The 267,150-nt window shown below is 41.1% G+C and overlaps 3 protein-coding genes across 4 annotated transcripts; 2 read left to right on the forward strand and 1 right to left on the reverse strand.

Moving 5' to 3' along the window:
- Positions 1–70,706: 70,706 nt before the first annotated feature.
- LOC306652241 (keratin, type I cytoskeletal 47 kDa-like) lies at positions 70,707–233,567 on the reverse strand. 2 transcript variants are annotated; one of them, XM_079125255.1, is made up of 6 exons: positions 233,530–233,567; positions 232,108–232,176; positions 227,759–227,915; positions 217,727–217,881; positions 217,022–217,072; positions 216,121–216,341 (listed from the first exon to the last, which is right to left on the reverse strand). In XM_079125255.1, exons 3-5 carry the CDS (start codon positions 227,882–227,884, stop codon positions 217,066–217,068), a joined length of 288 nt encoding a protein of 95 aa, XP_078981381.1. In that variant the 5' UTR covers positions 227,885–227,915; positions 232,108–232,176; positions 233,530–233,567; the 3' UTR covers positions 216,121–216,341; positions 217,022–217,065. The 2 variants fall into 2 exon arrangements, 1 of the variants encoding a protein (XP_078981381.1); XR_013761336.1 differs by lacking the exons at positions 216,121–216,341; positions 217,022–217,072; positions 217,727–217,881; positions 227,759–227,915; positions 233,530–233,567 and adding an exon at positions 70,707–70,796 and having other exon boundaries at positions 232,108–232,194.
- Positions 165,801–168,214, forward strand: LOC306652255 (cyclic AMP-dependent transcription factor ATF-6 beta-like). Its single transcript, XM_079125258.1, is given in 3 exon segments — positions 165,801–166,817; positions 166,819–167,272; positions 167,276–168,214. Coding segments are annotated over 3 exon segments (1,950 nt in total). The 5' UTR covers positions 165,801–165,819; the 3' UTR covers positions 167,774–168,214.
- On the forward strand, positions 228,705–231,437 carry LOC306652243 (E3 ubiquitin-protein ligase RNF138-like). The gene is made up of 2 exons (XM_079125256.1): positions 228,705–228,886; positions 228,975–231,437. The coding sequence occupies exons 1-2, from the start codon at positions 228,779–228,781 to the stop codon at positions 229,599–229,601; spliced, it is 735 nt and encodes a 244-aa protein (XP_078981382.1). The 5' UTR covers positions 228,705–228,778; the 3' UTR covers positions 229,602–231,437.
- Positions 233,568–267,150: the final 33,583 nt, after the last annotated feature.

Here is a 267,150-nt window from a genome sequence, read left to right on the forward strand (position 1 = left end):
CAATTTTTTGAAGAGACTGTGCTCTTCCTATTGTGGCATCTTTGTTGAAGATCAGTGGATCACAAATGTATTCATTTTGGGGCTCTTTATTCTGTTCCATGTGTCTGTTTCTACAGCAGTTCCGTGCAGTGATCTTGGTTATAATATTCTTTCTTTTGACACTTTTCCAATCTAAATTGCCATCCTACAATCTAGAGGTTGCCCTCTGCTTGATGGTCATTTTCTATCCTGGGGTTTCCTTTCTCAGTCATCTTGGGAAATTCCTTACACTTCTCTTGTGCTGGTTCTCCTTATTAGATCCATGCCATCCTCTTTCTTAATTTACTGTATTGTCTTGTCAAAGCACATACATTAGTAGCTATTGACAAAAAAACAGATGAAATTTTCAGTTTTTGCTCCAATTTCATTTCCATTTAGCCTGAAAAGCTCCTTTTGGTGTTTCTTGTCATTTCTGCTGGTGATGGATTTTCTCCTTTATATGAAGGTATTTCCAGTTTGCCTTTTGTCCTGAAGGATATTTTTGTTGGACATAGAATTCAGTGTCCTCTGATTGGAGGATGTCATTTTCCTTCAAAGCTTTAGATTTTTGGTTTTCAGTAGTTCGATAATGATGCGTTTATTTTTTATTTGAAGTTTGTCTTTTTTTGTGTTCACTCAGCTTCTTGAATCTATGTTTATGTGTTTTACATGGGTTGTTTTCAGTTAATATTTCATTAATTTGGAGGGACCTATTCACTTCTTATGTTTTGCAACTCCAGTTAGTCCTATGTTTGACCTTTTGATATTGACTTAGATCCATTGTGCTCAGTCCATTTGTTCAGTCTTTTTTCTGTTTTTCAGTTTGTATAGTTTGATTTGATTAAGTTCAACTCATTGACACTTTAATCTTTTATGTCTATTTAGCTATGAAGATTACCAACTGACTCTTAAATTTCAGATAATGTATTTATTAGCTTTAAAATTATAATTTTTATAGTAAATTTTTCTTTGACATTTCTTATCTTTTCAGTTGTTTCAAGTTTCTTGTCTTTCACCTCAGTGAGTGTATTTATCTAGCTGATCTGAAGTCTTCTCTGATAATTCAAATATCAGATATTTTGAGGTTGGAGGTTGGGATGTGTTAATTTTTCCCTTTAAAATGGGTTACATTTTTAGGATTCTTTTTGTATTTCACATTATTTTAGATTGTGTCTGTTTTTTTTTTTTTTTTTTTCTTTTTTTTTAAGAGTACCCTACTGTGTTGCCCAAGCTTACTTCAAACTCCTGGACTCAAGCGAGTCTTCTGTGTAGACATAAATTCTTCTGAGGAATCCTGAACTTTTTTATTGCACTGGCAATTGTCTTTAGACTGTCCCTGAAACTCAGAATGGAAGTTTTATTCTCTGTAAAAGAGAGCCAAACTCTCACTTCAGAATTTTAAGCCATTATGATGCTGCTGTCTATCTTACACAGCAAGAGTTAAGGTTCAGTCTGAGACTTGTACAATGTTCATAGGAATTAGGGGATACCTTTTTTCAGCATTCTCCTGTCCTTAATTGCCACTAGCAGTCATCTATGTTTGATCAAACTCTTTCCCCCTTTTCTGGCCAGGGAATCTGTGGAATTTATATGGATGTTCTAGCAGCCTACCCTGCATCACTCCTATGATGATGGCCAGTCCTTGGGGCAAAATATCCACTTCTCTCCCATCCCCAAACAAAAACACAAACAGTGGAAATCCATCCCAGTAATAGTTACTTTGATTTTCTCCTCCCAACACTCTGTCTTCCATTTGTTTACTCTTCAGGACCTACACATAATTGTTTCTGTTTCTTCCAAAGTTTATACTTGTAACCCAGTTTATTTTTAAGTCATATTTCAGACTTTGAAGCCATGCATGGGCTCTCCCAACCTAACATTTTCATCAGAAATCCTTCTAGTGTGGTACTGAAAACTCTTTTAGTAAAAATGAGAATAAAAATGTAGGTTATATTACAAAGTTGCAGTGAGGAAACCTATAGGGTTTTGTAAAGGTAATTCCTAAAATATATTCTGTGTTTTGGGTGAAACATGGATGGAATGAAGGGCTTATTAAACTTTTGTTATCTCTATGCTGTACTGTTGCAACAACTTGAATTCAGACAGTGCTAATCAAGGTGGAAATGGAGGAATCTATTTAGAAACATTGTGAAAATAGAATAGTCCCAATTTGGCCATAGGTTTATCAATGGAGGAAAGAGATAAGATGACTACTGCTTACTTCCCAGGAATGATAATGATGTCATTAATCTGGATACAGTGTATAGATGGATGGTACAGTTTGAGGAAAATTATAAATTGAATTAGAAACATGTTGCATTAAAAATTCTGGACAATATTACTCAGCATGAAGTTTGAAAGTTAAAGAGGAGCTTTGGAGAACAGGTCTAGAAATGTAGATTTAACTCTTTAGCAGAGAAGTGATATGAGTCTTATGAGTAGACCCTTGAAAATGGTGTAAACCTCAGAGGTAAACCTATGAAAGAGGGTGAATCAGCAGGAAATCTGAGAATTTCAGAGAAATTTAGAAGAGCCAGGCGACTGAGGTATACCAGAGGCCAAAAGTGAGAAGTTTGTAGTCTGAAGAATTCATCAGTGGTGTCTTGCATACCCATAAAAAATATCCAGCAAGCAAAGAGATGTAATCCTCCATCTAAGACAATGCCTGCTTTAGTAATGAGGCTCTTCCTTCCAAGAAGCAGTACCAAAAATTTAATTTTGTTATAGATATTAATGCAAAAGTCATATTCCAAGGCAGAGTAAAGAGGATGTAATAGAGGAAATAAAGGTGTTGAGTCTAGACCACATTTTAAAACTTCCTCAGGGAGGGGAAGGAGAGCAATGGAATGGTAGCTGGTGGCTTAAAGGCATGAAGGGAGCAGGGTCAGGATCTTAGTTTGGGTGTTATTAGAAAGGCAACTCTGGAGAGAATAATGAGTTTGGTGGTAAAGTTTTAGAGTAGATAGATAAAAATAAAATTGAGAATGTGAGGTTGTAAATAATTAAGAGTTTTTCTGTCTGTAATATAAGAAGGAAGGAGGGTAAGTATGGAGAAGTTTGTTTCAGGGAGAAAAGTAAGTCTATATTGAAGGAAATTGGGGAATTAAGACATTCAGAGTGAGCATAGAGTGACGTTGCTACTTCTGCACTCATTTATGGGATAGAAAATAGTTGGAAATAAATCTTGCATCAAACAACAAATAGAAAAGCCCTCTCCCCCTCACCTACCAAATTATTACAAGATATTTGAGAAGAAACAAGAGGATGAATTTCTAGAAGAATAAAAACTTAGGGAAACAAGACCAGTATTTGCAGCTGTTTTTCTCTGGTGGATCTCTACCAATTTTTGGAAGATCTTCTGAAAAACAGCAATGCATTTGATAACCTCTTAGGGTTAGAGTGACCTCTAAAAGGTGACATGTATACCCAATGGAGTTTTATTCAGTCATTTAAAAAAATGCCTTTATGTCATTTTCTGAAAAATGGATGGAAGGTAAGAACATTCTTTTAAGCAAAAAAAGCCAAATTCAGAAAGTCAGGGGACATCTGTTTTCTTTTCTATGTGGAAGCTAGAGAGAAAAAAAATAATGTGAGTCTTATGAGCATGGATGGGAGACCAGTAAATTAGAGAAAGTGGCCAGGGGAAGGAAAGAGGGATAGTAAAGTGGAAATATTGTGGAACAAAATTGACCAAATTATAGTGTTATATTGCATGCATGTACAAGTATGTAACAGTCCCACTATATGTATAATGTAATTCACCAAAGTACTAAATTTCTGGGAGGGAGAGGAGGATGCAGGTTGACTGTTTTCCACTCATTGATCTCTCTGGTTTCAGCTGGTGACAACTGAAGTACCTCAGACAGGATGAACTCTGAGCTCAGCAATGGAGGCTCCCCTGGAACCAGTTATGAGCCATTATGTCTACAGACTGAACCTCTGGCCCCTGAGTAACCCACAAGAGGCAGCTAAGGAAATAGAGTCTGTCCTGCAGCAGGAGAACTGAGGTACCAGTGGAGGGAGTGTGGAGGTGGAGGGCAGCTCTTAGATGAGGGGACTAATTCTTCTGGTGAACTGTTCACTGTTCTCCCATGTTATTTATTCTAGAATTAGGTTTGATTTCTTTTTGTCTTAATTCATTAATGTATTGTGTACAGCTGTTTCATCTTCTCCAAAAAATGGACCATCTCTTAATAATTCTTATTTTTAAAATTTTGTATCTTTAAACAGCAAGGAATATCAAACTATTTTTTCAGATTTTGTTCCATGCATGTTCTGGTGCTTATTTAAGCTCAGTTCTCAACTGTACATGTTTTTTTTTTTTCTTGTTTTCTTACCCATTCTTTCCTCTTTGTGACTGAATTCATCATCAAAGAATTTCATTCTTTTATTGATCTTTCTACATAATAATGGTAATAACAATAAGCTTACTCTCTCCAGTTTTAAAATACAGAGCTGTTTGAGGACAGAAATGATTGCTACCTCATGTTTCTAGGTGTGTCCCCTGTGGTTGGTTCACATGGTTTTGGCACTTCACTAGGTTACAGAAGGTCAAACAACAAGTTCACGAAAGAGAAGAAAAGGAGCATATTTGAAACCTACATGTCCAAGGAGGCTGTTTGAGAATGCTTGAAGAGAGGAGTGCATATCCAGGTGCTTAAAATTACTGGCAAGCTATTCCCTGAATGTGGGAAACTGAAGCAATCTCTTGATCTTTCAACTCTTTCCTGTGTGTGTTGCATGTTTGAGATGATCATCTAATTGGTGCAGGGCTTACTGCTTCTTAGACATTTCAGTGCATTTAGAAGTGATAAGTACCACAAGACAGTGGTAGGCAAAGTGCTCTGATTTGAGAGGAGGGCGCCCTTACTTCCAGTATTGTTGGCTAGGGATGTTTTATTGGAAGGGATAAAGACAGGCCATGGGCAGACAGGTCATGGGCAGTTTGTGTAAATTCAGAGAGGATTTGAGTAAGCAAGAGAACTTTCCAAGTGGAGGTACTGGTACCAATGTGAGATACTAAGACAAAAGTGGGAAGTAGGGTGTGAATTTGTCAAACATTGAATTGATAAGTTTGCCTGAAGCACAAAAATGCTGACCACTTTGCTGAGTACTTATTTTGCCCTAGATTCCTTTCTATTTCTTCTGTGGATCCTCATTATCCATTTAGAAAAAAATTCTTCCTGATGGATAAGACAAGTCTTCTGGCATCAAAATAAAAAACTGAACTCTTTGGTCTTAAAAGCTAGTTAAGAGTGATGATTCAAAGTTTAGTATTGAATAGTTACTAATAATAAGAGATTTGGAAATAGATACAACCTTCTGAATAAATTAAGGAAGAATAAAATAGTGTGGAATAGCTGGAGGTGTGTGTGTTTTTCCTGGGGTTCAACTTAGCCCCTCTTTCATTGGTTTCTTGGAATAGGAAGATGACACTACCATCTTCCTAGCATTTCAATCTCTGAGCTGCCGACAGGTTCTTATAAGCTGCTTATGAAGTAGGTGTATGTTTTGACATGTGAGTGACCTCCAAATAGCTTTCTTCATTCCAGGGAGGACCACAGGATCATGTCACTCTGTAAATTACAGAAGGCAGCAGGATGATGATGGGTGACACTTGAGTTGTTCACTCTCTATTTCCTAGTGTCTCAATTTCTGGCGAAGCTATCATGAAGTCAGCTGCAATGATTCCTTGTCACTAACATTCTAGTTGTTGCTCAGGGAGTAGGGTGGGGTCAGGTTTGGCAGGTCATAGGCCATAGTTTCCAACCCCTAGCTAGATTTGAAATTGAACAGAAAATGTGTTTGAAGAGATATCTGATAGTTTTGTAATTGGAAACTATAAAAATTCAGAGCAACTAAAATCCAACCCTTTGCATGGTGATTTGGAAATGCCAAATTTAGCTAACTACAGAATTTCATGGTAATCACATTTTGTCTATTTGTTTATTTATTTATTATTTTGATTCATTGTACATGAATGGGGCAGAACTATCATTTCTCTGGTTGTACACAAAGTAGATTCACACCATTTTTGTAATCATATATGAATATAGGGTGATTCGTTCCCCCCACCTGCTCCTCATCTTTTCTCCTTTTAGTGTTGAATCTTATCTGTATCCAGCATCTCATAGAAAAGTTTGATTGGTGACTTTCTAGACCCTTTGCTGTCACATTGTAGAAGAAAAATTAGCATTTGATTTCTTATCCTCTGAAAAGACATAACTACTTTCTGGATAAATGAAAGACTGAATTCCCCTAACATGTGTGTGGCTGTGGACTAGTGTTTCTGTTAAGTCAGTGGAAAGATTATGGAGTCTAACATTCTTCAACTAAGGGAGTGCTTTTGGTGCCAGGCCCTGGTGTGCTGACTGTGCCTTTATTTCTCTCTTTGACCTAGGGCAGTGATGGAGACATTTTTATCAATGGGGTTATTGCTTGTAATAGAACCTTAAATGGGAATCTGGCAGTCGTGAAACTGTTTCCCAAGGAGCAGTGGAAGGTGGGTTAAATTTTCTTTTTCTAATGATATTCTGCTTTGGGCCTTATGTATTCTGTGGAACACCGATGCTGCATCAGAAACCCAGGGAGTCACGAGCCTCTCAGGCCTCATGCCTGTGAAAGAGGCTGTATAGTGGTCAGGACTTAACTGGCAGGTGCTGGGAAGAAATGTAATAATTTAGATTTTCTTCTTGCTCCCTCTCCAGTCCATCTTCCCTGCCAAATGCCTTGCATTGGTTTCTGGTATTGTTTTGCATAGAAGAAAATCTTGCAGGATCCAGTCAAACTTGACACATGTTATTTCCCTACACCCTGTGCTGTAAGATATGGAAAGACAAAACCATAGAGATCTGCATTCTTCACACATTTATGCTTCCTGTACTGGAAAATCTGGGCAATACATGTCAGTTCTGTTAGGTCCAATTTGGTGATTTGGCATCCCTTGGCAGAGAAAGATCAACTTTATGCATTTTTACGACAGGGATTTAGTAGCGGAAGAGAACATTTTTAATATGAGAATGTTTTGGGTTTCAGTATCCCATTAGTGTCAGTCATTTGAAAAGTAAGGGTGGTTTTAGTTTTGATTTGTTTTAAATAATAGTATGAGTCAGACATTTGAATGATTCCGATTTTTTTTTTTTGAGTTGTCATGAGGAACTTGTGACTTGTATGTAATAGTCTGAATTTATCTTCATATCATTTATTTAATTTTGGCTTAGTTCATTGGCATTTAAGAATATGGATTCTTCTCAGGAAGGGGAGATATACTGTAGTGATGAGAAGTGTGAGTTTTTAGGTGAGCTTCCTGGACTTGAATCTTATCTCTGTCATGCCTCTGTATAACCTGTTATTAATTATATAAGCTCTGTCTTAAATGTCACGTCTATAAAATGAGAATAATCAAAATATCTACTCTGTAGGTTTTTCATGAGGATTAATTGAGGATACATGTAGAAAACAGAGGAATCCTTTTAAAAAATCTTAGAATGCCAGATCTCAAGAAATATTAGATCTTATTATAAACTGGTCCAGAAAAGATGTAATGTGTACCACAAGAGGAGCACCTTATAACAGCTTTTCTGAAGCATAAATTAAATTAATTTTTTAACCAATGGAGCTGAAGTAATTAATTATAGCTATGTGCCAGATACTCATAGGGATTTTACCGATAATCAGGTTAGGTATGGTTCTTGCTCTCATGGATCTTGCAGTTTAGTGGAGAGTGCAGGGAGAGAGAGCCAGATCCTAATAATACTGATGTAAATTTAATTATAATTTTAGTTAGTGTGAAGTTACATGCAGGGTTTTATATGGGAGTGGATTTTCCTAGTCCACCTCCTCACCCACTGACTCCCCCACTCACTGCCCAATGTAGTCCCCTTCCTTAATTCCTTGAAAGTACAGCTAAGGGTTGGCTCCAGGTCCTGGAAACACAGGTGGATTTGGTCACTACTTGTTTTCTGAAAAGCATCACCATACCTAGTGTTGTCCAGGTACAATAAAAGAGGAGGACATTAGGGCCTGTTTAAACCAAAGGATGCAATCCTAGGTGTAATTTAGGGATGATAATGAGGATGTGCCAAATAAAAAACAAAAGAAATAGTGACTTACATCGACTTAGGGAATGACAGTGGTAGACTAGAAAGATAGTAGTTAGTAGTTAGGGTGACTGCATTAGTCTATTTTCCTTTGTTGTAACTGAATATCACAGACTGAATAATTTTATAAAGAAAAACCATTTATTTTTTACAGTTCTGGAGGCAGGGAGCTTTGTGGTTGAGGGTCTGCTTGTAGTGAAGACTTCTTTCTGGGGTGGGGAAAGCTTTGTAGAGTCCCAAGGTGGCTCTGGGTGAGAGAACAAGTTTACTTACTTGGGTCATTCCCTCTTACTCTTTTTGTAGATCTACTAATGCAGTCACATGGGTCCTATCTTCATTACTTCATCTAATTGCCTCCTGAGAACATCACCACCACATACCATTAACAGATGAAATTTGTGATTTTGTTTTAATATGAGTTTTAGAGTGGACAGACTCAGGCCACAGCAGTGCATCCAGAGCAGACCAGAGTATGAATTGAAGTGTTGATTGGTGGAACCGTCAGAAGGGAGAACATATTAGACTATCACTTGAGTTCTTCTGAAGTGGATAATGTAGCTAACAGAGCAAGGCTAATTTGCTCTTTCCTGCTTTTGACCCTGTGCAGAAGATGTCTGGAAAAAATGAACTTTAGTAAATAGATCTGTTGTATTATTTTCCTGTTCCTTACCTACCTTGTTGATAAGAACTGGAAGCATAGCCTTTTCTGATACTGTCAGGACTTCTGTCAGTTTGAGCAAGAAGCTTAAGAATACAGGATAAGCAGCTGACCAAAGTTTGGAACCATGTTGCCTATGAAGGTGATCGTTGTTGAGATCTGGAAGGACAGTTTGGGACTTGGCTATTCTTGGTGCTGTTGCTTCCTGGACAAGAATTTATAAGTTCTTTAAGATTCAATGCAACAAAGTTGTGAAGGTCCAATTTTATGACTTCCTAGGTCTCTGGACTAGGTATGCAGTTGAGAGTTTATAAAAATAGGTAGTATTCCCATAGTTGGTACATTCAGATTTCACAGAAGGCTTGTTCGTTTTCTGTTTTGAAGTTAATATCTAAAGGTGGAAGAAATTAAAGTTCAGATGAAGACTTTAAGGTAGAAGAGTGGACTGTAGTGGGGGTGGTCATACATCGGGATGATAAATTAGGAAACATGAACTCTGAAACCTGACACTTAAGATAGAAAGAAGGAGGTATATATTTTGAAATTGGAGCCAGTAGGAATTGAGGATGGTTTGGAGACTGAGGGAGAATGACCTGAATGCTGCCAAGAGGCAGAAGACCAAGAGATGGTGGACCACAAGACCCCAGCATTTTGCGAAGACACAGAGGACCTGTGTGAGATGGCCACCTGGAGTTTACTGCCAGGTAAGAACTGCGCTTGCCACCTGGCACACACATGAGTAACAGTAGTGGGTGACCTGGTTTATTGGTTTACCTCCTTTCCAAAGGAGTAAAGTATTTTCTGCTCCAGTAGAAAATGTTTTTGCTAGACGACTTAATCAAAGGAACTGTGGAGGGAACGAAAGAGGTGATTCTGTCAGTTTGGTGCTGGGGTGGGGTTTGAACCTCAAGAAGGTTGTCTGCTGTGGAGTTGCAGCTCCTGGGCCGAGGGTGAGAAATGCCAAGGTGCCACCCAAGTGCCTTTAATGGCATGAATAAGGTCAGAGGTGACCAGAAGAAATCTGGGGTCGCCCCATCCAGCTTACTTGCTTTGATTTTTTATCCCTCTGAGTGGGGTCCAGGGTACCAAGTGTCAGGACTGGTGGAGCTGCTAGGCTGTGTGTGTATGTAGTCATGTGCACATGTGTGTGCAGAGTTCTGGGTGGGGTCCTCATTTGATTTCATATGGTGTTTCAAACATCACCTGCATCAACCTCCTAGAAGAGCCAGTTGCTTGAATTACATTTAAGGAATCGAAGAGTAAATGTTGCTCTTAGAGTAACTCAGGTGAAGTTACTTAGTTGGGGTGTGCTTCATTGCTCTTCCCACCAGTCTATACTCAAGCAGTGGTGGTTGCTGAATTGCTCCAGATTTCCTCTGTGGAACCCTCTTCAGGCACAGCCTCCTTACAGCAGGGCTAAATTCTGCTTGTATTAAAGGGTAGAAGCTTGGAGGGGAAAATTCACTGGAGCAGTAGATTTCACTTGTCTACTTGGCTGGGTGATGTTGGAATTGTAATCGTGACCTTTGTGCTTGTGCATGTGTGTGACTTCTTGCATGCAGTTTGGAAGTGAAGAGAAAGCAGGGGTTTGGTGTTGCATTCATATGGACAGATACCAAGAGTGCAAACCTTCATTTGGGTACAAGTGTTGTATTAACCTGTTGGAAATCTGTGAGGATATGTGCCTCCTACCCCACACCATGGATCATGTGTACAGTGTGAATGGATGGATCTCCTTGAGAGAAAAATGTATTCATCAGAGCAGTTGTGTTGTTAAGGACCCTGATTATTTCACTATGCATTTTGCACCATCCTTTTGTTTCAACCTTGACTTCTGAGTTCCAACAAGACAAATAACCTACACCCCAGTTTGTTTTTGCTTGTTTTCAGTCTGTTTTGCTTGTTTTTACTATTTGAAAAAATGTAAGTTATGGTTCATAATTATGTAGTCCAAATAATTATATATTGTGAGATCATTATATTCCATAAACCATTCATCACTATTTTCTGTGTTTAAAACATTGCCCATGGGTTTACTTTAGAGAGAGATCACGCAGGAGTATTTACTTTTTAGAAGGGAGAATGAGGAACCTAGAACAGATAACATATGAGTAACTCTCTGTTTCAAATACCATGGAATAGATGCTTTGTTGTGTGCACTGTCTTGCAATGGAAGCCTTTATTTCAAGATGCACATTAAAATGGATCATGACTTCCCCTTCAGTGTGTGTTCCAACACATGTGGTTCCCATCTAATGCTTCCAACCATAAATAGCTTGTCCTTACATTGCTTTACATGGTTTGCCTGAATTAACTGAATATATAATTAGTGATTGTATTTTTTTGTTATTAGTGATTGTGGAGCTACAGGGCATATTGTTTTTGAGGGAGTTTCCATATAGAGATATAACTTTATCTTACATTACTAATTGAAAAATAATTATGTTGTAGATCTGATGTATATGGTTTCTGTAGGCTGGATGCTATGCTATGAGATTGAACATACCATGAAACTTGTCATGGTGCAATTCTGTTTTTTTTTTTTTTTTTCAGTAATTGTGGATGATAATTCAAATGGATTGGATAGGTATAGTGGGTTCTGGGATGAAAAGTAGATTTGAAAAGTCTCTGGCATGGAAAATTACTTTGAGGCAAAAGTGTAAATTGGGAACAGGAATGTGTGAAATTGTTTAAGATTTAGAGAAAATAGACCAGTTATAATAATTTGTATTAAGTCCACATTAAAACTTATTTAGAAAACTGTGCTTTAAATTTTAGAGGAATGCATGCATATTAATTACCCTCTTTCTTCCTGAGGAGGAGGAATAATAAAATATCACTTTATTTCTTAAGATTATTTAAGGCTGCATAAACATTCTATTTTATTTTTTTGTTTGTTTTCTTTATTTGTTTTAATTAGTTTTACATGACAGTAGAATGCACTTCGATATGTCATAACATAAATGGAGTATAATGTCTCATTCTTTTGTACATGATGTAGAATCACGCTGGTTGGGTATTTTTTTAAATTTATTTTTATCTTTTTAAATTTATTTTTATTGTAAACAAATGGGATACATGTTGATTCTCTGTACTTGGAGTAAAGGCATACCATTTGTGTAATCATACATTTACATAGGGTAATGATGTTTGATTCATTCTGTTATTTTTCCCTTCCCCCCCACCCCTCTCACCCCTCTTTTCCCTCTATACAGTCCCTCCTTCTTCCATTCTTGACCCCTCCCCCCCATTATATGTCCTCATCTGCTTATCAGCGAGATCATTCTTCCTTGGTCTTTTGAGATTGACTTATCTCACTTAGCATTATATTCTCCAATTTCATCCATTTGCCTGCAAATGCCATAATTTTATCGTTTTTTATGGCGGAGTAAGATTCCATTGTATATATGTGCCAGTTTCTTTATCCATTCGTCAATTAAAGGACATCTAGGTTGGATCCACAATCTGGCTATTGTGAATTCAGCAGCTATGAACATTGCTGTGGCTGTATCTCTGTAGTATGCTGATTTTAAGTCTATTGGCTATAGGCTGAGGAGTGGGATAGCTGGGTCAAATGGTGGTTCCATTCCAAGCTTCCTGAGGAATCTCCATACTGCTTTCTAGAGTGGCTGCACTAATTTGCAACCCCACCAGCAATGTATGAGTGTACCTTTTTCCCCACATCGTCGCAAACACCTATTGTTGCTTGTGTTCTTCATAATTGCCATTCTAATTAGGGTAAGATGGAATCTTAGGGTAGTTTCGATTTGCATTTCTCTTATTACTATCGATGTTGAACATTTTTTCACATATCTGTTGATTGCTTATAGATCTTCTTCTGTGAAGTGTCTGTTCATTTCCTTAGCCCATTTGTTGATTGGATTATTTGTATTCTTGGTGTAGAGTTTTTTGAGTTCTTTATATATTCTGGAGATTAGTGCTCTATCTGAAGTATGGGTGGCGAAGATTTTCTCCCACTCTGTAGGCTCTCCCTTCACATTGCTGATAGTTTCCTTTACTGAGAGAAAGCTTTTTAGTTTGAATCTATCCCAGTTATTGATTCTTGCTATTATTTCTTGTGCTATGGGAGTTCTGTTAAGGAAGTCTGATCCTGGGCCAACATGTTGAAGATTTGGACCTACTTTTTCTTCTATAAGATTCAGGGTCTCTGGTCTGATACCGAGGTCCTTGATCCATTTTGAGTTGAGTTTTGTGCAGGGTGAGAAATAGGGGTTTAGTTTCATTCTGCTGCGTATGGATTTCCAATTCTCCCAGCACCATTTGTTGAAGAGGCTATCTTTTCTCCATTGCATATTTTTGGCCCCTTTGTCTAGTATGAGAAAGTTGTATTTATTTGGGTTTGTGTCCATGTCCTGTATTCTCTACAATTGATCTTACTTTCTATTTTGGTACCAATACCATGCTGTTTTTGTTACTATTGCTTTGTAGTATAGTTGAAGATCTGGTATTGCGATACCCCCTGCTTCACTCTTCCTGCTAAGATTACTTTAGCTGTTCTGGGTTTCTTTAGAGTTACCTTCTCATTAGTTTCTAAGGATGAACAGTGGTTATTTGCTTTTTAAAATTTTTATTTGTTCTAATTATTTATACATGACAGCAGAGTGCATTTCAACACAGAATTCACAAAAGAAGCACAGCTGTCATTTATCTTTCTGTGCATGATGCAGAGTCACACTCTTCCTGCAATCATCCATGTACATTGGGTAATAGTGTCCATCTCATTACACTATCTTTTCTACCCCCCACCTTTTCCCCCAACTGACTCCCCTCTGTCCAATCCAAAGCTAAATATAAGCATTATTGAAGGATTATATAAGGGAAGATTAGCCAACATAGAGCTGCTGCAGCTATATTGATAGTATCCCAAACAATTAAAAGGAAAGAAATTTCACTACAGAAAAGTGGGACATTTGTGCAGAAACACATTCCCATAAGTTATATGCTTAAAATATGTAGGTTACAAAAGAGCAAAAGATGCAGGAAGCATTTGGGATGAACTTTGAAAGACAGGTATGTTTTGTAGGTTTCTATAAAGAGAATGAAGCATTTGAGGAGAGAAGAGTGTATTGCAGGGTATTGGGATAGAAGAGTGGCCATGTGTTTGGTTGAATTAGGTGTGAATATGAATAGCAGATGACAATTGTGTTTATACTGAATTGTGCAGTATTTTTGATGTCTAGCTTTAACACAAGCCTTTTCTGTGTCTTTTTAGCTACTTTGTGTGTCTGAGAAAGTGTCTTTTAAAATTTTTATTTCATTATTTAATACAGTCTTCCACATAACTATTTCACAGTTTTATTGATTGATAACATTTTCTTGCTCTAATACCCTTGGTTACATTATTAGTACTTGTGATTGTATTGTTCATTGTATGAAAATTTTAAATCCTTATTCATACAATTCCTTCCAAAGAAGTCAGCATACTTAATAGTGATTGATTTATCGATCATCTCAGCAGTTAACTCACCAAACACAGAAAGTATCCTACGTTCTCAGGCATCTAGAATCCAGCTTCAACTTAAGGGATCATTGTGTGGCCTTACTATTTTGATGAAAGGAACACTCAGATGTTGGAGTGGTGGGCATATTCTGTTTCTAGCCAATAGGAAGGAATAAGTGTAGCAGTGTCCTTGAACTCACAGCTGCATACCATGTGCAGAATTGCCTCTCATGCTCTTAAGTAAACTAATATTTGTATCTCAGGGGAATTGAGAATTGAGGTTTGGCAATGGTATTGTAGTATGTTTTGAAATCACGTATTGAGAAGCTTCCAGCTAGTGAGCTTGGCTGCTTTCTTGCTTGATTTGTCTCTTCCTTCCTCTTTTTCTTTTTTTTTTTTTCCCCCTTGATTATCTCAAAAGTTCCATGACAAAGTTCAGAAATTCCTTTTTTCTTGCTTGTATTAATCTGTTATGGAAGCAATTTCTTTTTAAGTCATAGAAATTTTCAATACTAAAATTCCTGATTGATTCTTTTTTGTTATTTTTAATCACTGTTGAATTCCTCATTGATACAATTTGTTATTTCATTGTATTATTTACCTGTATTTTCTTTCATCTTTCTGAGTTTCTTTAGGAACTTTATTTTGAATTCATTTTCAGGGATCTTAAAAATTTCCTGCAGTTTGGGATCTATTTAAGGAGGATTTCTGTATGTTTATTGAGTTGTCATGCTTCCTTTTTTCATGCTTACATGTTGATGTGTGCACATATTGTTTAGAAGTTACCACTTCTAGTTTTACAAAGCAGCTTTTGTAGAAAATACTTCTTCAGTTAAATCGGATATAAAATATCAGTGGTATAGTGCTTTGGTTTTGGGTGTAGGTAAACTCAAAAGGGCAGCCTCCATGTGATTTCTTCATCTGTAACCTGTATCACCAGTGTCTGTGAGTACCATCTAAGTGGTGCAGACTTCAGCAATTCATGAAGTTACATGTAAATCTTTGCAGGAAACATGAGCTTAAAAGGCCCTACAGATCTGAAAACCAATGATTCTGTAGCTTGTGACAATGGCATCTAGTGTCCCACTGCTGCCAGATGTGGAACAGACCTTACCCAACTCCCAGAAGACAAATACAAGTGATGGTAGGGCATTGGGAGATAAGAACTCAAGTCCCAAGGCTGTATTCTAGATAGAACTTCTTTAGGCTCCATAGAGCAGTCATGGGTCACAACAGGCATGTGGCATCCATAACTCTAGTCCTAGATCTTTAGGAAACTTAGAGTTCTGTTTTCCATCCTGTGATGTATTCAGAGGTCCAAGGTTTCTGGAAGTATCTGGGTGTTGTGTCCTGGTCCCTAAGGTAGAATGGCGACTAGCTGTTTTAGCATCTTTGATTCTAGGAGTTGAGAAGTGACCAAGTTGACCTTCTTTTGGCTAAAGTTCTCACTCAGAATCAAATCAGTTCCCCAAATGGATTCAAATCCTATGAGCAATTTGGAATTCTTCAGTAGTTAGGACTTACACCTCTTATGGGGATTGATGCATTTTTCTGGTTTACCCTTTCCTGGAAATGTGGAAAACCCTTCTCCTCAGCCCTGGGTAGCTTGTATTTGCAGTGTGCTTTGTTCCTTTCTGAGTTTCATTGTTGTTTAGAGTTCCCATCAGTTCCTTCCCAATTTCTAGACTTCTCCCTCGGTTACTTTGCTCAAAATGCATTCTTTAGCACCCTGTTTCTTTTCTGTGGCAGATTATTATAAGCACCTCTATTAAGCCTCCCACTTCCTCTGCTTTAAAAAAATACAATTAAACTTTTGCTGTGAATCATTACAGGGAAACTTGATTTTTAATACACATGGAAAGAGATATTATTATATAAGAACTTGAAGATACTTCATATTTCAAACTTTCTGATATCCCAGACATCAGTTTTATCCTAGAGGAAGCATGCTTTCTACTTTTCACTTACTGCTACTGGCCTGTTTATTGAGAGATATTTGTAATTTTCCCAGTTACTCTGTCAGTCCTTATGACTGTGACTCAGGTTCCAAAGTGACTCAGTTATACAAATCTTCCCAGTCCTACTTCCCACTTCTTGCAAGCAATCCAGGTTTTAGAATATATATTATCCTTTCTTGTTTCTAAACATATTTCATGTGGACTATTAGAGGGATAAATATTAATACCAATATCTATTTTAGTAATTTAAAAACAACTTTATTCAGTGAATTTTGAAAATCATTCAAATTTTTGGAAAGTAAAATGTAACAAACATTACTCCTGAGGGGGAAAATGTTTTTCAGATATGCTCATGAAATACATGTGTTGCATAAACTACTGTATGTTTTGAATTAAATAATGATAAATATCATACCAAGTTTATCAGTCCTATTTTATTAAATATTTGTGTTTTATATGTTTCTGTTAATTTTGTACATTCCAGATATTTTCTGTTACTGAGAATGAAGTTAACAGTTACATAATGAGAAATAATAAACATAATGGATTATAAAAATTACAGCTGTTTATGTGTACATGTGCTAATCTATAATCTTTTGTTGTGTGTAATGAAAATTCAAGTAATTTTTCATTATTAAGAAAAGCATACATCTCCATTCATTTAAGCAATTTACTGATAATTTTCATCAGTATTAATGAACCATTGAAGACTACATACCCTTGTACATCAATTTAGAGTGTAATTTAAGTATAAAATCAATTACCTAAACTTTTTGCTTTGCTTACATAAATAAAAATGGAGAAGAGGGGGCCTCCACAACCAAATCTTCAGCACTGCTGCCCCCTCTTCTACCAGAGCCAGAGCTGCTGGTCTGCCAAGTCAAGATGGGTGACTACAGCATATGAGACCATAGACCAGTGTCTTATAAGGATGAAATGCACCCCAACAGTGATATGACCAGCCTCTTCCTTTGGCAACACCAGGCCCATGCTTCCTTCCTTCCTTCCTTCCTTCCTTCCTTTGCTGCTTTTCCTGAAGTGAGTAGATATCTCATTGTCATTCTGATTGAATTTTCCTGATTAGTGCTATTGAGAACTTTTATCTTGTACTTGTTTTCTCTTTTATGACTCTTGTTCAGTTACTGTGCCCATTTTTAATCAAGTTATTGTTTTGACTATTGTTTTGACAGAAGAGCGTGTGGACTCTTGCCCACCACTGCACCCTTGCAAGTGGTGGAGCGCGTTGCAGCCAACAAAACCGGGAAGTCGTCTAGGACGGCCTCTCTTGGCTCCACCCGGCTGCCATAGCTCACCAGAGCGCATGCGTGAAAACCGAGGGGCATCCCCAGCGCGAGGCTCTTACTTGCAGGAAGCATCTATTCCGCCATCTTCCCTGCTGCCCGCCACCCAGAGGCCACCAGGCCTGTCCTCCTGGAGCGTAACCTCCCGCACCTGAGGCGTGGACCAGAGCGCTGTTCCTTATCCTGTGGCGGCTTTCCAGAGTCAAGCATCGCGCTCGGGCGCCCTTGCCCCTGCCTCCTGCACCTCCTGCTAGATTCCCCCTGCTGTCTTTCGATGCCCCCTAGCAGGCAGAAGACCCAAGCCAAGAAAACACGTGGGAGGTAGGCAGCCAAGGCACCAGCAGGGCAACTGGGTATGCTCCGAAGCCAGTCATGTTTGGGTTTCCAAAAGGCAGCTCCTGAGTTGCTGGGGTGCTAGGAATGCTGGGGTGGGGGTGGGGCGCATGGGAGGGTAGTAAGGCTAGGAGAAAGGGGAAGAGGAGCGGGTCAGTCATAGGCAGGACCAAGAACACCAGGCAGGGCAGTTGTTGATGGAGCGGGACAGGCCCTCCTACCACTTGGAGGTTGTTTTGTGGCCTTTAGGGAAAGAGAGCACAAAGTGAAGGGGTCAGAAATTAGAAGGGTTAAAAATAGGTGGAGAGTGAGTGTGTGTGTGTGTGTGTGTGTGTGTGTGTGTGTTTGTGGTGGGAAGGTCTGACCAGAAGGGCCAGGGCATGAAGGGGAACCAGGGATGTCCTGCAGGCAGCCCTTCCCAGCACGAGTGCTGCCATTTGGGCCTGCGCCACAGCCCCTGCCCAGAGGCTGGGGACACTGGGTGCAGAGGCTGAGGACACTGGGCGCAGTGGCCTTCCGGAGGATCTCTCTTGGAGCCAGGGGTGCACACCACCCCTGGGACATCCACAAGACAATTCTATGCCATCTTACATACAGTGTTCCTCCTTAGTTCCCACAGGTATCAGCTCTTCTGGGAACACTGGCTGATGAATTGACGCATGGCCCAGGCAGGGACTTGAGATCCTACAGACAACAGCTACCTGAAGTCAGGCAAGAGGCAGGAGGCAAAGAGATGGTGGACCAGATGACCCCAGTGTTTTTGGGAGGTAGAGAGTACTGCCATGGGAAGGCCACCTGGAGCTCAACTGTCAGGTAAGGACTGCACTGCCACACAGTGCTCAGCAAAGCCAGTGGCAGTAGTGGATGGATGACGTGGTGTCTTTGTTTATCTGCTTGCTACAGAAGAAAATGTTCTCTGTGCTCGTAGGACATGTTTGTGTTTGAGAAGTTAAAAGGGAGTGAATTGTGGCTGGAGCCAAAGGGGTTGTTCTGTGTATATTTGTGTTTGGGGTGGGGCTGAAATCTGCAGAAGGCGATGAGGTGCAGAGGGAGTTGCGGCTCCCAGACTGTGGTTGGGAAATTCCTGCATGCCGTGCTAGGACCTATAATGGGATGTGAATAAGGAGAGAGATGGTCAGGAGAGAGCTGAGGTCACCCCACCCAACCTTACTTTGTTTGATTTCTGTCCCTCTGATGAGGAATCCAAGGCATTAAACATGAGGTCTGCCTTAGCTGGTTGTGTGTGTGTGTGTGTGTGTGTGTGTGTGTACCTGTACCTGTGTGAGCCCATCCACGCTTGCATGGAAGTGCCCAGTGGGGCCCTCCTTTGATTTCATAGGGTGTTTATGACAGCATCTGAGCCAACATACTCTAGGGGCCCCCTTGCTTGAATTATACAAAGTATCCAAGAAATAAATGTTGGTCTTTGAATAAAGTGGTTGAAAATACTTAGGTGTCGTGTTCTTTACACATCCAACATCCAGTCAGTCAGTCCAAGCTCAGCAGTGCTTGCTGAATTGTAATGGATCTCCTTTCTGGAACTCTCTTCTGGCAAACCTCCTTAGAGCACGGCTGACTTGTGCTTGGTTTTAAAGTTAGAGACTTGGAGGGTGAAAACTGGAGCAGTATTTCTGCTTATCTTCCTGGGTAGGTGTGTGTTGGGTTTGATCTTGATCTGCCTGCCCACGCATTTGTGCCACTCTTCTTTCATGCATGTTGGAAGTGAAGAGACATCTGGAGTTTGGCTTTTGCATCCATATGGACAGATATCAAGCACGCAATCCTTTGTTTGTGTTCAAGTGTCGTATGACCCTGTTGAAAATCTGTTTTGATATGTGCCTCCATCCCATGCGGTGGTTCTTGTTTGCAGTGTTAGTGGACATATCGGATTGGTAGAAACATACATTCATCAGAGCAATTGTGTTGTTAAGTCCTTGGTTTATTTCTCTGCCTGCTTATCAGAGATCTTTCATTTCTGAGTTCTGTGAAGACAACCTACTCCCTGCTCCATTTTAGCTTTTCTTCAGGGTCAGTATTTGAAAAAAATGTTATCTTGGTTTATAATTATGGAATCCAAATAGTTATATTTTGTGAGATCATTATATTTCATGCATCATCCTCACTAATTCGGTTCTTTGAACCATTGCCCATGTATTTCCTTCAAAGAGAGGTTGTGCATGAGGATGTACTTTTCAGAAGGGGGGATGTAGTATCTAGTAGAGATGCATACATCTAGACAGAATTGTGGCGGCCCCATGTAAATGAATACTTTCTGTTTCAAATACCATGGGATAGATATGTTCTTGGGTGCACCCGTTTGTAATGAAAGCCAATATCATAAGGTGCATGGATCTTGCTTTTCCCTCCAGTGTATATTCCAACACATGTGGTTCCCATCCCATTCTTCTGAAACTATATGTATTTTCCTTTGTTTTCTTTACATGATTTGCCCCAATTAGCTGAATGTATAACTAGTGATTGTTCTTTTTTATAATTAGTGTTTGTGGAGCTATAAGGCATACTATTATTGAAGTAATTTCTATATGCAGATACAACTTTATCTTACTCATTGAAAAATGATCATTTCATATGTCTGAGTTAGATGGTTTATGTAGGCTGGATACTGTGAGCTTCTGTATAACACAAGAATAGGTAAATAGTGATGATGAAATTCTGGTTTTTTTCAGTATTGTTTGATAATAATTCAAATGGTTTTGACATTTGTAAGAGATTTTATGATGAAAATATATTTAAATAATTTTTGGCATGGAAAATTAATAAGGGAAATGTTTTCTGGGGAACAGGAACTTGTGGAATTGCTATCATTTAGAGAAAGAAGAATTGTTGTAATAGAGTAGTTTTGTATTAAGCCCACATTAAAATTTATTTAGAAAATGTTTTAAAGATTAGAAAAATATATGAATATGCATTATCATCTTTCTTCCTGGGGCAGGGGAATACCAAAATTTTAGTTTATTCCTTAAGATTATTTATGAGTACCATAAGAATTCTTTAGATTGTCACTTTCCTTTTTCTTCCTTATTAGTAATAATGATTATTGTATTACAGAAATCTTTTTATTTAAAGCTAGAGTGAGCAAATACATGAACTTCTTTTAATCTTACTTTAGCTTTTAATTGCAGTCAACCTGATGAAATTAAACATTGTAAAACAATGTGAAATTATCAGAACTAGAATTTTATATCCATCCTAATAAGCACAAAATTAAAGGAGATGATTAAAATAAATTTCCTTATGTGTTTGTACATTAATATTAATTTTCCACTTTTTTACCTAAAATACCTTGTCATTTCTTGAGCTAGCATGGATTTCTTCCCAAATAATACTGTTAATTTTGGTGAATTTACTAGATCACTCCCAAATTGCCTAGACATATTTAGTGTAACTTTTGAGAGTCTTTCTTGTTTGTAGTGCAGAAGTTTATGTGGAAAGTGTCTATGGAGTAATTCCACTTCATATGAGAGATGAATGTACCATATATCATTTGGAAAATGGGGACTTTTCTTGGTCTGCAGAGATGTATCTATCCCTCAGTTACAGAGTCTGGTTTTATATCATCACATAGAATATCCTCCAAATGTTGTTTTAAAGGATGCATGAGTAATTGGAAATGTTTTCTTTTATATAGTGTGTTTGTGAATTTAAATTAGACTTTCCTTATGGAAGAAGGTTTAATAAGGCATATATGGCTCCAATAAAAATGTAACTGTAATATATTTTAAATATTAATCAGCATAGTAAAGTAGCCTGATAATGGTTGAATTCAAAGTAATCTGTTTTCCTAGATATGGTATCTGTGAAGTGCTCCATGAAACTTATCATCTATAAAGTTCTTGTGTTCTGGTAGAAGGCCTGTCATAGTTTTTAGCTTTATGGAACTTCAGAGTAGAATTTCAATCTCACCACCATCTTTTTACCAATTGTTCTTCCTCCTCTGATGCCAACACCAATACAAACACTGAGAAAACCAGTGGTGGAAAAAAGGAGTTAGACAAACAGAAGCTGACAGATAATAGTGTGAGCTCTGAACCCCGCCTTCCCACCTTGCTCTGCATGAGCTCCAGGCCCTAGCCAGCCTGAGTTGGGTTTGCCTGAGTAACCCTAGTAAATTCTAGTAATTTCTTGGTCCTCTTTTTGTATTTGTCATTTCATAGGACTAGACTTATCTCATGTTTTCAATTCACAATTTTAGAATTGGACTTAAAGTTTTGCCTGGAAAAACTTTTAGCAGTGATCTTGATAGTCAGCCATGCTCTTGTCAAGAACTTTCCAGGATCAAAACTCTATTCTTTTATTCTCCGTGTCTGCTTCAACCCCATTGTGTACAAATGTCAGGACCTAAGGCCTGACCACACTCCTGACTGTGTATTGTTTCAGTCTGGAGTCTTGTGCTGCCAAGTTCCACTTGACAAAATCTTGTCTATCTTTGTTGGCAGGATCAAATTTCCATCCTCTATACCCCTCCAGGCCACTGTAATTTCAGTTGCTAACTACCCACTAGTGAATTAATCCTTCTGGCCCAGCCCCAATCTATTTCCTGTGCCCACTATTCACTTGAAGTCGGGCACAGAGCTGAGCCATGACATTTTACCTTCACTCACCAATATGCTACAGGAGGTTGTGCTAGCATAGGCATTCTGACCCAGGCTGGATGTCCTCCAGCTACTGCTGTTTTGGTAAAATTCAGATGAGTTGAACCAAAGTTAAATATATTCAACCTCTTTCAGGGAGAGTCTACAGAAAGAGTGGCTCCTAGGTCTTTACTTATAGGACCCTGTAATTCTATTGGTGAGATGTCCTAAAGCTCTGCTGCTGAGTTTCGTTTATCACACAGAGCTATGGCCCTGGAAACAATTTACTTTTCACTCGTCATTATGGAGTACATCCCTCCCACTGGAATTACCCATGGAATCTGGAATAGAGATTCCTATGTCCATCCCATCTCCAGGGACCCGCCACCCTTTGCAACCTTCCCAAGTGCAGCTACTACTCTGCTTTTCCTGAAGTAAGTCACTTTCAATCACTTGATCCATTTGATCTAGAAACTGATGACCCATTTGAGTGGGCAGGTAAGAGCCACATCTCCCTCTGAATGCTGGTGGTGTCTCCTCTATATAAAATTAAATGTGACCTCATGGTAATATTTATGTTAATTTTCTCCAAAGTTGAGTTTATGGGAGAATATGATAAGTACACTTGAATAAATACTTCTTAGAGCCAAATGTGTCAATCCATTCATCTGATCCCTCTGCACTTATCACTTGGATGTATACGTTTGTCATAATGGTTTTTTGCTATTGCATCCATGTGCCAGGCACACTGGATGCTGGCTTGGATGCATAAGAAAGGAAAGTCCAGGGCTCTGCCTTCCATGGACATTAAAATATTTTTTGGTTGTAGATGGACGCAATATCTGATTTATTTTTTGTGATGCCGAGGATTGAACCTAGGGCTTCTCATGTGCTAGGTATGTGCTGTAACACTGAATCACAACCCCAGCTTGTTGTGAATTTCTCCCTTCCCCTCTGCATGGACCATGTAGCCACTTCAGCCATCTTGCGATTCCTTGGATGCACCTCTTGGCTTCTGCAGAGGCCTCCACACTTCCTGATGTTCGCTGTCCCCTCTTGGCCATATTGATACTGCAGACATCAGGATGTCAGAATTCCCAAGAAATCACATCTCACGCCCCATTCTCCATATTCTCATATCTGTTGTCAGGCTTTCTGTATGTGTCGTATGAGAATAAATTATTTGGCTACTGAGCTATTCCTTTTGATTTCATTCTACACTGCATCTTGTAGAAGTTCACTGGATTGAATGACACCTAGATCCCTGTGAGGGCAGAGATTTTTATGTTTTAGTCACAGATATATCCCAAGGGCTTAATATAGCATGTGGCATACAGTAGACTCAGACAGTATTTGTGGCTGAATGAGCCTATGTTACTCTTCTCTTGGGGACAAAAAGAAATCTGAAGTTTAAGACATGTTCCTAGAATCTTAATATTGGAAAATTGGTTTATTATTAGCAAACAGGAATCACTGTTCAGTGATTGTTATACAGAACCAACAGAATTCTGCCCATTGAAGCAAATTTTCACCTGACTGGAGTGTTGCCTGCACAGATATCCTGGCTCCTCTGTGATCCTCATATTTTGAGACACATGGTCCTTTATAACAGCATCCCCCAAGTAATGACTCCACTCACCAGCTAATTCTAATGACCAGTATTTTCAGGTTGATCATCCACTGCCACATTTAGCTCTCCTAAGTGTTTTTAAAAAAAAATTTTTGTAGTTGTAGATAGGCAGAATGCCTTTATTTTCTTTGTTTTTTCTTAATGAGGTGCTAAGGATCAAATCCAGTTCCTCACACATGGTAGGCAAGTGCTCTGTCATTGAACTACAGCTGCAGCCCTTCTAAGTGTTCTTAGTAACCGCAGAAATGTTTCATGCAGAGGGATTTGGGTGATCTTTCTGAAACCATGACCTAGGATCATATGTATCAGAAGGTTCTAGGATAGATGCTAAAATACCAACTTGGGGACTGAAATCAGACCAGCTGAATGAGAATGGGGTAGGACCTGTGAATCTGTTTTCTAAATAAATAACTTGCATGGTACTCATGTTTGCTAAATTTTAAGATGTACAAGTTGAGGAGAGAAAGAGATTTTCTATTTTCTTATGAGTACAGCAAATACAGTAATAGCCTGTATTGGCAAAGGGGTATTATCGTATTGTAAGCTGCCCTCTCTGGTAAAATCAGTCAGTTTCAATTTAGGATGCTTCATAGGCTTTGCAAAGGCTGGGGTGCTCTTTTCCACAAGAATTTAAACACAGCTAATGGCAGATTTTAGTTATAGAATTAGGATGGCACTGCTTGTATCAAATGTGTACCCTACTGTATCTACATATATTCTTTAACTATGGTTAAACTATGGTACAAAGTGTTAAAACCAGAAACTGTTATTTCAAGTAAAGCAGTTCTTAACATTTTTGTTTGTTTCTTGGTGCTGTCATAACAAACCATATTTTTGCATGTCCATGGTGCTATATTTAGGGATTATATTTCTGAGCAAGTGCACTGCATGTATGATTGATAGGACTAGCTGGGTGTCCAAAATCATTAACTTTATCCACTGTGTTCAGTGAGCAGAGGGCTCTGAAAGGTTCAAAATGAGCTACTTCATATGGAAAAAAACCCTTACTTCCACATGAGTGACAGGTTGGCATGGTTCTATTCCATGTACTCTGTTTTAAGTACCACGTTCTTGGTACTCTCTGGTGTTTGGTTTTCATTTTGGCATTGTGCTCAGTTTCTTTCCTATGGAGGACAATGTGAAGTTCCTTTTGAAAGCCACACTTATTTCTGAAACCAACAGAAACTCCCAATGTAGTTTAATCAACTTTTGTTTTTATCTGAATAAGTTAAATTAGACTTTGCAAATGAAGATATATATTTATGACCCCGTGGCTCTGGGGACTGTGCTACCTTATCAGATGCCTGTGAAACCAATGTTTCATTCTCCTGTGATAACAGAAGAAACAAAGAACCTAGGTACTCTGAACCTGACCCCTTCACTTAATTTACCATTAGCTCCAAGAGTCCAAAGAAAATGAAATATGAACCTAAGCTCTATTAGGCAATGCACATATATTGACCAAGATGTCATCCCCACTGCAGAACTGAGAGTTGGCCCCAATTTGACTCATGAGCAGCCCCCATTCCTCTCCTAAACATAGAAACAAACTTACCCTGTCTTTTGGAATACTGAGGGTGCCATGTCATGTGTTTTCCAACCTAGATCAAGCTGTGAAGTCCTAGTGCCACTGTCTTAGATTTCTGGAACATACATGCTAACTGAAGGCTGCCATTAGTTTCCTAAGCAGCTTGGACAAAATTATTGTAAGGCAGCTGGGATCAAGAGGGATATAAAATTTTGTGGCAAAGTGCTGACCTTAGATGTGTGTTTATAATCTACAAATATATTAACTTTTAAAGTAGAATCATCTGAGCCAAGTTGTTCTTTGGATTCAGGGGCTGGAGAAGACAAATCCTTTTGGAGGGATACCAGAAATTTCTTTCTTTAAGAAATTTCATTTGAGAGATATTTTAAATGACCAGTAAGATTTAAATAGAGGGAGAGAGACACAGGGTAGATGATTCAGGCATCCCTTCCTTATAAGTGAAAACTCCTTGCTGGTTTTTGTCTGTGTCAAGAATAAAACTCCTCAGAGCCTCTGCACTTGATCTCATAATTATTTGGAACACTCTTTCCTCCAAACCTACATATCTTGCTTTTTAACTTAAATCTTTAGAGCATTCCTAAAATGTCACCTAATTGGGCCACATTTTATAAAAATTTATGTGAGTTCTTTTTTTTAATGTGAATTTTTCATAGTAGCCCCACATAATGCCTATTTTTCCTGTTTATTTTGTTAATACCCACTGTAGTATGAGTTGGGAGACTGGAACTTAATCTTTTGTTTTCCATTGCCAAATTTCCAGTTCTAGAACAATGTCCAGCATGGAAGAGGCCTTCAAAAAGCACTCACTGAACAAATGAATAAAGAATGAATGAGTGAATGTTCAGTGTCACTTTATATTTCTTATTGCAGAAAGGAAAACTGATAAATCCACCTCCACAGTGTTTATTTTTTTTTTTCAGAGAACCCCTCAGGACCTTTCTGTTTTTGAAAGAGGGAAACAGGTGTGCATCTATACCAAAATCATCACTAATCCCATTACACAGAATGGATTTAAATTGTAGATATGAAGAGTAATGAAATAGCATAATCAATCAGATATACTTTAGTATGCCTGGCTTTGTTTCCAATGATGCTATTTTTCCATTAGAAGTAAATACAAGGGAACCAAACTCATTCCTTCTGAGGGAGCTGACATGGCTCCTTAGCTGGAAGGAATCTGGTCTTTCAAACCAAATTCATTGCTGCTCAACTTTTAAAACCTCTGTTTTCATAAATGCTTATTTACTTAATTATGAACATATGTATTGAAAGGAAGGGACTGGGGTTGTGGCTCAGTGGTAGATTGCTTGCCTAGCATATGTGAGGCACTGGGTTTGATTCTCTGCACCACATACAAATGAATAAAGATCTATCAACAACTAAAAAAAAATTTTTAAAGGAAAGGAAAAAAAGATGAAGCAGGGTTTTTCTGAATTTAAAATTCTATGTCACAAATTAGGAAATCTACCTCCTGCCTTTGCCTGCCCAGTCCCTGAGACACAACTGAGAGCTGCTGTGCACTCAGCTCCTTCATCAGCCTGTGCATACACACTGTCACCGGTGACTCTCCTGGGCTTTCAGGCCTTCAGCCTGCACCACACTGCCTCACTGGCTCTTCTTCCTCTGAGGTTCCAGGTTCCTGGACTAAGCAGTTGCTGATTTCCTGGGTCTTCAGCTTGCAGATGGCAGTGGTGGAACCCTCCAGCCCTGATCCTGTAAGCCAATCCATATATCCCCTCAGAATTATCTATTATCTCATACATTCTCTTGATTCTGTCCTCTGGAGAACTTTAGTAGAGTTGGCATATAGGATTCGTGATACTTCAGTTGTTCTGAGATGCTTTATAGTAACAAAATATACTTTTATCAGATTTCTCATATTAAAATTTCAAGCTTTGAAATAGTTCTAAACATACTTGGAAATAATGCATTTTATTTTTGTATTCATCAAATAATTATAGAGTAGCAGCCAATGCCAGGATGCCACTCCTCCCTGGAGAAAGAGTGCTGGGAAAGAAGCAGGACTTTGCCCTCAGGGAGATTGAGAGTTGGATTTACAGGATCAAATAATTTTTCTTACTGTTGAGAATTAGCTATAAAAATAATAATGTAATCAGTAAATATTGTTTGAAGGATGTTGATGTGGACATAGTCACCATCTCCATTTCTGCAGAACTTCTGAAGCTGTTTGGGTAGAAGGTATTCACTGGAGCCATTGTTTTGTTGGAGTCCAGGGACCAAGGAATTCCAAACACACAATTTTCAACACTCTGAGAATTGTTTTCCTGAAACAGACTGAACTGTTTTCTACAAGGCATGAGACCTTGATTAGGCATGAATTTTTCCCATCCCACATGACTATGGGAAAATTTGGGCTCTGAATCAAAATATGAAACTGTATTTATACAGATGTGGCTCCAAAGTCAGTATGTGGAAAGTAGGAAGATATTTTTCTGGAATGATATAAAAGTGTGAGGTTAAATCAGATTTATAATGGTCATGAGCTGCACTCCATGATATTTGGGTTTGGAATGGAGGAATTAGATGAGCAGAAGCTATGTTGTGTTTAAATAAAATGTGATGTAGATGCTAGAGCAGTTTGAATTGAGAATATCTAGTGTTTTTTCCTATCATTTCAAAGGAACATTATGGTGTATAGTATTGAGATGTCTGATATTAATTTTAAAATTGGTTTTTGAAGACAAAATGCTCTATGCTTCTAGAATTGTGAGGTCCTTCTCCATTTTTATCTATTTGTATTCCACTGTTCTCTAACCACTGTATTCCCTTTGCATTTTCTTTGAATTCAGTGTTTCTCAACTGGATTTTTTTTTTCATTATTGCCCCACAACTAAGACTTTTTGACTTTATTCTCTTAATATCTGCATTTTATGAAACTTTAATACCATATATATATACATATTGTATATGTTTTTATATACTGGAGGCACTTGGTCAGAAGCCATTGTATGTTCTAAGATGCTTTTTGCCCTCCATGAAGCCACTTTTAGCCTCTACATGTGATACCATCCCCAGAGGAGAGTGCCTCCATTCTTGTCTTGTGGCAGAAGTTGATCTGATCCTGGCATATGTTGGCCGCCTGTGGGGACAGCAGCCTTCCCTGGCCTCTCAGCCTCCACACAATCCCTAGTCCCCAGTCCCCACAGGCTTTCCTCCTGTGTAATTTTCTGTACCCTACCTAAGAAGCAGTGTTCCTTTTCCACCTACTTCCTCTGTCCCTGTCCTCTGTGGAGATACTGATGCTTCTGGACTTGGCTGCTGATTTGACTCACCTACTCTTCCAAAAGAATTCCCATGTAAACAATTACCATGTGGCCCCTTAACACTTGATTTTGGAACAGTCAAATGATTGGCATATTTTTTTTCTGAGGCAAAAATATGAAATTATGGGCATAATTGCATTTATTTTGAGCTTCTCACTGCTTTGTTCATCTTCACTGTTGTGAGTGTCCTTCAACTTATTCAGCTCCAAATGGGCAATCTATCTGTTTCTCCACTGAGGTACAGTCCTGATAAAACACTGCCCAGATACATCCACTCTGTTTTGTTTTTAAATATGATTTCTACCGTGTTTATATTCCTATATCACCCATGAGTTTTTAAGCTTGTATAATGCCTGTGTTTTGGCTCATACAATGGTTAGGCTTCTAGAAGGAAAGAAGGGGAAAGGAAGTAAACTGTGTCACCTCTGCCATGGGTTAGGCACAGTGCTGGGTGACCTTAGTTTTAAAACCTCAGAAATGATTGTTGAGGCTGCTCTGTGTCAGGCTTGCTCTTGGCCCTGTGGGTGGAGTGTCCTGGACATGAGGGTGCTACATGTTTATTTCTATCATGTTCTGTCTTCCTTAACAGGTAGCTTATCTAGAAGGCAAACTTGAGTCACTTAGACACAGTTTCTAACTGATAGATCACCTCAAAAGAAACAAATATGAGAATGAGTTGTTATTTGACCTGAACTTTTTTTTGTAGTGTTTCTTCCATTATTTATCTTTTCACTTGTAATTGTTTAAAAGTAATGAATGTCTGCCATTAAGAAAGTCATGTAATTCCCCAAGGTTATGATAAGAGTAGCAGTCCTCAGCAAACAACTGCCCTCCCCAATTTTGACTCCTGAAAGTTCTAAGATGCATCATTTCCAACTGTTCAGACTTCTTTTTTGTTATTTATTTCCATCTTTCTAAATAGCAGACTTAGACTGCTAATGTTTTGCTTTTTGGCTTTTAAAATTTATTTTCTACTATGGAAGACTTTATCTGTTATAAATCTCTTTCCTTATACTTCTAAGAGAATAACTTTTGTTATATCAGTATAGGATATGAGCATGCTTCAGTGATATTATTAATGCCAATCCAGAAGTCTTCTAGTCTCCTGCTCTAATCAACCCTGGTTACTCTCCAGGCCTGCAGTGGGGCAGTCATTGGGTTTTCTTCCATCTACTTCTTTACCCCTGCCACTGTGTATTTTCTTCCCAGTCCCCTATTTCACTCTCCATGGAGCGGGAGGAGAATCCTTGTACCTGTTTTGCTGGTCATCATTGATGAGTAGGGGGTTCAAGCACATTAGACCTGGCACATATCTAGCACCCCTAAAGTTTGCTGAGGTACCTACTGTTTTTATCATTATGTATATTGTTATCTTACCTGCCTCACAAGGGTGTATTTTGGGATAAGAGAACAGTAGATTGCTGTGGAATGAGTCAAGAGCTTGTGTGGTGATTATGAAGTGCAGGTGTTAGAATTATTACTGATGGGCATCCAGACTGCATGCTTCCCAACTTATAGTTGCCTGCTGAATGCACAGTAAGTGCATTGGTTTAATGACTTACTAAATCAATGAAATGCAAAATGGAGATGAGAATAGCAGAATTTCACTTTTTCCCATAAATTTTACATGTAGCTCTAAATCACTTCAACCTACACACATAGAAGTTTAAGAATTAATGTGCTACTCTTGATTTTTATATTTTCTTTCTTTCTTTCCTTTTTTTTTTTTTTTTTTTTGGTTGAGGTGGGACAGAGGTTTCAAAGGAATAGTATACTAGAAAATAACCAACCCCTGGTTCCTGGGGTGGGAGGAGGGAACCCCAGGCCCTGGTGCAGTGTGTGCTAGTTTCCCTTGGGAGAATATGCCCATTATTGCCAATATCAAGTTCCTAAAGTAACACCACCAGTTTAGGAGGTAGAGAATTTGGCACATCTGGCCATCCTGAACTGGAGTGAACTGGCTTCAGTGCTTCAGCTTTTAGAAAAGACACATTTATCATAGCTCCCTATGGTAAATAGGGCTCCCTATGGTAAATAGAACTAAATTCTCAGAGGTTTCTGGAAGAACACAGTTACTGCATGGAATGGAGTGTTTTAACAATCAACATTAAAAATAAGTCATTTCCCAAGGAAATAAAGTACTAATAAATAAATCCAGGGGCCTCATCTGTATCTGTTGATCCTCAGACATAATCTTTTATTTTGTGAAGTTTCCTGCCATGGTATTTGTTAATTTATTTTACTCAGTTGAATAATCATTGAGCATATGCCCATATGTTACTGATCTCTCCTAGAGTGAGGAGGCAAACATGAAGAGGAAGCTCTTTCCCCATGACTACTGTAAAGTGAATTAACTCAATGCTCAAGATTCCTTTCTACACAGGGAAGGAATAGGTGAAGTCTGCTCATTTGTAACCTGGAGAGAAGGATAGTTTTTTTTTTTTTCAGTGTAAATGAGACCTTACTGTTTGGCCACTGCTGTCCACACCTTCCTACATAGTACCCCTGAGAAGACAGCCCATTTTCTCTGAAGGGAAAATGTTAACCATAATCTAGATTTGTTTTGTATTGGTGTTTTTTCTTAGTGTTCTACAATTTGTGTGTGTCAATTCCGTCAAGGTTATTTTGAATACAACTAAGGAACACCTTTGAGGAGTGGCTATGTTAAAATGGAGAACACACTTGTTTTGGTTATTTAGCTCATTAGAGAAAAGGCTCAAGGTCAAGTGAAATTAGATTATTCTTTGAATGGTTTCGGGGGTACAGAGGACACTTGTTGAGAGATTTATCTTTTGAAACTAATATGATTCCATCAGTCCTTTGCTGAAATATTTCAGTCACTTCTGTAGTAATCTTAAAATACAGACCAGGATCTTTCCCTTCAAAAAGTTCTACAGGATCTCTTTCTTACATCTTAAGAAGCTTCTCCTAACCCCAAAGCTATAAAGGTATTTTCTTACTTTCTCTTAATATTGGTATACTGTGATCTGTCTGAAATTTATTTATGTGAATAGTATGAGGCAAGGATTATTTTCAGTTTACCCATCAGATAGTGTGTTAGACATCTTTATGTTACTAGAACAAAATTAAATTTAAAAAGAGGAAAGATTTATTTTGTCTCACAATTTCAGATGTTTTACTTTGTGGTTGGTTAAGCCCCTTGCTTTTGGGCTTGTGGTGAGTTAATACATCATGACAAAGGAAGATGCTCATCTCAAGATGGCCAGGAAACAAACAAAGATTGAAACAGGAGGTTAAGGTTCCAATATCTTCTTCGAGGGCATGCCCCAGTAGCCTGACTTCCTTCTAGTAGGCTCCACCTCCTAAAATTTCTAGTATCCCCCAATAGCACCACAGGTGGGGACAAAGCCTTTACTACATGAGCTGTTAGGGAACATTCAAGAGCCAAACTATAGCAGGATAACTCTAGAGTTTCCCAATGCATTAACTGAATAGTCCCTCCTCTCCCACTCATTAGAAAGACCTTTTAAAAAGCACATACTCATTTATTCATGGAGTTCATTTATTGCTGCTTATTTGTGTTCTATGTGTCTACTTGTCTATTCTTGTGCCGATACTCTTCTCTTAATTCTTATATTTTTATAGCAGGGCAAGATTTCCCTCATCATTCATCATTTTCAAAACTTCAGTATATTTAAAAACCAGTGGTTTACATTTTAAACTATCTTTGATAAAAGTTGAAAATTAGTTTTTCCTCATGTAGGAGTCAATGTCAAGTGTTGGCTATGTGCAAATGTATCAGGCAGATAATACAAACTGTACGTAGAAGAGATTTTTAGAATGTCTTTCCTTACTTTAGACACACCAAAAGTATGTAATCATAGTAACTGTATCACATTTACAGATTGAGAAGTTAAGCTAACTCATTATCATCAGGTACTACTTACTAACTGCCAAGGTTATCATGTCCCCTTAATATTTCTTATTCTTGTGCTTTCCTCCCCTGAAAATTCTTATACATCCATCCTTCAAAAATGAGATAGAGATTTCAAAAATCTGTTTGCCAAATCACATAATACATGTGGCTGCACGTATCCACCAAATTTTTAATTAATGATAAATATATGTGATTTGTGTTATGGACATGTTATATGCAAAGGGTATGCACATTTCTCTTTAAATTCCTCCCCACTTATTTTGCTATTCTATTTCCCTTATCACATCCATGGGGTGGGAGAACCCTAATTAGCAGCTTCTTTATATAGGTGCTTGGTTTAACAAGGAAGATGTGTTCCCATCTTACAGGGAAATGGGCTTTTTGAAAGTGGAGGCAGTTAAGCTGGATGGGTTCGCAAAAAAAAAAATAGTAATGGAAAACCAAACAAAATACCTTAGCAACTTGGATGTGAACAATAATACCATAATTTGTCATAATTGATTATATAAAACCTGTGTGCATTTGTGGGTGGGTGCATGCACATGTGCATAGTCATGTATTAGAGTAAGAATAAAATACATACAAAAATAAATAATATCCCTACTTTTACAGATTTTATTTGAGTGGGGAAAATAGCCATTAGAACATATTTCACAAATCATTTCTTCATAAAAATTTAAAGGAAGAATATAGGTAACTGTGAGAATGTATATTTGACTTAGAGCATGTAGTACAGATGGTTATTCTGAGAAAGAAAAATTCAGGTACAGAGGAAGAGTAGGAAGTAACTAGATGAGAGGAAAGTACAGGAAAACATTTTGTTGTAGATGGAATATGACAAATTCAAGGGATGGAAGGAGTCCAACATGATTAGGGAGCAGTGAGCAGTGGAACAACCAGGAGAGGCTCTTTGGGGACAGTGAAAACTATATGAAGAAAAAATATGGAAACTCTGAAAGGATTTAAAAATTGATGGCAGTAACATTTCTGAATCATCAAGTTTCTTGCAGAGAATGAATTTGAAATTATCATTTCTTGAATCTCAGCTAGGAAATTGAATATGTTAAAGTATCAACATCTATTTTACTTACTGAATTTCATTCTATAAAATAAAAATCTATAAAATCTCTAGAGTAAATTATTTTACTATCACTAGACTTTTTATTTTTTCTAATATACAGTGGAATGTAAAACAAATATCTTTATCATGGATTCTCTAATGTATGCATCTGGGTAGTGATAGGATATAGATAGTGCACTTGGGTTCAATCGCTGATACCAAAAAAATAAATAAATACAAAAAGAAAAAAAAGCAGAGGCAGGCCTGGGCGAGACTCTCTGGAAATGTCTTAAACACACACACGCACACACACACACACACCCCACAAGTTAAAAAAATAAGTCTATTCAGGCTGCAATAAAAAACATACCATAGACTGCATGACTTTTGAACAAGAGCATTTTTCACTGTTCTGGAGGCTACAAGCCTGAACTCAGGTGCTGGCATAGTTGCACATTCTGGAGAAAGGCCTCTTTGGTGTAGACTGCACCTCCAAATACATCACAGTGGGATTTAGGATTTCATCACATGTGGGATGATGTGAAAAGACCAATAGATATTCCATCTGTGTTGCACTTAATTGACTTTATAATTCAAATCTAAGTATCTTTGCGGCACTGCTTAAATTTTCTCATTAAATTTTATTCTGGGTAATTTTCTTATTATTTTTTATTACTTATTATTTTTTATTTACTCTTAGATAGATATACTTCTACATGACCAAATAATTTTTGATATGGAGAAAATGGAAGAAAATAAGAGAAATAAAACTGATGCCCCCCTGAGTACCATATACACACTGTTTTCTCAAGGACATCAGTTAGACATCATATATTATTTCATGTACCTTTAAGAAACAAAAATAAACATTATCAATTAAAATATGATGTGCTATCTGTGGTCTGATTGATTTTAATTTTTGACTTGTTAAAATGTTAACATGTTACTAGAAAAAATGAAATCATTTGATTTTTACAAAACAGCACTTAGAATACATTGTTAGTCCTAGTTCAAAGAAAAGCAAAATAAGTACATAAATTCTAAGTAACAATCACAACAGCACAAAACTAAGACATACAGAAGTCGTATTTCAAAATCTAATTTGTCTGACTCTTGGCTCATCTTTCTTTTATAGATTTCTGCTTATTTTGTGTTCTAGATGTTCTTTTGATGTTCATTTCTGGAAAGGCCTCTCATGGCTCTTATTGAATAGCATGGTGAGCTATAGTCTACTAAGAAATCATGTGCAACTGTAATGTGATTAATAAGGGAACCCAGCAATGGAGCTCAGCATTTCCTTAGTTTATTATTATTAAGAAAAATACTTTCCCTACTACACATTCTCCATATTTTGGAAAATATTAATTGCATGATATTTATTCCATGTATGCCTTCATATTTAATAATTTCATAATCCTTTGGCTATTTGAACAAATTGTTGAAGCAATTATGGGAATAAATAATCATAACTGTTTAACCAGTTACCCACATAATCCAATATAACATTGCTCTGGCTGTCAATGAAATGGTTATGAGTTAGTATTTTTTTAAATACATAAATCAGAGAATATTACATCTTTTTAATGAATTTTACAATAAGTTCTTATAAATGTGTATACTGATATATACCTAAATATGTAGAAATATTAATATTTGCAGATATTTATTGAGTGCTTATTGTGAACCACAACATAATCTAAGTGTCCTTATTTTACTTATTTCTCATAACAAACATATGTAAGGAAAATTGTTATTATTATGCCCATTTTTAAAACTGGAAAATTTAGGATTTATATCAGTTTCATCATTGGTGCTTTTAACTTACCAATGATATTTCTTCTCAAGGAAGAACAAAGGAGCAGGAATGCTAGAGACCAGCATTCAAGATCAGGTTACAGAGTTAGTTTGGGTCTATCTTTAAATCAGCAATGGAATAGTATTTACCATATGTAGATAGACCATGCATAATTGGTCTACTTGAAGGCTAAGGTTTATACTAACTCTAAAAACCAGGCACATCTGCCCCTATTGGTATGTTGGTATGCAGTAGACATTGTCATTTTTTTATTTTCTCAATTTCCATCTCCATTGTGACATGCTTGTTGTTTACTTATGTGCCAAAACTGAGGCACATATATTGTACCTAAATATATGTTTCTCTCTATTTCCAGCCTCCCTTGCAAATAATTAGGCCATATGACTGACTGTCATGCAAGAGAGGGTTAGGTAAAGTGTCACATCATTTCCAGGCGTGGCTCAGGAAACACCTTGAGAGACTTGTGAATTTGTTTGTTCCCTTAGTCATCCTGTTGGAGGCATTCTTTGAGTCTTCCATGGAGACCAGGACAGTGAAAGAGCAAAATGAAAGAGCCATAGATTGCCCAGTTGCTTATGTGAGAGTGACACAGTAAACCATGACTTGTTATGTGGAAAATCTTGATTTAATCAAGAAAGATATCTCTCTTGTGTAAACCAGTGTTTCCCAATGACAGCAAATTTTATGTACCCTAATTCCACAGCAGGATGTTGTCTTTAATTCTCAGAAAACTAATTTAATTTGTTAATTTTAAATTACTTTAGGTAAGAAAGAGACTATGAAAATAGACTCCATATCTTCCAGTTGTCTTGCAAGAGTTTTAGGCCTGAGCCTGGTTATGAATCTGTACAGACTTGAAGCCACTCCATTATTAATGGAAGAATAAAAATCACTAAGATAGGTTCATACTGATGATAGAACATTAATATTTATTTCAGACCCCATATACAGACAAAGCATTTTGTGAATATGTCTGTAAATGCAAAAGGAGGGGAAACAGACATCAACGGATTCAGAGAAACCTTTCTTCCTTCCTGGACTTGGGTGCCCTTGGGACCCATTTTCTGAATGTGAAAATTACTCAGTTACAGAGGGGATTTTGGTTTTATAGGGTACAATGATGTAAACATTGGAAGCTGTGTATGTGAAGTTTTAAGTGTCAGGGGCTAGTTCAGGTTAAAACCAGACCCTGAGGGATGAGTACTCAAATCTTACCCATTGTCATTCAGGACTAATTTGCCTTGGGGGAAGGTCAAGGTTTAGGGCCCAGTATTGAGTTTCTGCCCCTTTCTCCCAGGGCCCATTGTTATCAAGAAAGAATGCTCTGGGAGAGGTTTAATGTTTGACCAATTTTGTTCTCCTTCCTTCCAGGCTACACCATCCCTCCATTTTTCTTGGGGAGCTGTCTTATAGGAATATTATTTTCCATAACCCTTCAAAACAAACACACCAAAAAGTTAGAATTTTAGAAATGTTTATCTCTTGGTAGTGTTATATAAGTGTATATGCAAAGGCATTTATTTATCCTTTATTTGGACTCTAGTTTTGCTTGATCATGAATAGATGATGTAGACACTGTGAAGAGAATATGTCATATTTAGGAGGATAGAAGGAGATCATATTCTCAGGAAGTCATTTTAATTAATTTATTATTTCTGCAATCAAGTATTCTACAAAGTTTGAGATATTTTATCCTCATATAGCTTAAGTTTTAATTTCCTGAGCTCAAATAATAGATAAAATAAGAGGAAGAAAAACACATATGCAGTTCATTCTGATAAGTCATCAAAAAGTCTTTAAAACCAGGGTAACTTTAGGACGATTATATTTTAAATAATTTGCTAAAGTTCTTAATGTTGATTCCCAAATATATAAAATAGCATGAATTGGCTTTACAGATATATACCTTTCAAATATTTGTTTCAAATGGGAATTCTGACAAGGAAGTTACCATTTACTAATTAAATTTTTTTTAGCAATATGAGAATCTCAATAAGTAAAGATATTATCTAAATTTTTATCTCAAATTTTATTACTAATTTCTTTATCTTTTATCATTTCACTAATTTCTTGATTTGTGCACTAGAATGTATAGAGATGGAAAGAAGGAAGCAAGGAGGGAAGAAGAGAGAAAGAAGAGTAAAAGGGGAGGAGTAGGCAGGTGAAGAGAGAAGGAAAAGTAAAGAAGGGAAGAAGGGAGAGAGGGAAAATCTAATATTTCTGTGATTTTTGCACAGAATAGATAAGGAAACGTTTTCTATTCAGAAAAGCCAAATGCAATTAAAGAGGGAAATCTACAGATTCAATAGATTGGTTAAGTGTGAAAATACGCAAAACCTCAGAAAAAAACTCAGAATGATAGGAAGTTGAGCACAGAGATGGAGTCTGATCCATATTGGTTCCACCCAAGACTCATGAAGGGAGCACTGCTCCCATGCTCTACAGATTCTCAAGTGTCCCAATGCACAAGCACAATTAAAAGCTGTTTATTATTGGTGTTGTTTTTTTATTGCTGTTTTCGTTACTATGATGATGATGATGTACTGCTGTTTACCACTGAGCTTCATTTCCAGCCCATTTTATTTTATTATTTTGTGACAGGGTCTTACTACCTTTCCTAGAGCCTTGCTAATTATCTAATGGTGTTTGCAAACTTGTGATCCTCCTATCTTAGCCTCTAAGCTGTAATCTCAGTGACCCAAACCTATGTTTATATCATATCTATTAATATCCATCTGACTGAAGCATACTGTTTTGCTGAATACAACATAACTGGCCATGGAGCTATACTTCCACAGAGAAAAAGAAGGCAGTATTTTCTGTTATCCTATATTCTTTTAATTTGAAAAATGCATGATCATGATTTTTATCACAATTAAAAAAATATCTGGTATTAAGACTTGAATATTTATTAATCCCTAGTATTTTATGAGTATTAGTTCTTCCAGGTATGTGTGATAAAATTGGTTATATTTCTATAACTTATTTAGTAAGTACTAGATAAATTAGAATCTGTATTAGTTTTCTAGGCCTGTCATAACAGAATACTTACAGACTGACTGTCTTAAAAAAGAGTTTATTTTCTACTTAAGTAGAATAGGATTTTATAATACATGCTCAAATTGTTGCCATTAAACATATTTTGTTGCACCTTAACATAACAGCAAACAGAACTGATAGGTAATTACAGGCAGATCTGCTATTCTGAGGCCAATTTACTTGGCTTTAAAGCAAATAAAAAACTGAAAAAAATGAGTAAAAATGTCATTTCTCTGGAGCTGTCCTTGTATTTCACCAGTGGCCTACTCAGGGGTCATTACTGGATACCAGTGGAATAATGAAAACTACAGGAATACCGAAGTAGCTTTCAGAAAAACTTGAAGACCTTTTTATAACAATTGAGTTCACTGAAGCTGAATCTAAATGAACCAAAACTCTTTCAGATCATTAGAAAGCATTCTGGGAAGTTTTGAAATAGAATAATCACTTATTTATTCCCCTCAGTTTCCACCCTGAACACCAAATGTATAGGATCAGGTGAATAAAGTACAAAATTTCCAGAGAACCTGCAAAGTATATCATGACATAGCCCAAGATGCACAAACATAAAAACTAAAAGGAGTTTCTCACACAGAATAGCAAGTTAGCATTAACCAATTGCAAAGCATGCCCAAATTCAAAGCTGATATTAAAAGCAGCCAGATCAAATTGGTTATCCTAGAGAACTTGACTTTTACATTGTAGAGCTTTGTTTATTTTCATGATTGAAGAGCATGCACCAAAATGTGAACTCATGGTTCAGCCTGCATATTAAGGTACCATGTAGTTGCCTATGTTGAATAACTTATATTTTATTATTCAATGAAGTAAATGATACAAATGGGTATAACAAAAATGTAATAGAGAAAATACAATTGAATTATAAACTTTGCTTCTTAGAATAATATTAAGAAATTAGCGATTCATAAACAAAGAACAAATGGACCACATAGAAATGAATAACATGATGCTAAACATGAGATCCAGGTGTATTTTTAATTGTATCAACTATTAGTGGCCATTTAAAGACAGATATTTTCAGAATGAATAAACAAACAAGACCTTACTATCTTCAATTTATAGGGAACTAGCATTAAATATAGGAATATAGAGAGATTGAGAACATGTGAATGGAAAAGCTCTTCCATGCATGTACTGTACATTAAGAGACTGGTTTTCCTTAAACCGTCCTACAGTTACAATGCATTTCTAATCAAAATCCCAGATATGTGAGTGATGATAATGTGAGGTGATTTTCTCTTGATCTTCGTGGCAGTCACCAAGTGAACATACAGTCACATGCCACATAAGGATGTTTGATGAGAGAACACATTAAAACTGTGGTCCCCCAAGATTTTATTGCCTGGTAATACTGTTGCATTCTTGACTTTTATAAGGGCAATTGTGTGTACACAATAAAGAAATCATCTAACAACACCTTCTGTCATTAAGCAACATATGGCTGTAGATACCTAAACTTTATCAGATTGTACACTTAAAATGTGTACAGATTACTACATACATTATGCTTCATATTTTAAAAACTACACAGAGTATCTGCTAGACACAAAGCACTATCTCAGAAAAGAGGTAGTATACAAACTCAAGCACCATCTCATTCCTGCTTTCAAAAAAATGAAAATATCTGACTTGTCTAAAGTTTGTGTAACAAAAATATGGGATTTATTATTAGAAAATTTGGGCAACATTTTTCTGCTTAAGGGAAAACAAATAGCAAACTTTTATTTAAGATAATTATTTCTTAGCACTCCACCTTAACAGAATTGTCTTTTATTTAGTGATTGAGTTAATTCAACTTATTTTAAAAGATGAGAATCAAGCATAGAATAATTGAGATTCATTTATATTTGTGCCTTTTACTTACCCACTCATTTTATTTTTAAATTTTAATTAATTTATTTTTCCTGATATGGTGATAAAACTCAGGGGTTCTATACCATTCAACTCCATCCCCAGCCCTTTTTATTTTTGGATCCAGTCTTGTGAAGTTATGGAGGCTGGCCTTGAACTTGGAATACCTCTGCCTCATCTTTGAAATTGCTGAGATTACAGGCATGCACCATTGCAACCACCTTAACTACTCATTTTAAATTACTGATTTGACTTTGCTAAATGGGTGCTGAATAGTGCTCTAAGGAGACTAAGATATCAGTAAGTATGTCGCTCTTGTTGGGCTACATCAGTAAGGATGTTGCTCTTGTTGGGCTACTTGGAGGACTTGAGTGACTATGGAACTTTAAAAGAAAGCATTATCAACTTATGTAGTGTTAGAGGAAGTTATGGGTACAGAGGTATCAACTGGTGATACGGAAGACTTAGTCTAATGCTTATAAAGTGTTCATCTGACCTTAAGAATATGTGAGATTTTTATCTTTGCAAACATTTCAAAATAGAACAATATTAATACCATTCACATTTGATTCCACCTTACTCCTAAGCAAGGGGCTATGTACTTTCTATTTATTTTAGCCAGTATCTTACCAGGAAATTTATATTATTGCCCTTTAATGAATGGGTAAATTGGATGTGATAAAGCAAAATGCAAATGTAGATGGCAGTTCCCCTCTTTCAGATGACAATTTTTAAAGAACATTAGCAGAGGAAGTCATTCTTGCAATATTGGAAGATACATGCAACCTATAAGATAATTTTGAACTAACCGTGTTGTAAATTCTTCATGTATGGATGGGTGAACTTTGGTTTTGTAGTCTGTAGCTTATACAGTTAGATGAGTTTTCTTTGGAAGAAAATAACATGCATTTAGGAATACTAAAATAAGCACAAGCCTTTAGATGTGTCTTGTTACAAGTGAGAGGTAAGGTTTTACTCTTCCCAGTTATTCAATTTCTACCTATCAGCCTATTGGTTAGAAATGACTTCAGTAAGAATAGTTAATGACATCTTCTCTGTCAGGGTGCGAGCATGGAGATAACTGTAGCCTTTGCCCTCAGATTGCCAGGAGACATTAGAAAGCCAAGTCAGCAAAGTTGTACATGACTTTAGAAAGCAGAGTTGGAGACAAAGTGGTCCAAATGGTGGGAAAAGTGAGAGTAAATAAGCATGTTTCCCTTTTCTTTTGGGTTTAATTTGCCCATTTCTTCTGACAATACTGTGTTGGTTGGATATGGTATAGCTGAATCTCTGTGTGTCTCTCTTTATCTCTTGGTGCTCTGGTTTCATCCAGACTATGTTTGTCTTACCATGCTCTGAATTTTGCAAACCCAACAATGGCCAAGGCTTTCCCAACTACATGGTAGAAGATTCATCACTACCCAGAAGGGGGTTTCTTTCTATAACTGTTTCCAAATGTTTTCTTTTGGAATGCTTTATGTCACCAAGTGAACTGTTCTCTCTCCAGTCCTTTACACAGTAGAACTGAGTCCACTAATTCTTCTCCCTTGACCATCAGTAAACCATCAATTACCATAGCATTCTTCCTCTAAAATTTTCACAAACTTGGAAACATTTGTGGGTTAAAACTGAGAAAAATCAAGGGAGATATTAAGATTGAGATAAAATTTAAAACAGAAAAATGACTAACTTGCCAGTAAAGGCAATATGATTTCTAGAAACCATTTATATATTCATGTTATATTAATCTCTGATGTCAATAACTCACTTTGCAGGGAGAAAATAAGGTAAAATAGGCAGAGATGCCCTTTTACATGTGACAGAAATGAAGAGTCAGTGGCAGTTGGATTCATTCTCAGTTTTTCATCACCCTTAAAATGAAAAGTGACAATTTCCGCTGAGAAATAAAGGTGACCCAGTGATGAGAACAACTGTTCTCAAGTAATAATGAAATAAAACACACCAACAAAACTTGTATTTATTATGAATCAAGTTGATTCACTTATAATTGTTTTATAATGCATAAATTCAATTTTCAAAAGCATGTGTCTCATTTACTGTGGCTTATCTATAGTATAATTTTAGCTTGAGGTTTTCCCTGCTGTTCTATCAGATTTTTAGTTTCCATGCTTGATAGTACATGTGCCCAGGAACACAAAACAATTATGCCAGGTGCCAAAGTAAGAAATACATAATTTAGAAGTTGAACATACATGTAAAATAATTACATATTAAATTAAAATTCATGCATGTACACATTTATATAATTCTTGATCATCTGTTGAATTATTAAAGCCTATTGATAAGACTTAATTGCATATAATTAAATATGTTGACTAATACACCCAGAACTGGTAACCATGTACATTGTGCTGAAATGGCCTGTAGTCTTTTCTAGAATGCAGTTTGACTTATACTCTTCTATTATTATTTCAAGTTCCATCTAAAGACTTTTCATTTGGTTTTGCATTCTGGAGTTTTTTTACTTGTCTTCCTCTTCCTTTTGCCTAAATACATTGTGGGGTTCTGTGTTACCTCTCTCCAGCCATTTATCTTGTGCATTTCCATCTTATCCATCGTTTCTTTTCTACCCTCCCTTCTTCCTTCTTCTCCAGAACTCCAAGTTATGTAAATTAACCATCCCCTCCCACAACACTTCATAACTACTCACTACCATTTGTTAGCTCCATGTGTGTGGAGCAGCATAGATTTTATTTTTCCAGTAATTGCCTTCTTGGAGATTATTTGGCAAATCCCTCAATTACATTTGTTCTTTTCTAATGCTAGGAACTTACCCTGAACAAGTGACTTCACTCTCCTGAATTTCTGAGGGAAAATCTCTCTCAACTTCATGACTCTATCCTCCCAGGTGCAGATAGAATACTTAGAAATCTTTTGCAATTACCATCTTGTTTTTCTACTCTTTGCCAGGGCAGAACCATTTTAAAACAAATTTCTTATATGAACTCCAAGGCCTTCTGAGTTTCAGCCCTTCTTAAGTATCCACATTTGACCTATTTCCATCCCCATCCAAGCTCCTGCTACTCCCCATCACACTGTACAGGTTTGCTTGCTCTGGGAATTCTCATCTACTCTCCCCTGGCCTAGGATTTTCTTCCTTCTCCCACACATCTAGCTAACATCTACAGGACTCACATTAAAGGAGGGCTCCAGATTAGGTTGCGTTTCCTCTATGCCCTGTACTCTTCCTTTTGAAAACAAAATCAGAAAACTTATAATTAAATTCTAATGCTGCCAGATTGACCATGCCATTACCATCTCCCCAGCATACTAACTCCATTGTTGTTAAGACAGTCTTTTTGGTTATTTTTTTGTTATACTTGACAGTAGAATCCATTTTGACATAATTATATATGATAATATATATAATAAATGTTATTATCATCACAATTCACAACAGCTCAGCTTTGGCTATTTTTAGTCTTTACATTTCCCCAAAATATATTTTCCTATAAAAATGACAATATGTGGTCACTTTAGGCTAAAAGTCCTTGGGATTTTTTAAAAAAATATTTTGTAGTTGTAGATGGACAGCATGCCTTTTATTTTATTTTATTCACTTATTTATATGTGGTGTTGAGAATCAAACCCAGTGCCTCTCACATGCTAGGCTACCACTAAACCACAACCCCAGCCTCTACATTGGGATTTTGATTGGAATAACATTAATCCGTAGATCAATTTGTAGAGAACTGACATCTTAACAGTATTGAGTCTTGCAATCCATGATTATAGTGTATCCCATCATTAACTTAAATATTCTTTAGTTTTTCAAAATGGCACTGTTTTCATCTAGACATAAATGATTTTAGTCCAGCTTGGGTTGATTAGAACTTGGTTCCTCCATTTTAGAGGGTTGCATTATATCTAGACTGCTGTTACATCCAGAATTTAGTCCTGTCGGACTCCAGATAGGTGCTCTAGATGGTTATGAAGGACCCTCTGACTTGACCAGTTATGAACTTCAGTTATTTTTCCACAAAACAGATTGCTGACATTCCTGCCTTGCTTATTCCTCTCCTGCAGAGCTATTTAGTCCCATGGCCCTGGGAGGTTCTCCAAGGCAAGGGAGCATATCAGGCCAAACTCACCCAAATGTGCCTTTCTGTTCCTTGAGAGTTTGGTCCTGTAATATCAGGTTGCACTTGGAGCAGTCCACACTTTTAATTTTCAAACAATTTAGTTTTTAATTATTTTTTTGTGGTCCTGGGGATTGAACCCAGGGCCTTGTGCATGCAAGGCAAGCACTCTACAAACTGAGATATATCTCCAGCCCTATTGTTTTACATAATTCTCCCTAGAGAATTTGATTTGATTAGAGTTAAAATGTTAATAATTTGAAATTTATATTTAAAGTCTGTGTGTTCAGCATATCCAAAAATGTTCTAAATTGTTACTCTTATTTAGGAAAAGCTGAAACATGGTTGTGACAATGTCTGTCAATGACAGTGGTGATATTTCGCCTGATTCTTTCCTTTTGTTTGCTGTCCTATTCCTGTATGTGTGCTTTTAGGATGAAACATAACATACATAAAAGAAAATCTCTACTAATATCAAAATTAAGGTAGACATGCACACATGTGTATATATGTATTTATCTCTTAAAATAAAATCCTAAAAGTATTCTAACACCCATCAATAATGAGTCATATTTTATCCAGCTTTCATCTTCATCATAATGAATTTGTGATTTTCCTTAAGTTCTTCTTAGTCTATGGTGACTGCTAGAGTTACTGTAACAAGATATGTGTCCAAAACAAAAAAACAAAGAACAAAAATAAGGAAGGAACAATGGAAGGGATAAGAATAAAGTAAAAGGGTTTCTCTCTAGCATGGAATGGTCCATGATAAGATCAAAATATACAACCAGTAACTGCCCCTTACATTTCATTGACAGTTCCATTTACAACAGAAACTGTTAAGAGTGGTCTATTGCTCAGTATGTAATCGGAGTCTGTAAATAAAGAAATCAGAATAAATGGATGTCAGATGAAATGACTAACCTTCTCATCTCCAATTTCCTTTGCTGTTAGGATTAATGGGTAATGCACTGTGAAGCATTCTGTGTTTCTAGTTACAACATATTCTTGGAAACAATTTTACCTATTTTTTTGTGATTCTATTGCACCTGCATCCCTGCCTCATCAGACTGTGTATAAGATAGATTAACCTGTCTCACATCACCATACGCACACATTTCATTGTTTTACCCAAGTCAGGCCTGTGATTAGATTAAATTTAGTTGAGAAGTCTTGAGATTAGCAAGATCCAGTGGTTGTTTTCCACTTATAAAGTAGAAGTGCCCTGAAGATATGAAATAAAATTCGGTCATTTACATATTCCCCATAGTCAGATCTTTTTAATGGCATATGGAAGCAATAGAAGTAATTGTAATGGATAAATTAGAATGCAAATTAATAAAGAAGCAGCAAAAATGTGTAGATTCTCAGCGATGTGGACACTGACACTAGCAACATGACTTTTTGCTTTGTTATAGTCTCCCTATATATTCTTCTGCTAGTTGTATCTTACTTTTAAAATGCTTTTATTAGTGAATTATAGTTATACATAATTGTGGAATTCAGTTTGGCATAATCATACATGCATGGAATATATTTTCTCCAGTTCCCAATGCTTCTTCTTTCCCTTCCCATCCTCCCTCCACTTTTGAACCTTCCTTTATTCTACTGGTCTCTTACTTATGTATTGTTTTTTAGTTGGTGCTTTGTAGGTGTACATAAAGTTAGAATTCACCATGGTATATAGCATAATTTGGTCAGTTTTATTCTTCAGTCTTCCCTTTCCTGTTGCATTTCTCTCCTTCTCAATCCCCTTCCTTTATACCACTCATCTCTCTTCTGTTTCTATGGAATTCTGTGCCTGTTTCCACTTATTTTACTTTGGCACCCACATATGACATAAAACATTGACCCTTGATTTTTGAGTCTGGCTCATTTCATTTATCATAACATTTTACAGTTCCATCCATTTTCCAGCAATGTCATGATTTTATACTTCTTTATGGCTGACTAAAACTCCATGGTATTAATATATTCCATATTTTTGTTATCCATTCATCCATTGATAGTCATCTGTGTTTTTTCTGTATCTTACCTATTTTGAATTGCCGTGCTGTTAACATTGATGTAACTGTCTCTATAATGTGCTGATTTTAAATTTTATGGAAAAAAAACAAAGAGTGGGATAGCTACATCATGCATTTCCATTTCTGGCCTTTTTGAGGTATCTCCACCCTGCTTTCCTAAGTGGTTGTACTGATTTGCATTTCTACCAACTATATGTATATATAACTTTCTCCCATATTCCTGTCAGGATTTATTATCATAAGTATTGCCATTCTGACTGGAGTAAGATGAAACCTCAGTGTAATTTTGATTTGCATTTAGCTGATGGCTAGGTATGTTGAAAATTTTTTCATATAAAATAATCTATTTGCTGGTGACATGATTCTATATTTAGAAGACCCAGAACACTTCACTAGAAGACTTCTGTAACTTATGAAAATTTCATCAAATAGAAGGATAGAAGATCAACATACAAAAATCAATAATTTCCCATAGTGCAATAATGATTCTGCTGATAAAGAAATCAATAAAACTATCCCATTCACAAAACTCTAATAAAATGTAATAAAATACCCAAGGAAGTGAAGGACTTCTATAATGAAAACTGTAGAACACTGGAGAAAAATTGAAGAAGACCTCAGAAGATAGAAAGAACGCCAATGTTTTTGGATAGGCAGAATTAATATTATCAGTGGCTACAGTAACAACCTCTATATAGATTTATTTCTGTCCTCACCAAAATAGCAATAAATTTCTTCACAAATAAAAAAATAAGTTCACTAGAAAAATAAGCTCTAAAATTAATGTGGGAGACTAAGAGAAATAATAGCCAAAGCAATCCTGAATAAGAGTTCTGCTACAGACATTCCAACATCAGATATCGGAATTATACTTCATTATAATAGTAACAAAATCTATAGTAACAAAATCTGCATAGTATTGGTATGAAAACAGACAAAGACAAATGGAATAGAATTGAAGATACATTAACAAACCCACAGAGATATAGTCATCTAATAATCAACAAAGGTGCCCAAAACATATATTGGAGAAAAGTTTTCCTTTTAAACATATGACATTGGGACAATTGGTTATCCACATGAATAAAACTAGATTATCTTTTGTCCTCCATAAAAGTTAACTCAAAGTTGATCAAAGACCTAGGAATTAGATCAGAAACTTTGCAACTGCTACAAAAAACATAGGCAGAAGAGTCCCAACATACTGGCTCAGGCACCAGTGTTTTTAATGAGACTCTTAAAGCTCAAGAAATAAAACCATAATCAAAAAGAGGAGTGGCATCAAATTGAAATTATCTGCACTGAAAAAGAAAACTGCATGCAGTAAAGAGAGAGCCTACAGAATAGGAGATCTTTGCACCTGCTCTTCTGACTTATTGTGAATTAATATCCACAATAAATAAAGAAATTCAAAAGTTTAATCTAAAAATACCCCAATTAATAAATGGGCAAATGAATTGAACAAATGTTTCTCAAAATTAAGAAGTACAAATAGCCCATAAATGTATAAAAAAGTGTGCAATCTGACTTTTAAAACAGTATTAGCCAAGTTTTAGACCAAAGTGTTTGCCTTATGCAAAGCAACCAAAACTGCTTGTTAACAGATGGACCTTTAAGCTAGCTTGTATAGCTACAGAAACTTTGTTTTCAATGCATGCCAAAATCTTACTTCCTTCAAATAAAAGATGAAACAAAGTACACAGTCACACAAAATGAAATTCTTATCTCTGAACTCTCTTTGTTAAGGCATGTGATGTCAGGGGTCATGTGCATATTGGCAGGTGAATGTACACATTGACTTTTTTCTTAAACTTTCTTTAAATTTCTTATATCTTATGGTTGTCCTTAGGAAGATTCAAGCACTTAGGTTTTATCCACATTTCACATCATTTTTCTCTTGTAATCCTCTCTGCCATCAAATCATTATATCATCACTTTCATCCCAGTGATTAGAATGTGCTTCATTTGCAGTTTCTTCATATTATTCGACACCATAGTGTCCCCACTTGTAAGACTGAGCAAACTGTAAGTAGAAATGGATAGCTAAGCATCTCAAAATTTTAGAAAAAAGCCTCCAACACAAAAGAAACCAACAACTGTAGACAGGAAACCCAGAAGGTTCAGAGGCCATATTGAAAGTAGACCTCAAAGAAACCATGATTAGTAGACTTAGAGACATGGGCACACTGGTTCTGCCGAAGATGAGGAGAAATCTGTGAAGAAGGGTAGTGATGGAAAAGGAAGATCTCTGGGAAGTTGAAAACACCATAACCCTAAAATTAAAAAAAAAAAAGCAAAAAATTTGGGGTGCTAAAGTCAAGGAAACCTCTTGGAAAGAACAGAGACAAATTGATAAAAAGAAGGAAGGGTGCAATCATTTTAGGCACAATTCAGGTAACATCGAAATAATAAAGGAATTCCAGAGTGGTAGAAAATAGATATTAGAGAGAAGGAAAGAAAAATAATACAGAAATTTCACCAAAAATAGAGTACGTGAGTCTCCAGACTGAAGTGAATAAGTGAGTGTTCTGGATAATGGATTAAACAAAAATCTTAGCCACATGTTGGGGAGAGATTTAATTAAGTAGCTGATCATAAATGTTCACAGAGTGAAATGGCAGGTCCTAAACAAGGGATATGCTGAAAGGGACATGAGTTCTCTAAAGCTAGAACACAGTGATTCAACTAAGTAAAAACCGTGTCTCCAAATGTTGCAGATAAATACAATATGAGATTTGTAACACACACACACACACATACACACGAGAGAGAGAGAGAGAGAGAGAGAGAGAGAGAGAGAGAGAGAAAATCAAGATCCATGTCCACCTGTATTCATCTGCTCTGCCCTGTTTTCAGATACAAATCTCTGAGTTTTGTCAAATGTCAGTCCTGTCTGTTTCCCATTAGTGTCCTCCAAAACCCAGGTATATGACTAGCTGTCTCCTTTTCTCCACATTACTGGATAATCCTCTTTAACACAGAGATGATCTCTGATAAATATGATCTCTAAAAGAATCACACATATGATTTCTCTCCCCAGCTCTCATTTCTTTATTTGTTGTTTCTCCATGGAGCCATGGAGTGGTGGAGTGGTAGCCTGGGTGGGTCCAGAGTGCTCAAGGCTCTGGCGCCACGTGGAGCCTGCCATGCAGGCATGGTGAGCCAGTGACAGGGGGAGACAGGGCTCATAGACCTGCAGCGGCCAGACCTGGGCACAGTAGGGTGGCCTGCTGCATAATCCCAAGCCATGTAGCACTGCAGCTCCATCCATGATCTCAACCTCTCAAATTCCAACCTGCACTGAGAAAATGGAAGAGGGTCAGACCTGAATGGATGGTGGGACTAAAGAATTAACCAATAACATTGACTTTTTTAGTTCATCAGTTCATTTCCAAACTAATTAGCATAAATTTCGAAGAATAGCATTGGTACATTTTTCAAACCCTAAGTAGCATAACTTTAGAACAATCCTAGTAACCCAAGTGCCATACAAACACTTTGGGGAGCACATTTTGAGGAAGAAAGCCTTCCATCAGTTCCTGTGTTGAACTGCAACTCTTCTGCTCTTGTTCTTCAACAAATATTCACTTCTGGCCTGTGAATTTCATCCTGGGAACTCAGGACACAATAACTTTGAAAGAAAAAGAAAGTGAAGAAGTTGCTGGGGTGTACTGCACTGTGGCACATCTGGGTAGTGGACTATCTCTGGTTTTACAGTGTTTCTTCTTTTAGTCCTTCCAGAGGTCAGAATGTTCCAAATATTTCTATAAGGACTTTTTACTTTTGTTTTGTTCTTGCATTGGCCAATACAAAAGATGTTTTGTCTTTCTTGTGGAATTCCTTTTCTCAAAACCCCATATATTTATGGGTGAGATATCTGAAATGTAGGCTTCTGATCCTGATGTAAGAGAATCTGAGCTTGATAGTTACTGTGTTCAGGAAGGACAAGAAAAAATTTGGAGGGAAGAAAAAAGAACCCTAAAACAGATGTAACATGTCAGGTCTTGATTTTTATGTGCTTATATACAAAAACATACACAGGTTTTTAATTATATAATTAAAATTTAATCCAAATGTTTTAACCCCAGTTTTATCAGGACTTACATGGATTTCCCCCCACAAATTAAAGTGTGTCTTATTTGTATATTTAAGCAATTTAAGATCTGGGTATTTTTCCAGTTCTGTGTTCATTTTATAGGATCAATAGTCTAGTGAGATAGGATGAATTTACTGAACAATGAGACTGAAGCACGACAGTATTTTCTTGAAACTGAGGCTGACAGAGTTGATCTTTGAAATGTTGAAAATGTTGAATTGTCTCAATATTTGAGAAGCTCTCTACTGCTCTTTTCATTGTGATACTAGGTTTAATCTAGGTTTGTAAGAAAAAAATTGAAATATCTAAACTGAATGATTTTCTCCCCTGCTCCCTGAAGGTTCACAAAGCAGGCAATAATTTATGAGAGGCTTTTACTTTTTTGCTATTTGGATGTATTGCCTATATCTAGTACCCTTTGCCATATTATTCTAATGAATTGTAACAAGTCATTTGAAAATAATGGCAGTTGTATTTCTTCAAATGAAATGATTATTACTTTGTCACCTGCAGCCTACTTTTAATGTCGTCATGTATGTATGGATCATTGAATCTTTTTCTTAATGAGTTTACTATCTTAAATAATCAATTTCTTTATTCACTTATGATTCTTACTTTAAATTCTAATTTGTGGTTTGTTAATACAGCTACCCTAAAGTCATTTTGGTTACAGTGTGGTTGTCTTTGTCCTTAAACAATCATTGAATATGCTTAATGTAATAACTTATTTTATTAGGAAAAATTTTAATACTTTCCTCTTTATCTCATCCATTCATTTCATTATTTTCTTTCCTTTTGTCTTCCTTTCCATGCCTGGAATCTTCCATTTTCCTGTACCTCATGTTTAGTTTATTGTTTACAGAACACGTAGGAGTCATTTTTTTCATATAGTTGATTGAATTTTCCCTTAACTTCTCATGAATGAGACATTCCATTCCTGACCATTTGATGATAATTTCAAAGATAAAGGGATCTTGTGGCACATGGGAGACAGGTGGATGTCCATGCAGTTCCTTGCTTTCCAGGTTCTTGACCTCTATTGTGCAGGTCCCCATAGAAGTGATAAAGTATAATTCTACCTCTTTCACAGACTGCAACAAGCACCAGCTGTCAGATTTTGAGTTTTTCTTTTTGAGTGCCTGATATAAATTCTTGGAGGAAGCAGAATTGTTGAATATATCTTAGTACTCTTCCCTTCACCTTCCCATCTTGTATCCCTAGTCTTTGCTACATTTTTTACTCTGTGATACTCTCAAGAATTAGCTTTATAAATTTCATGTTGCTTTTATAGTTAGAAGGTAAAAAATAGTTATATCAAGATATTCCTCCAAGGTCCAAAGTTAAATTTGTATGAATTAACAATTTAACTTATTTTTTCAAATTCCTAATTGATGTGATATTTATTTATAAATAAATAGAAGTATATCTAGAGAGGAAAAAGTCTTTAGTCAATATTGAAACTGAAACTTTTCATAAGCTTTTATGGTAAGAAAAAAGAGTTCTCTGGGAATACATAACACCTTGTAAAACATGTCCTTTTAGAGAAAATTAACTATCAATGATGTCAAATTTTGATTTTTATGTAATGGGTAGATGCAAGTGGATCTGATCAAGTGTGAAGCTCATGTAAAATATATGATAGTAGGTGCCATAGACATAATGAGTTTCACTGTTACTGCCCACAAAACTTTGAACATATATAAATATCAATTGTTTTTAATATGAATGTTTTATAATGAAAAATATGTCATCACTCTTTTGCCTTATGTTTATATGTGGGGAATATTTTTCTCTAGCTCTATCACTTACATAGACAAGTTTCTTACTCTGTGTTTTAAATTCCTTGCCACAGAACTTGGACTAGAAACTTTTGTTGGTATTATAGTGAGGATTATAGGAGTTAATATATAAAAAGTCCTCAGAAAAGATTCTGATACATTGCAAGTCATTTATTTGTTGTATAGCAATGGTTATTTTCTTCATACACAAGTCTAGGTGAGGAAATAAAGGAAAATCAATTATCACAATATATAAAGATTCTTAAACATCTAAAATGTTTGGTATAGCTAATAGAAAAACTATGACATTGAAAAATAATATATTTGGGAAAGAATTTTAGATACTCCCCCAAATGTGTAAGATATATGACATAATCAAATGATGTAGAGAATGTTATTAAGAACTCTTATATGTTGCTTATGTAATTTAATTTATGAATTTAATTTTGGAAGTAAATTTAACAAGTTTTAGTGAAAATATTACAAAATACAAATTTAGAACAATTTATAATTAATTTTGATAGCACAATGTACTAATAGATGTGAAAGAAGCTGTAAATATTTCATACAAGTCAAGAAAACATTTAGATAAGCCATTAATCTTTCAATGTAGGTATCTATTCTTTTACTTCATAGAAATATTCAAAAGTTTACCATGTGTCTACTGGAGATGGTGTAGCTCCTAAAGTTGAGTGAAGAATAAAAATCAAATGGTATTTGAAGAAAAAATCAAATGATGTCAGGAAATTAGTCTTTGATGAGCATAAGCAAAAATATTGGATTGTGTTCTATTGACTAGAAGATTACTAAGTGATAATTGGCATAATTGTTCTTAGTTTTACTCAAAAGACACATGAAATTACAACTAAAAAAAACAACTGTTACCTGTAAAATATTTAACCCATTTCTGTATGAACAATAGGAAATCAAACCTTTATGCATTGGAAAAATGTTATTTTATTGAACCAGTGTGTTTTTGTGAATATACACATATATAACTTGATGTTACACTTAATAAATAGACTCATGTACCAGATAGTTACATAAGTGTACAATGTATTTTTCTAATGTTGGACATCTCCCCTCCCTTGGCTAGGTTAGGTAGCCATCTTTCTTGTTTCTTCATCTTTTGCTTACTTTTGTCATAGTGTTTCTTGCACACTATTTTATTGTTGATTAGCCTTCTTTTATTCCTTCTTCAAATTGCACTCAACCCCTATTATATTGACTTCCTTTTCTTCACTCTCCATTTTCCCTTTACTTCTGTTATCAAGATTTCACTTCCACACAATTATTTATGAAACATCCATTTTTTAATTTGATGTCCTTTTTGCATATTATTACAGATTTTCCTCTTTGCATAAAATAAATTATGGGGGCATTCTGGGGGTTGAACCCAGGGTCACTTAATTACTGAGTGACATTCATAGTTCATTTAATTTAATTTAATTTAATTATTTGAATTTTGTGACAGGATCTCCCTAAATGCATTGGCCTTGCTAAGTTGCTGAGACTGACTTTGAACTAGCAATCTTCCTGTCTCAGCCATTAGAGTCTCTGGGTTTATAGGTGTGTATCACTGCACAAGGCTCATTAGAATTTTTTTAAATCTTGGATTTGCTAGGTTTGCCTCTTACCTTCATTGGCACCTTTCTATAGCACTTTGCCTGTTCTCAAATTGTAACAGTGGACAGTTCAGATTATATTTGTGAAGGAGAAAATGTATGTCTTCTTGTTCATCCGACTAAATTCTGCTAAATATATGGACACTGTATATGAAACAAATATAAGAAAGCAGATAATCTAGGGACCCCAGAATCCTAAGAAGGACATACAGGAAGTTTTCTGGCTTCTCTTTTTACTAGATATGGAGGTGAAGTCTGAAACCCCAAAATTTTAATGGTCACAGACACAACAAATCCCAACAAACTCTTGCCCTCATAAACCAAAGGACTCCAAAAGGTTTAGCTAGGAAGACAGGAAACATGGACAAAAACAATTTTGTGCCTGCCAAAGAGCACAGAATAATCCTGTGATCCTGTACCTACCAGTACTGTACATATATATATAAAAAAAAGGAAGCCTGTACTTCAGTACTCTGATGACTGTATGTGACACTTTTTCCCTTTCTTACTGGCATGTTCAGAGGAAGCCAGTAGTCAGGACTTGGACCACTCTCAGCCCCATAACACCATCCATGATGCCAGTGGATGTTACATGATGAGTAACAAGTCAGCCTCCCCTGCCAGGAAGGTATCAGTGGAGGCCAGTTGGAAGCTCAGACCCCCACTCAGGTCAGACTGAAAAGAGCAGCCTCTCCCTTCAGTGGTCAGTGGTGGTTAAGTGGGGATCTTGGACTTCTGATCCTGCTTGGCAGTTGATGAGTTGCTGTTTTATCTTCCACTGGAGCTATGTCGCAAGAAGGTGACTGAAGTAAGAGACTTAAAGAAAATTTTATAAAATTTGCTAAATTCCTGAGACATACAAGTTTCAATATGAAAACTTCATATATCAAGAAGCAGGCAGCTTGAAAATGGATGGGGAAAATTACATTAATAGGTAACAGAGATGTGAGAATTTTCTGAAAATAATCTTTAAATCATCCCTTATAAAATTGTTGTAATGAGCTGTTATGACTAAAGAAAGAAAAAAAAATCTTGAAAAGTGTGAAATGATACTTGCAGAAGAATAGAAATTCAAATGTCAGTAGATTTCCCATAGAAATTATGCAGACACAATGAAAAACAAAGTAATAAAGACAGTGCATGGTTAGATGGGACACAGTTTTAAAGGTGATTTTATATTTTATATTTAAGAAAATATTGAAATAAAATTGTTAGGATTCCCAACATGGAATGTGCCTTCTTTGAATTGATTTTATTAATTGAATAAAGAAATTGTTTACTGTGAACACTGTAGCATTTAGTTTGTCTACATGTCTTTGTCCTGTCCTAAGTTTGCATTGGCACTGAAAAGCAAGATTAATATGCATTGATAATTAGCAGATCATTGACACCATTTTAGAATTCTTTAAATTTAAAAGAAAATAAAATTCAGAAGCATTCTTTCTTCCCTAACACATAACCAAAGCCACCGATTTTAAGACTGCCTTTCAGATGGATAGATACTTCTTTGTGTAGTATGATGGCTGTGTTCCCAAAAAGAAAAGACTTGATCCTGTGTCTTAAAATCTTTTATTCTGTGCAAATGTGTGTATATGTACAGTTATGTATGATACAAATATCGAAGAAAACTATTCATATTATTATATTGAATGAGGTTTTGTGAATCTGCATTGGTCATAGATTGCTCTAAACCATATGAGATAAGGTTTTTTCCCAACAAACTATAATATTAAATATCTAAACAATTTTTGTGTACCATTTCTAGAGATTAGTGGATCTCCCAAATCCTACCCTGGCAGGTTGTTAAAAGGTCTCAGAGTAAACATCATAGTTCATTGGACTTAGGTTGAATGCCAAATGGATGTGATTAGATTAATTTCATAATGAGTCCGCTGAAAAAGAGGTTTTTCAGCCAGTTTTGCCAGAGGAATTAAGCTAATTTTGTTTCTTATTTTATCTCCTGATATTCTTCCTGCACCCAGAGTAATTTAATTCCATATTCAGCAAAGAGTGTACTATGTATTGTTTTTTAAATAAATGTGTCTATTCAGAGTTCTTCCTGTTACATTCATATATTCTTGATATTTCTGTCATTTTAGCTTATTTTATATATTTGACCTTTTTTTAAAATTTATTTTTATTTTAAACAAATGGGATGCATCTTGTTTCTCTATACATGAAATAGAGGCATACCATTTGTGTAATCATACATTTACATAGGGTAATAGTTTTTGATTCATTCTATTATTTTTGTTAACTTCCCCCCACCCCACCCACCCCTCTTTTCCCTCTATACAGTCCCTCCTTCCTCTATTCTTGCCCCCCTCCCACCCCTCATTATGTATCATTGTCCGCTTATCAGTGAGATCATTCGTCGTTTGGTTTTTTGAGATTGGCTTATCTCACTTAGCATGAAATTCGCCAATTTCATCTATTCGTCTGCAAATTCCATAATTTTATTATTCTTTATGACTGATTATTTTTCCATTGAATATATATATATTCAATGATATATGTATGTATACATATATCATACATATATATATATACATATATATATATATATACACACACCACAGTTTCTTTATCCATTCATCAATTGAAGGACATTTAGGTTGGTTCCACAATCTGGCTATTGTGAATTGAACAGCTATGAACATTGATGTCGCTGTATCTCTGTAGTATGCTGATTTTAGGTCCTTTGGTTATAGGTCAAGGAGTGGGAGAGCTAAGTCAAATGGTGGTTCCATTCCAAGTTTTCTAAGGAATCTCCACACTGCTTTCTAGAGTGACTGCACTAATTTGCAACCCCACCAGCAAAGTGTAAGTGTACCTTTTTCCCCATATCCTTGCCAAAACCTATTGTTGCTTGTTGCTTGTATTCTTGATAATCGCCATTCTAATTGGGGTGAGATGGAATCTTAGGGTAGTTTTGATTTGCATTTCTCTTATTACTAGAAATGTTGAACATTTTTTCTTGTATCTGTTGATTGCTTGTAGATCTTCTGTGAAGTGTCTGTTCATTTCCTTAGCCCATTTGTTGATTGGATTATTTGTATTCTTGGTGTAGAGTTTATTGAGTTCTTTATATATTCTGGAAATTAGTGCTCTATCTGAAGTATGAGTGGAAAAGATTTTCTCCCACTCTGTAGGCTCGCTCTTCATGTTGCTGATAGTTTTCTTTGCTGAGAGAAAGCTTTATAGTTTGAATCTATCCCAGTTATTGATTCTTGCTTTTATTTCTTGTGCTGTGGGAGTCCTGTTAAGGAAGTCTGATCCTAAGCTGACATGTTAAAGATTTGTATCTAATTTTTTTCTATAAGATGAAGGGTCTCTGGTCTGATTCTGAGGTCCTTGATCCATTTTGAGTTGAGTTTTGTGCACGGTGAGAGATAGGGGTTTAATTTCATTCTGTTGCGTATGATTTTCCAGTTTTCCCAGCACCATTTGTTGAAGAGGCTATCTTTTCTCCATTGCATATTTTTGGCCCCTTTGTCTAGTATGAGAAAATTGTATTTATTTGGGTTTGTGTCCGTGTCCTCTATTCTGTACCATTCATCTACCTTTCTATGTTGGTACCAATACCATGCTGTTTTTGTTACGTGAATTCAGTAAAGTAGCAGGATATAAGATCAGTGCTCATAAATCTAATGCATTTTTATACATAAGCAATGAATCTTCAAAGAGAAGTTAGGAAAACTACCCCATTCACAATACCCTTGAAAAAAAATAAAATACTTGGGAATCAATCTAACAAAAGAGGTGAAAGACCTCTACGATGAGTAGTACAGAACACTAAAGAAAGCAATTAAAGAAAACCTTAGAAGATGGAAAGATCTCCCATGTTCTTGGATAGGCAGAATTAATATTGTCAAAATGGCCATACTACCAAAAGTGCTATACAGATTCAGTGCAATTCCAATTAAAATCCCAATGATGTACCTTAGAGAGATAGAGCAAGCAATCATAAAATTCATCTGGTAGAATAAGAAACGCAGAATAGCTAAAGCAATCCTTAGCAGGAAGAGTGAAGCAGGGGGTATCGCAATACCAGAACTTCAACTATTTGACCTTTTTATAGAAAAATGTAATAAGATAAGTTAGAGAAAATTAACATGTAAATAAGGAAAAGTTAAAGAGTGAAAAGACCAATATTTATACAGTTTTAAATATAACCTTTATGTTATGACCATTAAATAGTTGAATGTGCTTTTGGACAATTGAATGAACTAATCAAGCATAACATTTAGTCCTCATTAGTGATCTCAGTTTGGTTTCTAACAGTGTGATATTCCATCTTAGGTTTGAATTTCACATCCAAATAGAAGCAGAAATTTCATCTGTCATTGTACATTTTAGCTTTGCTGTGAGGAAGATCTAGATTCTGTGTGGAGAGAAACGTGGCCTGGGTTTGAGTGCACAGCTACTCGATGATTAATGAAGATAAACTTTTCACATAGTTTCTGCCAAATCAGAGAGCCATATCTCAATTCCCACATGAACCATCAAGCATGGGCAGGCAGAGAAATAGAGGTTCTGTCTTATTTCTTACCCTTCCTAATATGACAGAAATAAATGCACTTCAAATCATAACAAATCATTTGACCCAATGCAGTAGTAGTTCAAAATAATTTTTTGACCATTGCAGCAAAATTAATATTCTGAGAAGATAGCATTTTAGTTGTGAAGTTGTTTTTTAAAATTAATGTGTTGATTCAGATAGACTCTGGCACCTGAGTCTGAGTTCAATACCAGACTCATTCAGTAACTAACTGTGCTTCCTAGAGGGACTTGGAGAGATTATGTACCAAAAATTATGAAGCACACTGGATGGGGTATTGGGACAGGAAAAGGGCATTAGGTATAAACCAAAGAAATTTTTAAAAATAATGAAGTTTATTTTATGATGTTATGAAAAAGTAGTTTCTGAAATTGGTAGTATCAAAAGATAATATTGATAAAATCAAAACTAAAGCAATAATAATCTGAAGTATCATGAAATGATGATATTCAGAGAGAAAATATTCTAGAAATTTTATTATACTTCTAGTGATTATTCAGAAAAATACAATAGAAATGGAGAAATATGTCATCAAAGATAGATTAGTATCTCACAGAAAATCTTAAGTCTTCAGGTGCAACGAGACCCCCAACCACATAACAAATATTAAAAACTCTACAATAGACACAATTTATCAAAATTTCAAAAACTGTATATCAAAGTAAAGATCACATAATTTGAAGGTATGTTTATTTCATATTTGAATACTGTTTTTATAGCAAGATATTGTTTAAAATGAGGAATAAGTAAAAGAGCATTCCTAAAGAAGTAAGTTATACTGATATCAGGCATCTTTTCTTATTTGTTTTATTTAGTGGTATCAGGGATCTCATTACCACCACTAAAAGCTGGAGACAAGGTAACAGCACCTTCAAAATTCTGGTGAAGAAAACAATAACAAAATATAAAAATAATAAAATTTGGGTTGTGACTAATAGCTCAGTGGTTGAGTGTTTGCCTTGCATGGGTGAGGCACTTGGTTCAATCCTCAGAATCATGTAAAAAAATCAGTAAAAATAAATGTTAAAATCTTTAAAAAATATGAGAATTTTACTAACTTTATATATAATCAGTATGCTATAAACTATAAAATATAATTTTGAGCAACCAGAAGTTAAATTATAAAAAATTTAGTTTCATATTTTTTATTAATGCAGGAGGTGCTGAATTTCTATGAGACAACTGGAACATGTTTATAACCTCTCAAGACAATTAGTTTACATGATTTAGGATTAAGGTAAAAATTTGCATTCTTCTGAGTAGAAAGGATTATGATACTTGAATTTCTTTTTGTCAGTATCTGGAATATGCAGTGTTTTGCTGCTGCAGCTCTCTGGGGAGGGCTGTTATTTGAGTGCACAGCAGGGATCTAGAGTCTTGATTTCAGGCGGTTACATCCCATGTGGCTTTTAAAATTAAATCCCGAATTTACCTGCATCTAGAGCTGCCTACAGGATATAAAAGGCTTCAGTATTAATTTCCTTATTGTTTATGAGTTGGACTTGTAAGGTCTTATTTATACTCTCTGATGTGGATGGATTGTTTCCATAACCTCTTAATCATATTACCAGAAGTTAATCTTGTGTACTAATGTAGAAAATGTATTTCAAACTTTTAAATATGCAGAAATATTGAGAGGATTACAGATGTGTATATCAGGCACATTGACACCTCCCCAACTTTATCTTCCTCTACCATTGGTCCATTTTTATATTTATGTCTTCTGATTTTGTGGGCACTGAGGATTCAATGAGAACCAAATTTATATGGCTCAAAAAGTATATTTTTGAATTTAAATTACTGTGTAGAATGCTTAAAAGCTCAGATTCTTTATTTCCAGCTATTTTTATTACATATTTTAGTACTGTATGGCATAGTACTCTTTAATTTTCTTTATAAATAAATTTCAAAATTTACTCTTTTTTGCAAAAAACAAACAGGAAAAAGGCAGACCAGCAGGCATTATTCCAGTTTGATGAAATATGAAAAAGAAGACATATATTTATAAACTTAGAGACAATTATATATATATATATATAGATATACACACACACACACACACACATATATATATGTGTGTGTATATATAAATTCAAAGATAGTGGGAAGAAGTCAGAGTTTTTACTGGATGGGCCTTCTTTATCTCAGTGATATCCAGGGAGGATTTTCTCTCTCTCTCTTTTTTTTTTTTTTTGTTATGTTTATTCTTACAGGACTCTAGTATATTTCTTTTTTTTATTATTTAAACAAATGGGATATATGTTGTTTCTCTGTTTGTACATGGAGTCAAGGCATACCATTTGTGTAATCATAAATTTACATACGGCAATGTTCTTAGATTCATTCTGTTATTTTTTCTCTTCCTCCCCACCCCTCCCACCCCTCTTTTCCCTCTATACAGTCCTTCCTTCCTCCACTCTTACCACCCTCCTTATCCCTAACCCTAAACCTAACCCTAACCCTAATGCTAACCCCTCCTACCCCCCATTATATGTCCTCATCCGCTTATCAGCGAGATCATTCATCCTTTAGTTTTTTGAGATTGGCTTATCTAACTTAGCGTGATATTCTCCAATTTCATCCATTTGCCTGCAAAAGCCATAATTTTATCATTCTTCATGGCAGAGTAATATTATATTGTATATATATGTATATATATGCCACAGTTTCCATTGTATATATATGCCACAGTTTCTTTATCCATTCATCAACTGAAGGGCATCTAGGTTGGTTCTACAATCTGGCTATGGTGAATTGAGCAGCTATGAACATTGATGTGGCTGTATTTCTCTAATATGCTGATTTTAAGTCCTTTGGGTATAGGCCAAGGAGTGGGATAGCTGGGTCAAATGGTGGTTCCATTCCAAGCTTTCTGAAGAATCTCCACACTGCTTTCCAGAGTGACTGCACTAAATTGCAACCCCACCAGCAAAGTGTAAGTGTACCTTTTTCCCCACATCCTCGCCAACACCTATTGCTGCTTGTGTTCTTGATAATCGCTATTCTAATTGGGGTGAGATGAAATCTTAGTGTAGTTTTCATTTGCATTTCTCTTATTACTAGAGATGTTGAACATTTTTTCATATATCTGTTGATTGCTTGTACATCTTCTTCTGTGAAGTGTATGTTCATTTCCTTAGCCCATTTGGTGATTGGATTATTTGTATTCTTGGTGTAGAGTTTTTGAGTTATTTATAGATTCTGGAAATTAGCGCTCTCTGAAGTATGAGTGGCAAAGATATTCTCCCACTCTGTAGGCTCTCTCTTCACATTACTGATCATTTCCTTTGCTGAGAGAAAGCTTTTTAGTTTGAATCTATCCCAGTTGTTGATTCTTGCTTTTATTTCCTGTGCTATGGGAGTCCTGTTAAGGAATTCTTATCCTAAGCCAAGAAGTTGAAAGTTTGGACCTACTTTTTCTTCTATAAGATGCAGGGTCTCTGGTCTGTTTCCAAGGTCCTTGATCCATTGTGAGTTGAGTTTTGTGCAGGGTTAGAGATAGGGGTTTAATTTCATTCTGTTGCGTATGATTTTCCAGTTTTCCCAGCACCATTTGTTGAAGAGGCTATCTTTTCTCCATTGCATATTTTTGGCCCCTTTGTCTAGTATGAGAAAATTGTATTTATTTGGGTTTGTGTCCGTGCCCTGTATTCCGTACCATTGATCTACCTGTCTATTTTGGTGCCAATACCATGCCGTTTTTGTTATTATTGCTTTGTAATAGAGTTGAAGATCTGGTATTGTGATACCCCCCTGCTTCGCTCTTTCTACTGAGGATTGCTTTAGCTATTCTGGTTTTTTTATTCTTCCAGATGAATTTCATAATTGCTTGCTCTATTTCTGTAATGTAGAACTCCTAAGTGAATTCGGTAAAGTAGCAGGTTACAAGATCAATGCTCGTAAATCCAATGCATTTTTATACATAAGTGAAGAGTCTTCAGAAAGAGAAATTAGGAAAACTACCCCATTCACAATAGCATCGAAAAAAATAAAATACTTGGGAATCAATCTCACAAAAGAGGTGAAAGACCTCTACAATGAGAACTACAGAACACTAAAGAAAGAAATTAAAGAAAACCTTAGAAAATGGAAAGATTTCCCATGTTCTTGGCTAGGCAGAAATAATATTGTCAGAATGGCCATACTACCTAAAGTACTATACAGGATTTTCTCTTTAGAATGAAGTAGATATTTGAGATTTGAAGATGAAGAAGAACATAGAGTAAAACTGATGAAAATGAGAGATAGTTCACAGGAATAAAAGATTTACAAGCAACATTTAGGGCTCAGCTAGAACAGAGGTTAGTGAATGCTAATGAATACAATATATAGAATTCTTCAAAAAATTCTTTTTTCAACAACTGGAGAAAAAGTTGGTAATATATAGGAGTTACATTACTTGTGATTGTGGTAGTTTTACAAATTGATAATAAGATGGAAAGATACTTCAGGGAGGAGAGTAAATAATGCTATAATGTGTGTAGTGATGGAAAAGTAAGAGAAAATTCAGATAGGAAAGAGCTTATAAATATAAACACATGACAGTGATTTTATTATTGAATAGATGATGAGTTTGCATATTATATTTATTAAGAAAATAATAATATACACTTTGAAACATCTATTTATTTACTCACAAGGTAAAATCGCATACTATTAAATTAAGCTAGCTATCATCATTATCAAAGCTTTATTATTTATTTTTGTTTTCTTCAAATTAAATTGTGTACAGTTTATTTTATTGTTCAGATTTAAAACAGTGTTTTCACCTTATATTTCCTTTGATAGCCAGAACTTAGCAATTGGATATTTAAATATAGTGATAGCCACACTTTAGTTTTCGAATTATTTTTCATGCTGGGTAATGTATATTTGACTTGAGTTAGTATTCAGTTCTCAAGGGCATGATTTTGATTGATTTTTTAATTGTATTTACTATAAAAATTGGTTCAAAGGATGAATTGTTATTCCTAAGTCTGAAACTCTTTCTAGCATGATTTACTTCTAAAACTTTGAACATCATCTGGATTCATTGTGTCATTATATCACATTAGACCTAATTGAACAGATTCAGATTTAGAGTCTTTTGTTTCTAGATGAAACATAATTTAAATTCCAAGAAATGCAGACTGTCAGTGCCTCTTACATTAAATGGCTAGCAAATTATGCTGTGTCCAAAAATAACTGGAACTTTATAACTAAAAACTTTCCCTGAAATATTTAGGTTAATTATGATCATAAAGTATATTTTTAAGAAAATAGTTACATTAGATACTGCTCTCAAACTCAGAGAACTTGTAGGACAAATAATAGTCTTTGCTCCTCCAGAGCCTTAAATTTCATTGCTGCCTTAAACCCATGTTGTGCATATAGAAAAAAAGAGAAGTATATAAGAAAAACTTAAATGTAACAAGCTATAAAATATACACCACATATATACGTAAATCACTACAGCCTCCTTTTCCAATAGTGCTTCTTCTTATTAAATTTTCTTCCCTAATTATCAAGCTTCTATGAACATCAAAATCACACATTACAAAATTGTTTACTTTTTTTTCCAAAAGAACCAGTAGAGAGTTGAATCAAACTTAAATGACTCTCTGTAGTTTTGACTCTATTTACATTTCACATCCTAGCATATAGCCTCTCTTCTTAGAACTAGATATCAAGAGCCAGTAATTATAACAGAAATTATGGGCCTTATGAAAATATTTAGATATTCAGAGATATATTCCAAGTCAACTCAGGTAAAGATAACAATAAGTCTTCCAGAAAAATAGAAAAAAAAAGATCACTTTAAAAAATCTTTTTCTTGTTTGCTACTCAGACTTGATTATTGAAATTTGAACTTCCTCTTCTATTGATGTTTAGATAAACAAAGACTTAACTATAAAGTAACATGATGTAGCAGGCACTTTTCTAAATATAATCAGCAGTAAGCAAACTTTTGTGATTATTTTGACATTGTCTAAAAATATCAGTGACATTAATTTATGTGGGGCATATAACAAGGAAGGCTAAAAATAACATTTGTTTAAACACAGTGTAGCATAAAACTACTTTGCACATCGCACATGAATGACCCTATTAATCTAGTTTGGAAGATGCTTATATAATAGATTTCTTCCCTCAAAAATAAAATGGTACTAAACAGCCCAGTTGTGCTGTATGGGGATCAATATAATATAGTTATTTTGGAGAAACTACAATTGTATCATGGTACAATACTGCCTTTAAAAATAAAACATCAAAAAAATCATAATTTGAAGTTTAAATTTGTATTCCACAGGGCTTCACAGGCCTTCATTTGGTCCTACCAAAGTTTTCATAAATTTCAGCATTAAATAGTTTGCTTGGGAAAAATATTTGAGAAGTGTATTTTTTGAGAATTCAATGTATTTTGTTACATAGAAGCAATTGAAATAGAAGCATTCATAATTCTTTCCATTATTCTTCCTATCTAACTTACAGAAAATAAAATTTATGAGATGTCCTTTTTCTAAGTTTGCAAAAAAAAAAAAAAAAAGTTCAGCTAATTTGGAAACCACTGTGAGTGTACCTCAAAAAAATAAAAATAGCACTGGTGGGAAATCTTACTACTGGATATATAAAGAAATGAATCTAGCATCTCAAAAATATAAACTATACTCCTGAGTTTAGGAGTATAGTTCAATCACTTACTCAGGATGTGGATTCAACTGAATGTCAGTGGAAAAATGGATAAAGAAAATGTGGTATATGCACACATTTGGTTACTATTCCCTCATAAGAAAGAATGAAATCCGGTCTTTTTTGTCATGAATGGACTCAGAGGTTAGTCATTAAGTAAAATAAGCAAGAAACAGAATGACAAAAATTGTATTATCTCATTCAAATGAGATTATGATTCCAAATCTAAAAAACTGATCTCTTAGAAGTTAGACTTCAATGCTGGTGTCTAGAGGCTAGGAAGGGCAGAAGGGATGGAGGAAGGGGAAGTTGGTCAACAGAGTGTGACAGAGAAGAAGAAAAAGGACTTGTGTTCTACATCAGAATAGGGCAAATATGGTTAATAATGTTTCATTGTATATTGCAAAGTAGTTAGAAGAGAGGATTTTGAATGTACTCATCATAAAGAAATGATAAAAGTTTAAGGTGATGGACATGATAACTACCCTGATTTGATTATCACATAAAGAGTACATGAATCAAAACATTACACTCTATCAGATTAACATGTACAATTATTATGTGTCTTATCAAATTGGCCTCTGTCAAATATAAATGTTTCATTTTTCATAATATCTTGTGGATGTTGGTATGTTGTTTTTCTGGTTTTGCTGTGAACCAGCAAACTTGATAATCATTTCCATTTACCTGAAGTTTACCAGTACTTTCCCCTTAAGAATTCTGAAATCCTGTCTTTTTACTTTTCACTACTCCTTAGGTACTATTTGCCAAATAGAAGTTTTCTCTCATATATTCTTAATGTCTTCTCATTCTATATTTTATCAACTTGCTTTTCTAGACAATTAAATTTGTCTCTGATTAAAATACATGTTCACTCCAATTTATGAAGATTATAGTTCTGTATTATTCTATGTCTTACAAGAGAGTGTTAGTGAACATTTGATTCTTGATTATATCACACCTCCATGTAAAGTAACTAGATCCAACTAGTACCCATTTAGTGGTTTTATTTTGCCTCTTATTATAAGGATGATTTATTTTTTAATGAAAACTTGACATAACAATTTATTAAACTATTTAACCATGTTTTTTACATGTTTTTTTCTAGTTGAAATAATTTTACAGAAAATGTTATTAATATCTCAGTTGCAGTGGAAATATTACAATATTGTAATTTTTGCAATAACAATTACAAATAATCTATAAATCTAAATTACACTAATTTTCATATACTTCTACTTTTTAAAAATTATCATGGGCTATGTTCCCAGAGGAAGTACAGGAAGACACAGTCCCTGATCCCAAATCTGCCACCACCAGAAACTTTCTCCCCTGAAATTCCCCTTCTGTCTGGCCAGACCCATGGAAGACAGGAGGCAGCTCTCTGACAGCTCTGGGATAGGGCACTGGCTGAGGGATTCCTGTCATTCCAAGAGTGCTTAGCTGTCAAACCCAACACTGCCTGCCCTCATCAGAGCAAGGCTAGACACACATAGTATATCACACCTTCACTGCAACAGTGGAGGATAGAGTGTCCTGTATCAGGCCCAGCAAGTGAGAACCTAGTCATGCCATCCCCACTTGCTCACTGGCTGCACACCTGCAGGACCAGTCCTGTGCTGGTACACTGTCTCCTGTCCTTGCTTCCCCATTCAGAGACCCAGGGAGGCCCACCCACTGCCCTGCTCCAGCCCTCTGCCCTGCTCCACCCTTGGTGGCATGTGGGGCATTCATATTGGGGCCAGCACCATGGCCCAACTTTCTAGAGAAGAGTACCTCCAAGGAGAGATGGGTCTATCCCTGTATCGGAGGCAAAGGTACCACCAGCCAAAACCCCAATGTATCATCCTAGTCCCCACTTGTTCCATGCCCCAAGAGCTGCCCTCTACCGACCAGTCAGAGACGGCACAGCGCTCCCTCTGCCCCCAACCTCCACTGGACTCCAGCTCGCCTGTGCAGCCATCCTGGCCTTAATATGTTTCTCCTAAAATCGGATAGGCTGCTGGCATTTCTACATCCAACCTTTCCTAACCACTGCTAGGGCTACTTTCCAGGGCAAGCTTTGTCCTTCACACCTCTCAGGGATCTGCCAGAAGCTTCCTGCATGAAACCCTATCACAGTACCAGCTGACTTCCCTATGCTGATTGGCCACTCGGGACTGCCCAGTCCCGCGGAAACACTCGCATCTCATCCTGCCACCATTCTGCAAGAGAATATTGTTGGTTGAGTCCAATGCCTCCTAGGTGCTTGCCCAGGGTTCTGAGGAATGTTCAGTATTTTCTGGGAGACCTGGACATTTCCTCCATCCTCTATATGACACATCTAGTGAAGAAGATGTTGTTCTCTGCTGCACCTTCCACCAATTCCTGCAGCACAGACCATCAAAATATCAAACCAGATGCCTTATACAGCACAGGAGCAGGAAGTTGCTGCTTGCCAGTAGCACCAAGGCCTATCCAAGATTACTGCCCAAGGAAGACTGAGACTACCCACTGAGCCCCTGAAGACAGTGACCAAGGGGAGCCTGAGAAAGCAGAAGACCCTGAAGATAGAAAATCAGAAAGGGTGCCCATGTCACTGGAGGAGCAAGATGTGCCTTCAGGCACTTGGTGTCACACGATTGCCTGCCTTCCTTTGTGCCCAGGCCTGGGGCTCATCAGGGAAACTCACAGCTCCCAAGACAGAATTGACATCTCCCAGGCCACCTGTATGAGCTCCTGCCATAAAAGAAATGCCATCAGCAGCTCCCACAGCTCCACTTGAGGTCTCCCAGCCCTGAATAGGAGGGCTCCAGGCCCTTCCTACTGTGAGGTGCCACTGGTATGCTCTTCATTCCCAGGGAGTCCACCAAAGAAGGCCCATTGTGAGAAGGTGGCAGAAGGCAGGGTGGGACAGTCTGCCCAGGAAGAAGGGGGTTCATCTATGGCAGACACCGGTAGGCCAGAGAAACGGAAGTTTCCTCTGCTGCTGCGCCACCACGGGGAACCTCTGAGGCTGTCACCACCTCACTGCTGAGGACCTAAACTGGGAGAAGGAGAAAGCTTCTGCAGCACATCAACTATCTTCTGATGGGTGAGACCCACGCCATCTGGGACAGCTGTACAATGACCCCCCATGACCGTGCGTGGGCACCCTCTTCATTGGGAGGGGCCAAGTCTCTGGCATAAGTGGACTTAGCCAGACATTGCCCCACCATCCCAGCACTGCCACCACTGCCACCACAGTGGCCTCCAACCCAATGTGGGTTGGCTCTGCTCTCTCCTCCCTGAAATACCCTCCCATGTTCAACCTTAGCTTCTCCTTCCCCAGCAATTGGCCAATTGCTGCTTTAGCCTTTCCTCCCAGGCCGTATCTCAGCACATTGGCAGGCTTATGGGGTTCTGCTTGGGCAGGCTTTGGGGGATGGCAGTAAATGTAGGAAGGTTGCTTTCACTTTACCTTCTGTTACTCTGGCCCCATTGTGATGCTCTGCTTAGAGACACTGGAGGTGCTCTGTCCCAATCTTATGCCAGGTTGCTGTCTGTTGCTTGGGATCCCTCCTCTCTGGGAGAAGATACACATGGCCCCAAAGGTTGATATCAGATCTGGGAGCAATTTTGGGCTCCCAGATCCCATGAATGTTACAGGGACAGATGATATATATACAAAATGAACTCTTTCTGGGGTTGGTGCTGGTCCCTTGAGATGAGCTTAGGCGTTTCTGGGTGGGCAGGCTTTGGGGGATGGCACTCAGGGTAGGAACTCCAGCGTTTCCTTGCCCCTGTTTGCTCTTGGTTTTGTGTTCTCTGGGCATGATGATAGTGCTCTGATTGGGGCACTGTTGGTGCTCTGTCCCAAGCTTGTCCCATGGTGCTTACCAGTTTCGGGGGTACCTCTGCTTTTTGAGTAGATACTCACTACTGTCCTTGTGAGATGTCAAACCTGGGAACAATTCTGGGTTCCCAGATCTCATTGGTGCTATGGGGACATACCTGCTAGTAGAGGTAGTCTTTCTTGGGGTGGTTCTGGTTCCCCCAGGAGAGTTTATGGGGTTCTGCTTGGGCAGGCTTTGGGAGATGACAAACACCAGTAGCTGTTTGTCTTGGTTTGCACTTAACCTTCTGTCCTTTGTCCCCATTGTGGTGTTCTGACTAGGGACATTGGAGGGGCTCTGTCCCAAGTTAGGTACAGGTTGCTGTTTTGTTCCTTGGGGTCACTTCTATTTGGGATTCCATGGATGTTACAGGGACAGATGACCTACAGGAGGTAGCCTTTCTGGGGGTAGTGCTGGTCCCGAAATGAGCTCAGGTATTTCTGAGTGGGCAGGCTTTGGGGGATGGCACTCAGGGTAGGAACTCCAGTGTTCATTTGCCCCTGTTTGCTCTTTCTCTTGTGTTGGATGTGATGGTAGTGTTCTGGCTAGGCACTGTTGGTGTTCTGTCCCAGGTTTGTCCCATTGTGTTCTCTGGTTTTGGGGGTCCCTCTACTTTTTGAGCAGATGTTCATTACTGTCCTGGGGATAAGCAGTCATACCTGGGGACAAGTCTGTTCTTCTGTTGCCTTTAAGGTCACTAACACTGGCAGTCTTAAAGGGGATGCAGCTTGGTTGTTCCACGTTGGTTGGGCCTGCCTGTTCTTGGGACAAACACTGGCCACAGGGGGACAACTATAGAGGTAGAAGCCAATGTTCTAGATGACCCAGTAGGCCTTGCAGCCTGGTTGCCAGCAGAATGTGTCTGGGTGCTGGCGTGGGAACCCATGGTATGGTCTCTATGTTTGTCAGCCCCAAGGGCTGCCTGCTTTGGGCTGCCCAAGGCTGTGGGGGGCCTGCAGTCAAGTGTGGGATTGGGGCTGCCCCTGGACCTGGAGCTCCCAGGTGTCCAAACTGAGAGCTGGCAAGGGTGAGGGCTGTGGATGCCTTTCTATGAAGAGCCCTAGGGATTGGTGTAATGGTGGCTCCTGGAATGACAGGCTGCTTCCTATATGGAGCCTGTTGCCGTACCCTTGGAGCTGGCCTGCTGTTACTGTTCACAGGTTAGGCTCTCTGAGTCCTGTTGGGCTTTGGGCCCTGATGAGAGGGGAGGAAGCTCCTACTGGAGTCCTGTGTAAACTGTGATGTTTGAGCCATTTGACAGGGAAGCACTGTTCATGTGTGTTATCATTATAAATACTGGGATGCATTTCCCAGTTCACATCTCTGGGTTCATTAAAAGTGAATTTAGGAAATGGGTCCAATGAATCTGTCCATGGACTCCTCTTACCTGACAGCTCAACAAAGCCAGCATGGTTATAAACACTGTGTTTGGAGTCTTATTACCTCCCTGTTGTTAAACTATCAGTTCAACCTAGTGTCAGATCCTTTGGTTATCTCCAAGATGACAGGTTGGTTTTTCTGGAAGTGTAAAGCATAATCATATGATTATTGAGTCTGGTTTATTCTATTTTACCATGTGCTGCTCAGGAGCGGTGAGACTTTTAATATCTGAATTAAAACATTTTTAAAAAATTATTTTCTGAGATTTATTGGGGCTATTTAGGGTTGTTTTTCTTTATTCTTTAAAATTGTAGAAAAAAGTGAATATAAGGTGGAGCATCATTAGCCTTAAATTGTAGACAATGGCCTAGCATCATAGCAGTATTTAAACAGTAAGAAGTGACTTAATAAATATTTTTATTTGACCACAAAAGTTAGTAAAAGTTGCCTGTTAGGCATAGGCATGGGAGGATTGCAGAAGTCAATGTTACTGAGCTGAAGAGAGCATTACAGTAGAAGAAGGGCTAGTTTTGATCAAATGTATGATTCAATCTTGTTTCTAGTAATGGGCTAAGCAGCAAAACTCTAAAATGGTGTTAGTATAGACACTGAAAATTTTACAACTTGCTTATCTTATAAGTAGTAGTCTCATTATCTTAAATTAACTTAAGTTGTTATATTAGAATTGGTACTTGTTTAAGACACTAACAAACAGTACTTGTAAGGTTTGTAAGAAAAATACAATATAAAATTAATGGGAATAAACCCATTTCATTTTTATAACTATGGACTATGGAATATAATTTTGTATAATTTTAAAGTTTTATATATATAGTAATTTCTGTTTATGTTAGAGATATAGTAATTTGTTTAACAAAAATTGATCTTTTGAATTTAAGTTTAAATGAACTTGAATGATTATCTTATCTTGGAATGAGATGAGAGGCAGAGTTTTATCTTAAGAGATGTGGCCTCTACAAAGGATACAGAAGTCACAAACAGACATTTCTTGAAATAATAAATACATATGTTCAGTGAGCACAGGAAAAAAGTTTCTACTTATTAATAATAAAAAATGAAACAAAGAATGGCTAGTTTTTACCTAACAAACTAGGAAAAATATTTATTGTCATTAAATGTAGTGCTGATCCAAGTACAGAGAATTAGTGCTTTTAAAATATTGTTGGGTAGAATGTGAAGTGGTAGTATCTTTCAGGACAGTGATTTAATAAATAATTTTTAGAATTCTTAGAATCTTAAATGCTATTGATCTATCAATTACATTTTAGAGATCTATGTTAAAATAATTTTTATTTATAAAGACACAGCTGTACAAATATTCCTAATAACTCTTTTTAAGATAGCAAAAATAATTTAATTTGGATAAATGACCTATATGCTAAAAAAAACTGTCCTTAAAAATATTGTAAAGAATATTAATTATGTGCAATTTAAAATAACTTAGAAATTTAGAAAATATTAATATGATTTTATTTTTATAAAATTCGTATATCTTTAAGCATACGTACAGAAAACAGTTTAGTAATTTGTGTGTTAATGTTCATAGGAGTTATATAGGAATAGTAGAATGTTAAGATTCTTATGTATACTTAATTTTTCTAAAATGAATTTCTTGACAAACTTAGGTATGGTGTTTTAATTTTGAAACTAATCTTAGTTTCTTATTTGAATATTATTTCATGAAATTTTAATATGTAATTTTTTGGATTAATATAAATTAGTTAACATAAATTAACATTATATCTGAAATATGAAACAGACAAGTTAAGAAAACTTTTAACTCCCCCTTGAGGAAAGGTGTCAATACATTTTTATATCTCACTCCTAGTTACAGCATGAAGAGAATATGTGGTGAAGGGCAGAGAACATCTCTAGAGCAGTTTACCATGAACATCCTATTCTGTAAATGTTTTTGTTAGAACTCAACTGGGAGTTCACCGAGGCCTGGGTTATTGTTTTGGTTGAAAGGCTTTTTATTATGGCCTCTATCTCATTACAAGTTATTGGTGTATTTTAAGTTTTTTTTCCTCTTGATTCAGTTTTAGAAGATCATATTTATCTAGAAATGTATCCATTTCTTTTTATATTTTCCAATATATTGGAGTACAAGGTTTCAAAATAGTCCCTAATGCTCTGTTGTATTTCTGTGATATCTATGGTGAGTAGTTCTTTTTCATATCTAATTTTATAAGCCTGGCTTTTCTCTTCTTCTCTTGGTCATTTGTAAATAGGGGCTTATCAATCTTGTTTATCTCTTCCAAGAAACAACTCTGTTTTGTTGATTCTTTGTTGATTTTTTTCCTTAATTTTGGCTCTCATTTTTAACTACTTTCCTCTCATCGGAGCTTCCTGCATGAAAAGGTTATTGAGCCCTGGGATGAGAGAGAGGTTGTAGAAGCAATTTTCTGATTTTGAGACCAAGATGGATACTTATGGGACTGTGAGAGTTGGGCTCAGACTGTTGGACGGATCTGTGGCCCTTCAGGGAGGACCATGCATCTGTCACATCTGCCATTGAAATTTTTCAGCACTGCCTGGCAGTGATGAAACTCCCCTTTGAAAGCAGCTGCATGCTTTTTAGTTCTTTTATTATTCATATTTGTGCTGTAAACTTATAGCACATTCATGGTGAGTTTTAAAAATCCAAACTGTCTGAAGAAGAAAGGAGTCAGGAAGAGAATGTTCCTTTTGCTTCTCTATGCGAACCCCATTCTACTAATTCCTGATGTCAGGGAGGATGTCGAGAAAAGACCCAGACTTCATAGACAGAGAGAAGCTCTTCCTAGGACACTTCACTTCTCTTATGCCTGATGAAATTGAGCATCTTGATCTATCTCTACTGGCTGCTTACATCTCTCTCTCATTTATTTCTATCAGATTTTTAAAAAAATCTTTTTGAAATTGATTTGTTAAAACTTTTTCTAGGTTTGGGTCTACCTTCCTTTGAGAAATAATTTACATGTTAGAAATATTTTCTTCCATCATATACTTTATTTTATTTTTTATTTTTATTTTTTAAATTTTTTATTCATACTAGTTGTACATGACAGTAGAATGCATTTATACATTTTGATAGATCATACATAAATAGAAGGTAAACTCATTTATCTGAATACACATATTGCAGGATCACATCAGTCATGTAGTCATACATGTACATGAGGTAATAATGTCTGTTTCACTCTATTCTCCTTCCTACCACCATATCCTTTCCCCTCTCTTCACTCCCCACTACCTAATCTAAAGTAACTCTATTTTTCCCTATCCCACATCCCCTTATTGTGAATTAACTTCCACATATCAGAGAAAACTTTGGGTCTTTGACTTTTTGGGTTTGGCTTAATTCACTTAGCATGATATTCTCTAACTCCATTTACCAGCAAATGCCAGAATTCAATTCTTCTTTAAAGGTGAGTAATATTGCATCATTTATATATATATATGCATATATATGCATATATGTCTGCATATATATGTATATATATGTGTGTGTGTGTGTGTGTGTATGTATATGTATGACACATTTTCTCAATCCATTCATCTGTTGAAGGGCATCTAGATTGATTCCATAGTTTAGCTATTATGAATCTCACTCCAATCAGAATGGCAATTATCAAGAATACAAGGAACAATAAATGTTGATGAGGATGTGGGGGAAAAGGTACACTCATACATTGCTGGTGGGAATGCAAATATGTGCAACCATTATGGAAAGCAGTATGGATATTCCTCAGAAAACTATGCTTTATTTTTCTTGGTGTCTGTTGTCTTAGCCATTTCTCCTGCTTAAAAAGTTACAGTGAAGTATGTATTGTGATATGTCAACTAAAGAAATTCAGGTTCATTGTAGAAAGTGTAGAGAAAAAAACACCAGGTCAAAATGTATAATGCAAATATATGTAATACTATTGAACTACAGCCTTAAAAGTGGTGAAGATGGCAGATTAGTCAGCTTTTCATTGCTATAATGAAATAGCTGAAGCAAGCTGATTATTTTAAAAAAGGGTTATTTAGCTCACGGTTTTGGAGGTTCAGAATTGAAGATTGGGTGGTCCCATCATTGGCTTGGCCTCTGGTGAGGTCTGTGAATAATGCCACTTCATGGTGATACTTTATGATGGGATCCCATGTAGGACCAAGTGGTCATATCCCAAATCAGGATGCAAAGAGATCAGATAGCTGGGATCATATAATCCTTCTGAGATCCAGTGACCCAAGAACCTCCCATGAGGCCTAAACCTTCTCCCCTCTCCCAATGCCACCACTTCAGGGACCAAGTTCCCAACACATTGGGCTTTGGGAGGGACACAAACTGTAGTAGGTGACAAATTTTATGTTCTGTGTAAAAAAAAGTAGGAAAAAAAGTCAATTTGATTTCCTAGAAAGAAAATGCTTCTTTTCTCCTCTCTTCTTAGGCATTAATGCACTGAATTTATTAGTCTATATTTTATTTTCTATTTAACATATTGCAGCTATCTTTTGATGTAAAAAGGTTCACACAATTGCTAATGGCTCTGTGGTTAAGGTGAAGTTCGAGGCAACAAGTTCCTGGAGAGAGTCGCTCTGTGGTAGGCAGTGTGCTGATGTTCCTCCCATAGGGTGTTGGTCATCTCCATTGGTGCTTCAAGGGTGGCACTATTGTGGCATTTCCTCCCGTAAGGAAGCTTGGACTGATTGGCTATCAGCTGGTGAGAGACTGGAGCTGAACTTGAACACAGCTCCTGGGGGCTTCACAGTGCCGTTGGCCACAGTTACTGGCAGGAGCCAGCTCTTTGCTAACTGTTCTCAATCCCAGGGTGCTGAGGATGCTTCCTGCCTTCTCCAGCCCACCAACTGCAGCTCTTCTTTCTGAACACAACCTTGTCCATCCTGCTTCCTGAAGTGCCCTTTCCCTAATGTTGTCCAACACCATGAGGAGCAATAGAGGGTGGGGCAGAGAACAGATTCTGCAGAGAGCATCCTTGGATCTGATGCCTGGGTCATGCCTTCCCACCTGTGCACCCTGAAGCCAGTAACTGAAGTCTCTGCCTTAATACCCCCACCTGCAATGGAAAGATTGTTGTGTGCAAATTGACACGTACATACACACAAATGCACATACACATGCATGTGCACACATACAACTGTACATGTGCGTACATGTTTGCCATTGCTATTAACAAATTGCTGTGAATTTAGTGCCTTCAGACACAGAAACTCTCATAGTTCTTGTTATGGTTTAGATGCAAGGCATCCCCCTAGAAGCTCATGTGTAAAATAATGCAAGAAAGTTTAGAGGTGAAATGACTGACTTATGAGAGATTAACCCAAGCACAGAATTAATTCTCTGATAGGAATTAACTGGCTGGTAATTGAAGACTGGTAAACTGTGGGTGGAGGAGGACCCATCCCTGGAGTTATGCTTTTGGAGTCTATATTTTGTTCCTGGTTGGTGCCTCTTTCTTTCTCTCTGCTTCCTGCTGGGATGTTCTGAGCTGCTTTTCTCTGCCACACTCTTCTGAGCAATGGAGTCAGCCCTCTGTGCACTAAGACCTCTGAAACTGTGAGTCCCCAAAGAACCTTTTCCTCCCCTCTCCTATATGATCTAAGACATGCATTGTTCAAAGGAGGCAGAAGCACAGGGTCAGAAATAGGAGGTCACCCCCAGAAGACTAAAGCACTGGGACTTGGAAGCTGAACATCACAGAGTATGCCCCACCACGAGCAGGTCCTTCTCTGTCTGAGTCTCAGTACCTCCCCTGGGAGAGGAGGAACATAAGGCCTTGCCTAAGTTAGAGGACTCTTCCAATGTGAAAGATAAACAGAGCTATAAAGGTGTTCATGAATGAGAGTAATGCTTATTAGCTTCTTTTCCTCCTCAGAAGCAGAAAAAGCTACAGGGACCGTGTCTCCTGTGTCTACTCTCTCTTTCCTGGTCAAAATCAGGCAGTGTGATACTTCATAGAAGTAAAAGATGATGTAGAATGAGTTGTAGCTGCTCTGGGTTCTTTAGCATTGGCCGCTTCTCAAGGTCCACTGACCTTGGAAAGAACATAAGAACAGGGTCCCAGACTGAGTAAGGGGAAACAGGCCTTGTGTGGGTTTTTAAAACATGTCTGTAAATTGTTTAATATTTCTCTGGAAGATCCTGGCAGCAGATCTGATGACATTCACTCACGAGGGCAGGGCCATTGTGGGCATGAGGGTCATGGGGGGGCACAAATGGGGACTGGGGTCTCTGCTGGTGACAAAGGACAGACTACTCTCATGTTCCCACTGTCCGTGGTCATGATGGACAGAGGGGCTGTGTTCAGTGCCACGTCACTGACCACGGATGTCAGGAATTTCTTTTCTGCCCAGGTTCACAGGCACCCCGAAGGCCACCCTTGATGTCCTTGGGGATCTGGAGCCCCTGGGTAATGCCCCTGGTGCTGGTGAGTGGTGGGTCTGGACCTGGGGAGGCCAGTGGTGCCTGGCTCCAGGAACAAACTCCTGGTCCCTGAGCCGTGGTGCCACCAAGCCCAGAGCCACTCCCTGGACACCATCTGGCCTTGTCCCAGAGTGAGGCAGTGACTGTGACCCCACAGGAGGGCAGAACAGAGCACATGACCTTTGCAGCCCTGGTTCTCCTTTGAAGTGTATGTTTTTTCGAGGTGCTCACTGAAGCAGGGCAGATCCCGGGCATCCTCCTCCAACCCGTCCCTCATGGATGAGACCCAAGGAGCCCAAAGACCTCCTGTCTGCTTTGGTGAGGTTTTCTTTATTTATTTATTTATCTGTCTGTTTGATTAATTGCGGAAGAAAATGATGACCTGGTAGCCCGGGCATTGAATTTTAGAACTTTAAAATCTAAAGAGGACGTTGCCTTCAGATAAGCCTCATTCCAGATCAGGTATAAGGAAAGCTGTGGCCTCAATTAGGAAAAGCAGAAATATGATCAAATCACAGAAGCCTGATAGGAAAGTAGTCAGGCCTCTTGAATTGATGCCAGTTTGGTTTGACTTTTCATACTGGGTGTACAATTTGGGGAAAGTCTCACAAGTTTTCCTAACAGGAAACAGAGGCAGGCACAGAGAGGCTGAGTAACTTCTCCAGGGTGGCCCAGCTGGAAAGCAGAGGTGGTCTGGGGATGTAGGTGATGGAGGGGCTGAGGAGAGAAGAGAGGCAGCATCCCTGCCTCATGACTACCACCAACAATAACATGTGACAACAAGACAAAAACAGAAGGGCTTCAACGTTCCTTTAAGAAGTGTAGGCTCATGCCAGACAGCGCGTGTTTTCTTTAGTCCTCCCTCTAGCCCTGCAAGGTAGGGTTCTTGCCCCACTTTGTATTAATGACAAACTGAGATCAGAGAGATGGTGTGAATGTTCCAAAGTCACAGAGCCATGGATGGCAGAACCCAGTCTGGCTGAACCAGAGAACGTTCCTCAACCTTGTCCAGAAACAGAGGATTTACTGTTTCCAAAGAGAACTGAGCAGTCCCACTCTCAGTAAGCTGAGTGGCATTTGTTCTGGGATAAAGGTCCAGTTGGGCTCTTCTGAAAACAACATGAAAGGAAGAGAGCCTGTATGTTGAAATAGCTGGAGGAAGAGAAGTCAAGAGGCACTGGCCATGCATTAGAAGAAGAGGCCGTTCAGAAACTGAGCCAGCAGCAGGGATTACACGAGGGTGTGGCTCATTGCCAAGTGACCTCAGGGCTTTAAGATGAGATGCCTGTTGCCTGGGACATTCTCTGACAAACAGCTACTATTGTATTGCATTATATTGCAGCAGCCTGACAATAACCCTAGCTCCACTTTCCTGCGCCCAACACTCTGTAAACTTGAACTTCGCAGGAGCCCAGCATGATGTTCCCGTAGCACCATGGGATGTGAACTTGGGGCTTGAAATCTAAGGCAAGGGAGGAGACTAACCCATTCCCTGGCCTCCCTTGCAGCCCAGAGCTCACATCTGCAGCCCATCTGACTGGACTCAGGAGCACAGTTCACAGTAAGGGAAAGGAAGTCCCTCTGTGGGTATTTTTGACCAGGCCTGGATGGCCTAATGCTCCTCCCAGGCCAAGATCAGCAGAGAAGCTCAGTCTAGTGGGCTGCCTATCAGAGAAGCACCTGGCCAGGACTTTGGGATTCCTTACTCATCTCTCCTTGGGCCTGTCCTCTGCTGGACTCCCTTGCGGGGGTCTTTGATGACCAAATCAGGTAATGATATGCTTTGAAGAAGATAAAATGCAGTTCAGAGGCTTTGCTGGCTGTAGTGCGTGCCAGGGATTGGTCAAACCCTGACCTTCCTTCCTGTGGAAGGGCAAAGGGCTCTTCCACTCTGCAAGTCCAGGACAACCGACTTTTTCGAGGACCCAACCCCACCCCATCAGAAGTGATGAAACTCTCCAGCTATTAGTAACATGGACAGTTCAAGAATGGACCCATCCATCAATATTTGGATAATCCAAATGGTCGTGAGATAAAGGTACTGATTTGCCCATTTTACAGACAAGGAAACAGAGGCCCAAAGACGTCAATCGATATGCCGAAAATCTTCACAGCTACTTGGTACAAATCCAGGATTTGAACCCAGGTCTGCTCATTCCAATACTCAATGGAGCCTAAGGGATTTAGTAAAGATGTCTTCAGCTAAGATAAAATGTAGCAGAGTTAAGAAGAAACATGTTTTTTTTCAAAAATGTGTCCCTGATAGCTCTTCCAACCCTGTAGAAATGATGACTCCTCCTCCTCACCACAACTGGGGCTCTTGGTGGGGCCATATCAAGTGGAGATCAGTGCTGGGACACCAGAAATCATAGCCCTGAACACTTGGCAAGAACTCCACAACTATTTGGGGCCAGCATCCCCTTCACAACTGTGGTGCCAGGAGGCTGCCCAGTCAATGCTTGGACACTTGTTGAGGCAGGAACTTGGTCCTGCAAGGTACCCAGGTTGAAGGCGAGAAGCTCTGGAGAAAGTTCCAGAACTCCAGAGAGTTCAAGGTTTCCTTGTGATGGAGAGAATCTGAAAGCAGGAAATGCATTTTCCCTTCCACTCAGCAGTGGCACCCTGAGTGAGACCCACAGGAGGAGTGTGCAGGTTTCCAAAGCTATACTGTAGTGTTGGGGAGAGGTTCCAACCAGCCAGCCCCACCCCCTGGAAAGGAGCATACGCATGGCAGGGGGAACATTGTCATAAAGAGAACAGTAAACACTCCATTTATATATGATCTATTAAAATGTACAATTGCATTCTATTGCCATGTACAACCAATTAGAATAAATAAAATCATTTAAAAAAAGAAATGCCTTCTTGAACTCTCCTGTATACAATATGACTCCCCCTCTTACCACTTTTTACTTCCTTTACCTTTATTTGTTTTTATATACATTTTTCCACCTGAAATACTATATATTTGTCTGTTGAATATTTATTTTCTGTCTCTACCTATGAAAATAGTAGCAGGACTGTCTATTTTGTTCTTTACTGATAACAAATATGCCCAGTAAATTTATTCACAAACAGGTCAATAAATACCCAATAAATATTTTTAGGAGGCTAACAAAAATACACTAAGTCCAGACATTATGACGTCATGTACATGTATGACTGCATGACCGATGTGATCCTGCAACGTGTACATCAGAAAAATGACAGGTTACACTCTGTGTATGTATGATCTACCAAAATGTATAAATGCATCCCACTGTCATGTACAACTAATTAAAACTAATAAAATTAAAATAAAAAACACAATATGTTCATGGGTATCCCTTCAGCAAACCTCAGAAACCCATAGGTGAGTGGAAAGTGATTATTATTGAGAGTTTCCTATTCCATCTGTGTATCCCTAAGAAAGTCACCAAATTCCTCAGAGCCTCAGTGTTTTCATTTGTAAAATCATGGTGATAACATAGCCTACCCATTGGGCAGCAAGAATTCAAATGAGAAAATACAAAGAATTATTTTATGAATGAGAAAATCAAACACAGAGAGGTGAGGTAATTTGCCAGAAGTCAAATAACCATTCAGTGACATAGCAGGGATTCAAATGCAGGTAACCTGGTTCTTGAGTCTGTGCTCAAGAGCATTCAGTCTTTTCTCCTCATAAAAGAGCCCTTCTAGTGGATGTGGAATAGCCCCAGAATTGTTCCTCTGGCCAGGAATCAGAAAATTTTCTGTAGAGGACCCGATTTACTTTTTGTAAATCTGACTTTGAGGATGTTAGATCACTGTAGAGAAAGAACAAATTTCCACAATGTCTTTTATTGACAAATTTTATTTACAAGTTGGATACAATTATCTTTGTACTATAAGTCTGTGTGCAAAAATGGAGTCCTTTTGGGGAAGCTTAGCATTTGACTGATATATGATACAAAGTTAGTGTCCTCCTCTGTCATGGTAGAAGCATGACCTTATTCTCCAAAGCCTTCCTTCTGTTCTGAACTCTGACCTGCCCTCACGGAAGCCCCTCCCTCATGGAAACCCATGGGTGCTCTCCCTTCTTAGTAATTTCATCCTGGCCCCATGATATTGCAGAATACCTCACTGGAAGCAGGATAGGAGACTGATGCAAGACTCCCACGTCTGATCCCCACCTAAAGTACTCACTAGCTGTATGATCCATGACAATTCCCTTACCCATTCTCAGACAGAGATTGTAAATCAGCCAGGATTCTTCCTCCCTGGGGATGGCTAACTGGAGATATTTATGTTTTTCTCTACTTGGGCTGGCAGAGCTACAGGCATCAAGTAGATAGGGAACAGGGAAGCTGCTCAGCAAAGCCCCCACAACAATAGTTATCCAGCCCCCAGTGTCAACAGTGCTGAGGCTGAGGGAGCCTGTCATGTGGGCTTTCACTCTTTAGTCTATACATTGATCTGTAAATGAGATATTAGTCAGCCTTCTTCCTCTATAACAAATAGCCCAAATCATCAAAGAGAAAGGTCTATCAGGCACACAATTTGGAGTGTTTCAGTCCATGACGGGGCCGACCCACTACTTTTAGCCTCTGTGGCTGGAACACATGGCAAAGCCAACCCACTCACCTCTTGGCCAGGACATTTTTAAAAAGAAAGGAAAGGAGAAGGGCTGAGGTCTTGCTATCCCTTCAAAGGCATGTGCCCAATGGTCTGAACACCTTCCACTGTGCCTTACTTGCTAAAGGCCCTTCTGTCTCCTGGCAGCACCAAGCTGGGGACTGAGCCTTTACCACCTAGACCTTCAAGGAACCTTCCAGATCCAAACTGTAGCAATGAGCGATAGTAAACACAAAGACATAAAGCAGGGTATGACATACTGTAAAGCAATTGAGAGAAAACTATTAGCATCTTTGAATTATATTCAGTGATTTTAAACACATCGAACCAATCTGAGCTCACAGGTCATAGCCAAACAAGGAGGGGGCCAGATGTGCAGGTCCCTGCTCTCCTGCATCAGGAAAGTGCTTGTCTTTATTGTCTGTCTTCCAGCATATCCTCCCCTCTTAGCTCAGCCTGGAGCCTGGAGCAGAAGGTTAGAAAATGAACATGAATTGTTTTTCCTCTTTTTGTTCAAAAAAATCCAGTGTGCTGCCTCAGACAAATCATTATTCATGTGGAACTGGCCTGCATTGCCCTTGGGGAGGAAGACCAGAGTGATTTAACATCCTATCCAGTTTGCACCTCTTGCTAACCCCAGCATGCTAACTTCATCCTGGCAGGACTGGGAGGAAGTGGGTGAGAGGGAGGAGCAGGACAGAGAGATGAAGAAGGAAATTATCCCAAGGCCTGGGGCTAAGCTCAGCTCTCTACAAAAGGAAGACAGAGAGGGAAATGCAGACTTCTAGCACCTAGTCTTCCTGCCTGGAGTGTTCTCAGAAGTGGGTTTCTTCTGTCCTTCAGCTCAATATAACAAAAGCACAGTCAGTAGGACAGCTGCTTACTTGGTGCTGAGTGGAATCCCAGACAATAAGAAAGAGCACAGAGCCTTTTCTGCAGCCAGAGAAGCCAAAGCTCAGAGGTTGAACTACATGCCATAGGTGCATAGAAAGTTCTAGAAGAAACAGAGTCAGTTCTGTGTGTCCCAAAGCTGGATCTAGCACATGAACAGCCTCCCAGGAGCAGAAAGATATCTGGAAGGGCTCTACAGCTTCCTGAAGACCCCTGCACTGTAGTGTGGACCAGACGAGGTCACCCCCACACAGTGGAGGTGGGCCATTGCTCCTCATTATCTCCACATCTCTGAATTTCCTCCTTTGCCTCATTTCTAAACACACCCACCCTTTTTGTCCCTGGCCTTGGCTTGTGGGATCAGGGTACAAAAGCAGCTTCAGATGCCATCCACCCACAGTGGGCAGTGTCCTCTGCCGGCCTCTGGAGATCAGAGGGATGAATAGAATTAATGTGTCTCTCATCTTATCGTGTCCCTCCATTACATGGTGGCATCTTCCAGGACTGTCACCCTGAGCCAGCAGGAGACAGAACAGGGATCTCCTGCAGGTCTGGGATGCTCTTTCTATCAGCTGCTCCCCACTCCCCCAGTGCTCTTGTTCCTCCTCCTGCTCCCGGTCAGAACCTGCTCTGAGGACATGGCCTGAAGCATCCATGCTGAAGCTCTGTCCTTCAAGTGCAGGTGGAAACAGCTTGAGCTGAGCCTGCCTTTGCCCTGGGTCAGCTGAGAGGGGAGGAGAGGGGAGGGTAGGAAGGGAAGGGAAGGGAAGGGAGGTGTTTCTAGAAGGAGCTCTAGGGAAGAAGCCAACTGAAAGTTGTCACTGAATGTTCTGGCATCAGAGCGAGGTGGGTGCTGCGGGCTCCCCAGCTTTGCCCAGCAGAGGATTGCTGATGGTGGAGGTCAAAGGCTAAAGAAGCAGGTCTGGTTAAAAGTTAAAGCCACAGAAATTAGGCAAGAAAATTTTTTGAAGTATCCACCTGAGTGTGAAAGAAGAAAAACTCTCTATTTGCAGTTGGCAAGAACTTGCATAGAGAACTCTAAGCCAGTTTTGGCAATGAAGTCCTGTAACACCTTGGGAAGCTATGTGGGAGGCTGAGATAGAAGGACCACAAGTTGGAGGCGAGCTTGGTTAATATACTGAAACCATGTCTGAAATTGAAAAGGGCTGGGGATGTAGCTCAGTGGTAGAGTGCTTACCTACCATGTATAAGGCCCATAATTGGATTTGATCCCCAGTACCACACACAAAATCTCTCTCTCTCTCTGTCTCACACAAACACACACAATCCTAAAGGATACACATAATGTGCACACACAAAACTAGAATTAATGATATATAAGTTTCCTATTGTATGAAATAGTTTGAGGTATGCTATATATTTTCCTGGCTGGTGGATTTTCTCTCCTCCCGTCTCCAGCCCTTGCTGGGAAGTCGCCCAGGTCAATTGCTGTGAATATTACTAATGCCACATTTTAAGGATGAGAGAAATGCTAAGTGTCTTGCCCAAGGTCAAAGAGCCAGAAAGAGTTGGTTCCTGAGCTTGGGTCTCCAGAGAGCAATGCTCTTCCCTTCCAGGAGGCACTTGTTCCAGTCCCTCAAGCCTCACCCAGGAAACACATGTCTCAGAATCTAGAACAGATAGGCAGAGCACCCATATGAAGCACCAAAAAATGTTTATGGGAATTGGACAGTCATGGGGGTCAGGGCACTCCCAACAGGGGAGAGATGGCTCCAGCCTCAGAGTCCTGATGTGGGGCCCACATCACATCCTGACATCACTGAGAGGGGGTAAATTGGAGACCAAGACTCCACTCTGGGCCTTCTGCTGTAGCTTTGGGCTGATGGGAAGATAAACAGAGAGTCAGTACACGTGGGCTTTCCCCTAAACTCCACCTCACAGCTCACAGTCAAGTCCCTGAGCCCCTGGAGGCAGGACAAAAGAGAGAGCTGGCGCCATAAGTCACTAAAAGGGCCTTTGAGGGGCTTCATGGGTTACCAACCCCACTGCACTCCTAATGCTCCACTTTGTATGTTTCACATGGGACTTCAAGTAAAAATTTCCAATTAAAAAAAGAATTTCCTTTAAAACATTACAAACTACTAGACTACTTAATAGCTGAGGAAACTGAGGCCCAGAAAGGTAAGGAACTGGTCCAGGGCCAACCAGCTAGTTACCCAAGGAGGCTTTTCTCTTTGACTATACAGGGACACCTAGGTGTGCTCTGAAGCCCTGTGACCTGGATTCTGCACTCTAAAGTTTCATAATCCCACTCCTTAAGCTCCAAGTGCTTCAGCTTCAGGGCCAGCCCCACTTTAGGGGCTCTCCCAACACACATGCAACCCACAGACAGCCCTCTCCCAATGCACACCCATTACTCCTCACCTAGATGGCTGCAGCCTTAACACTCCCTGCTGGTCCTTACTAAGATGTGTCAAAATGCACAGTTTGAGAGTTGGACCTAGGGAGGTCTGTGTGATGGTGCACTAGGGAGAATATCAGTGAGTGCAAGGCCTCCATCAGCTCTCACTTGGTTCCCTCCTTCCTCTGAAGCCACACAGCATCTGACATGTACCTGGGAATAGACAAGCCAAATGCATGGGGTCACTACTCAACTTTGCCTGGTCTCCCTGACCACCCACACCCCTCATCTTGGAAAGCACAGAGTCCAAGGCTTTCATCCAGGGCTCCCATCCAGGCTGCAGTTTCCCTCTGTCCCATTTCTTGGGTCTGGAAACTACAAAGGCACAAAGATAGGGGTTCCCAGAGGCTTCCAGAGTACCCTGGAGAAATCCCCAAAGGAAAAGAACAGTGAGGGTCCGGGCCTGGGAGCTGGGTAAGGGACCAGGGAAGACCACCCAGCCTCACCCCACTCCATCACCCCTGGGTCCACCACTTGAACCTCTAGTTTGCCAACTTATTTGGGTCTCAGTGGTGCACAGAGGGTGACATGTCAGTTTCTAGACAAACTTGGCCAAATGGGTTGTTGTGCTGGGGGGAGATGGGGATGGAAGAGGAGCTGAGAATTGGCAGGACTGGGCTTTCCTAAGTTGATCAGCTGAGCCAAGGCCAGTCCAGGCCTGGAACAAGAAGCTGAGGGCAGGGAAGCCTGAGTGACCCAGGGCCTCCAGACATCCTGGGCTCCGGTGAAGAGCAACGTCCCTCAACCCACCTGTGAGCAGCTCTCCCTGACCATGCTGATACTGCGCCACCTCTTGTGCCTTCTCAGGGTTCCCTCATCACTTTGTGCCTAATCGCGCAGCATCCACATCATGTCCTCCTACAGTGGCCTTCTAGACACCTTATAAGATCTTCCAAGAGTTTCATTACCCCAGAAAATCCTTTCTTCATCTTTTCTTGTCATTTTCTCTCCCTAGTTCTTCTGGTTTTTCTTTGTCCAGAATCACCTATAAATGGAGTCTTTGCCTTTTTAGTCTTACTTCATTCATTTAGTGCAGTGCACTTGAGATTCATCCATGTGTTGCTCATATCAGTAGTTTATTTCCTTTTATTGCTGTGTAGTGTTGTATGGATGTCCTCCAGATTATTTATAGACTCACACTTGAAGGATTTTACATTGTATTTAGTTTTTCCCCAATTATTTGTTTTGTTTGGTTTTGTTTGTTTTGTTTGCACCAGGGATAGAACCCAGGGTGCTTAACCACTGAGCTACATCCCCACACCACCCATCCCATTTAGTTTTTGTTTAAAACTTTTTTTTTTCTTTTTGAGTCAAGGTCTCAATAAGTTGCTTAGGGCCTTGCTAAGCTGCTGAGTCTGGCTTTGAACTAGCAATCCTCCAGCTTCAACCTCCCATGCCACTAGAATTCAGGTGTGGGCCACTATGCCTAGATAGTTTTTCACAGTTATAAATAAAGCTGTTGCAAACATTGGTGTACAGGCACGTGAGCATACATTTTCATTTCTGTTTGATAAATTCTTAGTAGTGGCATTGCTGAATCATAAGGTAACCATGTGTGGGACTTTACAGGAAATTGCCAAATTAGTCTTCTAAAACAATTGTAACATTTCTAGTTTCTACCACAAATGTATAAGAATTATAGTTGCTCCATATCCTACCCAACACTTGACACTTATTTATTTTTACTTGGTTTTGTCTTTTAATTGTAGGCTGTCTAACAAATGAGTAGTGGTATCTCATTAAGGTTCCAGTCTGTGTTTCCTAATGAGTAATGATATTGAGCATATTTTCATGTCTTATTGCCCATCAGTGTGTTTTTGGTGAAGTGTTTGCCCCAATCTTTTGCCCATTAAAAACAAATGGGTTGTTTCCTGAGTTTTAAAAGTCCTCTATACTAGATTCAGATTAATGTGTTGCAAATCTTTTCCTGCAGTCTGTGGTTCGTCATTTCATTTTCTTCATAGCATCTTCCAAAGAAGCAGAAGTGATTAATGTTATGCCTGGCTTGACTGAGGCATCTCCGATGCCCTGGAATATTTCTGGACAGGGGTGTAGCTGAGTGATAGAGCATGGGCTTAGTATGTACAAGGCCCTGGGTTCTTCAATCCCCAGCACTCAAAGAAAAGGAATCTGAAGAAATGAGTGAACCAGCAAAGAAAAGAATCAACATTGGGAATAGAAGAAAAGAAAGGAAGAGAGACAAACCTGATACCCTGATCACCCCAGGATAAGAGGAAGAAGGTGAGTCAGCAGAAAGTTGGGAAGAAGATGGGATGAGAAGAAGATGCCACTTGATTTTGCTCCTGTGGAGTTCGAGGGTGTTTGAGACAGAATTGGAGCAGAAGCCCCAGAAGTGGAACCAGTGAGAGAAGTTGTCTGTGTGCTTCAGAGATGTTGGATTCTATTCCTGTCTGATAGGGTTCTATGCAGGGAGAGGAAGGTATTCACGTTTGCTGCTCAGTACTTAAAATTTCTTAATTATTATTCCCTTAAGGATTTTTCTATACCTTATATACAATCAACATTCTCTGTACTTTATAAACATCTAATCAAAAATACTCTGCCATTAATTAATTTATTTGTTCTTGTACTAGGAATTTAACCCAGGGTGCTTTACCACTGAAGCTACATCTTCAATCTTTTGCTATATTATATTTTGAGAAGGGTTTCACTAAATTGCTGAGGGTCTTGCTAAGGTGCTGAGGCTAGCCTTGAACTTGCAATCCTCCTGCCTGAGGCTCCCAAGTCATTGTAATCATAGGCCTGCACCACTGCACCTGGAAGGATTCTAGTTTAAGTGCTGTGAACTCCTTAAAAGAGGCAGAAACTCATAGAGCACAATAGTTCATGTTGCTTTTTGGACAAGCTGGGATGTTTCTGAGCTGTTCTGATATGGAATCCTAGTTCATTCTAGTGGAGAATAATGTTGAAGATCAAAGTCTTCATGTGTGAGCCATGGGAGACTTGGAGGTGGACAGAGGTGCTGCTGGGCTATTTCCCATTTTGACAGAATATTTGTTGCTAAAGCTTTGAACTTAGGGTGAGACAAAACCTGGTCTCTCATCTTCATCTATGGATAATTCACACACCTCATTTTCAACAGCTTTCTCTTCCAGGAGGACACTCTTGTGCTAGTGACACCCAGTGCACTCTACCTCCCACTTCAAGAGAGAAGAACCAGGTCTTTTGATCATGGTCACACATCATTTCTTGCTGTATGGGTCATTTGATTTGGAGTTTCCAGAAAAAAAAAAGAGAAGAAAACAGACTTTGAACTTCTCTTGTTTGAGACTGCACCTTCTCCAAAGGGAAGCCCCACTGGGCAGATCCCACACATGGGCACAGTTTGGAGTGATGAACTCTACTTGAGCTTGGTGTCAGGACAACTGAGTTCTGTGCTGCTTGACTGTGCAGCCTTGAGCAACAGGTCGAAATTGGTGACCGCCAGTGATCTCCAGTGATTACTACTGAGTCTACCATGATTGACAGGTAATGACTCAGTGGAGAGCTGTGTTGAAAATGAGAGCCGATGGGAAAAAAATTCCTTACTGATTAACAATGTCTGCTGAGGTCACAGGAGGGGCAAGTGGTGCCAACCCTCTATGACAACTGCCATCACTGGAGGAGACAGCTTCTCTATGATCTGCTACGTTCCAGTGATATCATTCTCATGACTTCAGGGCAGTGCATCTTGCTGATAAATACACTTTATATTTTAATAATTTTGGCAAATTCAATTACTGCCTTAAATCCTATTTGATGTATATCACATATTTATAGAAGTCATATAACCAATATATTCATAATATATATAATGAGAGAATATAATTAATGCTGTTACATTATGTAGTCCTTACTATATGATAAGCATTATAATTTCTGTATACACTGTTATCAGCATTAGACTTCTGTCAGAAGGATATTCCCTTCATGTTGTGGTGAGGGCACGAGGCTGAGTTACAGAGCATGCATGAGCCCCCTACCTAAGAAGGTTTGGCATCTGCAGTAGTGGTCAGGGCTCTGCAAGCCCTGTGTGAGGTGGCTAAGCCTGCTGGGAGGGCAGGATGCACATACCCTGAAAGTGCCATCATTGTGCAGTTTAGTGATTATGATGTAGAAGCAATTGACATCGGCAGGCAAATTATTCTTAGGGTCCCCACTAAATTTTCTCATGACCTTGAGTTTATGGTCATGAACAGAGCTGCATTCTGTCTCTAAAGCACATCTTGTGAATAATATATTGTAACATATCTTGAATTTTGTTTTCAGTTAGAGCTTGAGTTTTATTGATTCTCATCTAGAACTTTTACATAAAGCATTATTACAGATTTTATTCCAGTAAGTTCAGGAATGGGTTTTATCTTCTGTGTATGTTTTTCTCAAACATTCCCTTCTTTTTAAATTTTTTCTTTGCCAGGTTTTTTGCTTTTTAATCTCATTTTCTACTACAGGAAAAAGATGTACTGGCTGGTGGCCTGAATAATTAAAAAATCATGCATAACTGGGACCAAAAGGCATTAACTCTGCCCACCTATTTATGTGCACATGCATACTTGTTTATGTTAAGTATTTCAGAATGGAATTTTGTTTATTCAGAGCTGGCTGCACATGTGGTTATTATGTCCGATTATGAAGCTCTCTGGGCACCAGCACAGTATCCTTATTCTAGATAACATCTATTCCTCTCACTGTTTAAAACTGTTCATCTTCAAGGCAGTGACAAATCCTTGCATAGTTTGGGTTCTTAAACTTTTATTTCTGACTAGTTTAGATGTTGATTTTAAACATTTGGTCATGTATCAAGCAAATCAAACCCAGGACACACAGGCAAATCCTGGGTGGTCACATTCTGTCCATCTGCCTGGGCCTCTGTGCAGAGAAGCTGATAACAGTCACACCTGTTAAAGATGTTGTCAAGAAGAGAATCATACACAGAAGGCTCTCCATACACAGCTTACACCATACAGGAAATGGCAGGTATCCTTGTAACTTCCCACAAGTCAGGAATCATTGTCTCCTTGGGAATTTGCCAGGGGACTCCCCAAAGATAAATGCCAAGTATAAAGTCATGAAACTGACCTCTTACTAGCACTGGTAATGAGTGCAAGATTCCCTGTCCAGATGCACAGCAAAATGGGGAGAAATAAGATGGAGTTCCTGGGCCTGGTGTTATCCTATCCCAGCAGTTAGATGCTGGAGTAGTTAAGAGCCCTTGAATGGCCATTGAACAGGGAAGTGTTCCTTTTCACTAGGAAATGCTACAGACATGAAGCCACTTTCAGCCCAGAGTTGCAGCTACTCCAAAAGCAAAGGAGCTGATGCCTCCCAGCTGGAGGCCCAGTTGACACCTCTCTCCTTATCAGGAAAATGCTGGGTGGAAATTTACATTCACAGGCTTGGAGAGTAGCATCAAATGAAGAGCACAAAACCCAGCATGGGTCAGAGCCCAGGAAGGAATCCATGTTCCGTGCTTAGGGCAGGCTCATCCCAGAGCAGTTGCAGGACATTTTCAGCTACCTGCAGTTAACACATCAAATGACATGAAAGATTCTAGGTCATAGTGGATGCCATTTCAGACATTCTTTGACTAAGCTGGCTCAGTACTCTTAAATCGCTGTGCCAGTGACCCATAGTCGATTATTTACTAATATTACCATATGAACATGGAAGGGCAAACCCCCCAGCCAGCAGAGGAAAAGACAATCATCAAATCATGATCCACGAGGCAGCAGAAAGAAGGTTGGAATGTGCTCTGGTGGCAAGATTGTCAAGCAGGCTTTGCCATGCCATACGTGCTGTGCCTGGGGCTACACTAACATGCATTGACTCAAAATGGGCCAGGTGCACATTACACACTGTATATGTGACCAAAGAACCACCAGGACCCTTGATGAGGTAAATCCAAATGAGCTAAAGAGGCTTAGAAACCTGAGAAACTCCCCCCATCATGCCATTGAGTAGTGGTCACAGCCCAGATGCAAGGTCTGACTCAGCTCTTTACTTCGGGTGTTGCTGACTCTGGTGCCTGCGTGGCAAGCTAAAGTGTCATTTGTGTGTGTGTGTGTTTACAGAAATGTGGGCATTTGTTTTCATGTGGAGACAGGCTACAGATTAATTCAGGGGACACCAACATATGACCCTTAGGACAAACTTAGTACAATGTCTCTTGTTGTATATCAAAATTCAAATGCAGCCAGGTGCAGCTCTTCGTGTGTTCTGGATGCCTGTTGTCTGAGGCTGCCCTTGTGCCATGACTGAAGAACCCAGAGTGTGACAGACTGTGGGGTCTACAAAGCCACTGTCCAGCCCTGTGTGGGAAAGGCCAAGGTGCCCCTGGGGATGCAGTGAGGCCAGCATGAGCTGGAGGCTGGACTGACCTCCAGGTCTGCTGACTGCTGCTGGGAGCCATGGGTGCTGTCACACATGGTCCTGTGAGTGCTGGGCCAGCTGTGGGGGTGCAAGTTCCAGCTTCACTTGGGGCTCAACCAAGGTTTCAGAGTGAAATCCCATCCTGGGCTGACCTGGCAGCCTTTCTCAGCCCTTCTCCAGCCTCACCTATTGGGGCCCCGTGGCTCAGCCAGAGTCCCATTCTCATGCCCAACCTGGTCTGGCGCATCTCTTGGCATCACAGCCCAGATGCTATTTTCATGTTCGTTTTCTCCTTTCAGAAATTTCTCACCTCTGACCACAGATAAGAAGTCCGCTGTCTTTAGAGTTGGTGTTCCTCAATACCTAGGGTGTCTCTTCTCTTGACTTTAACATTCTGTTGTTGTCGTTTTCTATCTTGGAAGTTGAATCACAAGATATCTTGCTATGGAGTATTTGGTGGTTCTTACTTTAAATTCTTTCCTATTCTTGAATCTGTAAGTTCTTGTCTCAATGCCACTCTTGAGAATTGTCCACCACTATTTCCTGGCACACCAGTTCAGCCCCAAACTCCTTCCTCACCTTCTGTGACTCATCATCCACAGACACCTTATGCTCTGTTCCTGTGCTTTCCATCCATGTGCTCTCTCATAGCAATTGAAAAAATTCTATTTTCTGTCTTCAGTAGTAGCAAACTTTTTCCTTTTTACTAGTGTTCCAGGGCTCACATGTTGAAGGCCTGGTCCCTAGCTGGTGGTGCTATTGGAAGGTGGTGGCCATGAGCTGAACAGTCCTGTTGTGCTATGTACCTCCTCCATGATGAGCTGCTTCACCACAGGTCCAAAGCAGTGGAGCCAATTGATCATGTACCAAAGCTTCCAAAATTTTGAGACAGAAGAAAATGTTTTTCTTTATAAGTTTATTTATCTCAAGTATTTCTTACAATGGTGGAAAACTAGCTAACACATTTCCACTCTATTCTTAAATCCACCGAGCTCACTTCTTTTCTTTTACTGTTTTCATAGTTCTTTCATTTCCTTTGAGAGTTTTTTTTCATTCTGTGTGTATGTGAAATCTTCCATTTTTTTTTTCACATGCCTCAAGAGAATATTTCATTTCTTGTTGAAGTATTTTTTTATGATTCCTGCTTTAAAATTCTGCTCAAATAATTTCCAAATCTCATTTTTCTCAGTATTTCTATCACTTATGTTTTTCTCAAACTGTTTTCCTAGTTCTTGGTATATAGACTTACTTTCGTTTTAACATTTCAGTTTTTTTAATGGGGTGCTGAGGGATCGAACCAGTGCCCCACATGTGCTAGGCAAGTACTCTACCACTGAGCTACAACCCCGGTCCCTGTAGACTTACTCTTAATTGTATCCTGGAAGTGGTGGCTTTTATGTTAGACAACACCGGGTCCTATTTAAATCTTCTTTTCTAGTAGGCAGTAATGACTTCAGGTTTAATTTTAGCAGGCAAGTTGTGGCCTATATTTAGTTTTAATGATAGCTTAATTCCAGAGTCCTGGATATAATTTTCTGCTCTGCTGTGTTCTTCAGATGCTTCCATGTGCTCACTCAAGCTCCATCTGTCCTATCCGTGTATACAGAAGTACTTTCCTGAGACATGTGTTGTAACCTGGCCACCTTGCGTGGGTGGAAGATACTTCTGCTCTTTGATGCACTGAGGCCACTGCCTGTAGCCTCAGGGGTGAATAAGTCCAGAGGGCCTCATTTCTGCTGCTGTCAGCCTGCTGGAGCCCCAGGTGTGTAGTGTGTGTTGGCTTGGTCCAGAGGTGCTCTGAAGTGCTGCAGGCAGAGCAGCCAGTGCATTCCCAGGTGCAGGGCTACAGTAGTGTGCCCACTAGTGCTCTGCCTACTGTTAAGGATCCAACCCCTCATCACTGTTCTACCCGTACACCTCATTTTTAATATTCACAGTGTGACACAACCAGGGAGAAGTTGGGTCTTCAGAGCTGAGCCATCCATGGTGGATCACTCTGTATATCACCTTACCTTGGAACGCACTGAGCAGACCTCAATTCTTCTGTCATTAAAAAAAATGCATTCTTTTTAGGAGAAAAGGAGGATGATTATACAGAAACTGGCAAGCATTAGAATAAAATATCTATAAGGAGAGAGATTTCCACCCTATGGGATTCTCTTTAGAAAATTCATATTCAACTATTAGAATTAACTTCTACTGATGGGGATCAGTACAGCAACTAGTCAAATTGATATATGCAAATAATTTCACATTGCAAACATACATTATTTTCATTTTCCATAAACTATAACAATCAAAATAAAAATACATTGATGGGGAAAAATGGCAATTGGGAAGCTGAGGGAGGGTGTTATTGTTGGCTTCATCCAATTATGCACCTTTTTATCTTCAAAGTTAATGATGTTAGAAGCTTTCTTGTCCTAACTCATTTTCCCTGTTTGCAAATGATTTCCTTGTGCTGAACCTGCTTCCTAAATACTAACACATAATCTGTTTTTTGTTGACCTCCAAATGATTTAGTGTAGGTGGAGTTTCCTGCCTGAAAAATCCAAACCTTCCTCAGTCTTTGGCTTCTGCAGACCACTGTTTCATCAACTCACTGCTTACATTACATCCCAAGGTGACCACTCCCTGCAATATGGGTTGTTCTGGTCACTTTGTGTAGCATTTGTGGACTACAGTATAATTATAGCTATCAGATAAAACACAGGGCTACCCAGTTAAATTTAAGTATAAGATACATAATGATGAACGTTGTAGTATAGCATGTCTCAAATATTATATACACTTATGCTAAAAATGCATTTATTTAAAATTCAAATATAACTCAAGAACCTGCATTTGCCTGGGTGTAGTGTTGCACACCTGTGACCCCAGAGACTCAGAAGGCTAAGGCAGGAGGATCACAAGTTCAAAATCAGCCTCAGCCATGGTGAGGCACTAAGCAACTCTGTGAGACCCTGTCTCTAATTAAAATATAAAATAGGACTGGAGATGTGGCTCAGTGGTTGAGTGCCCCTGAGTTCAATCCCTGGTATCCCTGCCCCCTAAAAAGGAACCTGCATTTTTTATTTGCCAAATCTGACAACCCAGATAGTGTAGTGGCATATGACTCCACTTCCAGACACATGCACACCAGAAAACATGCATTTCTATTCCAGGTGTTGCAGATGACTTGCTTAAAGATAGCGCAATACAACTAAGTGTCACTGGCCTTAGGTCCTTTGCTTTGTATTGGCCCCATTACAAAAATAAGCCCTAATGGGGCCACTGGAGCAATACGACAAGGAAAATCTAAGAATTGGTATCACGTTTACTTTCAAAACTATTTATGTGAATCAAGAAAATACAAAATATTACTAGAAATTTTGCCAAAACATATGCCCTAGTCAAAGACAGAGGAGGTCACAGGCACATTGCATCTGAGGTGTATACAAAAGGTATTAGAAAATGGACTTGGATTCAAGGGGAAGAGTAAAGGCAATAACAACAGAGGCCCACACACACCAGAGATATCCCTGGGTTATGAGGCAAGAAGCTCGGCTGAGTTAAACCTGTGTTCCTGTCCCAGGGCACAAGGAAAGGAAGTCACCATTTATGGGTCTGATGAAGTTGCAGAATCTGAAGATGGATCTCCATGAATGTGGGTCAGAGGATCACTGGCTAGTAGTGTTCAAGAACTGGAATGCGGGCAACCAACTGCTGCTGAGCATCTGCCCTGCGATTATGCACAAAGACTCTTAGTCTTAAAATGATAATTTGTTTATTGGTAGCACTGGGGAGCCTCAAAGCTTCAGACTGCTTTGTTCTTGCATGACACATATTGTATAGGTAGTGAATAGCAAAGGCTACATGTGAAGTAAACAAAAGGTGCCACATGTCTGCACAGTAGATTGGTCCCACCAGGCTGCTGTCTTGTGTGCTTTTGCTTTAACTCAAAAAGGGATGATTGCCTTATCTAGGACATTGATATAGGTGGGAAAACTTGGGTCCCAGGGAGTGGAATCTGCCTCCCATGGCTTTTAGCCCAGTCTGGAACACAGCCCATGCCCTTCATTCCTGGGTGCAGAGTGGAAGGAAGACAGCAACCAGCCTGGCTGGCGTCATGCAGGAGGGAGTCCAGACCTCACTCTGGTGCCCATGGCCTCAAAGTCAGAACGTGGAAGATTCTTTTCTTTCTTTTCCTTCCTTCTTTCTCCTTCCCTCCTTCCCTCCCTCCCTTCTTTTCTTCCTTCCTTCCTTCTTTCCTTCCTTCCTTCTTTCCTTCCTTCCTTCCTTCCTTCCTTCCTTCCATCCATCACTTCATGAATAGCAAGTAAGCTTCAAGGTTGAGTTAAGCTTCTGGGAGGTCTGTGGTCATTCCCTTGGTGTTCTAGCTTCCTGAGCATGAAAGGGGAGGATGTCATGGACTTCATTTGCCAGCTATAATTGCAATCTGACCCAACTGTCCTTAAGGAAGAATTCTACCTTACGCCTAAAAATACATCCATACAATGTGTGCTCACCCACAAGGAGAAAAACAGAAGATTAATTTTTCTCCAACAGTGCAAGCTAATGAATAAAATACATCTTTTCAGCTGTTGTATTTAATAAAGGCATCATACCCATTAAAAAGTCATAACTCAATTCTATGTTCTTAGCAGAAGTACCTTATATTGTTTATAGTCAGTTTAAATGTTGATATTTGCATCATGAAAGACTTCAGAGAAAGAGTAATGAAACACATGGCTGTCTGTCACTATTTATTAAAAGGTTCTCACATCACAAAATATCACCAAGAAAAAAAAAAAAAAAAAAAAAAAAAGAAAGAAAGAAAAGGCTCCCACAGAAACACACACCCCATTTATTTATTAAAAAGCCAAAAAATACCTTTCTTCTAATTTGGGGTGATTTAAAATAAACCTGCAGTCCTCACCCAATTTTTGTGTTACTTTTCACAGATAAAATGGTTGCTCAACAGTAAGACCAGTGCTCTAGGGACCAGTCAGGGTGCTGGTTTCAGAATTCCCTCCTGATGTTTTGGCATTCTTCCTCTGTAATCCCATTACCAAAAAAAAAAAAAAAAAAAAAATGGTTTTTAGGTCACTTTTGCTCTGAGACACCAGCTTTATTATTTCCATGATCACATACAAGTTCTGCGAGCTGGTCAGGAGAAGTGTGTAAATTGTTCTTCCGTCCCTGTCTAGTGACACTTGCATACATTTGTTACAAAATATTCCCTAAATTTCTCATGGCAGGTGCTAAGTTGGACAGTGGACTCCAGTCTACACCAGGACATAGCCTTGGTGCCAAAATCCTTGAGTCTTCAGCAGAGGACACAGCACACGGGTGTAACCATTTCTCAGGATGGATGCTGTAAGGATAGTGATGGAGATGTAAATCTGATGCCAAAATGTTCTGAGTAAAACCACGGTTGTTGCAAGTTGGTAAGTATTTCTTCCTTCATAATTCTTAGCTAGAACATAAACAGAACAATGAAATAAGATTAAAAGGGAGAACTTGGATGGACCAGATGCAATATTGCCCTATTACCAAGGACTATGGTTAGTTATTTACGTGCAGGAGAACTTGGCTGGCAGAGGTTTGAGCTAGGAGGACAGTGTTTGTGGTTAGTGGGTTGATTACATATGGGATATGCAGGTTTTCTGCAGCTGCCACAAAATTGTCGGCTCACAACAGTGCCCGAGGGCTGGAATAGTGGCTCTACTCCCCACGGCTGAAGTGGTGGCTCCAGCCCCCAGGCCTGGAGTGGTGGTTCAGTGGTAGAGCACTTGCCCAGCAGGTCAAGGCCCTGTGTTCATCCACAACACCAAAAAAAACTCCACAAAATTCCTGATCTCACAGTGCTAGAAGCCAGAATATGGAATCAGCATGACTGGGCCTAAGCCCAGTTGTTGCCAGGACCCTGCCTCCAGGGGCTCTTGCCTCCTCCAGCTTTCATGGGCTTCTGCCACTTCTTCTCCTGCCACAGCCTAAGTCCAGTCTCCAACTCTGGGGCCTCTGCTCTCTCCTACTCCCCCTCCATCCATGTCAGTTTTTCCCTTCTCCTCCCTGATAAAGATACTGTGAGAACAATGTAGGTTCAGGCAGGGTCCACCCAGGTAATGACCACCTTACCCCTCATGCCTGCAGTAACCATGTTCCATATAAGGCTCTGCTCATAGGTTCCCAGAATCAGGATCTGATAACTTCATGCATCACTATTTTGCTTACCTCCTGTGGGATTGTAAGAAAAGAAAATATATTGAGATAAATGCAAGCCAGGTTCTCACTATGAGAGAAAGGAGATACACACATGGAGTGGAAGAATCTGTGATAGTCTGTGGGATGTTGAAATGGGAGATGTCAGTGTGAACACTCACTCCTAACATAGACTAGTACCTATGAGTATATGATGCATAGGGACATGTAGAGACATATTCCCTATGCAGTCACAGAACCTAGACTGTTGACCTCCTGGGAGCAGTGAGAGTACCTAGCACCAAGTCTTTGACTCCTAGATGGGAACTTCTACTGAAAGGAACCAAGACTCCTTGGAGAGACAACTGATTCCAAAAATGTGACAGCAATGAAAATCCTGAACCTGAGCCATCTTATTGTGCCCAAAGTAAGAAAGTGATAAAACATCACATGGACTCATAGGTGCATTTGAGGGCACTCTCTTGGACATGGGTGCCTTGAACATTCAAAGTAGTAAGGTAGTAGAGTAGTTTGACCTTTTAAATAAATGAGAATCTTGCTACAAACAATGAATGAACAAACAAAATATGACAGAAAAGAGAAGACTTGTGTAGTAGAATTCCATCAAACAAATGCAGAAAAGGTATTGATGGAATTGGAAAGCTAACTGCTCAGCAACCACATAGTCATGATTGATAGAGACAAACACCACTGCTGGATGATGATATTAGTAGTGAATGATGATAAATAGGATGAGCACTTGATTTTAAATCATTTCCCCACAGAATGTTTGTTAGATTACGGATTAATGAATGAGCACAAAAATGATTCCTTAATTAACCATAAAGTGGAAAAATCTGGTGCACACAATCTTACACAAGGGATAAAGTTCCATCTCCAACAATGGTGCAGCTGGGGAGTCACCTCCATGGTGGGTGGGGAAGCTCAGTTTCTCATGCAATGATTGGACAGAAAAGAACAGAATATTGCTTTCTATTTCTGTCAATAATGCAAGCTCTGAATAATGCAGTACCTAAGTCACAATAAAGCAATACCAGAATAATGCAAGACCTGAACCCCATACTAAGAAGGCATCAGAAAGACCCACAGGGAGGGATGCCCTACAGAGTAGCTGACTTCTGTTCTTCAAAAGAATCATAGTTATGAAACCCAGAAAGGGCTGAGGTGTCACTCCTTATTAATGAAAACACGAGGGGTCATGTGTGGTCCTGGCTTGGGTCCTGCACTGGGAAAATGAGAAAGAAGAATAGTTGTTTTATTGTTGCTGTTGACTGTAGAGCACACTGGTGAACCCTGAGGCCAAAGTAGAATGGGGTCTTCTGACTAGACAGAAGCCCCCCGTCTCAATGTTAGTTTCTTTCTTTTGATGTTTGTAGGGTGGCTTTGTAAGCAAGTGGGCTTTTTTGGAAGTAAAAATAGACACTGAAATATTTAGGCATCATGAAGCATTATTTCTGCAATCTACTCTCAAATGATTCGGAGAGGAAAAGTTACCTATCTGGAGTGTACACATCAGGGTGAGAAAATGATGTTGTGGAAGGACATGTGGGGACATACTCCGTGTACATTCACAGAACCTAGACTACTAAAGTCACTCCTGTGATTAGTCACTCCTGTGCTTTGAAATGTTACCTTGCCTGAACTTGAAGTGACTTCCAAATACATTTTTAAAAAGGAAAACAACATACCTACAGTTGAATGGGAAATCCCTGCCTGCCTTCCTGCTGAAGCCTCACAGCATCCACTGGGCTCCCCACCCAGGCTGGCAGGCAGAGCCGTCGCTTCCTCCTGTTTATACTGCCCTGGTTTTGGAGCACATATGTGACAACAGCAGCGATGAGTGACACACAGCACTCCCATTCTCACATTCTTCCATTCTAGGAGGAGAAGCAAAGAATGATGATAAGAAGAAATCTAAACAAGGGGAGAAGGTCCAGGGTCACGGGGGCTGTTAGCTTGACACAGAGCAGGTGAGACTTCAACTCACAGATTGACAAAAAAGCCAGTGGGGAGGAGATTGGCTACACCCTCCTAGACAGAGGCATCCTGGAGGGCACAGCCTCCTGCCCAGTGCAGCCTGGTGTGCCTGGACAGTGAACCTCAGATCCGCAGAGCTGGTGGAGGAGTCCAGGTCAGATGAGATGAGGAAGCAGCATGGTCTGGGACAGGAACACTGGACTCTAGGACCTCGATGCTCTTCTGAAGGAGTTGAGAAGAACCTGGGTGAGTTAGAGCTGGGAGCAACATGACCGGAACTGTCAATGTGTTTTAAATTTTCTGTGTAGAACACAACTGGTTAACCTGGTTAGTTCTTTGTCCGTCTTTTGGGCTCAGTGTCTGCATATTGTTTTATTTATTTTTTCTCCTCTTTTTTCACATTTATTTTGCATTTTCAGTACACATGATTTTTAAATTTTTTTTGTTTTAATTAGTTATATGTGACAGTAGAATGCACTTGCATACATCATATAGAGTATGATTTCTCATTTTTCTGGCTATACATGATGTAGAATCCCATGTGTATATAATGATGGCATCTGTCCTTACTATTGGTACATGAACACAATGTAACAATACGATATGGTCAATATCCTTCCTCACACCTCCTCCCTCCCTCCCCTTGATCCCATTCCTCTATGGATCTCCCTTTAATTTTTATGAGATTAGCCGCCTTTCTTGTTCCTTTTCCTCTTTTGCTTCCACATATAAACGTTTGGCTGTTGTGAATTGTGCTGCTGCACACATGGGTATGTGTGTATTGCTATAGTCTGCCAACTTTAATTCTTTAGTATAAATCCTGAGGAGTGATATATCTGGATCATATGATGTGTCCATGCCTAGTGTTTCAAGGAGCCTCCATACAGATTTCCATAGTGGTGGGATATAGGCACAGATAATGCCTTTCTAAATAGGAATCATAAAGCTTAGGCAATAATGCCATCAAATTCAAAAACTTTAGATTAAAAAGCTTCTGTGCAGCTAAGGAAACAAGGAGGCTTTCCTTTGTAATTAAAAAAAGTTTAGTAATAAGAAAATGTAAAAAGATCATCAATAGGTGCATTACTAAGAGAAAGGACATGGTAGAATTGAGATTTTTTTTATTTTATTTTTTTTATTGTAAACAAATGGGATACATGTTGTTTCTCTGTTTGTACATGGCGTAAAGGCATACCATTTGTGTAATCAGAAATTTACATACAGTAATGTTTGATTCATTCTGTTATTTTTTCCCTTCCCCCCACCCCTCCCACCCCTCTTTACCCTCTATACAGTACTTCCTTCCTCCATACTTGCCCCCCTCCCTAACCCTAACTCGAACCCTAACACTAACCCTTCCCTCCCCCCCATTATGTGTCATCCTCCACTTATTAGCGATATCATTTGTCCTTTGGCTTTTTGAGAGTGGCTTATCTCACTTAGCATGATATTCTCCAATTTCATCCATTTGCCTGCAAATGCCATAATTTTATCATTCTTTATGGCTGAGTAATATTCCATTGTATATATATATACCACAGTTTCTTTATCCACTCATCAATTGAAGGGCATCTAGGTTGGTTCCACAGTCTGGCTATTGTGAATTGAGCAGCTATGAACATTGATGTGGCTGTATCTCTGTAGTATGCTGATTTTAAGTCCTTTGGGTATAGGCCAAGGAGTGGGATAGCTGGGTCAAATGGAGGGTCCATTCCATGTTTTCTAAGGAATCTCCACACTGCTTTCCAGAGTGGCTGCACTAATTTGCAGCCCCACCAGCAATGTATGAGTGTACCTTTCTCCCCACATCCTCACCAACACCTGTTGTTGATAGTATTCTTCATAATCGCCATTCTAATTGGGGTGAGATGAAATCTTAGGGTGGTTTTGATTTGCATTTCTCTTATTACTAGAGATGTTGAACATTTTTCCATATGTTTGTTGATTGCTTGTAGATCTTCTTCTGTGAAGTGTCTATTCATTTCCTTAGCCCATTTGTCGACTGGATTATTTGAATTCTTGGAGTAGAGTTTTTTGAGTTCTTTATAGATTCTGGAGATTAGTGCTCTATCTGAAGTATGATAGGCAAAGATATTCTCCCACTCTGTAGGCTCTTTCTTCGCATTGCTGATAGTTTCCTTTGCTGAGAGAAAGCTTTTTAGTTTGAATCTATCCCAGTGGTTGATTCCAGCTTTTATTTCTTGTGCTATGGGAGTCCTGTTAAGGAAGTCTGATCCTAGACCAACAAGGGGAAGATTTGGACCTACTTTTTCTTCTATAAGATGTAGGGTCTCTGGTCTGATTCCGAGGTCCTTAATCCATTTTGAGTTTAGTTTCGTGCATGGTGAGAGATATGGGTTTAGTTTCATTCTGTTGCATATGGATTTCCAATTCTCCCAGCACCATTTGTTAAAGAGGCTATCTTTTCTCCATTGCATATTTTTGGCCCCTTTGTCTAGTATGAGAAAATTGTATTTATTTGGGTTTGTGTCCGTGTCCTCTATTCTGTACCATTGATCTACCTTTCTATTTTGGTACCAATACCATGCCGTTTTTGTTACTATTGCTTTGTAGTAGAGTTGAAGATCTGGTATTGCAATACCCCCTGTTTCACTCTTCCTGCTAAGGATTGCTTTAGCTATTCTGGGTTTCTTATTCTTCCAGATGAATTTCATAATTGCTTGCTCTATTTCTGTAAGGTACATCATTGGGATTTTAATTGGAATTGCATTGAATTTGTATAGCACTTTAGGTAGTATGGCCATTTTGACAATATTAATTCTTCCTATCCAAGAACATGGAAGATCTTTCCATCTTCTAAGGTGTTCTTTAATTTCTTTCTTTAGTGTTGTATAGTTCTCATTGTAGAGGTCTTTCACCTCTTTTGTGAGATTGATTCCCAAGTATTTTATTTTTTTCGAGGCTATTGTGAGTGGGGTAGTTTTCCTAATTTCTCTTTCTGAAGATTCATCACTTATGTATAAAAATGCGTTGGATTTATGGGCATTGATCTTGTAACCTGCTACTTTACTGAATTCACTTGTGAGTTCTAAGAGATTTCTGGTGGAATTTCCAGGTTCCTCTAAATATATAATCATGTAATCAGCGAACAGGGATAGTTTTGAGTTCTTCTTTTCCAATTCGTATCCCTTTAATTTCTTTGGTTTGTCTAATAGCTCTGGCCAGAGTCTCAAGAACGATGTTGAATAGAAGTGGTGAAGGAGGACATCCCTGCCTTGTTCCAGTTTTTAGGGGGAATGCTTTCAGTTTTTCACCATTTAGAATGATATTAGCCATGGGCTTAGCATAAATGGCCTTTACAATGTTAAGGAATGTTCCCACTATCCCTATTTTTTCTAGTGTTTTGAGCATGAAGGGGTGCTGTATTTTATCAAATGCTTTTTCTGCATCTATTGAAATAATCATGTGATTCTTGACTTTAAGTCTATTAATATGGTGAATTACGTTTATTGATTTCCTGATGTTGAACCAACCTTGCATCCCTGGGATGAAACCAACTTGATCTTGGTGTACTATGTTTTTAATATGTTTTTGTATGCGATTTGCTAAAATTTTGTTGAGAATTTTTGCGTCGATGTTCATTAAGGATATTGGTCTGAAATTTTCTTTCCTAGATGAGTCTTTGTCTAGTTTAGGTATCAGTGTGATATTGGCTTCATAGAATGAGTTTGGGAGGGTTCCCTCCTCTTCTATTTTATGGAATACTTTGAGAAGTATTGGAATGAGCTCTTCTTTAAAGATTTTGTAGAACTCGGCTGAGAACCCATCTGGTCTCGGACTTTTCTTTGTTGGTAGGCTTTTGATGACTTCTTCTATTTCAGTACTTGAAATTGGTCTATTTAAATTGTTTATGTCCTCCTCGTTCAGTTTAGGGAATTCATATGTCTCTAGAAACCTGTTGATGTCTTCGAAATTTTCTATTTTGTTGGAGTATAGATTTTCAAAATAGCTTCTAATTATGTTTTGTATTTCAATCCTGTCTGTTGTGATATTTCCTTGTTCATTCCGAATTTTAGTGATTTGGGTTTTCTCTCGTCTTCTCTTTGTTAGTGTGGCTAAAGGTTTATCAATTTTGTTTATTTTTTGGAAGAACCAACTATTTATTTTGTCAATTTTTTGTATTGTTTCTTTTGTTTCAATTTCATTGATTTCAGCTCTGAGTTTAACTATTTCCTGTCTTCTACTACTTTTGGTGCTGTTCTGTTCTTCTTTTTCTAGGGCTTTGAGCTGTAGTGTTAGGTCGTTTATTTGTTGACTTTACTTCTTTTATTAAATGCGCTCCATGAAATAAATTTCCCTCTAAGTACTGCTTTCATACTGTCCCAGAGATTTTGATATGATGTTTCTTTGTTCTCATTTACCTCTAAGAATTTTTTAATTTCCTTCCTAATATCTTCTGTTATCCATTCATCATATAATAGCATATTGTTTAATCTCCAGATGTTGGAATAGTTTCTGTTTTACTCTTTCATTTATTTCTAACTTCAATCCATTATGATCTGATAGAATACATGGTAGTGTCTCTATCTTCTTGTATTTGCTAACATTAGCTTTGTGGCATAATATATGGTCTATTTTAGAGAAGGATCCATGTGCTGCTGAGAAGAAAGTGTATTCGCTCTTGGTTGGACGGTATATTCTATAAATGTCCGTTAAGTCTAAATTATTGATTGTGTTATTGAGATCTATGGTTTCTTTGTTCAATTTTTGTGTGGAAGATCTGTCCAGTGGTGAGAGCGGCGTGTTAAAATCACCTAGTATTATTGTGTTATGGTCTATTTGGTTTCTGAAATTGAGAAGGATTTGTTTGACATACATTGATGAGCCACTGTTTGGGGCATAGATGTTTATGATTGTTATATCTTGCTGATTTATGCTTCCCTTAAGCAATATGAAATGACCTTCTTTATTCCTTCTGACTAACTTTGGCTTGAAGTCCACATTATCTGAAATGAGGATGGATACTCCAGCTTTTTTGCTGAGTCCATGTGCATGGTATGTTTTTCCCCATCCTTTCACCTTTAGTCTATGGGTATCTTTTTCTATGAGGTGAGTCTCTTGCAGGCAACATATTGTTGGATCTTTCTTTTTAATCCAATCTGCCAGTCTATGTCTTTTGATTGATGAATTCAGGCCATTAACATTCAAGGTTATTATAGAGAGATGATTTGGTTTCCTGGTCATTTGGTTCATTTTTTAAATTTTATTTATTTATTTGTTTGACACAACTTGTTTCCTCCTTTATTTGACAATTCCTTTAGGATAATTCCTCCCTTTGCTGATTTGCTTCTTTGTTTTTCATCTCTTCCTCATGGAATATTTTGCTGAGAATGTTCTGTAATGCTGGCTTTCTTTTTGTAAATTCTTTTAGCTTTTGTTTATCATGGAAGGATTTTATTGCATTGTCAAATTTGAAGGTAAGTTTTGCTGGGTATAAGATTATTGGTTGGTATCCATTTTCTTTCAGGGCTTGAAAAATGTTGTTCCAGGCCCTTCTAGCTTTTAGGGTCTGGATTGAAAAATCTGCTGATATCCGTATTGGTTTCCCCCTGAATGTAATTCGGTTCTTTTCTCTCACAGCCTTTAAAATTCTGTCTTTATTTTGTATGTTAGGTATTTTCATTATAATGTGCCTTGGTGTGGGTCTGTTGTAATTTTGTATATTTGGAGTCCTATAAGCCTCTTGAACTTGATTTTCCATTTCATTCTTGAGATTTGGGAAATTTTCTGATATTATTTCATTGAATAAATTGTTCATTCCTTTGGCTTGTTTCTCTAGGCCTTCCTCAATCCCAATAATTCTTAAATTTGGCCTTTTCATGATATCCCATAGTTCTTGTAGATTCTGTTCAGATTTCTTACCATCTTCTCTGTTTATTCAACTTTGTTTTCAAGGTTAAATATTTTGTCTTCAATGTCTGAGTTTCTGTCCTCCAGGTGTTCTGTCCTATTGGATATTGTTTCTATGGAGTTCTTAATTTGGTTTATTGTTTCCTTCTTGTCAAGGATTTCTGTTTGGTTTTTTTTCAATATCTCTGACTCTTTATTGAAATGATCTTTTGCTTCCTGTATTTGCTCTTTTAATTGTCGATTGGTGCGATCATTCAATGCTTGCATTTGCTCTTTTATCTCATCATTCAGTGCGTGCATTTGCTCTTTCATCTCATCGTTTGCTTGTCTGATCATTTTAATTATGTACATTCTGAAACCTGTCATTTCTTCTGCCATGCTGTCATTGGGTTTTATTGATGTAACATCTAGATTTGTTTGCAGCATTTTCTTTCCTTGTTTTCTCATATTGTTCAGGTATCAGTGGACCGCTGAGATATTGCAGATTTCCTCTATTGACTTACAATGTCCCTGAAGATTTCTATATATATCCCCCCTTAGCCTTCGGTAGGCTGAAGTCTTGGAGGAAGTTGATAATGCGGTGCTCCACAAGGAAGCTGCCTCTCTAGGAGTGGTGGCCTTCAGGTGCGGTATAATCCCTGCTATTGGGCAGAGGTGCCTCCACTTGTTGACCAATGGTCATCCAAAGGGGACCTAGGCTGCGGGCTGAGGCAAGGCCTGTTTGGGCCTGAGACTCTGGTTTTACCGTCCTTGTGGGGAAACCTCACCCGGCAGGGAAGACTCACCCGGTGGGGAGGTCTCGCTGGTCAGTTCCCTCCTAGAGGTTCCCCTCAATTTACAGCTACCGCCTGGGCTGGGCTGCCTTCCTCTGCAAAGTTCCCAGGGGCCCGGCCCTACCTCCTCGGCCTGGGAGCCTCACCCTTCGCAGATGAATCTCCTTAGGCTACCCCTCCTCAGAGAATCTGCCCGCAGGCCTGGAACCTTCGCTCCGCCCTGAGCCTGTCTCTGTGCGGCTCTTCCACCAAGAAGCCTCCTAGATCCTGGGACCCTGCTCTGCACCTATTCGCCTGGCTATGCGGCCCCTCATCTGAGCAGCCACCTGGGGCCCTGTACAATCGCTCTGAGTCCCAGAGACCCGCCACATGCCTCTTCCTCCAGACAGCTGCCCAGTATTCCGGTGCGGTCACTAGGAGTCCAAGAAACTCACTACGTGCCTCCACATCCCACCAACCACCCGTAGCCCTGGGCAATCAATCAGTCCGAGTCGAAGTGACCCTCCCCGTTCCTCCTCCTTCTCCAGAGAACCCCCCGGGTGTTCAGGAGCGGTCGCTCTGAGTGGCTCTGAATCCACGTGACCCGCTGCACAGGTCCTCTGGGCAACCGCCCGGAGCTCTGGTGCGGCCACTCAAGACCAAGCGACCCACCACGCTTCCCCTCCAGACAGCCCCCCTGTGTTCAGGAGCTGTCACTTTAAGTCCAAACAACTCACCACTCGCCTTCTCCTCTGAGCAGCCGCCTGGAGCGCTAATGCAGTCACTGGGAGTCCAAACGACCTGCCGCGCTCCTCCTCCTCCTCCTCCTACTCCTCCGGGCTGGCCCCGGTGTTCAGAAGTGGTCTGAGTCCAAACAGCTCGCCACGCAGCCCCTCCTCTGGCAACTGCCTGTAGCTCTGGTGTAGTCACTCTGAATCCAAGCGGCCGCGCTCCTCTTCCTCCTCCTCGTCCTCAGGGCAGGCCCCGGTGTTCAGAAGCAGTCGTTCTGAGTCCAAACAGCTCGCCCCGGAGCTTCTCCTCTGGCAACCGCCTGTAGCTCTGGTGCAGTCACTCCGTATCCAAGCGGCCACGCTCTTCCTCCTCAGGGCAGGCCCCGGTGTTCTGAGTCCACACAGCTCTCCTCGCCACTCCTCCCCTGGGCAGCCGCCGGAGCCCCAGTGGTTGCTCCGAGTCTCTAGTGGTTGCAAGTGAATTCCAAACAACATGGACTAATTTGGCTTCAGTATGTCTTTCCCAAAAAGCAGAGGGTAGTTTCATGAGTTAGACTTTTCTCATCTATTTTTAAATTTCCCGAAGGCAATGTTATGAGGGTTATTTTTATAATCTATTCAAATGTCCTGTCTTCTCTTTGTTTCTAATAATCCCTTGCAATTTCTTTTTATGTTCCAGTCAACTGAGAGTCAAATTTCCTTAAAGGAGCTTCTGCAGCATCTGATGTTTATAGAGGTCAGTGGGACAGTTAAAACCCAGGAAACAGCATTTTGCTAAGAGTGGTGTTAGTTCCAACCTGGAATGAATTTTCATTCTTTGCTTACTGGCTAAGTGGCTCTCCTGGCATTTGGGACCCCAGATTAGCTGACATTCAACTCTCAGTGTGTTGGACGACAGCTCTTTGTGGAACTCACTTATTTCAGAGTCTGTGTGCTATTCTCTTTTTAAAGCAAGTTTTCTGTTCTTTCTGATGTATAAATCAAAATGGTCTTATCATTTATCCATAAAATAATTATATATTTACTTCTTACCTGCTCACAAAGTCAGAACTGAATGAGCAGTGAGAGAAGCTGACAGAGGTGGAGTGACAGGGAAATGACTTGCCCCACCTTTAAGCATTGATTCCACAGGTCCAGCCTGCTTGTGGTACCAGGATACTGTCACTGTGACAGCCAGCCCTGTGTGGCCATGAGGTCACTGCCTCTGTGGTCTGTCTACCCACCCACAGACACCAACAGAAAAGTTCCCCTTTATGGAGCAATGACACTGTAATCAACTCACTGCATGAAGGAGGATTTCAGAGGATATTAATAATATATCCAAAAGGGGGGCCCAAAAAGGTATCCATCTGTTTTGGGTGTCTTGCCTGAATGCGTTTAAGGTGGAGCTTTCAAAGTCAGAATTGGTTGAATTTGGAGTAATTTTTTGGCATAATAGTTTAGAACAGGTTGAGATAACCAGGTCAGGGTGATGATTAGTAAACTATTGACTGATAAATGCACTTGTTTACTCAGGTGAGCAAATTGTCTGGATAAATGGTTTTGCAAAATGTTTTGACCCAATTAGTAGTTCATGATTGCCTTCAAAGTCTTATTTTTCAGAACAAAAAATTGCTAGAAAAAATTATATTGCTAAGAGTGGTTTTAGTTCCAACCTGGAATGAATTTTCATTCTTTGCTTACTGGCTAAGTGACTGGAAGCAAGCCCTCTAATCTTTCTGAGATTCAAATTTTTCAAATATGAAATGGGGATTATAAGAGTATTTATTTCATCATGCAATACTGGGGATTAAGTGGTATAATCTATGTAAAAACTCAGAAGAGTTTTTGCCAAAAGAGAACTCAAAAAATAAAAATACTGATAAAACTCAAGCACCATGGAATGTTTTCAAAATATCCTAAATGTAAAAAATTCAAGTTACCAATCAATGAATACTCACTCTTGTAAACAGACATGAGTCTTGATCAGGAAAAAATATAACGTGAATATTTACAATTAGTAGAGAAGAAATAATTTTAAACATCTTAAAATAAATCTTTTCAATCATATTACTGTTGCACCCCGATGGGCCACAAACACTTTAGTAGTGGACCATCAAACTTTGATTATTCAATTTATGCTAGAATTACAATATTGGACCAATCTGAGGTATTTATCTCTAAGACTAAGCTGATTGCACTTTTAATACAAATCTAATACCATCATTTCTACAATTCTAACTTTACAACAATACATAAAATCTACATCATACTATGAAATCTCACAGTGAAAAAGAAGTTTAACACCACATGTGGCAAACACAGTATTTTATCAGCCTACACTTACATCCTGGGGCACTGCCTATCACAATAAGGACCATCAGTGAGACTAAAGACTGAAGTGAGCAAATAATGGGCCATAGTAGCCATTCCTTATCTCAGATTAGAGACTATATGTATGTGTGCATACATACTCACACAGACACACACATATATATATATATAATGTAAAAGAGATAAATATATATGTAAAATACAACTGATATATTCTTGCTGCTTTATAATCTGTAGTTATGGAAATGAGTAGTCTTTAAGTCAAAGACAATTTCCATAACACATCTTGCAAATTTTGGTCAGAGAAATTAAAATGTATCAGTAGAATCATTGCCATTTTTACACTGAGCACTACATTTTTGTTAAATTACTAGGAATATACTTTTATTTGCATGACTAGGTAATAATGTACCATGCAAGTTCATGGCAACAGATGTTTAGTACTTGGTAGGTACTGTGCCCAAGAACTTTAAATACAAAAATGAAATAATTCTATACTATTAATATTCTTATTATCCCATTCCATATGCTCCTATTTTTGTTCTAATTATTAAGTACATATTAATTCTACAAAATAATGGGATTCATTAGATCAGTATCATACTTTCCTATAAATACATTGATCATGTCTACCCTATTTCTCTCCTTTTTCTCTCCTGCCCCTTCGCTCTGAACCCCTAATAGACTCCTTTTATTGTTATTTTTTAATATATTTTACATGAAAGAGAACTTTTGATCCTTGTATTTTCATTTCTGGCTTATTTAACTTAACATGATGCTCTCTATTTTCATCCATTTTCCTGCAAATGACACAATTTCAGTCTTCATTATTGAATAGTATTCCATTGTATACATATATAGTATTTACTTGATCCTTTCATCTACTGATGTGTACATAGACTGATTCCATAATTTGGCTGTTGGTAATAGTGCCACAATAAACATGGAGATTCAGGTATCTCTAACACATGTAAATCAACTTTTATTTGTCCATCTATCCATCCATCCATCCATTAGATATTGAGCATTGCAAAACTGCCAAGCACTAAGAGATGGTGAGGATACACTGATGAGTAAATTACATATGGTTCTTAACTTTGTGGAGTTTCCAGTGTCTTGGATATACATAACAGAAGTTAATGACATAACCATCCAAATAAATTCACCATCAGAACCATATCAAGAAAGAAAAGTTAAAATGTTGAGAAAACCTAAGCAAAACTCTGAATAAATCTGACAAGGACAAGGTATGAAACTTGTATGATACAGGTGTGATGAGTAGGAGAACTGGCAAAGAGAATTCTAGCAGAATCATTCTAGCAAAGCATTCTAGCAGAGGAAAAGTGTGGTTTGACCCTGAAGTTGGAGCAACACTGGAAGGGAGTCAGTCCCAGGAGGAAGTACCATCACCATCATTTTATAAATGGGAAAATAGATCAGCTGCATTTAGCCATAATACTAAGATCACATGACTTGAGATTGATAGAGCCAGACTGTGAATTCTGAGTGACTTTGTGTAATTTCTACCCTATTTCATTTTTCAGGAGTCACCACACTTTGCTTTATGGTAGTTTAACAATTACTGTGTTTGCCAAGAAGAGAAAATCGAGTAAAATAGTCTGTGCTAATATTTGACTTGTCTTACTTGTGTCCTGAATAGTGTAAGACAGAGCTCCTTATAGCATTTGGCTTTGTGGGCTCTTTTTTTAGCTCATGAATTAATGGCTAAAAATAACCGCTCTATCTGCAGACATTAAGTCCTTGTGTCTGGAAGGAAAAATGTCTCATTGAAAATGAATCTGTTCCCCCTTACTCTCAGAGATGTTTCTGCAAGCTCATTTAGTAGGTTTCCACTCAAAATGACTGTGTTCCAGGGCCACTTCCAGCCAAGGGAAATGGGGAAATTACTTTGTGTTGCTGCTATGTTAAAAAGTACCAGGGCTCTGGAGTAGGAAATAATGTGGAATGACTCCTAGTATGTGGGAAGGGCATCCTCCCAGGTGGAACCAGTTGCAGCTGGATATAGCTAGCATGTTTGGGGATCTCAAAACCACTAAGACTACTTTTCACTCCCTAGGTAGAATTTGTGCTAAGAAGCCTGTGTGTTGATGCCAGGACTTGGCCCTCTAGGTGTGGAAGAGAAGCAGCAAAGGCTCCTGGCCATGTAAGAATGCCAGCTTGCAGGATGGAAGGTGAAGTTCTGAAAATCTAGGACGCTGTGAACTCAGGGGCCTCATTGTCTGGGCTCTGATCTTATTTCTGTCCCCTAATAGTGTGATGAGTTTAGGCAACTTTGGAATTGCTCTATATTTTAGTTTGATCAATAAAACTGGAAATTCATGGTTTGTGTTATAAGTGAAATTATGCAGGTCAATCTCATGAGTCTGGACCTGGTCCTCTCCATGGAGATGTAGGCAGGCATAGATAAGAGATGGAGATGGAAGGGTATGGAAGATTGCAACATGTCGTGCTATTGTTCTTTTTAATTAATAGGAACTCTAAGCTATTGTTGGAGCTAGAAATCCAACTGATCAGAGGATGAGACTGAAGGGCAGAACGTAGGTTTTCTACTTCTGGCAGGTGCTATAGTGTGAGGTGAGCATATTGCATCACTTGTCCTGATATCAACCTTGCATTTTTATATTCAGTGGTTTAAATATGATTCATATCCATAAAAATTAAATGACTAAATGATGTTAGGCTTTGGATATGAGGTGTCCCACAAAAGCTCATGTGTGTGAGGATCAGGAACATTCAGAGGTGGAATGAGTGGGTTATGAGGGTGTAACCTAATCAGTAGGTTAATCCACTGATGGATATTAACTGGGTGGGTAACTGTGGGCAGGCAGGTGTGGCTGGAGATGGTGAGTCCCTGGAGGCATGCCTTTGGGGTTTATATTTTGTCCCTGGTGAGTGGAGCTCTCTCCACTTCTTTGTCTTTATGTCCTGAGCTGATTTCTTCCACCAAGTCCTTCCACCATGATGTTCTGCCTTACCTCAGGCCCAGAGCAAGAGAGTTGGAAGACTATGGGCTGATATTGCTTAAATCTTAAGCACCAAATAAATGTTTCCTCCTCTAAAATTGTTCTTGTCAGATCTTTAGGTTACAACAATGAAAAAGGTGCCTAAAACAAATAGTTAAAATAATTATTGTAGGAAATGGTTATATTAAGTGCTTTGTCTAACTGAAATACAGTTTACCCAAATTCAAATACAAAAAGCAAAGAGTATGGAAACACAGAACATAACCTTCAGGTTCAGGAGTAGGTTTCAGTCTAATATACTTATAATTGAAAACTCAAAAGAAGAAAGGATAACTCAGGAAAAATACATGTACTCGATGAAGTAATAGCTTAGAATTTTCCAAAAAAAATAAAGCTGTTGATCCAATGAGCTCAGAGAACACTTAGATATTTCTTAGAAAGCTAGACATATCATAGTTTTATTCTGAAAAGCAACAATTAACACAAGAACTGGAAGCACATAGAACTTGCCATGACTTTCCAGAGGGGACACTTCATCAATATTCACTTCCTGAAAAATGAGCTGACTGATGGACCCATTTAATCCTAGCACAGCAGGGACTGAGATGAACACCCCCATGCTATGAGAAGCTGCTTCTCTGTGTTCTGGCCATCCTGACTGCAGCTTCAGAGCTGGTTGATTCAGCTGACTGAAGGGCCTGCTGGCTGTAGTTAACATCAGGGGAATATGTTGTGGTGTCCTGCACACTTGTGGAGATATCTGCCCTCATTTATCTTCCCCATAGTTGCAGACCCTCCTCAGCACTGATGTTAAATTCACCTTATTCATGGAAGCTCATTGAAATGCTTTCTTCTGGCCACCCCAAAGGTTCTGGTTTGGAAGTCACACATGGGGCCACATGGGCCATTCATATGACTTGCATGGAGCTCTTAAAGATTGCCAGGTGGTAGATATGGGGCGCCCCTTGTCCTCAGAACAAAGTCCAGCACCTAATCCTGGTGTTCCTGTTCTATATGCAGGCCAACATTCTTATCCATTTGTCTTTTTTTTTTTGCTCTTAAAAGAGATCCCATTTCTCAATTAATAAGCTACTACTTATTGGGTGCTTACTATGTGTCAAAATTAGTCTTTTTCTCCTTTTCTGGGGGAATAAATCATATTATTAAGCACTACATTGATTTGGATCCTGTGACAATCCCCACTTCATAGAAGAGGAGTATCAACTTAGGCCTGCCCAGCATTCAAAGCCAACAAGCCATGGAAGAGGAATTCAACTTCAGATCTGCTGAGACTCTGAACCAGGAGTGCACACTGTGATTAACTCTGCCACCACCTTGCTGATCTCATTGTTCTGTGCAAGAGCAGTCTCAAGGAAATAGGGCTTTCAACTCTAAAATCCAGGGAACTACAACAGTTTTTCCCCCTAGGTCTGAATTTTCAAGATGCTGAGCATCATTTACAAACTGTAATTCCATACAGATCACGTGGGAGTCTGTATAAGGGTACCTGGGAATTCAGCAGATCTGGCCCAGAACCTGAGGTTCTGCACAGCTAGCAAGTTCCTAGTGGCTGCTGATGATAGTTCAATGGACACAGTGGTCCACCAACGAAGTAGCTGCAGTTTTCTACTTAAAGCCTTTCAGCTGAGTTAGACTTGATACAAAATCACTTGTTGAGCCTGAAAATAAAAAGTGCTGCAAATATCAGGAGGACATGTAGAAAGTGCAAAGCAGCAGATAGAGCTGGCTTTGGAAGGCAAAGCTGAGGCCATTTGAACATCGAAATAAAGACTCTAACGAGTTATAACCCACTGAATATAATACTAATAATCATACATGAGCCTATACTAGTAATAAATGGATAAATACATGTTTGGAGAGAAGACACAGTAGAATTCCAACTAGTAAAAGGTGAAGAAATGAAACAACAAAATCACCATTTTGCTATCACAATAAGAATAATTGAGTCAAGCAGGAACCCACAATGGATACAAATGGGTCTGTGGAAACTGCATGAAGAAAATTATATTTACAAGGTCTTAAATATCTTCCCATGGATCATTTATTATTAACATGGGGAAAACAGTAACTTAAGTGGGAAAAAATATGACAATCACCACTTTAACTGAGGAATTAAAGACAAATTACCAAAAACAGACAAATCAATGGACATTACAGATCTCTTAGTATGATGCTGAAGCATGACAGAAGTTCACAGTGACAGCATCCCTGCCCCAAAATGCATATTCAAAATCTATCACTAGAAAACTTTAGAGACACTGAACAGAGAGACGTAACAGGTTTTTTTACTCTTCAGGAATGTTAGTGTCATGAATGAAGAATGGCTAAGAAGTAGTTCCAGATTAAGGAACACTAGAGTTTGACAAGTAATTAAGTCATAATCTTGTATTGGATTCACAAAAAGAAATTTTAAAAAGTCTATGAAGAATGAATTAGACAAAAATCTGAATATCTACTGTCGATAGAATTATTTATTAATGTTTACTTATTTTTATAATTTAACTGTGATTATATATAATGTGATTCATTCTCAGGAAATATATTCTATAGTTTTTAGGTGGGAGAGACTTGATGTCTGTCTACAATTTGCTATCAAGTGGTTAGAAAAAAAAGATAGTTTACTCAGAGAAATAAGAAAAATATGGCAAAAGGTTTTGAATCAGGATGAAGGGAGAGAAGAGTTCTTAATGCTCTATTTAAAACTTTTCTCACATGAAATTACTTCAAAATGAAAAGCAGAGTATGTACCTGTAGTCCCAGATACTCTAGAGGCGGAGGCAGGAGGATTGCTTGAGCCCAGAGGTTGAGGTCAGCTTGGGCAAAATGGAAAGGCCCCATATCAAAAATAAATTAATTAAATAAAAGTAGAGAAATAAAAAAATAAAAAGCAATTTGCAATCAAGTAAGTAATTAATTAGCATCTACTAAACACTAGACCTGTGCTATACAAACAACAGTTAGATACAATCCCTGGTCTCAGGTGATTCCCAGTCTTCAGGAAGAAACAGGAAGAGCAACCGGCACTCAGGTCACCAAAATACAGAGCTAAGGTAAAAGGATGAATGGATGGTTTATAAATAACCCTTGAGACAGAATGTGAGAAAGGTGTGTTATTTCATTTATTTACCTCTTGGAAACTAGCAGTATTATCTAGCGCCTACCACAAAGCAAACACAACTTCAAATGTTTCAGTCCCGTGGTGTCACCTGGCTGCCTAGGGGGTGTTTTATGACACATTCTGAGGTCATGTCACCTGGCTGCCTAGGGGATGTTTTAGGACATATTCTGAAGTCATACCAGGTGTCACAGCATGAAGGATTTCGGGTCACTCTCTGCCCATATTAGTCTCCTGGGTCTTCTGTCACAGAGTACCACAAAGTTGATGGTTGCACCACAGCTCTGGAAGGCTGAGATGAAGGTGCCAGCAGGTCAGTTCCTCCTGAGGACTGTGAGGGAGAACCTGCTTCTGGCCTCCTTGGGTGCCTGGAGGTTGCTGGCCATCCTCAGTGCTCCTTGGCTGGGAGAAGCTTCACACCCTAACTCTGCCATCCTTTTTCACATGGCAATCTCTCTGTGTGCGTGTATTTATCTCTGGCTAAATTCTCTCTCTTTGAAAGGACAGGGTCATGTCAGATTAGTACCCACCCTAATGACCTCTTAGAGTCTACAAAGACTCCATTTCCAAATAAAGTCATATTGATGTGCAGGGGCTTATGAATTTAGCACCTTTTGGACATACATAATTCCACCCATGATACTGCCTTACTGTGACACTCACGGCTCAAAGATTTTTTTCCCCAGACTGTCTTTCCAACCTTATTTCTTATTCCTTCCTATAAAATCCCTTGTCCAAGATAACCTGCTGTCAGTATCCTTGGAATGCTTTGTCTCAGTATCTGACCATGAATAGCACATTTCCTCCCATTCACAGTCAGATTGTTACATAGAAGCCTCTTCATGACTCATCTCCACATTGCTTGCTGTCCTTTGTGGAATTTACACGGTGATCACTTTGTGTTCACTTTTCTGTTACCTCACTTGCTACTAGACTGTAAACTACATGAAAGCAAATGCCTCACCTGGAACAGTGACTACTAGAGATCCACTGCCAGGCTCAGTCTCTGGCACATAGGAAATGCTCAGCACACCTGCTGGTGCCCTAAGTACAAGGACCCTTACATTTTCACCATATGAGTTTTTATTATTTTGACCAATTCCTGGATCACTGGTCCAAATGATGCATGCTAGTTTCTGGATAAATAGATAAATTGGAGTAACCTAAGTGACAATAATAAGAGATTTATGGAAACGAATAAAATGTCCCACAATAGGGCATTACTTGAACACAAACTAAATGAGCATCTTTTTTATGGCTACAAATAGCAAAGAGAAGAAAAACTCAGCTGGGTGTAAGTTAAAAATGTGAAAATAATAAAATGTAGGAAAACAACAACAAGAAAACAAAGTAAAATCCCGAACACAGAAAATTGCTCAAAAGCACATGAAAACCTATGAGTCTACCTTGTAGGTAGCCAGATTGTCAACAGTGGAAAAAACAATGACAGTAATATTCATTTTGGATCAACTTGTCATTGTTTTTGCTCAACTTGCTTTTTTGCAAAATTGTTTTAGTATATTCAGTTTCAGAGCTTCCGTGCATTCTTTTTGCTGATTATCAAAGGCATAGAGAAGCCATTCATTAAGTCATTAAATGTTAGTAATTACTAGCATATTACTGGTCTTCACTAGATGTCTTTTGTGGGAGGTAGATAAGAAAATGGTTGCTAAAAGGTCTTTGTGTCTGGTCCAAGATTAGACAGGGCTTGAAGAAGAGGCCAGAGAGCCTCTTCTTTCCCTGATCCACACTGACTTTTTCAATCTTGTCCATTCAGTGACAACCTGAAACTAAGCTCGCTGGGGTCAGAGTGCCTGGGGTCCAGTTTCACCTGGCTTTCTCAGGCTCACATTGCTAATCTGCAGGATTCTTAGGAGTGACTCAGCTGCCTGCCATAGTGCCAGCTGATAGAGTCTCATGGTCAGTCCCTCACAGCAAGGAATGTCACATTCCTGGTTTAGTCACCTGTGTGCAGGCAAAGCAAGAGGGCCCCAAAGGTAAGATTGCAGTCACACTGATATAATTACTCAGCTGTTCTGACAAGGTACTGGATAGCAAAAGACAGTGTGACACTGAAAAACAGACCTGATGTGACAGAAAAACAAGTCTTGGTGGAAAATGCACCATGCAATGACACAGGCAGAGAATCTGCTTTGAGTTTGATTTTTAGGTAATATTCTGCTAGACTTCAGAATAGCCAGATGAAGCCAGGTGTGGTAGTAAGTTCTTGTAATCCTCACAACTTGGGAACCTGAGGCAGGAGGATCACAAGTTCAAAGCCAGCTTCAGCAACTTAGGAAGGCCCTAAGCAACTTAGAAAGACTCTCAATAAGTATATAAATGTGTATATGTGTATATATATATATATTTTTTTTTTTTTGAGAATAAAAAATAAACAAAAAGGACTGGGGATGCTGCTCAGTGGTCAGGTACCCTGGTACGAGTATAATCCTTGGCATACAAAAAAAATTAGCCAAAAGAATAGTGAGATAGAGTTGAAATATCTTTTAGTCATGGTGTATCTATATGAAGAGCTGAAGGATCTGCAATGGAGGTAATGGATGGCAGCCTTGAAAATGGTGAGCCAGCTTTTAGTAAAGAGGAAAGTCCCCTCAAGAAAACAAGACACCCAGGTTCTAACATAAGTCACACCTGCAATGACATATTTTTCATCCCTTCTTTGCCATTCCTTCATATCTCTTCCCTTGCCTTCTTGGTGGCCTTTTGCATAACAGCAAACAATGTATCACTTACACACTTGACACAGAAATATATACTTTTTTTAATATGCAAGTCTAATGGATCCATTTGACAAAAGAAATCCCAGTGATCTGTATTGTCTCTTAAATTGATCCAAAATATTGTGGTGTTCTGGCGGAGTTATTTCCTGCTAATAATTTCTTAACAGAGAATGGAAAGACAATAGCATTAGTAAATCAAACCAAACCTGTGATAAAAGGCTGCTGGAATACCAGGCATTAGTTTCAGTTCCACCAGCCTGCCTCGGTTGCTGCACAGACAGAGGAGGCCTGTGCCATTTGCATGCTACAGCAAGGTGCATTATACAAATCACCCTAAATTATCTGCTGTGAAGGAACGGCTTGCTGGTATATAACATCCATTATCAAAAGCAAAACTCCAGTGAGGATACACCTTGATTTCTCATTTATGTAGGTGGTACACTTTGTTAATGCTGGTGATCCTTGCATTTTCCCAAATCCAATCATACCAGCTTCCTTCTAGGTTTTTAAAGACTTAGCCATCCTGGCAAACTACCAGTAACCTCTTAAAAACCTGTACATGTTCCACGTCTGCATCTGTCTCAATGCTAAGGCTACTTCTCTTATCTACCACTGCCATAGAATTCTTGATTTTAAAACTAACTTTTTTTTTTTTACAAGTACTGCTATAAATCACACTCCATCTTGTCTTTTCTTGCCTGGGCTTCCAGTCTTGAGTTCGAATGACTTTCTGTCTCATTTCGGTTTTTAGTTTGGACTTCTGGGGTCAGGGATGCATCTGAAGTGCACAGTGGTGTCTAGGGTCTGTGGTGCTCTCTGGAACATCTTCCTGTTAGTGACACACCCACATATTGTCTGATCTGCCAGGAATAATGTGAGAAATGAAGTTTCTGGTAAAATCTTAAAACTCGACATTCCTTCCTGCAGCAGGGGGTCCTCAATTCTTCACAAGGCCCCTTCTTTCAGAGTCTTAGGAGAAATCCTTGATTTAATAAGGGGAAGCCACCTGTGTGTGGTAATTGTGTTTATTCGTTCGTTTTCCTTGTACATTTGAAGCTATGAAAAATATACAGATGAGTATGGTTGGCATCACTGCAAAGAATCTAGTTGAGTCTAATCCGTGGTGTGTGGCACATTGTTGTCCTTCACACATGACTTTCTCATTATTTAACTGGATTTAAGATAGATATTAAGAAGAGCCCAGAGGCTTGTGACTTTATTACTAATGACCTTACATCTATCACCTGTCTTCTGCCCAGTCCCACTATTTATATCTTCAAAAGGTAATCACAAACCTGAATTTCCTTCCATTGCTTCATTTAAGTACTTTAAAAACTTTTTTCAGCAATGTATGGTTTGGTTGTTTTTGAACTTTTGTAAGAAGGGCACCATGTAGTCTTCGGAGATATGATTTTTTTCACTTAGAATTATGTTACTAAAATGCATTTGTCTGATTGCCATACAGTAGATCTTCATTTATCTCAGTAATCACATTATTTAAAGTTGTCGTGAACACTGAATTAACGGATACTGAACTATTACTCCAAGGGAAAATTCTGGGTTAGGTTCCCATGAGTCTCTGCTAAAACATTTTATCAACCAGTCAATACATAACCTAGTTTTATGTCTACTTTTGCTCAAAAACACCTTATTTAATGTGTCATTGACTCATTAGCATTGAATTCAAGACCCGCAGAACTCTTAACTCACACCTTTAAAAGCCTTATAGACACATGTACTTTCTTTGTATGGTGAGGCACAGTCTCAGTGAACTTAGGCATACTGGAGAGCAATTTGGCAATCACTTGGGGGCCACTTTGAGCAATGAATCCAGTAACAAGAAGCAACAAGAAGTAACAAGAAATGAGAGAAATGGAGCACTAAATAGATCATGGACAGGTCATTTGTTTATGGTATTAGAACTGAAATGAAAAGTCAGAGTCTCCTTGTCAGTCAAGGCCAGGAATGTCCTCATCACAACTCAAATTTTCACCACCCATAAAGGACCACAGAAGCACCCGGAATATTGATTTGAAATTACAAATAATTCATAGTAAAGAGGGTATTTGCAGTTATGGAACCCATAAATGGGGATATGCTATCATTATATTTCACTCATTTTTCCCTGCATTACTTCATGTAAATATACTCGATTTAAAAAATCACTCTTCTCTGTGAACATTTGAGAACTTTAGCTGGAAATTTTTTAAAAATCAAATGTTCATTTTTCAACATACATGAGTTTTGCAAATGATCACACTGGGAAGAAATGCTATTTTCTTTTAAATAAAATAGCCTGCATTAACAATATCAAGATTCCAACTTCCCTTTTCTATCAAAGATTGTACATATTTAACACTTGACTTTGTAACTGAAATAAAGAAACATCAGATGGAGATCAATTTTATTACAGATTTTGAAGACGTGTATATTATGTCCTAAAAATAAATGATAGATGCCCTGTGATAGATCCTAAAAACACAGACATAAAAGGCACAATTTTTTCCAGAGGTTTCACATCTAGAGTTATGTTAATGGTGACATAAAATTATAAATACCACTGACACTGTGTGGACACTACAAAGCTCAGTGCAAGAAATGTTGACCTCTGCCTCAAGTCCTGAGACCAAGCTTCCAGAAAGAGATGATGATGTTGATGTTTGACACATCATGATATGCTAATTAGAATCATTCCATGTTGCTTTCCAATGAAAAATCTGCCTGTGCCTCATTATTGCTTGGATTTGACATACATGGAGATGAGATTTGGCTTTTATGCATGATCATTTCCTTGAATTTCATGCAACCCCCTCTGCCCATAGTAAATAAAGGCTTTGGCTGCTGTGAGATGGCTTTGGCTGCAGTGGATTTTGAGAAACTAGAATTTATCCACATCTATACTCCCTTAATCTGTCAGTTACATGTGTATTGCATTTGTGCTGTTTCTGAGCCTGATGGTGTGCAATACCACTGGACACCTTTGTCCAGTCAGTTTCTCTTCACAGGCACACAGACCTGGTTGTGAGACAGTGGTTCTCAAATTGTATTTCTCAAACAGCAATGCTGGCATCACACGGGCTCTCATTAGAAATGTAAATTCTTGGTCATCAACCCAGACCTGCTGAATCAGAACCTCCTGGCATGGGGACCTGCAGCCTGTGATTGCACGCTACTTTGAGAACCAATGCTAGAAGCAAATCTTTATTGATTTAACTTTCCCTAAGCACCAGGTTTTGTCAGGGCTGTGAATTGATCAAAGGATGTATTCTGACTCCATCTTAATTAAGGAGTTAGGGTAAGAATTAAGAGAGTAACTGATGAGAGGGCTCTGAGTTATAAATCATGAGCAGTAGGGGACAAATACATTACACAGGTTGTAATTGAGAGCACACTTAGAGAAATGAAGACATATGCCATTGTAGCCAAACCCACACATCTGTACCTAGGCACAGCACTTCCAATGGTTTCTTTAGACCCCCTCAAATGGATTTATAGGTCTGTTGACAAGGGTCCATTCTATACAAAACCCAGCCTACCCAGCAGAATTTATCTCACCTGGGAACATTAAGAATAAAAGGCTCTTGAATCAGGACCTGCTTTTGACAGACCAGCAGGTTAACAACATGCACGTGAAGTTTTGAGAAACATCTTTGCGCATAGTACATGGTTCATGGTTCCTTGCCTGGGGCTTCTTAATTTGAATGTATGAAAGAATGAAGGAAAAGTGATGTAAGTCATTTAGCCCTTAGATGTTAGGCAGATATACCTTCTAAGAACAAATACTTGTCTAGATTCCACTGAGCGCCAACCTTGACTGACTCATGTTACTTGTACCAATTCACAGCAATCACAGGAAGGAACTACTATTACCACCTGCATGTTACAGAAAGGATAAATCACTTGTTCAAGATCATTCCATTAGGGTCTAAATTCCAACAGTTTGGCTCCTGATTTGTGTTCCTGAATCTCCTCTGACTCTCAAATAAGCAGAGTGACAATATCTTGATTCAATTTGTTGGTTTGTTAGGGAGTTCGTTGGTTCTATACTTGCTCAGGCCCAACTCATGAAGAATGAAGTTCACTCTAGACAGGGGCAGTTCATGGATGGAGTTGCAATCTTGCTCCTTACTCTTCATGGTTTCTTATGAAGGGTTTTCACTAGAGAAACCCTTCTAGCCTCTTGGGCTCCTGAGCTTTCTGACAGGGGTTTCTAGGATGAAGAATTGGGTCCCATGAACATTAGCTGCTTCTGGGTTCTCTTGGGATCTCCCAGTCTATAAGGAAATCTGATTGCTCTCAAATATACCTAAAGCAGAAGGCCTACCTCTATTTATGAGGCCTGTGATTTGCCAACCTTACCTAGTACTGGCAGTTAAATCTTATAATCATAGAAAATTCATAGATGTGTTGCATCTGATCTGCATCTCCCTATCTACCCATCATCACAAATAACAGATATTTTTCTCTCTATCTGTCTACCATATTTGACATCTCAGTTGGTTCTGGAATCTATCAAGGAGGAGAGGGGATTTATTATTTTTCCTCCTTAAAAACAATAAGTTATATGCACAATGGGGAGCAGACTACCTGTTCAGAATTTTCATAGCAAAAATATTATTTGCAGCCTGGTATTCATTAGGGTGACAAGTCCCCTCAGGGAGTGCTTCTAGTTTGGCTTCCAATATCTGGATGAGGGCCAGGGGTCCTAGCACTTTTCCAACACAGGTGCAAGCCCAGGGCAGTGGGATCCTGTCTTTTCCCTCTCACCACATTATAGGCTGGCCATGTGACTCATAGGATAGGATTTTTTTTTTTAATTCTAGCATTTCAAAAATTGCCCATCATTTATCACTCATCCTAGGTGAGCAACTGTGGGTGGATGCTGGCTGGCTGCTTTTCCCCCACCCCTGTAACCCCCTGTCTCACCCCCCTAGGGAAATCAAGAAAAGCAAGATTCGACTTCTCCAGGCCCTTGGAGACTCCTCTGAATTGCTGGAATCATCATAATAAGTGGTAGTAATGGAACAGTATACAGGATTCTGCTCCATATACTGCTCCATGAAATGGCAAAAAATAATGAAGTAATTAGGTGACCTATCATCAGCACGTGTGACTGATTGGCACAGCATGTTTCTATTGTGGTTTTTTAAGATTCTGAAGTCATGTGACTTCTTGTTCTGCCCCCAGCTTTCCTCTCCTAAGGGCCTCAGTTGCTGGGTCTGAGGCCAAGTGCTCCAGGATTGGGGACCTGTGCTAGGGCTTAGCTTGTGGAAACCACAGGAAGGAAATGACGGTCCTGCTTCCTAGCCCATTAGGGTTAATACCACTTTAATTAGCAATTGATGCGAAACCTAAGAGTGCTACTTATGAGCCATTTCTAGGCTAAACCTGTGTCTCACAGACCGACCCAAACCATGAGCCCACTCCAGTGGGAGACAATTGAGGAATGGGGACTGGCAAAACAACTCACTGTTGATTCGAAGGGGAAATGACCATTCAAATGCTCAGCCTGCCTTATTGTACCTTTCTCCTGGCTGAGACTTCTGCACAGAAGAGCACAATTGCCAGGAATAAAAATTTCATGGTGACAACAATAGTTAATGCTGACAGTATCCCTATCCACCAGCCCCTTTTCTAAGGTCTGCATGTATGTTTAAGAATTAGAACATGCGATAGAGAACATTATTGCTTCCATTTTACAGATGGGAAAACTGAGGCATGAAGAAATTAAGTGACTTAACCAAGGCATGAGCCAGGTTTCCAATCTAAGCTGTTTGGTGGTGGCAAGTACACATGTTAATCTTCTGTCACTGCCCTGCATGGTTAGTGCATTACAGGGCTGTTGCTCGAGATGTCCACAGTGTGTCAGGCCCAGATGAGGCACCAAGTACTGTGCTGAAAACCAAGAACAGTTTCTAGATTTGCCAGGTGACCTGAGAGAAGACAGCACCTTCCTTAGGCAGGAAAAAACCAGACGTCCCGCTACAACCCCCATGCCTACAAAGGAACAGATGGGAATGGTCACCACCATCTAGGAAAATGTCAGAGGTGGACAGGGTGAACCCATTGGCTGAGAGCCATGCACCGAGAGCCAGGCTGCTTCTAAGCTTCCTCCCTGCCAGAACCTCTGTGTGTCTGCAAACTTTGACTTCAGTCAAAGGTCAGTTAAGGATTTAAATTTTAAACCATTAGGGTGTGGAATTCAAGGCCTGTGCTTTTTACTTTGGCTCCACTGTGGTGGCAGAGTCATGTACCTGTTCCCCAGCCTGTCACCATTTCTGACATCAGTGTGGGGTGGCTGAGCAGAGGGGCTGGGTGCCTACAGACATGTTTCCCAAACTCCTTGCATCTCAATGTCCTCATCTGTGAAATGAAAATAATGACCCCATCTGCCTCTGAGGCTGACCGTGGGGACTCCTTGGATTAAAGACTGTTTGCTGCTAGTTACTACTGTTTTCTACAAAGGCTACTTGTCCACAAAGTTAAGGAAGTTTAAACTGTTAAATCCTGTCCTGCAGACCCTCCTCCCTGGCCCTGTATTTCATATTGATGATTTGGTCTTCTGTTTCTTAAAGGAGGTCCCCAGATAGAATGTTTCTGGTCCCTTACTCTAGGACCCACTGGTGATTGTCTAGAAAACACAGCTTTGGGTTGCTCCAGCTCTGTCTAGCTCAGAAGAGAAGTGTCTAGGTGTTGAATATGAAGACATGTGGGATGGGCTCTTCTTTCTGACAGAGACACTGACTTCTTCCAAAGACCAGAGGCCACAGGTAGTGAACCATCTAGATGTGCTCATCCTAGTTTGCAGGACTGTATCTGTGGGAAAGCCAGAAGCCCCTGTCTCCTGCACCCCCTCAGTCCTGGCTAAGCTGGGTCCTGTTGGTCCTCAGTCCAGTGGTGGAGGACAAAGTGTACCATTCACCATGGGGCTCCCAGCTAGCAGAGCATGGGGACAGGCTAGGTACCTAGGAGTTATGTGGAAATGAAGGTGGGCAAGCCAAGCATTGGTGGAGTGGGAGCTTGGAGGAGGGAGGGCACTGGGATCCCAGGAGGGCAGATGGCTTTTGTGCAGAGCCAGTGTGAAAAACACAAGCCTGCCATAGGTTTGTCAGATCAGAAAAGTGCCATGACCATGTGGAGGAATATGGAATGGCCAACAGTATATCTTCCATTTCAGATCCCACATCACCATTTTCTCTGCTTGGAAGCAATGCCCGTGCCAGTGTATAGAGCAGAGCAGGAGCAGACTGTTTCCATGGGGAATGCACCTGGGACAGGCAGGCTTGACTCTGGGCTGAGGGCAAGCTGCATGGCCGACCCAAGTCTACAGGCTGGGTAGACTCCAATTTCCAGAGGACCCGGGATCACAGCCCAATGGTGCAGCATGATGCAGGAGATCTGAATTTTACTTAGTGCAACACCCTTCCAGCCAGACTGCAGCACAATGCAGGACACTTTCGTCTGAGCCCCACACCTCCCGGGGTTGGCTTAGCTATCCCACTGACATCTCTATAAAGCCCACAGGGGAAAGAGTTAAGATATTTGAGAGAACCTTATGATTTCTGCAGGCCTGGACAGAACCACCTTGAGGTAGCCACAGATGGCTCTATTGGAAAGGCATCCTCCTCCTCTGCTGAGGATGGAGAAGTCTTTCAAGGTTATTTATTTTCATTTTTTAAAGATCATTTTCAATTTTAGATATATTTTTATGGTTTCATGTTGGTGCATGGGAAAAAGAGATTGCTTTCGCCCCAGGTGAGCTGTGGCATACACACACAGGCTTTACACATAGAAGATAAGAAAGCAAGGAAAATAACAAGGGCCAGACTGGGATTTCACAAATTTTATTTTTCTTCCATCTCAGAATAAACACTTGATTTTATAATGAGGCACAGGCTGCTGAAAATTAGACTGATTTCCTTTTCAAGTGTGGTATTCCAGAAACTGCAGTCACTTCAAACATTTACTTAAGGAAAACAGGAAGAATTGAATTGAAAAAAAAAATTAAATGTTTAGGCAACAATGGAAACCTGAGTCCACAAATCTGATTTATTTACATATATCGGCATATTTTTATACATCTGGTTTTTGGACAGTGGATTTTTAAGATTGAGAATAGTGAAAAAATTGATAAAATTTTTAGAATATTTTGATACATGATTTCACCTGTATAATGATCAGATTCTTCATGTTGCTACTTGTTGGTAGCTATTTTCTAAAAAATGAATGCTGCAGATATCTTAAATTGATCTGTGTTCCCCTTAAAAACAAATAACCCTTAGAAAAAGAAGGTGAAAAATAAATGAGATGTTGTCGAAGCTCCATCACAACTTGTGAATCAGGATCATATTTCAAAAGGTGATAGATATCTTTGCAGGCTGAGCAGTATCTACAGAAAGTTTTATTTTCACCTTAACATGAAGGGAGAATGATCTTATGGGATTTTCTGTTTTGGAACTAATATGCTAAATCATTTCAGAGTTGATGGTCATAGAGACTTTGAAAACAGCATTTTTCAAGGATGTTAAACACACTAATGTTGAAAACTAGTAAAAAGCAAAGTTTTCTTTCTGCGAGATTCTGAACAGCTTATCTTAATTTTAGTTATATGTGTTCAAATACTGAATGCTTATCCCACCACTCTGCTATTCCCATGCACTGTTTAATTTTCTGTGTGTGTGAAAATCATAGCTAAATGATGTACTGTCTCACTTTGGACTGTCTCAAAGATGCTTAACACTGATATTTCATTCAAGAAGAACTCTTTAAGTCCTTGCTCTATTTTGAACTAATTGATGTTATAAGAATAAACCCAAATTAGTTTAAAAATCAAATTTTTGATCATTGTAAAATGTGATATTGCAGTTAATTGCCAAACATCACAACTGCATATTTGCAAGATTTAATATATCCTGTGAATCAGCACAGAACACTGAGAAAAATAGGCATCTGCCACAGAATCTTCTCCCTGTGCTATTTATTCAGCAATGCCCATAAAGTCCCCAGGGGCATAGAAGTCATGGCCAGGACACGGGCTTCTGTACACAGTGATGGTTTCTGTGGGAAAAAGGCTCCGATGTCATACTACTTTCCTTGTTTTAGACCACAACTGTTGCAGGCAAGCGTGTCTCTGACTGCTTCTCGGGTTAATTCAATCTGCATCCAGGAAGAATCCTTTTCCCTGACCAGTCAATTAGGTGCTCCTTAGGAGCAAGGGACTTTGGAAAATTCTGTGCATCCTTTCCTCAGTAGTTCCTCTCAGCTGAGAGCCTTAGAGATGGACAAATGTACTGTGGCTGCCCGACAGGCACTGAAATTTGGAGCAGGAAGACTTCTTCCAAAAGCCTTTCACAGAGAATGAGCACAGTTTCACAAATGGCCACTAGATGGCACATGACAACCATTTCTGTCAGTCACTTGGGAGGGCATCTGTCCTAGTCTGTTTTTCATAGGGTACCATTGGGTTCTAAACAGTTCCTCCAAGACAATTTCACTACTAGATTATTACTGTCATTTCAGTTTTTAAACAGAAGCTAAGGGGTCCTGGTTTACATTTGAACATAGGGGAAGTTGCACTGGAAGAACCTTTATCAGGTTGTGCACCACCGTATCTCCACATTGCCATTAATAAGCATTGATCCTTAAAGCTGAATTAAGACATAAATAGTAAGAGCCAGTGTGTATCTACCCATTCATCTACCAAGGCTTCCACAAATGTTTATTAAGTGTATGCTCTGTGCAAATGTCAGTCATGTTTCTAAAATGTTAAAAGAATCTTTTATTACCAGAAATGAGGACAAGTAGCAGAAAATAAAAGACATCAATTTCATGTTGTCCAGTTGGGTCACAGATATATAGTTACACATGAAAGTGGATTTACTATATGTTTCTACATGCACATGCAGTAGTTTGTCTAATTTCATTCTGCTGTTCCTCCCCTTCAATCCCCTTTCTCTATTCCACTCTTCTCCCTTCTATTTTCATGAAATTGCCCCCTCTTCTTTTTTATTTTTTTTTATTTATTTTTTTTTTCCATTTGTTTTTTTTTTTTTTTTTTTTATTGTAAACAAATGGGATACATGTTGTTTCTCTGTTTGTACATGGCGTAAAGGCATACCATTTGTGTAATCATAAATTTACATAGAGCAATGTTGTTTGATTCATTCTGTTATTTTTTTCCCTTCCCCCCACCCCTCCCACCCCTCTTTACCCTCTATACAGTAGTTCCTTCCTCTATACTTGCCCCCCTCCCTAACCCTAACTCTAACCCTTCCCTCCCCCCCATTATGTGTCAACCTCCACTTATTAGCGATATCATTCGTCCTTTGGCTTTTTGAGATTGGCTTATCTCACTCAGCATGATACTCTCCAATTTCATCCATTTGCCTGCAAATGTCATAATTTTATCATTCTTTATGGCTGAGTAATATTCCATAGTATATATATACCACAGTTTCTTTATCCACTCATCAATTGAAGGGCATCTAGGTTGGTTCCACAGTCTGGCTATTGTGAATTGAGCAGCTATGAACATTGATGTGGCTGTATTTCTGTAGTATGCAGATTTTAAGTCCTTTGGGTATAGGCCAAGGAGTGGGATAGCTGGGTCAAATGGTGGTTCCATTCCAAGTTTTCTAAGGAATCTCCACACTGCTTTCCATAGCGGCTGCACTAATTTGCAGCCCCACCAGCAGTGTATGAGTGTACCTTTCTCCCCACATCCTCGCCAACACCTGTTGTTGCTCGTATTCTTGATAATCGCCATTCTAATTGGGGTGAGATGGAACCTTAGGGTGGTTTTGATTTGCATTTCTCTTATTACTAGAGATGTTGAACATTTTTCCATATGTTTGTTGATTGCTTGTAGATCTTCTTCTGTGAAGTGTCTATTCATTTCCTTAGCCCATTTGTTGACTGGACTGTTTGAATTCTTGGAGTAGAGTTTTTTGAGTTCTTTATAGATTCTGGAGATTAGTGCTCTATCTGAAGTATGATTGGCAAAGATATTCTCCCACTCTGTAGGCTCTTTCTTCGCATTGCTGATAGTTTCCTTTGCTGAGAGAAAGCTTTTTAGTTTGAATCTATCCCAGTGGTTGATTCTAACTTTTATTTCTTGTGCTATGGGAGTCCTGTTAAGGAAGTCTGGTCCTAGACCAACAAGATGAAGATTTGGACCTACTTTTTCTTCTATAATCTGCAGGGTCTCTGGTCTGATTCCGAGGTCCTTAATCCATTTTGAGTTTAGTTTCGTGCATGGTGAGAGATATGGGTTTAGTTTCATTCTGTTGCATATGGATTTCCAATTCTCCCAGCACCATTTGTTGAAGAGGCTATCTTTTCTCCATTGCATATTTTTGGCCCCTTTGTCTAGTATGAGAAAATTGTATTTATTTGGGTTTGTGTCCGTGTCCTCTATTCGGTACCATTGATCTACCTTTCTATTTTGGTACCAATACCATGCCGTTTTTGTTACTATTGCTTTGTAGTAGAGTTGAAGATCTGGTATTGCAATACCCCCTGTTTCACTCTTCCTGCTAAGGATTGCTTTAGCTATTCTGGGTTTCTTATTCTTCCAGATGAATTTCATAATTGCCTGCTCTATTTCTGTAAGGTACGTCATTGGGATTTTAATTGGAATTGCATTGAATTTGTATAGCACTTTAGGTAGTATGGCCATTTTGACAATATTAATTCTTCCTATCCAAGAACATGGAAGATCTTTCCATCTTCTAAGGTGTTCTTTAATTTCTTTCTTTAGTGTTGTATAGTTCTCATTGTAGAGGTCTTTCACCTCTTTTGTGAGATTGATTCCCAAGTATTTTATTTTTTTCAAGGCTATTGTGAATGGGGTAGTTTTCCTAATTTCTCTTTCTGAAGATTCATCACTTATGTATAAAAATGCGTTGGATTTATGGGCATTGATCTTGTAACCTGCTACTTTACTGAAATCACTTATGAGTTCTAAGAGTTTTCTGGTGGAATTTCCAGGTTCCTCTAAATATATAATCATGTCATCAGCGAACAGGGATAGTTTGAGTTCTTCTTTCCCAATTCGTATCCCTTTAATTTCTTTGGTTTGTCTAATTGCTTTGGCCAGAGTCTCAAGAACGATGTTGAATAGAAGTGGTGAAAGAGGGCATCCCTGCCTTGTTCCAGTTTTTAGGGGGAATGCTTTCAGCTTTTCACCATTTAGAATGATATTAGCCATGGGCTTAGCATAAATGGCCTTTACAATATTAAGGAATGTTCCCACTATCCCTATTTTTTCTAGTGTTTTGAGCATGAAGGGGTGCTGTATTTTATCAAATGCTTTTTCTGCGTCTATTGAAATAATCATGTGATTCTTGACTTTAAGTCTATTAATATGGTGAATTACGTTTATTGATTTCCTGATGTTGAACCAACCTTGCATCCCTGGGATGAAACCCACTTGATCATGGTGCACTATCTTTTTAATATGTTTTTGTATGCGATTTGCTAAAATTTTGTTGAGAATTTTTGCGTCGATGTTCATTAAGGATATTGGTCTGAAATTTTCTTTCCTTGATGAGTCTCTGTCTGGTTTAGGTATCAGTGTGATATTGGCTTCATAGAATGAGTTTGGGAGGGTTCCCTCCTCTTCTATTTTATGGAATACTTTGAGAAGTATTGGAATGAGCTCTTCCTTAAAGGTTTTGTAGAACTCGGCTGAGAACCCATCTGGTCCCGGACTTTTCTTTGTTGGTAGGCTTTTGATGACTTCTTCTATTTCAGTACTTGAAATTGGTCTATTTAAATTGTTTATGTCCTCCTCATTCAGTTTAGGCAATTCATATGTCTCTAGAAACCTGTTGATGTCTTCGAAATTTTCTATTTTGTTGGAGTATAGATTTTCAAAATAGCTTCTAATTATGTTTTGTATTTCCATCCTGTCTGTAGTGATATTTCCTTGTTCATTCTGAATTTTAGTGATTTGGGTTTTCTCTCGTCTTCTCTTTGTTAGTGTGGCTAAAGGTTTATCAATTTTGTTTATTTTTTCGAAGAACCAACTATTTATTTTGTCAATTTTTTGTATTGTTTCTTTTGTTTCAATTTCATTGATTTCAGCTCTGAGTTTAACTATTTCCTGTCTTCTACTACTTTTGGTGCTGTTCTGTTCTTCTTTTTCTAAGGCTTTGAGCTGTAGTGTTAGGTTGTTTATTTGTTGAGTTTTACTTCTTTTATTAAATGCGCTCCATGAAATAAATTTCCCTCTAAGTACTGCTTTCATAGTGTCCCAGAGGTTTTGATATGATGTTTCTTTGTTCTCATTTACCTCTAAGAATTTTTTAATTTCCTTCCTAATATCTTCTGTTATCCATTCATCATATAATAGCATAGTGTTTAATCTCCAGATGTTGGAATAGTTTCTGTGTTTTACTCTTTCATTTATTTCTAACTTCAATCCATTATGATCTGATAGAATACATGCTAGTGTCTCTATCTTCTTGTATTTGCTAACATTAGCTTTGTGGCATAATATATGGTCTATTTTAGAGAAGGATCCATGTGCTGCTGAGAAGAAAGTGTATTCACTCTTGGTTGGATGGAATATTCTATAAATGTCCGTTAAGTCTAAATTATTGATTGTGTTGTTGAGATCTATGGTTTCTTTGCTCAATTTTTGTCTGGAAGATCTGTCCAGTGGTGAGAGCGGCGTGTTAAAATCACCTAGTATTATTGTGTTGTGGTCTATTTGGTTTCTGAAATTGAGAAGGATTTGTTTGACATACATAGATGAGCCACTGTTTGGGGCATAGATGTTTATGATTGTTATATCTTGCTGATTTATGCTTCCCTTAAGCAGTATGAAATGACCTTCTTTATCCCTTCTGACTAACTTTGGCTTGAAGTCCACATTATCGGAAATGAGGATGGATACTCCAGCTTTTTTGCTGAGTCCATGTGCATGGTATGTTTTTCCCCATCCTTTCACCTTTAATCTATGGGTATCTTTTTCTATGAGGTGAGTCTCTTGCAGGCAACATATTGTTGGATCTTTCTTTTTAATCCAGTCTGCCAGTCTATGTCTTTTGATTGATGAATTCAGGCCATTAACGTTCAGGGTTATTATAGAGAAATGATTTGGTTTCCCGGTCATTTGGTTCATTTTTAAAATTTTGTTTATTTATTTGTTTGACACAACTTGTTTCCTCCTTTATTTGACAATTCCTTTAGGATAATTCCTCCCTTTGCTGATTTGCTTCTTTGTTTTTCATCTCTTCCTCATGGAATATTTTGTTGAGAATGTTCTGTAATGCTGGCTTTCTTTTTGTAAATTCTTTTAGCTTTTGTTTATCATGGAAGGATTTTATTTCATCGTCAAATTTGAAGGTAAGTTTTGCTGGGTATAAGATTCTTGGTTGGCATCCATTTTCTTTCAGGGCTTGAAAAATGTTGTTCCAGGACCTTCTAGCTTTTAGGGTCTGGATTGAAAAATCTGCTGATATGCGTATTGGTTTCCCCCTGAATGTAATTTGGTTCTTTTCTCTCACAGCCTTTAAAATTCTGTCTTTATTTTGTATGTTAGGTATTTTCATTATAATGTGCCTTGGTGTGGGTCTGTTGTAATTTTGTGTATTTGGAGTCCTGTAAGCCTCTTGAACTTGATTTTCCATTTCATTCTTCAGATTTGGGAAATTTTCTGATATTATTTCATTGAATAGGTTGTTCATTCCTTTGGCTTGTTTCTCTAGGCCTTCCTCAATCCCAATAATTCTTAAATTTGGCCTTTTCATGATATCCCATAGTTCTTGTAGATTCTGTTCATGATTTCTTACCATCTTCTCTGTTTGTTCAGCTTTGTTTTCAAGGTTAAATATTTTGTCTTCAATGTCTGAGGTTCTGTCTTCCAGGTGTTCTATCCTATTGGATATGCTTTCTATGGAGTTCTTAATTTGGTTTATTGTTTCCTTCATGTCAAGGATTTCTGTTTGGTTTTTTTTCAATATCTCTAACTCTTTATTGAAATGATCTTTTGCTTCCTGTATTTGCTCTTTTAACTGTCGATTGGTGCGATCATTCAATGCTTGCATTTGCTCTTTCATCTCATCATTCAATGCTTGCATTTGCTCTTTCATCTCCTCGTTTGCTTCTCTGATCATTTTAATTATGTACATTCTGAACTCCTTTTCTGTCATTTCTTCTGCCATGCTGTCATTGGGTTTTATTGATGTAACATCTAGATTTGTTTGCAGCATTTTCTTTCCTTGTTTTCTCATGTTGTTCAGATATCAGTGGACCGCTGAGATATTGCAGATTTCCTCTGTTGATTTACAATGACCCTGAAGATTTCTATATATATCCCCTCTTAGCCTTCAGTAGGCTGAAGTCTTGGAGGAGGTTGATAATGCGGTGCTCCACAAGGAAGCTGCCTCTCTAGGAGTGGTGGCCTTCAGGTGGGGTATATTCCCTGCTAGTGGGCAGAGGTGCCTCCACTTGTTGACCAATGGTCATCCAAAGGGGACCTAGGCTGTGGGCTGAGGCAAGGCCTGTTTGGGCCTGAGCCTCTGGTTTTACCGTCCTTGTGGGAAACCTCACCCAGCAGGGAAGACTCACCCGGTGGGGAGGTCTCGCTGGTCAGTTTCCTCCTAGAGGTTCCCCTCAATTTACATCTACTGCCTGGGCTGGGCTGCCTTCCTCTGCAAAGTTTCCAGGGGCCCGGCCCTACCTCCTGGGCCTGGGAGCCTCACCCTTCGCAGATGAATCTCCTTAGGCTGCCCCTCCTCAGAGAATTTGCCCATAGGCCTGGAACCTTCGCTCCGCCCTAAGCCTGTCTCTGTGCGGCTCTTCCACCCAGAAGCCTCCTAGATCCTGGGACCCTGTTCTGCACCTAATCGCCTGGCTGCGTGGCCCCTCCTCTGAGCAGCCACCTGTGGCCCCGAACAATCGCTCTGAGTCCCAGAGACCCGCCACAGGCCTCTTCCTCCAGACAGCCGCCCAGTATGCCGGTGCGGTCACTAGGAGTCCAAGAAACTCACTTCGTGCCTCCTCCTCCCACCAACCACCCGTAGCCCGGGGCAATCAATCACTCCGAGTCGAAGTGACCCTCCCCGTTCCTCCTCCTTCTCCAGATAACCCCCCGGGTGTTCAGGAGCAGTCCCTCTGAGTGGCTCTGAATCCACGTGACCCGCTGCACGGGTCCTCTGGGCAACCGCCCGGAGCTCTGGTGTGGTCCCTCAAGACCAAGCGTCCCACCACGCTTCTCCTCCAGGCAGCCCCCCTGTGTTCAGGAGCTGTCACTTTAAGACGAAAGCACTCACCACTTGCCTTCTCCTCTGAGCAGCCGCCTGGAGCGCTAATGCAGTCACTGCGAGTCCAAAGGACCCGCCGCACTCCTTCTCCTCCTTCTCCTACTCCTCCGGGCAGGCCCCGGGGTTCAGAAGTGGTCAGGGTCCAAACAGCTCGCCACGCAGCCCCTTCTCTGGCAACCGCCTGTAGTTCCCGTATAGTCACCCGAATCCAAGCGGCCGCTCCTCTTCCTCCTTGTCCTCAGGGCAGGCCCCGGTGTTCAGAAGCGTCGTTCTGATTCCAAACAGCTCGCCGCGCGGCTTCTCCTCTGGCAACCGCCTGCAGCTCTGGCGCAGTCTCTCCGAATCCAAGTGGCCACGCTCCTCTCCTCCTCCTCAGGGCAGGCCCCGGTGTCCTGAGTCCACACAGTTCTCCCCGCCACTCCTCCCCCGGGCAGCCGCCGGAGCCCCAGTGGCTGCTCCGAGTCCCAGCGCTGTGCCAAGCGGCCTCCTCTATCCCCTCTTCTTTTCTAATTCCTTACTTCTCTCTAGCTTTTGCATGTAAGAGAAAACATTGGATCCTTGACTTTCTGAATCTGGCTTATTTCCCTCAGCAGAATGTTCTCCAATTCTGTCCATTTACCAGAAAATGAGATAATTTCTTTCTTTTTTATGGCTAAGTAAGATTCTTGTGTGTTTACTACATTTTCTTAATCCACTCATTTGTTGACGGGCACCTGGGCTGGTTCCATAACTTGGATGTTATGAATTGCTCTTCTATATAAACACTGCTACACCTGTATCACTGTAAAATGTGATTTTACTTCTTTTGGATAAATACTTTGTAGTAAAATCACTGAATTATATGGTGGGTTCATTCCTAGTCTTTTGAGGAATTTCCATTCTGCTTCCAAAGTGACTGTACTAATTTGCAGTCTCAACAACAATGTATAAATGTACCTGTGCCTCACGTTCTCACCAGCATTTACTATTACTTGTATTTTGGCAATGGCCATTTTAACTATAGAGTGAGATGAAATTTCAGGGTAGTTTTGATTTGCATTTCCCTGGCTGCTATTAATCGCTTATTATAAAATCAATCTGAATGTCAGGAACAAAAACAATACCATGAAGTACTGTATAAATTCTCTCCCTCTTACAGCAAAATATATTTCCCATGCCAAAGGAAATGTAAACTTCTATAAATAAAACAGATTAATAAAATAGACAAATTCTGTAGTGGAGTTAGTTTTCTCTTTCGTGTACACTGTCACCAGGTATAGTAATGGGTCTTTCATGACATAAATTTTAAAGCTTATTTAATCTAAACCCTAATAATAATATCTCTATCACAAAATATTCAGAAATCCTTGATAAAACTTCTTTAAAAGGTTAGTTCTACAGTTGTAGAGAGAATGAGAAATCCCTAAGATTCTTTTTCACTTTAAAAGTCAATGATTTAGAAAGATCAGGAGCATTCCAATTCTTTCACTCTTCTCAAAATAGGTGTGATATTTTTTTCTAAGGTAACTGCTAACCAAAAGAAGATTATGATCTCAGTTTTAGAATTACTGGCTGTTTGTTTAATCTAAAGAATTAGTTGCTTTTCAAAATAAGGACATCCCTAATAAAAATAAGGAATCACTAATGAAACATACAGAGCATTAAATTATAAGCAAGTGGGTGTGAGGCAGAACTGTGGGGAGGGGAGCTTGCTAGAGACCTGAGTCCAGGGGAGCTGAGAGCTTTGGGTTTTCCTCAGAATACAGAAGATGATTGTTAAACAACAGAGGTAAACAAACAACCACCTCTGGAAGAAAAGTCCCTCTCCCTTTTGATAGGTAGCAATGCAGTAAGAGCCAGAAAGAAAAATCCATGCTTATTCTAACAGTTTAAAGAAACAGCCACTATTGAAGAAAATGGGACTCAGTAGGGTGCCTAGAAAGGAAACCAGGAGTCACTTTGGGAAGCTATCCTAGGAGTGAGAGGCCTTATTGAAATAAGAAAGGAAGACAGGTCCAGATTAAGCCATGGCTTAGGACTGGGCCTTATCTTCATGAGAAATACATCTCCCCAGCTATTGTCTGGTCCAGGTTGTTCATGTAGCACTGTCTTCCCTGAAATTCATCACTTCAAATGCAGCTCTGTATAGTTAAGAGAAAAGGGTTTTTGAGCTAGAGTTCACAACAGCTGAGAAAGAAGATTCCCAAGTGTGAGCAGTTCGCAGACTGTGCAGCTGGTCTGAGAGGGTGCTCTGTGGTTTGGTAGAGTCCACCAGAATTTTATCTTGAATTTCTATCAGGTCACATTTAGAGGAACTTGTTCCTTGGAAACCAACATTTTGTGTGTGTGTGTTTGTTTGTTTTGTTTTGTTTTGTTTTTAAATCTGTGTCCTGTCTCTATCTTTCCTGAATATACAATGGTAGTCTTGACCCATTTGAGTTGCTTTCCTGAACAGTGACTCCTATTGTCTCCAAGTGTGGGTTCATGGATGTAGGTCTAATGATAAAGGAAATAAACCCTCTAAGATGTTGCCTAACTTTTAAAAGGCATTTCACCTTTCTTAGCTGTTTGTGGCTTTTGTCTTGCATGTCTGCAACGGGGAGAACAGTGGCTTGCAACCAGGGCCAGTCAGGCCCTGAGTAAGGGCACAGGTCATCTTCAGAATTAAAACTAGTTCTTCCTTTAATAGCAGAAAGAACACCTGGACATGAGCCGGTGCGTGTTCACACAGGCACTCTCCCCACCAAAGGGATGAGTGCCATCCTTCTCAGACAAGGTCCCTCCCAATCCAGTCGAACTGCCCTGGTGTGCCTCTGATGAACTTTCTCATGGTTACGTTTGTCTGGACTCACAGAAGCACATTACCACTCTGAAAATGGAGCAATGATTTCAGAACCTCATTCCCCAGCATCATCCAGCAAGGGAAGGTGCAAGTGATCAATACTGTGCTTTCTCATGCCTAATCTGAAGGCTCAGAGCCACGTCTGCTAGGAGACAATGACTGTGTGTTCAGCAACTATCTCCTTCCCAAGTGCTGCATTTCCCAGGCTGATTAGGGAATAGGGTCTCCCTTGCCTCTCACCTTCCCCTCTGATGACTAAAAGGCCATAATCTTTTATCATTATTTTCCAGTACTGAGGATTGAGCCCATGGCCTTATGCATGCTAGGCAAATGCTGTATCAGTGAATTATATCCCTAACCTTTAAAAATTTTATATTGAGACAGTGTCTAGCTAAGTTTCTTAGGCTGGCTTTGTACTGGTGATGCGGGCTTACATGTATGCATCATTGTGATTTGTACCCAGGGCCAACCCAGGGATTGTTCCCAGGGTTACCTGACCACTGAGCAATATCCCCAGTCTTCTTTTATCCTTTATTTTGAGACAGGGTCTCCCTAAGTTGCTTATGGCCTCACTAAGTTGCTGAGGCTGGCTTTGAACTCAGAATCCTTGGGCCTCAGCCTCCCCAGCCACTGGGATTATAGGTGTGTGCTACCACACCTGTCATATGGTTTATTTTTAAAGTGTTTCTGAATGTGTCCTTTAATAAGTCTCTTTCAGGACATAGAAGATGGGCCATAAATGTATAAATTTAACATTAATGCATAAAAACATAAAAATAGTATCTACCAAAGTGCACCATCAGAGATGCACTCTGGGGATTTGACAGTGTCCTTATTGCTCAGTGAGCCCAAGAATCACCTGGAGGAGGGTAATTCCATGGGCCTTTACTAGCTGCATTAGCAAGGAAACTTGGGACCTCAAGGATGGGAAGTGGGTGAGGATTAAGTTGGCAGATAGTCAAAAGCAAAGCTTATCAGGGCGTGGTGAGAAAATGAGACAGAATTGACCAGTAGGGGAGTGGCTAGGTAGAGAGCAGTGCTCCAGCAAGGGATAGTGAAGGGCCACACCCACAGTCTGTGTGTATGGACGCCATCTCTCATCCTGTGCCCTCCCAGTCCATGGAGGGATGGTTGTCTCTATTCACTGGGGTGGGAGGAGCTAGAATCCTGATTTAGTTTGTGGCACTGCCCCAGTCTGTCACACCACCAGCAAGTCCTAGGATAACATCCTCTGAAGACTCAGTGGGATAGTTGTCACCATCATCATCGTTGTCATCATCACCAACTGCATCTCCATCCTAGCAGTGGTGCAAACTAAGATATGGGTAAAAGGCATTGTTCTAAGTGCTTTGCCTGTACTTCACCCTGTGAGGTGGAATCTGTTCTCCTTAAGTGCTGGTCATAACAGTGCTTTCCATACAATAAGCCCTGGGAAGAACAGCTAGGACCAGCATTCAGGGAGAAGGCCTGCAGGGAACTGGCATTCTTACCAAGTTCCCTAGGCATCCTGATGCTGGGGGCCCATGGACCTCCTGCTGAGAAAAAAATTGATAGAGGGTTCTGAGTGGACAGGGTACTGTTGGGCTTTCCCAGAGAGTCTGGGGTAGGTGCTGAATTGATAACAACCACACACTTCTGAGAACCAAAACACTGTTCTTCAGAATTGGATCCCTTGAAGGAGATGCAGACACAAGACCAAGTCACATACCCTGCCCTGGAAGCTGACTCCTGGGAAGATGCAAGGAGTCTCTGATCAGCTCTGAGACCCTTGGTGCAGCTCAGGGACCTGCAGTCAGGAGGGGTGTCTCACTTGCTTTGTGTCCAGCTGCTAGGATGAAAACAGCTGAACTTCAAAAGAAGCACAGTGTTTTCCTAAGGAAACTGTGGGTGTGTGGGTGGCTGGGAGCTGAGGAAAGGACTGGAAAAATGAGAGAGAAAGAGGGAAGGAGGAAGAATTTCAGGGAGGAAATTAGTAACATCAGTGTTGAGCTTTATCTGAGGAAAGATGAACATCCTTGAGATTGTCTTCCACTTTTGTGTTTTGATCAAAGATCAGTAGTAAAACTGCCCTGATTATCCCTTGAGGATTCACACAGAAAAACTGTTCCATGATCATTCCATCTGGAATCCCCTCCTGCATGCTACTTCAAGGATTGGCACTAAAATTTCATGGGAGCCAGAAGTTCAAGAAGTGGGGCGGGAGGCATCTGTGTCACTTCCTTCTAGCAAATGCTTTTGTGAGCTGTTTTCTTTAAGATGCAGTGATTTTACAGAGTTTGGCTAAGGGTTGGAGAAAACACCAAACAGAAGCAAGCCACTCAGGACTTGAAAGACAGAACTGTTAAGAGCCTGAACCATGTTCTGTCTTAGGAATACAGAAGGCAGGGAAGCAGGCAGTTTCACAGTAGGTGAGAAGATGTAATCGAGGAAATTGTTTTCAATGGCTTAAGTTACAGGAGGGAAAATGTACTCAGAGATTGGAGAAGTTAAAAAAAGAGAGAAAGAAATAGGGTTTGTGCAGAACAAGAGAACAAGCAAAACAAGGGAATGAACTGCCAAGAAAGTGAAATTTCCATCCCTGAAAATTTCCATCTGAGAAAGAGGAGGGACCTCTTTATTGGAGGTTGTTTAGAGTAATGAACTTGATCCCTCCACAGTGCTGGTAATGGACTAAATGACCCAGGTCAAGTACCTTCCAGGCCAAACCACTCTGTAATTATTGACCCAGGTGGCCAAGGGTTTGTCTCAGAGGATGAGGAGTCTGTTTTCAATGGCCTTGCAAGGGCTCTGTCACCAACAGTACTTTGTCATTGGCTGGGTCATTTTCAAGTCATTTTGTTCAGCAGAAACTAATGGGAGGTCCATGCAGCATCCTGTTAAGTACTTGTGGAGGATCAAGAGGGTTCAGGCCTTTCTAGCCAAATGTAATTCCCAGTTGCATCCAGCAGGCTCAGGAAAGACCCCAGGGGTCAGCAGAAGAATGCTCCAGTTCCTAGGGGAAAGGGAAGTAGAAAATATCCTCCATGTTTTCTTCTCTTGCTAGAAAGTTCCATCTATTGGACTCCGTAGCTGGTAGATGAAGATTTCCCCCAAGAACTGTGGAGCAGTCTGCCACATTTTGTTTTCAATCGAGTAGATGTGAGATTACTCTGGCCTTTGATTCTGCATTTTTGCCATGTTTTTTCATGCTACCCTCAAAACAAGTCAAAAAGGATTTTTAAATTCTAACTCTCCAGCTTTAACTCTCCACTTCCACCTTCATCTTCCAGTCTCAGCATTTTAAAAGGAGTTTTAGAAAGCTGGTTTTATCACTTTATATCCTACTAGGGTAAATTTTTCATAACAATAATTTAATGGAGTAAATTATGTTGATAAGCTCTAATTCTCTCAGGCTTTACCAGCTTGAGTGGGTAAATGGCTCCACCTTAATGAACCATACATCCTGACTCTTGCTTCTGCTCATGTAATAATAGGAACCCTCTGCTCTGGTTTGGCCCTTGCAAAATTTAGGGTGGAATCTCATCTCCATTGTGAGGAATTAAGGGGTGGAAACTCAGAGGGTGGGACCTTTGGGAGGTGATAAGGATTAAATAAGGTCATCAGGGTAGAGCTCTGTGATTGACAGTGTTGCTTTATAAGAAGAGGGAGAGTGCCAGGCATGGTGGTGCATGCCTGAAATCCCAGCAACTCAGGAGGCTGAGACAGGAGAATCACAAGTTCAAAGCCAGCCTCAGCAACTCAGCCAAGCCCTAAACAACTCAGCAAGATCCTGTCTCTAGTAAAAACGGGCCGTGGATGTTACTCAGTGGTTAAGCGCCCCTGGTTTATCCCTGGTACAAGAAAAAGAAAAAAAAAAAAAATTAAAAAAAGGGAAGAAGAGGGAGAGGGAGAGAGGCCAGAGGACACAAAGCATGCTCTGTCTTGAATCTTACCATGTGATATCCTGCAGTGCCTGGAACCCTGCTGGCAAGAAGGCCACTACCCAATGCCTGCCCCCCGCCAATGTTGGACCTCCAGAGCTATGAGTCAAACCTTTAAACATGAATACAAAATGCTCTCAGAGTCAGATAATTACCCTGATTTCCCTCCCCAAGGAGCCATGTGGGAGAGAAATTTACCACCACTCCTGCTACTGGAACCCACAGTGACAAACATTCCCTGACTGGAGTACTGGTTGCAGATGATTTTGAAGCCAGAATTGGGGACAGGCAGTTAGTGTAGAAATAGGGGATTGGGTCAAATTGAGGAAATGGAGGCCATGAGAGCCATCTGCCTCTGAAAGTTGGAGACTGCCCCTGGGAGAATGGAATGTCAAGGATCTCTGGAGCCCATTTATTACCAAGTTTACCTGCCCTTAACAAGGACTGCAGGCAAGGAGCTGCTAATTAATGCCCCCTGCGCCCTTGCCTGGCTCTATCACTTTGGCCCTCCCCCTGCCCCATCCCCTTCTCACTTTATGCATCTCACCAGCAAAACCAGGCCTAGTCACATAGGAAGGAGAGGTAAGAGGGAAGAGACCTGGAGAACAAAAGAGACCTTAACCTATAAAAGATGTAGGGTGACTCACTTCTGGGCATTCTAGAATATCAGCCATGGCTCCTTCTCCCTCCTGGGAGAAGACTGTATTATACCTTTAAATAAAACCTGTTTAATATGTTTGCGTTGGCATGCTTCTCTAGTGTTGAGACTTCAGCATTAGAGGAAGCAGAACTCGTCCCTAGTAAACAGTGGTATCAGTTTCAAAGAGGCAAACCCAGGGCCTGCAGCAGAGTTATGTTTGTCAGATTGCTCCACATACTAATGTCCTCTTGAAAAGTGGGAAGGACCCCTTTCTCTCGGTCCTCTGTCCCTCAGACCCCTGTCTCTGAGACTGAGATTCAGTCAAGGAGCTTGGCCAAAGTATGAACATCTGGGACAGATAAACACTGTCCCTTGTCCTCCCTGGCTGAGGAGTGAGGGCACAACTCTCTCCCAGTACCACCTCTTCACAGACAACCAGATCTGCCATTCAGGTGTGAATCCAGTGCCGTTCTTGTTGGCATTTTCCAACTTCGACCACCATCACTTTTTCACCAGTTATATCTGTTGATTCAACAATTCCATCAGAGTCATTTCTTTCTAGGGATATAATTCTGAGTATAGAAAAGATATTACAGAGAAAGAAGCTTATTGAAGCATCCTTTAGAGTAGTGAGAAATCAGAAATCATCCGCATGTTCAACCATTATGAAATGATCGGGTACATTATGGACTATCCCCTCAAAGGCTTAGTGCACAGCCATTAAAAATGTGTTTACGGAGCACTTGTAGGAATGCAGAAAATGCTTATCACAAAAAATTAAGTTAAAAAATTAGGAATACAAAATTTTATATTTAAATGATTAAAGTGGCACTGAAATATGCATAAAAGTCTGGAAGGACATGTAACTAAGTGCTAGTAACTTTGTCTTTAAGTAGTAGAACTGGGTAGTTTAGAAAATTGTATTTTTTCTACTTTTCTGAATATAAGACATTTCATAAAAAGGGAGTAAATCTTAAATAATTTTAAAAGGCAGAGAGGGAGAGAGGAAGGGAAGAAGAGAAAAAAAGCCCATCCCACCTCTCCTGCAGGTGAATACGTAGCCTGTCTCAGCTGGCTCTGGATGCACAAGGCTAACATCCCTACTGTGCCTCTAGCAGTTGATGCTCCCTCCATTCAGAGCAGTAGGGTCTAAGGAAACCCTGCTTTTCTGTGTTCAGAAATGTGGTTTTCCTATGTTGAATCCATAAGAATCTACGGAGCACCCTTCACGTACCCAACATATCTTTCTGGAGAGGACAAAATCGTGTATCTAAATCAAGACCCATTTAGAAACTTAGCCTTCCAGGACTGACCCTTCTCTTCACTGTCTGCTTGCTCCCTATCAGTACTCAGCCTGTCACTAGGGTGGGTCTGCATGCCCTGGTACTGCTTCACTGGCAGCTCTGTATACTGGGAGAAAGGTCCTCCTTCCATCTTCTGCATCTGAGCATCCCAGCCTGGCCATTTGCTAAGGCAGCTACAGTTTCTTTCAGTGATAGTTGAATCCAGTTTGCAACTTTCCCAACACTTGTAGAGCTTCCTCCTGGTGTCACCTGAGAGACCCATAGTCTGGCAGTGCTTCTCCCTCAGTGGTCTGGGCCCTAACCACCCATTGGTCCCTCCTGTGGTGACCAAGTTAAACTCAGCCTCTTCCTTTGGTTCCTCCAGCCCTGGGATGGTGGTTGCCTTCTGCAGCAACTGCCCTTGTGATGCTTTAGAATACTCTTTCAGAACCTTTCAGTTAGTTAACAGACTTGTGTTAATGATCTTTTATGACAAATTATGTCTGTTCCAATTGCTGGAGTGGCTTTTTTCACTTGGGTGAAATTGTGTATCCCCAACAGCAAATGTCCCTAAACCCTCACCACATATTTCCCCCAAATTCACAGAAAAACTAGACTCCTTCAGCTGAGATGTCCCCATTTCTCATACTCCACACTCCACATCTGCTTTCACCTCCTGTCCTGTTGTACAGTGAAGCCATCTCTCCTGCTTCAGTCCCAAGTCCTGCATGGGTGCTTTTGAGGCCACCTTTCCCTGTCCTCTCAGCAAACCTGCTTTTTACCTATTTACTCATTTCCTTTCATTTCATCAACATTTCCTCAAATAGATCTTTCCTATTGGCTTTTAAAAAGGTTTGTTTTCACAGAAAGGACTCCTGCCTTGGTTCTCAACTTCCCACCAGTTATCAACTGCTCTCTCAATCACCACGCCTTTAAAAGAACCATCTCAATTCACTGTCTCTAAGCCCTCCTTTTCTATTAGTCTAACCCCATGTCTGGTCCCAACAGCTCACTTGGTTAAAATCACTAATGAGCATCATTTCTGAGGGAAACCTTCTCTGCTGTCACAGAACTGGCAAGGGTCCATTGTTATGGCACATGCCACCCTTCCTGGGTGGCCTTTCCACAATTGGAATTTCACATTTTCTTTCAGGCTTGGTTGGTCAGTGCTGGTCTCCCCAGAAGCTGCATGTTCTGGGTGGTCAGGGGGCCATATCTGCATTGCTACAACCTTGAAATCTTGCAGCCTGGCCCAGGGCCTGGCTCTTCATTACCATAGATGAGCATGTACTAAACAAATGAACTACTGAATTCAGTCTGGGGCCTGCTGTTCTTGGGGTAGTGCTCTTTCATCTCCATTATTCGCATGGGATCCTTCTGTGTCTTTGAATGAAAAAAGTGCTGTAAACAAGAAACTTCTTTTAGTCATCATTTGTGTTAGAAATATGTTGTTCGGATGAGAAGATGGTAGATATGTGTTTCATTACTCTCATGTAGAAGAGTGAGACAATAGTTAATGGAAGTGAAACCCTCAATAAAAAACAAAACTCAAGCCTAACTTGCTGCCTGAATCTGAGAGAGAAAACTAGCTATAAGGGTTTGGGAAAAAATCATTTGTTAGGTATGATTCCTCCTCCTTTTCTGCAGAGCAAGGAATGCTCTTATTATAAACTAGTAAAGGCAGAGACTAGTCTCAAACTCTGGTCAGTCTGACCCCAAATTTAGCACCTTAATTGTCATGAGGAAGCTTCAGTTAATATACCTAAATATATCCGTGTTCTAGTTATCTATTGTTCCATAACACATCACTCCAAAATTAGTGGTGTGAAACAGTGTTCATTTTATTATGCTCATGATTTTGTGGTTCTGGAATTTACTAGGGTTCAGGAGAGATGAGTTGTCTGCTCAGAATGACTTGGTTGCTTCTGACTATTGGGTGTGTTTCTTGGCACCTCTTCACATTGTGATTTTTGGCACAAAGTGTTCGAAATGGCTTTTTATACTCATGTGACTGGCACTGGGCTAAGATGGCTAGAAGAGATGGAGCTGGCTATGAACCTCTTTCTCCACTCAGTCTTTCCACAGGACTCCATTGGGCTTCCTCAAAGAATGGTGGTCTCATAGGAGCAAGTCTTCCTATATTGGCAGTTGGCTTCCCTGAGAGTGAGCACTGCAAAAGCCAGGAAGCAGAGATTGTCAGTTGCTTAAGACCTGGGCTAGAAAATGGCATGATATCACTTCTTCATTTGTCAAAGCAGTCAAGGAGGCTATCTTAAATCCCAGGGAAAGAAACTTAAAGACTTTAAATTTTAAGGTAGTAAAATTTATCACATTTTTCTTTAGTGGCATGTGAATTTGAGGTCATTTAGTATATGCTGCCTAATTTTAAATTCTGGAGATTTTCTGTTCCCCCCCCCCCCAGAAGTTTTGGTTTTACCACTTACGTTTAAATTGGTGACCATTTTGAGTTAACTTCTGGATAAGGTGTGAGGCTCAGGTCAAAATTAATTACTCTCCACCAATGGGGTCTAGTTGTTCCGGCTCCAGTTGTTCAAAAGGCTATCTTCCATCCTCTGAATTGTTTTTACACCTTGGTAAAAAATCAAGTGGCTATATGGGTTATTTCGTCTTCTCTACTCTGTCCTATAAATCTGTGAATTTATTCTCTGCCAGTACCACACCATCTTTATTACAATAGGTATATAATGTGCTTTGAAGTCAGGCAGACTGATTCAAGTTTATTTTCATTCTTTTTCAAGTTTATTTTAACTATGGTAGTCCCTTTACTTTCCCACACAAATTTTAAGAATAATCTTGCCTATGTATATGAAAATCTTGAGATTTTTTATATGAATTATGATAAACCTATATACATCAATTTGGGCAGAATTACCATTTTTACTATAGTGAGTTTTCTAATCTGCATAGAATATGTCTCACTATTTAGATCTATGATTTCTTTCATCAGTATTGTGTTTGTAGCATATGAATCTTGTACATATTTTATAGTTATGTACTTTGTTATTTGAAAGGAAGATAAATAAGCAATAGTAAAAATTTTATTTTTAGATTTGGTGTATTGCTAGTATATAGAAATAATATTTTTTGCTTATTTATTTTATATTCTATAATCTTACTGAAACCATATATTAGATTTAGGAGATATTTTTGTAGATTCCTTGGGATGTTCTATGTAGACAATTATGTCATCTGCAATGGTTGCCGGGATGGTTTTATTTCTTCCTTTCCAATCCATGTGCCTTTCATTTACTTTTCTTGCCTTATTACAGTAGTTAGAAATTCTAGCACTAGGTTGAATATGATCCTTGACTTGTTCCTGATCTTAGGGGAAAGCATTTAATTGTTCACCCATAAATATAATGTTACCTGGAGGTTTATGATAGATGTTCTTTATCAAGTTGATGGTTCCCTTGATCCTATTTTTCTGAGTTTTTAAAAATCATAAATGGGGGATTGAATTTGCTCAAACATTTTTTTATCAATGGATATGATAATATAATTTTTCTGTCATTGTGAATTACACCAATTGATTTTAAAATAGTGAGGCAACCTTTCACTCCTGACATTAGTTCAATCCAATCATGGTGCGTAATTATTTTTATATATAGCTGAATTTTATTTGCCAGTATCATGTTAAGGATTTCTGTATTTCTATTCATGAACAATATTTATCTATAGTCTTATTTTTAAAAATACTATCTTTTCAGTTTTTGCTATCAGAGTAAAGCATCAAGAATTATTGAGATGTGTTGCCTGCTCTTTTATGATTTGGAAGAGACCATATAGAACTGATGTTAATTATTCTCAAAACACTTGGTAGCAACCTTCAGTAAAAATATATGGGACTAGAGGTTTCTGCTTTGGGGGTTTTCAAATTACAAATTCTACTCCCTGAGTAGTTACAGAGCTGTCCAAATTATCTATTTCATATTGGGTAGTTTAATGGAGTTTGGATTTTTCAAGTAATCTGTTTCATATGAACTGTCAAGTCTATGTATGGAAAGTTATTCATAGTATCCCTTTATTATTATTTTGATATTTTCAGAGTTCATATTATTTCGTATTTCATTCCTGATGCTGATACTTTTATTTCTTCTCTCTTTTACAATCTTAACATAAATAAAATTGGCAACTTGATATTTTTAAAACACAAGCTCCTTGTTCTGTTGAGTTTTCTCTCATTTTTCTGTTTTCAATTTCATCAATTTCTGTCTACTCTTGGCATTATTAGTTGTTGCAGGGAATCCTGGGAGGTTATATTGAGAAACATCTTTTCTAAGCCATATTCATTTTCAAATGAAATGTCTTAGCTTTAGAAAAAAGGTAAATATATATATATATATGTGTGTATATATATATATATATATATATATATAATTATTGGATGCAACATGTTTTAAAGTATATATCCATTGTGGAATGGTTAAATTTAGTTAGTGAACATGCATCAATTATCTCAGTAGTCATGTTCATGTTGAGAACACTTAACATACACTCTCATGACATTGTATTCAAGAATATAGTATGTGCTATTAATTATAGTTGCCATGCTGAACACTAGATTTCTGGAACTTACTCTTCCTACCTCACTATAATTATGTGTCATTTGACCAACAACCCTACAGGCTGCCCACCCCCACTAACCACCCCTGCCTGTGGTAAACGCTGTCCTACTTTCTACTTCTGAGATCAACTTTTTTAGATTACACAAATGGGGTTTATATGATGCTTTTCTTTCTGTTCCTGGCTCATTTCACTTCATGTAGTATCTTCCAGGTTTATCCACATCATCACAAATGATCAGATTTCCTTCTTTTTATAGCTGAGTAGCAGTCATTGTAGGTGTACTACTTTGTTTGTCCATTCATCTCTTGGATGTGTAGGTTGATACCATGTCTTGGCTATTGTTAACAGTGCTGCGGTTAATGTAGGAGCACAGATACTTCTTTTATGTACAGTAAACTGCATGAGGTAAGGGAAATAGCAACTCTAGTACGCTCTAGCCATCTGGTCGCACCTAACCAAAAAGAACTTAAAAACCTGTGAAGTTCACAGTCCACAGGCATAATCCCATGAAAGAATGAGACCTAATTACAGGAGTCTAGCTTCCCTTCACCTTACTACCACATGACCATTTATAGCACACCCTGTAACACCCAACACATCTTATCCAGCCATCAAGGAAAATTACAAAGCATACCAAAAGGCAAAAACAATGACAAGAGACAGCAAACATTAAAACAATGGAGGGTGGCAGAACCCTCAGATCAGTTTATCTCAACTTTCACTCTCAGCTAAAAGGATTGATTAAAAAAAAAACTTTGAACTTTTAAAAATCAAATGTGTCCCTGCTCATCAACTCCTTTAACATTTTACTCAAATTTCTCACTAATGTAATTACACAAGAAAGTCAAAGCAGTGAACCTATCTTTGTTTGCAGATGACATGTCTGAAGAAAATCTGAATCAACAAAATCCTGGAATGAATAAGAGACTATAGTAAGGTTTCAGGATGTAAGGATTAACATATAAAAGCTAAATGATTTTTACAAATCAATAAAATTAAAAACACAACAATATTAGGATCCCAAAATGAACTACTTCGGTCTTGTACACACATTGTCAGATTTTACCTATCTGAGGGAAACAGATTCCAAAAAATCAAACAATCAAATGGAGCACTATTTCATGTTCATGGATAGAAAGACTCAAATACTGTCAAGATGTCACTTCTTTCCCTCTTATTGAGTCAATACGATGCAAAGGAAATCAAAATCAGTCAATATTTACAATACTTTGTGAATATTGGCAAAATAATTTTTCAAAGTTAAAAGGAGAAGCAAAAGAACCCACTATAACCAACACATTTTTTCTCTTTTCACATTTTTATTTTGTGTATTACAGCTAGCCAATACAACATTGAAGAACAAATTTGGAGGAATGAACTAACCAATGTCAAGATTATTAGAAAACTACAATAATCAAGACAGTGGTTTTGGGGAAAGCATAGACAAATTGGTCAATGGAGAAGAATATATAACCAGAAATAGACTTAAGTCAGTAATCAGAGGGACAAAAGCAATACAATAAAGACAATCTTTTCAATAAATGATCCTGTAACAACTAGACATCTGCGTGCCGGAAAGAAAGTAAATCTAGACACAGACCTTACACCCTTCACAAAGCTAATGCAAAAATAGATCACAGACCTAAATGCACAACACAAAAGTTAAGAACTCCTAGAATTTTAAAGGAGAAAAATTCCATGACCTTGATTATGACAGTGACTTGACAACATTATCAAGAGCAAAAATCCATGAGAAAAGAAATAGATTAGTAGGACTTCATTAAAATTAAGAACTTCTGCTCTGTGAAGGATACTGCCAAGACATGAGAAGACAAGACACAGACTAAGACAAAGTATTTGCAAAAGACATCTAATAAAGGGATATTATCCCAAATATACCAAGAACTCTTTGAATTCAACAATGAGAAAACAAACCAATTTGAAAAATGAGACAAACATGTGAGCACCTCACCAAGGAAGATAAATGTGGAAAAATAAAACAAGAATATGAAAAGATGCTCCATATCATATCACATGCTATTGAGGGTATGCAAATTAAAATATATGACTGTATTATCTTTTAGAATGACCTGAACCCAGAACACTTGTAACACCAAATACTGGTGAGGATACAGAGCAGCAAGAACTCTGGTTACTGCCAGTGGGAATGCAAAAAGTGAGGCTACTTTGGAAAACAGGTTGATGGTTTGTGAAAAACTAACATTTTTATGATATGATCCAGCAGTTGTGTTCCTTGGTATCTACTCAAAGGTGTTAAACACTTGTGCCTGTTCACGCAAAAACTGGCACATGAATATTTAGAGCAGCTTTATACATAATTGTCAAAACTTGGAAGCAACCAAGACAGACGTCCTTCCATAGGGGAATGTATATGTGAACTGTGGCACATCTAAACAACGTAATAGCATTCAGCACTAAAAATACATGAGCTATGGAGCCAGAAAACAAAAGAAGAGCTTGAAATGCAAATTACTAACTTGAAGAATCCAATCTAAAAAGTTTACATACTGTATGCTTCAACTATATGACATTCTGGAAAAGGAAAACCTATGGAGATAGTAAAAAATATTACTTGAAACTACTCCACTTGCTATTATAATGGTGAATATGTCACATACATTTGTCCAAATACAAAGAATGTACTACATCGAAAATGAGCCCCAATGTAAACTACAGATTTTGAGTGATTGCAATGTATTAATGTAGGTTCATCAATTATAATAAATGTGCTGTTTTGGTAGGAGGTATTGATAATGGGGGAGGCATGGAGTACATAGGAAGTCACTGTACCTTCTCCATTTTTCTGTGAACCCAAAATTGCTCTAACAAGATTAAATCTCTTAATTAGTTCAGTTTTTGGAAACATGATTCAGACCTTTTTTTTTTTTTTTTTTTTTGTACTGGGGATTGAACCCAGGAGCACTCATCACCTGAACCACATCCCCAACCCTTTTTATATTTTACTTAGAGACAGGGCCTTGCTTAATTGCTCAGAGCCTTGCTAAGTTCTGAGGCTAGCTTCAAACTTGTTAACCTCCTGCCTCAGCTTCCTGAGCCACATGCTTGTGCCCCTGTGCTCAACAGGACTTAGCTATTAATATTCCCCATCCAGAACTGGATAATATCATGCTAAGTGAAATAAGCCAATCCCCCCAAAAAGCAAAGGCTGCACATTTTGATTTGTGGATGCTAACCACAAATAAAGGAAGTTGGGGAGGGGAATAATAAAAATCCTTTTGATTAGACAGGGAAATGTAGGGAAAGGAGGGAATAGGAGAATAGGAAAAAATAGAAAAGTTAATCAGTCATAACTTTGCTAGCCTTGTATTTGTATACATGACCAGGGTAACTCCACATCAGGTACAATCCCAAGAGTGGGATCCTAAATAGAATAAGTTATGCTCTATGTATGTATATTCTGCCAAAATACAGCCTACAGTCATATATAACTAAACAAATTAAAGAAGTATTCCCCATCCATTCACACTAAGTTGCTGATTCCCATGCCTTACTCAACACGTATCCTAACAGCCATAAGCCATGTCACAAAAGCATGTTCTAGTGTTGACTTGATGAAATTAATGTTTACAAGGATTCAGAGTTTTGGTAAAGAAAATGACTCCTACATGTTGATATTTCAGGGACTCTCAGTTTGTTAACAACTGATTTTTAGATTGGAAATAATTTCCACTCTACTTACATATTTGCTCTTCCCATAGTCATGTTCATGGTGGGGGTGACTTTCTTTAGACTACAAACTAAGGAATGGGCTATTTCAACACAGCTTGTAGGCAGACGTGAGAAGAAGCGAAGATGGCGGAGTGAGGAGAGGAGAGGCCATCTGGCTGTTTGGCCTCCGGGCCGGGGGCTGGCAGGCCCCCGGGATGCCGATTGCGTCTGCTGGACCATGCGAGAATCCTTATCACACAGGATGAACACTTTCCTGATATTTAGGTGCTTTTCTATTCATCTCAACAAAATTCTGAACTCAGGATGTGGCAGGTATTTCTATGTTGTCTTCTAGAGCAGGTAGTCCTGCTTCTTTTATTCAGCCACTTTCCCCACTGAAATATGGATACCTTTCTACACATTACCTCCATGGTTTGGAATGGAAAAAACTGCTTTTCTTTTGTTCCACCTTTCATATTCAACACAGAAGGAAGACCTTAGGGTGCAGTTATCCTGCTGACTTCTCCAGGAAGAAAAAAGCAAGTGATATGGGTCTTCTGCAACTTGCTTAATTGTCAAAAAATTATTTTGCAAGCCGAAGGCTGATGTGTAATTTGAAACAGGTGCTTAGGTTGTGGTATTCTTTGCCTTTTACTCGAAACGAGAAGACTAATAAATGGCAGGTGTGGATGACTTCAGGGTTTTTAAAAAATGTCTTCCAGTTTCGACCACTATTATGATAAGCACATTTGAGACTGCAGCAGTAAATTCCAAATATTTGTTGTAATTTGAAAGGAGATGTTAAAAAGTGATATATATCTCTAAATCCTGGCTCATCTTGTGACATAGATTTGCTGGACAGAAACAAGGATCCAGTTTTGCAGCTAACCCTTTGATGTGATAAAGGAGCATAAAGACAAGGTATCAAGATTGTTGATTTCACAACTGATATACCTAGAGTCTGTACAAATACATATTTTTACATGTGTATATCCACATTTTTGGATGAAAGGAGGGATTTTTCTCCTGGAGAAAGAAGCTGTTGTTGACTTTTTCAAAGGTCTTGGAACATTTGCTATTTTTAAATTTTTTCATTCTTCTGAAGGACCAGATGGTGTAGCAGCTAATTCTGTGAATGCATGCTTACATTTAGTTGAAAGAATGGTAAAAGCAAACAACCCAGTTTGAGTCCATGATGGAAACCTGTTCACGTAAGATGAGAGGCTGCTGTATTACAGTTTTATTCATCCTGTTTTTGTGGAGTCATATAGCAGAGTAGAGTTAATTTTCATTGTGGCCAAAGCTGGAAGAAAAGTAGCACGAGTAGGTTTTTAGTTAAGAAGGTGTGATGGACCCTATAGTATGACTTGCCTTCAACTTTGGACATAGAAAATAGAAGAAGAAAAAAAAATTAGAAGTTTTCATATAATTCCTTTTTCCTGAAAAAAAAAAACAAAAACAAAAATGTCTTATGTAGCACCATTCGACTTTTTGTGAATTTTACATTACATTGTCCCATTTTTTTTTTGCAAAGTCATAAATAACTCTTTTTCTTCAACCCAGATGGGTACTTGGATTTATTTTTCTAGGTGGTAGGTGTATTGTTAAACTGAAAAGGCTGGGACTCAGGTAAATTTCTGCAGTTGGAATTGGACTTTCTCATCAGTAAATGGGTCTATCTCAGAAACAATGTTCCCAATCCTGTGGTTGTTTCCTTGTAGATTTAGAAGAAATTCTGGATCTGGAAAAAACCTCAATAAGAAAAATAGTTCCAATAAGAAGCGTGGATCTTGTGTTTGTTCATCATAGATTGAGAAGAAATTCAGGGTCTGGAAAAACTCAAGAAATATGAATCTTCTTTTTTTTCCCCTTTAACAGTTATATGATGAAGACTATAGTGGAAAACTGTCCTTGCTTCCAAACAAACAGAACCATTGTATGATGTCAAATCTTTCATAAGAAGCATGAAAAACTTTATTAGTAGAGAAAGAATTTTAAACTTATTTGATGAAATTAAGAATAGGTAGTATTATTGGATCATCTTTTTTCTGGAATGGTTGCTAAGGGCCAGGGGTGCTGTGATGCTGGGAACATAGAGCAGATTTACCAAAAATCGAGAGTGATAGAAATGACCAAAAATGGGAAATGTTGAGCATTGTTATGATTGGACTGGTCAACCAATTTGATTCTAATGTAATTGCTTTTTCACAAAATAGTATAGATAAAATGTATAATTAAAAAAGTTTAATAGCATTTACTGAGTGGGAAATCATAATAGAAATAATTTGGTTAAAGGTAACTTAGAGCTGGGCATGGTGGTGCATGCCTGTAATCCCAGCAGCTCGGGAGGCTGAGGCAGGAGGATCTCAAGTTCAAAGCCAGCCTCAGCAAAAGTGAGGTGCTAAGCAACTCAGTGAGACCCTGTCTCTAAATAAAATACAAAAATAGGGCTGGGATGTGGCTCGGTGGTCTAGTGCCCCTGAGTTCAATCCCCAGTACCCACTCCTCAAAAAAAAAAAGAAAAGGGTAACTTAGATTTTTCTTTAAGTAACCCCACATGCCACTTCCTGTTATTTTCCTTTAGTATTTTGGAATTGTTGAAGACAGAAAGCCTATATATATAGGTCCCACTGGAAAAAAAAAAAAAAGTTCTTCCTGAAACAGACAAAAATTCTGGGTCAAGCCTGAAATGCCCGTGTTTAAATTTCCTTCGTGTGTTCTGGTTTCTGAAAATTAAAATATTCTCATTGTGATCAAACCAAGGAAAATAAGCAATGACAATTAGATATTTGCAAATCAGGACTATTTTCCTTGAACCATTACTGCTTTCCTCAGTGTTGAAGTACTGAAATTCTGAGGTGGAGATATTTCTGTTCATTTTGGGAGTTGCTAGCTGGGGAAGGATGCTCTGTGTTCACTGCCAGGTGTTTACAGTATGTAACTAATTGAGGAAGGATGTTGTCCCTCATCACAGGGAGTTCAGCTAACAGCTCAGCAAGAGGGTCAAGGGGGAGTTACCTTCCCCTTCCCTAACTCTATCATTGTATAATATGCAGCTAATCCATTATGGGAAAAAATCATGATCTTTGTTTTTAAGATTTCAGAAACTCGAAAACATCATGACTTGGATATCCGTTATCCAGTTTTCCCTTTGCAGGATGACCACCTGTCTGGGAACACCCATCAATCACTAACACAAGCCCCCTTAGATCAGTTTCCTAAGAGGCTTTGGATACATAATTCCCCCTTTGTTCTCATTGAGCTACATTAAAAAATGTGTGTGCGTATGTGTCTGTGTGTGTGTGTATAAAGTTGTAGAGGGACACAATACCTTTATTATATTTATTTTTATATGATGCTGAGACATGAGCAAACACATGCTAGGCAAGTGCTCTATCACTGAGCCATAATCCCAGCCTGCATAGAGCCATTTTCTGAATAAAGTCACTTTCCTTGCCTCAACTCATTATCTGTCAACTTGGTTGGTCACTCATGGGGCAAGCAACTGGATCTTAACTCTGGAAGCAATTTTGTAGGTAGAACTGAAATAATCTTTCCCCTGGACTCACATTTGTACAGGTAATTTACAGCCTCTCTTTCATCATTCTGTATCTTATTCCTCTAACTTCCATGAGTCAGAAAAAACTGAAATTGATCCCTTTTCCCCCCAAAGAATATTTTATTTACAATAGTCATTTTTAGATAGAAGAATCTGAGATGCCATGGGATATACACTGTGCTCAGCCTCAATGCACACAACACATGGGCACAAGCACAGCCTGAAAACTAGAACTTACACTCATGCAGACTTGACAAAATCCTTCAATACTGTTGTGCTTCTCATGGACTTGGTCTTATATTTAGACAAGGATTTCATCTTTATATAGTTTTAAGCACTTCATCTGTTAAACCTTTTTAAAAAGTTAAAAATACAACTATGCAAGCAAGAATAAATTTATATTAGAGAAGACTGGTACTGGAGTAGGGAGAACCCCAACCAACCAACTTAGGGGTTGCAATTTTGAGTCATATACTTCTGCAAAAAGACTTTCTACATCATAATTAAATCAGTGTCTTTTGCTTGTTGATATTAAAAACTTAGAGAGTGAGCCCACAGGCTCAACTGGCAAGTGTTCTACCACTGTGCTACACCCCTACTCATTTTATTTTTAGACAGGTTTCATTGAGTTGTCTTGACTGGCCTAAGGTTTGCCATCCTCCTGCCTTGGTCTGAATAGCTGGGATTGTAGGTGCATACCATGGCCTCAGCTATATCTCACTTTTAAAGACAGGGTTGTCTTCTACAGAGACCACATCAGTCAGCATTACCTGTCAGGTAACACAGCTCAGGAACCAGATGTACAAGTGAATGTGGCATAAGCCTCTTTCCCTTTTTTCATCTGCCTTGGCTGACCAAGAGTGGCTTAGATAAGTCAGTGACATGTTTATTGTGTTTCTGCTCAAGAGAAGCAAGGGAGACTGGCATGATTACCAGAAAAACCATAGTAACATGACATGAAGAGTTACAAAGTGCATGGTTTGGTTCATGTGAATGCCTGGAGGCATGCTGGTGATAGTTTCTCCATTAGGTTTAAGAATACATGATAAGTACTTTTTAAATTCTCTTAAAGTTGATGTCCCAGGAACCATCACTGTGGTTCCTATAAGCATACATGTCCAAAGAGTAGGGCCCCCACCAAGCATTATATTGAAGTCACTGTTCTCTTTTCTGTCCTTGTATACAGAGATGGCTGAGACTCTTAAGAGTCTATAGTGCACACTGATCTTGCCTTGAAAAATCCTAAAGTACACCAAGAACTTTTAAGAAGACTCTTCCTAATGGAGAAGGGCAAACCCTGACCTTTTTAAAATTTTAATTACATATCTACACCCAACATTTGTTCTCAGTCATTTCTCCTAAGCTCATAGATCCCATTTCCAGTCAGAAAAGACATTTTCAGAACAAGACATCACAAACAGAACTTCCTACACCAATGTTGTAACTCTCCAATGGCAAAGTGCCTTTCCTCCCAAAAACAAAGAGTGATTCTGCTAGAGCCTTTCATATCACTTATCAACAAGGTCCTTGCCAATGATAACCTGTTATGCGGATTCTGTCTTCAGTTGTTTCTCAAGCATTTCAAGAGAGTTCTCATACCCCCAAGGAAGACAACTTCAAATCCAGCATTTGTGACTATTCTTAAGATAGGCTCCTAGTTCCAATTCTTAAGATACTGATGCAGGGGATCTAGATTTCTTTTCCTTAAAGTGGTCTACAGATATTTAGAAAGCAGCTGGGATTCACCTGTTTCCCTGTCCTAAACTTTCTCATGGTGTGTTCACTGATTTTGCAGTTTGTAACTCCCTCAGAGCATCTCAGATCTCCAGTCCGCCCCAGTCAACTTCTTCCAGGTGCCCCCATTACAGAGGGTGATGCCATTGTCCACCCATGACCTCTCCTTTTTCTGGCACCCATAAGATCCACATGTCCTTCCCATTCCTACCCACCTCTCCAAGGCAGGGACTACCATTTACCCAAGTCCCTTTAACAACTTCCTCACTGGGTTCCTTGCCTCTATTTTTACCTAGCCACTTCCCATGTTCTGTACATCTACACAAAACAGTATTTAAAAACAGACCACTTGGGCTGGGGATGTGGGCTGGGGATGTGGCTCTGTGGTAGGGTTCTTGCTTAGTGTGCTCAAGGCCCTCATTTCAATCACCAGCACCATAAAAAAAAAAAACAACAAAACCCAGATCACTTGATCCAGCTACACAATACCACTTGATCACAGTAAAGTTCAATTTGCCCCAGAGCACAAAATTCTATAAAGGTGTCCCCTGCCTCACTCTACAATAATGGTGCAGCCTCTGCCTGTTCACATAGCTCCTGCCCTGAACCCACCTTACTTCTCCAGAGAACACATCAGCTCTGTCTGAGATAAGGACATGCCAGGCTCATCCCAACAAGGGTGCTTTGTCATTCCCCTCATTCTCTTCTCATCTGCACACAGCTCATTCCTGACATGCGCATTTCATCTTCTCAGGGGCTTCCCAGGACCACTCAATCTAAATAACTATGAGAGAACCCCTATAACACGTGATACTGTCAGAATAGTTTCTTCTTGTCTGCCTGCTGTGAGAACCCAAGTTCCTCAAGATGAGCAGAATCGACTGCCCTAGCAATTGAGGCACTAACAAGCATCAAGGGTGGCGCACACACCAGGGTAACATTTTCACTGGGCTATAGTCCCTTGGACACCCATCAGAGTGCAGTGGCTTTTTAATAGCTCCATGTAGCTTTATTACAGGTTCTTACATAAAAAATAAACTTTCTTTTATCACCCATTTACAACTTGTTTCTAGTTGCTACAAGTATCTGGCATTCTTTAAATGATCATTCTTTCCTCTGCCAAAACTGGAAGGTTAATCACGTCAACTGGTGCTTCTTAGTTTACTGAACTAAATTTACTTATTTCTTTGTGAATACTCAAATTTGAGATTGAGGAACTCTGAGTTATAAGCCTTAGCATGTTACTGATATAATGTCAGATGTAGTCAGTCATTTTTATTCTTTTTGGACCAAGTTCTATACAGCTAATATTTCTAGACAAGTAAATTTTTCTATCTGAAGACTGAACTTATTTTATTGTTATATAGTATTTCATCTACACGTTTAAAACCACGGTAGTCACTTCTAAGACTGACAGAATGGTCCTGGAAGAACCAGTCTAATGATGCCACACAGCCCCATACAGAGGCCCTTGAACACATGAGTAACAGATGAGGCAGCCCTATTCCCCAGAGGAGACTCTTAATACTGTATAGAAGGTTCCTAAATAAGATTTAAGAGAAGTTGATTCTACTAAGCTTGAAAATTTTTAAGATTCCAATATATTTTTAAATAAAATTGCTACCTGCCAGTAGTACTCCACCTAGGTGATTTGGCTGCCATCTGTTTTTAAATGTAGCTCTTGGTTTCTGATCCCAGCTGACAGCATCCACCTTGTAGATTTTATTGTATCTGTGGTGTAATCACAACACAGGAAGTTATTTCTGACCTAGGCACTGCATGCAGAAGTATCTGGAATCCTCCAAGTTACTATAGGACATATCAATTCTACGAGATGTGATTCATATACTGTACAACTCACCCACTTAAGTGAATGAACAAATTTCTTCCAGTGAATCTGCAGAGTTGTACAATCAACACTCATAGGACATTTCTGCTCCCCCCAAAAGAGCACATAACCATAAGCAACCACTCATTACAACCCCAGTCTCCCATCCCCAAGCCAGCCAGAAATCAACTTCTTGCCTCTGCACAGTTGCCTTCTCATCGGTCATGTGAATGGAATTATCCAACATATAATCTTTCCTGACTTTTGCTCAATTTAAAATTTTCAAGGTTCATTTAGGCTGCAGCAAATGTTGGTAATTGATTTCTTTTTTATTTCCAAATAATGTTCTTTTGAAACCAGGAGCAGTGGCCCATGTCTGTAATCCCAGCTACTAGGCTGAGGCAGGATGATGTCAGGTTCCAGGTCAGCCTGGGCAACTTAGCAAGACTCTGGCACAAAGTAAAACAAAGTGCTGGGGCTGTAGCTCAGTAGTAGAGCACTTTCTAGCATGTGTGAGACCCTGGATTCCATCCCTCATACCAAGATTTTATATACACACAATACAGATGTGTACATACAAATACACATTTTCTCCTGGATGGATTTACCCAAATACCAGTTGATGGACATTAGGTTTGTTTACACTTTGAGTTAATAGAATAATGTGATTGACATTCAAGTACCAATTTTAGCAGGTACAAGTTTTCAATTCTCTTAGATACAGCTGGGAGTGAGATTTCTGGTCATCTGGTTTACTATCTCTAGTCTGGCATTTCCTCAAATGTTATTTATGAAAGAAACTATTATTTTACATTCCTACCACAAGGTAGGAAGGTTGGTTCTACATTACCCAAATCCTTACCAAGTTCTTAATATCTGCTTTCATTTTAGCCATCCCCATGGATATGAAGAAGTACCTTATTTTGAGTCACTGGCTGATGGTTTTGAGCATTTTTTCATGTGCTCATTGGCCATGAGAATATCCTTTGGAGAAAGGTCTCTAGAGAAAGGTCTACTCAGATGCACTGTTCATTTTCAAATAATTGGTTGCCTTAATTATTGAGTTGAATTTTTTATATATTCTAGATTTGGGTTTCTTATAAGATGTGTGATTGTAAGCATTTTCTTCTTGTCTGTCAGCTGTCCTTTCATGTTTTGGCAATGTACTTAGAACAACAATTGTTAACTTGAAGTCCAATTGACCTATATTATTCTTTATCTTTGTGCTATGAGTGCCTATCCAAGAAGGGTTTGCCTAAAAGTCAAATTTTACTCACTCTTACATTGTAATAAAATTTTGCTTTTAGCTCTTACACATAGCTCTATTTAGAGTTATTGAATTAAATTTGGGTGAACTCTGCATATTGGGTGTGGGGGCAGGTGAATATCCAATCACCTGAGCATATTACTGAAGACTTTTTCCCCTTTTGAATTATCTTGACATCCGTGTCAAAAAAACTAAGCTACTGCAAGGGTGATCAACTTCTTCCCTCAGCTCTATTACAGTGTCTGCCTGGTCTATCTTTATGCCAGTATCGCCCTATCTCAGTTACCATCACTTTGTAATAAGGTTTGTAGTTGGGAAATGTGAGTTCTCCATCTTTGTTCTTTTAAGATTGCTTGGGTGAAGTAACTGGTTATTAAAATTCACTGTCTTATGAAGTTAACACTTGTGGTGTAGAAGGGAAATGAAGGATAAAACCTTCCTTCAATTAAAAAGTAGCAAATGGATTATACTTAAGTGCTGATTTTTAAAATAGTCTGACATCCACCCAAAAAATAGAGGAAAAGAAGTGCAGAAAAATCATGCTGCTCTGGACAAGGAGGCCAAATGAACAGCATCAGAGACTGCAGGACAGCTGAGCCCAGAGAGCTGGGAGGCCCCAGGCTGTGCAACCAGATGAGCAGAGCAGCCGGTGACTCATGATTTTCATGCTATTTCTAGCCCTAAACTTCAACCTTCAGTAGTTCAAGAAATAAAGGAACAGCTTTCCTTTGGGGTCAGTGTGGGGGAGTAATCAAATTGATGATTGCATCTGTTCTTAAAAAGTAGACTTAGTTTGTAAAAACAATTAACCCAACTAGTTCTTTCTCCAATTTCTCTTTGAAATTTCTTCCATTGCTTTCAAATATCTTCATTATTAAATCATGAGCAATTTTCATTTAGAGTAGTTTATGGTTCAGATCTGCACACAGAGTAAGGCTGTTTTCATAAGGAAGAATGGAAGTAATAAAACCAGGCAAGACTTCCAACCTGCAGGCAGAAGAAACTGCATCAGAGTGAAAAGGTCAAGCTCTGCACAGGAAGCAGAGTGTGTCAGGGCCTGAGCTCTGGAACTAAAATAGATACAAGTCAACTGGTTTTGATTCCTTAATTTTAGCAAAAATTGGTCTTTCCAAGGACACTCAAATAAAGATTACTTATAAGTAGTACATCTCTTTGGTAACTTATTACCACACACTAACTCATCATCTCTAACTTTTAAAATATTTATGTATACATATGTATACCCTGTCAAATAATAGATACATATAATGGATATAATTACTATAAATTTTTTTTCAGAGAGAAATTTACCACTCAGTATTTGACTTAGGTTTTCTACATTGTTTATACAACAATTAAACACTTTTAGGCTTATGTTTTTCATGCTAGAGTTTTTTTTCTTAAACAAACAAGCAAAAACACAAAAGTTCAATTGTTTTGCTAGCAAAGTAGAAACACAGGGGACTCCTGTTTCAGTGGCTGCAATTCTGCCCATCAGGGGAAACAGAGGGTATTTAAAGAGGCGATAACAGGTGTGCCTGGTCCTGCTTCACTTATTAATTTGGGAGATAATAATTTCTTAGATCTTCTAGTACCATTGCCAGTCTGAATTTGTTCACTCCTGTGGTGGGTGTGTGCACAAGGACAGATAACTGGATGGGGAAGAAGAGTAATCCCATCCTCTTTCACACCCCAGGTTAGGGAGGGGGAGAGGGAGAAGAGAAAAAAAATGTTCAGTTTAAAATAAGCCTCAAAAAAAAAAAAGCCTCAGTGGCAGAGCCTCATGCTGGGGTTTTTAAGGTTAATCTTTTCACTTTAATTTATACTAAACTGAACTTTAGTTGTTTATGGTGGGTAAGTGGTACTATTTAAAAGGGCATCACGTTTAAATCATATCAGTTCAAATAGAGCAACTTTCTAAAAAATACATATATAAAGTCTGTACAACATTATATTTTTCACTTTATATAGACTTATAGTTGCAGAAATCACTTTTGTTCCTGTCATCATAATTCGCAGCCAATTTGTTTCAAATTCATGTGTCTCAGAGTTCTAGAAATTGAAAAAACAGAATTTGTTGAAAACAGTGTTTACTAAGCATTTAGTCTCACCTAAGATACATTAGGAAGCAGTCTGTCAATAGTTTTGGTTCTATTATCAATAGAAAGTACAAAATAAATTACATGGATACGTGTGTGTATATATGCACAGGTTGTGTATATGTGTATACCCAATTATTTATATATATAGTTTTTTTTGGTCCCAGAGATTGAACCCAGGATGCTTAACCATCGAACCACATTCCAAGCCCTTTTTATTATTTTATTTAGGGACAGGGCCTCGCTAAATTGCTGAGACTGACTTTGAACTCAAATTCTCCTGCCTCAGCCTCCAGGGCTGTTGGAATTACAGGTGTGGGTGACTACACCAGTGAATATATAAAGGCTCATTTAACCTCAATTTTTCTGGCTCTTTTTCATAAGACAAATTATATAATAATTTATAAATTATATAGTAATCTCAGCAGAATGTCCTTCATTTCCACAACAGAGCTTAAACATCTCTTACAGACTGTGTGTCCCAAGTTTTGCCCCTCTGGTTGTCACAGTGAATCTCGAGTAGAGAGCAAGCAGGTGCTCCAGAGAAAATACATACTGTGTCTGTTGCTCTTGCAGACTGAACCAAACATGGGAAGTGGAGGTGGACAGGGAGAATGAATTTTGGGGATGAGCCACAGAGCTTGCCTGCTGTGAGGCCCTAGTGTCACTTCCTCCCCAAGACTTCTTCCTGTCTCAGTGCATGGAGTGCAGCTGTTCACCAGTACTTACAACTAAGCAAATAACAAATGCAGCTCAAGGGAACTCAATCTTGCTAGCGCGCCTTCTAAAGAGAATGTTGTAATAGTGCATGCAGTCAGGGTGGGTGGGCTGCAGTTCCTTGGAAGACTGGAGTGTAATCTTCACAGTGCTACAGCTGAAGGTCTGGCTGACCAGTTCCACCTGCTAAGTATAAGAAACAAAAAAGGTCCAGGTGTCTTTCAAGAAGCTAAAGTTCATTGAATGATAAACCAGCATGTCACTTGTTCATCCAACACACCATGGTGATGCACCTTTCTCACAGAGGGACATGCATGTAGAAAACATGATTGACAAAACCAAGCATCAGAATTTTTAAAAGAATTTTTAACCTAAGCTCCTGTAAATAATTTATTTGGTTAACTAATATCAAAATTTATTGAAGATAAAGTTCAAACAAGATAATAAAAATGTATAGAGAAAAATATGTCCTTATTCAAACTTTTTTTGGCTGAAGTTTGAGAGGAAATGATAAAATAATTTTAATTTTTATCAGCATTTTCCAGTTTCATTGTGCTTCTGTTCCATCTAAATTTCCCTTAAGCACTCAATTCAGAAGCATTACTGATGATCCATGATGATCAAATGTGACATGCAAGTTAGTAACAAGTTCTATGGGGAAGAGATCCTCACCTTCTCCATCCACTCTTATACAGAAACCGTTTTGTTATAACAAAGTATAAATGCAAGAGAAAGTAAAGCAAAGAAAACATCAGATATTACTTAACCAGACTTTGTAGCCTTCTAGATAATAATAGAGTTTCCATCAAATATGTGACAGTTGCCAAGAATTGGTTCATGTTGATAAAGTAGCTATTAATGCAGATTTACATAGTCTATGTGTGGTTTGTAGTCAAGGTTGTACTTACATGCAATTCACTGGGGTCATGTCATTTGGAAATGGTTCATTTGTAGAATTACCACTTCACCTTCTGAACAAGAAAAAAATGAGGCACATGTTAATAATGAGTGACTGATTAGACCTCAAATGGTCTGGAAACTATGAAATTGAAAACCAAAGTTAGGTCAAACAGGGAGATGAATGGTAAATAAACATTTATGCATGCCTGACTTCCAGAATGCCTGTCAATTTGGTGAGAATTGATGTAAGTATGAATTTATAGAATTTAACTCTGATAAGATTAGAATATTTAATAACACTACACTAAATCAAAACCCAAACCAAATCTCTATAGTTTCCAAAAGGAAAAATAAGCCACGATGTGTAACAATGTTTAATTTTTCTTTAAGCTCAGTACAAAAAACTGGGTCATTCTCTGTTAGGGGCTATAAAAGGAAAAGAAAAATAGTTCACCCAAACTGTAGTGAACTGTCATTTCTACAAAAGCCAATGTCATTACAAAGACCAGTGCCAGCCAAAATTAAGTATCTCCATAGAGTGTCCTTGTGAAGCTGAATAGAATCTCTTAAACACACGTTATTGGTAATCAAGAGCTTAGAATGAACAGCTCCATAAAATATAATGATCATAGGCCAGCATACCTGATTTTTTGGTTTTTCTTTGAATGCTCAAAAGAAAAAAATTAGCATTTATGTGTGGCTATAATCAATGCAACAATAACAACTTCCTCTTGAACATCAGATACTAAAACTTCTTCTGATCATCACTAATTTATTTCATATGCATGTTATACTTATTTTCAAACTGGGACAATTGGAATCACTGGTCATCTAAGAGTAACATTAATACTCATCATATTTAGCAATAAAACTAACAGTTTTCTTTTAGTGAAAAATGTAGGAACTTTTTAAAGACTAGTCATGTCAATAATTTTATAAATTATTAAAATTACCCTTTGTAGACAATGTGCTTTGAAACTCTGGGCAAATCATCTCCATGGTGGTCCCATTTATTTGTTAGTTAACATTCAAAGTTGAAGTATTTAATAGAGACTGGTTAAATTAAATAGTATCGCTATGCTCTATTGGATCTGACCTCAAATATTTCTGACCCTCCCTCAATTTTAAAAATTTTAAAGGAAATGATTGCATAATTCTTTGACCTAATTGTACAGACTTTAGTATTTTTTAACAGTATTCTACATCTTTGAAGTAAATTCAGTAGTTGACCATGACAAGAGGAAAACATTCAAAGCCAGCATGGAAAAGATGAAGTATGACTAACAAGAGTAAAGTTGTTATCATCACAGCACCAATTACACTTCTAAATGAATCCACTGTCCTCTTCAAATTCCCCATACAAAAAAGATACATCAGCCAACACTCCAACTGGTCACCATGAATGTTTGGTTTGTTCATATGAAAATAGTGCAGCAAAAGAAAAGAATTTATCACAATTTGTTATAAGAATCATGCTTGTAACACTTTATAAAGGTGTTGTTCATATGATTGCAAATCAGATATTTGCATGCTTTCAAACACAATTCTTTTAATAAAGAGTAATAAATTCTTTGTTTAGAAGCTTAAATGGAGAGGAAAAAGCAGTAAAACTAGCTTTTAAAGGAAAATTCTGTAAGTAACTATTTTACATGGAAAAAGTCATAGTGGTACAATTTATGAATGTCACATCACACATGCATAAAAATGGCATTATACATGACAGAAGTAGTCAGAAAATATTGAAATAGATCTAAAAAGATATGAAGGATTTACACATAAATAAAATCACCATGCAAATTTTTGCCTCCTTTTAACAAAGAATTAAAAGTAAATATTACCAGCTGGTTAGCACTTTCTAAGTGGCTAAAATCAGATTGGCATTTAAAAATCAAATAAACTAGCTGGAATTTATTTTTCTCTCATAATTTTCTGAATCTTGGCAAAACATACTTAAAGTGTTCATTCTACTTGCTGATAATCAAACTTTAGTTAAGAAGCTCTGTTTCCATCTTCCATCAAGAGCCCAGCAATGCACAGATAAACTGAATATGTTATTGCATCAGCTAATGAGAATGGGCACGTTCATTTAAAAGCACCTGTTATTAGCAGTCAGTCACCTTTGTGTAAATTATTTATACAGACTAGCCACTGTAAACCCAGAGTGAAAATTATAACAATGGAAGATTATGGCCAGTATCTTACTAAATAAAAGTGTATGAATTTTTAACAAAAGAAAGAAGGATCAAAGTTTAGCCCAATACAGCAATAGGCAGCTGACAACTTGGATAAAAATGTCAGAAAGCAACACAGAGCCAGGGCTACCCGTTAGTTACTGTGTTGCATTCAGGAATGCTAGACTTCAGATGGATAAATTAGACTGATTTCAGGTTGTTAAAAATTTTTGTCGGAGCAGACGCAGCTCTTCCGTTGCATGGAGCAGGATGTCCCATTTGACAGCAGTTCCCTGGATGTGGGGATGGTTGTCAGCCCACCCGAGCCCCCATGGGACCCTCTGCCTATCTTCCCAGATCTTCAGGTGAAGTCTGAGCCATCTTCCCCCTGCTCTTCCTCCTCCCTCAGCTCCGAATCATCACATCTCTCCACAGAGACCCCCAGCCAGGTCCCTGGAGTAGGGGAAGTGCTGCCTGTGAAGACAGAGTCCTTAGCACCCCCACTATGCCTCTTGGGAGATGATCCAACTTCCCCATTTGAAACCGTCCAGATCACCGTGGGCTCCACCTCTGATGATCCCTCAGATATCCAAACCAAGGTAGAACCAGTCTCTCCAACTTCCTCTGTTAACTCTGAGGCTTTCCTGCTGTCGGCAGACTCCCCCAGCCAGGCTTTTATAGGAGAGGAGGTGCTGGAAGTAAAGACAGAGTCCCCATCCCCTCCAGGGTGCCTCCTGTGGGATGTTCCAGCCCCCGCACTTGGAGCTGTCCAGATCAGCATGGGTCCATCCCATGATAGTTCCTCAGGCAAAACCCCACCCACAAGGAAGCCACCACTGCAGCCCAAACCTGTGGTGCTAACCACCGTCCAGATGCCGCCCAAAGCCATGCCTCCCAGCACCACTGTCCTTCTGCAGCCTCTTGTGCAGCCACCCACAGTGTCCCCGGTTGTCCTCATCCAAGGTGCTATTCGAGTTCAGCCTGAAGGGCCAGCCCCCACTGTTTCACGGCCTGAGAGGAAAAGCATTGTTCCAGCTCCTATGCCTGGGAACTCTTGCCCGCCTGAAGTGGATGCAAAGTTACTGAAGCGACAGCAGCGAATGATCAAGAACAGGGAGTCTGCCTGCCAGTTCCGTAGGAAGAAGAAAGAGTATCTGCAGGGGCTGGAGGCTCGGCTGCAGGCGGTGCTGGCAGACAACCAGCAACTGCGTAGAGAGAATGCTGCCCTCCGGCGGCGACTGGAGGTCCTGCTGGCTGAGCGAGCTCAAGTTAGGATCTGGAAACAGGAAGGTAGTCAGCATCATGGTCTTCCTTCTCTTTATTGCCTTCAACTTTGGGCCTGTCAGCATCAGTGAACCTCCTCCAGCTCCTGTCTCTCCTCGAATGAGTGGGGAGGAACCTCGACCCCAGAGACACTTGCTGGAGTTCTCAGAGCATGAGCCAGTTCATGGAATTGAACCCCTCCAGGGATCCTCCCAGGCTCCTGAGGAGCCACAGCCCAGCTCCAAAGGCTTGCCCAGTTTCAGGAACCTGACAGCCTTCCCTGGGGGTGCCAAGGAGCTACTACTGAGTGACCTAGATCAACTGTTCCTCTCCTCTGACTGCCGGCACTTCAACCGAACCGAATCCCTGAGGCTTGCTGATGAGCTGAGTGGCTGGGTCCAGCGCCATGAGAGGGGCCGGCGGAAGGTCCCTCAAAGGACCCAAGAGAGATAGAAGTCTCAGCTATGGAAGAAGTCACCTCCAGTTAAGGCAGTCCCCACCCAACCCCCTGATCCCCCAGAAAGGGATTCTGTGGGCCAGCTGCAGCTTTATCGCCACCCAGACCGTTCACAGCCAGAGTTCCTGGATGCAATTGACCGCCGGAAAGACACATTTTATGTTGTCTCCTTCCGAAGGGACCACTTGCTGCTACCAGCCATCAGCCACAATAAGACCTCTCGGCCCAAGATGTCCCTGGTGATGCCTGCCATGGCCCCCAATGAGACCCTGTCAGGCCGGGGGGCCCCAGGGGACTATGAGGAAATGATGCAGATCGAGTGTGAGGTCATGGACACCAGGGTGATTCACATCAAGACCTCCACGGTGCCCCCCTCGCTCCGAAAACAGCCGTCCCCAACCTCGGGCAATGCCACAGGTGGCCCCTTGCCAGCTTCTACAGCCAGCCAGGCCCACCAGGCCTCCCACCAGCCCCTCTACCTCAATCATCCCTGACCTCTGCAACTCACACTAAGAATTGGGGGGGTGGGGGGTACAGCGTGACTGTTTCAAATTCCCCTGATCCCTGGGTTTGGGGCAGTAGGTAAATGAAAGACAGGGTATGGGGGTTAAGTGCTTACTTGGGGTGGGGTGGTTAGTCTCTCTTCTCACCCTATTTCAGAATATAGGGCTCCTCTCATTCCCATGAACCCCTAGTGCCTGCTGCTTTCTCTGAGGGTATTGAGTGATGTTCAATTTTGGGGTGGGTGGGCTCCTGCATATTCTATTTTGTTTCTCTGTTTGAGGGTACAGGTGGGAATTTAGTCCCCAAGTGGGACAAGGGACGTTTTTACGTTTTGGAGTTAGTTACTGGGAGTAAAAGAAAGTTGGTAGAGGGAGATCAAGTTTGTGTGTGTGCATATCTTCTTTTTTTTATTATTAAATAAACAACTTGGAGGGAGTTGAAGGAAAAAAAATTTTGTCTACTGTGCTAAATTAAATTTTGTAGTAAATGTACTACTGCATTAACCCTTCAAAGCAATTTTCATTAAAATGCCTCATCCATCATTTTTCTCCTTCAGCCGTTCTTTCATCATAGTCATGAGCCAACATCTCAGCCTGGGATACAAATCATGATCCTCAGAAGACTGGGCTTCCTAATGAAGCCTCCCGCGGAGCCACAGGGCCAGGAGTCCAACTCTTCTCCCCCAAAGCACAGCAGCCACCTAGTCCATTCCACTCCTTTGTGCCTGGAGCAGGTGGAGCTGCTGCTCCTTAGCTCTGAAGCCCAGGTTTGTGGACTAGGGGCACAGTGCACTCCCCGCTTTGCTATCTGGCCATGGCAGGGGAATTGTTGGATGGTTTCCACCCACCCGGGCTCCAAAGAGAGGCCTGGAGAAGTCTGAGACAGTGGAAGGTGCTCCGCAGCTGAAGGCTGTACTGGGACCAGGGCCACCATAACCTGGTCTACCAGGGAGTCTGCTCCAGATCCTGCTCCCTCTACCTGGCTGGCCAGGTGTCGTCTGTCACCACCCCACCACCCCCATGTAGCAGCACCAGCCCCTATAGAGCCACAGTGGTATGGGGAGCCCTGAGTCATCCAGGCTACTTCAGGGCTCAAAGAAGAGGTCACCATGGTGCCTGTTCCAGCACTGGCTGCTCCTTTCCAGTTTCCCTGTTCCAGTATACTTGTTTTAGGGTGTCTAACATGCTCCAGGTTCTGCCTGGTATTCACCGCAAAGCCTGAAAAAACTCCAGCATGCCTCCTTGGCCTCACCAATTACGCCTGCAGCCCAGCTGCCATTGGAACTTCTACATATGCATACATGCAAAGAACACAAATTTATACAGGGAGAAGAGAATTTATAAAGGGAGAAGTACAATGTAACCCCAGCCATCAAGTACAATAATCAAGATTTGAGATAGGAAAGATGCCACTGAGAAGGATCATTTCAGTGACAGGTTGCAAGAAGTTTACCAAGAAAGTTTCCCATTAATCTTATCTATTGGCACTTGATGTATTACTATTTCAGGAGTTTTCCACCCTCACAAGATTCTGAAAATACCTTGTTTTCTGGTGACAGAGCTTCACAGCTCAGCTCCTGCCACTGCGTGCTGCCCTCTACTGGGCATCAGGAAGTGCCACATGAATGAACCAACTAACAAATCCAGGCAGTTCGCTTTTGGTACCGAGGGACTGATTTTCTATGCAGAAAAACTGGGAAAGGATCTCTTTCATTACAGTCTGGGATTTTTTTTATTTAAATATTCTACAAAGGCAAGATGTGAATGAAAGTGCAAATAGTGCATCGTGAAAGATATCTGTAAATCCTTTATCACTGAATGGCCAAGAGTGCGTGCTTTGGGTTACAAAAGTGATTTTACTTAAAATGTTACTTCTGGAAGGTATTGTTCTTAGTTTATTGTACCCTTACATGCTATTAAGTGTCTTTCTGCAGGAGAAAGACTATTTAGCAATATTTTTTGTGTAAAATTTAGAACTAGCTCCTGACACATCTATCAATCAACTCATTAAAATTTCAGTGGAAGAAAACAACAGTCATCAATTATTGGCATTTGCTACACACCATGTACTTTACACATGATATCTATTCACACCTGTAGAAATCCCATCAGGGATACAAGTGTGTTTTAATGTTATGTATTCAAACTTCAATTTTGGGTTATGGATTTTGTATCAGTATATTAAAATATTTCTCTACATTTATTATTTGATGTTCCCAGCTTTGGCCCATCACACATTATTTTGCTGTGAGACACAGCAGAGGATGGAATCTGACTTTTGATTGCATAAGGCCACATCCTTGGCAAATGATGACAGCTGAGCCTGAGAGCTCACCTGTATAAAACCTGTCTGTCAACTGTGAAGATGCTGCAAGGTATGGAAACACCCAGATGGTCAAGGGGCTGCTCAGCCTTCTCAATGCAGCAATTTAAATAGCCAAGGGAATCATGTTCCCAGAACTGCTGGCTAACTTAGGGTTATCTGTGCAAATGCATTATGTGACTTTAAGAAGAATATTGAGTTGGCTGAACTCACATTTCTTTTTCATTAGCTTTTAAAATGTGAGGCAAATAAATAACTGATAGCAAAATCACTCACTGCAGGAAGGGAGAAATTTGAAAACTGCACACGCTTCCCCTCCTGCCGGCACCATGGAAATGTTGAGGAGGTTTTCTGTTGTGTTTACCGTCCACTGACAACTGTCCCCTGCCCCCTTCCCTCATCTCATCTGGAAACTGGACCCCCTCCTATACCCCTTGGCTGCTTGGATGCAGCTGCTTGGACTTCCTCTCATGGTAGCTGGGGGTGAGGTGCATTCCAGCAGCCTGTGGGGCCTGCAGGAATTTGGATATAGAAATAAAAGTAGTGTTGCCTTGGGTGTTCGTTCATCATCCAGATGATACGTTCGGGATGTAAAAGCTGCTTCACTGGAACAGCTCACATTTCAGTAAGAAATGAATGTTGAATGATAACTTCTATTGTACCTTGCAATTCCTATGGAATGAAAAAGTAGAGGAAAACAGAGAAGGGGGGCACTGGGAAGCTGGTTGGAAAGGGGAAGTCTGTACCAACTAACAGGAAGCAGTGGAGAACCTCAGGGGACATTGACACAGAATCCAACTTAAAGGAGGTGAGTGAATGAGCAAAGCCCCATGAGCCAGAGAAGGCAGAGTTCCCAGCAAACACAGGAGGGAATGTCCAAGAAGGAATGAAGAGCCAGTGTGGCTGGAATGGTGAGCAAGGGGGGAGACAGGAGAAGATATTGGGGTAGATATGGGAGGCCATTTGAAGGAATTAGCCTTTCACCTTGAATGTGGGAGCCATTCCAGGGTGTTGGGCAGAGGTGCTGCAGGAACTGGTTTGCCTGGGTCCTTGTTAGGAGCAGATGGAATGGGAGACAAGGGCAGAGGCAGGAAGACCAGTCAGGCCACTGCAGTGTCCAGGGAGGGATGTCAGTAACTTGGACCAGAGGGAGGGATAGAGGTGCTGAGAAGTTGGCAGATACTGGATAGCTTTCCACTCCCAACATTGGGTGGGGGTGAGAGACAGTATTTCCTGGTCATTTATGGGCCAGGTTTGTCATAGAGTGTAGGGATCCAAAGATATTGGCCTGAGCAAATGGATGAATGGAACTCCTATGAATGAAATGGAAATGACATGTTTGGGAGGGTAAATTGGGAATGTGAAGTGCCCCTGGATATCTGAGAGATTGTCCCACAGTGCAGGAGAGATTTTAACTGGAGAACTAGATATAAGCACCTGTGCCTGACTCAGATATTTTAAGCCATGACACTGGCTAACATCAATGTGTCTAAAGAGAGTAGGCCCAAAGGCATATCATGAGAGCAAGGAGAAGCCAGCAAAGAACAGTTTAGCAGGGGTGGCCATGATGGAGAAAAGAAGTGTGTGTGTGGTGACCAGAGGGAGTTCATCAAGGAGGGCAAGTGCAGGGAGGACAGAGAACCAATCTGTGGATTCAGCAAGGTGGAGGGCACCATGGAACCTAAGAGTAGTCTTGGTAGAACCCTGGAGAGTGCCAGAAGAAGAGAGAAGTGGGGGTGAGAGTAGAGATGATTTTGCAGTGGGAAGGGGGCACTGATGGCAGTACTGTTGGGGGAGATGATCTGCTGAATGGAAGGACCCTCATTTGTATGCAAATTATTCAGATGAGCAAAATCCTGCTGCCATGTGTGGCTGAGTGGCGAACTGCAGAAGTGATGCCTGGGATCCAGGACATCTGAGGATCCCTGATGTAAGCAGAGCTAGTGGCTGGGGCCTTGGGCAAGTGGCCAAGATCAGGGGTTTTGATGCTCCTGGGTGAAGAGACAAGGTGAGAAAGCCATTGACATTGGGGTCAATGCTGTCTCAGTGACCTTCAGGCATCAATGTCGAAGCCTTTTTTTTTTTTTTATTGTAAACAAATGGGATACATGTTGTTTCTCTGTTTGTACATGGCGTAAAGGCATACCATTTGTGTAATCATAAATTTACATACAGTAATGTTTGATTCATTCTGTTATTTTTTCCCTTCCCCCACCCCTCCCACCCCTCTTTACCCTCTATACAGTACTTTCTTCCTCCATACTTGCCCCCCTCCCTAACCCTAACTCTAACCCTAACATTAACCCTTCCCTCCCCCCCTTTATGTGTCATCCTCCACTTATTAGCGATATCATTCGTCCTTTGGCTTTTTGAGATTGGCTTATCTCACTTAGCATGATATTCTCCAATTTCATCCATTTGCCTGCAAATGCCATAATTTTGTCATTCTTTATGGCTGAGTAATATTCCATTGTGTATATATACCACAGTTTCTTTATCCACTCATCAATTGAAGGGCATCTAGGTTGGTTCCACAGTCTGGCTATTGTGAATTGAGCAGCTATGAACATTGATGTGGCTGTATCTCTGTAGTATGCTGATTTTAAGTCCTTTGGGTATAGGCCAAGGAGTGGGATAGCTGGGTCAAATGGAGGGTCCATTCCAAGTTTTCTAAGGAATCTCCACACTGCTTTCCAGAGTGGCTGCACTAAATTGCAGCCCCACCAGCAATGTATGAGTGTACCTTTCTCCCCACATCCTCGCCAACACCTGTTGCTTGTATTATTGATAATCGCCATTCTAATTGGGGTGAGATGGAATCTTAGGGTGGTTTTGATTTGCATTTCTCTTATTACTAGAGATGTTGATTCAATGCAATCCCAATTAAAATCCCAATGACGTACCTTACAGAAATAGAGCAAGCAATCATGAAATTCATCTGGAAGAATAAGAAACCCAGAATAGCTAAAGCAATCCTTCGCAGGAAAAATGAGGCAGGGGGTATCACAATACCCGAACTTCAACTTTATTACAAAGCAATAGTAACAAAGACGGCATGGTACTGGTACCAAAATAGACAGGTAGATCAATGGTACAGAATAGAGAACACGGACACAAACCCAAATAAATACAACTTTCTAATACTAGACAAAGGCGCCAAAAATATGCAATGGAGAAAAGATAGCCTCTTCAACAAATGGTGCTGGGAGAATTGGAAATCCATATGCAACAGAATGAAACTAAACCCATATCTCTCACCCTGCACAAAACTCAACTCAAAATGGATTAAGGACCTTGGAATCAGACCAGAGACTCTGCAGATTATAGAAGAAAAAGTAGGTCCCGATCTTCAACATGTCGGCCTAGGACCAGACTTCCTCAACAGGACTCCCATAGCACAAGAAATAAAAGCAAGAATCAATAACTGGGATAGATTCAAACTAAAAAGCTTTCTCTCAGCAAAGGAAACTATCAGTAATGTGAAGAAAGAGCCTACAGAGTGGGAGAATATCTTTGCCAATCATACTTCAGATAGAGCACTAATCTCCAGAATCTATAAAGAACTCAAAAAACTCTACACCAAGAATACAAATAATCCAATCGACAAATGGGCTAAGGAAATGAACAGACATTTCACATAAGAAGATGTACAAGCAATCAATAAACATATGAAAAAATGTTCAACATCTCTAGTAATAAGAGAAATGTCGAAGTCTTGAAATTAGGACTAGAGCAGAGATGGTGAGTCTTGAGGTGGGCAGAGGAGGAGAGGAGTAATAGCAGAATGGACAGGCCAAGCAGTACCTGGACACCAGGCTGGGCTCCATCAATAGTCTAGGGTTCTGCTTCACCAGTGCAAAGCCCATATGCACTAAAAGACAACAGAGCATACCCACGTATCAGAAATATCACATATTAAACAAGACTGAAAATTGTCTGCTTCAGGTTGTTAAAGACTTTAATGAAGTTGCTATTTCCAAGTAATTTCCTAAGAGGAGTCCTTGGTTAAAGTCAAGAAATTTAGAAGTCTTTGGGATCGCTCTAGGGTGAAAGGAAATAACCCATTTGCCTATATTGAAAACCAGGCAGGGAAGCAGCCGTATGTCCAGGTGCATAATGGCTCCCCATCCCCTCCATGAAACCACTTTTCTTAGAAATCGATCAGTGCTCAGCAGGAGAGAATGCTATAGTGGACTATAGTGGCACAAGAACAGGCTTTCTCTTTTAGCCTCAGGCACAGATCTTTTGCATCAAGGAAACCTTCAACATTAACAGGGCTCACTGCACCAGCTCCAGGTGCCTCAGGTTGGGGGATGCGCTGATGCTGTGCTCTGCCTCAGGATTGTGTCCTGGCCTTGCAAGTCATTGTGGTCCTCAAGGCAATGACCCTGAAGGACAGAAACCCTTAAAGAACATGATTGTATCAGATAACTTTGAGAAGTCTCCTGGTAACTTAAACTATTAGGTAAATTCAAGCCTGGGATTAGTTACTAACTACACACATTTTCCAATCATGCCAATAAGATGAATTGCTCCTGAGTTGACAAAGAAGTGACGGGGCACCTGGTAAAATATTGCTAGAAATTTAAGAATCAAACCAGGCATAGTTGCACATGTCTGTGATCCCAGCAGCTCAGGAGTCGAGGCAGGAAGATCACAAGTTCAAAGCTAGCCTCATCAATTTAGGAGGCCCTAAGTAATTTAGTAAGACACTGTCTCAAATTAAAAAAAAAGGAGGCCTGGGGATGTGGTTCAATAGTTAAATGCCTCTGAGTTCAATCCCTGACAAGAAAAAAAAAAAAAAAAGAAAATCAACAGAATCCTTTTTCTCATTTAGACTCCTAATACAGTGCTGCTTAGTAGGCTTGTTCCTACTCGTGAGTACCAGGTTCTTCCCACCTGCTGCACATTTGCATAGCACAACATGTCCTGGACCCCTAATGCATCCCACCCATACACCTGAGCTGCTACACCCTGAGTAGTCCCTCTGCCTAGGCATCCTCCTTCTGGGCCTCACCCTGCAACTCACCTGGGTTCTTCGAGCTATGCAAATCCACCCAGGTCCCATTCTCTGAACCCACAGTGCTTGAGCAACATGATTCTCGGTTGAGTGGGACGCAAAAAACTCCTTTCCAAGAGGGGTGCAAACTTGGCTCCCCACCTTTGCAGGGACAGCCTGTTCCAGGCAGCGGTCAGAGAAATGGCTGGGGGAAATTGGAGGACCTACCTGGCCTCCCCGTGAGATGCACCACTCAGCAGGTCAACCATTGGCCCTTGCTCGCTTGCCCCATTTCAGTTTCAACCCTGCTGGACCGACTTCTTCTGATCGCGTCCAAATGAAGCCGGCAGTGGGGCTGCACCTGGTAGACTCTGAGATGCTAAGCCTAGTGGGATGGAAGAAGGATCGACTCTACCTGCTTTCCTGCTCTACCTATTAAACATCCCCAGATTTAAGTGCCAGCTGATGTTATGAAGCGATATGTACTTGGGCCCCAGAATCTTAGCCCTTAGACCTGAAGAGCTTTTAACCAAATCATTGCAGTGTCCAGCTTAAGGAAATACAGCTACTGTCACCTTGGATTCAAATGAAGACATCCCAAATCCACTCCTTGCCACTGATCCCTGTGAGTGGATTCACTGCAATTTGTAAGCTTTTGAGTATTTTGCATCACTTAAATCTGAAAATAAATAAATAAATAAAGTAAGTAAGTAAGTAAGTAGTATCAGTCTTCATTGTTTCCAGGTTTCTGTCATTCTTTGGCATTGCTACTTTTGTAAAAACCACCAATTCTTTCTTTTAATTTTATAGTTACATTGTTGTGCATTTAAATCCTTGACAGACACACACACACACATACACACATACCCCAGAGACACATTATCAAGGCAAGCATTTTATTTATCTTTTATTGAGACACAGTATTTCTGTATCTCTATGTGGTACATTGTGGTAATTCAGTACCTATATAGAATGCATAATAATTAGGGTAATACCCACTTCCATCTATAGGGAAAATGGATTGTCAGGCTCCCTCACTCTGATATGCAGGAAGCAATGAAGAAGATATTAAGTCAGGAACAATGAAGCATCTGTTTTCATATATAATCCCTGATATCACACTTGGCATCCTGCTGGCTTTATTTTAATCCTGCATATATGCTAAGTAGGACTTCTCACTGCGTGGGCTGCCCACTCACCCTTCAAATAAAGGCATGCCAGGTCTTCCTGTGGCAGTGTGTCTTCTTGAGGCTTCCTGGTATTGAGTAGTTGTACGACACCAACTCTTCAACCATTACTTTTTTCTGTGTGGGGAATTGTGTGTTCTTCTACTCATTTTTAAGTGTATCAGATTGTTTTAACCTAAAATTACCCTACTGTGTTAAAGAATAACCAGAACTAATCCTTCCTGTGTTTTGGGACCCCCTACTTCAACTTCTCTGGGTCCTACCATCTCCTGCTCTTCCCAGTCTCTGGTACCCAAGTTCCATTTTGTTCTTCTGTGATACTGACTCATTAGTTTCCACAAATGACTAAGAATGTGTGGCATTTCTCTCTCAGTGTCTGGCTTATTACATTTAACACAATCATCTCCAGTTCCACCCATTTTAATGAAAATGACAGGATTTCATTCTTTTCATGGCTGAGTAATAGTTCATTGTGTATATGTATATATGTGTGTGTGTGTATATATAAATATATAACCTATCCTTGATCCTTTTAGACACTTCAGGGCATCTGAGTGGATGCCCTGTTTACCTGTTACCAGTAGTCCTGCAATAAACGTGTGTGCAGGTATTTTTTTTTTTTTTGGTATGACAAGTCCCTCTCCTTTGGATATATACTTTTAGTAGTTGGATTGCTGGATCATATGGTGGCTCTATTTTTAGTTTTTTGAAGAATCAACATATTGTTTTCCACAATGGCTGTGCTAATTTACATTTCTGCCTACAGTATGAATTCCCTTATCTCCAAGTCCTCTCTAGCATTTGTTATTTTTTAAAAATAATATTTATATTACTGCTTTGAGATTCCATCTATGTCCTATAGAAAACCTCTTGCACTGTCAGGGTCTAAATGCAATGTCATCTGTGCACTGTCCATGCACACATATGTCCATAACACATTGTTCTATTTATCATATCTTGAAAATATTCTAAAAACTAGAAAAACCTAACTCCTCTTCCTCAAATTGACATCAGAATTGTTGCACTGGATTGCAAAGTGCAATCAACTATGTTATCCTTTTAATTTGGGGCTCTGTTAAATTTAGACATTGGTTTTCTTCCTCCAAGTTTTGGAGTCCTCTTTCTGATTTTTCCAGAAAAGTCCTTGTTCTCATAAGTGATTACAAGGAAGACGCCTATGGTGTCAAGTAGCTGCTGAGAGTCATGGAAACCAGCCTTGGGAGTCTGCTGGGTAGTGACATTTCTCAATGAATGTTCTAATTTAGGATTCTGATTGATCTGGTGGATAGTATGCCAGAAAGATGGAATTGGGAAAAGGAGGATGAGAAGAGGAGAAATGCTAGTGCATTAGACTGGGTGAGCTGCTCCCAGACATCATGGTGTCCATTGTAGCATCCATCCAATTGTCCAGCCCAGGGCTCATATGGAGCCAGTTCTCAGTATGTTTTGCCAGAACCTGCATTAATCACAACTAGTCTGCATCCCTCAGCAAGTACCTATACCCTATGATACCTTGGTCACTCTCCAGTGAGTCTTTCTTAATGCCTTTTAGAAAATGGTATAGTTTTGCTGCCTACTGGTATTTCATGTCATGAGAGTCATCTCTGGGAACCACATCATTTCCATATCTGTTTATCATCAGTCTTTCACCTTTAGGTTGTGAGGGTCACCTGGGAGGGGACCTGGTCTGTCCTCTCGCAGTACTTAGATACAATGGTTCTTGGCAAGCAATAGGTACTCCATTAATATGTTTAGAGAGAATAAATGGATGGATGGATGATTAAACTCAATATGGAATACAATAGGAAATCAGTTTACATTATCTCCTCAACAGCCCCATATGTCACACAATTCTTATTATCACTATTCTGAAGGAATAAAATGCAATTAACAACCAAACAACCCATAACTGTTCTCCTCTGTTGGCTCAAAAAAAAGAAAAAAAAAAAAAAAAAGGAAAAGAAAAAAAAGGAAAAAAGCAGAAAAAAAAAAACAGGAGGGGAAGGGGTAGTGGGAGCAAAAATGGAAAAAGTAGGAATACACAGAAACACTTGGCAGATGACTAAATATGACTTATATTCATGTGTCAAATACATTTCAACATTATATCAACTATACCCACAAAAAATTTTGTACTTGTAATGAAAACTACTCTCAGTACCCAGTCTGCAGAGCTCCTGCTTTCAAAACTTGCCTCAGGTGAAGCCCAGACACTTGTAATTGTGGAGCTCCTCTGATGATTCTGAAGCCTGACAAGGTCAGAGCACTGACAGTGGCCCAAAGGGAAAAAATTGAATTAAGTGTAAATCACAGGGGATGCACCTGTGATTGAAAATGTGATGAATCCATTTCTATGGATAGGTCAGAGGTACCTGCCATAAACCTGACTCTGGACCTCACAGTTTGACAGCCAACCCTCAAATATCAGGCAGTGCACTGCTGTTCTGATCACAGAAAAGCTGTTGAGGATAATGTGACAAGCTTATTTCAATAGATCTCCGACTTTAATACACAATAATTGTAATAATAACAATTACCTAGAAGCCTTAGGTACAGATTCCATATCCTGCTCTTCCTAGTTCCTGATCCAGAGATGGAGCTCTTTCAGCTGAGTGCCAAGAAACAACTAAGATGAAAACACTGCTACAACCTGATCTAGGAAGTGCTGCACAATAATCCTGCCGTGCTGTACTGGCCACACATGCCAATCCCATTTCAGCGTGAGAGGAGGTTGCACATAGTGTGAACACCAAGGGTTAAGGACCCTTTGGAGGACAATTAGGAAACTGCCCCCATGTCTGTGTGTCTCTGTTAGTCACAGTAGTCCAGAGAAAACAAACCAATAAGATAATAAATACATAGTTCTCCCTCAGTATCCATGGAGTATTGACTCCAGGACCCCTTGCAGATACCACTAATGCTCAGTTGTTATATAAAATGACATATTACTTATTCACAGCTCCCATTTCCTTTGAAAAATGGCTTTTTTAAAACTGATACATAAAACCACAAAGTTGATTTGATTTATATGTATCAGTTTTAATGTCTATAGCAGCTCGACTCACAATAGCTAACCTATGGAAACAACCTAGGTGCCCTTGAAAAGATGAATTGATAAAAAAAAAATGTGGTCTATATACATATGTTGGAATATTACTAAGCCTTAAAGAATGAAGTTATGGCAATTGGAGAATATCATGCTAAGCAAAATAAGCCAACCCCCCAAAACCAAAGACTGAATGTTGCAGGTCTCATTTTTAAAATAAAGTTACAATTTTTGAAGCCATTTTTAGGACTGTGAATCACTATCTTCAGGACTGTTTCTCTGCATGTCAGCCTCATGGCCAGAGCACCAGGAGCATGTTGGGTGCATCCCCTGTGATTTAACCTCTTGGGCATCTTCCCTTCTGCTGAGGTAAGGCTGAGGTCCTGTCAGAGCACTGTTGGAGGCTTCCTGGCTGCTCAAGGTGTGGCCTGGTGGTCAGGGTGTCACAGGATCCTTGAAATAAATTTCTTCTGTGTGTGTAAGAATAAAGGAAACCCTGAAAAGAAGGATGTGTTCTTGTTTTCTTCTCGCCTCCATTTTATCAGAAGAGCTGCCTTCTCTGAAGCATATGGTGGCAGCCCTGGATTTCATACACAGTGGTACTAAACATGAGCTTCCTCAATAGATGTGCTGATGCTTGGTCTATACACTAAGGGGCACTAATGGCAATTGGGCAAGAATCTGGCCAGTGTGATTTCCTGAACAACCATGATCAGGACGTTGAACTTGAATTTCATCTGAGAAGTTTATTTTGCTACTGCTTTCTTAGGACTGTGTGGAGCATGCAAGGCCCACCCCATCCTGTATCCACACATGAGCTGAAAGCTACCCTTTGATCCCAAATGCCTGAAATAAATTGTGACCTTATCAGTGCATAAGGTTCTGTCAAAATTGTGCTCTTCTGTGCCTTCTCAAGAGATCTTTCTTCTTCTCTTAAACTTAATATCAGTGGGCAATCTGAGAGAAAGGGAGATGGATACGGACGGGTCTCCTGACCAGAAGAATGGAGAGAATTCTTTACTCTCTAGAATTGGGTTACTTGAGGCTTACTAAAGGGGAGAGGGATAGTGAGACATTTGGCCATTCTTTCATTAGTATAACAAAATTTCTGAGATTATCAATGTAAAAAGAGGAAAGGTTTATTTTGGCTTAGAGTTTTGGAGCTTTCAGTACCCAGGCTCACTATGATCCGTGGATGTGGGATCCAAGGGCCCAGGCAGTCCTGCCTGTACAGTCTTGCTGGTTGCAGTCACATGGCCACTATCTTGGGCAGGTGTTGCATGCTACCTGTACTTTTCCTCAGCTGCCATGCCTGTCGCAGCATCTCTGCCTTCCTGGGGTCTCACTGCAGCTTCAGCTTCACTCCCACAGTGCCACACATTACCCTGGAAGGGGCTATCTTGCAGGGGCTCCAACCTTGCCATGCACTGCCTGGCCTCCCAGGCCATTCTCTGTATACTTTTGGTGGGAAGTGAGTTGTTGCAGCCATTGCAGAAAATAGTATGCAAGTTCCTCAAAAAATTGAAAATATAATTTTATGATCCATTAATTCCACCTCTGGATTGTTTGGTTACAGAAAATAATTCACTGTATAATCTCAATATATTCTTCCTCACACCAGCATACTTATAAAATATAATCTTAATTTGTGGAAGAAGAGCCCTAAAACAAAAAATGTGCCTAAGTTCCTTGTAAGTCATAATGCAGTCCCCTAATGTCAGCCTCCAGATTTAGATGGTGTAACAAACCTTTATTTGTTTAGACTCATTTCCAGAGCACTCCTGCTTGCAGCATGTGAGAAGAGCTTTTCCCTCCACTGCTCTGTATCATACTTTTCTGTCAGGGTCCAGGAGCGGCTCTGCTTTGATACTGCATGTCATTAATTGTCATACTGACAAAATGATCAAGAGACCATCAACTTCTGATCATTCCTATCATGTCCCCTAGGACTCAATCCTTGTCCAAAGAATCTGCCAAGGAAAGCACCCATTCAGCTCTGTCATTCGCCCATCCCTGTTTTCAGGCCCTCACCACCTGCACCTCTCCATTCTCCTCCAGGCATGCCCATGTTGTGATAGATTGCAATGTGTAGTTTTGTGATGGGGTCTATGTATATACTAACATGTGTGACTCCTAACCAACTTAATGCATTGCTTATCATCACCACCACTTATTCTAATACCATTTTAAACCAGACACTAATGGGATTACATCTTAAGGAAATGAAGAATGTTAAGAAGCAAAATTATCCTTAAGAGCACAATTGCAATCTACCCAAATATTCAGTAAAAGAAGATCATATAAGTTACAGAGCATTCATACTCAGAAAGTCTTATTGTGGACATAAAAATTAATGATATAGATCTTTTGGTTGGCATGAGAAATGTTTGTTTTTATGTGAAAAGGAATATCAGTTAATTTTCAATTTATGTGCCCAAGGGATTGTGTGTATTTACATATAGGGATAAAGTATGGATCAGCACTGTCTTACTTGGGTTCAGACTCCCACAAGGTACAATTAACTGGGCAGCCATTAACAACAGGAATTTATTTCTCAGAGTTTTGCAACCTGGGGGTCCACCATCAAGATGCTGGGATGTGGATTCTGGGGAAGTCCCTGTTTTGGGTTGCAGACTCCCAGTTTCTCCTTGCATCTTCCTATGGTGGAAAGAGGGCCAGAGAGCTGTCTATGGTTTCTTTTCCAAGGGAACAAATCCTGCTCATGAGACCCCACCCTTGTGACCTAATCACTTCCCAAGGGCCCCACCTCCTAGACCCAGCAGGGAATTAGGGCTTCCAAATATGAGCTTTGTGGGAGGACACATATTCAGTCTGTAACAAGCATCATGTATTCCACTGCAGTTTTAAAGAAAATCTGTGATTTACTTACAAAGTAATTATTGGAGTGTTTGAGGAGGCCATACTGGCTAACTCCACTGAACTTCATTTTCCCCAAATATTCCCAAGCACAGGCAGAGGAAGGTAAACCAGAAACACTGAGAAAATATTTGGGAAGAACATATCCAAAGGGGTGTCACTGGCCCAAGAGCCTTGGGTTTCTGACTTCCTTCTTAATTGTGCTTGGGTAAATTCCATTTGCCCTTCTGTACCCTCTGGCCACACTGCTGCATCCTACCTGGGGCCCTGAAGGTGAGTGCTGACCTTTCCTGACTCGGTAAGTGCCTTATTCGCTCTTGAGTTCTAATTGGGATAAGCCAGAGAGTCAGTCACCTGCAAGGGAGAATAGGAAAGTGGGGGAATAAGGCTGAACTTCTTATGCTGATGTCACCACTCCTGTCAAACAGCCCAGTCCAGGAACATACCTCTTCTTGTCCCCTTTGACCCAGAGGGATGTATTGTCAGTTTCATGGGGTAGCCAACACCCTCAACATTTCAGTGGCTACTAGAACAAACATTCGTGACTTTGTTCTCCTGGTCTTGGCTAAACTTGGTCCAGGCTGCCAGCTGGGTTCAGATTTCCCCCATGGGTCTCCTTTTTCTGGATCCATCAGAGCACATTCTTCTGTTGGAAAATGACAGAAGCACAAAAGGAAGAGCATGGCAGGCAAGGCCAGGTCTGGCACTTGCTGGTATCCCACCCTCCACTGTATTCTATTGCTCTGAGCAAGTCCATCAGCCCTGTCCTAAACCAGTAAGGTGGAGAGGGACTCTCTATTCTGGGAGACACCTCAAGGTCACATGGTTCAGAAAGAAACACTAGAACAGCAGTTCTCTCCATCCCAAATGACTGACATCTCTGCTGCTGCTGTCTCTGGAATAAAACACTATTGCATGTTGTTGATCCTAGACCCTGCCTGGGCCTATACTTCTCTACCTACATGGGGCTATGTTGTAATAAACCCATCAGAAAACACTAAATGTCAAAAATGCACCAATACAGCCAACCTACCACACATCCTCGCTCTGCAGCACAGCCCACTGTAGAGTGTCACAGCCCACTGTAGAGTGTCACAGCCCAGTGTAGAGGGTCACAGCCCACTGTAGAGTCACAGCCCAGTGTAGAGGGTCACAGCCCACTGTAGAGTCACAGCCCAGTGTAGAGTGTCACAGCCCACTGTAGAGTCACAGCCCACTTAAGAGGGCCACAGCCCACTGTAGAGTCACAGCCCAGTGTAGAGGGCCACAGCCCACTGTAGAGTCACAGCCCAGTGTAGAGGGTCACAGCCCACTGTAGAGAGTCAGATGTTTCCTCTCCTGATCCTGAGGCTGGCTGGGAGCAGGGCTCCAGCCACAGTCCAGCATCGTGAGAGATCATCGTACTATTTATAATTGGTCCAGGAAAGGATGCAAATTCAAAATATGGTTTTTACTGAATGCATGTCATTTCTGCATCATTGTAAAGTCAAAAAATCCCAAGTCAATTGGCCAGGGGAACCTCCCTGGTGCAAGCCACAGCCATTCCCTGATCTTGCTGGGCTCGTGAAGAGATGATAGGGAGTGGCAGGGGGAAGAGGTGGGCCCCTGGATACAGGGAGAACTGGAGAAGTTAAATCAATCCACAGATGCTATCAACAGACAGGAGACTGAACCTGAGAATGCTCATCAGAAGTTCCTCTTGGTTCTGGTTGAGGCAAGAGTGAAACTGGACGAACTGGTGAGAAAAATTGGCAAATCCTTGGAGGACTGGGAGGCATGGAGCGGGGCATGGGAGCAGCAGGCTCAGAAAGCCACTCAGGATTTCCAGAGGGCCACAGACATGCTCTATGCTGTCAACGTGACCTCTGGCTACTGGAGGATAACAGGCTGCAGTTGACCTGGCAGGAGATGGAGAGTCTGGAAGTGGGGCAGACCAAGAGGAGGAGCAAGCTGGTTCTTAAGGAGGCTGCAGCCAGGTTCCAGGTACAATGCTGCCATAGGTGGCATGTGACAGCTGGAAAAGAAACTCATGTGGGCCATCAACAAGTCCAGAGCTTATTATGAACTCAAGGGAAAGTACTGTCTGAAGCTTGAGAAGCTGAAGAAGACTGCAATGAACTGCAAGCCACACTGACACTGGCAAAGGGCGAGTGCTAGGCAGCCCTGAAAAACTTGGGGAGGATCTCCAATGAGATCCTTCACCAGCCTCAGCCATGCTTCAGTGCCAAGGGGTCTGGGGGCTGTGGTGGTCACCAAGGGCAGTAGCAGGTCATTGGAGGAACAGGTGGGGAGCCAGCCTGAGCCAGATGCTGTTTCTGTAGTAACTTTGTGTTTGAAGATGACTCAAAAACAGTTCGAGTCAGGTTTAGTTCAGGACCACTGAGCCCATCTGAGATATCCAACCAGTTCACTGCAGTCAAAGGATCTGGCAGCCTGGATCTGTCCAACCCAGTGTCCCTGTCAGAGTTTGGGAAGATGTTCCCAGTGCTGGGTCTTTGAAGTAAATGCAGCAGGGCATCCTTCCCTGAATGTGAGGGAGAATGAGGAGACAGGGCAGAAGGGGCAGAGAAAAAAAAACAGTGCAAAGCCAACAACAATTAAGGTCTAAGCAACCGGAGTGGTGGTGGTAGCAGGGCCAAGAGCAACAGCGACACCTCCCCTGAGGGCCAGGCCTTGGAAACCAGGTGAAGCATCTCTCCTTTCAGGTCTCCAAGGAAAGAGATGGGATTTTTGCTGACCTAAAAAAATGGTGGCATCCAGGGCCCTGGCCCATGTTCAAATCAGTATTTATACATGAAAATGGAGAATGTTGTGCTAATAATATATTAAATAATATATGCCAAATCTTAAGCATCTACTCTAAACTACACTAATGAAGTTTCAGTGACCTTGAGGGCTGAAGGATTTCCATCTGGTAAGAGCTCTTGAACTGGGTTTACAGAGCAGGGTTGTTGCAGGTGGACTGTGACCAGGGTCACAGCCTTTGCAGAGCAGTCCCTGTAACAGTGCTGAGGAATCAATAATTAGCTCCTGTGAAAGAACCGAGCGAGGAAGAAGGCTGGAAGCTTGATGAAACTTGGAGTGCCAACTTACATCTATTTTCCTTCTTACCCCAGTTTGGGGACAGCAAGATGTTCTCTTCCATTATATCCCAGAGCATCTAAATTTTTAAAAAAATCTAAATACTCAGAACACATGTTTTTGATGTAGTGAAGGCTTAAAATGAAATGCAAGAACATAATTCATCTCCATTACCTCTGGTGTTCAGAGGTGCTTTTTTTTTTTGAAAAAGTGTGCATGCTGGGACATTCATCAAAACCATTTTCTAGAAAGACTCCATGAACTGCACTTTTTTGTGGGGGAAGGTGAATATGAGTGTGGGGAAGGGGGAAGAGGGTAGTAGGGACAGGTCATCGAAGGTGATTTGTAACTTTGGGAAGGAGGTTCTACAGCACAACCTAGTCCTGCCAGTCAAGGAGATTTATTCTAAGAGAATTGCCTGTGATGAATTGTTATCATTGTTATATCTAGCTTGACAAGGTATTGATTTGTCTGTAAAGGTGTTACTTTAAAAACAAATTATTTAAGGGCATGTTGCACTATAATTCCTTAGAGGAGATTGTCCTTAAAGCTAGAAAATAGAGTAGGCATGTGTTGGTTAAGGCTGTTAAATAGAAGCAATGGAGTCTGTTATGCTCATACTATAAGTATTAAGTCTGCTCTTTTTATTTTCATGATTATGCATATTTATAACACTATATTTTTTGTCCCATTACAAGTAAATTTAGCATTTCTAAAAGAAAGCAACCTCCCCAGTTCATGTTGTTTGTTAACTGTCATAGCTGTATACTTTAGTCATTTGTTTATCTCTTCATACGCAGTGGTTTCTCCTTTTTTAGTGATGAATACAGTATCCCGATTACAAGGTTATTTGGTACTTACCTTAATACCTTGAGTATAATAAAAACTGCTTATAAAAAAGAATCCTACGTCAAACTGTCTTCAGTTGAGGTCTGCCTGCATCTGTAAATAATTCATGCATGTGTTATTTTATTTGGTATTTCATTACTTTAATATATTTTTGGTGTTTCTATCGCTTACCAACCCTCCTCAGCTTACCTACTGTGGGGATGTAAACAGGTTCTTGCTTGGACCCTGAAGAATCCATCATGGAACTGAACACTTCCTCTAAGCCCAGTTTGGGGTGGATAAAAACCATATTTACAAAAGTAGCACCCTCTCTTCACTGAGTTCATACACTGCTGTGTGCCCTGCACTCAAATCTTTGCATGTGTGAGCTCATATAGTTACTATAAACAGTCTGTGCTGGATGTTCAGTTACTATTCCAATACAAGGAAACTAATACTGAGAGTAGCAAAGTGATTTACCTGAAGTCAGTTAGGTAGGAGGATGAAAAGACAGGATGTCAACCAGCTTCTCCTGGCTTCACAATTCTTTCCTCTTGCACTTCTCAGTCTCCTATTGCCAAAAAATTATTGCTTTGCAAATATAACCTCATACATCTACACTCCATCTTTGTAGAGAAGGTTAATTTACAGTGCCCAATTGGTGGATGAGAAAACTGAATCTCAGGTAATTGAACCTAATTCTTCAGAGTTTCTTAGCTATAAATTTATAAAGCTAAAATACCAATCTAGTTCCACCAGAATCCAAAATCCATCCTCCTTCCACACAGCTCATGGCTGGTCATATCTATTCTCTTAACAAGGCTCCATCCTGAGAAGGTTCCAGAAGGAACTCTGCTGGCTCTGACCACAGCCCCCTGGACAGAGATTGGTCTCCTCTAGCCTTGCTATCATCTCTCCTCTGATTGCCTGGCTCCTTTTCAGGCTCTTCGAGCTCTCTACTCCTGTGTCAGTTGTTCAGCGACATCACCTGTCATTCATGTTTTTACAGGTGTCTGAGGAAGGGAAAATTCATATTGATTTTAGAATGACTCAAGATGTAAGTGACTGGTCATGATTAACTTGGCCACCCTAAAAGGGGGTGGTATTGACTTGACCAGGGTTATAATTCTCATGATGGCCCAGAAAAACTCAATTACAGAGCAGCCAAATGTCTATGTAGATCCTTAAAGTGGCCAAAAACTACCCGTAAATCTGGGTACTGCTCATCTAGAGCAGTCCATAGCCTCTGTCTGCTGGATCAAAGTCCAGTGACTTCCTTTGGAATTGGATCAGGTGTGAAAATAGCCCCTATGCCATTTGGTTATGAAACATAGTTATGATGATGAAGATAATAATGCAATAGCTAATATTCATAGACCACTTTGAATACATCACTTCATTTTGATATTCACAAAGTCTCTTCACTAGCTGTTCTAGTCAGCTGCAGGTGCAAACCAAAATACGTGAACCTGGGAATGTTAAAAAAAAAAAAAAATTTATTTTTTTTCTCTCCATTTGGGAGGGTGGGAGTTCAATGTCAAGGTTCTAGCAGATTGAGCTTCTTGCTCACAGCTGGCTGCCTTCTCAATGTGTCCTCACTTGGCAGAGAACACGTGAGCCCTGGTCTCTTCCTCACCTTCTAAGAACACTCAACTCATCTTGGCAGCCATGTTCCCATGTCCTTATCTAAATCTAATTTAACTCCCACAGGCCCCACTTGTCTTGGCATTGCACTGGCATTAGAGATTGAAGATATAAATTAGGAGGAGACACAAATATTCAGTAGGGAAGCCATATGGGATCCTGGGCATGTTTTGTAGCTTCTGTGTGCTTCTGTTTCCTCTTGCAGAAAAGGGCGATATTAACACCTAATCTAGGTACATGTGTATGTGTGTGTGCATACATACATATTACATTCAATTTAAAAACAAATTACTAGACAATATGTGCAAGGGACTCTAGATGTTTTTAGAACATGAATTTAGAACCCTAAGTGTGCAAATATAAACTGAACCCAATTCTAAGAAAAATTTTCAGTGTGGAAATAAATAATTCCCAGTGAGAGAATAAAAATGGGATTTTGTCCTGATGATATAAACTTCAAAGGAGATCAAATACATACTCATGAAATTTAACTTGATAATGTGGAAGCAATTATATATTTATATTATACATAATAGAAGAACTATGTATTACTATATTGTGCTTCCACATTTAGAAATCAATTTTTAACTAAATTTTTTCACAGTCATTTCCAACATCGATGTTTTCTTATGTCCAAAGCAAAATTTTGAATCTTCAAAGGCAATTTCCAGGACTCCATGTTCTGTTCCATCTAAGAAGAGGGAGAGAAAGGTCTTTGTGAATCAGGACATTGTTGACAACCACAGCAAAGACTTCGTGTGGCTTAGTATATGTGCAAGTTCATCCTCTAGGTGTGTATCTGTGGTCACCACAATGTACATTCCTTTTGAATGACTGCACAACACATGCATACAACATATGGATATACCCTCAAAAAGGTAAGGAATCCTGGTCAAATCTGAGTTCAAGTTCTTTAATATTTGTTTTCCTGATTCCACTATGTCACCTCTTAAGTCAATATGTCCCCACACTAACTGTACATAATATGTCAAAATGACCTTCTTGAGAAACCCCTACATTAAGCATTTCTAAGGACTCCCTCTTTCTCATGGGAAGGGGAGTCTATCTAGAAGTAAAACATGAAGATGGTGCACCCCAATGACAATGATGAGGGCCCCTTGGGTGCTGGAATCCTTCTTTATAGGCTGTTTATATAATTTTTATAATAGCTGTTTTAAATGAGAAATAAAGACTGTGTTTACATTTCTTATTATAAATTAAAGAGCTTGACCAATCTCAGGCTCCAGGACCTCCTGGGTGTGGCCAAGTTCCCTTACCCCCTTCAGGCAGTCAGAAACCCTGACACCAGAGGCAGGCATGACTAGGAGGGTGTCCATATTTGTGCCCTATGCAGCAAGAAAAGGGGTCTGAAAGAGGACACTGAGAAATGCCCTGCATGAGAGCCTGGGGGGAGGCCTATGGTGAGGGACACATCACATCTCAAAGCCACTTTCCTGACAGTGCTACGAATTCACTACACTTGGGCAAGTAGTGGTCCTGACCACCCCAGAGGAAGATTCAAGACATGTACCAGCTCAGCTGTGCTGTCACAGGGAGGTCCTGCACACCGAGTCTCAGGCTCACGTTTTTGTCAACCACACCCCAACTTTTTCACCACTGGAAGAGGAGTGCTAGTCTGTGGTTGTACACTGCTCACCTGGGCTATGGGTGATCCCTCTCCATCCAGGGTCCTGGTCCCCACTGCAGCCTGCCATGCAGTACCACCAAAAGGGATTAGGAAGATTCACCTCTGGGAGTAACAGCACCAGGCACCATGAGCACCAGCGACACCTTCACCCTGCAGACTGCACCTGGGAGAACCCACGGACAGTGAGATGACCTGAGGAGCATCCATTTTGGACAGTGGCCCAGCTGAGGCTCCCTCCTGCCTGGCTCCTCCAGGCACTGCTCACAATATTTTTCCCAGTCCAGAAACCCACCCAGCACTCCACCTGCAATGAAGAGTGGCAGATCTTCACAGCTGAGGGCAGAGGAGCATGCACAGCTGCTCAGTAAGTTATGGGAAGCTTGAGGTCCAAAACTCACACCTAACTCTGGCAGGGTGTCCTTCCATCTGCAGGACACCAATACGCTTGACAGATTGAACCTCCCAACAGTGAATGCTGAGGGGATCTCTAGGTCTGCAAGGTGTCTCTGTTGGATTGAATTGGTCAAAGGTGAACAGGTCTTCCACTGTGGAATCACTAGGAGGCCTACTAGTGTCCCCAGAACAGCTAAGCAAAGACACACTCAAACAATTGGAGAATCTTCATACCGAATTTGAAGAAAGCAGCCCAAAAATAAATAAAACCAGACTTTGTGAGCACACAAGCTGGGGTATTCTGTCTTCCCTACAGAGGGAAAGGACAGTATACCAGGGTACCAGTCCCTCCCAGTCTGCCCTGCTGAAGCCCTTAGTCAGAGACTGGGGGCACTCATGCTCTGTTTTCAGCAGCTGTCCCCTCCAGTGTTCCCAGAGGAAGTGCAGGAAGACAGTCCCTGATCCCAAGCTACCACCAGCAGAAAACTTGCTCCCCAGAAGTTCCCCTTCTGTCTGGCCAGACTCTTGCAGGACCAGGACAGCTCTCTGGTCAAGCGCTTGCAGGACCATGGACAGCTCTCTGACAGCTCTGGGGCGGGGCATGGGCAGAGGGATTCCTGCCTTTGCAAGAGCGCCTAGCTGTCAAACCCACCACCACCTGCGCTCACCAGATACAAACGCTGGATCACACCTTCACTGTGACAGCAGAGGACAGTGTTCTGTCCCAGGCCCAGCGAGTGATATCCTGGTGACCCCATCCCCACTTGCTCATTTGCTGCACACCTGCAGGACCAGTCCTGTGCTTGTGCACCACCTATTTCCTGTCCTTGCTTCCCCTCTCAGACGCCCATGGCATCTCCTGCTGGCAGCCCTGCTCCAGTCCACCACCCTCCTCCACCCTTGGTGGCATGTGGAGTGTGCATATTGGGACCTGAGCCATGGCCCACCTTTCCAGAGAAGAGTGCCCTCAAGGAGGCACGGGCCTGTCCCTGTACTGGAAGCATAGGTACCACCAGCAAAAACCCCCATGTGTCACCCTAGTACCCACCTACTGCATGCCCCAAGAGCTGCCCTCTACCTCCCAGCCAGAGTCTGCTCAGCCCTCCCACCACCCACCACCTCCACTGACTCCAGCTCAGCTGGGCAGCCATTCTGGACACCTCTGAGGAGGGGCACTTGCGCTGCACCAGCGCGAGAGTAGGGATCCCTGCCATTGCCACAACTGCTGCCCTTCAACCAACATCTACAACCCTTCCCAGAGGATCAGGAAACGTCAATGTGTCAGCTGGTGGACCAGCAGGCTCTGGATCCAAAACCCCAGTGCCCCCACTCCACAGTCCCCCCAGGATGGAAGTATGCTACAGACACGCGGTTTCTGTGACTATCCTTCTTGCATATGGTGCATGCACGCGGTCCTCTGCACACGGACATTTGCACGTGCACCTTTGCACGTGCACCTTTGCACGTGCATGTCCGTTCCTGGCAGAACCCTGCTCATGCCCTGGCAGATCTTTGCATGCGCACCTTTGCACGTGCACCTTTGCACGTGCATGTCCGTTCCTGGCAGGACCCTGCTCATGCCCTGGCGGACCTTTGCATGCGCACCTTTGCACGTGCACCTTTGCACGTGCATGTCCGTTCCTGGCACGACCCTGCCTCGTGCCCTGTGTCAACGGTTTTCTGCACGTGCCCAGAGTTCTATAATCATTACCTTCCCTAGCTGCGACGTGGTAACAGGTCTAACTGCTGTTTCTCCTGAAACCGGTTCTCCACACTAGAAGGACTTTTTGGGCTCACTGCTGTATTTCTGAATTGCGCCATACTAATTTCTGCCATGGGTATGTCCCAGGGAAAGCTTTGTCCCTCACCAGTGGCCACCAGGGACCGGCCAGTGGCATCCCCCATGAAGCCCTATCAGAGCTCCCGCAGACTTCCCTATTCTGGTTGGACACTCCGGGCTGCCTGGTCCCACGGGGACACTCACAGGTCATCCTGCCGCCGGCTTGCAAGGGCACATTGGCGGTTGAGTCGAGCACCTCCTAGATGCATGTCCAGGGTCCTGAAGACTGTTCTACACTTCCTGGGAGACGTGGACATGTCCTCCATCCTCCGCATGCCAGGTCTGCTGAGGAAGATGCTGCTGTCTGCTGCACCTTCCACTGATTCCTGCAAAACAGACCATCAAATCATCAAGCACATGCCTCCTATGGCACAGGAGCAGGAAGGAGCTGCTTGCCAGCTTGCAGGACTCAGGCCTGTCCAAGATCACTGTCCAGGGAAGACTGTACACAGAGCCCCTGGAGACAGTGGCCAAGGGGAGCCTGAGAAGGCAGAAGACCCCGAAGAAAAAAAATATCAGAGGGGTAGCTCCCATGTGACTAGAGGAGCACAATCTGCCTTCAGGCCCCTGGTGTCCCACAGCTGCCTGCCTTCCTTTGTGCCCAGACCTGGGGCTCTGCAGGTAAACGTCTGCACCCAGAGCTCCCAAGACAGAGCTGGGATCTCCCAGGCCACCTGTAGGAGTTCCTGCCAGAAAAGAAATGCCATCAGCAGTTCATACAGCTCCAGTCGAGGTCTCCCAGGCCTGAAGAGGAGGGCTCCAGGCCCTTCCAACCGTAAGCTGCCCCTGGGATGCTCTTCATCCCCAGGGATTCCACCAAAGAAGGCCCATACTGAGAAGGTGGCAGAAGGGCAGGTGGGACAGCCATTGGCAAAGAAGAAGTGTTCATGTACTGGGGACGCCAGCAGGCCACGGAAACGGAAGTTTCCTTTGCTGCCTCACCACCGAGGGGAACCTCTGAGGCTGCTACCACCTCTAGAACTGGCCTGTCCAGTAACCGCTGAGGACTTAGACTGGGAGAAGGAGAAAGTTCTGCAGCGCATCAACCGCCTTCTGATGGGTGAGACCCAGGCCATGTGTGACAGCACTACCATGGCCCCCCAAGCCCATGCATGGGACCCTGCTGCATTGGGAGGAGGGGCCAGGCCTGTGGCATCCCTGGGTCTTAGTCAGAACTTGCTCCACTATCCCAGTATCACCACTGTGGCAGCCTCCACCCCTATGTGTGCTGTCTCATCCCAGAGACACCCTCCCACCTCCAACCTTAGTGTCCTTTTCCCCCACAGCCTGCCAATTGTTGCTTTGGCCCTTCCTCCCAGGCCCTCTCCCAGCACACTGGCAGGCTTGGCTCCACAGCCAGTGGCTCCCTTTGGGGCCACCCTCATGAACACCAGTTTGCCTTCCCAGTCCCTCCATGTGGGGCATCCATCCAGCTTGGGTAGGAGCTTCCTCACCTCTCACCAGGGCCCAAAGCCCAACAGAACACACAGGGCCTCACCTGTGGACAGCACCAGCAGGCCAGCTCCAAGGGTGCGGCAAAAGGCTCTGCTTGGGAAGCAGGCTGTCATCTGTGGACCCACCATTCCACAAATCCCTGGGGTTCCTCATGGGAAGATGCCCATGGCCCTCTCCTTTGCCAGCCCTCAATCTGGACACCTGGCAGCTCCAGGTCCAGGGGCAGCCCCAATCCCACCATTGAGTGCAGGCCCCCCAGCCTTCGCCAGTCCAAAGCACTCAGCCCTTGAGGCTGATACACATAGAAACCCCCCCATGGGTTCCCATGCCAGCACCCAGGCTGCAAGACCTGCTGGGACATCGAATGCATTGGCCTCTCCCTCTGCAGCTGCCCCCCAGAGGACAGGGACTGTGGCCAGAATTTGTCCTGACAACAGGCAGCCCCAGTCAACCTGTGAGAAACAAGTTCCATCCCCTTCCAGGCTGACAGGGTTAGTTACATCAAAGGCCACTGGAAGGACAGACTTGTCCCCAGGCCTGAATGCTCCCACAACAGCAATGAGCATTTACTCAGAAAGTAGAGGGACTGCCAAATCCGGAGAGCATCATGGGGCATGCTTGGGACAGAACAGCAGCAGTGACCCTGGCCTGAGCACTACCACTGCACCCAGAAAATGCAAAAGCAAGAGCAAACGGGGGCAAGGAAGCACTGGAGCTCCTACCCTGAATGCCAGGCCCGAACACCTGCCCACCCAGGAACACCTAGGCTCATCTCAGGGGACCAACACCACCCCCAGAAAGGCTACTTCTAGTAGCTCATCTGTCCCTTTCACATCAATGGGATCTGGGAGCCCAGACTTGCTCCCAGATCTCATATCAGCCTTTGGGAACATGTGTATCTCTTCCCAAAGAGGAGGGACCCCAAACAACAGAGAGCAACCTGGGGCAAGCTTGGGACACAGTAATGCCAATGTCCATAGGCAGAGCACCACCATGGGGACCAAGGGGCAGAAGGGAAAGTGCAAGTCAGGGAAAGCAAACACTGGTGTTCTTACACTTACTGCCACCCCCCAAAGCCTGCCCATGCCCAAACCCTTAGGCTCTCCTGGGGGAACAAGGACCACCCCAAGAAAGACCTCCTCTACTTTTAGATCTGCTCCCATGTCACCAATGGGATCTGGGAGCCCAGACTTGGTCCCAGGTTTGACATCTCCCAGGGCAGCAATAAACACCTGCTCAAAAAGTAGAGGAACCCCCAAAACTGGAGAGCAAAATGAGGCAAGTTTGGGACAGAACACTAAGAGTGTCCCTGGCCAGAGCACTACCACTGTCCCCAAAAAACAAAAGAACAAAAGAAAACAAAAAGAAGGAAACACTGGAGTTTCTACCCTGAGTGCCACCCCCCAACACCTGCCCACCCAGGTACACCCATGCTCATCTCAGGGGAACAACACCACCCCCATTAAGGCAACCTCTGGTAGCTCGTCTGTCTCCGTGACATCAGGGGGATCTGGGAGCCCAGTCTTTCTCCCAGATCTCATATCAGCGTTTGGGGCCTTGTGCATCTCTTCTTAAAGAGGATGGACCCCAAGCGACAGACAGCAACCTGGGGCAAACTTGGGACAGAGCACCTCCAGTGTCCATAGGCAGATGACCACCATGGGGCAAAGGGGCAGAAGGTAAAGTGCAAACAAGGGCAAGCAACATTCCTACATTTACTGCCATCCCACAAAGTCTGTCCAAGCAGAACCCCTTAAGCTCTCCTGGGAGAACTAGCACCACATACAGAAAGGCCACCTCTACTCGTGAGTTTGTCCTCATGCATTCAAAGAAATCTGGGAGCCCAGACTAGACTCAAATTTCATATCTGCCTTTGGGGCCATGTTCCTCTCCTCCCAAATTGGAGGAACAAGAAGCCCAAGACAGAGCTAATGGGGCAACTTGGGCTTCAACACCTTCAGTCCCACTAACCAGACCATCTGTATAGTGACCGCCTTGAAAGGGAGAGAAAACAACTCTGTTCCTGGGGCTGAGGGGGCCACTCTTAAGTGGATGCAATTTGAAATAATTTAGAAGTTTTAAAACTATTAATATGATTTTGTATTTATATAAAATGCATATATCTATAAGTTATGTGTTTAATGTTAATAGTAGTTATATATGAATAGTAGAATTTTAAGATTTTTATGTATACTTAATTTTTCTGAAATGTGTCTCTTGACAAAACTAAGGAAAGATCTTTTAATTTTGAAATGCAGCTTAGTTTCTTATCTATTCTCTATTCCATATTATCTATACCCATATTATATATCCATATATCCATTATTATATCCATATTATCTATTCCATAGATTTTCACATATAATGTTTTGGATGAATAGAAATGTTAACCTAAATCAACATTGTGTCTGAAACATGAAGACACAAGTTAAGAAAGTTTTGACCCCCCTTGGGAAGCTGTCACTCCCAGTTAGCGCACCAAGAGAATATGCAGTGAAGGGCAGAGCACACCTCCAGAGCCTGTTCACCATGCATGTCCTAGATCTGTCATGTGTTCAGATGACACTGCTGCACAGTGCTGAGTCCTGTGCCTCTGCTGCTCACTGGGATTCTCCTGCCTCCACCCCAACACTTGCCTTGGAGGTCTGCCCTAGCCCTGATGCCTGCCCTGGGATCAGTACTGGGCACTCACTTTCACATTCCAGCCCAATACTCAGGAATCATCAGGTCTAAGTCTCTCCTCTGTTGATCTTGAGCATTCTCCCATGGCCACAAACCTCAGTGTGGCCTTTAGATTCTCTCTCTTGACTACAGACAAGTGCTGGGTGCCTCTAATACACCATCCTGCCCCTCTTGTCTGAATTTGAATTCAATCACAGCATTTTCCCCTGAATATTTGGGTGCAAATGCTAAGAGAGCTCGTCACTGAGGTTTCCAGGAATTGGGAACATCCTGTGAATTCAAGGAAAATCCCTACAGAGTCATTTTATTACCAGAAAGCTTGGGTCTTTCATAGTTGATTCTCTTCACCATGGCACTCATTATGATCAAGACGTGTTTACATCATTTACCAGACCATTCATCAGAGGATTGGATTTGCTCCTGGCAATCACAAAGGGGACCAAAGATGCCAATTCTGTGCTTAAATAAGTCTGAATATAAAAGAGTTGTCAAAAATGGTGGGGCCCAATTTGTAGGCAATATCCTTTTGAAGATTGGCAATGAACTTCACCTAAATGCCCAAGACTGGTAGAAAATTAAATATTATAAACGTTCAGGATCTTTTTCTCCAGTTGGCTTGAGGCAAAGCCCCATCATGGAAAGGGGCTCAGAAATGCCTTCAGGATGTCCGAAGGAAGAGTATACCTGACTTCATTCAAATAATTATGTTCCTCCATTTGTCTCCAAAGTAATTGACAAACTGAGTAAATCTTGAGGACTTCTCTGGAGACTGTGTGCTGTGTACATTTCCATCAGTATGGAAGACAGGAAAGGTGACACAGGCCCTGAGATGAAAGTAAGAAAAGAGCTGGGGTATGCAGATAGGAGACTAGGGCCCCACCAAGTTCAGATTTCTTTGAAAAGTAAGACCACAGTGAAACAGAATAGAAAGACCATGCCTGCAAGGCTCAGCTTAAGTTGAGAGTGAGACATCTGTGGCCCAGAGCCCAGACCTTTCTGAAAAGGGACCAACTGCAACACAGTGACCTTAAACGGACTGTAACAAATGGTACATGTAGAGGATATTGTCACTGAATACCATGCCAAGGACTGGACTGGGGGCAGATTTTCTTTACCCCTTAGATGTATATAAATCCCAAGACAACACTCCCTCACTGGTCACCCTCATTGGAACCCCACCCATGAAAGACATCTCCTGTCATTCCATTATTTTCCTAAATTCTGATAATTAACCCTCATCTGTCCACTACTGAGTCTGTGAGATTCATTCATTGAATTCACAAAACAAAGAACCCACTCATTCCATCATGTGTGCTGCAAAATGCCTTTAGACCAAATATGTCAGTACACTATACTGACATGGGAAATGATATTAACTACTGCCCGGCTACAGTAATGGAAGATTACAAAATTGAGGCATCACGAGTCCACACATGGGAGACTCTTTCAGACCACACAAAGAAGGATGTAGTCTCCATGTTGAAAACATGAAGAGATGCAGTACCAGGTTCAGTGTGGACTTTTTCTGGATGTTGTAGTGACAGAGTGTGTCTGTCTTCTAGCTGTTTGGCAGAAAAGATCAACCTGCACAGGTTGGGAGGATGCCTTCCTTGACTTGGTTCTTGCCTTTACATTCTCAGTGGTGTCACTGGGCTCCACATCCAGATGATGGTGTCCCACTGCAGACATGCAGAACCAGGTGAAGGATGTACTTCTTCTTGATGGTGCAGACAGACAGGGTGTGCCTGTCTTCCAGCTCTTTGCTAGATCAATGTCTGCTGGTCAGGAAGAATGCCTTCCTTTTTGTGGGTTTTGCCTTAACATCCTCAATGGTGTTACTGGGCTCCACCTCCAGGGTGATGATTATGCCAGTCAGAGTCTTCATGAAGATCTGCATCGCACCTCTGAATTGCAGCACCTGGTGCAGGGTGGACTCCTCCTGGATGTTGTAGTCAGGGTGTGCCTGTATTATACCTCTGTACCACCAAAGATCATCCAATGCTGCTTGGGGCAGATGAAATCCTGGTCTCAGCTGGGATGTAGATCTTCATGAGGACCCTGACCAGCAAGACCATCAGCTGGAGGTGGAGTCCACTGACCCCACTGAGAAAGTCAAGGTAATGAATCAAGACCAGGATGGCAATCACCATACCCAGAATGGGTTGATGTTTGCTGGCAACAGCTGGACAACTGGAGCACCCAGTCATACTTGAATATCCAGGAGGAGTTCACTTTGCACATGGTGCAGTGCCACAGAGGTGGGATGTAGTGCTTCATGAAGACCCTGAAAGGCATGACCACCACCCTGGAGGAGGAGCTCAGTGACTCAAATGAGAATGTCAAAGCAAAGATACAAGACAAGGAAGGCATTTTTCCGACCAGCAGACGTAGATCTAGCAAAGAGCTGGAAGATAGCACCCTCTCTGACTACAACATCCAGGAGTCCACACTGCCCCTGGTGCTGCATCTCAGAGGTGGAATGCAGATCATCATGAAGACCCTGAAAGGCATGATGATCACCATGGAGTTTGAGCCCAGTGACACTAGTGAGAATGTCAAAGCAGGGATGCAAGAAAAGGAAGGCATCCTCCCTGACCAACGGAGGTTGATCTTTGCTGACAAATATCTGGAAGAAGGATGCACCCTGTCTGACTACAAAACACAGAAGGAGTCCACCCTGTACCTGGTGCTTCACCTCAGAGATGGGGTGCAGATCTTCATGAATACCCTGACCAGCACGACCAGCATGCTCGACTTGGAGCCCAGTGACACCATTGAGAATGTGAAGGCAAATACTCAAGAGAAGGAAGGCATTCTTCCCAAACAGTTGAGGATGATCTAGCAAAGAAAGGGAAGACAGCACCGTGTGTGACTACAACATCTGGGAGGAGTCCACCCTGCACCTTGTGTTGTGCCTCAGAGGTGGGATGGAGATCTTCATGAAACCAACAGGCACGACCATCACCCTGGAGGTGGAGCCCAGTAAAAGCATAGAGAATGGCAAGGCAGGGATCCAAGAAAAGGAAGGCATCTTACCTGACTATCAGAGGTTGATCTTTGCTGGAAAACACTGGAAAATGGCTGCAACCTGTCTGAATACAACATCTAAGAGGAATCCACACTGAATCTGGTGTTGCACCTAAGAGTGGGGATGCAGATCTTCATGAAGACCCTGAGTGGCATGACCATCACCCTGGATGTGGAGCGAGAGAGACAATTGAGAATGGCAATGCAAAGATCTAAGACAAGAAGGTGAGATTCCCGACCAGCAGAGATGATCTCACAAAGAGCCAGAAGACAGTAGCCTACTGAATTTCAATCCAGGAGTCAACACTACACCTGGTGCTGCATCTCAGAAGTGGGATGCAGATATTCATGAAGACCCTGACTGGCAGGACCATCACCCTGAGGGTGCACCTCAGTGACACCATTGAGTATGTCAAGGCAAAGATCCCAGTGAAGGAAGGCAACTCTCTGAGGAGGAGAGGTTGAACTGGTGGCAACAGCTACAAGACTGGTGCACCATGTCTGACTACAGCATCCAGAAATAATGCACCCTGCACCTGGTGTTGCACCTCAGAGGTGGAATGCAGATCATCTTGAAGACCCTGACTGGCATGACCATCACCCGGGAAGTGGAGGCCAGTGACACCATTGATAAAGGCAAGGCAAAGATCCGAGACAAGGAAGGAAAATTTTGTGACCCACACAGATTGATCTCACAAAAAGCTGGAGGACAGTAGCCTGTCAGATTTCAATATCCATGAGTTCAACCTGCACTTGGTGCTACATCTCAGGGGTGGGATGCAGATCTTCATGAAGACCCTGACTGGCATGAGCATCGCCCTGGAGGAGGAGCCCAGTGACACCATGGAGAATGCCAAGGCAAGAACCAAGTCAAAGAAGGCATCCTCCCTGACCAGCACATTTTGATCTTTGCTGCCAAACAGCTGGACAACACTAGATGCCTTCTGGATGTTGCAGTGAGACAGGGTGTGACTGTCTAACAGCTGTTTTGCAGCAAAGATCAAGCTGTGCTGGTCAGGGAGGATGCCTTCCTTGATTTGGTTCTTGCCTTGCCATTCTCCATGGTGTCACTGGGCTCCACCTCCAGGGTGATGGTCCTGCCAGTCAGGGTCTTCATGAAGATCTGTATCCCACTTCTGAGGTGCAGAACTAGGAGCAGTGTGGACTCCTCCTGAATGTTGTAGTCACACACGGTGTGCCTATCTTACAGCTTTGTGCCAGGAAAGATCAAGCACTGTTGTTTGGGGGAGATGAATTCCTTGTCTCAGAGGTGGGATGTAGTTCTTCATGAGGACCCTAACTAGCAAGACCACCAATCTGTTGGTGGAACCCATTGACACCATTGAGAATGTCAAGGTAATGATTCAAGATAGATTAGCATCTCCCCTAACCAGCAGAGGTTGATGTTTCCTGCAACAAGTGGATGACTGGTGCACCCTTTTTTATTTGAATATCTACAAGTAGTCAACTGCCACCTGGTGCTACACTTCATATGTGGAAGCAGATCTTTATAAATCTGACTGGCATGACCACCAGCTTGGAGGTGGAGCTCAGTGACACAAATGAGAATGTCAAGGCAAAGATCTAAGACAAGGAAGGCATTCTTCTGACCAGCAGAGTTTGATCTAGCAAAGAGAGGGAAGACAGCACGCTATCTGACTACAATATCCAGGAGTCCACCTTGTACCTGGTCCTGTACCTCAGAGGTGGGATGCAGATCTTCATGAAGACCCTGACCCACATGACCATCACCCTAGAGGTGGAACTAGTGACCTCTCTGAGAATGTCAAGGCAAAGATGCCAGTCAATGAAGGTATCCTCCCTGACCAGCAGAGGTTGCCTTTTGCTGGCAACAGCTAGAAGACTGGTGCACCCTGATGCCTAAATACCCAGAAGGAATCCACCCTGCAACTTGTGCTGAACCTCAGAGGTGAGATGCAGATCATCATGAAGACCTTGACTGGCATGACCATAACACTGTCATTGTGGACCACAATGACACCATTGAGAATGACAAGGCAAATATCCAAGACAAGGAAGGCAATCTTGCTGACCAGCAGAGATTGTTCTCACAAAGAGCTTTAAGACAGTACCCTGTAGGATTCCAACATCCAGGAGTCCACCCTGCACCTGGTTCTGCATCTCAGAGGTGGGATGCAGATCTTCATGAAGAACCTGACAGGCAGACGATCAACCTGGAGGTGGACCTCAGTGATACCATTGAAAATGTCAAGGCAAAGATACAAGTCAAGGAAGGCATCATTCTGATCAGCATAGGTTGATCTAGCAAAGAGGAAGAAGACAGCAACCTGTTTGACTACATCTCGGAAGAGCCCACCCTGCACCTTTTTTTGTGCCTAGCAGCGGGGATGCATATCTTCATGAAACTGACAGGCACAACCATATCCTGGAGATAGGGACCAGTGACAAAATAGAGAATGGCAAGGCAGGGATCCAGGAAAAGGAAGGCATCCTCCCTGAGCAACAGAGGTTGATCTTTGATAGCAAACAGCCGGAGATGTTGCAACCTGTCTGACTAAAACATCTAGGAGTTGTACACTCTGCACCTGGTGCAGTTTGTAAGGTGTGGATGCAGACCTTCATGAAAACCCTGACTGGCATGAACATCATCCTAGAGGTGGACCTCACTGATATCATGGAGAATGTCAAGGCAAGAACCAAGGAAAGGAAGGCACCTCCCTGACCAGCACAGGTTTATCTTTACTGACAAACACCTGGATGATACTAGACTCCTACTGAATGTGTAGTGAAAAAAGGTATGTCTGTCTTAGAGCTTTTTCCAGCAAAGATCAACCCATGCTTGTCAGGGAGGATGTCTTCCTTGACTTGGTTCTTACCTTCACATTCTCCATGGTGTCACTGGGCTCCACCTCCAGGGCGATGGTCATGCCAGTCAGGTTCTTCATAAAGATCTGCATCCCACCTCTGAGGTGCAGCACCAGGTGTAGGGTGGACTCCTCCTGGATGTTGTAGTTAGATAGGGTGTGCCTGTCTTCCAGATCTGTGCCTGCAAAGATCAAACCCTGCTCCTTGGGGAGGTGAATTCCTTGCCTCAGAGGTAGGATGTAGATCTTCATAAGGACACTGATACGCAAGACAATAACCTGGAGGTGGAGCCCATTGACACCATTGAGAATGTCATGGTAACTATCCAAGACAGGGTGGCATCTTCCCTAACCAGCAATGGTTGATATTTGCTGGCAACAGCTGGAAGACTGGTGAGCCTTCTCTTACTTGAACATCCAGAAGGAGTCCAATGGCACCTGGTCTAACATCAGAGTTCAGATGCAGATCTTCATGAAGAATCTGACTGGCGTGACCACCAGCTTGGAGGTGGAGTTTAGTGACAACAATGAGAATGCCAAGGCAAAGATCCAAGTCAAGGAAGGCATTCTTCTGACCAGCAGAGATTGATCTAGCAAAGAGATGGAAGACAGCACCTGATGTGACTAAAATATCCAGGAGTCCACCCTGCACCTGGTGCCATGACTTAGAGGTGGGATACACATCTCCCTGAAGATCCTGAAAGGCGTGAACATCACTCTGGAGGTTGAGCCCAGTGTCAACATTGAGGTGTGAAGGCAGGAATCCAAGGAAAGGAAGTCATCCTCCCTGACCAGCAGAGATTGAACTTTGAGGGCAACCACTGGAACACAGGTGCACCCTCTCTTACTTGAATATTCAGGAGACATTCACCCTCCACTTTTTGCAGTATCTCTGAGGTGCAATGCAGATCTTCATGAATGCCCTGACCAGCATGACTACCTCCCTTGAGGTGGAGTCCAGTGACAAAATTGAGAATGTCAAGGCAAAGATGCAAGATAAGGAAGGCATCCTCCCAACAAAGAGGTTGTTCTTTGCTGACACATAGCTGGAAGATGGGCGCACCCTATCTGACTACAACTCCAAGAAGGAGTCCACCCTTTACCTGGTGCTGTACCTCTTAGGTGGGTTGCAGATCTTCATGAAGACCTTGACCGACACCACCATCACCCTGGAGGTTGACCCAGTGACATTATTGAGACTGTCAAGGCAAAAATCCAAGACAAGGAAGGCATTATTCAAGATCATTTGAAATTGATCTAGAAAAGAACTGAAGACAGCACCATGTCTGACTACAACATCTAGTAGGAGTCAACTTGCACCTTGTGTGGTGCATCAGAGGTGGAATGCAGATCTTCATGAAACCCTGACAGGCACGACCATCATCTGGCAGTACAGCCCAGTAAAACTACAGAGAATGGCAAGAAAAGATCTCAGGCATGAAATGCCTACCCCTTGACCAACAGAGGGTAACTTTTGCTGGCAACAGTTAGAAGACTGCTGCACCCTTTGTGACCAAAACATCCAGAAGGAGTCCACCATGCACCTGGTGCTGCACCTCCAAGGTGGGATGCAGATCTTCGTGAAGACACTGACTGGCATGACCTTCATCCTGGAGGTGGATCCCAGGGACATCATTGAGAATGGCAAGGAAAAGAAGCAAGAATAGGAAAGCAATCTTCCTCAACAGTAAAGATTTCTCTCACAAAGAGCTGGAAGACAGTAGCCTGTCAGATTTCAACATCAGGATTCTACCCTACACCTGGTGCACATCTCAGTTGTGGGATGCAGATTTTCATGAAGACCCTGACTGGCATGAGCATCGCCCTGGAGGAGGAGCCCAGTAACACCATGGAGACTGGCAAGGCAAGAACCAAGTCAAGGAAGGCATCCTCCCTGACCAGCACAGATTGATCTTTGCTACCAAACATCTGGATGACAATAGATGCTTTCTGCATGTTGTAGTGAGACACAGTGTGTCTGTCTTAGAGCTGTTTTCCAAAAAAGATCAAGCTGTGCAGGTCAGGGAGGATGCCTTCCTTGATTTGGTTCTTGCCTTGACATTCTCCATGGTGTCACTGGGCTCCACCTCCAGGGTGATGGTCCTGCCAGTCAGGGTCTTTACGAAGATCTGCATCCCAGCTCTGAGGTACAGCACCATGTGTATGGTAGACTCCTCCTGGATGTTGTAGTCAGACAGGGTGTGCCTGTCTTCCAGCACTGTGCCAGAAAAGATCATCCACTGCTGCTAGGGAGAGATGAATTCCTTGTATCAGAGGTGGGATGTGGATCTTCATGAGGACCCTTAGAAGTAAGACCATCACCTGGAGATGAAGCCCAATGACACCGTTGAGACTGTCAAGGTAATGATCCAGGATGTGGATGGCAATTCCCCTAACCAGCAAAAGTTGATGTTTGCTGGCAAAGGCTGGAAAATTGGTGTACCTATCTTTCTTGAATATCCAGAAGGAGTCCAGCAGCACCTGGTGCTATACTTCAGAGGTGGCATGCGGTTTATCATGAAGAATCTGACTGGCATGACCATCATCTTGGAGGTGGAGCTCAGTGACACTAATAAGAATGTCAAGGCAAATATCCCAGTCAAGGAAGGCATGCTCCCTGACCAGAAGAGGTTGACCTTTGCTGGCAACATCTAGAAGACTGGTTCACCCTGCCTGAATACAACATCCAGAAGGAATCCACACTGAATCGGATGCTGTACCTCAGAGGTGCAATGCAGATCTTCATGAAGACCCTGACTGGCATGACCTCACCATTGAGGTGGAGCCCAGTGACACCATTGAGAATGGCAAGGAAAAAACCCAAGACAAAGAATGCAATCTTCCCAACCAGCAGAGATTGATCTCACAAAGAGCTTTAAGACAGTAGCCTGTAGAATTCCAACATCCAGGAGTCTACCCTGCACCTGGTGCTGCATCTCAGAGGTGGGATATAGATCATCACGAAGACCCTGACAGGCACGACCATCACCCTGGAGGTGGACCTCAGTGACAACATTGAGAATGTCAATGCAATGATCCAAGACAAGGAATACATTCTTCCAAGCATCAGAAGTTGATCTAGCAAAGAGCTGAAACACAGCACCCTCTCCGACTACAACATCTCAGAAGAGTCCACCCTGCACCTTATGTTGTGCCTCAGAGGTGGGATGCAAATTTTCATGACGATCCTGACAGGCACGACCAGCACCCTGGAGGTATAGCCCAGAAACACCATGGAGAATGGCATGGAAAAAATCCAAATCAAGGAAGGCAATCTTCCCTACCAACAGAGATTGATCTCACAGAGAGCTGGAAGACTGTAGTCTGTCAGATTTCAACATCCAGGGGTCTACCCTTCACCTGGTGCTGCAACTCAGAGGTGGGATGCTGATTTTCATGAAGATCCTGACTGGCATGAACTTTACCCAATATGTGGAGCCCAGTGACACCATTGAGAATGTCAAGGTAATGACCCAGATGAGGATGGCAACTCCCTTAAGCAGCAGAGGTTGATGTTTGCTGGTAACATTTGGAAGACTGGTGAACCCTGTCTTATCTGAACATCCAGGAGTCCACTGGCACCTGGTTCTACACCTCAGAGGTGGGATGCAGATCTTAATGAATAATCTGACTGGCATGACCATCAGCCTGGAGGTAGACCTCAGTGACACCAATGAGAATGTCAAGGCAAATATCCAACACAAGGAAGGAATTCTTCAAACCAGTGGAGGTTGATCTAGAAAAGAGCTAGTAGACAGGACACTGTCTGCCTACAACATCCAGGAGCCCAAACTGCACCTGGTGCTCGCCACAGAGGTGTGATGCAGATCTTCATGAAGACCCTGAAAGGCACAACCAAACTAATTGAGAATGTCAAGGCAAAGAGGACAGTCAAGGAAGGCACCCTCTCCGACCAGCAGAGGTTGACATTTTCTATCAACAGCTAGAAGACAGTTCACCTTGCCTGACTACAACATCCAGAAGAGTCCACCCTGCACCTGGTGCTGAACCTCAGAGGTGCGATGCAGATCTCCATGAAGACCCTGATTGGAATGAACATCCTACTGGAGGTGGCAAACAATGAGAGCAGAGGTTGATCTAGCAAAGAGATGGAATAAATCACACTATTTGACTACAACATCAAGGAGTCCACCCTGTACCTGGTGCTGTGCCACAGAAGTGGAACACAGATCTTCATGAAGGCCCTCTTTGGCTTGACCATCACCCTGGTGGTGGAGTCCAGGGACACCACTGAGAATGGCAAGGAAAATATGGCAGTCAAGAAACACATTTCTTCACCAGCAGACGGTGACCTTTGCTGATAACAGCTAGAAGACTGGTGTACCCTGCCTGACTACAACATCCAAAAGGAGTCCACCCTGCACCTGGTGTTGGACCTCCGAAGTGGGATGCAGATCTTTATGAAGACCCTGACTGGCATGATCATCACCCTGGAGGTGAAGCACAGTGACAATATTGAGAATGGCAAGGCAAAGATCCAAGATAAGGAAGGCAATTTTCTCAATCCATTAAAGATTTATCTTACAAAGATCTGGAAGAGTGCAGCCTGTCAGATTTCAACATCCAGGACGCCACCCTGCACCTGGTGCTGCATCTCAGATGTGGGATGCAGATCTTCATGAAGATCCTGAATGGCACAAGCATCGCCCTGGAGGTGGAGCACAGTGATACCATGGAGAATGTCAAGACAAGAACCAAGTCAAGGAAGGCATCCTCCCTGACCAGCACAGCTTGATCTTTGTTGGAAAACAGTGGTAAGACAGACACACCATGTCTCACTACAACATCCAGAAGGCATCTAGTGTCATCCAGATGTTCGGCAGCAAAAATCAACCTGAGCTAGTCAGGAAGGATGCCTTCCTTGACTTGGTTCTTGCCTTGCCATTCTCCATGGTGTCACTGGGCTCCACCTCCAGGGTGACGGTCATGCCAGTCAGGGTCTTCATGAAGATCTGCATCCTACCTCTGAGATACAGCACCATGTGTATGTTGGACTCCTCCTGAATGTTGTAGTCAGACTGCGTGTGCCTGTCTTCCAGCTCTGTGCCAGCAAAGATCATGTACTGCTGCTTGGGAGAGATGAATTCCTTGTGACAGAGGTGGGATGTGGATCTTCAATAGGACGATTATGAGTAAGGACATCAACCTGGAGATGAAGCCCAATGACACCATTGAGAATATCAAGGTAATGATCCAAGATGATAATGGCAATTCCCCTAACCAGTATAAGTTGATGTTTGCTGGCAAAGGCTGGAAAATTAGTGTACCTATCTTTCTTGAATATCCAGAAGGAGTCCAGCAGCACCTGGTGCTATACTTCAGAGGTGGCATGCGGTTTATCATGAAGAATCTGACTGGCATGACCATCATCTTGGAAGTGGAGCTCAGTGACACCAATGAGAATGTCAAGGCAAAGGTCGAAGACAAGGAAGGGATTCTTCTGACCAACAGAGGTTGATCTAGCAAAGAGCCAGCATACAGCACCCTGAATACAACATCCAGGAGTCCACGTTATACCTGACCCTGCAACTCATAGGTGGGATGCAGATCTTCATGAAGACCCTGACTGAAATGACCATCTCCCTAAAGGTGGAACTCAGTGACACCAATGAGAATGTCAAGGCAAATATCCCAGTCAAGGAAGGCATACTCCCTGACCAGAAGAGGTCGACCTTTGCTGGCAACATCTAGAAGACTGGTTCACCCTGAGTGAATACAACATTCAGAAGGAGTCCACACTGAATTGTTTGCTGCAACTCACAGGTGCGATACAGATCTTCATGAAGACCCTGACTGGCATGACTTCACCATGGAGGTGGAGCCCAGTGACACCATTGAGAATGGCAAGGAAAAAACCCAAGACAAAGAATGCAATCTTCCCAACCAGCAGAGATTGATCTCACAAAGAGCTTTAAGACAGTAGCCTGTAGAATTCCAACATCCAGGATTCCACCTCGTACCTGGTGCTGCATCTCAGAGATGGGATACAGATCTAGCAAAGAGCCAGAAAACAACACCCTGAGTACAACATGCCGGAGTCCATGTTATACCTGATCCTGCAACTCAGGGGGATGCAGATCTTCATAACGACCCTGACTAAAATGACCATGTCCCTAAAGTTGGACCTCAGTGACACCAATAAGAATGTCAAGGCAAATATCCCAGACAAGGAAGGCATACTCCCTGACCAGAAGAGGTTGACCTTTGCTGGCAACACCTAGAAGACTGGCTCACCCTGCCTGACTATAACATCCAGAAGGAGTCCACCCTACATCTGGTGCTGCACCTCAGAGGTGCAATGCAGATCTTCATGAAGACCCTGACTGGCATGACCTCACCATGGAGGTGGAGCCCAGTGACACCATTGAGAATGGCAAGGAAAAAACCCAAGACAAAGAATGCAATCTTCCCAACCAGCAGAGATTGATCTCACAAAGAGCTTTAAGACAGTAGCCTGTAGAATTCCAACATCCAGAATTCCACCTCGTACCTGGTGCTGCATCTCAGAGGTGGGATACAGATCTTCATGAAGACGCTGACAGGCACGACCATCACCCTGGAGGTGGACCTCAGTGACAACATTGAGAATGTCAATGCAATAATCCAAGACAAGGAATACATTCTTCCAAGCAGCAGAAATTGATCTATCAAAGAGCCAAAAGACAGCACCCTGTCTGACTACAACATCTCAGAAGAGCCCACCCCACACCTTATGTTGTGCCTCAGAGGTGGGATGCAGATCTTCATGATGATCCTGACAGGCACGACCAGCACCCTGGAGGTGTAGCCCAGTAAAACCATAGAGAATGGCATGGCAAAAATCCAAATCAAGGAAGGCAATCTTCCCGACCAACAGAGCTTGATCTCACAGAGAACTGGAAGACTGTGGCCTGTCAGATTTCAACATCCAGGGATCTACCCTGCACCTGATGCTGCATCTCAGAGGTGGGATGCTGATCTTCATGAAGATCCTGACTGTCATGAACTTTACCCTAGAGGTGGAGCCCAGTGACACCTTTGATAATGTCAAGGCAAGAACCATGTTAAGGAAGGCATCCCCCCCTTACCAGCACAGGTTGATCTTTGCTGGAAAACAGCTGTAAGACAGACACACCTGGTCTCACTACAATATCCTGAAGGAGTAGACTGTTGTCCAGCTGTTTGGCAGCAAAGATTAACCTGTGCTGGTCAGGGAGGATGCCTTCCTTGACTTGGCTTTTGCCTTGACATTCTCCATGGTGTCACTGGGCTCCACCTCCAGGGTGATGGTCCTGCCAGTCAGGGTCTCCATGAAGTTCTGCATACCACCTCTAAGGTGCAGCACCTGTGTAGGGTGGACTCGTCCTGGATGTTGTAGTCAGACAGGGTGTGCCTGTCTTCTAGCTCTGAGCCAGCAAAGATCATGCACTGCTGCTAGGGAGAGATGAATTCCTTGTGTCAGAGGTGCGATGTAGATCTTCATGAGGACTCTTACCAGTAAGACCATCAACCTGGAGGTGGAGCCCATTGACACCATTGAGAATGTCAAGGTAATGACCCAAATGAGGATGGCAACTCCCTTAAGCAGCAGAGGTTGATGTTTGCTGGCAACAGTTGGAAGACTGGTGAACCCTGTCTTACCTGAACATCCAGGAGTCCACTGGCACCTGGTTCTACACCTTAGAGGTGGGATGCAGATCATAATGAATAATCTGACTGGCATAACCATCAGCCTGGAGGTGGAGCTCAGTGACACCAATGAGAATGTCAAGGCAAAGATCCAACACAAGGAAGGAATTCTTCAAACCAGTAGAGGTAGATCTAGCGAAGAGCTGGTAGACAGAACCCTGTCTGACTACAACATCCAAGAGTCCAAACTGCACCTGGCACTTGCCTCAGAGGTGGGATGCAGATCTTCATGAAGACCCTGAATGGCACAACCATCACCCTAGAGGTGGAACTAATTCAGAATATCAAGGCAATGATGCCAGTCAAGGAAGGTACCCTCTCTGACCACTAGAGGTTGTCATTTTCTGACAACAGCTAGAAGACAGTTCACCTTGCCTGACTACAACATCGAGAAGGAATCCACCCTGCACCTGGTGCTGAACCTCAGAGGTGTGATGCAGATCTCCATGAAGACCATGATTGGAATGACCATAATATTGGAGGTGGAAAACAATGACAGCAGAGGTTGATCTAGCAAAGGGATGGAAGACAGAACACTATTTGGCTACAACATCAAGGAATCCACCCTGTACCTGGTGCTGTCCCTCAGAAGTGGGATGCAGATCTTCATGAAGACCCTCTGTGGCTTGACCATCACCCTGGTGGTGGAGTCCAGGAACACCACTGAGAATGGCAAGGAAAATATCCCAGTCAAGAAACACATTTCCTGACCAGCAAAGGGTGACCTTTGCTGATAACAGCTAGAAGACTGGTGCACCCTGCCTGACTACAAATTCCAAAAGGAGTCCACCCTGCACCTGGTGCTGTGCCTCCAAGGTGGGATGCAGATCTTCATGAAGACCCTCAGTGGCATGACCATCACCCTGGAGGTGCAGCCCAGTGACAATATTGAGAACACCAAGGCAAAAATCCAAGACAAGGGATGCAATTTTCTCAATCCATTAAAGATTTATCTCACAAAGATCTGGAAGAGTGTAACCTGTCAGGTTTCAACATCCAGGAGACCACCCTGCACCTGGTGCTGCATCTCAGATGTGGGATGCAGATCTTCATGAAGATTCTGGATGGCAAAAACATTGTTCTGGAGGTGGAGCCCAGTGACACCATGGAGAATGTCAAGGCAAGCACCAAGTCAAGGAAGGCATCATCCTTGACCAGCACAGGTTGATATTTTCTGCCAAACAGCGGGATGACATTCAACCCCTACCAGATGTTGTAGTGAGACAGGGTGTGTACCTGGTGTTTTGTCTCATAGCTGTGATGCAGATCTTCATGAAGACCCTGACTGGGATGATCTCACTCTGGAAGTGGAGCCTAGTGACACCATTGAGAATTGTAAGGCAAATATCTAAGTAAAAACAAGGCAATGTTCCCGACCAGCAGAGAGTGAGCTCACAATGAGCTGCAAGATAGAAGCCTGTAGGATTCCAATATTCAGGAGTCCACCCTGCACCTAGTGGTGCAACTGATGATGGGATGCAGATCTTCATGAAGACCCTGAAAGGCAAGACCATCACTCTGGAGGTGGACCTCAGTGACACTATTGAGAATATCAAGGCAAAGATCAAGAAGACAGCACCCTGTCTTACTCCAACATCTCAGCAGAGTCCACCCTGTACTTTATGTTGTGCTACAGAGATGGGATGCATATCTTCATGAAATCCAGAGATCAAAACCAGCACCCTGGAGGTGGAGCCCAGTAACATCATACAGAATGGCAAGGTAAAGATCCAAGACAAGGAAGGCAATCTTCCTGACCAGTAAAGATTTATATCCCAAAGAGCTGGAGACAGTAGCCTGTCAGATTTCATCATCCAGGAGTCTACACTACACCTGGTGCTGCATCTCAGAGGTGGGATACAGATCTTCATGAAGACCATGACTGGCATGAGCACCGCCCTAGTGGTGGAGCCCAGTGACACCACGGAGAATGTCAAGGCAAGATCCAAGTCAAGGAAAGCATCCTCCCTGAAAAGCATAGGTTGATCTTTGCTGGAAAACAGCTGTAAGACACACCCAGTGTCACTACAATATCCTGAATGAGTCTACTGTTTTCCACCAATTTGCCAGCAAAGATTGACCTGTGCTGGTCAGGGAGGATGCCTTCCTGGACTTGATTCTTGCCTTGACATTCTCCATGGTGTCACTGGGCTCCACCTCCAGGGTGATGGTCATGCTAGTCAGAGTCTTCATGAAATTCTGCATCCCACCTCTGAGGTGCAGTGTGGACTCCCCCTGGTTGTTGTAGTCAGACAGGGTGTTCCTTTCTTCCAGCTCTGTGCCAGCGAAGATCAACCACTGCTGCTTGGGGGACATGAATTCCTTTTCACAGAGGTGGGATGTAGATCTTCATGAAGGCCCTGTCTGGCATGACCACCACCCTGGAATTGGATCCCAGTGACACCACTGTGAAACTTAAGGTAAAGATCCAAGAAGAGAAAGGCATTCTCCCTGACCAGCAGACTTTGATGTAGCAAAGAACTGGAAGAAAGGCATACTTTTTCTTACTGCACCATCCAGAAGTAGGCAGGTCCCTGGGATCACGGCTTGGGGTCAGGTACATGCAGAGGTAGGAGAAGAGGCAGGAGGGTCCCTCCATCACAGTTTGTGCAGGACTGTGAGAGCCAGGGTGCTGTCTTGGTACTCACTTCAACAGGTAGCAGGGAGCTATAGAATATGTAAGATCAAGGGAGGGCTAGCTTAGAGCTGTCCTTCAGGATGTCTCAGCTGATAGCAAATATAAGGGTGAACAGTGTCTTTCAGATCATAAAATAAGACTTCCCTTTTTCCTCTCCCTCCTTTTCTTACCTCCATAAATATTTCATGAGCATCTACTTTGTTCCAGGCCCTGTTCCATAAGATGCAGATTGAGCACTTACTTACAAGCTTTCATTGAGTGTACAATACAGTCTGGGGAGATGTTGATAGATAACATATCTCAAAAGGGCCAAGTGCTATGGGGGAAATAATAATAATAATATGGAGAGAGATGGAAGGGGCTCACCTGAGGTGGTGTTAGAGTTGGCTTCTCTGAGGGAATGACATTTGTGCAAAGAGCTGAAGGAACAGAGGATGTAGATGTGAAGGAGAGTGATGATGAGATCAGAGAAAGAACAGGGTCCATCATGCAAAACCTCGTGGCTGCTGAAGTCTTTGGCTCTCACTCTGGGTAAGAAGAGGGCCCTGGGGGAGATTTGAGAAGGGGAGGGACTTGTGCATGTTGGGTATGAATGGGAAGGAATCAAGGACTCTAGGTCATCAGGCAAGAGAGGAAATTTCTGCCTGTTCTTTGCAGAGTTTGATTCTGGAATGGGAAACCCAGGCCCCAGCCTGCACTCCCTGCCAGCAAGGGAGGTGTTACAGAATGCTCCTCCATTGAATGAGTGCAGAACTTCCAAGGGGACATTTTGGGGTCCCCTGAAGGCTGTAGGACTGACTCAGTTCAGCTGCATGCAGCATGTTTGTGGACTGATTGGAGCAGAATTTCTCCTCATGAATAAGGCAGTCCCATCCTGATGTATTTTGAGGGTATTTCAGGGCTCTGGCAGCACAGCTCCTGGGAGCTTGAGATAGTGACGGGATCTCTGGGAGACTTGACAACCCTGGTTCTCAGTGGTGAGGACAGCAGGAGTGCTGGCTTTCTTGCTTCCTTGTGTCTCCTGTGCCATCCAGCTGCATCTCTCTAAGGCAGCTTTGTAGGGTGCTACCTGAGCTGGTGGGAGCATTTTGTCATGGGTTAGCAGGTATTTAAGGACACTTTTGTCACCCCTGTGGGCCTGCAATTGCTAAGACTGCAGAACCCTGATGGGACAGGACTTGCCCTGAGTCCTTGCTCTCAACTCTCTATCCCTAACAACCCAGTTGTCCTAGCAGGTCCCTGTTCCTGCTATCTAAGCAGGTGTTTGCACAGCTGCAGGAGTCTATGCACCTCAGCGCACATGATTGGCTGTTGCCACCCTCTGTGACCAGGCCCTCCCTGTTTCCTCTACTTGGAATTTGCCAAATTGACATTTAAGACTTAAGAAAATTAGGTAGATGACAAGGCTTTGGGAGTCTTCCTCCCCTGCAGGAAAACCAGGTCTCAGCTAAAAACACCCTAAGGGAATAAAGGCCTTTAAAAAACAAATCAGAAACTGAGCCTGTTCTATGGACCCTCTCCTTTAACTTTCCCCATGCCTGTGCAGTGAAGAAAACACCTGCTCTTGTGGATTAGGAAACTGGGCACAGAGATGGCAGGTAACTTGCCTAAGGCCCCAGAGATGATACACTCACCAGTGTTTCACCCAGGGGTCTGAATGAAGGCCTACTTCTCATTGCTCTGCAGCTGAAACCAATGCCCAAATATGGTTGTGACTTCTTCTGGGATAGTGGAGTTGACAAAGGGAAGACTTTGGAATCACACAGTCCTGGTTTGAATTTTGGTTTTGCCCATTTAAGCAGGTGGACCTCTGGGGTGACAGTGTCTTTGCCCCCATACAGCTGTGCTACTGACCATCACAGCTGGACCATCTCTATGCTTGCCTCACCCCATTGGAAGGAAGAGGGATTCAGTCACAGGGGGACGCTTTGATGCCTTCTTGTCACAGATGACCTTGAGATGCTCTCAGAGCAGAAACAGGCCCCCCATGAATATGCTCTGGGCTCAGGGTGCTGCAGCCTGCAGAGCTGTGCTAGAGGATGAATGGAAGGTAGGTTTCTTGATATCCAATGGGAGACAAACTTTCAGTGGGAGCCTCTTGTCTTGGAATAGATTTGCCCTGAACACCTGGGTGAGGGTTTACAGTGTTCTAAATGCAAATGTGGTCAATGTGTTTTTAAATTTTTTTAGCCATATTAGAAGAGGGCAGATCAATAATTTGGTGCTTTTTCTGTGCCTGATGTTCCAGGCATTCAGATCATGGGTGTTCATTAGGGATACAACAGTGGCTTCCACACTAGTCCTGACTGAAAAATGTGATAGCTCAGACCCTAGAAGCCAGAAACTCAATGATACCTGAGTCTTTGAAAGCATTTCCCTGTAATGATTCTCCAGTAAATTATGCTTAATTAGTAAATTGGAATTATAGTAATGTCCATTTATCCAACTTCAATACTAAGTGCTTTACTTTATCTCATTGAATCTATAACTCAGCCTTCCTATAGTGGAGGTAGAGGTAGCAACTCCTCTTTTCTAACAAGGACGTTGAAGCCCAGAGATGTAGGGAACAGAATGAAGGCCGCACACTGTGAAGCATCACAGCAGATTCATCTTCCATAGTTTCAAAGTGCATAAACCCTGATAGAAATAGCTAAAACAATAAACAAAGATAAAGTGAAAAGAGAAAGAAGCTGAGAAGGGGAGTTCTTGGTTCATGTGTCTGGGAATTTTGGGGTGATGCAGACTCAGGCACCTTGCTATCCAGGGGTGCAGTGATGTCATCAGGACACTGCCTCTCTCCATCTTGCAGTGCCTTCTGGTGTTCATGTCCTCTCTGTGGGAAGGTGGCCTGTTGCCTAGAAGCTTTAGAGGCACAATCTGCTGGCTTGGCATTGCAGGAAAAGAGTTTCCCCTACCTAATAAGTATAGTAAAAATCATGGGATTTGGTCTGGCTGAGCCAGCCTGGGTCACTGCTCCTTTGTGCTCAACACAGTGAGATGGATTGCTCTGAATGTTCAAGTCTGGAGGGTCAGAGTCACCCTGTGAGAAAGGAAGGGTCATCAAAAGGAGTCCAGATGAAATGGTGAGAAGCATCTACCTTTGGCAGGCACTTGTCCTACCAATTAGGAAGAAGAGCAGACAAACCTCCCAGCCCTCCTGAGCTCCCATGATTGTCAGGAAATTAGTCAAGCCCTCCAGGCTTCTAGCACATGAGGGGCACAGGATATTAGAGGTGACAGCCTCCTTGCCTTCTCTAGGTATGGACACCTGCAGCCAGATTTTGAGGAGTACCTTTGAGGAAAGAAGTGAGTGGTCTTTGGGCCAAGAGGGAGGGCTTCTCTCTCCAGAGCAGCCACTTGGGGACTATTGTAGGGGATGGCTGGGTGAACCCCAGGTTCCACCCTGTGTGATTTCCAGCAAAGGACAGAGGTAATCTGGGGCTTACCCTGTAAAAGGGACACAGCATGGTGAGGTGGAATTCCAGGAGCCTGAGGAACAGGAGTGAGTGGGGCATTAGAGCCAGGCCCAACGCAGCCAATCCCAGCCAGGATTGCCCACACTTTTGTGTATACAGACTGGGCAGCAATTGTGGGAGTCACCTAAATCCACTTGGGCCTCACAGTTTGGCCTTGACATGCTTGGCCACTCTTTGGGAAGCCAACCATGCAGCAGGCCATGGGAGCTACCAGCTAAAGAAGATGCCCAGCCCTTCATGGCTCCCTGTACACTACAAATGCCACAGCACTCTCTGTTCCATGATTGAAATGTGACTATACCTCTATCCACAAGATATTTTTAGGTCCTGGGACCTGGAAAACCTGAAGCTTCTTAGGAACTTCCTGCTGCTCACCATGCCTGAATCAGAGGTGTCCCTCCATGTTCACAGACTCCTGACACAGCTGGAGAACAGACATCCCAGTGAGTCTGAGCCCTCTGATGATGGGGTGATAACTGAGGGTGTGTGCAGGGAAATCTGTGCTGGTGCCAGTGGGATCTGGCATTTGGTCCCGAGTCAGAGAGGCCTGATGTCCTGTAGCTGGTGGACCCTAGTCTGGGAAGGCATCCTGTTGTGGGGAGAGGGGCTGGGCTGTTTTCAGAAGTAGGGTTCAACTGTGAATTGGGAAAGGCCCAGGGAAAGGCAGTCATGTTGGGGTGTTTCTCCTGCAGCTCTAGCACCACTTCAAGTGAGAGAACTGCCTCCAGCAGCCGTGGCCCAAGTTACCTGCTTACATTTCAGGCAGCATATCACCAAATTTCCTGTGATGGAGGAAGAATAGCCCTCAAACCTGGAGGATGAGCCAACTCCAGCACCATCTGCACAGGGAGACATTGAGCCACCAGTGGCCACTGTGACCCTTCAGGAAGAGAAGGCAGCTCAGCTGTCACTAAGCAAGCTAGAGGACACTGAACATTTTCTTCCATTTGGTAAAGATGGTGATCCAAGCTGTGATCTCACCCATTCCAAGAGAGTCAGTTTTCCTGGCACCAACATAAGTTTCAGGCACCAAAACACCAGAGACAGGAGGTCAAGAAACTATCAGGCCAGCAGCCCTCCACTTCTCCTAGAAGGTTTTCATCTGCCCTAGTCCTATGGTCCTCTATGGCTCCTCCCACCTCCTGAGCATTACCCAGTGCCAGATCCCTACAGCTGACTGCACCCTCCCCTCTGATCTGGTCTACTTTATTTTGCATGTTGTTAAATTTTTCCATTGTTTAGGATGGCATTGTAAGTGTTTTTAATATCAAACATTTTTATTGACATAAAAGTGCTCAATCCATTCACCAGGCTCTGCTGCTAACAGCACTGTGTAGCTGAAGACGGATCCCCATAGAGCACATGGATCCTGTGGGGGAGGACACACACAGGCCATCCATGAGGAGGTGAGCTCAAGGCCCTGGATATGGGGCACAGGTGACTGCCTAAAAGGTGGTGAGGATTTCAGGTTATTATATCTCTTATTGTCATCTGTGATGTTAATTATGTTAACTGCCATGTGGAACTACACGCCTTGTCCACATCATATAGCAAACTTACTGTGTGTGTTCTTATTTCTCCACAGATCATGTCTCGCCATCCTCTTATTCCCTAAGACACAATATGAAAGTTAGACCAGTTGATAACTCAGTAATGGCCTGCACGGTTTAAATCAAAGGAAGAGTCTCATGGTTTGCATGCTACATGACAAGCTGTGCCTCTTGCACAAGTTAGTCCACTGAGAATGCAAAGGAAATGTTCCTGAAGGAAATGAAAGTGCTGCTCTAGAGCATATGTGAAAGAGAAGAAAGTCAAACAGGCTTATGACTGTTATGGAAAAAGTTATCATTGTCTGGAGAAAAGATGAAACACACACATTTCCTTAAGCTGAAGTCAAATCCAGATAAGGCACTAACTTCAGCTTGTTCTAATGTGAAGAGAAGAGAGAAAGTTCCAGCCAATTTGGTTCATGACATTTAATGCAAGAGGCCCATCTCCAGAAATTAAAAGTGCAAGGTGAAGCAGCAAGTGCTGATGGAGAAGCTACGCTCTTGCTAAGCTGTTTGATGAAGTTGTGCTATGGAGTTACTAGGATTCCTCCAAAAGCTCATGGGTGAGACAGTGAAAGAAGGTTTAGAGGTGAAATGATTTGGTTATGAGAGCCTGAACTCAATCAGCACATTACTACCCGGCAGGGATGGATAGGCAGCACACATGGAAGGAAATGTCCTCCACCCTTTCCAAGACTGGAGGGGTTGGTGGCACCTGTGGAGTTGTCCAGTGGCTGTGAAAGAAGTCTGGTTGCAGGGGTGGAAGTGTATAGTGGCCATCCTCAGCTCCACAGCAGGTTCCACAGCAGAGGTCCATATTGGGGGTGTCCAGCAACCATGGATGGTGGATCCACATGCAGGGGCATCCATCTGCAGGGAAGGCAATGATCAGTGAGCCTCGGTGTCCAAAGATGTTTGGCTAGTCCAGTTGTATCTGCAGCAGCATGGAGCCTCAGCCTCAGGCTGGATGGCCACAGCAGTGGCAATGTGCAATCCAGCTTTGGTGTTGGGCATCTGTGGAGGCATCAGTGTCCAGAGTCAAGCCATGGCAGTAGTGGCAAAGGCAAATGACTCTGGAGGTAGCAGCAGAAGGAGAGATGTCTGACTGAGAGTGTCCTTATCCTTTGGTGATGCAAGAGTCTGGTTGCCATGAAGTGGTGGTGGGGGCAGTATTACAGGTGGCCATGTTGGTACTCCAGCAGCTACAGCTCTCCTGGTGACTGCAGTGACAGCTTGGGGTGGTGGGCCTGAGTCAGAGGGTGACTGGAGGCTGGGGTGGCCTCTGCAGTGGCTGCTTCAGGCCCCTGGTCCTGCCCCTGGCAGAGCCTGCCTGCTCAGGAAGCAGGAAACAAGAGGCAGTGGTACACAGAAAGCCTCTGAGGACCTTATGCTGCCCATACCAGTGTGCCTCACACTGGCCTGGAGCTCACTGGGTGGCTGCTCACCTCACATCTTGGTTCACCCTGCCCTTCCCTGAGTTGCAGTCTCTGCTGGGGGAGTGGGCCTGCTGCCAGCTGGGACATCCTTTTATTTTTCTTTCAATGTTTGAGCAATAGTTTTTTTTTTTTTTTTACACATTGCATTTCGATTCATTGTACACAAATGGGCTACGACTTTTCCTTTCTCTGGTTGTACATGATGTAGTCACACAATATATAATCATCTATGTCCCCAGGTAATGTTTGTCTCATTCCACCATTTTTCCTACTCCCACCCCAGTCCTCACTTTATTTCCCTCTCCAGAAGCCAATGTTCCTCCAATCTTCCCTTAACCTCCTCCCCCACCCCTGTTATGTATGAGAGAAAACATTTGGCTTTTGGTTTTTTTGGGGATTGGCTTATTTCACTTCACATGATATTCTCCAACTCCATTTATTTACCAGCAAATACCATAATTTTATTCTTCTTTAAGGCTGAGTAATATTCTATTGTGTATATATACCACAGTTTCTTTATCCATTCATCTACTGAAAGGCATCTAGTTGGGTTCCACACTCTAGTGATTGTGAATTGAGCTGCTATAATCATGGATGTGACTGCATCACTGTAGTATCCTGATTTTAAATCCTTTGAGTATAAACTGAGGAGTGGGACAGCTGAGTGCATTTCAAGTTTTCTCAGGGATCTACATGCTGCTTTCCAGAGTGGTCAGACCAATCTGCAGTCCTACCAGCAATGTATGTGTGTATCTTTTTCCCCACATCCTCATCAACACTTGTTGTTGCTTGTCTTCTTGATATTTGAGTGAGGTGAAATCTTAAGGTATTTTTGATTTACATTTCTCTAATTACCAGAGATGTTAACTTTTTAAATATATTTGTTGATCATTTATATATCATCTTCTGTGAAGGTTCTGGTCAGTTCCTTAGCCTATTTATTGATTGGGTTATTTGTACTTTTAGTTTTCTTTTAATTAAATAGAGAGTGTTTATTTCAACATGCTAATTCCAAAAAGAAAATTTGTCTGTGAGCTTTTCACAGATAATTCAAAAAATTTGTTTCATACATATATATAGGGTAATGTCTGTCTCAATCTACTCTTCTTCCCATCTGCACCTGGCCCAACCCTACCCTCACTCCCCTCTGTACAATCCAAAGTTCCTTCATTTTTTCCTACCCAGCCCCCAATATGGATCAGCATCTGCTTATTAGATAAAACATTCAATGTATGTTTATTTGGGATTCGCTTATTTTACTTCAAAAGATATTCTCCAGTTCCACACTTTACCTGCAAATGCCACAATTTCATGCCTCTTTAAGGTTGAGTAATAGTCCATTGTGCATGTGTATCTTATTTTCTTTATCCATTCATTTGTTGAAGAGGACCTGGGTTGGTTCCATAGATTAGTTCTTGTGAACTGAGTGGCTATAAACATTGATGTGGCTGCATCCCTCCAGCATGCTGAGTTTCAGTCCTTTGGGTATAAATCTAGGATTTGGATAACTGGGTCAAATGGTGGTTCCATTCCAAGTTTTCTGAGGGATCTCCATACTGCCTTCTACAGTGGATGCACCAATTTGTAGTCCCACCAGCAATGTATGAGTGTACTTTTCTCCCCACATCTTCACCAACACTTATTGTTGCTTGTAGTCTTGATAATTGCCATCCTGACTAGAGTGAGATGAAATCTTAGGGTGAATTTGATTTGTGTTTCTCTAATTACCAGAGACTTTGAACTTTTTAAAATATATTTGTTCATCGCTTGTATATCTTCTTCTGTGAAGGGTTTGACAGTTCCTTAGACCATTTATTAATTGGGTTCTTCATATTTTTGAATTATCAAGAACTTATGAAAATATACACCAAAAATACAAAGAACCCAAACAATAAATGAGCTAAGAACTGGGGCAGCCTTTGAAGAGGACACCCACCTTCCCCAAACCCATTTTCCCTGGGCTGTGGTGGAGAGCAGCAGTGGGGGTGGGCCAGGTGACTAGCAAATCCTCACCCTCAAATTGAATCCCTGTGGATGGAGGAGGGTGGAGGGCAGAGGTGGTGGAGGGAGCCCTCAGTCTTGGTCTTCTGCCACCTCAGCTGCAGAAATGCCATTTGAGGATGGAGATCTCCTAAGTCCCACCAGCAATGTATGAGTGTGCCAATGAGTGTAGGGGTGTTCTGTTTCCACAGCCCCGTGGGTGTGGTTGGGGAGTGTGGGGGTCCTCTGCCAAGTCACCACACCTGGCAGATGACCTAGTTCCCCTGCAGAGACCTTAGTGGGGGATTGGTCCAGCAGCCACCTGGTGGGTTCATGGCCAGTGCAAGGTGCTGAGGTGTGGGCAGCATAAGGTCCTCAGCAGCTGAGTTCCTCGGCTTCCTGGGTCTTGCTTCCTGAGCAAGTGGGCTCCACTAGGAGCAAGGCCAAGGGCCTGGAGCTCCCACCACTGGGGCGCCCTAGCTTCTGGTCACCATCTGACTCTGAGGACCACTGACTCTCACCCTTGCCATCACTGCCAGCCTGGAGCTCCTCGCCACAGCCACTGGCTCCCCACATGGCTGCTGGATGCTACCTTCACCATCACTGTAGCTGGACTCCTGTCACCACAGCAGGATGAAGATGCTCAGGGCTGGATGCCTCTAAGCCACTGAACCTGCTTCTGGACTCTTCTGGGGCCCCTACTGGGTCCAGTACCAGACTTTTAAACCACAGCTGGACACTGGTGTTACCCACCAAAGCCCAATGTCAATGTACTTGACCCCACACCTGACACCTGATGCCAACCCCCATGCAGCTATGTGTTGCTGCTACCAGCACCAGACTCTGGAGCACCACACTGCTGCCACAAGACTGCAACATGAACACCAGACAGTGACACTCAGCACAGGAAAACATCATCACAACTGCAGCCAGCTACTGGCAGCACTGCAGGGCAAAAATGCTCATGTCTGGACACCTCTGTCGTCCCCACCATAACTTCTGTCTCTTCTGTTGCCTTCGTCACTGTGACCATGCTGCAACTGAACTCCCAAACTGCAGCTGGATGCTGACACCTCCAGAGACGCCCTGAGGCCAATGCTCCTCTCCTGACCATGGGTGCATAACACCCTATGCCCAAAGCAGCTTCTTGTTGCTGTCGATGCCACCACATGATGCAATCCCATGATGTAGTCACTGCAGTGAGTCAATCCCAGGGCTGCTGTTGGCTGCCCAAGACAATAGAAGTTGAAAGATGGGCATTCTCCATCACAGTCACCTCACTAGTGTCCACTGCATGTGGCTTGCCTTTTGTCACTCAGGACCAGCTACCCATCCTTCTGGGCCCTTGAGGAGTTGGGGTGCCAACTCAGGGAGCTCATCCAAGGAAAACAAGTGAGTACTTTAAATAAAGGCTGCAGTCCTTACAGCAGGGAGAAGGGGCTAGGTGGGTCCATGGTGAGGGGTAGGGGTGGAGCCTGGGGGCTGCTGGCCAGGTGTGGCTCTTGACCCATGGGGTAGGCTGGAGAGGGATAGCTGGCTTCTTTGAGAGCCCAGTCCTGGGAGCATCTTCAGTTCTGATATTTTCTCCTGAGTTTCCCTCCCCATCCCCTTCCCCTACCACCCAAACTCCTCCCTGAATGGGTTCCTGGGTTGTGGAGACAGGGCCATCTGGACACTGGGTCTCTGGACAGCACTGTGAGGTCCAGGTACATTGAAGCACTCTGGTGACAGCCAGACATGCTGGACTCTACATACGTGAACTTGGAGAAAAGCTGCCTTTTTGGAAAAAACCCTCTTAGATCTACCAAATTTTTGACTGACTATGGCTTCTTCCAAAAATTTATCAACAAAGAAAATATAAGTTAGCATGTTTTGTCTTGCTAAAGGGTAGTGTGAGGAGAGGCAGAGACTTCAGGGTTGGTAGAGATGGATTCAAATCCCTCTTAACTGGGTGACATTGACCAGGGTACAGAACTAGGTAAACCCTTGGTTTTGCATATGGTAAAATAAGGATTGTGAGGATGATAAGCCAGGGGTGAATTAAGATGTTGAGCACCACTTCAAATTGGGAGCCAGGTAGACATTCAGCATTATTTCCATGCAGAAAAATATTCTGAGATTAACGGTGACACACTTAGAAATGCACTTTTGGAAGACAACTGACCTGTGAGTTAGGGGGTTGAAATTCACTTCACATATTTAGATCAAATAATAATATGTGGAAGATCATAAGTGAAAGCATAAAGTTAGGTCAGGCTCATGAAACCATAGGCTGATTTCAATTTGCTGAAAGTTACATTGGGTTAAATCTATGTAGTTTAAGCCTCCTGGGATATCCCCCTCCTCTTGCACACACATGGTCCAAAATATGTCACTCTCCTTTACAATGTCACCAAATATATCAATATATGTATATACATGTATACAAATACACATTTTTATTTTGCTCCCTTTGGGTCCATTTTGGGATCATTTGAAATCAGAATCTCTTATTTGCACATATGTTCTTTTTCAGCTTCCCCCCTTAATTTGCACCCCTTCAGCTGACCATCAGGAAGAAGGAAACACCAGACAAGCTTGAGGACCTGAAGTACACCAGCTCTACTCTAGTCACTCTGGAAGTTGACCAGCCTGTGCACACCCAAAGCTTGAGGAAACAACCAACCCTGCTTCAGTCACTTGGGGGTTGACTGGTCAATGCAAGGTGGAAGATAAACTAACCAACAGGGAAAATGGACAGTTACATCTTCTAAGATGGTGCTCACACTGTGATCATCACCACCCATTACTACTGTCATCTATATTGTACTTTCCTTGGTCTTCACTACAGGACTGAGAACAATCAACCACATCAATATCAGGAAACTAGCACATGTACCAGTTCAATTCTGAAAGGCCATCGAGACTTGGGATCTAAAAAAAAAAAAAGCTGACTTGACATAGTAGGGATTATGCTGTTAACTTATTTTTTGCTTTCATGTATATCTTCCCTTTACATTAAAACTATTGGGTCTACTATATCTACACCAGAATCATGAGATTTTTTGGCCTTAGCCACTCTGGATTGCTCGAGTCTAAATAAACCTGTCTCCTGCAAGTTTCTCCATTGTCCAACCTCATCTGTCATACATCAAAGACTGCTTGAAATGCTAAAATGTCCCCATTGTTGAAGGGCACACAGAAACAGTTTCTCTGACTCTGCCAGAATATGAAATCTATGCAAAGTAATTAAACACACACAAAAAAGGGAAGATTACACTCTAGTGACCTTCTGGAATTTAGTCAATGTTGCGTGGTAAAACTTGCATACATAGATTGAATTGCCCTGTTATACCACATAAAGGTATAAAAATGATACATCCAAATAAACAGTTTTTAATCTGGGGAAAATGTGTTTTGTGAGAAATCTGAATGCCTTGTTTGCACTTTGTGTTTTCTGATATTATGCTAATATATTAAGCCAGGGCCAAAGTCACCATAGGTGTGGAGGGAGCAGATCAGGGAGAATATGTGTGTGATTCCATGGTGCTGGGGATGCTGCAGGTCCTCACTGGGGAGATGGGTGTCAGCCACACTCGTAGTACAATTCATCAACTTCCACGGATATAGTTCTTGTACTTTCCATATGTATTTTATTTCAGAAAGTTCACACACACATAAAAAGAGACCCACCCCTCACCCTCAGTCCTGTCCTGTTCTTCTCAGGGCACTGGCCTCCTCATGTGTTGCCCAGATCATCTTAGTGTGGAAAACTGGGTTGGGAGCTGCCAGGGTCTGAGGACAAACCATCAGGTGGCCCTGGCTCAATGAACCATTGAATACCACTTTCATTCTTTCCCCTGGGTTGCCCATCTTCCCCAGTACTGGCATCCCTTTGCTCCATTCCCCATATTCTGTAGGGTGTTTGGCTCTGTTGACCTGGGAACCTGGCTCACTGGCTCTGGCAGGCCTGCCAGGGCTGGTGTTATCTGTCCAAGTGTGTTCCTGTAAGAAACACACTTTGTCTATGGTGAAGCAAGCACCCCAGCATCCTTGGCTAATGGAACCTCTGGTGTTGCATCTTTAATATTCATTCATGTATGTGGTCATCTGCCCCCTTACTTGCAGTTGGGAAGAACTATGTGTGAGGATCAGTCATATAACATTGGGAGCTCCATCTCCATGTCAGGCACCTCATTAGGCATGTAAGGCCTGAATGCATGTCCTGCTGGAGAAGACAGGTGTGAGAAGACAGATTCATGTGATGAATGCTGCAGAGCAGTCTGGCCTGTGGGAGACAGCACTGAGCAAGGCAGAAAAGGGATCCCTAAAGAAGTGATGTTTATATAAAAATCAATAAATGTAATTATCACATCAATAGACTTAAAGATAAGTGTCATATGATCAGCTCAATAGATGCAGAAAAAAACATTTCATGAAATACAGCAGCCCTTCATCCTTGAAATAGTAGAAGAACTAGGGATAGTAAGAACACACCTCAACATTATAAAAGTTGTATATAATAACCCCCAAGGCCAACATCATTCTAAATGGAGAAAAACTGAAAGCATTCTCTCTAAGAACTTAAACAAGATTGTAATGCCCATTTCACCACTTTTATTCCACATGGTCTTTGAAAGTCTAACCAGAGCAATTAGACAGGAAAAGAAAATAAAAGGTATATGAATAGAAAAAGAACTCATACTATCATTATTTACTGATGGCATGATTCCATATAAGACCCAGAAATTCCACCAGAAAACTTCTAGAACTAATAAATAAATTCAGCAAAGTAGCAGACTGTAAAATTAACACCCATAAATCAAATGCATTTCTATACATCAATGATGAATCCACTGAAAGAGAAATTATAAAAACTAGCTCATTCAGAATAGTTTCAAGAAAAATAAAACATTGGGAATTGATCTAACAAGAGAGGCAAAAGACCTCTACAATGACAACTACAGAACCCTTAAAAAGAAATAGAAGAAGATTTGAGAAGATGGAAAAGAAGATGCTCTTGAATAGGCAGAATTAACATTGTCAACATGGCCATACTACAAAAACAGTCAGTCAGGTTGAATGGGATGACTATTAAAAACCTGATGACATTCTTCATGGAAATAGAAAAAGTAATCATGAAATTCATTTGGAAAAATTAAGAGGCCTAGAAAGGCTAAAGCAATCCTTAGCAAGGAAGGTGAAGCAGAAGTCATCAGAATACCAAACCTTATATTATACTGCAGAGATAGAGTAACGAAAATGACATGGCATTGGCACCAAGACATGAACTCCAATGGTACAGAATAGAAGACACAGAAAGAAATTCAGATAAATATGGTTATCTCAAACTGGACTAAGGTGCCAAGAACATATATTGGATAAAAGACAACCTGTTCATTAAATGGTGCTGGGAAAACTGTAAATTCATATGTAGCAAAATGAAATTAAACCCATATTTCTCACCCTGCACAGAACTCAACTCAAAGTGGATCAAGGACTTAGACACTAGAACACAGACACTGCACCTAATGGGAGAAAAAGCAGGCCTAAATCTTCACCATGGTGGCTTAGGAACTACTTCCTTAGCAAGGCCCCTAAAGCATAAGAAGTAAAATCAAGAATCAATAAATGGGATGGATTCAAACTAAAAAACTTCTTCACAGCAAAGAAAATAATAATGTGAAGGAGAGCTTAAAGAATGGGGGGAAATCTTTACCACCTGCACCTCAGATACAGTATTCATCTCCAGGATATATCAAAATCTCCAAAAGTATCACAGCAGAAAACCAAATAACCCAATCAATAAATGGGCAAAGGAACTTAAAAGACACTTCACAGAAGAAGAAATACAAGTGATCAATAATATATGAGAAAAGGTTCAACATCTCTAACAATTAGAAAAATGCAAATCAAAATCACACTGAGATTCTATCTCACCATAGTCAGAATGGCAATCATCAAAACTATAAGCAATAAAGAATATTGACAATTATGTGGGAGAAAAGTACGCTCACACTTTGCTGGTGGGACTGCAAGTTGATGCAAACACTATGGAAAGCAGTATGGAGATTCCTCAGAAAACTTGGAATGGAACCACTATATGACACATTGGGATATATGACATATATCCCAATCCTTGGTTTACACCCAAAAGATTTAACATACAACAGTGACACAGTCCCATCAATGTTTACAACAGCTCCATTCACAATAGCTAATCTATGGAACCAAACTAGATGCCCTTCAACAGATGAATGGATAAAGCAACTGTGGTGCATATATACAATGGAACATTACTCAGCCTTAAATAATGAAATTATTGCATTTGCTGGTAAATGGATGGGGTTGGAGGACATTATGCTAAGGGAAATAAGTCCATCCCAATGAAGCAAAGGCCAAATGTTTTCTCTAATATGTGGATGCTAATTCACAATGGGGAAGTTGGTTAGGGACAAATGGAGATACTTTGGATTAGAGAGAGGGGACTGAAATGAGGGAAGGGTATGAGAGTAGCAAGAATAGGAGAATATATTGGACATTAATACCCTATGTGAATATATGATTATACAACTGCTGTAACTCTACATCATATACAACCAGAAGAATGAGAAGCTATACTCCATTTATCTATGATGTGCCAAAATGTATTTTATACTCATGTATAACTTATAAGAACAAATGTAAATCTATTTGAGCACACTGAAAGAAAAACACCTTTAAGTGGCCATGGACCCTATATTCTGTACCTATGAACCAGAAGAACTAGTTGACCCTCCTTGTAGGAAGTCCACTGTGTGTACAGGAAGCAGAGGCTTGGTATGATGTTGCTGGAGGGATTTCAACTACAGTTGCCAAACCAAGGGCTGCAAGCAGTGCGTAGGCCGCAGAATTTGTATGAGTCATTGAAAATTGAGTAGAGACTCATTTAGAAACTTACTGCTGGTGTTCATTCTCTACACCAGCCTCTGATAAACACTGTGGCCCATCAGAGTCCATGTGTGGCATTGATAGCATTATATATTATTGGTAGACTTATTCATTTTCTATCTTTTGAAATACTATATATATATATAATATATTTTTTGAACTCACTAAATCAAAATAATTAATTCTTATTACCTATTTAATTACCTAATAACAAAAATGATGAAAACAGAAAGTGCCCCTAATTTGTTAAACCTCAGTGGGAACCACAATCAATAGCAGCAGCAGCAGCACCAGCACTGTATACACACAGACACAGTCAAACAAATGGCCACTTTAACAGGTCAGGTTTGAACTCCAGATTTGTAAACCTGAAAATGTACTTGGGGGGTCTAGGAGAAAAAAAAAAAAAAAAAACTTCTGACCTCCTCGTGGTTCTTCTTCAGGTAGGCCAGTTCCTCAGTCAGTTTCTCATCCTGCACCTCCAGGTCAGCTCTGGTCAGGGTCAGCTTATCCTGCACCTTGCTCAGGCCACTGATGTCAGTCTCCATGGTCTGGCATAGAGCCAGCTCATTCTAATACCTGAAAATTAGTTTAGAGATTCAACACAATGATTTGGACAAGGCCACTGCCATCTTCAGAGCTATTTGTTGCATGAATCTCTGGAACTGTTTTGAAATAGCAGCATTCTAGAGTGTGATATGATTCTGTGGCTCCTTTCCATTCTTTCTTCCTTCCTATTTACAGTATCAAAATTAATTGTTCAGTTGAAAAGAAGAAAAGGGAAAAATTATGAGATGATGCTTTTGTACCAGCAAAGAACCCTACTAGCACCATGCATCCCAGGAAGACATCCCCCTTGGCTGTCTGCTGCAGCTAGGAACAACAGCAGCCCCTATCTCTGGGTGCAGTTTCTAATGATTTTCTAACCACAATTGAAAATTAAATAATAGTTACTCTTCTTGCTTAATTTTTTTCATGATTTATTTAATTAAAATCCATACTTCTTCATTAGCTTTGCCAAGATTTTACAGTAGCAGGACTATCACCCTTGCAACTTCCAGTGTGGAAACTTTGTAATGCAAAAAGTCTGTATTCCTAACATCTGGAAGGATGGGATGTGGAAAAGGAGATGAAAATATAAAAATAAGTGGATGGTTAATCTTTTAGTTGTATGTGCCATCAGGAAAACAACCGTTTCAATTAACCCCTTGTCAAAAGCATTATTAGTTCATTTTGATACATTGAAAATTCAAATTTAGGATAGTAGTAGAATTAGCATGTTGAACTGTGAGTCCTTACAACTATGCTGATTCATAGACTTCAGGGTAAGCAACTTATTTTAAGAATGTGATTTGTGGGGTCCGCGCAGGGAGTCGGGCCCCGGGCCGCCACCGCCACCTTGACCGCTGCCGCCGCCATCGCCTAGTTCTTCTGCCCCCGTCATGGCCGAGGAGCTGTCCGCGGCCACGTCCTACACCGAAGATGATTTCTACTGCCCGGTCTGTCAGGAGGTGCTCAAAACGCCCGTGCGGACCGCGGCCTGTCAGCACGTAACTGACAGGATTTCCGGATATTGAAGTGATAGTTTCCCTTTGTGTTACCCTTCTGTTCATTATTACTCGGTTACTACAAGAGTGGAGTTTCTGTAGAAAATGTTTCCTGACTGCAATGAGAGAAAGTGGAATACATTGTCCCCTATGTCGTGGAAATGTGACTAGAAGAGAAAGCGCATGTCCAGAACGGGCCTTAGATCTTGAAAATATCATGAGGAAGTTTTCGGGTAGCTGTAGATGCTGTGCAAAACAGATTAAATTCTATCGCATGAGACATCATTATAAATCTTGTAAGAAGTATCAGGATGAATATGGTGTTTCTTCTATCATTCCAAACTTTCAGATATCTCAAGATTCAGTAGGGAATAGTAATAGGAGTGAAACGTCCACATCTGATAACACAGAAACTTACCAAGAGAGTACAAGTTCTGGGCATCCCACCTTTAAGTGTCCCTTGTGTCAAGAGTCAAATTTTACCAGACAGCGTTTACTTGATCACTGTAACAGTAACCACCTATTTCAGATAGTTCCTGTGACATGTCCTATTTGTGTGTCTCTTCCTTGGGGAGATCCTAGCCAGATTACTAGAAATTTTGTTAGTCATCTAAATCAAAGACATCAGTTTGATTATGGAGAATTTGTGAATCTTCAACTAGATGAAGAAACCCAATATCAAACTGCCGTTGAAGAATCTTTTCAAGTAAACATCTGAAGCCTGTAGACATCTCTGCATCTTTGTACCTGCAAGTGCCATCTTTAAGGGGAAAACTACATGAAGTCACCGTTTCAGCAACTTGATGTGTATATTAATAAAAGTAATTCAGTCTATTGTTTTAAATTTTTTAATTGAAAAATAAAGGTTGGGCCACCCAAAAACTTTATCCTCTTGACAAGTTAAAAAATGACAGTTATGACATTACTTTAAAAGGATAAAAAGGATTGTATTTCACTAAGGTAGTAGTGAAAAGGGAATCCCTGTTTTACTTTTATCTTTTTTTATATTACATATTTTTGAATTTTTCATTATTATTATGTTGCTTTTGAAATTTGGTGCAGTTTCTCCTATTTATTGTACACAGGTATCACACAGTAGCAAATTCTGAAAGACGTGATTGATATAAACTTAACAAATCTGAGCCAGTTGTCAGAGTTGCAGAATGAAAACTTGAAGTGCTAAATGGAAGAATCCAAAGGAAATTTTTTAAACACAGATTATAGCTGAAGTATTCAACTATAAGAAAATTGTATTTATATAACATTTAGTATTTTTGAAGACTAATGAGATTTCTTTAATAATTTTAACTCTTTAAAAAGTAAAAGTTCATTGTAAAAACATTTCCTTTTTGCTATTAGAAGGAAATATCAAGAGAAAAATTTATTTCTTTTGGGTAGTTGGTAATTCAATCTTGTTTGTTTGACTAATTTGTGAGCTGAAGTACTAAGCTGAATAACAGTGGTTTTGCCACAGAATTTTCAATAGCCAGTGTTTCTCATTAGCTAAGATGAAACTTAGTAAAAACTTTCAGTTGGTGATATTATATTCTACAGATATACTTAAATGAGAAATTTAAAGAAATTCAAAGCTAAAGATATATATGTACATACACTTTTGTGTATATATACATAATATACATACATATACATATATATCTTTGCATGCAGTTTGTCAGGCTATACATAATTTTTATTAAGGATTTAAAAATGAACAAGCAATATAGGATTGAATTATCTGATTTGATTAAAATTTTGTATATCACCAAATTTTTTAAAAGCAGTCAAATGCTAAGTGGTATAAGTTGGTTGCTATTACACCTTAAAAATTGAGTTTACACACAATTACCTGTTGTTATGGTGCTCATTTGTTATTCTCAAAAATAATGCGTGGCTATGATGTAGTGAAAAAAGATTTTACCAGCCACAGTTTCACTACTTTGTAGTCAAAACTAAGTTTGTTCTTAATATTCTGTAATGGGAATCATAAAGTATTTTATAGAAGGGCCAAATCACAGAAAAAAAAGGATAAAGTTAATTCACTGACATTCCATACTAATATATACAATGTTTATGCTTTCTTTAAAATTACTAAAAGATCAAAATCTCAGTAGTTTGCTGCTAATATATACATATATTGTATAAAAAGGTATATTTTGGTTTTCTTAAAACCCTTGTTGACTTTTCTACAGTGAACATTTTTTTAAACTTGATTTAATAAAAATGTTAATTTTGGAAGTGAAGTTTTGTAAAAACCTTTTTCAGTCAAACAGCAATGACTTTATTCATAGATAGTAATAACAATCACACAAAAAGCCATACATCTTAATGCCTTTGTTCTGTTATTCTAAGAGTGATGTTTACTGTATGCTTTAACATTTTCTCTGCAGTTAACATGAGTATAATTTTAAGAACAACCGTATGAGTTCTTTTTAGAAAGGTACTTCGACCAGGGGTTTTTTTTTTTTTTTTTTTTCCAGTTTAAAGCAATAACTTTAGTAGTAGTTTCTTTCAAAGTTTAATATGTCTGATATGTCAATCTAAACCATTCTGAAATTTGCAAACTTCTTTAAAGGAAAGTTGTAGAGGTCATCTTGATAAATTGTGTTTTGAAGTTTTGTGAATGAGTTAAATATTAATAGTCTTGTGTGTTTTACATATAAGATTTTTCATAAGGAAAATATTTACTTTGGTATTTGCTTTTCTCTGGGAACTCAAGTGTTGGAAATAATTGTTTAAAATCTCCCCTCCTTTGTCAGTGGGTTGAAAATAGGGATAAACCTGTACACATTTAATTCATGGAAATTAGGTTCATGGGGAAAAGTTCTTATTTTAAATATTTGTCAGGATAAAGGAGGGAAACTGTATTAATACTGATACCTAAATTTCACGATACCACTTAGGAAAGCCTTTTCTCTCAGCATATTACAGTTTATGTTGTTTGTTTAAACAGAGTCTTATTTGAGATGTATTGCTTTATTTTTCAATTAAAAGTGGTTTTCTCCTAAAAAAAAAAAAAAAGAATGTGATTTGTAATGTAATGTGAATTATGTTTGATTCTAATTATTTTTAGAATGAATGTCTTCTGTGCATTTTCCAAAATACCAAATGTATGGAGAATGTGAACTTCAGAAGATCCAAAATATTTGCTCTTGATGGAGGCAGGAAAATGGGGAATAAGAGAACCTGGTAGGAAAGGTCAGCTGACACCCATCTGTTCTACTCACTTCATTCTGAAGGCCTCATCAGGCAGTCTTGAATTGTCAGTCTGCAAGATGAGCTGGGCATTTCCAATGCTGGCAGAAATGATCTGGCAAATTAAAGTGAGACATAGAAAATAAAGTCCTAATATGCTAGTAGTTTACAAATATATTTTTGACACAAAATTCTAGTGGTAATATTAAATGCTGTTTATTAAGAATTTTAAAAAAAACTGAAGTGAGGTTTAAACTATGTCCTGAGGATGCAAAAACAAGAGATGATAAAGCCCTTCACAATTTCCAGTTCTGACAACAACCCTTTAAGATAAGTACTAGTGTTCTCATTTTATAGAAAAGGAAACTGAGGTTCAGAGAAGTCACCCAGCTCACATGTGGCAGGAGGAGGACTCAAGCTCCAGGCTGCATGATGCAAAAGGCAGTAATTGAAGAGGATGTTGTCAGTCATGGCCAGGAATTATGGTGACATCAGTGAAAAGTGCCTGTGCAGGCTCAAGGGAGATGCTGACAGAAGTGATAAGATGTAAGGGATGGGTCTGTCAAAGATGACTCCCTGTTTCTGCCTTAATCAATGAGGTGGTCAGTGATTAACACTTACCAAGGTGTAGAAAGGGAGGAGCATGTTTGGAGAAAAAAATAATTTATCTAATTTGATACATTTTACTTCAGTAAAAACAAAAACAAAAACAAAACAAAACCTGGCAGGGTGAAGGACATTTTCAGCCTGGCTTGCATTGCAGGGTACTATATACATATAAAAATTCAGACTCTGCAAAGACACTCTATTACTCATTTGTTTTTGTAACATTAATGCATATGCCACTCAAAATCTTAAATACAATCTCAAAGAAATGTATATCCTAAACAGCAAGTTCTTAATGGATTGTGAGAGCAAAACATTTGAACAGTGATGAGGGGCAAAGAAAGCTTACCTTGTTCAGTGACTGGATTTATCATAGCTGGCAACTCAATGCTAAGTGAAGTTTTTAAGACAGGCTTTGATTTACTGCAGTAAGCCAGGAGGACTGCAAAAAGAGTCACCACCTAAGGACTAAGCAGTGCTTACACACTCCTCGCTCTAAATGCTGGCACAGCCGTAGCATCAATTCTAGGGAAAGGAGCTGAGCTCAGGGACAGTGCAAGGGGACTCCACCTAGGTTTCGTTTTCATAATTAATGTTGCTAAGAACACATAGAGGGTCACTCAGGGAGGAGGTGGAGGACGCCCTGGAGACTGAGAGCTCTGCCCTTTGGATCCCTGACCTGTCCTTCTGTCCCACCCCAAGTCCCTCCAGGGTCCAGCCTGCCCCGCCACCTCCGCCACCCCACCCTGCGCTGGCCTGGTGTCTCTGGGTCCCCAGTGCAGTGGCCTGTCCTGTGAGCCCCAAGGTCCCCGGGGACCTCACCGCCCAGCCTGGCATACCTGGCATACTTGGAGGACGGGCGCCGCCTCAGGAAGCCCCAGGCGCCTCAGCCTGGGGCACAAGTTCCTGAGGCCCCGTGAACTTGATGTGGGTCCCTGGTCGCCCCCCGGCTCCTGAGGCAGCGCGCTCCCTGAGGGTCCCTCGAGCCCAGGAGCGCGGCGCGAGCCCTGGGAAGGGCGGGAGAGAGGCGGCCCTGGCTTGCAAGAGGGCTCTGCGTGGGAGCCAGAGCCGCTGTGAGGGGTCCGCCTTTCAGAGGAGCGTTAACGGGCCACTCGCCTCTGCTTTGCATATTCATGAGGTTGAGCTCCACCCCCGCTCCTGAAGCAGCAGAGAGAAATACATTAGCCATGAGAAGGCGTAGGCCCCGCCCAGGAAGGCCAGGCTCTTTTTTTTTTTTAAGGTTTTTTTCTTTTTTTTTTTTATTGTAAACAAATGGGATACATGTTGTTTCTCTGTTTCACAATAGGCCAGGCTCTTTATTCATGGGGAGATGTAGGCCCCGCCCAGGAAGGCCTGGCTGTTTATTCATGAGGAGGCGTAGGCCCCGCCCAGGAAGGCCTGGCTATTTATTCATGAGGAGGTGTAGGCCCCACCCAGGAAGGCCTGGCTGTTTATTCATAAGTAGGTGTAGGCCCCGCCCAGGAAGGCCGGGCTGTTTATTTATGAGGAAGCCATGCCCCACCCAGGAAGACTGATCTGATTATTCATGAGCCCGAGGGCACCGGTTTGCGGTGCAAGAGGCCTCAGAGTTGGTTGAGATTGAGGCTAGATCCCTGAGGTGAGGGTTATGTAGGGTCTAGGTCTCTGGAGGAAGGGCGCTTGGGCCTCATTAGTCCCAAGGTCTTCATGTTGAATTTTTTTATCTTCAGACTTTAAGTTTCATTTTAAAGTTTTTCGCAGGCATCGAACATTTTCTGAGGAAAAACAAGAAACCCCAGGCTGAGGAGGTGGCAGGAGGGAGGTTGTAGGTGACCTCCGACTTTCCAGAGCAAAAATTCCGCACATTCCCACAGGGAGATGGAGCAGAAAATAGAAATGCAGTGGAACCCCCGCATCCCGCAGTCCAGCAGCTTTAAGACTCACTTTCCAGGTGCTGCAGGGTGGGCCTGGGTGGGACAGACAGCTGTCATTATCCCACCAGGCAGCAGGCTGTGCACTGCGGAGGCGCCTGCGGAGCTTTGGTGTGTCCTTGCCCTGGCCAGGCTCTTGCCATTGGCGTGTACCCCCATAACCAATGCCTGGTGCAGAATAAGGGATGGACCAGGTGGCTGCCAGTCCCCTGGAGTGGCCTGTGCTCTCTCTCACCTTATGAAGCATGTGCCCTTTAATCTCTGTGAACCTCAGTCCTCCACTCAGGAGGGACAGCAGTGTCCTGCAACTCAAAATGTCCAATCACCAAACTGTGTCAGGTGTGCAGAGCACAGATTGGCCCTGCTCATCTGGTGAGAAGAAAGGCAAAGCTCCCTTGTTGCCCTAAAGGGTTTGAGTCTCATTAGGATGAGCATGCATTCCCTCCCCCAGAGCCTCTGAGGCCCTTGACCTGGGAACCATGTCCTGAGGCTTGAGACCCTGCAGGAAGCCTGGCACAGGGCAGTTACCCAGTGAATGCTGACTGAGTAATAAAGTATATGAACAAGGCATTTCAAGGCCAAAAGGGCATGAACAAGTACCCTATTAAGAGAGAGGAAACCATTTACTCTGAATGAGGAAGGTGCAGCAGAATTATTAGGGCCAAATGAACTTTGTTAAACTGGAGAATAATAATTTATCAAAGCAATATTTTGTGTCAGGTCTAAGTCGATAGGTGAACAGAAACCCAAACGTAATGCATTAAATTGATTTCAAACTACCCAGTTTGAAAAATCCTGGATTATACTGATTTTTAGGTCTTTCTATCTCTCACAGTCGGTCTTTTAAAATTCTGTATTCAAGTATTTTTATGAGAAGAAATTTCAAGATTATAAGGCCTTTAACATAATTAAAAGTTTAAATTGACCTGCTAAACTTTGTAATCAGAAGTCTGTTAAATATCACCATGGCTAATATATAAATTTCCCTAGGCAAAGAAGCTGTATCTTTAAAGTGACTCCTATCAAACTCCCAAGAACAGAGTCAGTTAAAGACAAATTACACATAAGTAATGTCAAATGCTAAGGACTAATAAAATAAAAATTTAGAAAATTTAGGAATATAAGTTTGAAATAGCTTTTAGGAATATAAGATAGGCCATTCCCCCATTTTACCCAGTGAGAACTTGTTCTGAAGTTTCTGGGTTTTTTTTGTTTTTGTTTTTGTTTTTGTTTTTGTTTTTGTTTTTTTTTTTTTGCTGTGGAATAACTTCCAAAGGCATTTCTCTGTTTGCTATTTTGAAGTTGCTTTCCACCCCCAAGATCATTTTTCATTTTTCAATGATGCCTATAAATCAATTCGTTCTCTTAGGTCAAAGGATTTCTCTCATCAATACCTACACGTATTGCAGCATTTGCTTATTAAGCGTTAAAATGCTGCGTGGACATCGGGGTCAACTCTATTCCACAACACGAGTGTACATTTGTGAAAACGCTGAAACCGTCTTCACCCAGTCCTATAAAAATGAGTTCACTAGTCATTCGCTCTCCAGGACACTCAGGGAGAGCCTGGTAACTCGGCCTTTTCCTTTGTAAGTTTGCAGGTTCAAAGTTCTCCACCACACCAGGTCCCTGGGGTAAACTGTGCAACCCAGTGCAGCGCGTACTTTAATAAGAATCCTAAAAACAGCAATGCCACTGCTTCCCTGCGCTCACATTAGAACAAAGGACATAGAACAATCTCCTGGAACTGCAAACCCAGCAGCTTGCGGCGTGCATGGACTCCACATTGGAATCTTTTATATTTTCCCTTCCTAAGACTGAGCAGAAAGGCGGTGGGGAGGAGGAAGAGAAGGTTGGGCTGGATGGATTCCTTCTTCCACGGAGAATAAATGGAGCCATTTTTGGGGAAACTGTGGGTGGGGGAGGGAGAGGATCCCATCTCCCTCTCCCCTTCCTGCCCCGCGCCTCCAAGCACAGTGGATCCTAGCAGGTGACTGGCTTTTCATTCCAGGCTGCCCCCTCTTGCTCTTCTCTCTGAGGACAGTGGGTCTGACGCTCCTGTTGGCTGCAAATGAATGAAGCAGAGAGCCACGCTCCAGGCTTCCCCCTGGCACCCTGCCCCCAGCTCTGGGGCAGTCCAGAGGCGGCGGTGGAGGGAGCTGAAGAGGCGATGGGCACCCGCTGGAGCTGAGGTGAGAGGCTAACAGGGTGTTGAGGGCAGGGGAGCTGGGCTGGAAGCTGTGGGAGGGCCGCCGCTGCAGCGCCCCCATCTCTGTTCTCATGCTCAGATCTGCCTCAGCCACAGGCCTCCTCACATTCCTGGTGTCCGCTGGTGCCTCCTCACACTTGCATCACCAACTGACTCCACCTGGCCCTGCTCCTGATGGGTAGAGCAATGCTAGTCTTGGAGGCCTGGAGCCACACCGCCCCCTCTGCCTCCATTGGCCTGTGTGCGGAGTGGAGGGCGCTGCTTCTCTGATCAGCACCGCAGGCGCCAGGTGAGCAGGCAGCACAGCAGGCTGCAGGGTCCAGGTATGGCATATCTCATGGGCCTTTTCCAGAGAGCTCTTATGGAGAATGCCATTTGGCTAGCAAATTTTAATTAAATGGCAACAGCTATTTTAGCCCTTTTCTCTACTGAGCCAGAATAAACCTATCATTCTCAGAGCCCACTAATTACAATTCATGAGGCTGTTCTTCAAAATCACTTTTGTAATCCGTTTTCCATTTTCCATTTTAATTTTGCTATGGTTAGTTATTTTACTGATAGGAATGAGCAGATTCTAGAGAAAAGCCTAATGAAAAAATAACTCTTGATAAGTCTAGTAAGTATTATTATTACTATTATCATCATCATCATTATTATCATCATTAAAATTTAGTACTGGGGATTGAACTCAGATGCACTTAAACACTGGACCACATCACCAGTACTTTTTGGTTTTACTTTGAGACAGGGTCTCACTAAGTTGCTTAGGGCCTTGTTAAATTGTTAAGATTGACTTTGAACTTGGGAGCCTCCTGCCTCAGCATCTCAAGCCACTGAGATTACAAGCATGTGCTGCTATACCAAGCCTAAATCTAGTAATTCTAAGATATTCCTTTAAAAGCAATAGTTAGAACAAAAAATATTAAGAAATTTAAAAAGCAATAGAACAAAATCTCTGATTGCTTAAGTTTCACTCTAGTTTGTGTCTCAAATTAATTTGTTCATTGAGAAAGTTTAAGGAGCCAAGTAGTAAAATTTTCTCCTTATTAGCATGTGTAAGTAATCTGGGGGGAGGCAAGGCCACTTGTTACTTAGCATGGATATCTAAATAACTATTTTTCTAATACATTCTGTCTTTTTTCTCATGTTGCAGGTCCTCTATTCACTCATTTTGTTTCTTGTGTCCTGGAAAAGATATCATTTTATTCATTATAAACTCTTCCAGGTTCTCTCTTTCTCTTGTATTAAAAAAATATACCTGGTCTCCATCAGTTTTTCAAAATGTTAAGTTTTAGTTGGTTTAGTTTGTTTTTGGTACTGGGGATTGAACCCAGGGTGCTTAACCAATGAACCATATCCCCCATCCTATTTTATTTTATTTAGAGACAGGGTTTCAGTGAGTTCCTAAATTGCTGAGTCTGACTTTGAGCTAATGATGCTCCTGCCTCAACCTCTTAAACTGCTGGAATTATAGGCATGTACCATCATGCCTGGCAATGTCTAATTTTTTTGAAAAAGCTGGACGGTGAATCTTGTTGATCCATCACTAAAATGAGAACTATCATTTTAAAAATAAATATAAAGAGCCCTAAGTTTCATTGTTTAGATGCTGCTTTTCAAAATGTGATTTAAGATTTCTCACATCTTTTTTTTACATCTGTCTTTAATGATATACTTTAGCCTCTAATGATATACTTTAGCATCTGTCTTTAATGATATACTTTAATGATATACTTTATTCATTTCCATTTAATTTCCTTGAGCAGTGTTTGAGATGAAATGTACTGTGCTATAAACACATAAGCCTGAGAATGTGTTTATATATAGCATATAGTTGCAGTTTCTCTGTTTGTTTTGAACACAGAATTGTGGGTAATTTAGCACTTACGCCAGTCACTGTCCTGGCATGGGGGTAAACTCACATCTTTGGCTTTATTTTTTGATAGTTCTAATAGCAGTTTTCTCTCTATCTCAATGTTTGTATTTAGAGTAACCTACCTTATAAAGATGCTCAATTCTCCTCTGCCATTTTCTTTCTGATAATCTCTAAATATTATGCCGGCATGGAGTAATTTTCAATAGAGGAACAGGTGGTGTCTATTTTAGGGTAGGAAGACAATAGAAAAAAATGACTAACTCACACAAAGTCATAACATAAGTTGGCAGTTGAGTTTGGACTCATCTAAATCAAAACTCTTTTTAAGGCTTTTTTTGGTACTTTGAAATTATGGGTAGTATTGGGATTCATTATACTGTATTCATACATGCAGAAGACATAATTGGATTACTCAAATTACCCAGAACCTTCTTCTCTCTCAATCTGTTTGCTTTATCTACTGATCTCTTTTCATTATTGTTTTTATTTTGGTTAGTGCATTATAGTCAAACACACACACACACACACACACAACTCAGTGTAGTAAGTTCGTTCATACATGGACATAGCATAATTCAGTAGATTTCGTACCCAATACTTCCTCATGTTGCCCTCTCCTCCCTCTGACTGGATCCTCATCTTCTGCTCTGTTGGTCTTTTTTTATTTGCCTGAGACCCCTTTGTTCTTATTCTCCCACCCAGGAGCTTCCACATTCAACCACTGATTTTCTGAGTATGGCTTATTTCACTTGGCATGTAAATCAAAACTCTTAATATGATTTTTTCATCTTCATATACTTGCATTTATTATCAAATATTAATTTCCATCTGAAATCTATGGATGTAGGTGATAAAAGAAGTGAGAATAATCCATAAATTTCTTTTTTCTTTTTTTTCAGGGACAGAAATAACAGAGAATTGAAATTGAGATGTATGTTTTAAATTGGTCAATGGAGGTTGTCTCAATTCTGCCTCTTAATTATTTTGAAGCAAAGAAGTAAGGCTAATTGATTTTGCAATAAATTCAGTTGTGCTACATTTTCCACAGGGAATACTGTTAAACTGTCATCAAAATTAGGACTAAAAATTATCAACACAGAAATTTTAAAATAGATATTTAGAAATTAAAAACATTTTGTAGGTCATAAAACTCAGTGAATTATATAAATAAAACAAAGGCAATGCCCTCTTCAGCATGGGCATTTTCTGTACTAATCACTAGATAAGCATAGACTGTGTTTCTGGGTTTTTTTTTTTTTTTTGTACTGCATATTATCTCATGGTAAATAATTAAATTTCCACAGAGTGAACAGTTTTTATAATATCTGAAATTACACATAAGATTTGATTCATTTCCTTAAAGCCATTTATTTCTTTCAAAAATTTCATAGAAATTTGTAGTAATTACTCAATATTATTTTAAGAATTTTTGAAAAGAAAATGAACTTGTGCCAGAACAGAACTTGCGCCAGCTGAAAATAATGGCTTAGTCCTGAAAATGTGCTGTCTGCCCCTTCCCCTGCTCTGAGTCAGCTCTAACAACCAAGCTCCTCGGGAGCTTCCTAATGCACTGACAGGAGCCATCCCATTAGTGATGACCTCTACTCCCAACATGGCTTTCTGGATTTCAGATGCCTCTTTTAGCTGGAAGGCATCAATTGGATTGGATGTATGTATGTGACTGGTCATTCATGGCTGTAGATTCCTTGACCATAATAATATATATAATGAGAAATATCGTATAAACTTGAAAAAATAAAATTTTTTTATTTTCTGAAAAACAATCTCAATGGTCTGAGGATGTAGCTCAGTGGTAATGTGCTTGCCTGGCATGCATGAGGCCCTGAGTTCAATCCCCAACACCACACAAAGAAAATCTTAAGATGACAAGTCTTTCATTGGATTTTATAGTGCATTCATATGTCTCAATGGTGTCACTAGGTTCCACATGCAGGTGATGGTATCCCACCTCTGACATGCAGAACCAGGTGAAGGGTGTACTTCCTCTTGACGGTGCAGACAGGGTGTGCCTTTATTCCAGCTCTTTGCTAGATCAATGTCTGCTGGTCAGGAAGAATGCCTTCCTTTTCTTGGATCTTTGCCTTAACATTCTCAATGGTGTCACTGGGCTCCACCTCCAGGATGATGGTCTTGCAAGTCAGGATCTTCATGAAGATCTGCATCCCCCCTCTGAGGCGCAGCACCAGGTGCAGTGTGGACTCCTCCTTGATGTTATAGTCACAGAAGTTAAAGATGTTATAGTGCCTATCTTCCATTTCTGTTCCATGAAAGATCAACCGCTGCTGCTTGGGGGAGATGAATTCCTTGTCTCAGAGAATGCTCTGAGAGCATGTGCAGCATCCTCCCTGACCAGCACAGCTTGATCTTTGCTGGCAAACAGGTATAAGGCAGACACACCCTGTCTCACTACAATGTCCAGAATGAGTCCACTGTCATCCAGCTATTTGCCAGCAAAGAACAACCTGTGCTGCTCAGGGAGGATGCCTTCCTTAACTTGGTTCTTGCCTTGGCATTCTCCATGGTGGATGCCTTCCTTGACTTGGTTCTTGCCTTGGCATTCTCCATGGTGTCACTAGGCTCCACCTCCAGGGTGATGCTCGTGCCAGTCAGGGTCTTCGTGAAGATCTGCATCCCACCCCTGAGATGTAGCACCAAGTGCAGGTAGGACTCACGGATGTTGAAGTCTGACAGGTTACTACTGTCTTCCAGCTTTTTGTGATATCAATCTGTGCTGGTTGGGAAAATTTCCATCCTTGCTTGGAGCTTTGCCTTGCCTTTCTCAATGGTGTCACTGGGTTCCACCTCTAGGGTGATGGTTATGCCAGTCATAGTCTTCCTGAAGACCTGCATCCCACTTCTGTGGTGCAGCACAGGTGCACTGTGGACTCCTTCTTGATGTTGTAGTCACACAGGGTATGCCTACCTTCCAGCTCTGTGCCAGGAAAGATCAACCACTGATGCTTGGGAGATGAATTCCTTGTTTCAGAGGTGGGATGTACTACTTCATGAGGACCCTGAGTACCAACACTACCAACCTGGCAGTGGAACCCATTGACACCAATGAGAATGTCAAGGTAATGATCCAAGACCAGGATGGCATATCCCATAACCAGCGGAAGTTGATGTTTGCTGGCAACAGCTGGATGACTTCAACTAAGCATCCTTTCTTAGTTGAAGATCTAGAAGGAGTCCACCAGCACCTGGTGCTATACTTCAGATGTGGGATGCAGTTGAAAATGTCAAGGCAAACATCCAAGACAAGGAAGGGATTCTTCTGATCAGCAGAGCTTGATCTAGCAAAGAGCTGAAAGATGGCACCATGTCTGACTATAATATCCAGGAGTCCACACTGCACCTGGTGCTATGCCTCAGAGGTGGGATGCAGATTTTCATTAAGACCCTGACCCACACGACCATCACCTAAGAGGTGGAAGTAGTGACAAAATTGAGAATGTCAAGGCAAATATGCAAGTCAAGGAAGGCATCCTCCCTGACCAGTAGAGGTTGTCATTTGCTGCCAACAGCTAGAAGACTGGTGCACCCTGTTGCCTAATTATCCAAAAGGGGTGCACCCTGAACCTGGTGCTGAACCTCAGAGATAAGATGCAGATCTCAAAGAAGACCCTGAGTGGCATGACCATAACCCTGGAAGTGGAGAAAAATGACACAATTGAGAAAGGCAAGGCCAATATCCATGACAAGGAATGCAATCTTCCTGACAAGCAGAGATTGTTCTCACAAAGAGCTGGAAAACAGTACCTTGTAGGATTCCAACATCCAGGAGTCCACCCTGTACCTGGTGGTGCATCTCAGAGGTGGGATGCAGATCTTCATGAAGACTCTGACAGTCATGACCATCACCCTGGAGGTGGATCTCAGTGACACCATTGAGAATGTCAAGGCAAAGATCCAAGTCAAGGAAGGCATTTTTCTTTTTTTTCCCTCACCCCCACCCCTCCCACCACTCTTTTCCCTCTATACAGTCCTTTCTTCCTCCATTCTTATCACCCTCCTTATCCCTAACCCTAAACCTAACCCTAACACTAACGCTAACCCCTTCTACCCCCCATTATATGTCCTCATCTGCTTATCAGCGAGATCATTTGTCCTTTAGTTTTTTGAGATTGGCTTATCTCACTTAGCATGATATTCTCCAATTTCATCCATTTGCCTGCAAATGCCATAATTTTACCATTTTTCATGGCAGAGTAATATTCCATTGATATATCTATACCACAGTTTCTTTATCCATTCATCAACTGAAGGGCATCTAGGTTGGTTCCACAATCTGGCTATGGTCAATTGAGCAGCTATGAACATTGATGTGGCTGTATCTCTGTAGTATGCTGATTTTAAGAAGGAAGGCATTTTTCTGTTCAGCAGATATTGATCTAGCAAAGAGCAAGAAGACAACAACCTGTCTGACTACATCTTGGAAGAGTCTACCCTGCACCTTGTGTTGTGCCTCAGAGGTTGGATGCAGATATTCATGAAACCCTGACAGACACAACAATCACCCTGGAGGTAGAGATCATGGACACCATAGAGAATGACATGGTAGGGATCCAGGAAAAGGAAAGATTCCTCCCTGAGTAGCAGAGGTTAATCTTTGCTGGCAAATACCTGGAAAATGGGTGCAACCTATCTGACTACAACATCTAGGAGGAGTCCACACTGCACCTGGTTCAGTTTCTCAGAGGGGGATGCAGATATTCATGAAGACCCTGACTGGAATGACCACCAACCTAGAAGCGGACCTCAGTGACACCATGGAGAATATCAAGGCAAGAACCAAGAAAAGGAAGGCATCCTCCCTGACCAACACAGGTTGATTATTACTGGCAAACAGCTGGACAACACTAGACTCCTTCTGGATATTGTAGTGAAACAGGGTGTGTCTGTCTTAGAGCTGATTGGTAGAAAAAATCAAGCGGTGCTGGTCAGGGAGCATGCCTTCCTTGATTTGTTTCTTGCTTTGACATTCTCCATGGTGTCACCTCCATGTCATGTGCTCCACCTCCAGAGTGATGGTCATGCCAGTTAGGGTCTTCATGGAGATCTGCATCCCACCTCTGAGCTGCAGCACTAGGTACAGTGTGAACTCCTCCTGGATGTTGTAGTCAGACAGGGTGTGCCTCTCTTCCAGATATTTGCCTGCAAAGATCAACCACTACTGCTTGGGGGAGATGAATTCCTTGCCTCAGAAGTGGGATGTAGATCTTAATGATTACCCTGACAAGCAAGACCATAACCTGGAGGCGGAGCTCATTGACATCATTGAGAATGTCAAGGTAACTATCCAAGACAGGATGACATTTTCCCTAACCAGCAGTGGTTTATGTTTCCTGGCAACAGCTAGAAGACTGGTGCACCCTGTCTTACTTGAACATCCAGAAGGAGTCCACTGCCACCTGGTCTACACCATGGAGTTGGGATGCAGATCTCCATGAAGAATCTGACAGGCTTGGCACCTGCCTGGAAGTGGAGCTCATTGACACCAATGAGAATGTCAAGGCAAAGATCCAAGTCAAGGAAGGCATTCTTCCGACCAGCAGAGGTTGATCTAGCAAAGAGCCAGAAGACAGCACCCTGTCCAACTACAATATCCAGGGGTCCACCCTGCACCTGGTGCTGCCCCTCACAGGTGGAATGCACATCTTCTGGAAGAACCTGAAAGCCACAACAATCACTCTGGATGTGGAGCTTGTGTCACCATTAAGAAGGTCAAGGCAGGGATCCAAGGAAAGGAAGGCATCCTCCCTGACCAGCAGAGGTTGATCTTTGAGGGGAAGAGGTGGAAGACAGGTGCACCCAGTCTTAATTGAACATCCAGGAGAAGTTCACCATGCACTTCATGAAGTGTCTCTGAGGTGTGATGCAGATCTCCATGAAGGCCCTGAGCAGCATGACTATCACCCTTGAGGTGGAGCCAAGTGACAGAATGGAGAATGTCAAGGCAAAGATCCAAGATAAGAAAGGTATCCTTCTAACTAGGAGACATTGTTCTTTGCTGACAAATAGCTGGAAGACAGGCACACACTGTCTGACTACAACACCCAGGAGGAGTCCACTCTGTACCAGGTGCTATACCTCTTAGGTGGGATGCATATCTCCATGAAGACTCTGACTGGCATGACAATCACCCTGGTGGTGGAGCGCAGTGACACCATTGAGAATGTCAAGGCAAATATTCAAGACAAGGAAGGCATTATTCACAACTAGTTGAGGTTGATCTAGCAAAGAACTGAAGACAGCACCATGTATGACTACAACATCTAGTAGGAGTCCACCCTGCCCCTTGTGTTGTGCCTCAGAGATGGGATGCACATCTTCATGAAACCCTAACAGGCACGACCATCACCCTGGCAGTGCAGCCCAGTAAAACCATAGAGAATGGCAAGTAAAGATCTCAGTCAAGAAACACATACTCCTTGACTAGCAGTGGGTGACTTTGCTGGCAACAAGTAGAAGATTGGTGCACCCTACCTGACCAAAACATCCAGAAGGAGTCTGACCTGCACCTGGTCCTGCACCTCCAAGGTGGGATGTAGATTTTCATAAAGACTCTAACTGGCATGACTTTCACCCTGGAGGTGGATCCCAGTGACACCATTGAGAATGGCAAGACGAAGATCCAAGACATGGAAAGAAATCTTCCCGACCAGAAAACATTTATCTCACAAAGAGCTGGAAGACAGAAGCCTGTCAGATTTCAAAATCCAGGAGTCTACCCTGAACCTGGTGCAGCATCTCAGATGTGGGATGTAGATCGTCAAGAAAACCCTGTCTGGCACGAGCATCACCCTGGAGGTGAAGCCCAGTGACACCATGGAGAATGTCAAGGTAAGAACCAAGTCAAGGAAGGCATCCTCCCTGACAAGCACAGGTTGATCTATCCTGCCAAATAGCTGGACAACACTAGACTCCTTCTAGATGTTGCAGTGAGGCTGGGTGTGTCTGTCTTACAGTTGTTTGGCAGCAAAGATCAAGACCTGGATGGCATCTTCTGTAACAAGCAGAGGATGATGTTTGCTGGCAACAGCTGGAAGACTGGTGGACAGTGTCTTACCTGAATATCCAGAAGAAGTCAACCAGCACCTGGTTCTATACCTCAGAGTTGGGATGCAGATCTTCATGTATAATGTGACTGACATGACCATCAGCCCGGAGGTGGAGCTCAGTGACACCAATGAGAATGTCAAGGCAATGATCCAAGACAAGGAAGGCATTCTTCCAAACAGCAGAAGCTGATCTAGTGAAGAGCTGGAAGATAGCACCTGTCTGACTACAACATCCAGGAGTCCACACTGCACCTTGTACTGCACCTCAGAGATGGGATGCAGATCTTCATGAAGACCCTGAATGGCACGACCATCACCCTAGAGGTGAAACTCAGTGGCACCATTGAGAATGTCAAGGAAAAGATGCCAGTCAAAGAAGGTATCCTCCCTGACCAGCAGAGGTTGACCTTTGCTGGCAACAGCTAGAAGACTGGTTCACCCTGCCTGACTCCAACATCCAGAAGGTGTCCACCCTGCACGTGGTGCTGCACCTCAGTGGTGGGATGCAGATCTCCATGAAAACCCTGACTGGCATGACATTAACCCTGGAGGTGGAGCACAATGACACCATAGAGAATGGCAATCCATGTAAAGGAAGTCAATCTTCCTGACCAGCAAAGATTATTCTCACAAAGAGCTGGAAGACAATAGCCTGTAGGATTCCAACATCCAGGAGTCCACCCTGAACTTGGTGCTGCACCTCAGGCGTATGATGAAGATCTTCATAAAGACCCTGACAAGCATGGCCATTACCCTAGATGTGGACCTCAGTGACACCATTAAGAATGTCAAGGCAAAGATCCATGACAAGTACAGAATCACAACCTCTTCTGTCTCACTCTTGACTTCCATTTCCCTGTCCTCTAATGCACAGGACAGCTATCGCAGGTCACTTTGTATTTCCCCAACAAGTTGCTTTGCTTCAGACCTCTGTGCCTTAGCACATGCAGATTTGGCTATCTGGAGTGTTTCTCCCTCTACTTAGAAAGTCCTTGTCCATGCCTTCAGAACCAGCCCTCATCTGTCCTATCTTTCCTGGGAGGACAGTGAAGGTGAGAATTGGGGCCCTCCCATTCTCAGCTTACAATGAAACTTACCAGTTTCTTACCTTTTGTTCATCCTCATATTAATGCTCCTCGCACCCTGAGACCAATTCTATGGAGCAGCTGGAGCTGTAATGACAGTCTGGTTCTGGAGCCATGCTTCCAGGCAAGGAGCCACAGACGGTATGTCAAAGTCATGTGTGGCTACCATTATCCCCAGTGTTCAGATGGGACACTGGAAGATCCTCAGCAACTTGCCTGGTGTCACATATTTAAAAAGTCACAAGTCTAGGATCCAGTTCCCCAATGCTGACCATGACACAATTGATTATGCATCGTGCTTTATATGTATATATATTGTTTTCCCCAGAAATTGTAGAGTATTTGATATATACTTGGTGCTGTGATCCATGAGTGAATATTTGGATTATAAAGGCATTGGTTAAGGAATTTAAAATGATGTATAATACAATCTTCTATAATAGAGACTGTTAATAAAGAGGCCAAATATTGACAGGTTAATCATGATAATACAGAAGATAGTTAACATTTTACGTATTTTCTCTGTGCCATGTATGGTCCTAATGTTGTCCAAGGGCTTTCTGCAACTCTGCCCTGAGGTTTTATAGATGATACTCATGAAAAAATCAAAAGACAAACTGAGGATCCAAAGTAAGCAGGGGTTGGGGTGAATCTTGAACCCCAAGTGACCCCAAAGCTAGTATCCTGGAGAAAGCAGGCAGGCACACTGGAACCAAGCTGCCAACATGAATGATTTTTGTTTCATTGTCTGTCTTGATATAGATGAGGTTCTTGGAGAAGAGAGTACAAAGTTCTGGTTCTCACCAAGCCTTGTTACCCATGAGCTGGATGATCCAGGGCAAGCAGTTTTTCCTTCTGAGACTTGCTTTCCTTAGCAGATAACTCTGGTTTGGAGGCTCCACCAGCTTACAGCCATTGCAGGACAGCCTGGTTTGCTTCAGGACTCCTCTCTGCTTCCCTATGGCAGTTCAGGAATTTGGCAAGTGAGTCAGCCTCTGCCTAGATCCTGCCTCCCTGTTTTTCCATGCTGTCTCACCTCAGGGGTCAGTGCAAATGCCACCTCTCAAAAAGAGCCACCTCTTTCATACTTCATCCCAATTATTTCCTCTTTAGGATTTCCAGAACATGAAGTTACAAAACTATTTATTGACTTGTGTTTTTCTTTATTCCTCCATCAGACTATAAGACCACATGGGCAGGGCTTTGGTCATCTTGACTACATGGTAAACCCATGTCTCAGACAGTATTTGGCATTTAGTGGTCACTCAGTAAATTTTTTTTATTGTTATTGTTTTTAGCAATTCCAAAGAAAACAACCCAAAACATCAGTGCTTCAAACATCTTTATCAATTTCCATTTTTCATTTGTATGCTCATTTCCAAATGCCTCTAATTACCTTTCCACCCCACCTTATCCCCAACCTTATACACAGTCCTGATATTCCATTCAAGGGCCAGTGGGGTAATGGCAAATGCCTGGCTGATTAGGCAATTGGCCAGGTTAGCAATTCTTTCTTGATTGAGTGAGTCACAGCAGACTCAGTACCTGCATGTTTTGACTGGAAACCACCCAGGCAATGTGGTGCTTGAGTATTCCTGCCTCATGTGGTTTAGTGCAAACCTTTGCATTGCTTTTAATTCCCTTTTCAAGTAATGCATACCATTTAATCAGGGTTCCCTCCCTTCCTACTGTGAGAGCCACGGGCTCTTTTATAAAACATGAAGACAAGAAATAGCAGTTGATTCAAGATGGATCGAGGGTTCTTTCTGCTCATGCTGCCTAGTCTCCTTTGTTAGTGAGACTGCATTGTTTTGTTTCCATGATAAATTTAGAACAGAGAGCAAAAAAGGAAAAGCAAGGGGGGAAATGAAAGAGTTTACAAATGTGTTTGTGATATAATGAAATGAGCAGAAAGACGCTGTGTAAATAAATAGTGATGGGGTAGGGGGCATACCTCACCTGAGAAGGACTTTGGAAACTCAGGACATGCAGGAAGTTCCTAGGAGTACTAATGCTGCTTACAATTGAGCATGATGATCTCATGATCCCACACATGGTAAGGGTTCAAGCACAATCCCTAGAAAATAGGAAATCACCTCAAGAGGTTCCATTTGGAATTTACTCTCATAATGAGAAGGAAAGAGTTTTCTAAGAATACTCTAACCAAATCTTTTTCTTCAAAAACAATTACATCAAAGGTAATAATTGATGCTTTGAAAAATTAGTAGCTACCATTGACCAAAGACCTACAAGGTGTAGTTGTTTAGTACTTCCTAAGTATCTCATTTAATTCATGTTGGTAGTACTCTAACACTGTCATTATCCTCATTTTTCAAATGAAATACAAAATGAAGGCACAGTGATGTGAAGAAACTTGCTCAAGGTTAAAGAGATGAAGAGGCAAGCTGTGTGCAGCTGACCCTACCTGGCGCCACCTTGCCTCTTAAAAATTCCAGGTCTTTTGGCATTAACCATATGAATTTGCCTATCTTGAGTCCTCTCTACAAAACCTGGTGATCTCATATGACTCAACCTATGAAGTTCCATAGAGCAAAATGTGGAATTCTTCTTTTCCAATCCCCCTATTAAAAAACGCATGCTTCTAGAACTTTCTTATACACACACCTACATTTATACATGAAAGCAGATGCATATACTTTTACATTGTGTGGTTTGTAAGACTGGGAAGATGTGCCCAAATATGTTTCTTAGACAAGGAATAGGTATCCTGCACACTTGTCTTGCAGACTGGACCTCTAGATGCAGAGCTATTAAATCATGAACTTTCCCATAGGGTGTAGCAGTTGCTACACATGTGCACCCATACAAGGCAATCCCAATGCCCAGGTGCTACTGCAGAGAGGGAACATCATTCAGTTGAGCCAGTGAGGCACAGATGGTGGATCCTGTGTTATAGACCACATATGGGGCTTTTGAAGAAGTAACCCTGGTACTGACCTTCCCTCTGACTGACCTTCCCTCTGACCACAGCATAGATGTCTCAGATTTATGAATATTGTTTCCTGCCCAAAAGAGGTCAGAGACCACTGGGAAGTCCTGGTTTGTTTCTTTAAGCTCAGGATGACATGTTGAAGCAAGGGGGCTGACCTCAGGGGTCTCTGCCACCCTGGAATGAAAGCCTGAGGTTAGCGACTCTGCTAAGTCAACATTCTACTTGGTTCTCTACCTGGTACCTGGACCTTCAGTGACTCTGTAGGCCAGGGGTCCCCACTCCTTGGGGTGGTCAGATTTTGGTTCAGACTGCTCAATGTTGCCTTATGTCTTGTCTACCTGGTCTCCTTTACCTGACTGCCTTAGTCTGTCCAAGAGTGCTGCTGACCAGATAGATGCTCCTTTCTGAGATCCAGAGCTCTGGTGACTGGACCTGTGGAGGCTCTTGGGTCCCATGCTCTTGAGTGGAGACTGCCTCTAACCTGGTCACCAGCAATAACCTGCTCCCTGCCACCCTTTCCATTCCAGCAAGAGCAGCCCTGCGACAGACCGACAGCTTCTAGAACAGGCACTAGATTTGGACTCCTCATCCTCAATGTCTTCAATGGCTTTCATGAACCCTGAATAAAACACCTGCTTCCTCCTGGGACCCATGAAGTCCTGCCTGGATATCGGTCTCCTGCTCCATCCCGGAACCACCTCAGACCATGCCCCAGCTCACACACCTCCAGCCCAGGGGCACTCTTCCTTCAGTGCCTGGTTTGTTTCTTCCCATCACCCAAAGTGGTCACCCTGGTGTCACTTCTTTGGGAAAATTCCCTTAATTTCCCACAGATGGCTTCATCTTTCTATTTCTGAAATTAAAATTCTCTCTTTTTTTTTCTGTTTACTTATCATTTTCTGTTTGTCCCAATAAACATTTACCCACAGAAGCAGAGACCACTTTTCAGGGTAGCATTTAGAACACTGGGCACTCCCTAGAAGCACATGGAACACTTGTTGCAAAAGTAGATGATGGAATAAACAGTCTAGGTTTCCATCTCACAGAGCCAGTTGTGATTATTAAGTAAAGGGTTTCCCATGGCTGTGCCTTTGGGTGCTTCTCAGAGGGCTGCTTCCTTACAGAAGGAAGAAGATGAAGTGGATAGGTTTGTTGAGTGAACAGAGCTGTGTGTTCAAAGACGTTCATCATTACTTCATATTAAAGTGAAGGGTTTTACAACAATTTCAATACCGTTCCTAGGAAAAGTATCTAATGCTGTGCAGAATAACAGAGAATGGACTCTCTCTCTCTCTCTCTCTCTCTCTGTACTGGAAGTTGCACCCAGGAACTCATGCATGTGAGGCAAGCACTCCAAAACTGAGCTACAGCCCCAGCTCTTTTTATTTGATTTTGCCACACAAGGTCTTGCTAAGTTGCCCGGGCTGTCCTTGAACTTGTGATCCTTCTGCCTCAGTCTCCCAAGTAATTGGGATTGCAGGCATGTACCACCATGCCTGACTGTCAGGTGTCTCTTGACCAGAATGTGATGAACTATAATATGGAAAGGTGAACTGGTGAATAAGAGTGTGAAGAGGGGGGCAGGGAGAGTAGGGAGGGGGAGCAAGGGAGATGTATGTTGTATGCATGTACAAATATGTCACAATGAAACGCACTAGTCTATATAAATAAAACACACTGATTTTAGAAGAGAATATGCATATTATTTCACCCTAGATAGAATGACTTAAAAAGAACAAAAAAAATGTGAAGATAAAAAGAGTAAAATTTCAGAGCAACCTATTTGGCATTACATTATATATATATATATATATATATGAGATTGGTGTGTACATTAACACCGGAAAGAATATGGGGGGAAAGTAGTTATCCGTGAAAGGTGAATATTTATATTTTCTATTTCATGCACTTCTAGTTGCTTAAAATAATCATGTGTGATTGTCATTAAGTAGGAAAGACACAGAAGGCATGTGTAGAGAGCCAGCTGAAGTTCAATCTGGAAAAACTAAAGTAGAGAATGACTGTTCTAAAGCAGGTAGAAACACTGACCCTTTGGCTGTGCCATGATCAGAAAAGAAAACTAACCCGACTTTGAGCCAGAGGGCTGTGATAGGGCAGTCCAAATCCCCCACCCTGGTGCTGCTCAGCACAACAGCTGTGGCTTAAGTGGTGCTGGAGAGAGGCTCCCTCCAGCTAGTGTCCCAGCAGAAGGAAATAGAGCAAGCAGGACCTGAACAGGGACAGCTGGCCTCTTCCACATCTCCTCTCTGGCCTAATGAGGCCTGGACTCAGCTTCCCACCTCTTCACTAGATTCCCACAGCCCCCACTTGCCCCTTTCCCAAGTACAGTGTTGCCCATCCTGCTAGCCCCTTCCTTCCTATGGGAGCAGACTCTCGTCTTGTCTTTCCTCCTCAGTCTCTGGAGTTGGGAGTGAAGAGGTAAAGTGTCTGAGAGATCCAAAACAGGAGAGGGCACTTCTGATGATAAAATCACACACTGGCACCAACGCTGGACCACAGGACTTGAGAGAGACACGTGCACCAGCTGTGGCTACTTCCACCCTGCTGTGGTAAAGCAGGCTCCAGGGGGAGGAGCCATCTTAGAGGGTAGCTTATAAACAGCTGAAGTTTATTTCCTACAGTCTTGGAGTCTGGGAAGTCCAAGATCAAGGTGCTGGGAGATCAAGTGTCTGGTAAGTGTCTCCCCTTCTGTTTCCTCTGTGGCACTTTCTCCCTGAATCTTTACTGGTGGTGGTGGTGAGGGAGACAGGGCTTGCTAGCTCTCTTGTCCTCTTGGAAAAGAACATTAACACCCTCGTGACTTAACTCTGAGAAATTTCCTCCTCTTAACTTCCTCCAACCTCACTTCCCAGGATGCTCAGTATTCTCAATCAAAGCCACTTGCCCCACTCTTGAGTCTAAGGAAGAGGATCCCTCCCACTCACCAAAGGGTTGACAGGGCATCCTGATCCATGCATGAGGTCCACATAGTTCCATGCATGAGGCATTGCTCACATGCACATTTAGTGAATGTTTCCCAGGTATCAGGAATCGGAAGAGACACAGAGGGTCTTGCTCATGTGGAGATTGCTACCTGCTTTAGTGATTTCAAAGTGCAGCACCTGGACCAGCAACTTCAGAACGGGAATCCTCAGTCCCCACCCCTGATTCAGAGAGTGAGAAATTCTAGGTGGTACTCAGCGGGCTGTGATTTCTCAGGGCTTCCAAGTCACTGTGGCCCTCATGTTTGAGGTCTACTGGTCTGGTGGACTTTCAGTTAGCAAAGCACCTTCACATACATTATTTCAAAACCAATGTTTTAAATACCTTTCCTGGGTCTCAAGCCCCCCCTTTTTTTTTTTTTAACAGTGCTGGGGATTGAACCAAGGGCCATCATGCTAAGTGAGATAAGCCAATCTCAAAAAGCCAAAGGACGAATGATATCGCTAATAAGTGGAGGATGACACATAATGGGGGGGAGGGAAGGGTTAGTGTTAGGGTTAGAGTTAGGGTTAGGGAGGGGGGCAAGTATGGAGGAAGGAAGTACTGTGTGGAGGGTAAAGAGGGGTGGGAGGGGTGGGGGGAAGGGAAAAAATAACAGAATGAATCAAACAACATTACTCTATGTAAATTTATGATTACACAAATGGTATGCCTTTACGCCATGTACAAACAGAGAAACAACATGTATCCCATTTGTTTACAATTAAAAAAAAACCAATGTTTTGATTTAATTATTTGAATCTCTAAATATAAAATATTTCCAATGTACAGAAAATGAGACCCCAAGATGCATCCACTTTCCAAATAGAGTGAACATTATCACATTGTCACATTTCCTTCAGATATCACTTTAGATTTTGAAAGGAATGAAATTCTCTGGATTCAAATGAAATTCTACATCCCCTCATTCCTGTCCCACCCACCCTCCCCAAGAGATCATTACTATCTTGAAATCTATTTACGACTTAACATGATTCCCTTTTCTCTAGGTCTGTCAAGGACAAGGTAAGCCCACACATCAAAGCTGTGTTTTCTACTCTCTCACTACCACACGCAATCCTGAATACTCCTCCACAGAGTCAGGACATGCTGTGATTAAGAATGGAGAAAAGGTTGACCAAGCAACTTGCAGTGTACAGAAAACAGAGGAGGAATGAGAGAGAAGGGGTTGTGTGTGTGTGTATGGAGAGAGAGAGAGAGGAGAGAGAGAGAGAGAGAGAGAGAGAGAGAGAGAGAGAGGAGAGAGAGAGAGGAGAGAGAGAGGAGACTCTGCTGGTTACATGTTAAAGTCCTAGGAAGGACAGAAGTTCAAAGAGAAACAGACAAAAGAACGTAGAACTGGTCATGATGAGAAACTGGGGTTGACCAGATGAGATACTGGGGTAAGAGACAGTTGGATAAGAGATAAATGGGTTATGAGAAGTGTTGTTTTGGTTTATATTTTGAATACTTTTTTTAAAGACCTAAGGAAGGATTGGAATTTTTAAGTCACCACTTGGTGCTTAGCTTGTGCTTCTATGATTGAGCATCTGTGAAGGAACCAGGTCACCTGGGAACAAGATTTATTAGGGTTACTCTACATATGCCATTGGCAAAGGGGCACTTAAAGATTGCCAGGGATCTGCCCCAGTGTCAGGGCCTGATTTGTTCAAGCCAGGATTGGCAGCCATGTCCTGCAGTCCAGAGCTGAGCTGGATATCCTCATTCAACTTCCAATTGCTTGTGGTTGCTTTCCGGCTACAATGGCTCTTAGTCATCATCCCCAGAGGCTGTCCCACAGTCTAAATACTGACTGTCTAGTCCTTTGCCAAAAAATAAAAAAAAATTAAATTAAATACAATGACGTTGATCCTTGACTTAAGTTTTGAGCCAAGAGTTCAAGCTTCTTTCTCTCTCTGGGGACTTGTTCAAGAGGGCCAGGACTCAACTCATGCTAACTGAAGTCAACAAAATTCAAGCCTGAAATTTGTGTTTATTTTGATAATTGATCCTGAAGTAGATTTTTCACCCCCACTGGATAGGAATAAGCACTCCTGTGAGGGACCACTTAGCTAGTGAGGTGGAAGAGATAGTGGAGGAGTGGAGACAGAGAGAGACTGGGTCTAGAGCAAGTCCACCCTGAGGCCCTGGGGCTGCAGTTATGGGAGGACTGTATTCTTTTTGTCATCATTGTTCATATCTAGTAGGATTGGGTTTCTTTTATGGGCAACCTGAGGTTTCCCATCTGGTTCAGAAAACACTGGCTTCTTTATTCCTTTGACTTGACTTGAGTGTCCTCTATAAAGATCCACTAACCAAGCAGCCTTTCTTGAGCTCTGGAGCCTTCTCACCACTATGAAGATTAATTCAGAAACATGAGGGCACCAGAGGAGTGCTGAGCTCCCAAAAAAACTTCAGCAAGCACAGGAACAAGGGAGAAAAGAAACAAGACCACTCACCTAGGGTCAGCATGAGACTCTTGGCTTTGGAGATGAGCACTCTGGTACAGATGTCGGCAAACACACAGACAGTCCTGTGCCAGATGATGAACATGGGAGGTTTGTAGAGACTGTAAAACTGATTGCTGGCACCAGATTTTTCTGGGGAGACACCACAACGTGGGTCTTAGTCACCACAGAACAAATGCTGGAGTGGAAAATGAAGCCTCAGGTTTCCTTCTGCTCCCTGGTAACTTACCTTGTAGGTCCTTCTCCTAGTCGCAGACAACAATGATCACTCAACTATTATTTATTGAATGTCTATTACAAACATATGCACTATTGTCAGTACTAACCTCAATCTCTCCAGCTGCAAAATTAGAGAATGCTCTGATTCCTCCAATGCCTTCTCTTTCTTACCTTCTTACCTTTTCAAAAGAATGTATTCCCCTCTAATCTGAGACTCAAATCCTGGCTCTACCACTTACTAATGATGGGACATTTCATCTCTAGATCTTGATTTGTTTCTATGAAATTGGAATAATGACTGTATCTCCCTCACTGGGTTCTTGTGATGTTAAAATTCAATCATGTAAATATTTCCTGTGGTGCCAGGTACCTCATACATGCTATGTAAGTGTCAGTAGCTATCATTGTCATCATCATCATCATCATCATCATCATCATTATCATTAATGATAATTTGGGAACATAATGAATCATGTTGGAAATGGGGTTCACTTTGTATATCACAACAACCTCTTCTTTTTGGACTTAGGTTCAAGTTGTTCTTACCCTGCTGAGCCTCTCTTTGGAGATATAATCAATAGTGATTTCTTTAAATACCAGTTATGGCAACTGTGAGCCACATAGATCTTTCCTCCTGTAAGCTTATCTTCCCAGGTATTTTGTCACAGAGACAAAAAGCTCGCTAACACAACCACAGTGGTGTTTAGTTGATTTGATGGGCATCCAAATGGGCATCCTGATTTTCAGGGGCATGACCCCTCTGATGCTGTCTGCTCATCATAATAAGTACCAGTTGCCATTCATTTGGTGTCCACCATGGGCCTGGTGCTGTGTTGACAATATGTGCAGTGTGCTGCTCTTCACTGTGACCCTGTGGTACAGACCAAATTTCTAGACCATGTTACTGAGAAGGAAACTGAGGGTCAGGGAGAACCAATACATAAGAAGTGATGGTGTGGGACTGAGTCCAGGGGTGATTCCAAGGCTCATACAGCTCACTGACCCCATGCCACTCAAAGTCCAAGATGAATGAAATTTAAAATATCCCTCACCCCAAATGCTTTTTCCTTGATCAAATATATTGTGTATGAAGAGCTAATCTTACCATACACATTCACCCCACTTTAACAAATCACATATTCACCTACAAATTAAATGCCTATGACTTTTCCTAAATATTTATAAATTTTTTGTTTAGATAGGAGTGCCCCCCCCCATTTGTTAAAGCATCAGTTTATGGACTGTTAACTGTTTAACACAAAGGTTGGAATTGGAAGCCACTACTAATTAACTAATCAGAAAGACACAAAGCAACTTCGATAATATAGTGGAGATCAATGGAAAGATGGTTGGCTTTGCTAAGATGGGATTGACTTGCAACTTTTCACCATATACCTGGCCTAGGGTAAAGTCAGGTCCACCTGGAAAAGAACAAAGTTAACCCAATGTTGCTTCCATTCAATTCGAAGGAGTGAATTCCTTCTTTCACTTAGTACTTCTTGCTCTCCATGTTGGAGAAGGATTTTTCCAAGAGTATCTACATTAGTCAAAAAGTATACCTTCTTGGAAGCCTGTCTGCCTTCATTAAGTGTATTTAAGAGAGCACAATGCAACTGAACAATGTGCATTATTCAAATGGTTTTCAACGTGCTCCAGGAAAAGGAGGCACACTCAGATGGGAGCGATTTTAAGTAGCTCATCTGCACCACGGGAAATTCATTTCTCCTTTGATGTTTATGCCATTTCACAGAGGGCATATGGATTTCTAGAGCCTATATAGTTTTGTGGGGGACTTTCAGCCACCCAAACCAGAGTCTGGTGAATAGTCATCACACTTTTGAAAACACAACCAAATGCCTTGTGATTTTCTTAGGAACAATGTTTTTCATATTCTCCATTCTGACTCAAAGGTATAGTGAGATGTTTTTACTATGTGGGATTATTGTCTCCCACGTGGAGTTTTAGACCTTGAGACAAATGTAATGAAATCTGTCAGTCTTTCCTGCTTGATGCAGAAAACTAGGTGCAGTGTTCCTCTCTTTTTGCCAATATCAGGTGAAAAGGGCGGGGGTGGGGGTACTTTTAAAATGTCTTATAGCTTCAGATCTTGGGTGGAAGACATGCAATCTCCAAAGAGATGGATTCAGTAAATGCAAGAGAGAGGAAGGGAGTCTTTGCAAAAAGAGCCCCCAGAATCCACTTTGGCAAGTGTTTTGCATGCGGTTAAATAGACAAATGTATTCTGCTGCCAGGATTTTGCAGGAATCTTACTTGATGTCTGTCACCAAAAAGATTCTTGGGCACTGGTGGAGTGACAAACTATTATGCCTTAGAGCAGTGGCTCTTAAACTTGAGTGTGGATCAGAATCACCTGGAGGGCTTGTGAAAACCCTCCTGCATTTTCTGAGTCAGAAGTTCTGGGTGGGGCCAAGGTTGGGCTGGTATACTTTGTCCTGGGCCACTCTTGAAGAATCACTAGCTTAGGGTAACCCACGGGGGTGAGTTGGACAACAAAGTCCCTGTGTTCTTCTGATTATGATTTATGCTTACAGATGCCTCAAACCAGGAAGCAACAGGGACTCCCCAACTGACCCCATAAAAAAACACCTGCCTAGTGAGACAGTAGATTTAAAAAATCTTTCTCTCATTTCTCACAACTCCTAGCCAGCTCCCTGTAGCAAGGCCTGATCAGTATTGCCCTTTCTGCTTCTTGTTTGGGAAACTCCCCTTTTGGTGCCTCTCCCTCCTTGTTTAGCATCTGATGGAAAGCCAGCAGCCCCAGAAGTGCTGCACAAGCTGATGCATCTAGGGTCGAGGTACCCGAGGTGACTCAAGACCATGAACAGGCCTCCTTTTATGACACCCATTTACCTCTCAACCCATAATTCTTGGCACTGGCAACTAGTTAACATTTTCTCAGCATTTCAGGAATTTACATTTGACCCCCAAAGTGAACCAGCTCTGAGCTCCACGGATCCATAACACACATTTTATACTGTTGCTAATAAACATTTACAACATGGCAGGCACAGGCCTTGCTCCGTAAGGCCCATTTGGTAGAGAGCCTAGCGGCGCAGCCTGTATGTAGGCCAGCATCTTGCACCACATTATATAGATTTGTTTCTTCTTATACATTTCTTCTCACTTGCATTTGCAATCTCTACCAGTTCCCACACCCCAGCATAATAGTTAGGAATCTGAGGTGACCACCACTTTTCCCAGTGCATGGGAGCAATAACTCGAAAAGGAGAGTAGTGAGGCCTGCTCCTCCAACACAGTGAGATTGTCCCATTCAGCCACACCACCACCTTCCTGTCTTGGCCCCTAGAAACAGCTATTTGGATGAAGAGGTAGGTTGAGTCCATCCAGTGTGAGTGGGTGAAGGACTAGAGCCCGTGGAATCTTGGCCTTTCCTATTTGCTCTGCCAAGAGCTGGCATTGCTTGTTTTAAATTTTGGCTATTGTGCTTGGTGGTACAGAAAAGTCTCTACATATGTAGAAACGGTGTGCTTATGGATCTCTACCATCTATGCATTTGTCTATTTTCATACATGCATATTGCATACTAATAGGGAATTTATACATGGAATAAAGCTATTTCCCCCAATTTCACTTGGTTTATCATTTTGCTGAATAATTCAGCTCCTATATGGACTTCATGGACTTCTGCTTGATAAATTCACTACTCTGAGTTTTCCCTTTCATTGGAATTTTTATTCAGATTGAAACCCATCATGTTGAGATCAAAGCTGGGAATAATGATGTTCCCATTCTACATTTTAGCCAAAGGATATTTCTTAGAGCACACGTCCTCAAATTGGTTAGTTGCTTGCTAAAGTGTAAGAGAATTTATGATGCTAAATAAAACCAGGGAGAAAAAAAGATGTTTTAATAAGATGAAAATCCAAATGTTAAAATAATGAGCCAGCTGCATGGGTGGCCCTCTCTTGAGAGAGATGCCAAGAGCTTTACCATCTGTGAAACATTTACCAGCTGTTCCTTCCTTTTTGTGAGAACATAAGAAATCCTTGCAATCAGTGTTCTTAAGTGATACATCACAGGGAAAGAAAACAGGTTTGCCCAACCTCAGGAAGCCTGGACTGCACTGAATTAACCAAATCATACTCTTGGCAACTGTAGAGGTGCATACCAATTTGCCACCCTCCTTCAGATATCTCCTCCTCTTCTGAGCCCTAAAAGAGAGCACAGGTGGATGGCAAGGGAAGGGGAGATGCATGACATCCCATGAGGTCATTTAAAACCCAATGTTGTCAGAGAGAGCCTGAGCCTGCTCACTCCACTGCCTGCAAGCTGGCTTCACCTTCTGAGTTTCAAGCAAGGCTTGGGCTAAATTGTAATCTGATGGAAATGTGGAAGTGTCCAAAGCAGTCAACTATTTTTGAACATGTCTTTCCTTTTTCTTTCTCTTCTCTGATCACTGTTTTGCATAGCTGCCAGTCAGCCCTGTATCCCTGATGCTTTTGCCCTGACAAGCACCTTATCTAGGTTGCGTGTGTTCTGCAAGGTCTTGGAATCTGAACAGAGCGCCATGCATGAATTTAGATTTGCAGGCAGCTCTGATCTGAGGCAACATGCACAGCCATAAAACACTAACAGTGTGCGGTGCTGATCTACTGATTCCTCCCCAGGTTCCTGCTTTTTTTTTTTTTTTTTTTTAACCTCTCAGTTCTATCACAAGACTCTGACAGAATTTTATTTTTTTCTCCACTGGCAACTTTTCTACTTCATTTACTGTCAAACGCATTTCTGGGAACATCACCTAACAAGAAGGTTTAGTTAATGAACGTGAAGTCTTTCAGATGCAATCCCCTCGGGTGTCATCCTGAGGACTTTGGGAAAGCTTTAGGTCATTTTAAAAAATTCAGAGGCCATAAGCAATGAAATGGGAAGGAAAGAAACCTGCAGCTATAGCCATTCCTGGTGCAGGTCCTCAGTGTTCAGTCAAGTCTTAGGAGGAAAAATCCAACTCGTGGCTTTGCTCTGCAAACCCTGAGAGTCGAACAGCAGGACTGATGGCACTTGCAAGTGGGTGATTTCAACTGTCAGATGCAGGATGTGCATGGGAGAATCACATTTCACAGAGGGCATAAAGAAAATTTCTAGGTCACTCAGTGAAGTCAAGTTACCCTCGCTTTCCAGCCAAGGCAGATTCTAAGGGCTTCTATCTCTTTGCCACTCAGTCCACTTATTGGGAGCGCACTGGACTATATGCATGCACCCCCCATCCCATAGATATTTGGCAATATCCAGAGGCAATTTAAAACTGTCACATCTGGGAGGAGATGTGCTACGCCTTTGGGTGACAGATGCTGAGCACCCTACAACAGAGCATTTTCCAGAGTCTATAGTTGCTGAACTGGAGATAGTACCAAATCCTATGTGTACTTTGTTACTGCCTAAGTAGTGCCTCATTTGTAAATTTGGTATAATAAGGGGTTAACAAAAACTACTAATGAAATAGAACAATTATAATAATACACTATAATAAAGGTTATGTCAATGTACTCTGTTTTTGTTTCTGAAATTTTCCATGTAATGTTTTGGACCAGAGTTGACCAAAGGTAACTGAAACTGCGGGCTGGGGGCAGGGGGCCTGCTATATGCAGGATGGTTCCTGCAACAAGATGATTACAGCATTGGCTCAAGGAGTCAACAGGAACACCTTTGAGAAACCCTGTTCAAAGAGGGACCAAAAGAGGTCAGGAAGTATCAGCAGATGTAAAGGCAGGAGGGAAGCTCTGGAATGATCAGAAAACTCTGGGAATTTCCAGGACAACCATGAGATCCGGAGCTTGGAGGGACGAGTGGCTGGAGGTGAGATTCTCAGAGAAGGTCTCTCTACCTCGGTCCACCTGTCCAAGTCACACTTTAATAAAAGATGTGTTCCACACTTGCCCTCTACCAGCCTCGTTAGCACACCAGATTCACATTTCCCCACAATCCATGTTGTAGATTTAACTGTGTCCTTTTTCCATTTAAGGAAATGACCAACATGACCTTTCTCCCAAACTATGGAACCTACTGAGCAGAAGGTAGAGGTGAGATTTACACACCCACCTTCATTTCTAGGCATGGACATCTAGATTCATATTTATATATGTTCAGGCAGGTTTGTATAGATTATCTGCTTAGGTGTAACTCTACTCTGTATAATAATACAATTGAGCATGCACATCTGTTTTATTATGTCTGCTAACTGAAATGAGTGGTAGCAGTAATCTAAAGCTATTTTTGAACCAAAATGTGTTGGTCTTAGAATTGGGAGTGCTTTCCATGGTATTCCTGACCTTTCCCTTTCTTGTTGGGTTTGGATGATGTAGACTTTTCAATGCTAGGGCACACAATCTTTGGGGGGGCCCATCAATGCTAATGATTGTAACAGGAGTCATCAATGACTAAATAAGAAGAACATTCTGGACATTCATGGTCTCGCCATGTTTTCTTATCTTCTCTTCCACACTGAGGTCCAGCAGTACATCTTTCAACATATAAGAAGAGAAGAGAATAAGGTTTAGAATAAAGACAGACTTGCAGCACAGCCGTCTTACTAGCTGTGTGGTGTTTGGCAAGATATTTAACCCCTCTGAAAAGTGACATTGACATTAGGAATGTGGATGTAACATATTTCTCCTTTCTGTTTGTGCAGAGTCGGTATAGGACATTGAACCCAGTGCCTGGCATATGTAAAATAAGTGTTCAAAAATGTTGACCACTTTCCATGCATTACCAAGCCTCACCAAAACAATTGAGAGCATGGGACACAGAGAACTAACATCACCCTAGCTTAACCTACTCATGGTGTGTGCTCTCTACTCTTGTAATAAGTTATGGAAATAGTTTAATTCCATGTTTATAGCTATCATGGAAGAAAAGATGGTGCAGTTAAAGGATTAGTGAGGAGACAGGTGAAATAAAGTGATGATTCCATTTTGGTGGCCAACTTGGTATTTAATGTCAGACTGTGCAAACTTATATTTGTGAGTCAGTTTCCTTTGCTGTGCATTGATTAACAGATTATTAATCCCTGGCTTGTGGAGAGGATGTGTAGAGAGGGTCCAGTTGGGTACGTGCACACTCCTGTCTGACTCCGTCACATGACTTGCTTTGGGCCAATTGAACCTAAGCAGAAATGATCAATGTTTCCTGATCAACATCTTTATGGGCCTTTTTGTTTCTCCTGGCTTGTCCATCAGCCTGGATCCCAGAGTGAAGGAAGTGTGGGAGAGAGCTACAGCTGAGTTTTGATGGATGACAGCATGAGGAGAACTTGACCTTGGAAGTAGCCACCTATCTTTGGCCATTTATTACTGCCTTGTGAAGCAGCACGTGCAGCATCCGGGGCTCAGGGCTGCACAGGGATGCAGAAAGAGAAAACCACCTTCTCCAGCTTCTGTTCCTTTTGACCTCCTGCTTACTCTCTTTGAATGATATGTACAGTCTTTTGACTTTCACTTCCTCTGCCCCAAGGTCCTCTGGGATTCACTGTCCAGATTCCCAGGCAAGGGGGACTGTGGTCCTCCACAGGCCATCTTTCTGCCTCACAGTACTGGGTGAAACTCCCTTGGGAGGGTAGATCCATCCCTTCTGCACCTTGCTTCTGCTGACACTTCTGCTGTGCCCAGTTGGGAAAGTGGTGTGAAGTCATGAAGTCCTTAACACTTAAAAAGTTTTGCAGAATCTTTATTGCATTATTGCATTTCGATTTTCTTCCAAACAAGAAGTCTTTTATGCCACAGATGCAGGAAACAAAGTTCCCAGCAGCTCCATAAAACCCACTGGGCTCTTCCAGTGCCCAGAATCACACCTAAGTGGGAGAGAAACCACCCCCATGTTGCATCTTGCCTTATTAATCTCCTTTCTTTATTTACACTAGCTGAAAAGCAACAAATTTAGCCAAAAGATATTTTATCAAGGGAACATACTGAAGAGCAGGGTCTTTTTGTGAAAATCCTGATAGGTTTTCACATTTAAGCAACTAATGTAAGTACTGTTGAAATGTGCATCACATCAAGATGGAAAAATGGCATTTCTGCAGAAGGTACTGATTACCTGGACTTCCCACTAAAGGCATCAGATTCCTGAGTACAAGGATCTGCATTTGTGTTCTCTGAAAGGGCCACCCAGTAAACAGTTTACAGGCCACAAAGTCTCTGTTTCAACTACTCAGTTATATCCTTGCAGTATGAAAGCAGTCACAGACAATCTGTAACCAGATGAGCCTGACTGTGTTTTAATAAAACTTTATTTATGCAAAGAGTTTATGAGACAGGTTTGTTTCCTGCCCCTGGTGTTTCAGACCTCTATGTGCAGGTACAGTTTGCTACGTTCTGGTTTATTAGATCTGCTGAGGACCAAGACAAATTAAACAATATTTCTGAATGATTCTTTAACTTGAGTCTTCATAAAAAGAGCCTTGAAGAATTAGTCAAAATTAAAATCATAATCATATAGAAATATCTAAATTCTTCACTTACATGTAATTTATTTAATTTGTACATGTACATATACAACAAACTATAAAAAGAAATTGAACATGTTTTTATACCAATCTATAGTCCTCTTAAGAAAATGGTGAAGTCCTTGAGAAGATAGTGTATTGTACATATGTTCAAGTGTTTCTAAGCTGCTATAACAGAGACCCCAAATCATAGCAGCTTTATAAGACGGAAACATCCTCCCACTTCTTTCTCTCTTTCTGCCTCTTTCTCTTTCACATATGCACAGACACACACACACGTTACCACACTTGATACATGGCACCATTTCTGGATTATCCTGGCAAGTGGTATAAATTATCTCTTTGTGTAGTCATTAGGAAATGGGAAAGAGGCAAGGAGGAATGATACCGTATTTCTTTAGGCCCTCTCACTTTGGTGTACATGACATTAACCATAATTTACTCTCATGATCACAACTCAACTATTTGGAAAGTTGCAAAATGTAGTCTCAAGCTGGACAAACATCTGTTCCATGAAAATCTGGGCATTATGTTGGCAAAACCAAAGAGAAGGTGAAGGAAAAGAGAATGTTGAATTGGTAAGCCATTAGAAAGTTGTCGTATAGACCATAACAAAAGAGATCTTGTGCCATGAAGTCAGATTAATCTATTTTCATGTCCTGGCTCCATTGCTTGCTAGTTGTGCTTTATTAGGAATTATTTAATCTTCATGAGCCTAGTTTCCCTCATTTGGAAAATGAGATGATAATAACAACCTCTCTGGACTCCTTGTTTTATAAGTTCAGTCTAGATCCTAATCATCCTGATGAGAGAGGGAAATGAAAACAACAAGCTGCATGTGCTGTTCCTCATCTAGGCTATGTTAGCCAGGAGCACAAGGGAGTGCCCAACCCTGCCTGCTTCTGGGTTCCCTCAGATGCCCCCAGAGAGTGCCACATGACATGATCTTATGACTGACACTGGTCTAAGTCAGAGTCTGTGAGACTGGCTTTCTTGCACACACAGGGGTCCAAATTCTTCTAAGTAATTTTCTTTCTGAAGTCATCTCTTTTTCTCTTGCACAAAACTTTGCCAAACACCTGTGAGAAACAGCCAGCCCACGTGTGGTTCTTAGCACTGTTTTTGCCGTGGTGTGTTTTTCCTATTGCAGTGTCGTGACACAGGAAGGAACCCTGAGACAACAGCATTGAAAATGGAGCAACAGAGCACGGCCTTCCTGGAACTAAGTGCTCAACCCACTTTGCAACCTTTGGAATGTCACTATTGCAGTTCCCTCCCCCCTGGTTTAGTCTTTCTCTTCTTTCCCTCTTTCTAACAAGACTTAATACCTTCCCCTTCTTCCAGAACAATGGCTTTCCTTCTCTGATCAATACACCTCATTCAACACCCACCTTTGCAAGTTGCTGCAAAGATAAAATGAGGTGGTATATGTAAAAGTCTTGGAACAGATCCTAATGTGTGGCAAATGCGGCAGACAGTTGGCCACACTATGAACAAAGTCTGGCATTGTCCTTCCCTGCTAGGAAATGAGGCTATCCAGTTGTAGCTGATGGCATTAGCTCTGTTCTCTGGCTTTGATTCTCCATCATTCAGTCATCCTGCTCCAATGCCAGAGCAGTTGGTACTGAAATATCAGAAGACCAATGACTAGTATCAGGGAAATCCCTGAGCATAAGGGCTCAAAAGACGCACCTTAAAGTCTGATTAGCTGTGCTGCTGAAGAGGCGGGCAGCCATCTCCTGTGCTGCAGAATGTCTGCCAGCCACTCCTCTTTACACAGGAGCAGCTTCTCTTTTGGCTGGCCATGGCATCATCTCCCCTTATCCCTGGGTATTTTCTCTCTTATCTCAGTCACATCTACTAAGGTGATCAGGGAGAGCTTCAGAGCCGCCTCCTGTTAGTAAAGAAACCTGCTGCAGGAGACTGTCCCACTGGCCAGGACTACAGGCATGATCCCTCATCCACTGCCATGCCCAGTGCTCCCTGCCTCTGCAGAACTTGGGAGCACTGTGATTTAATGCCTCATGCACCAAGGTCTGGTCTGAACATTAGGAAAGAATCAAAATTCATAAAGTGCCAAGAGTTGCTGTTAATATTTAGGCCTGTTATGATAATTCCCCCAAGCTAATGTGACAGCCTCATTCCTTACCTCCCCATTAGGAGTCTCCAGTTCAGCCAAGTTTACCTGGATATCCCTTCCTTTCATTGTCACTCATTCATTCATTCATTCATTCATTCATTCCTCTACATATTTTATTTTTTGTACCCAGGATTGAACCCAGAGGTGCTCAACCACTAAGCCCCATCCCCAGCCCTTTTTCAGTATTTTATTTTGAGACAGGGCCTTGCAAATTTGCTGAGGCTGACTTTGAACTTGTGATCCTCCTGCTTCAGCCTCTCAAGCCGCTGGGGTTACTGGCCACCACACCTCATCTACACCATTTTAATTAATGCCTATTGTTTGTCAGTCACTGTGCTGATTTTTGAAGATAAAATGATGAGAAAAGTAAAAAAAAATTATTTCATTTATCAAACTTAAAATTTGCTTTCAGTGTTATAGATTTGTCTGCTTCCTAAAGCAGTGTTTCAGTTTGCAATAGCTGCTCCCTTGCTCACTGCTGAGACAAAAAAAGGACATGAAGTTTCTATTCTCCACAGAGCCTTGAAAAGTAGTGTAGCCCAGAGTGAGCACAGAACCTTCTTCCCTTCTCATCTCACACCTAAGTTTTTCTGAACCAATTAAAATGTTCAAATGTATAGGTCACTCCCGACAGAAACCAGTTCCAAATATTTCAAATTTCAGCATCAGAGTCCCAAAATCAATGAGTAGTTGGAGAATCAGGAAAACCTCAATAGAAGCCAGGAGGCAAGAATAGCTAGAGTCTACTCCAGATAGCACCACCAGAGTCACGAACTTCAGCTGCTTCTGCCCTGGACATCACCAGTTATGGAGGGTGCATTCAAAAGCCCAGGTTTGCAGGTGCAGGGAAGACTTATCCAACTGGCCAAACATTGATCTCCTTGCTCTCAGGAGGTTGGCAGACAAAGGTTGAATTCCTCAAGCCTCCATGATGGGTGGTAAGGGCAGAATCTCTTGCTCATCCTACACACAAGGGAGGAGTTTTCTAGAAGAGAAATGAGAAGTCAGACAACTGAAGAAATAACTTGGTCCCTTAAGAGGCAGGATTCTTCAATGAAACAGAACC

This window comes from Sciurus vulgaris (assembly GCF_902686455.1).
Source record: "Sciurus vulgaris genome assembly, contig: HiC_scaffold_155_arrow_ctg1, whole genome shotgun sequence".
In the NCBI taxonomy this organism is placed as follows: domain Eukaryota; kingdom Metazoa; phylum Chordata; class Mammalia; order Rodentia; family Sciuridae; genus Sciurus; species Sciurus vulgaris.

What these genes read in the sequence shown, in the direction of transcription:
- LOC306652241 (XM_079125255.1), bottom strand. Translation starts at nt 227,884, where the DNA reads ATGGAGACTGACATCAGTGGCCTGAGCAAGGTGCAGGATAAGCTGACC. An exon ending in TGAAGAAGAACCACGAGGAG is followed by an intron (nt 217,882 to 227,758) that starts GTCAGAAGTTTT and finishes CCTTCCCTGCAG; the next exon opens with ATGGATGCCCCTGCATGTGG.
- LOC306652243 (XM_079125256.1), top strand. Translation starts at nt 228,779, where the DNA reads ATGGCCGAGGAGCTGTCCGCGGCCACGTCCTACACCGAAGATGATTTC. An exon ending in GGACCGCGGCCTGTCAGCAC is followed by an intron (nt 228,887 to 228,974) that starts GTAACTGACAGG and finishes CTACAAGAGTGG; the next exon opens with AGTTTCTGTAGAAAATGTTT.